The sequence below is a fragment of the Orbicella franksi genome, chromosome 8, assembly GCF_964199315.1.
Source record: "Orbicella franksi chromosome 8, jaOrbFran1.1, whole genome shotgun sequence".
Lineage (NCBI taxonomy): Eukaryota > Metazoa > Cnidaria > Anthozoa > Scleractinia > Merulinidae > Orbicella > Orbicella franksi.
Window position 1 is genome coordinate 9,025,039 of NC_138152.1, and position 282,928 is coordinate 9,307,966.

Genomic DNA, 282,928 nt, shown 5'->3' on the forward strand with positions numbered 1-282,928 from the left:
GTCCGAAATTTTCGCGCTTTACTGTAAGTGCACTTAATTTCTCAAAAAAAGGAATCAGTAGTAAATCACACATTTCTTCTAGCAGAGAAAATATTCATTTACTTTGTACATATATTCTATTCATTTCATGCTTGTAAAATGAACAAACGATTAGATATTGTGTTCTTGCTTTACAAAGAATTAAAATTCTCTTTACGTTTATAAGCAATATATTGGACATCGTGCCAAGTCATATTTTCGGTTGACAATAAATTTTATCAACCAGTCCGTCTTGCGCATTTAAAATTACAATGAACTAACTATAGCTTACAGAAGATTTAACACAAGCCTTATTCTGCGGGTGAATCCTGTTCACGGAACGATTAAAGACTTGTTATTAGAACACGACGAGGCCGAGTCCGCATGGTCAGCGGCAGTTAAAACAACATGATTGAACCGACAACCTCGTTTCCTTGTTAAGCGGAGAGAAGTCTTGGAACTGAACTGAAACAGTTTAGAGACGAAAAGAATACATTCGTCTATCCGTAATTCATTTCAAACGAAAAATACTAAAATTACTCCCTGGGGAATTTTGTAAAGCGCAGAAAAACTACGACCTTCAACGTATAAACTGAAAATGGCATTACATCGAGGTTCTTTAACCATAGTTCTTTTTCATCCGGAAAATTATTTAAAATTATGCGAATTGACGAGACAAACAGATATGCTTATATTTTGTTTTTGGTCCATACTTACAATTTTGATGTTTTATTCCATTATAATGGAGAAGATTGAAGTCTGCAATCGAAACGATTCAACAGCAATTAGCGAACACTCAATTTGAGTTGTTTCTTTTTGGTATTAGCCAGCGTGTGAAACCTTTTAATAATTGTTTCCCAGTTTTTCTAGTTTCTTTAGGTAACTAATTTATTAAACTAGGGATTTGATCAGTTTTTGCAAATTCCGTTGACTTTTTCCTTAGAAATTTAACCACTATTAATCGACTCGTGCCGAATTTCCTTCCTTTGATGAGAACCACGTCTCCGGGAGGAATTGCGCGCGCTCAGTACGAATTCTCCAAACCAGGCCAGTTCGAATTATAATAGAGGGGCCAGCCGACACCACATCACGTGCTTTCTTTGAGCATGAACAGTAAAACACTGTAGTCCGGCATGCTTGTGGCGAAAACAAGGCTTTCTTGGGGCCTGGTAAGTCCCCCGTTCAGCCAGCCGGTTTCACCCGGAGTAAAGTTTGAGCCGCGCACAGACCTTCTGAAAGGCGGAAGAGGATATTCCGCTACAGTGTCCTCACTTCTAGTTCTTACCAAATACAACGAGTTCATGTCCATGACCAGACTATACATATGTCCATAGGCCACCAGCCACTTGGCAGGAGACTCGGTGAAGACCCTGCCGGAAGAAATGTCAAGCGAAGAAAAAAGAAAAACTTGCTTTTATTAATAACAGGCCGAAGCATTTATTTAGAGCTCTAAATTGTCGTGGAAGCGTTCAAGTGAACTCGGCTTTTATGAAACAAGCGTATTTCTTATTATTTCGAAAGCCTTGTGTTTCGAGTGGTTAAACTTGAAACTTAACTCGAGCTAATTGAACGTAAGCATTAGCGCAAAATATTACCAACCATCTATGGTCAATAAGCTTTAAACTCCAGGTTTTATAGTTAGCAGAAAAAAAGACATTTGGAATGAGAGGGATGATTTGAAATGGATGCAGAGGAGTCCTGGGCAGCATGAGCATGCGTTAGCCCGGCGGCAAATTTAGTCAGGAGAGACAGAGAGAGACAAAAGAGAGAGATAAAGGAGAGAGATTAAGGAGAGGGGCGAAACTCGTTCTAGAAGAACCCCGATCGTTTCATCTCTACGGAAGCCATCTACGGCAAAATTCTCATCGGCCAATCTGGACTATAAGTCGCATGTACTGTACGCTCTGAGAACAGCCTCATGTGTAGCCTCTTAATATGTAGTCAAGTTGCGAATCCAACTTAAAAATAAAACACATGTAATAACGGATTTGGTATAAGCTCGTCACACAGCCTCATTACTACATGTTTCTTCAAACCATAGACTCTTAATTATATCATGGCAGAGAAAGAAGTCTCAAAATTTCGATTTTCAGATAGTCAGCTTTAAAGTCAATAATAGATTCAATAATAAACAACAAGATCGGTTTTCAATAACATCGAAAGCGTTATATGCAGGTTGGCGCACTGCATAACATTTCTCAGGAACACCGGAGGCACAGTCGATTCTCGGGAATGGGATTCTGAGTGGACCTCAAAAAAGGGATTGTGTTTCATTTTCACTAACGTACCTTGCCATTTGCAGAGTTTTGAAATCCCAAAGCAGAATTCCTGTTTCTGAGGCACAAGCGATGGTCTGTCCATCAAACTGAAGGCGGGGCTGTAGGTGATCATTTGACTCCAAAGGATTCAATGTTGCCAAACATTTTTCACAGTCATGGCTGAGAGACCAGATCTTAGCAAAACAATTAAAATAGACAGCAAAACAGTCTAATTAGTTTCCTTGTTTTAATCTTATTTTGTCTACTCCCCCCCCCCCCCCCCCCAAACCTCATCTCGACGTAAAAGGAGCAGGGGCAACCCTTAGAAATTTTGACAGGAAAACCAGGTTACAAAGATAGCAGAATGTCACTTTCCGAGGGTGACTCTCATTTACTTTCACCCCTTGGAGGTACCAATTTTCAACAAGTTTCAAACAGAAAATCTAATGGGATGATCAGAGTTGTAAAAAGTAAAAATAGCCATTTAAATGATCTGACCAGCTACTCTACTAGGGTATTTGTTTGATTCTTTAGAAAGACCTGCCAAAATCGACCACCTTTTCCTACAGTGACGCTGCCTAATGCAAAACTTTGTGACAAGACTGCTAAGATTTAGAGATTTTTGAATTTTCAGCTCACCTTGATCGCACGTTTGTCCATACTTAGTATTACAAGCTGGTTTTTTGCGTGAGTCCGTGAGTCCACTTCAGCTCTTCTCAGGATAACCTTGGTGTAAAACCATGATAGGAAATTTTAGAAACAGATTTTACAAACAGCCACAAAGTCACATGGAACCATCAAACTTAACTCACTACATCTGATTAGAGAGCAATGAATCTGACATAATCTTTATGAGCTTTCGATAACTTGATAGAAACCCAAAAGAAATGGTTTCTACTTCTTCTAGAAAACACTATGGCTTTTAGCAGACCTTCTTGCAGGGTGTTTTCTACCCCCCCCCCTCCCCCCGTGGGGGGACTCCCATATGAAAAGGTCGGGGATGCTTGTCGGAAATTTTGAATTAAACCCCTAAAAGTAGACATGGCTTGAGCTTTATTTGACCCCTAAATGATACCACTTAAAATGGACTAGGCATGATCACCAGCCATTGTTCAGGAAAGGAACCCATGCCAGTAGACCAGCAGAAATCAAGTCTAAAAATGGAAATGAGAGCATTTTTTATCATTAATTCCCCAAGTGCACCCTAAAAGATACTCTAATGGCTAAAATAGTGGCATTTTGTCATGCACACAGAGTATCCCCCACCTGTTCACATGGGAACCCCACTCAAAGGTTTTCTACACCCTTTAGGCAAGATATGGATAAAAGTGGTGAGTTTGATAATACCTTTATCACCCAGTCTGAGTGTCCATATCTGGTCTGTAGGCACTGTCCAGATGACATTTTCCATATTCTGAGAGTAGAGTCAGCAGAACCACTTACAATTGTGTCCACTTCATCACAGTGGTCAACTGTAAACACTTCAATCAAAGGTGAAATAAAAGACCCTCAAAGATCAGTATACCAGGGATTTTGTTACGCCAGCCTGAGGATTCATTATATAATTTGGGCAACATGATCAGTACATTTTTCGGATCATGTGTATTAAACGCATCTGTGGTCAAGTGTTGATCGATACCCTCGATCAATACCCTCAATCAATGCTCAATCGACACTCCATCAACACCTCAGTTGACACTCAATCAACGCTCAATCAACATCTCAATCCACAGTCAGTCAAGAGTTGACTAATTTTATATCAATGCGTATGAGTTGATTGGCACTCTGCCGACTATCAATCAATTGTTGATTGAGTGTTGATCGAGTGTCAATCGAGATGTCAATCAAGTGCCAATTGCATGTTCACCGAGTATTGATCAGGATGTCGATCGAGGGTATTGATCAACACTCCACTGCAGATGTCTTTGGTACACATGATCTCATTTTAATGCAACTTTATAACCCCATTAGGGTTTCACATTGTTCACCTCCACTTTATGTTAGTGGTAGGAGTTGAACTCAAAAAGTGCTGTGCTTAAATTCCACCAAGTTTTAAGAGGTGGTGGACAATTTGAAAATGAGCCATCCAGATTGTAAGTCAGGCTGCACCACAGCTGACTACAAGTACCTCAATCCATTTCTAAAACTTGAATTGTAAGTTAGACCAGATTGGATTATCGTAATCTGCATACAGCTGTCTTTAGAAAGGATGTCCTACAAAAGCATTTTGTAAGCGTATGCAACAATCTTGAAAGGTGTTATAGGTTATGGTGGTTCACAGTTGCTTGATTGAAGTTCAAGGTGTTTCAGCGGAAGGAAACAACACAACCACATGTATTTGTGCTTCCTTCTCCCATCTTGCTGAAACACTGAACCTCAAACAAGTAACAATAAATTATCACTACCCATAATACCAAAGAGATTGTGTGTATGCCTTCAGGCTTTTGTGGGACAAGTACAAGATTAAGTCTGCATAGGAGCCAAGTGGTCTATTAGGCTGGAGCTTTTCCTGGCTTCTGTAGCATGAAGCAACTAGGAGAGTTTCTACTCTCCCCTGGATGATACGCTATTCCATCACAGGGTTACCCCACAGCATTAAATTTGCCGGTAGTCATTTATACATCTGGATGGAGAGAGGCACTGTGAGAGCAAGGCGTCTTGCCCAAAAACACAACACAATGGCCCTGGCTAGGACTCAAACCTGAACCGCTTGATAATGCCTCCCTTCCCAACCCTTGTCAAAACAGCCATATACAGACATCATGTTTTATTCACCTGCTGCAGTGTGTCCCCTGAAGAACTGTAAGTTCTCTCCTGTGTTCCAGTCCCACATGCCAACAGTATTGTCAAAGGATGCTGTAATGACCTTGTGGTCATCAAAGCAAATGTCTGCACAAGTATGAGCTTTCAGAACATATTTACATTGGCCAGTCTTCAAGTCCCAAAGCCGGACTGATCTGTCATCTGATCCTAGATAGCATAATTTCTGCATTTCAGTTGAAGCCTTCAGTTTGTATCTGTTGGGTGATTGTTACTACTTGTAGAAAGCCATGAGAGTTCAGTGATGAAGAACTAATACTGTAATCAGAATCCAAGATTTTTATAGAACTGGTAATTTGGATTGAGTTACTTCCAGTAAGGAGATGTTGAATGCCCAGTGGGGGGGAGGGGGACTCCCATATAAAAAGGACGGGGGTGCTCGTCAGAAATTTTGAAAAGAACTCCTAAGAGGTACCAAGATCCTGTTTTGTAGAAGCGACTTGAAATTGTTTTCACCCCTAAGAGGTACCAATTTTAAAGCAACACATTATCTCCTGTCATCGTTTTTTTGGCTCATTACCCTCAACGGTACTGCAAAAGCTCCCACTGTGGACCTTTTGAGGCTCAACACCCTAAGAGGTACCAATACTGCGTTTTCAATCCCTAATAGGTACCACGAGTACCCCCGTTCTTTTTATATGGGGGGGAGGGTTGAATACACTACACAATGAACTTTGTCATTATGAAAACAGGCCAGTGCCAGATCTAGGAGTATTAAGTTAGGGGAGGGAGAGGGGAGCTTCAAAAAGGAGTGAAGCTACATGCAGTGAAGAGAGTGTGTTGGTCTGGTATAAGAGGAGCTGAGAAAATTCTGTATTTTAAACCTTGTGGCCCAGGCCATCCCTGAAATGTATCTCCAATTATACATGTACATGCACTGGCCAATTATAAAGAACCTTGAAAATGGTGTAGGTCCCCCCAAATCAAATGGGACAGAAATTCCCAGTGAGAAATTTCCAAAAATTGGGGTATACTTTGCAACATTGTCCTCTCTCTTAAAAATTCTGGAAAATGCTGTTCCATTTGTCACTGAGAAATGTCCAGGAATTAAAACCAGAATTTTTCCTCGAACGGAAAGCGCCCCCCCCCCCCCCCAAAAAAAAAACTATCCTTAATCTGCAATTTACATATTAATTGCTCATCTTCCAAATTAGCTGTCAACAAGCTTAATGTCCTCACCAGTTGCAAGGTAGTTTCCACGGCAATAAAGTGCAAACACCCGGGCTGTGTGACCATAAAACTGTTTCTTCTCCACAGCGTCTATATCTTTTAATTTTTTCATATTCCTCAAGTGCGACATGTACATTTGCTTCCACGTGGTAACTGTTGATGGAGTTCTTTCAGAATTATCGTGACTTTCCATTCCCAGCCGTCTACAAGCGTTTTGCCAAACATCATCGCAGCTGAGAATAACCTTGTTCCATTCCTTACTCACAAGACAGCATTTGCATAGAGACACTGGGTCCAGCCATTTCAACACGTGAAAACTCAGTTCCAAAGGCAAACATTTGAGGTAGTCCCTTTTTACGAGTATTTCGAGTTTTGTGGAAAGAAAACACAGCTGTTCGGGTCCACATATGTCTATAATACCTTCAATTGTGTGATTTTTCTGAATATCTGATAAAGTTCTAAAAGTATCGCAAAAATTCTTTAACCAAAGTGAAAACGTTCTATCTTCCAGAGATCCCGCCATGTTTGTTTTGATTCCAACTACACACAGTCTCCCTCGGTCGAGTCTAGTGCCCAACCGCTGGACAGGGAAAGGGCTGCAAAGTGTAAAATTGGAACTTTCGATCATGTTTCCAGATTTGAACTCTTTGACAAATTTCAGCGAAAAAAGCCCTCCCAAGGTACGTGAAGAATTTCTTAAATAACAAAGAAGAACGCTGATTCTTTTTTTGTTATTGTAATTTGTCACGAATCGATTGTGGTGCTGGATTTCCCTTCACTGTCCCGACTCGGGACAGAGGGGAAATTTTAGCTCACTAATAAGCTTCCTTAGGATTGAATCATAGATTGTACATTTAAAGCAAGCATCGCCTTTGCCCGATTTTTCATTTTTGTTTTTGTAGTCTGGTTTGTCAAGGTTTTCTTTGCGTGAATGACCACTTATAGCTTAAATATCATAAAATATGAGGGTCTTTGTTACACACGTGGAAACCCCTACCCCCTACCCTATCCACTCCAGAGACCCCCACACACCTCCATTGTTGGAGCCTTGCACAGCCTGAAGAAGTAAGAAGAAGATTGAACTAATATCCTCAACTGTTAACTGTATGATGTTATATCCTTTTTCCCATGCCCCAAATATTCCCTGCGCAAAACATTACTGTCAGTGTTTGCCAAACTTAAATGATTTTCTTTAGACTCATTGACTCTCTGTTTAACAATTTAATTATTTAATACATTGTTATTATTATTGACTTTTTTGTTAACCTGCAGAGGAAGTTTGTGTTAATATCAGATTGTCAGAATGATGGAAGCTTCCTTATACATCACTTTCTTACCATGTACATTAAAGGTATGCATAATAATTATGCATACCTATTATGCATAATAAAAATTTACATTTACATTGCACAGGTTACATGAATATATGATCACCTGTGCATTACAAAAGTGAGCTATTAAACAATTAAAATCTAAAAAGAAAAATATGTAAAATGCGCTAAAACTTAAACTAGGAGGTTTCTAACTATAGATATCAAGCACATCCATAGTTGCAATACCCCATCTCTTAGTGGAATGTTTTTGAAATGGGGATCTTGCATCGCAATTCTTATTGGTAATAACCTCTCTTCCCTTGTAAACAAATCATTTCAGAAAATGTGCCCTTCCTACACTCCTTCCCAAAGGGTGTGCTTAAAACATGAAATGGCAAAATGGCACCCAGCAGTTAGCCTAAATAGCACTCAGGTCAGCCTAAATATCAATGACTCAACAGTGGTTAGGTCTCAATAATAATTATTGTAAATCCGTACAATTATTGTGTGGGAGGCACGGTGGCCTCATGGTTAGTGCACTCGTCCCTGGAGTAAGTGGTCTGGGTTCAAGCCCTGGCCAGAGACACGGTGTTGTGTTCTTAGGCAAGACACTTAACTCTCACAGTACCTCTCTCCACCCAGGAGTATAAATGGGTACTGGTAAATTGTTGGGGAAACCTAACAATTAAATTGCGGGGGACACTCGTACACTCATTGACTCTTACCCTTAGTGCCATTTTGTCATTTTACCATGTCATGTTGTAAACAACCCCCTAGGGCAGGACTCCCATATAAAAATGACGGGGGTGCTCGTCGGAAATTTTGAAAAGAACCCATTAGAGGCTCCAAGACCCTCTGTGGGCATGGCTTTAAATTTTTTTTTATCTCTAAGAGGTACCACGTCTAAAACATAACATCATCTCCTGTCATTTTTTTTTCTGGCTCAATACCCTAAAAGGTGCTATAAAAGCACCTGCTGTGACCTTTTGAGGCTGAATTCCCTGAGAGGATTGTGGTAGTGCGTTTTTAACCCCTAAAAGGTATGACGAGCATCCCCGTCATTTTTATATACATTTAGGAGTTCCCCCCTGGGCAACCCCCCTCCCAAATAGAGGCCCCTGGGGTTAGATGTACATATAGCTCTAATTTGTTAGCTCTTAGCAAAAGACGCAATGATCCAGAATTGTTATATAAAAAGAACTCATCACTATTTGTGCATGAAAGGTTTTTGAGTCAATTACCACACATCAAAGACTGTTGGCTTTTTCCTTTTTTCCAGGAGGTTTTAAAGTATTTTTTGTTGCATTAGTCCAGTCCTTCTCTCATTACAACAATGTGGCTCAGAAACTAGTAAGTATAAATCTGTTTATTTGTCATTTATTTATTTATTTATTTAATATCAATTTTTTTCCTCTACTTATTACTCTATTGTCAATAAATTTACTTCCTGTCAAAATATAAATTGCAAATGTGTGGTTCCTGGTAATGCTAAATACCCACCCCAGGAAGGTTATCAAAAATTTCAAAGGGGAGAACGGGTGTCAAAAGCAAAACTTTTAAAAGCAAAGTACGAACAAAAGCTGGAATTTCCACAGGAACAGGGAGGGGAGTTTCAGGCCAAAAAAACCTCTGTGGGAAAGGAAATTGGATATTTTTTGGAACAACATAATTCACTGATTGCAATCATACATTCAAATCTTTACATTGTCCTACAAACATAACGTCATGTTTAAAACACAAAATGGCAAAATAACAAAATGGCCCTTCAGGTGAGAGTCAATGTGGATACAGGCATCTGTAAGGGAATAGCCTTTACGATCATTGAGAGCTAAGCACTATCAAGTCAGTGATATTTAGACTAGTTAGATCTACCTTTTTAGTGATTTGATATGATTTACAGCCCTATATACCCAAAGCCTTTATGCTGGATATAGCTTGCTCTGTATTATTTTTTTCAGGGTACAAGCCTCAGTAGTGCTTGTGAGGGGGATCAGGTGACTTTTCTGGATGGTTTGAAACTTGTATCAGACAGTTTAAAAGATGACAGTGACGAAGGCAATAATGCTGATGACATCAACCCTTTTAGAAATCTCGGGTACATACATGTATTTTCATTTCTTAGAACTGGTTTACCTGTGGCTCTTAATTTGTCTTACCACAGGGCTAGAGAGTTGTGTTTGTTTTTTATTAGTATTAGTATTAGCATTAGCATTAGCCTTAGCCTTAGCCTTAGCCTTAGCCTTAGCCTTAGCCTTAGCCTTAGCCTTAGCCTTAGCCTTAGCCTTAGCCTTAGCCTTAGCCTTAGCCTTAGCCTTAGCCTTAGCCTTAGCCTTAGCCTTAGCATTAGCATTAGTATTAGTATTATTATCTTTATTTTGCCATTTGTAAACATATTTACAAATTTTGGTGTTAGGCTAGTGGATTCTTCCCTTTCCTTCCCCAATGAACAAGTGAAAGTATCTTCAGAATGTGTTTGAGGAAATTCAATCACGGAAGTATTGTAAGACATGAAATTTTAGGGAGCTATAAAGAGAATGATTTTTCGGGGTTGTACATCATAGTTACAGCTTGCTCAAAGGGCAAGCCTGAAAATTGGCTTTCTTTGCACCCTGTTACTTTACAGCAAAGTTAACAATTTATTTGTTTCAAGCAACGTCATAACTGTTAGAATCTGTGCTGGAAATTGTGGGCAATGTTCAGTAGGCAGGTAATTTTTATCAGTATAAATCTACTAGCATTCTATCACGAATGCTGTTCTCTGATTTGCTACACTACACACTACCTATTCGGTGATAAATAGTGAGTAGCATAGCAGTGTGCACTTGCTAACGTCCAAATGACGGCCACTTCTGTGAGGTATCTCTGTGGAGGATTTATATAAAGTTCTGAACATCTAGTAGATTTATACTAAAACAATTAGATTATTTGCTCTTGATTTCTGTGCATGATAGTTGATGAGGGCTGCGCCCTCATCAACTATCACATGATAGAAATCTCAAGCTCATAATCTAATTGCTTATTAGCAAGACCTTTTTTATACTAAGTAAAACTATCTTACAAAGTTTGATGGGATTTGAATTTGGGTAGGAGCCCAGGGGTCGGGGGGCATATAAAAAGGACGGGGGTGCTCGTCAGAAAATTTGAAAAGAACCCCTAAGAGGTACTAAGATCCTGTTTTGTGGGCGTGGTTTGAAATGTTTTTCACCCCTAAGAGGTACCAATTCTAAAACAACACATTATCTCCTGTCATGTTTTTTTTTTTTGGCTCAATACCTTATAACATACCGCGAAAGTTCCCGCTGTGAACCTTTTGAGGCTGAACACCCTAAGAGTTACCAAAACCACATTTTTAACCCCCTAAATGGTACGACAAGCACCCCCGTCCTTTTTATATGGGACTCCCCTCCCCGGGGCAGGAGTCATGTCAGTTGGGTTAGGAATGTAAATTTTACTCTACGATACTATACCCTTCTTACTCTGTGGATATTTGAAAACTGAAAACCTAATTGTAATTAATGCAATCAATCAGACCACGAGTTTGTCTGTTAATTGAGACACTTTTAGGATAGCTGAGCTATACAGCTATCACTGGTATCTTGCAGTTGAATGTGATAAGTAGTAATACTGTAAGTTGTTTTTGTCTGCAGAAGTCAAACCTTTACACTTCAGCCTCTGTACAACAGAATCAAGTCGTCGCTTGGTAAAGAAACAAAACCTTGTTTGCTGCTGATTGATGATTTAACAGCTCTTCTGTCCATTGGCATACATGTCCAGGATGTTATCAATTTCATTCACTATTGCTCTACTCTGATGTGCTACTCTCCATCCATGGTACACCTAAACATTTTAAAATATTAAATACAATGGGGATCATGCAGGTGTTTTGTAGAGCCTTAAGACTCTGGGTAGACAATTTTTAAGGCTCAATAAGCCAAGCCTGAGTCACTTGTGTGGGTAATGTTCTTTACTCTTGATGCACCTCTCTCCATGCACAAAATACAGTGGCAGATCCAGACTTTGAGCTAAGGGTGGGGGGGGGGGGGTTGTTTTACTTGGCCTGCCGGCTTTACTTCCTTCGGTCATTTCTTCTTTTTTCACCCAAAATAAGGGGGGGGGGGGGGGGTTGCGTGATTTATCCAGTGGATAGCATTATCTGCTCTTTGAACAACCGGGGCCAGATGAGTAGTTGCTTCATGTGACAGTAACTAATACTAGGCACCAGCTTAGAAGGGGGGCAGGGGGATGAGGTGACCTTTCCATGGACTAATATCCCGTTATCCTGGTGGCATGAGAAATCTACATGCATTTGCATCATGCCAAGAAAAACAGAGGAAAACACCTGCCCTATGGGCTTCTGCACTTGAACAGTCACTTAACCCAAGTTGTTTCCTAGAAACAACAGGCAAAAACGTAGACTGCTCATGACAGATATCAATAGAACCTCCTGACTGGGTGTGATTTTTGTAAATTAGGGAGTAATTGCCAACAGCTATTATTGTCATCCTTACTACATTCATCCTACAATGGGGAGGCAACAACTTGGATCTTGTACATCCTGTTGTCTTGCAAAACGTCATTGTATTGTAAGATTGTGCTCAATCAACCAATATAAGTGTTCAATTGAATTAATTTTGTTTGTTTCTTTTCCCTCAAAGTTGGATGGTTGCCTGGTTACCCTAGTACACAATGACAGTGATGTAGATGATGAAGAGTCATTATTACTATGGAAACAGCTGTGCTATGTTGCACACATGGAACTTCATGTCAGAGGGCTTAGCAGTGGCTACTGTAAAGATGTCCATGGTCAGGTTAGTAGAATTACACTACTGCAAACCCATGATTGAATTTCTTGTATTTAAAAGGCATGGAAAGAACTTTAATAGATGGAGTCCCCGAGATGGCATTGTTCAGTTTCAGAAAATATCCATACCTCCCATACGGAAGGGATTTTTTCTAAGAGCCCACCCCTCTGGAAATTCCAAATAAGTTTAATACATTTCTTTAAATGTTTTGGTCATAGAGAACCCCCTCCCCCCAGGAAATTCCAATCTCTTCTGTGGGAAGAGTACATGTATGGATATTTTCTGGAACTGCACATTAACCTTGGCACACAGCATTGTGTTGTTTCAGAAAATATCCAGACCATTCCTATGGAGGGTGACCAGGGAGCATGGCAGAATTCTACAGGAGTCCAGCTTTGACTTGCTGATTAAGATTCAAATTCTCCCAATGACTACCATAACAACTGTATTAAACCAGTTAGGAGAATTTGCATGACATTGACGACTGTTTGTCACTGTCTTCTTTGTTTTCAGCTCACCATAACTAACAGAGACCAGAACAAAGTGAAACATAGTTCAAAGGTTGTACAGTATAAGATACATGACAAGACTGTCACATGCTTTGCTCCTGGACTGTCCAAGGCTGTTCTTTAGTGTTAAGGAGACCGATACAAATGGAAAACAGTCAATAAGAAGGATGTGAAGTGACTGTAGAATATCTGCAAAAAGATGACATTGGTGCAGCTTTTTCTGACTTAGCCATACAGAAATATACTGACCAAGATCCGCCTCTGCAGCAGGCTACCTAAAGTACCATACTAGGGGGGGACCTGTGGGGTGACTGTACTATAGGAGAGCCTATATCAAGTGTGGGTAGCATATGAAGTGATCTCACCTTCTTGTCAATGACTTCAATTTCAAGACAGGATCAGAGCAACCTTGCTTCCTGAGTTAACTGTCTTAATGATGATCAATCCATCAGCAGTAAAAAACTGAACATACTTAAAAAGTTGTTGTTGTTGTTGTTTTTTTTTTTTTGTTTTTTTTAAGTAAACCTTTTGAATGATGGCGGTAAAGGTAACGGCCTGTCCTTTCACTTTGCTGGCATGAAAATTTTCATTTAGACTTTTAAGGGCGACTAAAAGTAGGAGCTTGGCAAAATGTGTCCACTCACCCGTTATGCCTGTCCCAGTCCTCTCCTTTGTTGTAGTTGTTGCTGCTACACTGTACTACCTCTGTTTGAACTGCTGAAGAGCAGCATGTTCAACACTACATTGGGCCAAGTGGCCCATACAGCCTGAACTTATTTCCCCGTTTCTATAGCATTAAATGACTAGGAGTATTTCTACTCCCCCCTGGATGGGATGCTCATCCATCACGTACACAAGGTTAGCCTCCAAATTCCCTGGTACCTATTTATACTCGTGGGTGGAGAGAGGCACTGTGAGAGTATTAGAAATGTATTGCCCAAGAACACAATGAGGTGATCCCAGCAAGGGCTCAAACTTGACTGCTCGATCTGAAGTCCAGTTTCCTAACCACTAGGCCACCTCATGTCCAAGAAGCATGCATACATGTATGCATGTAGAACTTTATTTAACTATGGAAATAAAATGCAGGGGAAAAAAAGAGGCATGCTCAACAATAACTATTATAGCTTCATTTCAGAGGTTTATTCAGCTGAGACTGACAATAAGACTGTATTTGACAGCTTTGATTCTTTTCAGTAACTACTACACTGTTTTGCTGGTAAATACCCAATGTTCAACTCTCTTGGGGGTTCTGTGGGTCTTATTGCCTAGACCACTGTGCGCTCGATAACACCCTTGGGAGGGTGGGTTGGGTAAAGCAAATAATTCTACAATCACGTACACATGCTTGCTAGCTAGAATTGCACTGATGAGGTTATACATGGCGTACAGCTTATACACATGGGCTTGGCTTGGCACTTCCATTAACTGTAAATAATCTTGATTAACAGGTTTATTACTCACTTAAATGTAAGGATAAACCTAGATTATAAAAATATTATACGACGGTGTATATTTGGTAAACAATTTTTCCTTGATTTTTCTTTCAAGAGGACTTAATAATTCAAAACCATTCGGTTTTTTCTTTCAATATGTATCTTTTTCGCCCAGTAACTAGCATCTTCTAGTCACTTTTCTTCCCCCCCCCCCCTCTATGTATATTTTTCATCTTGTGAATTGCTTAATTTTCTTTGTGTCTAGTAGTATATTGAGTGTATATGTCTCCTAGCATGTTACTCTTTTAGCACATTTAACTCAAGTGCAGCCTAAATGTAAACATACATTTCTTAGTTTGAATTGAAAGTTACAATTAAAAAAAATTGAAGTTAAACTCAAACTTAAATTTAATTAAAATGCTATTGCATTAAAAACCTTTGGGAAACCAAATCACTGAATCAAGTTGCTGCTAAAAACCTTTTTAATACTAACCTACATTTACCTTCACCTTTAAGGCCAATTTCTGGTGTTCTGAACACTTAAAATTTTCCCATCCAATGCTAAGAAAAGGCTACAAATATTTACTTCTGCTGCTTCTGTTCAAGCTCGGCTATGTTGTACTGAACTGTCTTGACAGCTGAGTGGTCTGGTCCAAGCTTCTTCAGAAGAATGGCAAGTGCATTGTCGTAACACATTTTGGCCTGCTCCAGGTCACCAAGGTCTGTGTGCACGACGCCCAGGTTACTGTTCATTACTGCAATCTCAAAATGCTCAGAACCAAGTTCCTTCAGACTAATGCCCAGTGCACGATTGTAATGATCTTTTGCCTCCTGCAGGTGACCCATGTGGAGGTGTACATTGCCAAGGTTATTGTAAGTAGTTGCAACATCCCTATGTTCAGCCCCGAGCTTTTTCAGACGAATGGCAAGTGCATGGTCATAGTACTCTTTGGCTTGCTCCAGGTCGCCAAGATCCTTGTGTAAATTGCCCAGATTGTTGTAAGTAGATGCGACATCAACGTGCTCAGGCCCCTGCTTTTTCAAACGGATGGCCAAGGCAAGATTACAATACTCTTTCACTTGCTTCATGTTACCTAGGGCTCTGTGTATAGTACCCAGGTTGTTGTAACTATTTGCAACATTAATGTGTTCAGGACCAAACTTTTTCAGACGAATGGCCAATGCAAGATCATAGTACTTTTTTGCCTGCTCCAGATCACCCAGGCTCATGTGAGCATTACCCAGATTGTTGTAAGTAGCTGCGACATAAACATGCTCAGGTCCCAGCTTTTTCAGGAGTATGGGAAGAGCACGGTTGAAGTACTCTCTTGCCTGCTCTTGGCCACCAGCGTTTTCGTACACATTACCAAGGTTATTTAGAGTCATTGCCACATCAAGATGTTCAGGGCCTTGCTTCTTCAGGCGTATGGCTAGTGCACGATCTTGATACATCTTTGCCTGCCTCAGGTCACCCAACTGAAGGTATACATTACCAAGGCAACTGAAAGAACTTGCAACAGTGACATCTTCAGGGCCTTGGATTTTTAGACGAATGGCCAGTGCACGATCAAGATGCTCTTTTGCCTTTTCCAGTTCACCCAAGTCACTGTACAAATTTCCCAGATTATTGTAGGTCACTGCAACATTGCCATGTTCCACTCCGTCCTTCAAAGCAATGGCCAGTGCATGATCGTAATAACCTTTTGCCTGCTCCAATTCACCCAGCTCAATGTGAACATCTCCAAGGTTATTGTAAGTGGTTACAAGATCACCATGCTCAGCTCCAAACTTTTTCAGACCAATCGCCAATGCACGATCAAAATACTCTTTTGCCTGCTGAAGGTCACCCAGGAGAAGGTGCACCCTGCCCAGCTTATTGTAAGTAGTTGCCACATCAACATGCTCTGGTCCAAGTTTTTCTAGACGAATGGCCAAGGCAAGATCATAACACTCTTTTGCTTTGTCCAGGTCACTCAAGCGATTGTGTACACTACCCAGGTCACTGTACACAGTAGCCTCATCGACCTGATTTTTGCTCTGCTTAAAGTTAGCAACCTTTTTCAAGACATCTCTTAATTCCTCCTTACCAAAACTTGTCTGATTTTTGATTACTTGAATTTTCTCAGTCGGCAGACCGAGTGCTTGGAAGGCAACATAAACTTTGCTGATGGCATTTTCAAACTCTGCATCAGTGAGCTGGTCTTGTGGCATCTCTGTAAATGCTTCTTTTCTGAGCTTTTGGAGACCTTCCACGTTTGATTGGATTGCTGGAATCAGACTGTGGATACAGTCAGAGGAAAGGATGGCATAAAACAGCATGGTGCAATTCCATTCTGCTCTACTTCCATTTACCATGGTGGTCAGAAGATGCGCATGTTTACGTTTGTTATCAGAAGATTCTCCAATCCAGAAGTCCAGTCCATTTCTGGGCTCGTCTTTCCATTCTCCCTTCATGCCCTCGTAGCGATTGTCCCATTCCTGTTTGAAGATTGATCGCAGACCATCAGCTAGGATGTCAGTCATAACATAACAAAACCTGTAGTAGTTCAGTTGCTCTTTGGTATACTCTACTGCAGAGGCCATATTCACTTGCAATCGCCTTTTCCAGATACCTGTTAAAACAAATTAAAATGTTATGCCCTGATTCACTTGAATGCAGACTATTATATTTTGAATTATGGTATCCCTCCATTACAGCACCAGGGCTTGCATTAGGGGCCTGGCACCACACAAATTGACTCAGACTAGCTGTAAAAATGATAGTTTTGCCCACCTGGTTTGACCATGCTCTTAAGATTCTGAAGGAAAGTTTGTCTTCTAGACATTCAGTTAAAAACATTCTGCTTGCCTGTGAAAACCAATTGCCCTCCTGCTGAAAACATTTATGAAACCCCTGCTGCACATAATATATACCAGCATCATGATTGGTCTATTTGGCTTGCTGTATAATTTTTACAGTATGGCCTGCTGAAAATGTTGCATGATTTACTGTTCCATGTGCTTCGCACAAGGGCGAGATGAAATCTTAAAAGTTGTTGTCACTGATTTAAAAATCTTAAAATAGACGTTTCGGCTAAAATACTATAACCTTCTTCAGTGATGAAATGAATGTTAATGGCATCTAATTGTAAAAACTGTGAAAAACTTTACATCGGTCAAACATCCAGAGCACTGAGATCCAGAACAAAAGAACATAAAACAGCCGTCCTCACATGTGACAAGAACTCTCTTTTGGCGCAACACTGGATGAAAAACAACCACGAATTTGATTTTAATAATGTCAAGGTCATAGACCGCTGTCCCTTGTGGTTGGGTAGATTGTTCTTGGAAGCGTGGCATTCCATTCACGAACCGAACTCAATTAATGACCACGCGCATATTCCAGACATTTACAACATGCTAAATTAATCCCTAGCGAGTTCGTCACATTCTTATAAACATCTCATTTGCATTTAGATGCCATTAACATTCATTTCATCACTGAAGAAGGTTATAGTATTTTAGCCAAAACGTCTATTTTAAGATTTTTAAGTCAGTGACAACAACTTTTAAGATTTTACTACTATGCCTGACTACAACTACAGTATTTTTAAAGGGCGAGATACTTGGTCTGTAACTTACAGTACAGATCTTCTGAGGCAAGGAAGCAGGGATTCATACTCACAAGGGCTTGCTCTGACTTACTGCAAGCAGAGTTATTTACACATATTTTCAGAGAACCAAAAGTGCTAAGAAAAAAATATCTTAGACTATGAATGAGAACTTTAAGTGCATTAGTCAGAGCATTCGATTGAAACCAGCTTTAAAGACCTTTTAAGCATTCCAATTATGCTTTTTTAACATTAATTTTGTTCCTCTCAATCTCTACATGCCAATGAAATCTGATGAAATTGTAGTGGCAAACCCTAAGCGACACGAACTGCTCACTTTGTCTTCAAGTTTTGAACCGTAGATCATGTCAATAAACAGAAAGGAAAATGATTTGTCTTCAAGGGTCACTGAATCCATCGCTCAACTTTACCCTACTAATTCTGTTTCGTTTCCTTTTAGACTGCACATGAACTCGGACAGAAAAGGTCATAGGTACTCACTGTTTAGAAGTTCCCGAAGCACTTCGCCAAACCAGTACTGCCAAGCAAGATACAGACGAACTGATGTTGGGAAAGACCTTGGTTAACACCCATCAGCAACATGGGGAGTCTTTAAAATGCAAATTTCATTAAGACGAATGAAAAGATTGTATCGCGGCAGCCATTTTGAATACGCGGTCATGTGGTGCGAGTAAAAATCTGATCGTGCACGCGATCGAGCAAATGCGATTTCCGAACATTTCTCTGTTCCAGATATCATTACACAAAGCAGTGTATTTTAAAAAATAAAAAAATGATCTTCACGTACCGGATAGTCTCCTCTGCCCGAAGTCACGCAACGTTTCCCGTCCCCGTTTCCTTGAAGCTTTGTTTCGACCGATTTGCTGTAGTATTCACTTGGATCAATCAGCGCCTAGTTAAATACGCTGCACCAATCACAGCGTAGCTTGCCGGCTTGAGAGATTGGCCTGCAAGAAAATGATAGCGGGGCTGTGATTGGTTTATTTCCAGAAAGGACCCTTACATACGGCGACTGCACCCGCAGTGCGTAAAAAGAAAAAAGTTTCTATCCATGTTGCGAGCCTTTTTTTCCTTTGAGTAACTTTCTACTCGATTTCCTTTTGCATTCAATTCTGAGCAACTTTTACCTGTTCTTTTTCGGAGATTTTCCAAATCAGTTGCTCTAAGTCCAATCAAAGGACCTTTTTACCGATGTCACGCAATATCAACTATGCCTCTTTTCATATGACGTCATTATATTCCAAAATTTAAAAAAAAAATTACTTCTGAGGTTTTAGTTTCATCAGATATAAAAAACTCTAAGAGCTTGATGTTTTTCAACGTTTTCGCTTGAGAGGGTACTTCGTTTTGGTATTGAAACACGTTTAAATTTCCAAGTTTTTGCCTTTAAACGTGGCCTGAGAAGGCTGTCGCGTACGTCAAAATAGTTCTTGTACTAGAGGAAGTATTGATTTCAATGTGTTGGAGCCCTAGAGTAATAACTTCTCGTCATTAAATAATAGCAAAACTCAATGACAGATGTTTCTGTTGCTTTACGGCCGCCATGCTGCGGAAGGACACAAACTTGGTGGCAAGTTTGGCCTCTGATGTTTTTACGAGTTTACGACGTATTCTTACGAAACTTCACATATTTACTAAATTCAACAGGATAAATCGAGGGGTGAGGCTTATTATTATTATTACTATTATTATTATTATCATTATCATTATCATTATCATTATCATTATCATTATCATTATCATTATCATTATCATTATCATTATCATTATTATTATTATTATTATTATTATTATTATTATTTTTACTTGAATGAAAAAATCGGAAAAGCATGACAACGATAAACAGGTCCATTCTGAATTTTTTGGAAGATTTCTCCCGGGTTTGCGGGGAAGGGGGAAGATTTTCGAAGGTTGCTACAAAGTTCCGAGGAAGATGCGAAGATCTTTATAATTTCGACTTGATAATTTTTGTCCATTAAGCATGAGAATATAGTTAAAATCTCTATGAATGAAGCAGACCCCTAATTAGGTAGACACCCTTTGTTAAGCGGACACTAACTGGTCCCGTAATTGGCGTCTTTTTTGCGTTCGAGCGAAAGGAGAGCGCTCACAATTATTTTTGTGCTTGGTGTCCTGTGCCCATGCTGGTTTTCCTGCGTACTATTCTGTGGTGGAAACAAATTTAGCCGTCCCAAAGAGATTGTGGCGCCGCTTCATTATATCGGTCTCTCGAGGAATTAGAAAATGGTGTGGTCACGTCCTGTCCCGTCCATCGAGATCATCCCAAAATTCCAGCTGTTCTTCTCTAGTAAGTCGTAATGTTGTTTAAAAGGGTTTATCAAAGTCTTTGGAAGGTGCGTGCGTCTTCTGGGGTATACATTTATTAAAGTGATATCAAACGACAAATAAGCATTTTGCCGTCAACCCTTGCGCCTTCGATGACGAATGACCATGTGGTTTCGGTATGGCGGCATGGCGGTCGGATCGAGACACGCGTTTGTGTGCTCCGTTACCTTTTGTCTTTCGCTCGTCTGTGGTTGTTCAACTGACAACAACAATAACTTTATTTACTCGTACATTTACAGTTTTTTTTATATATCAGTGAAATGTAAAGACAAAGAAAAAAGTGTACTATATGAGTCTGGAGACTGAAGTAACCATGGGTTTTCTAGTCAGCCTCCAGTTATTATGTTTCCGATGAAGATTTAAGAGAAAAAAAGCTTTTAAGAGAATGAGATATGTACATAAAATTGAGAGTTTGATAGGATTTGACTTTTGTGAGAATCTTTTCACCATTGTTTTGCTCATTCAGTGATGGTACTGAATTTTGGTCACCTTTTAACCTGCGATCAAAGAAAAAGAAGGCCTTATCGCAGTTTGGTCACCTTTGAGACTGCTGCACCTGAATTAATCTTTGGATCAGGTATTACTCTGATCTGGCTACAGGTTAAGTTTCCGAACGGCTATGTTTTGCTTTCGCCGGCTTTGTAAAGACCACCTCACGAGAAGAGGTTTTTCGACCTTAGTAAGTTTCCCGGCCCCTTGGAGAAATTAAAGCTTGGCTTAATAAATAATTGAACTGAGTAGAGTGCAAATTAATTCCAAATTGATCGAGAAAAACCTTATGATTACTTATTAATAATATAAACATGAAAAAATTCGCGTGGAGGAAGTGCCGGAAGATCTTTCTTGAAGCTATTTTTTCTCATTCGAGAAAACTTTTCTCAAAGTTTCCGCAAAAAATTTTCGTCATCATTTTACGTGATATCATTGGCTTAAAAATTTCGTATTGTCTTTCAGCCAATCATAATCCAGAGTTACGATGTATAATTTGCACTGGTGTTACACTTTTTGCACTGATGTTACACTTGGACTGCACTGTTCTCAGCCAATCAGAATCGAATAATTTTTTCATGTATACTATAAATAAGTATGCAAAACTAAATCATGTGAATCATTATATCATGTGACGAAAACTCATTCGAGCATAAAGGAACAAGCAGTTCTGAAGTCAGATCCAAAACAGTCTACTTCATCCATGAAAGTTCAATTCTCGTCGTCTGAATCAATGATGGAAGGCCTTCCTTTCATCTGTGGTTGAGGCTGGGTGCAGCTAGTGTAATTCTGTGATGGATTTTCTTTTGAGTTGTGAAACTCTCTCGAGTGCACGATGCCCAGTAGATAGTTTTTCTCTTTTAAATACCCGTTCAATGGCACTCTGCATGATTTTAAGGGATTCCAGCTCGTTATCATTTCCGTTTCTTTTAGTGACCTCGGCGTAAAACTTTATACTCAGGACCTTGTCAAGCTCTCGCGGCGCCATTTGTTTCAAGATATTTTCAAGATGGCGGGACTGGCACCAACTTTGGAAGACGGTCGAAAAAAAAAAAAACCCTAACGACAACAAAGTTTTGGCAACTGAATAGTTGCAAATTTCGCCACACGATGGCTTTTTGTCTTTCATTTTCCTGAAATTTTACTGGTTACTTTAAACTAACCTTGAAATCTGATTGGTTATATTTTTTATTGTCCCATTCTCATTGGCTGAGAAAAAGATGCGATTTAGAGCAAAAAATTGTGCAATTTGTGAATAAATCGCACCGCTGAGAGCCAATCAGATTGCAAGGAAAACCAGTGATTTCAAAATGGATTTATTAAAAATCATAACTACTGACATTATTTTGTATCAGTGACTTATTGCTATATCATCGTTCTTATCATGTTCATGTGAATTTTTTCTTTCAGTATTGCAAAGAATACTCAAGTATGCAGCCAAAATAAGACTTTTTCACCTCCCAGGCGGCTGGGAAGAGGTGCTCAGAAGTCCTGGAAATGTCTACTGGGTGAAAATATTACCTGACGAAGACTTCCCGATAAAGCTGCTTTTTAGCTTTGAGATATGGCCATACTGGCGAACATGTTCGTGGAAATGCTTCACCCTAGAAACCTGGATCAACGAATGAGTGGGATCGAGGCTTCGTCGATCATGAAATACTGAAAACTTATCCAGACGAGCAGGGATATATTACTTTATGGGCAAGCCTACTTCATGGCCACTGAGTGACCGGACATTCGTGTTGTTCAATGCCCCTCCCAAAGAAATCGACTGGTTTGGCCAACAAGCTTTTCTGCTGGTCCTGAAGAACGTCTGACACCGGTCAACACCAGACGGCGCTGATAGCCATGTTAGAGCGACTAACGGAGGCAACTTCTACGTGGCCATTCCAGAAGAAACTGACCCAAATGCAGAGCGGTGCAAAGTCTTCGGTCTCACCAACAATAACTACAATGGATGGTTGCCCAAACAGCGATTTTCGAGGATAGTTACAAGCAAAGTTCCTGCTGCCTTTGATGTCTTAACAAAAACCTGGTTGAGGATTACACGAAATACTTTAAACAAAACTAACATTTTCAGACTTCAGTGGACCCCTTCACTGTACAGTTTGCTCACTCGGTTGATAATTGATAAACTTCAACTTTATTCAGCAGTGCATGTTTAGCTTTCATTTTAGCCCAGCTGACTAGTCCCCAGCCTTTTTCATAAAGTTCGCAGCACGGCGCTCGGTGGGAGCACAAGGTGAGATGGCTAGGGAGAAAGCGACATAAGGAGTCTCTCAGGCCTTCTCCTCTTTTTTAGCTCCTTCCCGTCACCCCTTGCTCCCCAACCTCACGCTTCTCACCTCACGCCGTACCGCGCGTTCTATAAACATGACTGGCCTCGAGTCGGGTAGGTCATTGTGCCTGTAAACGAGCTACAGGATTGAGGAGTCTTTGTTTAAAATATTTGAGTCAGTTTTTTCAATCTTTGATCGAGCAACAAAATATTAGCCCCATAAGCACATAAGCTGATATTTTTTGACTCATCACGCATTCATTCTTTTCCATTCCTCTTTCGTTGGGGTAGGTCCTTTGAGTTCGTCACGCAATCTTAAGAACGTCGTTTACCTTTTGGAAGCACTGATGCGGGACGAGCCAAAACAATGTCTATGCCTAGGAGGTCAGAAAAATATTAACTGACATCATGAAAGTTTCGTAAGGCAATACTTCCTTCAATGTCGCAAGCTACTGCACCTAAAGAGCTAATAAAAAATATACCAATTAGTACATAGCCAAAGGCCTTCTCAGCGCAAAGGTTATGTTAATGGCGAATGAAATAAAATAGCTTGCGACTATTCCAGCTGGGTAAAATAAATAAAAAAAAACCCCAATGTATTACACTTAAATAAACGCCTCTGCTTACGATGTATTTAGTAAGTAACTGAACTCTTTACAGAATCTGTTAGCTATCGTTTTGGGGATGGACCATAATATTGTTTTTGGGGGGTGGGGTTGATTTCTTTTAGCAACCCCCCCTGTAAAACGACTTGTTCGTTAAAATCGCTGCAAAATCGCGCATATCATGTGGAAATCGGCCTAAGCAGCTATTACAATATTTTTTTTACGAAATGCGCTTACTGAACTATCTTTATAGATGAAAGATGTTTGAAAGGTTTTTTGAACTTGAAGTACAAAAAAAAAAATACATGCAAAAACAGTATATAACACCTTAATTTCGTTTACAAAACGTATCAGACACATCCTAGATAGAAAATTGTGTCCATATTTCTGAAAAGCTTATGAATCCAAGAGGAAACCAAGTCTACACGTATTGCTGGAAATTTTCGAAAACTTTTGAACCAACCCCTGGAACGAAGTAGACTTTTGTTTTGCTGGAATCGTTCAACTTCATATTTGCTGAAGAAATTGCTACAAAATTGTAAAATAAAAATCCACGAAAAGGTGAAATCCCATTTTTTTCCAACCCCCTAGGATATATGAAAGTCGGTTCGAAAAATTAGGATGTTCAAAAAATTTGGGTCAGACTTCTCAGTAACGTTTTTGACCCTGCTGGAGCTCTCAGCGGGAGGTTAGAATATCTAATCGAGGGTCGATTGCCTCCTCCTGTGACAGGGAGTTTTTCTCATTTCTTTCCAATAAGGCCCTAAAAGGTACCAAGGAAACTCAAAACGGTAGTCAGTTCTGTTGCGAATTTTCATCCCTTAAAGGAAAAACTACCATGCATTCCTGTTGAAATGAGAGTCACTCCAAACGAGAAACAACTACAAGTGTGAGTTGTTGTTGTTCCTGTGGAGTTGTCAGGCATAAGCGTTTTTATCCAATCCCGCCAACCTCTTGTTTACTTTATAAATATATTTACAACTATGGATAGGATGTTTTCTCAAAAAACACCCGCGCTTTCAGTAAATTTTACCAAGACAACTCTCAGTTAGTGTTCTCTAGCACGGCCAGAATTGAATTCAGCTTAAATATTTCCATACAAACATCGTTGATACAACTCCGGAGAGAGTCCATTATTATTTTCGCCATCATCTACAGTAGCATTACTGATGGCTAATCTACTCCCTTTGTCTCGAGCAGCTTTGTGTTTCATTTTCACAGCCAGATTGATTGGAACCATCGAGGAGAGGCGAGCATTCCAATAGATTACCACTCGATTGGAGGAAGTCACATACACTAGCGATGGAAGATTCTTTCCGGGCGTGCACGCGTATCGGCCAGCACAGAAAGCCATAACGTTTTCTCCAAACTTAAACTGCACAACATTCTTAAAGCGATCGATAATGTGAGTGTTTCCGTCCCAAGAGCAGGCAGCGATTTCCTCGTTTCCGTCGTTTGTGATGTCAAGTTTTGACAGAGCAAACAGATTGAAGCTGCCCTGGTCAACACGCATCGACCATTGCAGTTTATTACCGTTCATTAGAGTCAAATGACCATCTTGCGTACACAGCGCTAAGTAACTCTCAACTTGTTCTGTTGAATTGGCCCCAGACTGATTGCTATCGCTGTTGTGGCATTTCACGGTAATCAGATTCGTAGCGATATCCTTGTTCCTCCCCCAAACAAGAGGTAACGGTTTAAAGATGGAGTTGGAAGGGGAGCGAGAGAACTGAAGAAATAAAAGAAGCAATACTGGTTGGTCGTAATATCTTTACTTTACTGACGTAATAAATGAAATCCACTTCACAATAGCCACATTGGGGACAGAGAAAAGTGGCCGTTATGGGAAGGTAGGGGTGTAAAATGACACCTGCTTTTTTGCGGGGGTGCAACATTTTTTTCTAAAGAATACTTATTTTGGCGTATATAAATCAAAATGTTTTATTTAAAAAAGAACTTAACAGGAACAGAGACCAACGACGCGCGGTAGGGATCAAGTTTGGTGACCTTTTACAATAAAAAAGTGGGGTTTTCTATACACCCTTCGTCAGTCGTAGACTAACTGGCCGTTGTCGAGAGGTTATTTTGGCAGTTAGAACGAGTTTTAGCGGCCGCTGCCGTTGTAGAGAGAGTAAAATAAGTGTGAATGTATGGACTGTAGGCCGGGATCGAAAAAAGTGGCCTTTGTAGAGAGGTGACCGTTAGTCGGGAGGTTCGACTGCATATTTTTTTCGTGTTTCAGTATCGAGTTATAAAACACGAGTGAAAGACTGGAAAAATGAAAAACAAAGCCCTATGTAGAACAGACAGCAAAGAAATCAGTAGAGATTTAAGGAAAAATACAGCTGATCATCCAGTTTTACACTAAATATTGAAAGCTGATATTTACGCTACCGCGCGTAAAGTTGACATAAAGATGGTTTTACTCAAAGTTAGCTCAAAAGTTTTAGTCTCTTTAAGGGAACCTTTAAACAAAGCGTATAACTATTTTCGAACTGAGGATGAACGTGTTTAGCTTTTCTGCCAATTGAGCGTTACACATTCTTAAGATGTTTTTTAAGTTACCATTTCCAATCGTTTAACCTTTTACGGTTGTTTTGTGAAGACGTCCAATTATATCGTCCTGAATGACGGAATGCACACGACCATACAACCGAAGTCGTTCTACAATGAACCATGTAATGAGACAAACTCGTCGGTTATTTTTTTAAACATGTCAGGCGCTAAAAGCTTATGGTTATTACTGCATATAACCAAGTTTTTACATATCATACTGTTATAATTTTAAAAAAAAACTGTCAAAAAACTTTCTCTCGTGTTACTCAGCCTGGGGTGTGGTCTTAGCATCATACGTGTTCTAAAAACTTTGGTTTATCTCAGCCCCGTGCCAGGGGGTGGGAGGGGGGGGGGGAACTTGCATATGAAAGGGATGGGGATGCTCGTCGTCTCCCTTAGGAGTGTAAATTTCGGATTTTGGTCTAACTTAGGGTGTTCTGGGTAAAACGCCATCATATGTAGCCCATATGTAGCCCATATGTAGCCCTGAAGGTCTCGTTTTGGGTTTCACGCGAAGAAATATTAAAATATATATATTTAATATGTTTTAAATATGGTCTCTTTTAGGGGTCAAAAAAATCCTCGGTCACACCATGATTGGTCTGCTTTAGGGGTTTAATTCAAAATTTCCAACAAGCATCCCCACCCTTTCATATGCAAATCCCCTCCACCGGAATCTCAGCTTCAACATTCTTGTAAAAAACGCCCTTACAAACTATTTTTTACCAGTGACTTGACCTAAATGGCTGATCAAAAGTAAGCTTAAACGCTATGAAGATTTGTTTAGCAACAAACAGCCCCCTTACCTGTTCATTAGGCATTTTTTGTTGGTTTAATTCAAATGATGTCAAGATAGCATAAGTGCCTCCAGGGTACGAGGCGAGGAGATGCCTCATTGTCGCGACATCAAACACCGCAAGAGAACTTATCTGGCAAGGCAATGTCCAATGACTGATAGGAACAAGGCGATATGGAAACATCTGATCTTTCAAGACATCTTCAGACACTTGCTGTTCATTTTGGCAGTTATTTTTCTCTTTTGTTTCCACAATTTCCTGCTGCTTAGATTCTTTCTTGTCAAGTTTATGTGTTGACTTTGCTTCTGTGTGTTCCTGTGTGTCTGATGTGCTGCAATTTTTTCTGACTTCTTCTTTTTCTGTGACAAATTGGAGAAAATTGACCAATTCACTTCAAATCAGAACATTAAGTCATGTAGGAACATGTTATCAAAACCTCTGTCTCAACCCCAACTTCGTTCCCAGAAGTCATGATTCTTTTGATTAGCACCAAGAATTCGAGACCTCTGGGAGAAATCCCAAGGTGAGACAGCATTTAGTCACAGCGGTTACTCTCTCTACACATGTTCAGAAACCATTATTGAACTTGAATGCATGCACACAATCAAACCAGAACCAGGAATTTCTGGATCTGGATTTTGATATTGACCAGAGCAACCCATGTTCATTAACTACAGAATGAAAACATGCGGGCTCTGGGATGGAGTTCCTCTCAACCTGGACAAAATATACAATGTATGATCCTTTCAATCAAATTTTTTTGCTAGTCTTTAGAGTTGTGAATCCTATGGGTTATGAGCTACCTGGGGTGTGAATCTCCAGGGTTGTGAGTCTACAGGGGGTATGCGTCCCCAGGGATGTGACCGGGAGGTGTGATGTCACCAGGAGTGTGAGATTTTAAAAGTAGTGGGTCTTAAGGGATGTGAGTCTTCAGTGGTTTAAGTCTCTAAGGGTGCGAATCTCCATGCCTGGTATAATTCTCCAGCGGTGCAAATCCCCAGGGATAGAAGTCACCAGCAGTGTGAGTCCCTTAGGGGTGCGGCCTACCAATAGCTTAATTCTTTAGGGGTGTAAGTCACCTACAGGGAGGTGAATTCCCATGCATGCAGGTCTCAAGATCTCATAGGTTAGTCCCCACGGGTGCTATTCTCCAGCTGCAAGGATACAAGTCTCCACTGTCCAGGGATGTAAATCCCCAGGGGCATGATTCCCCTGGGGTGTAAATGACCAATGGTTAAAATAGCTAGGGTTGTGAGTCTTCAGAGGTGGAAGTCTCCAACCTTGTTCCCAGGGTCTATCTTTTTTTCTCACCCAGGGGAGGAGGTTTGCGAGTCCCCAGGCATGTGAGTTATCAGGGGTTTTAGTTTTCAGGGGTGTGAATACCCAGGGAGTGAATTCCCAGTGGGATAAGCCTCTATGGTTGATTTACGAGTGGTTTGAGTCTCTTGAAAGGAGTGCAAGTCCCCGTAAACACTTACTCCTGAAGGAGCCTGAGTATATGTTCAGATTACGCACTATGTATATATTATGGCATGGGAAGTGTAGCACCCAAACCACTTCCTCCATCTCCCCTCTGAGCCCTTCTTTTGCTTTCTTGAACCTATCTGTAAACCATGACTGGCCAAAAGAAAAATACAATTTCCATTTTTGGTCAAGTAGTCAACATATGTAGAGATATTGCGTTACATTATACTGCACATGCCCTAACCTGTGTTATTTTGATCACCAGTTTGATTTCAGCCAATCAGATGCTTTGTATGATTATTTGATTTCGTAACAATTTAAGCACAAGGACTGTCTGCATTTTGGGGGCCTGCATTGTGTGTAACACTGGGCGAATAAATCACTTAAAGCTGTTTCTTTGTTGTACGTTATTACGCATCGATTTTGCTACAACATAGTCTTTTGCACAGTCACAATTATTTGCTCGATTATGAGCGTACAACTTGTACAAAGTCAGCAACCAATATAGAAACTCTGTAGAGCTCTGTCAACAGCATAATTAACTTATTTAGATCAATGTCAAGACATCTCTTACAAAGAGGATGGAATAAGATCAATATGTTGAAACAGCAACCCAAGTGCTTCCAGGTACTAAATGAGACAGCAGATCATTGGGAAGTAAGTAATGTAAGACCAATACCTATGATGAGGTGATTCTGGACATCAGTTTTTTCTTGACAACCAGTTTCCAGCTTATGGACATAGACAGTTCTGTCAGCATGACCTGTCACTAGTTCCAACCTGCCATCACAATCCACATCTGCTAATGAAAGAATTTTACAATTGGATGGAAGAAGTTGAGAGGAAAGTGGTTTCAATTTCTCCGTGGATGACTCTGGAGTGATCTGAAAACAAAATGCTACACTTGTTAACTAGATGGCAGCACGGACCGTGGTTAGTGGCTTAAAATGTTACATTATATATACTGTGATAACAACATACTAAGCCGTTGTCTGAAAGCCCTTCAGGGTGTATAAGCTGCCACGTAAAATAACGAGATCGTTATTTATTCGCTATTTAAATGCTCCCAATGCTTCTTAAAGAAGACGCGTAAATATGTAAACAAAAAGTGGTTTCTAATAACCAGCATAGATTATATAACCTTACAGCATAATTATGTGTTTTTATGTCTCATGAAACATTTTTATACGACGAAACCAACAGGCCAGGGAAGTGTTATTGGAAAGGACTTTAAGAAAGTCTAGATTTTTCTAATAACCTACAGTAGCTATTGACAACTTGTATTTCATTATCACTTACGTAAAAAATGTGACACCATCCCTCAGCAGTTATACAGAGAAGCAGATTTTCATCTTGATTCCACAAATCTCCCACTCCAACACAGGTTATCATGCCAAGATGATAACAACTTCGCCATGGTTTAGTTGAACCACTCTTGAATATTGATAATTCGCCATTGATTTGGCCGACAATGAGTTCGCAGTCTCCGTCATTATCAACATCAGCCAGTAACAGGCCTTCATTGAACAAATTATCGGAAACTTCCAGCTGTAGATTCTCGACGAACGAGACCGACCGCGTAGTTCTATTCATAAGTTAAATTTTTACTATTTTGAACCGTGCTTCGACCGCCATTTTGTTTACTACGCATTCGGCACGCCTCCGACACGCCTGCAAAAATCTTTCTTGTCGGGGCACTGGTCGGGGCACTGGTCGGGGCAGATATCATTTTGGAATTTGTCATGCTTGCCACTGCAAACTCAGACTACATTGATTCGCAAAACGGAGAGCAAAATTTTACAGAAAAATACAACACAATTCGTAGCTATTTTAGAAAATTCTTCTCATTTTCTTGAAATCTCGTAAAAGTAATTTGATTTTGACCTTTCTACACCCTAGAAGGTATCAATGTCATCAGGGTCCGCTTTTCTTTCGCTTTCCTTTTGGTCAGTATCAAGACTTACACTGACCAAAAGGAAAGCGGGCTCTTAGGACGGGATTGTTTTCATTCGCTTTTCACTCCAGGTTTGTCTATTGCATTCTATAGTTCCCTGGAATTTAGGTATGGAGGAAAGTTTTCCATCCATTTTAAATTTAAATGTCGGCGGTTATGTATATACAACGACTTTGGACACGTTAACACGCGATCCAAAGTCGATGCTCGGAGCAATGTTCAGTGGACGGCAGAAGATCGCTAAGGACACGAGAGGAAACTACTTCATTGACAGAGACGGAGCACTGTTCCGCCATGTTTTAAACTTTCTACGGACTTCGGAGCTGTGTCTTCCTCAATCATTTGACGAATTTGATCAGCTTATCGCGGAGGCAGATTTTTATCAAGTCGGGGACCTGATTGAAGCGCTGCAAATTTTCCGGGAAGATCGGAGGAGAAACATGCAGCTCAGCGAAGGTCAAGGATCTATCATTGTTTCAGTGGACAGATATCGAAATCAGTTATTGTTAAGCGGCCGGGAAGATCTCATTAAAGAAGTCTTTCAAGGATATATCAAACAGTCGGAGCTTGTATTAACGCTGCTCCCCGCGCGGGGATATGTGAGGGATTACCGGGTACCCTGGAGGCCCGGAGGTTCCGAGTTGACGAAGGCGGATGCGTTCGATCTATTGTATGGACATGGTTTTGTATTGGAAGGTTGCAACGGTGGTGGTAGTGATGGTGATTTAGCAGGAACACAATTCCAAGAGTATATTTTTGTACGGAAGAATAAACTCTGACAATTTTCATTTTTTTTTTTTTTTTTACTATACAGGGGTATTTTTTTTAGCCCTGGGAATTTAAGTTATGCCATCTATTGCACACACCCCTTGTTAAAGAAATTGGAGGGACGAATTTTCAGAGTATCTGTACTTCTTGGACGATTTGTGTTCGTGTCTTGCCAAGGTTAACCTGAAGAAATTAGATACATGCATGGCAAACTTCTTTAAAATACCACTTTCATTCATTTTGACAAGGTGAGATTATCCAGCAATGACAAGGCTAGGACTGTAGTGAAGATTAAAGATAACTGTAACAGTTCCAGGCTTTCATACAGTGTGGGGAAAGGAGAAAGAATGGTTGGAATCAGAAAGTATCCAAATGAAAATTTTTTGTCCATCCAGGCCTTACTTTCTCTCCAAAACAGGTTGGGGTCTGGGCTGCTCCTCAGATCTACCCCATGCAGTCTGTCAGAATGAGACAAAGTAAAGGAGGCAAATAGGCTTACTGAGAGCTATCAACATTGGGTGAAAGAGCTGTTTGCAAATGGTGCAATAAGACTTAGTGCTCAGAGGTTCCTTTGCTGGTTCTTGTAAGCTTTTGTTCTTCCAATATTTTGTCCATCGCACCTTGAGTCCCTGACTAACCAACCCTAGGTCATTGAGGAAGGTACTTCCTATGTAAGTGCCACAGAATAATTTATACCCCAAGAAATTTCACAATAGAGTACAATGGATGACATGTGTTGTGCTCCTGGGCAGCTGTAAATACGTATTATATAACTTTATGTTCATCCACTTTTTTAGTAAGTATAAATTTCTAGAATTTTGAACCCTAGAATTTGTTATTACATAAAGTCGTTTTATTTCTTAGGATAAAAGAATTATTTATTTATCAATGATTTTTAGACTAATATTGGATAATTTCAATAACTCTAGGAATAATAATCATTTTATTTAGTGTCAATTACAATGATTAATGTATGGGTTTAGAGTGCATTTTGTAGTAATTTTCTTGTATTTGAAGTATTTACACACATACATAATATTTCACAGTGTATCACGTTTTTGGCCGAACAGCTCACGTTAAGAAAGAATAATAATTTAAGATAAATAAAATGTAGATCCATTTTGGAGAAGTCGTCATCTTTGCCTTTTGGGAGTGGTAAAAAAGGAGGGGGGGGATTAAAACCATGCCAGTAATAGTACCAGCATCTAATTGCTCAAAGACCAAATCAGGAAATTTAGAGCCCTGATGCATAGATAGCCTGCGAACGTGGACAGATTTCCAACTTTGTTTCATGCTGCCAATATTTCTCAGCAGCATGAAACAAAAGTCAGAAATCTTTCTGTGTTCCAGGCTAATGCATATACTGACTTGAAACTTTTGTCCAAAAAGAAATGACCTGAGGTCTGAGCTACCAAAATATACCAACAAATGAAAAAAAATTGTTATGTGCCAACCTGTTGCCCTCTCCCAGCTGCTCTCCTTCCATCTCCACTCTGCCTCCCCTCTCCCCCACCTTGTGCCTTTGCCACTAACTTTGGAACAGCATTTGAAGTTGGAAAGGTGTATTACATAGTTGGAAGGAAATCAGCAAATTAAGAGACCTACATGGAGCCAATCAGGTGCAATTACTTGTAAAATATTGCCTAATAAAGGACTCTCGATCAACTCTTGATCAGAACTTTGACAAACGTGTTTTTATTTTTTACTTTACCGGTATTTTATTGTTATTTAATTTTTGCTAGCCTTCGTTGCAGGCGGACGTGTCACAAAATCCCCGGTATAGTCGGACTACACCGGCGGTTTAGACTGTCCTGCGACGCAGGCTAGTTTTTCCCAGCCCGCATTTTTTACTCGCATTGTCACACTTCTAGGTCACGCAAACTCGCGCAAGACACGCTATAAGAAAAACAATCAAAGAAGAAATATAAATAACGACTGGTGGATGAAGGGTATCCGATAAAACAGGAAAACGCTCATGGACTGTTTCTGTCTCTCTCCCAGCGAATACACATTTCCAGTGTTTCCTAGAAACCCTGAAAGGGATTTGTTGGAACGAAAGTTGGAACGGGAATAAAATGAACCAATCAAATCGCGGCTTATGTCTGCAAGAACCAATAGGATAGCGTCTTATAATGAAGTGCCTCTTTACACATGGCCCGTTTCTTAGTAAGTTTCTTTCTTCCGCTAACGTCGTTCGGTCGTGGAAGCCCTGTTTGTTTCACCTCAAGAACACCACGATTTTCGTCTTTAATGAAAAAAATCATGGCTTATTCCACGTATGAAAGTGGAGCCCCTAACACGCTGGATTTCAGGATGTATTTTCGTAAGTATTACAAAATCTGACAATTTTTTAGTCCTCTGTTCTGTCAGCCACATCGAAATGCCATCGCAAATCGAAATCGTGCAAGCCTCATCTGAAAAAATACTTGCACTTGCATGTATCAGTATCCCATGTTTTTATAATATAGTATTGTCGTTCAAGAGATGTCGAACTCTGAGCCATATTAAAGTTCTAGCGAGAAAACTGCATCGATTCGTTTCTGCATTGAAACGAGATCTCATGTCGCGTGGAATCCAATTCACTTGAATACTAATTCAACGGAAATCCGACTATATTGAATCAGACGTTTATAACTGTATGCGTTAGGGTTCGAATCAAGCCCAAAACATGGCCTTTGAAATCAGTGAAAACTCCAGGTGTCAGGTGTCTTTCAAGTGACCGTGAAGGAGTGGGTAGCTGGGCGTGTATGGTTAGCCAAATGTTGCAAAATTCAACAACTTGCAACTTCATATTCAACAACTTATATTTATGTTTGACAACATATATTTATATTCAACATTTTACATTTATATTCAACAATGTGCATTTTCTTTCAACTTCAACCAAATTCTTTTCATTCAACAAAAATATTTGTTCAACTTCAACCAAAAATAATTTCATTCAACAACAATATTTGTTCAACTTCAAACGAATAATTTTCATTCAACAAAAATAATTATTCAGCTTCTACCAAAATCATTTTCATTCAACAACAATATTTGTTCAACTTCAACCACAGTTATTTTTATTCAACAATAATAGTTATTCAACTTCTGTCATGCATAGTGATTTAATAACATACCTTCTTTTATGACAAAGGTTTTGAAAGTTCCCGGACATTCAAAATATCGTCATTCAAGAAAATTCCCCGTTCCTCCCCTCGAGCTACCCCGAATGCTGTTATAAATCCCTAGTGTTTTGGATACCCAAAACACTGAAAGCGTAAAACTGATGCAAGTGAAATCATCCACAATTCTGCTCAAAACCCATTTATCTTCTTACGAAGCTTTGTCTCAATAAATTAAAGCATTCTTTAGCTTGATATAAACATGATACATCTCTGAAAATAGTCGCAATTCATAACAAACTGTCTGATCTGAGTCCGAAGTTATAACGACATACAAAACCGAATTCACATGCCAAAGATCCTTGTATGAACATGCGCTTGGTGCCTATCAATAACCCTTGAAATGCACATTATTTTAAACGAGAAAGATGCTTTCTGGACCTACGATAGTGCGGCGATTAAAATCAGCATACGAATAAACGACCGTCACGCAATATGCAGGTCTCGAGCTGTGACCGACCTCTGTGTATGTTGCCTGTTGGAAATAAACTATGTATTAGACTTGTTTGTCGCTCTTTCCTTGACCATCCCTCCTAGTATACGTAGATTTTGCTGGCGAACAGTTCTCTATGCCATTAAAAAAGTTTTTTGTTTCGGAGACAAAACCGAAATAAACATAAATAAAGTATAGACAAGGGTAATCTTTGGATATAGGTAAAGTCTTAGACTTGTTTATTTCGCGCTCTTTCCTTGACCATCCTTCCTATTAGATTTTGCTATTAAAGCATTTTTTTTCTTCAGAGACATCTATAAAACATGCAGATAAACTAAACAAGACTAAGTCCTTTGAACACTGGGAAAGTGGGATACCCAAATCCCTAGTGATATGGGTATCCTTTCCAATATGTTTGTTTGTTATCATTTCTTTAATTCAGGGTAGCCAAATCGACCGAGGATTAAAAGGCAAAGCAAACCTTTTATATCTTCAGTCGATTTGGCTAATTCTGGATGATTTCGCTTGCATCAGTTTTACACCAGATGCCTAGGGATTTGTGACAGCGTTCGGGGTAGTTTGGGGGGAGGGATCCATGGGGAATTTTGTTGAATGACGATATTTTGAATGTCCGGGAACTTTCAAAACCTTTGTCATAAAAGAAGGTATGTTATTAAATCACTATGCATGTTAGAAGTTGAATAATTATTATTGTTGAATAAAAATAATTGTGGTTGAAGTTGAACAAATATTCAGTAAATGGTTTGAACCCAGGAGTATCAGTAGTTCGTATAGTGTGATCGTCCAGGTGAGTGTAGTTCTGAAAAGAACTGTTGTTGGTGACCGACGTTTCAACAACCTGAGCGGAAGTCATCTTCAGAGTCAAGTGAATAGCGTTTGTCAGTCGATGATGTTATACGTCTGGTCCGTTGAACGTGATTGGTCAGTATAGCCATGATGGTATTGGCTGAAAGACTCGTGTAAAGTTTGTCATCAGTCAATGTGGGGTTTCGATCCGTGTATTGTTAGTCAAGTAGGTCGGTTTTTGGTCCGTGTATTGTTAAGTCGGTCTGTTAGAAGTCCGTTTGTCAGTTTCGTTTCTGTCGTGGATAAGTCGTTTGTAAGGCGCCGGTAGTTGTTGACATCTGTTAAGAGGCGTTTGTTCTAGGTTAGTGTACCAGCTTTCCAGAGTCAGTCATTGAAAATAGTTTGTACTGTAGGTTAAGCACTGAGCAGAGTCCCAGTCAATGTTGTGGTTTGTCAGTTGATGATGTACAGCAATGTGATTGTTGGCATCACCATTTCTCGTGGCTCGTTTGTGTTCAGTCAGTCTCGTGTTAAGGTTTCTGCCAGTCTCACTAATGTAGGAAGCCTGGCAGTCGGAGCATTTGATCTTGTAAACTGCTCCCTGTCTGTCGTTAGGTTCGTCTCTGTCTTCCACATTGGTCAGTAAGTGTCGTAACATAGTTGTAGGTTTGTGGGCTACACGAATGTTGTAGGCTGTAGGATCCGTGAGATGGTCTCAGAAGTGCCCTTAATGTAAGGTATAGTCACTGTAGTGACAGGTGTAGGGTTCCTGTTCGAAGCGTCAGCTTCAGTAGGTCGGTAAATGTTTCGTCTAATAAAGTCAGCGTTGTAGTTGTTTTTGTGAAAAACACGTTCAAGGTATCTGTTTTCGTCACGTAAGCTGTCCGGTGTGTCACAAACTAGTTGCGCTCGTCTCGTCAAAGTCTTTATAGTCGTGGCTTTGTGTGAAGTCGACAAATCAAGACGCAAACTACAATCTACGGAGAACTTTATTGACGCTATTAAGACAGTACAAATACCTGACGACTACAAGCTTGTGTCTTTTGATGTGAAATCACTGTTCACCAATATTCCACTTCAATTGGCATTGCAGTGTACCGAGACCACTATACAACAATCTACTGTTAAACTACTGTTACCTACAGAAGACAACATGGACTTACTGAACCTTTGCCTTACATCGACTTACTTTCAGTACAACGGTAAACACTACAAACAGTTGCATGGAACAGCAATGGGGTCACCTGTTTCTGTTGTTGTCGCAGAAATTGTGATGCAATACGTGGAGGAACGCACCCTTGCAACTTGCTGACAAACGATACCGCTTTGGTTACGCTACGTTGACGACACCTTTACCGCCGTTCACAAAGACGAAATTGACGATTTTCACGACCACCTAAACGAACAGAACACCGACATCCAGTTTACTAAAGAGATCGAAGAAAATGGAAAACTTCCTTTTCTAGACTGTTTGGTAAGCTGCGACAACAACGAACTACGAACGACAGTGTACAGAAAACCGACGCATACCAACAGATTACTTGACGAATCATCCTACAACCTGACTTCACACAAAGCCACGACTATAGAGACTTTGATGAGACGAGCGCAACTAGTTTGTGACACACCGGACAGCTTACGTGACGAAAACAGATACCTTGAACGTGTTTTTCACAAAAACAACTACAACGCTGACTTTATTAGACGAAACATTTACCAACGTACTGAAGCTGACGCTACAAACAGGAACCCTACACCTGTCACTACAGTGACTATACCTTACATTAAGGGCACTTCTGAGACCATCTCACGGATCCTACAGCCTACAACATTCGTGTAGCCCACAAACCTACAACTATGTTATGACACTTACTGACCAATGTGAAAGACAGAGATGAACCTAACGACAGACAGGGAGCAGTTTACAAGATCAAATGCTCTGACTGCCAGGCTTCCTACATTGGTGAGACTGGCAGAAACCTTAACACGAAACTGACTGAACACAAACGAGCCACGAGAAATGGTGATGCCAACAATCACATTGCTGTATATCATCAACTGACAAACCACAACATTGACTGGGACTCTGCTCAGTGCTTAACCTACAGTACAAACTATTTTCAACGACTGACTCTGGAAAGCTGGTACACTAACCTAGAACAAACGCCTCTTAACAGATGTCAACAACTACCGGTGCCTTACAAACGACTTATCCACGACAGAAACGAAACCGACAAACGGACTTCTAACAGACCGACTTAACAGTACACAGACCAAAAACCGACCTACTTGACTAACAATAGACAGATCGAAACCCACCAATGACTGATGACAAACTTTACACGAGTCTTTCAGCCAATACCATCATGGCTATACTGACCAATCACGTTCAACGGACCAGACGTATAACATCATCAACTGACAAACACTATTCACTTGACTCTGAAGATGACTTCCGCTCAGGTTGTCGAAACGTCAGTCACCAACAACAGTTCTTTTCAGAACTACACTCACCTGGACGATCACACTATACAAACTATTGAACAAATATTGTTGCTGAATGAAAATGATTTTGGTAGAAGCTGAATAGTTTTTTTTTTTTTTGAATAAAAATCATTTGGGTTGAAGCTGAATGAATATTGTTGTTGAATGAAATTATTTTTGGTTGAAGTTGAACAAATATTTTTGTTGAATGAAAAGAATTTTGGTTGAAGTTGGAAGATAATGCGTATTGTTGAATATAAATATAAAATGTTGAATATAAATATATGTTGTTGAACGTAAATATAAGTTGTTGAATATGAAAGTGCAAGTTGTTGAATTTTGCAACATTTGGCTAACCATAGGTGTGGAGGGGTATTGTTAAGGTGCATGAAGCGAAGAGCGGATGTACAATTCAATTCAGTTCAATTCTTTATTTACACTATCAAGCTGTGTTCTAAGAAAAATTACAAGGATCCCATAGGTTCCTAACCATGAAATCCTGGGTGCAGTGCTGATCACTTATGCTTATATGAAAAAAAGTTTTTCCAGTCGCCCAAAGGCAAAAGCCAGATTCCTGTGGCACCCGGGTGCTTCTAGAGTACAGCCCTGACTATAAAGGGCATTTACACACATTTTATATGGTAAAGTAATGAAAATAGTTAAAAATTGAGAAATATTTGCAGTTACAAAATAATATTCACATGTGAGCAGTGACCAAGTAGCAAGAGCTTTAATTTCTGGTTGGACATCGCCAATTGGTCAAGTCAATGGTGGCATAAAAAATTAATTTAGCTAAGCTAGACCTACATACACTACATTCACACTTAAATAGCAACAAAATCAAACAGCAAAATAAAATATAGCAGCAGCAAAGTCAAGTTTGATTATTCAGAAGGTGACATTTGTACTCTCTCTTAAAAACCATGGGAAAAAAGAACAGATTAGAACTTGACTTGCAAAATTAATCATAATCCAGCAGAATCTGTACTTCCTACACAGTCAAACTTAGAAATTTGAAAATGAGAACCCTGACAGTATTTGTTAAGCTGAAAGCAGTCGGCATCGCGCAGGCTTTTTGTATCTTATTAAAACATCTCTTGAACCAAAACTTGTTTCCCTTGTGTCCATGCACAGTCTATTGAAAATCTACCACATGCTTCTTCAAAAATGGTTTAAAATTGTCTTATGAAAATAAGGTTGGGGAATGGTAAATGTAAGACTTTGTGAGAAGGCGAGACTAGTGTTTTTCTTTGCGAGCCTGAAACATTTTTACTTCTTCAATTACAAGACTGAGACTTCAAAGTGTTTGACACGCAAGCTTGAGACAGTCAGGTTTTAAGACATTCAGACATCATTTATGAGGAAAAAGCAAACAAACCAATCAGTCTTTGACACTCGTAAACAAAATTGAGACTGCAAGACGCATATAATCGCTAAAAAAAACAACTACGATACTCATGAAATTTGATGATAATTTTGCCAGGCCTATGGTTTTTGAAGGACCATTTGCCACCCCGAAAAATAAAAAAATTGTTTCCTTGCGTGCAGACAAAACAAAAGCAAATCTGTCACCATATTTATCACTGCACATTTTTCCATGTTACTTACTGCAACCATTTTATTGTCAGGTGATGGCAATGGCCAAGCCATCTCTCCCTTCCACGATATTCCATTGTTTGCCAATACTGAGGTAGGTACTGTAGTACATTTAACAATCGTTAACATTAGTGTACAAAACCATATCAGGACTCTTATGCATACTTGACATACATGATTGTAGCTTTTTTGTTTCTTTTTTTGTTTTTGTTTTGTTTTTTGTTTTTTGTTTTTTGTTTTTTTGTGGCAAAAAATCAGCTTGAGGGATTGTGATTTTGTTAGACGTTTTTTTTATCGCACATTGTGTACATTTTTCTCATTAAAATTATCGCATGCTTTAAATATCAAGATTGTTCAACTGGATATATAATATAGTATTAATTTGTACTAAACATTTGTTATTTATTTCATTTTGAATTGTAGAAAACAATCTGCAACATGGTTGTTGAAGTTCCAAGATGGACAAATGCCAAAATGGAGGTGCAGCAGCTGTATATATAATATACTCTGATAGAAATTATATACGAATCGCTTACGTAGAGTGATGGCTCTTAGAGAAGTTACTTACGCCTACTAAGACTTCATTAAATTTCATGAATTTTGTAAGCATGTGGTAAAACCAGCTTAAAGTGAACTTCCTAGAAGGACCTCTCTGATACCTTACACGGATCACCTTAGACCTGCTAGGTTTAGGAAAGGAAGCTTAAGAGTCATTGTACATGTAGCATGTTACATGTTCTTAGTTTTGAATTTCTAAATTTTGGTATCACAGATTTTCACAAAGGAAACCCTGAATACTCATATTGAATTTCCTAATTTTGATGTGAAAGATTTCTACAAGGGAAGCCTTGAATATTTCTTTCTTTCTTTCTTTTTTTTTTTTTTCTTCTTTTTTTTTTTCAATTTCAAAATTGTGGTGTTACAGATTTCTACAAAGGAAGCCCTGAATCCTATTAAGCAGGACTGTAAAAAGGGAAAGCTCAGATTTGTCCATAACTGCTTCCCATATCATGGATACATATGGAACTATGGAGCCTTGCCTCAGGTACACTAAACAGTTAGCTTTTAATCTTGTACCATTTAGTGTGGACAGGCTTGAAAAAAAAAGGCACAAAGTTTTTTTGTAGTGTTGTCAGGCTTGAAAAGATTAAAAAGATAAGAACACACGCAAAACCTTTTTGTACCTGCACATATCAATTTTATAGCACCCAGTATAAAATGAGGCTCGTCTTTACTGTTCTTCTGCCTTCCAAACAATTTGACAGTTAGATAGGTCAAGTCTGTAAATGGGCCAAAGAAGCCAACACTGCCAAAAATCCCGGGTTTTATCACATTTATAAGCAACTAGGAACTCCCTCAAGGATGGGATCAAATGATAGTCTATTTCAACAAGTTACCTAAAAACGGTTTGTCAGGTTAACCTCTTGTTGATGGGTACCCATTTATACTCAATCCCGAATGGAGAGATTCACTGTAAGAATAGTGTCTAGTTGTTCTAGAACATGCTTGTAATAATATCATCAGATAGTTGCCACAATTTTTTTGTGCCAGAGGTTATTAGTTATTGTTGGTGTAAATGGCTGATTTTACACCTTTTCTAATAATCCCAAGACTGGAATAACTCAGCAGGGTAGCCAGCAATTGGAATATACAGTGGACAGTGATCTTCACCAGCAACTGGCTACCTTTGACAACCCTGAGTAAGGCCCTGGCACTCCAACCAGACCTCTTCATGCAGAGTTCTACCACCCGAGCCATTAGGCTGCTTTCAAGGGTTTCATTAGGGAGTTTACGAAACCACAATGGCGACGCCGAGGACAACGTCGATCGAAAAATGAGTTTATAGTTTACCTACGAATCTCGCGATACTCTAAAGTCATTCACTTTGTTTGTCACTGACAAAACTATCGCAAAAGTATGTCCAGAACACTGCAATAAATTTGAAATAAAAATTTAAAAAACTAGCCGTCGTGGTTCACGTTCACCGAACAATGCAAAATTTGGTCATTTCACATTGTTGTCTTGTAGAGGACGGCAAAGAAATGTACTGAGTATTATAATGCGCGAGCACAGCCATTGTACTGCTCATTAATTCTTTTGTTCAGTGACGTTCCTGTTGCCGTTGCCGTTGTGGTTTCGTAAACTCCTCATTAAGGGTCAGGCAGTGTGCACAAATTGACTTGCTGAGAGGATGATTTTGCCCACCTGGTTTGACCATCTAGAGGAAAGTTTTTCTAATAAAGCAGTTTAGTTGTAAAAGTGTTGCCACCTGCGAAAACGTGTTGTCCACTTGCAGAAAACGTTAATGAAACAACTGTCAGCTTTACATCTTTAGTTAATAATGTGTCAATGGCATGGCTATGTTGATTTCAGACCTGGGAGGATCCAAGCCACAAAGATGAAAACACATGCTGCATGGGTGACAATGATCCTATAGACGCTTGTGAGATTGGGACCATGGTGGGTGCAATGATGTAATGTCATCCTCATTAGTCTGATTTAACCAGATCTCTAGTGCTACATACACATTATTCTTCCATGTGGAATAATGAGGTTAAATGCATTAGTGGGATTTGATAAATAGTCCAAGCTTTTATAGTGAAAATTACCATTCTGATGCTAGTCCTACAGAAATATATGAATAACTGTAGAAAAAAAAAACATGTCAAAGAACCCTAATTTTCTGCCTATTGATGAACAAAAGAAAAAGTTTACGTGTTTCTTTTATTTATAAGCAATAATGTCATTGGAATTAAGAATGCAATATTAAAAACATCTACCCATTTGCAAAATATTCAGATTGCCACAAGAGGAGAGGTTAAGCAAGTAAAGATTTTAGGGACTGTCGCAATGATTGATGAAGGTGAAACAGACTGGAAGTTATTCTGCATTGATGTGAATGATCCTTTAGCCAAAGAAATGAATGGTACGGATGAAAGTTATTTTATTAGTACAAATTATGCCCTTTGCTACCACTTGAAGTCGAAACTGCAGGTCTGCTAGTTACCTTCGCCTCAAACTCATAAGAAATTCATTACGGTTAAACAAGGAAGTCATCACCATGACAATGTTTAGATTTCTCTGTCCTCTTCTTCGTTTTAGTCTCGATTGAGAAGATATATCAAACACTCAAGACAAATATTTGACCAGATTTCCAAACACCTTGAAGTTCGTCATAAATACTCAGCTATGCGTCATATTTTCAACTGTCTTCTTAGTGTTTGAAAATGTGGTCAAGCACAGTCTTTCATGTTTGACATACTACTACAAATGCCAGCATTAAGGTCAACATTCTCATTACTTGTTCTTCAGATGTTGAAGACATTGAAAAGCATATGCCAGGACTTCTGCAGGTATTTAATGAAAAACAATAAAAAAATACAACTATGTAAAAGATTATTTGCTTTATTTTAACAAAAAGAAGGCAAGCACACATCTAGATCATGATTCCATTACTTTGTAGGCCACAGTTGACTGGTTCAAGATCTACAAAATTCCAGCTGGTAGTGCCGAAAACAAGTTTGCATTCAATGATCAAGCAAAAAACAAGGTACATGTACATGAGGCATTATTTTATCATTTGGACTTCTTTTCTCAACAAGGATCACATGATTTCAGTCAATAAAGAAACTCTTTGGGTTTCAAAGGTTGCTAGATAAACTGGGCACTATTTTTCTCACTGTATAAAGTTCACACCTCTTGGAAACAAGATCACTTGATAGACCTAAGATTGTAACTATCTCTTTTCCCCCAGTCTTTGTAGATACATGTAATTGAGTGAAAAGTTAAAAAAAGATATTTGAGACAAATTTGCCGAACATGCCTCTTTCTTTCTTTCTTTTGGGGGCATTTTCCTGCTTGATGGTCAGTAAAAATAAACAATTAATTGAGGGGCTACATTTATTACTACATTTATTATAATCAGAGATATGTGGTAACAAATTATTTCAGGCTCAGGTTCCGTATGGAAATTTTCCTCTGATATTTCAATATTAAGTTCTTCAGGAGAGTTTTGTTGTAAATCGAGACAACACCTGTTAGTCAATGATTAAAATTGTAAACAGAAACGAGAACATTTTGGCATGATTGATCCGGGCTGAACCCTGCCCTGGCCGTCCACAATATCTTTTAGAGCCTAAACCTTGAACTGCATATTATAGAAGCGACGTGACAGTTCAGGCATCATCTTTAGTAAACTGTGTCAGTCTTCTCCATCCTAAACCATTATTATATCTTTAGTGATTTTTCATCTTAGTAAACCATTATTTTCAAGTTTCCTTCAATTTAAAGGTAATTTTGTATGTTGCCAAAATATTTCAAAAATACTGGACTGAGCTCCCTTAAAGTTCGGGAGGAGCCCTGGAAAATGTTTGTTTTTTGAAAAGGGCACAGTGTTGTTCTGTAGCCATCTGATCCCAGATGGTGTGGAAATTAATTACGCAATGTGAGCTTATAAAAACGTATTTTACAAAGTAAAATTAAATCTTACAGTGAAATTATTTACCAGTGTTCTGTCTAAATTGTAGGAGTTTGCCATGAAGATTGTCAATGAAACACATGAGCATTGGAGAAAGCTGGTCCTCAAAGAAATTGAGAATAAGGCAGGGCTAGCATGGTAAGAAATCCTTCTGTTGTGCAGTTTCTGAAATTATGGACATTAGTGCATTTGTTATATACCTCCAAACTCAATTACGTTTTGGAATTGAAGAAGAACATGTCACGTGTCATGGGTCAAAACTCACCAACTTCTTAGGGTGAACAAAACTCACTAACTCCCTAGGGAAACAACAACTCAAACTTTCGACTCGCACGTGATCATGTCATGCACCTTGAAACCGTGGCAAGTTTGTGTGCCACTAAGCATCAACCAAACAATTTTTTTGTTTGGTTTGTTCTATTTTTTAAGTTGGGAAGTATAGCAAATCACTTAATGACTGGCCCCATGGGAAACCATGAGTTAGTTTTGTTTCCCCAATGTGAGGGCTTAAGGGAAATAAAACTCACTGTTTCCCTTGGGGCTAGTCATTAAGTGCTTATTAAGTACCACATGAAAATATAACTCAGTAGCTCTCATTTGAATGATCACACACTGGGGTTGTATCCAAAATCTTTTACGTTAGAACATTTTTTGTTGGAGTTTGTGCAGCATAATTGACTTGAGGTTTGGCCCTTGTGGCAATGTTGAGATTTTGATTTGATTATAATCATGGTCCACAGACCTCTTGCGGGCAAAGCCGAAGGCAAATTGAATAGCTAATCAAAGAAGAGAATCATTCGAACTTGATCAGATCTCACCGTAGTCTTCGTCGAGATTAACCTGAGTAGCGAGATTAACTTAAAAGTATTTAAGGTGTGTTATCACTTTGGGAGCTTTTAAAACTCCTATGACCCCATTAACATATTATTGACGTTTGATGTTCCTTCCCTCTCTCTCAGCAAAAATGTCACGGTAGATAATTCCCCTTACAAGATGACCGCTGAAGAAGCAACGGGTATTATAAATCATGTGAGTCATTTTTTGTCTTGCTTTATTTATACGCTTACAATTTTAAATTGAAGCACAATTCTTCCATCTATTATTTTCACGTGATGTCATGGCAGTATTTTTGGCGTTGGAAAAAATTAAAGTTTTCCCGCTGCAGTTTGGTAATTGAGTTCCGTGGTTATGCAAACTTTTGCTATAGTGAGGAACACCAACATGAGTGCCATATGCACATGGCGTTTGCGCGGAAAGGCCTATTTTGAGGGGCGTGCGAGAGTGAGAGCACGTGCGCGACGAGAAGGATTGCTTTTCCCCTTTCGTGCTTGCCTCCGCCCGCGCGCGTCTACTCGCTCTCGCGCTCTCGCGCGCTACTGGAAGTCCTCGTACCCTTTTCACTCGAGTTCCTGCCACGTGGGCTAGGAGAATTACTGTTGAAGTAGTGATATCCACATCTTGAGAGACGATAGTTCGCCTTTAAATTTGTTAGTTTGTTAGATGTCTTATCTAGAAGACTATTAGGTCATTGTGCTTTCAGTCAATTGAGTTTCCTTTTTATTTTTTAGGCGGCGGCACCTGCTGAAGCAAAAACCATCGACCCTTCTCTTGAAGGTAAGTGTTGCGATTCCTTCAATATCAAAATATCAATTCTTAGTAATTGTTTTATAGATATTAATAAAATAACGGGATTTTTCTTATTCCTATTTTTTTTTTTCATCTCACTTGTGAGAGATAGCCTCAGCACTCGAAGAAACAATTCGTATCCCAGTGCGGGCATGGAATGTCCTTTATATATCTTCCGTTTGAGGTGTTAAGACAATATTGACCTTTAGTTGGTATTGTTAGGGGAAGTTTTAAGCTTGCAATGTTAAAGATTTTGGTTAACTTGGCAAAAGTACTACAGTTTTGTTTTCCTGGCCAGTCACTGTTCTCTAACCAGTCAGAGCTGATACGTTTGTGTAGTTGGCCAATCAGAAGCATGCCAAAGTCAAGCGCGGTTTGACGCACGCGATTTTTCCCGCGCTTTTCGTTGGCTACAATTCTGTGAGTTCTGAGTTCGACGTGCGTCAACTTATTGTGACTAACTTGTCTCAGCGCTTTTCACGGGTTTCATATTTTCGTAGATATTTATATATTTTTGATGCAAATAAAGTTGTTGTAAATAATGTCCGCGGACAAATATCCAAGCATATTTTCGCGCCAACTGGAAGTTGTTGTTTATTTGTAGTTCTGTTTGGTTTATTGTGCTATGCTTTGTGTCCGTTCTTAGTGACTCGATGAGGTAACTTTGGTCTGTATGATTTTCCGTTTGATTTTTTATTTTTACGCATTTTTTCCGTTCTTTTTTCTTAACAGTGGACAGATGGCACTATGTCAAAAGACCAAAATTGTAAGAATTTGTAAAACGTCGTCCTGGTCGAACACAATGTCATGGGACTGTGCATGGAAATGCATTCAGCTTTCGTACAAGACGTCAAGTTGACGAAATAATTTGTAAACAGAATTTCACTTGCTGGCTTAAGTCAATAAATTTGAGAAAGAAGGATATCGTAGAGTGTTGTTAGTTGCCCCTTGAATCGTCACGCGCTTTTCCTTGTGAAACGTTGCGTGACAGTTCAAATGTCCGTTATTGAGTGTGTACTTTGCAACCGTTACGGTCGCCTGTTTAAAGGGTGGAATAGGGGCGCTCGATAAATAAAAGTCGAGTTTACCTTCAGTGTTAAATTTGTTACAGTCGAACCTCCGGTTGCGACCAACTCTCTTAATTTACTACCTCTCCTCAGCGACCAGTTTTCCAAAATACCAAAAGTTTCCAAGTCAAATCACTATAGTTGGAACCTGTTTTTGGCGACTACCTCTCTTAAGCGACCGGGACCACTTTTAGAGCTTAAAGTTTGACATTTTCTTTTGCTTTTATTTCCGCTCTGTAATATAGAGCAGAAGTAGGCCTGTCTCTGCAGTTACCATATGCTAATGAAGCAAAATTTTGGCGCAATATGGTCTAAACTTTCGCAAGCGATTATCTAGGCTTGACATTTTGGGTGATCGCTTACGGGAGATTCGACTGTATTTGGTTTGTATGCAGTTAGCTAATGTGAGGTCTGGAACCGAGAAACCTTTGGAAATAATTGCTAAGTTTTGGATAATTGTGCTGGTCGCTTTATGCTCAGAGTGACATGTCATTTTCCGAGAATATCCGATCTTTTTTTGCCGTCCCAGACCCCATCTCCTCAAGACCTCAAACAATGCATCTGTTTTCGCCTTGTACATCGCTTGGGAGGACTAACTTATGTTCATCAACTCAGTAAAAGGACCTCCCACGGGGGAGGGGTAACATGTTCCCTTGATTACTTGAAAATTTCACTTTTTCGCCTTTGATCCCTATTAATTAATACATTGTTTCCTAAAATGTTTTTGACAAAGTTCCCTTTGATTTTAAGATGTCCTTCGTTCCTCCGGATAAATCCCAAAAACATCCCTTGTTCCCTTGACATAAATGAACATGTTCCCTTGTTCCCTAAAACCCCTGAGGGCCCCTCCAGTGGGTAGCACGACGTTAAGTTCTAAAACGAAATATTGATAATTCACAGTCGTGGTTCACGTTTTCCAGAAAACGCAAATTTGTTATTTTTCTTTGTTTTGCAAAGGGAGTCTGAAATAAATCAAGATTTATAACTCACGTACGCAGCAATTGTACTGCGGACGTTCTGCGTATCTCTGATTGCGTAAACTCCCTATTATCACATGATCTTATATAAGAGCTAAAATGGCACATATGATGAAGCCGGAAAATAGGGATAAGGACTTCACAAAAGGGGGAAATCCTTCAGACCCACATTTGGGTGCATAGGGCCATTTCCACACGACACTTGAACATGTGTCTACGAATTTGCAGAGCCCTTCTACCTCGATGATACGGGGCTTTGACACTAGAAATCGAAAGCACACTTTCTATATATAAAGTCAAGAGAATTGTATCGTACCTGGCATGCAATTCGTATAGCTTTTTTTCTCACAATAATGTGTTGTCGGTTCCAGTTTCCTACTAAAAGCGACGGCCTCAAATGGCCGTGACAAAATATGGGATGGTGATTTCTTTATCGTTTATATAAAAAAATGAACATAACGGCAGTAAATGGCCAAACCCCAAAAGGTCAATGAACAATTAAGGGATTTTGTCAATTTCCTGTTCCAAACCTTTAGAATCAAAGACATTGGTTTTGATATCAGGTTTTTTTGTGTACACGTGTGAACGAGAGAGTTGATCAACGAAAAACCATCTGTCATTTACGTCACAGATACTCTCTTTCAATGTCTCAATAATAAGTCCCGTAGATTCCTTGTAGTTTTTCCGTTACTTTCAGAAATTGTCTATTCGAATTTAAAACGATGGTAAATTCAATGTTTTTGGGTTTTTGTCGGACAACACAGCTGACTAAATATGTAAAGCACACAATTTTGTCTGCGAGTCGAAGGTATCTCAATAACAGTGAATATGTTGCCATGCAACTTTTTTCCTTAAAGATATTGAGGTAATTTGAGATTAATTCAGTGCTGCTAAAGGTGGTTTGTATAGTGTTTTGAACTAAAGTGAATTGGAAACAAGTCGCCGGATGTTGGACACCATACCAAAAGCCTTGTTTTGAGCTGAAAAGAACGTTACCAGGAGGCGACCAAGCCATCAACTTCATCTACTGATTTTTCGTTCAGTTTATTACAATTTCTTTTTACAGCAGCAGACACAACACGTACATGGGGTCGGCAATTGGAATAGCGAGAGGGACGGACAGCCGAAATAAAACCTGCGTTACACAGCTGAGGCAAGAGAATGTCCGACTTCAGGCAAGAATCGAAAGACTATCTGCGGAAGCGTCTCGGTTGAAAGCTGAAATAAACGCCATGCTTAAAGACAAGGAGCTGTTAACATGCAGCATTAATGGCGGACATATTCACCACTTTTCGCCGACAAACGGTGAGGCATTGTAAATGTTTAAACTGTCGTTGTTTCAGGGATTAAATGAAAGTAGAACAGCCATAATTAGAACGTTAAAACATTGTTACGACAGCGTGATATTCCACCCCAGTTTCAGCGGCGAAAAAAGAACTGGAGCTGTTCATATATTTTAGCTTTATATTACTAAAAACGAAAACTTCCTTGCGACAAAGAAGTGCATGGGCTGTTTAGTGTTCATTTGCCGATCATTAGTACTTTATTTTCTTTATGTTTGACATTTATTCATTTTAATGTTGTGATAAATATATTTTTAAATAAATTTCAAAACACCGCCTCAAACGAAACTTAGGTGAATTTTGTGTGTTTCCTAAATATTCACAAATTCTTTTATGACTGATCTCCCATTTCATTTTTCGAACTTGTTGATCATGAAAGCGCCGATAACTAGCTATAGAAACTTAGAACAGTTTCTCTTTTTACCTGTCTCTCAGGTCTCGAATATAATTCACTCTTCGCTCCAAAATGCAAAACTAAAGCGGATTGAATCGAGGAAATACGGTTAAAACCGAACAACACTCGAACGATCGTTTTTACCAGGTCTATCACTGCTCGCTATCCGTCAAACTTCATCGATGAGAATAACTTAATTGACTCAAGAAACGCAAAATATTTTAGTTAGAATTTACAAATTCATAAAAAAAGTTGTGCAAAACAGCCAGTGCTATATTTACTCTATTTGATTTTTATTTTTTGCCTTTAAGGCATCTTGTTCTAAAATTCTCTCTTTTTTAACTGCGCAACCAGTCTAAATTGTTGTTTGTGTAAGTTTACTATTGCGTATATTTAACGGAAACTAGGAAACGGCAGTGTTCTTTAAAAAAAAGCAAGCAGCTGGAAATAACCTGTGTCGAATGAAATCACCTGCCATCATGTACAGTGTGAGGCCCAGTTCTCGGCCGGGCCCAGTCCTCGGCCATCTTTTGTTCAGCGTTCATTTTTCGCGCCACAAATGAATCTGAATAAAAAGCGATTGCTTCCAAAGGTAGCTTGATTCCTTATCTTCCGTTCTGCCGAGTTTTGTTTCGTCCTGCCGAGTTTTTCTGTGAGCACGTCGAGGTGACGCGTAGGCAGGTGAATTTGGTTTCCCCGAAAACGTGTTTGTTTACGGCTACTCGAATTACATGGTTTAATTCAAAGTTTATATTTTGTCCGTCTAGAAAGCCCAAATGAGCCAACATCTTGGCATAAAAGACGTAGAGTGATAAAACTATCTGTGAAATGTAAACTTTTCCTGGCCTGTTTAGTTCTTTGACCTAAATTCACTCCTCAATATTTCCTTAGTACTTTTGCGTATTTGCCTATTCTCGGCCACCCTGCTCGCCTTCAACATTAAAAGCGCTCATAGTTTTGTGTGGAGTATTCGTGTCAAGTTAGTTATAAAAATAAAGCTGTAATGGGGTGGTATGTTGGAAACTATGAGCTCTGATCATGACTTAACCCCGTTTTAAATACCCAACTCTTTTTTAGCTTCGCGTGACTGCACACAAGAGAAAAACTAGGTGTGCAAAAAAACTTCCATTTCTAACATGAAACAAACCTCTTTAAGGATAATTTGTGATCGAAATATCAAAACACAAGCCTTATAAGTGATTTAACAACAAAAAATGGTAATAAAGCGTTGTTTATTGTGAGGAATCGCGTCCACTCTTTTGTGGCCGAGAACTGGACCCGCTGGCCGATAACTGGGCCCACGAACGAAGCCTCCATTTTCGTTATTACCCGGGAGAAAAAAACGTTGAGCAGTCGATAGCTCTACATGTGTAAACTGAATGCTGAAGCTAGTTGCTCGTGAAATTTTAAGTCCTTACGGCTATTCCAAGGTAAGAAATACAAGTTTACGTTTTTTGTGGCCGAGAACTGGGCCCCATACGGTATTGTCAGGAAAATTCGCAAGCTGTACAGAATGCTCGTAAAATTGTGCACTTGACAGCCGTTAAAGTAAAACTGTATCAGTGGAGAAGAATTTTACCAGCAAATGCAAGAGTCGACAAATTATTCTGTCGAGGGAGGCTGAGAAATCGAGAGAAAATTCGCTGGTTAAAGGTTAAAGGTGTTACTCTCGAAGAAGGACATGAAGCAATTTCATTTATCTTACAAGAAAACCGAAATCAAGAGCTAGATTATAGTCTCGAATTTTTATACCGATTAGATCTGCTGCCTCGATTGTTCGTTCGCTTCAGGCTCGCTCATTGTGACAGAAAAAATGCCACTATAGCGCTTCAGTACTTCCACTTTATGCTGCAAGAGAGCGACAAAGAAAAGTACTCAAAAACTCAAGGTATACAGGAAAGGCATAAAATATCGCTCGCCGCTTTTGAACTATAAGCTTTAGTCTTTTATATCGACAAGAACAAGTTAGAACGCGCTTGACAACTATTCCTCTTTTATTTTCTAGCGGATGACACAGGAATAGCAAATGAGCGCGAAATTGCAACTTCTCAGACTAGCTTGACTGAAAACGTCCTTCAATTAGAGCTAGAGACTCTGAAGAAAGAGGAGCAAGAGCTGATCACCGAGCTGGAAGACCTAAAGACCAAGGATGCTTGTGCAGCAGGAGGTAATGTTGCTGTCTGCGGCGTGAAGAATGGATCAGAACAATGCACAATGAAGTAAAAATACAGCCAGCTTTTGAACGCTGTAAACTCTGACGTCTTTCAACAAAAGGCCATACAAGTAACTAAAAGTATATATGAAAACTTGTAAGGGCATATCATATGAGAGAGTCTTCGACTATTTGAAACTTTTTGTACAGTTCCACCCCGAACCGCGAAGGGCAGTTTGACATGGGCAAGCGATGCAGCACGGCCGCAATTTTCTCGCACTTTCTAAAACTTCATCGTATGTCCATATGGAAATTGTTTCGCACAATATTGTAGCCTGTCACAGTCGATTGCCGAGGAGTGAAATCGCTCTGCACTTCTCCAACAGTGTGAGAAATAATTTCAACGAGCGTCGATCCATTATATCTGCAAAATTGCGCGCAACTATTTCAACGCGTGTCAACTATCTAGAACATTTCTTGCAACAATTTTAACTCGACAGTGTAAAGCAGTAAGAATCAATCTTCTATTCCTACGCTCAGCGTAGAACTTTCCTTCAATCGAATACATTGTAAACTGTAACTGAAGCCCTTGTTCAGCGTCACTTCTTCTTGTATCAGTTAAGAATAGTATCTTAATTTGAACGAAGTTTACTTTCGCTACCTCAAAATCCCGAATATAAACCCAGGGCGTAATTTCATTCTAATCCTTTCATTTCGCTTTGTTGGATCAACTATGGAGGAAGCTTATTATCGAAGGGGGTGGGGTGGGAAAGCGGGCTTGTTACCAGAAAGAATCTCAGTTGTGTTTCAAAAATGATTGGGTTAATTTTTTTTCACAAGATGTTGAGATAATTAGAAACATTTCTTGTACCTGAGAGAATATCGCGTGGTGAAAGTATAACGACATAAAATAACAGACTCTAACAGCATAAAGTAACAGACAAGCTCTCCAAAAGGATCTTAGAATCAAATAAGTTAGGGAAGGATTTTTACGTCGATGGTAGATTTCGGCGGGGAAGGGGAAAGGTTGGTGGGGCTCATTTTTAACCCGTGAATTGCATAAGCAAGTTACAGGTTATAGTGGTAGATCAGACTATGCTAAATGAGGGGTTGGTCGATCATCTGTTAACTTTTCGTAACTCCGCTGTTTTGCGGGCCATACATGGTTTGACATATCTCCTTGCATACGATGGCTGGGCTCGCAATACTAGCAGTGGTCGAAACCGAGCTATCCTACAGAAACGACACGATAATAATTTTTATTATGTGGAGAAGAGTGTTTTACTGGGAACTAAACCACTCGTAGATTCCATACGCCACTTCATCCGGGACCCGAGTGGCGTATTTTCCGTATGTCACCTTTGTGAGTGTCGTATCGTTCAATGAAGTCACGATTCCCGCCTTTTGCTTTTGTTGAATTGGTTCCTCCATATAATAAAAAGAACATTACACGTTGGCTCGAAGATATGAATTTTATGTTCTCGTGGCAAGAACAATATCTCACGAGTGAGCTTCGCTCACTCGTGAGATATTGTTCTTGCCACGAGAACATAAAATTCATATCCTCTCGCCACCGTGTAATATCCTCTATTTCTGTTGTGGGCATGAAGTCCGGAGAAATGATCTTTGTAAAAGTTTACTCTCAGAATCTTTATCTTCATTTAAGGAAGCTTTGGTCATTGCTTACTGAAATTTTTCCTCTTTAACACGTTAGCGTTTTAATTTGAGAAGAGTAGTTTGTTATTACCCAAAGGTTATCTTATGTCAATCATTATTCAACAGGAAATTCACGGGTATGGTCATAGAGCACTTTGCATTGATTGAGAGAGAGAGAGAGAGAGAGAGAGAGGCGCTTATTGTGGAAATTGTTAGACTACCAACTTCTTGTAAATTTTTGAAGTAAATTCTTTCTATGATACAAGCAAAGTGTTGTCACTGTTATTGTCGTTAATTTTGTAGCAACTATTTCTTTAGCAGATTGTTAAAACATTAACTATATTGCGTCGAATGCGTTACAGGATCAGCACGGACTATGGACTCGGAAATATTGAAAACAAATTGGCTCTGTCTAAGCCCCGTACCGATTTTTTGGAACGTAGTTTCTGCTACAGTGGTGCACATTTGTGGGATAGCCTTCCATCTAACATCAGAGCCATTAGATCCTTTATTAACTTTAGAAATGAGATAAATCGCCAACTGTCTTCCTCGTACTCCCCACACAGCAAACACGTAAATCAGTCTTTTTTTTTTAAATCTCAATCTTGTAACTGATGTTTTAACCGTGTTTATATTAAGTGTATGTCTATGAGCAGATTAATCCTCGGACGCACAGGGGGTGGGTGGGGTTGGTGGATGGCTTTAAATTTCTCCCCACTCCACCGGGATATTTCTTTTAGCATCGCAGTTCACGTTAAGTATAATACTCGAAGTATTTGTCAGTTCATTATAACAAAGAGCATCTACATACGACGGGCGGAGGCATGGAGGCGGAGTTTGGGGAGGGAGGCCCCATTAGGCTTTTTCGAGCTGCGGGATAAAATGTTAATGTGATACAGGATATAAAGGGGAAAATTACGGGATGTTGGATACTCAGACACTCCCCCCTCCCTGAATGGGGCATCGAGAAGGGGGATGGAGATAGGGGCTCAGAATCTTGACCGAGGTTGTTAGTATAGACCGAACGCAGTGAGGTTTGTACACACGACCGAGGTCAAGATTCTCCCATACAGACTGACTAAGCTCGGTTAATAAGATGTTTATTGTATGGCAACCAAGAAAAATTTAATTCGTTTTAAATGTAACTGGTTTGTACTAGCTGACATTTTGCTTGCGAACGGCGATGAGCCGAACTTAATTCTGTCAAAGGTTGCTCGTCCTCTATGCTTTTTTTTCTCATCAGGCTTTTGGGCACTTCCATAAATAAATATTGTTAGAAGAAAATATTCAAAACTTTTGCATTTTAGTTTGCAACTTTTTCACCGCAAAATGTAATATAATCGGTCTAGATGCAGGTCTAGATGGGAAAATCTAGACCGCTTTCAATATCGATTTCAGCCAATCAAAGTCGTAAATTCGGTAAATCCCAGTCGTTGTGAGACACAGCCATATAATAACAGAAAATATTAACACGAGCCGGCAAAAAGTTGCCTAGCAACATAACATATCTTTGTCGTGTCATGCAAGAGTGAGCCACGGTCAGCAGTTTCTCAACTCTGGCTAATTAACCAATGTGAGTTTGTTTCAATTGGTGACCAACAAACATAGTTTCTTAGCATGAAAAAAAAAAAGAAAAAAAAAAGAAATGATTGGAAACGTTTTATATGATTCACTGAAACTCTTCTGAAACTAAGTGTTAATATAATGACAATGAAAAGATATCTTAATTGTCTCAAAATGCTGTAACAGAAATAGAGCGTGTTCACTCACGTGTGCAGCAGCCGCGCAAATTTATCGGAACAAAAGAAAGTGTTTACATAAGTGTTTACAGAAGAAAAAGTTGAACTCCCACAGGACTGGTTCTGTTCACCAGCATGATCGCCGTTTCACTGTTTTGGAACACTAATATGGCTGCCATGACGTCATGTGCATACGCTTCATAGAAAATAACGAAATAAATGACAGCCTGCGACCAGGCTCCCGATGGGCCCGAATGATCACCCCGATCGCTTTGCTCATTCTTCTATTTCGCGTTGGCCGAATTTTTTTTCCGTCTTCTCCGGGAGCCTGTTCGCAGGCTAAATAAATGATGAGTAATGAATTATTACTCAAACTACCATGATGCTTGACTGGCGTAACTCAAACTAGGGAATTATCTTCTGAAACACCGAGTATTTTAGTATCTGCAATTAAGGCTTATTTTGTTTAGACCATGCAGAAGGCTTAGTAAAATAATTCGTGAGATTAAGCGGGAAGTAGACGTTGTTTATAGTTGTTTCAGCTAGCGTTGTCTGATCATGATTGGCACCATGCTGGTTTTGAAGACGTTTTCAATCGCTGCGTGTTCCGTCAAGCGTTATGCGTTGCATTCCCGTGAATTCCGTGAAACGAGCTTTTCGTCATCAAAAGAACAATCTAGAGCGGCGTGATCAAAAAAAATAAATAAATAAATAAAATAAAATAATAATAATAGAATGGCATGATAAGTAACTCCAGGGGCATTTTTGGCAAAATCTTTCACGGATTATGAAGACTTAAAACGGCTTATAAAAAGTCGTTTCTTTCCATCTCAAATATAAACATAGCGTCAAAGACGTGAGAGAAAAGGTATGCAGAAACAGCTCTTCTTTTTTGTTACGTAATTTGTCAATTGTTATTCAGGTCATCAGTCGATAGAACGAGGTAGACAGTCGGGAAATGAGCTTTTGCTTTCTTCACAAAACGTGATCTGTCAGTAATTCTGGTGATGCACATGTGCGTTCTGAAGAGTACGTAAGTGACGAACACAGAAACAATAAATTTGCAAACAATGAGTAAGCTTTTCGTTTTCGTTCGTTTTCTCAGTTTTGTGTAATTGTCAGGCATGCGATGGCAGTTTTAGGGGCAACGTTTTGAGAAAGTTTTCGTTGAAAATTCGATGATGACAAAAAATATATTGATGTCCAAAATGCCTTCTTCTCACACAACGCTAGGCTGAAAGAAAAAGAACTACGAGAAAAATGGAAAGGCAGTTAAACGCTAGTATAAAACAGAATAATTAGAGGCTTTCCGACTGAATAACGCACTAATTGGTAGAATTATTTTTCTAAATAACAGGTCAGATTTGAGGATTATTTCCGTGTGCTTCATTAGCAGGTCTTAATAACGTTTATTCTGGACTACAAACAGTTAACTTAAGAGTATGCTTACAAAAGCAGAAAATCAAATCAGAAAGACAGCCTGCTCATATGCGGTGAAATCTCAATATGGGCGTCTTGATCAGTTTATTCGCAATCCGAAAAAGAAACAAAATAATCTCCGAAGTAAAGGACGACAATGCTTGCTCGCGGATCGAGCCAAACGATTGGCCCAAGAAAATTTGCGATTGAAAATAGAACTTCGCCTCATCACTGATTCAAGTATAAGGCTTGAAGCGCCAGTACAAAAGCAGAAGTTTGGGACACCGTGTGTATTTCCCTCGTTGCCTCAAGGTGAAGACGAATCGTAAGTCAATAGTTCGGGGATACCGTCACGATTTTACACTGTAATACAGTTAAAATTTATTTTGTGTATACTGAGGTCCCGTCCAAAGTACTCCGGAGAGATTTGAAAACGCAGCTTTCTTTCTACGCGGTTCACTCCTACCGTCCACGCTAATCCGTATACCGAAACGGAGCTCTGCGAAAACGCTCTTGAGTCTTCGAACCGGAAGAATTTGAAAACGCCGGTTTTGCGATTTAGTGTGCACGGAAAACGTTTGGGAAACAGCGCTTTTCGAAAACGATGACAAAAGGATAATCAGGTGATTTCGCTGCCCGAGATTTCCTTAAACACAAATCCAAAATGACCGGTGATTGTTGCGTCTTCAAATTTCTCCAGCGTATTGTGGACGGGGCATCAGTGACAAACACGGAGATAGAAATGGCTTTGCTGTAATGGAACCATGTTTTCAAAGGGTATTTCACCAAAAATGGTTGATGTTGAAATCTTCAAATTGTTGATTTTTTTTTTAAGTGGCGCGACGGCTGTTTGTCAGATCACGTTTCACGAGGGAAAAATATCACATAACTTTTCACGTTAAACTAATGCAAACCACTATCCTTTATACTCGTTCGAGCCCGACCTTCGTTCAAATACATGGCGGAAATGCATGCTGAGCTCTCTATGTATCGTAGGGGAATAAGGATCTGCCGTATTTTTGTCTCAGGGGTAACTCACATTTAGTTCACTTTGTATGGATTTTCGAGTAAACATATTATTTTCACAAAATCGGTAACTCCATTGTTTGAACTGAAATACATTTGCCTTAGTTTCTTGTTGCCTTGCCTCAAAACCCTGCCACTTTTCAAAACTAATCAAAAGCTTTCTTTCTGTAGAAATAACAACTATTCGTGCTTTCAGGCAAGTTGCAAGTTGGAGAAGGTGTAGGGAGACAGTAATACGGGAATTAAACACGGAAAAACATTTCATTGCTAAAGAAGCGATTCTATGGCCGCTACAAACTTTCCTTCTTGGATTGTCCACTATTCTTTTTCAAGTCGGAAATCAACTTTCAACAGCCGTTGCTTAGCAACACGTCGCTTAGTAACGTAAAACAATGTTCGTGGTGCGCATGCTACTGTGAACCAAGCTAATCGCTCGGATTTACCTCAAGCCCACAGCCCACCTTGCCATATAATAGCAAATATCCTTACGGAGTGTTTGGCCCCTTCTACGGCTGGCCATGTCTCGCGTTAAGGTTTGGATTTTATGTTTAAACTTGCTTGGATTTTGCTGTGTCGTGCCGTGACTTCCATGCAAAAAGTGGTTTCTTTGGTGGCCAAGCAGCCAGGCCAAGTTTAAAGATCGCTGAGCTTCTTGTTTCTTTTTTTGGTTTGTTTTGGTTTTGAAGCTTTCGACTCAAAGCGAGTACCGAATAATGATACTGCAAAACATAATTTTAAAGTTCCATGTCTCATCGTGCGATATATCAATATATAAATAAATAAATAAATAAATAAATATTGAATAAGTAAATAAATACTATTACTGATGCATAATTCACACAATGTGTAGTTCCAGAAACTATCCATAATCTCCCCCATGGGACGGATTTTTCTAAGACCCCCCAACCCTCTGGAAATTTCAATTAAGCTTGATATATTCCTTTAAATGTTTTGGTCTTAGAGAACCCACCAACCCCAGGAAATCCCAATCCCTTCTGTGGGGGAGTATGGCCCAATATTTTCTGGAACTGCACAACGTGAAATCAGAGGATAAGCCAACATTACCTGGTTGCTCTCCCTACACGTGTTTAGAAAACACTATCAAAGTTGAATACATCAGCCCAATCAAACTGGAACACATCCTTGAAGACCCAAGGGCAGTTAGCTGGGGTGGGAGGAAATGAATCAGGTAAACATTGAAGCATTGAAGGTTCACAAGTTCCCATCTTACTTGTAAACCTTTGACACTTCGATTTTTGCCTGATTTATTTCCTCCTGCCCCAACTAACTACCTGGGTCTCTGAGGATGAATGGACCCAGGATTTTCTGTTTCTGAATTTCAAGTTTTTGCCATAGCATAGGGAGCTCTGTCACCACTGGATATAAAGATTTGCTTGTATGAACACTCCAGTGAAAGACCAATCTCATCCTCAAAGCCTGTGTGTTTTCACTCAGCAGTGGCCAAATACTCAACACTCTGGACAAAATCAAAAACCAAAATCAGAAAATCCTGGTCCCAGTTTCACTGTTTCCAGTTTCTGGACATGTGTGCAAAGAGTATCTGCTGTGACTAATACTGGCTCACCTTCCAAACCAAAATGACTGTGACCTCTGGGAGTGAGATTGATGAAAAAGGTAAGATCTAAAGAATTAATGTTATGAGGTACCAGAAGAGGTTCAATTGGTCCCTGAAATTTGAAACTTTTCAAGTTTGAACCTGAACACTCATTTTTAAAGTGAAAGAGTTAGCAAGTTTTCCACAGTAATCAATAATATTTGAATCACTCTAAGTTTTATTATGATAATGTCTAAAAGAAGTTGAAAATTTGAAATTTAAAATATTGTCTCTATGAAAAGACGAAGAATAAAAATTAACTTCTTCAATAACTATTAATAACTGGAAATCCAATCTCTCAAGTGCTAAATGATATTGCATAGGCAGTATGTAATATACTAAGCTTATTTACAAAATAAATAATGCTACATTACAGTGCTAAATAATGCTAAATATCATTGAAGCCAATAATAAATTATTATTGACTACAGTAACTCTAGGTGGGCTGTACTTGCATATTTACAATATAACTGCAGTCTGTAAATACATGTAACATGCTTATTTACAAAGCAAGGCAAAATGTAATGCTCTGCAATACCACTTTTTTCTAATCCAACTTCAGTGTTACCACATTTTTGAGATAAACTGTGTTAAAGAATTTCACATTATGACTGAAACCTACAGTTTTGGACAACCAGATCAATATTGGTTTCCAGAGTTCCAAAAAAATGGTACACTTTTTATTCTTGAGGATATGAATAAATAATTTACATTGATTGGTCACAAAATTGTTTCACTGTGTGTCTACAGGAAAAATCTAGCAACACCTCTCTATTACCTTCTGTCCCTGACAGAAAAATGATTACCAGTAGTTTAAAATTGAAGGTGACTCAGACTGAGCAAACCAAGAGTACCATCTCAGAACTTGTTTTTCTACATTTGTAAACTTTTTAAATTAATTTGATAGCGATTAAAATGTGCTGGAAATGTCAGCAGAAATTTTAATGAAACCTCTGAAATTACAAAGGTAACAGAATCCATATTATTTTTCAAACATGCTAAATGGAGCTAACTTTGGAAACCCTAACCTATTAGTCTACTTTGTTCCCTAACTTAGCTCATGTATGTGCAAACATTAATGCAAAAAACAGGTAAACATTCCATGTGGTATCATTCAACCCCTGAAAAGTATGACAGACATGTCTGCTGGAATACTGCCAGATACTGACCCATAATTTATGGGTCAGTATCTGGCAGTATCACAGCCTGACAGCCCAGGCTTTATATGCAATCTAATGACATTTATGCTGTTGGCCATAATTATTATAATGATTTCAGATCACAGGGCGCCCATACAAGCGGCGTGTCTGTTTGTATGTTCGAAATAGAAAGAAATGTATGGGAATATTGAAGAGTCTTAATATCGTAAAGTTACATCGAGTAACGTCTTTATTAAAGCTCAAAATGAACGTAAACCTACCTCAGCTGTTGTATATTGATGTTTCTGCAGCTCAAAAGCATTGGCAAATTTGAGCAATTGGGTGGGTTTTGTGTTGACTGTTACTACATGTTACAAAAGGAGAACAAGGGTGGAGAGCTCATTTTTGACCGCTCCAGTGCCAAGCCGGTTTTCATCGATCACCCAGAAATTAGAATCGTCCAGCTTCCAAACTGTACACCAGATAAACTGAAAGGTTGATGCTTCTTCTCATGGTATTCAGTTGAAGATTCATTCAAGTGCTAACCACCAAGTAATTTTTGAGAAATGCAGCTTTTGAAGTGACCAACATCCGCAGCTGAGATTTGGTGTGCCAAGGAGCAACCGTCACACTGTTTGCTCCATACTGATTAAATGCATTGTTTAGCACAAAACCCACCAAATTGCTCAAATTCGCCATTCTGAGCTGCAGAAACAACAATACACGACAACTGAGATAGGTGAAGGTGAATTAATCAACATGACACAAGCGTGGGACAAAGAAAAATTCTGAGTCCCCGACAGGAATCGAACCCATGACCTCCCGAACACCGGGCGGGTGCTCTATCCACTGAGCTATGAGAACTCATGGAGAGCAAGGTCATTTGGTCAAGGTCAAAATTCACCATCTTTATTAACTTATCAACTGAGATAGGTTTACGTTTATATTGAGCTTTAATATAGACATTACTTGATGTAAGTTTATGATATTAAGAATCTTCAATATTCCCATACATTTCTTTATATTTTGAACATACAAACAGACACACTGCTTGTGTGGGCCCCCTGTGTTTAGATCAGCCATTTTAGACAATGTATGAAAATTCACAACAATTGCCCTAAATGCTATATATTTCAAAAAGAGTTTCTCTAGATGTGACTTACTGTATGTCTGACATAATTTACAGCATAATATTAACATTTCACTGTTCCTAAAGCCAGATTACGGAGCAAAATCCCAGACAGCATAAGTCTCCTAAATGGCTTTAACCTGGCTCCAGGAATAAAGAAACATTAAATTAAGACAAGACAGACAAAAGATAAGTCAAAATTATTAAGATCATTTCAAAACATAACATTTCAATAGAGCAATTTTTGTGTATTTTCCCAAAATCACAATATCACCTGGAATGTATGCAAAGCCTGGACAGCCTTTGGTGACATATAGTCATCTCTTCCTTCTATCGATTTACGCAGGTTTTGCTACCTGCCAAGTTCGCAAGGTTTGAGTTTGCTACATGTTTGCTATCCACCAGTCGAGTTCACTACCTCAACTAACCAAGTTTGGCTTGGCAGTGGATGAGAGAAAGAGGAATAATCCATATGTGTGTGAGGTCTTAGGTCTATACATTTTATTTTTGTTTCACGAAGTTTTAGTTTTATTGATAATAAACAATGCAAACTAAATAGGCAGTGAGCTGGAAGTTGTGGGTAGTGAACATGTAGCGAAGTCGAACGTACTGGACTCGACAGATAGTGAAACCGGCGGATACCCTTCTTTCACTTTTTTTTTTAAATCTTATACCTTCTTTTTCATTTTTTTAATATACCTTGTTACCTCACGCTTTGCTTTCTTTTCCCATTTTTCTTTTTCGCTCTCTTCTAGTTTCTCCCAATATTTCTTTACTTTCTTATTTAACTTCTTCTGAGACATATCCGGTCGATCTTTCTTCATCTCTTTTTCCTTGCTCTCAGACCAGAGCTCAAACGCTGTTTTCGGTGGCTTTTCATCTGGATAGTGCTCAATAAAATACTGTGTGATGTCGTGATCAAATTTCTTCCTATTTTCCCAGTAAATATCCTGATATTTTTGTTTCTTCTGGTCACTGAGCTTTTGCCATTTCTTGGCTAATTTTGTCGTCAGTTCTTTGCTGCTGAGGTTTGCGTATTGCTGGGCTAAACGAGGCCGCTTCTCCTCACAAAAGATGAGGTAAGAGGTGAGCGGCGTTTTCGGGAAAGCGGGATCTTTGTCGTCTCTTTTCCTCTTCCTGGACTTCACGTCATCCTCCTTGTCAGCTACCTTTATTTTAGCATCCTCTAAAATCTCTTTTGCTGTTCTCATTTTACGAATCTTGGAGGTTAAGGCATTCCAACGTTTATGGACATCATGTTCGTCAAAGTCTTCAAACGCAATTTTACTCCACACGATGTCCTTAACGTAAATATCTTTCACTCTTTCAGAATTTTGCAAGTGATTTTCCACATTTTGCAATAGCTTCAGCTCCTGATCTTGCGTCCAAACTTTAGCTTTTGCCTTCGTTTCTTCGACCACGTTTTCACCGTTAACAGCCGCCATTTTAAACGCGGACCTGACGCGGTCGCTGATGTTCGGTTCCAGTCTCAACGGTGCGCGAAGCTGACTCATACTTCTCGATTCAAGATGTCGAGCGGACTTTTCGGCCATGCTGGCAGGTCTTCGTCGAAAAATCTCGTCGAATTTCGCGCTGGAAAGATGTCATTGAGCGGTACAACTGTTACACCAGATAAAAGGAGAGGATTGGTGTACATTTATCAGAGTGAAGACTCGCTGATGCATTTCTGTTGGAAGGATCGTGGCACGGGAAATGTTGAAGACGTAAGCCAAAAATTTGACAATTACTCTTTTGTTCTTTCCTCTTTGGTTTGATAGTTTACGGCGTAACATAGCTATTTCAGTTAACTTAAGAACTCTCAAAACGATGATGAACTAGAAGAGAACAGAAAACTTATGGAAAAGACCGGAAAATATGTAAGCTTATACAAAGGTTCAGTTTACTTGGGCACCCAGTATGATTCAGCGAAGGTCAAGTTTAATAATTAAATGAAATCGATTGGTTTAGGCTCATTGGTCATTTTCTACGATCACTAAATAATCGTTAAAATTTAATTTGATTTTCCCAAGTAAAATTAATTCGAGATATAGAGGCCTGCCAGTGCAGTAAAGATGAACTGGAAGTGACCAGAAATTTCTATTTTATGTTTATTTATTTATTACAATTTAATGGTAATTAAATCTAAGTCTAAAAGCATACACAAACAGGCAAAGCCATAAGGATAATCTGTAAAAGAGTTGAACACTCCATGCGAGACAGATCACCACGTAGCTAATCTAAATAAATAATCAAGTAATAACAATCAAGAAAAAAAAATTAAATCAAATATTCATTCCTCACTCAAAAACTTCTTCATTCCCAACTTAAAAACTGCACAACTAGGAGATAACCTAATATCTAAGGGTAGCGAATTCCGCATCTCCACAATTCTATTAAAATAAGTGTTTTTAAAAGTAGTCGTTCTAGCAAAATTTATCTTCAAGGAGTAGTCATCAACATGTCTAAACCTATGCACGTCATCTTGAGAATAAAAGTTCAGAAACGGAAATACATTCACATTCAAGTATCCATTTAAAGCCTTTTACAAAAATGTGACATCAAAAAGATAGCGCCTCTTTTCAAGCGAAAGCAGATTAAGACATTTCAGGTGCTCGTCATAGGTAAAATTCCGTTTTCCGAGAATAAATTTTGTTCCCCTCCGCTGTATGCGCTCAGGAAATAAATGTTATATATTTCCTGTTTATTATATGACTGTGTCTCACAAGGACTGGAAACTACCGAATTCAAGAATTCAATTGGCTGAAATCGATTTTGAAAATGGTCTAGATTTTCCCAACTAGACCAGCATCTAGACCGGTAATATTTTGCGGTGAAAAAGTTGCAAACTTTAATGCAAAAATGTTGACTATTTTCTGCTAACAATATTTATTTATGGCAATGCCAAAAAGTCTGATAAGAAAAGAAAAGAAAAGTAAAGAGGATGAGCAGTCTGAATAAAGTTCAGCTCATCACCGTTCGCAAGCAAAATGTCAGCTAGTACAAACCAGTTACACTAAACGAATTAAATTTATCTTGCTTGCCATGTAATAAACACCTTATTAACCAAGCTTAGTCGGTCTGTATGGGAGAATCTTGACCTCAGTCGTGTGCACAGACCTCACTGCATTCGGTCTGTACTCACAACCTCAGTCAAGATTCTCCCATACAGACCTCCTGCTCGGTTAATAAGAACTAAGAATATAAGCTTATCTATATTTTTAACTAACTGATCAAATTAAATACACAACCCTAATCTGGTGTGGCTAGAAGACATCAAGAGACAACATTTGTAAAGGTTCGTAAACAACTTGCGCCACGCCAGGAGATTATCTCACCTTATGAAACCACAAACCAATGGAACAATAGGACCTCCTAGCATCAGTGACAATGGATCAGGATTTCCTGGGAAAAACATCACATTGCAACACATTTCCTATCTTGCTGTTGCATTGAGGAGAAACAGACTAAAACGGGCAAAGTAGCCAAAGGCAAAAGAACAATCTGCGGCAAGACAAGTAAAGCCAGCAAAAGTACCGATAAGCATGACAATGAATCGAAGTACAGACAGCTCAGGCAGACTGCTTAAAGAGTCTTTGTGGCTTTCAGAGAGGTGTTTCTGTATTCTTTCCTACACAGAAATGGGTCCTTTCTTTTTTCTTTGGGCTTGTTTGTTTCTTTTCCTCAGTCCAAGGGTGCTTTTCTGTTTTGAATTTTTCACTTGGGAGTAAGCAGAAAGGGCTTGTAATTGCAAATGTTGTCAAGTGTGCGATGTAAACAATATCAAATAACATGAAATGCAAGCTCCAAGATGAGCATTTGCCATAAAAATTTGTCCATTTACGTGATTATGACACCTTGGTTTATTTACTTTAGTATAAATCTACTAGTGTTCTATGAAAAATGCCATTCTCTTATTGGCTATGCTACTCACTATCTATTCTGTTAAATACATAGTGAGTAGCATAGCAGTGTGCGCTTGTTAACAAAATGATGGCCGCTTCTTTGCATTTTCGATGTGTCTGTGAAGAGGATTTAGACAAAGTTTTGAATGGCTAGTAGATTTATACTAAAATCATTAGATTATTCGCCCTTGATTTCTATGCATGATAGTTGAATTGGGCTGTGCCCTTGTCAACTACATGTATCACACGATAGAAATCTTGAGCTCATAATCTAATTGTTTAATAGAAACACGGTTTTAAACCAATCAGCACGCGTACTTGTTTTGGGTTATTTTCTAATGTTGTATAAACAGTACTTGAGACACCCAAAGTCAAGAGAGGGTGTTTGGGGGATGGAAATTTGACCAACTGAAAATTCAAACTGTCTAATGCCTGGGAAGGGGTGGGAGGAGTTGGGGGAGGAGGGGAGGGGGGCAATGTTGAATCAACCTTGTCACACAACATACGTCATTCAGCTACATCCTATTCATTGTTAATACTACATTTATCATTTTTGAACAACTTCCCCAACAGGATCTGATCATCTTCCCTGATGATATTGAATACAAACGCGTCAAACAGTGCACAACAGGCAGGGCCTATATCTTGAAGTTCAAGTCATCCACACGGAAGTTCTTTTTTTGGATGCAAGAACCCAAAACGGACAAAGATGATGAGTATACCACCAAAGTGAACAACTTGCTTAACAACCCTCCCACCCCGGGCTCAGGAGGTGGTGGTAGCAGTGGGCTCCCCCCAGCCTTAGCTGGATTATCCGAGCAGTTAGGTGAGCACTGTATATTATTTTTTGGAATCTATGGATTTCTTCAGTAAAGTTAAAATCAGTGTCAGGTCAAATAGCTCTCACAGCTGGATCTTATCCCCATTTCTGTAGCTTTAAGTAACTAAGAGTATTTCTATTCCCCCTGGATGGGATGTTAGTCTGTGGGAAGGTTACCCCCAGCATAACTTCACCAATACCCATTTATACACCTCTAGCATTAGTTCCACTTTAACTAAAACTAAAAAGGCCTGGAACCAGCAGAAGAGAGCCATGTCTATCAATCTAGCGCTTGAAAAATGTTTGGACCCATACAGGAAGTATTGCTCAACATTAAATATTGTTTACCAGGTGATAGTCAGCTGCAAGGCCTGTTGGGTAATTTGGATCAACAGCAGCTGTTACAGTTATTGAGTGGTTATGGTGGACTGGGCGGCCATGGTGGTCTGTCTAGTGCTGGCAGCTCCATAAGTGCACCTACTGCGGGTTCACCTACGTAAGTACATGAATTGTGGTGGAAATGTATTGAATGTGAGGTATGCATACGTGTTAGTCAAGAATGAACATGTTCAAATAAAAACGATCTTCTTAAGGTTGTGTGCTGAGAGGCATTGTGGTAGAAAAAGGCAATGGAACTCAAGGGATAGTGGTGCAAAATGAAAACTGATCAAATCAAAATTGTAGCCCCACATAAAACGTTTTATGGAAAACTGGATCATTGGATAATGCAGTTTGAGCTTTTTCATTGGCTTAGAATCCATCATGGGTTATGAGCCATTATACCATGCTCTATAAATATGGTTAACATGGACACATGATTTTTTGGGGGCATTTTTATTTTTATTTTAGTCTAGTTTTCTATATTTTACGAAAAGAACCGGTTTTTTAAAACATTTAACGATAAAAAATTGCCAAGCATCGAAATGTCGTCAACAAACTTTTAATATGCTTTTACATCACAATTTTGTATATTTTGGTGGCATTTTTAATAACACAATAGACCAATTTCGATATATTAAAATTCAGCCTAACACAATAGACCTCACCATGAGGCTCTGGGGAATAAACCCCACAAACTCTGTAGTTATTCCCCAGAGCCTCATACTGAGGTCTATTGTTTTAGAGTGAATTTTATATATCGAAATTGGTCTATTATTCCATTCACACTTGGATGTGAGAAGATCAGAGCCAACTTATATCCAATGTGTGCTCATGGAATAATTGTTAAATAGATATGTTTCATAACTTCTGAAATGGCTGCGTCATAAGCTTCACTTACTGTACAATGTTCCAACAAGTTGAATCTGTTGAATAATTGATTTGAATTTTTCAATAAAAAAAACAAAACACTTAAATTGGGACAATTTTTTGTCCACTTTATGTATAAAATACTTAGTTTTAAAAACATTCTGACATTAGTAACCAGGCAAAACCTGTCAGAGAAAAATAAAATCAGTCGATGAGATTTGTTACTGAACAGGGGCTGATTTCTAGCACATTAGTAAAAAAACAATTCCAAAAACAATTGTCAGAAAAAAAAAAAGGTGACGGTACATTGTATTGCGATACCACTTTTCCTCATAGGCCCACCAGGGTGCAGTCCTCACCAGGACCCAGGAGTACTTCCTCTACCTCATCATCAGGGACAACCACACCACGCCCTGCAACAGCTACCCCGACTGTGCCCCCAGCTGCTCCATCCCGTCCCACCCAGCCTCCTGCCAGGCAAGCTGTGCAACTGAGTGACTTACAGAATATTTTGTCCAACATTAACGGTAAATTTTTGGAGCTAAGGGCTGTAAGCTGCACATCATAGAAATTAATTAGTAACCATTGTTTCAACACTCAAACGCTGCATGTAAAATGTATATTGGTCAATTTGCTCAGCTGGCATTTGCTGGAGAAGTCACTCAGAGCTTCTGACTTGAAAATATAATAGAAAATTTTTTGACTGTTAAAGTTGCAAGGGATGTTACTTATAAAAGGAAGGGTATAGAAGGAATTGCAAGTTAAAAATGGATAGCTGTTGGGTTGGAATGAGGGGAAAATGCTATAGTGTATGGTAGAGTAGCAACAACAAACATAATGAGTGGGGAGAACTCTGTAGTCTTTCTATTGTTTTCTTATTTCTTTCTACTTGTCCAACAACCATGAATGGAACAAGCCACAGTAGGTATCATATTGAACAGTGGCTCTTGGTTGAAGGAAGAGGTTATGAAACATTGGGTACACTGAAATAGAAGACTTGTCAGCCTTTCCAAATATCCTGACTAGGCATGCTAGGTTACTTTCTTACATCACACTAAGTAAAATGCTAGCAGTAAGAACAGTAAGAATAACTAACTATTGAATGATATTGTCGTTGCAGTACCCACTGAGAATGCAGAACAGCCAAGAGAAAGTAAGTTATGGATAATAATCTTCTCCCGTGCAAGTTGTTTTCTTTTGTTTGTTTCAAGGCGGCTGGAAAATTCCTTGGTGGGGAGGGGGGGGGGGACTCCCATATGAAAAGGTGGGGATGCTTGTGAGAACATTTGAGTTAACCCCTAATGGAGATCATCCTTGGCGTGGCTTGAACTTTATTTGACCCTGAAAAGTTACCACTTAAAACAGAAATGACAGCATTTTTTTTAAATACTATTTCTGTGAGTGCACCCTAAAAGATACTTTGACAGCTAAAAATAACTTGGCTTTTTCATCCTGAGCACCCCTAAGCGAGACGACGTGCATCCCTGACCTTTTCATATCCAGGGGAAGTTCCAGTTTAACTATTATTATAAATATTTTTCTTAATGACTGAGGCTTTTAACCCCTTTGCCCTCAGATTTTCCAATGACCTTTACTTGGCGTCGTGTAGGTAGCTCCTGCTCTATTGACAGTTTGTTTATTCATTGTTCATTTCAGCTGTGGATCTGTCCAATGTGCTCACCCCTGATTCACTGATGCCCTTACTGGCAGACCCAGAGTTCCGTGAGCAGCTTGCTCCATTTCTTCCAGCTGGCGAGGAGCTGCCACAGAGTCCCACAGAACTGTCAAGCACCTTGCGTTCACCTCAGTTCCAGCAGGTGGGTTTGAGCATGTCAGTGGCTGACCAGATGTAGGATATTTGATCAGTATTGTAAGCCATAGCAGGGGAATATTACATGTAGTGCTTGAATCTTTTGAAACTAAGTTTGTCCTCTATGTGTGGGAGATGTGGTGATACCATCTTGGGCAGTCTAGAAATGATCTTAGTAGCTTTCAGGGCTGTCAATAAGTTTTAAGTCAACTGTAGCCTTGATCTTCACACCTGTAACAAACTTGTTATCTTTTACTTGAATTGTATCAACTATAGGCCAGTTCACCCGTAATATTAAGGGTCCATCAAACGTACTCAGCTGTAGCATGTGTTAGGGTTACTGCTAGGCTGACTGACAGCCCTGAGGCTTACTCCTACAGAAACCAAAATAATCTCCAACGACATATGTAGACCCTTTGACCGACACAGACTAGCATCCCATCCCATTAAATCCCAGCATAAATGCCCCTAGCTGTGTATTGGTATGGAAGCCGGGATCAGCTCAGCAGCATGGGTCTCTTAGCCTGGTATTGCCATTGCCTTGCCATTGGATTGTCTGATGTGGTTGCCTTAGTAAAGTTTCCATGACAAGGGAACTATTGTTCCAGTAGTCTAAGAGGAACACATTGTTTAAGAACTAGTATTTTCCTCAATTTGTCATACATGTGGTCTTCTTAATTAATGAATGTTAGGTGTTCTTATCATTATTACAAGTAAAATATGAAACTGTTACTACTTATTCTCGTGTTCAGGCCTTGGGAATGTTCAGTTCTGCACTACAGTCGGGGCAGCTTGCCCCATTAATGGGGCAGTTTGGTTTCAGTGATGACGTTATGGGAGCTGCTAGGAGAGGAGGTAAACCTCGAATTTGTTATTTATTAGCTATCTAAAGGAGCTGTGATTTCTGGAGAAAATTGAGCTAAATTTTCCAATATATAAAGTTTTGGTATTTTTTTTCTAAATTAGTCATTTTGTAATCTGTGTTATTCTTTATCTTCCCTGTCTCAACCATCCTTGATTCTTTGTAGATTATTACCTTTCTTTAGTGGTTTTAAGAGGACTCCTTTTGTGGTTCCTTCGAATAGCTACAACAGTGTGTTAAATTGTCAGATATAAGATGTTGATGAGACCCAGTGTCGTTTTTCAGTTGTTTTAAAATCAGCTTTATGCTCTTCTTGTTGACTTCTGAGAATTTAAAAGTGGGTCGTGACTAGATATAGTCTACTTTGTTATGTGACATCACACAACGCACCTCATTTTCCAACATCCTGTCACGCAGCGCTTCTCGTCAATAAATATTAAAAGCTGCTGAGGAATGATATTTTCTGGGGCATGACATTTTGTTCGTCTTTAGGTTGTGCATGATTGTTTTTAATGGAATAATTTTTTTAACCGGGATAGTACAAAGCAATTGCTCAATTTTTTCCCCATGGCTCCCCAGTTTGAGCAAGCCTTTTTTGCTGTGCAGGAATTTTTTTTTGGTGGAAATTGCCCAACCTAACCCCCTCAAAAATAATAATAAATGTAATGGTTCAAAATGTCATTGGACGAAATATCACAAGGACCGGTAACGTGTATCACATCACGGAATTGGAGACTTTTTCTTCTTTTTCATGCACATTACCGGTTATCGTGTTATTATTTATAAGTGGCTTGTTACTAGAATAGACTACCTCATTAGTTTTGTCGTCACGCAATGCGCCTCTTTGCTAACGTGTCGTCACGCAACGCTTCTCGTTGCGTGACAATTCAAGTAAAGTCTGATAAGGAACTTTCAACTGGAATAGAGTCTTCAAAACATCGTTGAACGTCTTAATACTTTTGTAATAACACGATAACCAGTAATGTGCATGAAATCACAGAAGTGGACACTTTGTCTTCTAGATATGGTTGAATTTGTGCGAGCCGTTCAGGAATCGTCTCGTCCGAGCACCGCTGACAGCACCAGTACCTCAGATGAAACCTCACGGCCAACTACGGCCGGTAATGAAGATCAGGAGACTGAGGACAAAGATAAGGATGAAGACGAGGCAATGAGCTTGGACTAAGAAATGTTATCCTTGACCGTGTGGAACTGAAGTAGATTTATAGCAATCCCAGGTAGTAATGCACAAGTAGTTGATTTGAAGTGGGTTTTTTTTTTTCTCTTTATTATGCAGGCTTGTTCACAAAGAAACGTCATTGTAACAGTTGTGTGCTCATTAAAATTTGCCAGATGGTATCAACGACTTGTGTGTTTTAATACGTGTCTCTTAATGTTTTATTGGTTTTTAGAGTTGAGGCATCGTTTTCAACTGTTCTCCTTCTTTTAATGTCATACCTCGTTACGAGAGGAACCTTAGTTCCCAATTAGCCGTATTGGGTCTAAATTAAGCGACGTCTTCACAGATATATCACAATTGCACTGCTAAACAACTGTTCTTTAATAAGTATCCGGAATGCAGATATAATTTTTTTTAGAAAAATTGAAACTTTAATCAGTTCACACAATACTAACATTGGAAAGATGAACGTAACTGGTTCGAGTGGCCGTATAAATGGGGTAAAGTTAGATAGGATCATATAGGTCGGGATTTCAAAATTTGGCCGTTGGCCGTATTAACGAGGTGGCCGCATTAACGGGGTTTTCTTATAAGAGCATGTATGGGCGTTTCGCCCGGACAAAAAAAAGTGGCTGTAATAACGAGAAGACTGTATTAACGAGGTGACCGTAAGGCGGGGTTGAACTGTACATGAACGTCAGAGAGTCAACCATAGAAATCTAAGTCCCCGGAAAATATCCAGTGAATTACCAGTGGTAAGAATCCACTGACTCCAGCTACACCGTTTCTCTGAGAGGTTGTGGCCAGCTAGGGTCATCAGTTAGGGGCCAAGTTGAAGGCCTTTCAATTTCGTCGACATCTATAAAATAGGCCCCAAGGCAGCTGAGGACAGCTGAGGAAAAACCATTGCTAGCATTATTCCAAAGGGCTAGAATTCTGTTGAAAGAACAAAAAATTACTTTCCCCATCCCTAGGAAGCCTACAATTATACTCCTGATCCAGGGCTCAGGTGTATGGAGATGTCGGACTTTTGGCTGGGGTACCTGGAGGTGTTGCCCGAACGAGGCACCCTCCCGTCCCTCCTCTCAAACCTATCGTCCCCGTGGATCCCGGCAAGTATTGTTTTGTCAAATCAAGGCAGAAATACATTTTGAATTTGTTATTCATTAGAGCCAAAGACAGCCAAGACCTTGCAAAAATATTGCGTTCATTATATTACTAATATTCAATTTCACGTCACCTTAGTAACTAATACTCAGTGTTAAGCCATTTTCTTAAATATCCAGTTAAATAAAGCATTAATAAGACAATCATGCGATGCATTCTATATGCAAGAAATGACACTCTCATTTTCTTTTCTTATCCAAATTGTAAAGTGGTACCACCTCAATTGACAAATATAACGAGTATACCAAAGATGAATACAAGGTAACGTTATTTTCCTTTGCAAAGCAAATATTATTTCCTCGTTTACACAATAATGTCCTTTGTGGTGACAGAATTCAGTAACCACCGCGCCGATTCAAAATTTTGAATGTAGAAAATTAACATTATTTTATCTCTTTCATAAATATGTCTATGAAAACGAGATTTTATAATACAACGTTCGTAGTAATAATAATTTCATTTCCAACACGAAAATTCGTTACATTTAAGAACTAGAAAACGCGCATACAACATTACATTCAATTCTACAGCAGACGGACTTCCCCCATTTTCCAATGCTAGGCTTACTCAACAACAAAAAATTGTTCAGTTAACCTTCAAAACTGACAAGCGAGAGCATGAGTTTACTACAACACTTTGTAAATGACATCTAGGAAGTTACATTCGAAAGACTATAATCAGGTGTACTTCTATAACCTTCGCTACAACTTTTTTCTTGGTCTGTACATTTAGCTCGAGAGCGACCGACCTTTTGTAAGACCAGAATGTCGACAAAACTATTATTCCCAAACTTGTGTGCTGATATACCCTTGGATTCCTTATTGACACAGTCGTTGGTTTCGGCAAATCTCCGCAGAAGCAGTCGAGCAATTTCCGAACATTACTAACCAATGAAAACACGCACGAACACTTGCGAGTTCTCGAAATGATGATACGTCAGTATGACGTCATCAAGGCATGTTGCGTGGCAACTCCTCTGACGAGCTGTGGGCTCAGACAAAAGCCAAACTGAAACAAGTCTCCACTTGTACCAGGAAATAAACAATGCTGCTTCTCACGCAGCCGAGGGTGCGACAAAAAAAAGTTAACACTTTTCAGACTTTTCTACGCTCCACTAAATAACTAGTCAAACATTCATACGCTTAGCACTCCTAACAGTGCAACGCGGCCATTTTATCCCAAGGACTTTTCAGTCTTGTGTGGCCGAGAAGACCCTGGCAATCTTTCTTGATAATACGCCAACCGAGTGATCAATTATCAACGTGACCTAATTCGCATGTACTTTTCCCCGCTTACAAACTCCCCTTCACTGGCTACCCCCATGTGAGCCGACATATTGGCTTCGCTTCTTTTCCGGGGCCTGCTGCCTGGCTCCGCTGGCACGTGAAAATTACAGCCTTCCTTTTGATCAACAGGTTCCGACTTGATTCGGATCAGCGCAGGACATGGAGGCGTGCCCCTATTCTGCGCCCTGGACGTTCCCCTGTTGAGATTTGTCAATGTCTCCAATGTACGCTCTAATCTCTCCCGCCTTGTTTGATGCTCCTGGTTCCCACTCCGTTCGCTCTTTACCGGCAAGGACGATGACGTCAAGCCCTCGTTACTACTCATGTGCTGATCATGTGAACTCCCATATGAGGTGTCACTGTTGACATGATGGGGAGGTTGCTGGTGACGTAATTGCGACTCGGCCGCTTGAAGTCGTCGGATTTCTTCGTCAATCAGTCGCATTTGCCACGACCACTGAGTGTTGTACAAGAACGGTCGGAGATCAAATCGGTTGTCGTCGGGAGAATAATTTTCGGCGTGGTAGGCTGGGGTCAAGGTCGTCATTTTATGTCGGTTGATTGAGTAGGCACGGAAGAAGCGTTTGACTTTTTCTGCCACGTTAACGGGCGTGTAGGTGTTTCGCCAAGTGTGGACGAGCTTGCAGAACATGCTGTACGGACCGCAGCGGGATATCTTCCGAAGACGACCGAACATGGAAAGTTCGTCATAGGTCATACCCATGTCCTCCTGCAACGAAAACAGCAAGTCAACTCTTCGTTAATCAAGCCAGATTACGGCTGTAGTGACTGTCTGTAGGTTATGAAGGCAATCAAAAAGTGTCCAGAAAACATATTAGTTCAACAACGGAACACGCCACGGGATTCAGTTCACAAGCAACTCAGTCATTCCTGTCAACCAATCAAAACTTTGCATGGGCACTCGCGAGCGCACACACGTCTGCCTGACGTCACGACCATACGTCATGTTACTTAGCAACGCCTAGCAGCACCTCTGACCAACAGAAAGAAAAACAGCTGTCTCAGTCAACTCTCTACGACAGGATTCGAACCCGAAAATTAATAGAAAATAGAAAAAGAAAGCTCAGCAATGTAATTTGAGAATATCTACCTCGTCCGTCTGTTGTATTTGTCCATCGGCAAGTGGTTCTAACTCGGCCGTGGGAGGAGCACCAAGTATTCTTATCAGTGAACTAAAGTTAAATTTCTCCACACAGTAGAAAATGAAGGATTTTAAATCTTTCTTGCTTATTCCGCCAATCGGATTGATGTCTGCGCTTGAGCAGTCGTACTTGGTCAGGTATCCGCACAAACTGAAAAGTGTACAACGTGAAGTCAAGTGTCATGCAACAACAAAAAAAAGAATACTCCACATTCATACATCATTACAAGCCTGTGTACTGCTTATATTAAATTGATCCATGCTTTTAACTCATTGTTTTGCTCGCCTTGCAGTCTTAAGTTTTGACATTGCTTTCGATTGGAAATGATCACTAACAAGCTGAGGGCCCCAAGTTTATCAGTAACTTAAGTTACTGTCACGGGTCACCCTCATTAAATAAAGTCTTTCACTTCACTTCACTTCAACAAGACTACTGAGACTAATTTCACTTGCCCACCGGACCATCAAACTTCCATTTTCACTTGCCCAAGAGCAAAATTTACTTGCCCCGGGCAATCGGACCTTAGTTTTGACCTGCTCTGAATTATTTAGAAAATTCGATAGGGGGTTGGGAGGGGGGTGGACGAGTCGCTTATCTAGTCAAGGATTATTCTACTTCCATAGAAGCACCAGGAAAACGACTTCTTGATGTAATCCTAATAATGATATTTTAACGGGAAGCTTTCTCACCCGTAGGTGATCTACAGAAAGGTCCCGATCCAAAATAACATTAAATTATTAAAAAATAAATACACAAATTAAAAAATATATTAAAAATACAAAAGTAAATTATAGACTAATAGGGTAAGGTTTCTCTAAACTGAGAGTTTTGACTTTACTATGTTCTAAAACGCGAGAGAGGAACTACGTAGGACGAACGTAATAAGAACATGTAAACGTTACGTTTTATGATGCGCCACCTGACACAGCTAAGCTTTAGAGAGAACTGAATGTCTCCTTTTTTTTTGGGTTGGGTAGAAGGGGGGGGGGGGGTTGCAAGGAGTCAAGGTGTCAAGGTGGCCGTAGTGGTCAGGGAGGGGGGAAGTGCCAGTCCCACCATAAGAAAGTACTCCTTGGAGAACCTCGGCTGGCACAAGCTATTAAATCTATCATACTTCGCCTCTTTTGCATAAAGCTTTTACTGGTAAGACTCTCTAGGAAGAAAAGTTCCGCACGTAGCCAAGAATGTTGCACTACAAGTCACACCAAGGAGAAAACAATGTACCTTTCATCCACGTTTGCCGATCCCAAAACCAGCAGCCCACCAGGAAGCCCGCGTGCCCACATGATCAGCTGAGCAAATAAATACGCTAAGACCATGCGCAGACGTGCCTGTACGTTTTGCATGGCCAGATTTTCGCGATGAGTCCCGCCGTATAACTTGAACTTCGGGATTTTACCTGTGATGGCCGTAAAGATCCCGAGAACAGCGGTAACAGCAGTATCGATTGTAATTCCTTACAGAAAGAAAAAGCAAAATGAGGTGCTGTTCATTGTGCTGTACGAGGTGGTTCTAACTTTTTAGCCCGTAGATAAAGTCCTAGCCTGTGTACAGCCGCTCCCTCCCCTTAGGCTAATAAAGTCCTAGTTTGTTAATTCTTCCATGAAAGGTACTTAAGAGTACTTTCATGTGGTACTGTTTATTATGCTGTACAAGGTGGTTCTGACTTTAAAGTCTGTGGATGAAACCCTAGTGTGTGACCATTCAAATGAAAGCTATTGAGCAGTACTTTCATATGTTATTGTTTATTACGCTGTCCTAGGTGGTTCAGTTCATTTTGGCAATTTTTTCTTGATGGAACTTGCAAAGAAAACGGAAGCACTGTTTACTCCTTACCCATATGGTGACTGCCAATTTCTTCAGCTAAGTTGCTTGCTCTTTTCCTTGTTTCTTCAGAAGAATTCTCAGTCCCCATGTAGCATGTGACGAAAATACGGCTTGCTAACTCTTTGGGATCAGTAGGGATGTAATTGCTAGAGGAAAAAGATGAAATACTTTTAAATCAACTAAATTGGGTGAATCACACCTTCACATAGCTATACACAGGACAAGTTGACTCTTAGCCCCTTTAATAGCTTTTAGTTAATAGACCTCTAAAAATGGGGAGGTTTCAGACTCAGTCAAGTTTGCACCTAACTTCTGGAGTGCACACCGAAAAGTCAATGGAGTTTCCGCCAGCATTAACTCTTGTATTCATGCTTAAAGAACGAGAAATAGTCAGTGTTTTCACTTTCAAGTTAGAGTCTACAGTTATGCTAAAGCTGACATCAAAATACACTAAGGCAGAGTAGGCAGTGAACTTAGTCAACCTAACAAAAAATTGTTACTGGCAGAAATGTTTGATCCATTTTGACTGTTATAACTCACTTATCATTGATAATCCTGCGGACATCTTCCAGCACCTGTTGATCTCCGTTCTTTACAGCTTGACACACCTGGTGACACATGGAGCTCACAATGCATGCTGTTGATGAACTGTCAATGCCTGTTGATTCAATAACAATGACTTGCCATCATCCTCAAAAGACTAAATTACAAAATATGAACAGATTCATAAATGAATTCTTCCTTACAACACTGCAGAAACTTGGCAGGTGAACTACATCAACTTAGCCAGGGTTGTTGCTTAGAAGCACCAGCTACCTGCGAAATTTGCCGGCTGAAAAGGAGGTAATTGCCAGCTGGATTTTTTTTTTGGGGGGGGGGGGAGGGGGGAGGCAGTAATGGACAACAAACGGTCTTTAGGTTACACACAAACAATCATTTGACATCTGAACCATATCAAGCCATCCAAATAAAAAGTTTGGAATAAGTTTCTGACTAACTTCAAGTGAGTATCGCTGCCACTATAACGAGTAAAGTAATTGAAATAAAATCTTGTTTTGAGCACTTGTTTAGCGTGTTCTCTTTCTACGTCCTGTGTCTGCCATCTTGTAAACACAAAGCTTGGTAGCCCTGCACTCAAGGTGTTGCATAAGATTGGGGACAAAAATCATTTTGTTCCAGGTCTCTCTGAAAAAATGGTGACCAGCTCAATAAAAATCTTAGCCAGGCCACTATTTTCTTAGCTATAAAAGTGCAAACTTTTTAAAATACCATATGGAGTAACTTGCAGAGCCACTGGACTATAGATTATGCAACCTGAGGTTAAACCCTGCCAGAGGTCATCATATTGTGTTCCTGGGCAAGATATGTAACTCTCACAGCATATAAATGGCTACTGGCAAATTTAGTGCTAGAGGGGAGGGGGTGGGGGGAGTAGCCAGACAAAGGATTAGCATTCCATCCAGGGGGAAACAGAAATACTCCTCGAAATACTCACAAAACTGATTGAGATAATAAAGCCATGATTTTAAAAGGATATGTTGGTATGAATTCAAATGTGAGAAAAGTATTTTAAAAGGATTTTTAATTAAAAAGATTTGCATATTGAAGTTTGCCAAATTTCTAAAAAGTAGCAAAATGGAGGAAAATTCAAACTTCAAATATTCACATCCTTTGAATAAATAGAGCTTTTTCAATTATTTTGTTGTAAATATTTGAATTTATCTCCACACAATCGTTGAAAATCATGCATTATTTTTAATTAGTCAGAAAGTAAAAATAAAATTCTGCTGTTAGTTTAATGACCTCTTTTTCCTACCAAAAACCACTAGAATCAAAATACAAGAATATCTGTTTGTTAAGATTTGAATTGTCTACCCTGTTGCAAAGTTTGAGCTCCATCAGATCAAACATGCAAAAGAAGTTCCCTATGTCTATATTTGGCCAACAGCTGACCAGATGTGAAGTACACAGACTTCTTATCCCCCTCTTATCTGTCTCTCCCTTGCCACATTCTCTCAAAAACATGGTGGGGAAGAACTAATAAACACTAAACACAAACTTTCTTAAGTTCATAGTTTGATGAATTCTCCCAGAAATTATGTTAATTACATTTTTCTTGTTTGCCATATACTAAACATCTTATTAACCAAGCTTAGTTGGTCTGTATGAGAGAATCTTGACCTTGGTCGTGTGTACAGACCTCACTGCATTCAGTCTGTACCCATGACCTTGGTCAAGATTCTCCCATACAGACCTCCTGCTCAGTTAATAAGAGCTAAGTACGGACCAGTTAAAATAATTTCTGTTCACACGTTAGGTGACCTGACATCATGAGGCTATGGAGGAGGAAGAGGAGGCATATAGCCTCTGTCATAACATAGGTTTTGCTTAATACTCACCTCCACTTAGTGGCAGAAAAAATCCAGCCTGACCACTTCTTCTAAGATAATCCCACAACCAACATGCTGGCCCAAGACTTATTTCTTCCTCTGGGGTGTGGTAATGAACTTCTATAGGCTCAGCTGAGGGGACTGAGATATCATCCTCGCGACTCAGTGCAAAGTCCACTTTGATGCGGGGATAGCTATCCGCAACCGCCATTGCACTTGCACCAAACGTTGGTGTAGAACCACGATGAGATCGCACTTCTTCCAAATCAACTGTGGATGTAACTACTTCAACTTCCTGTAATGAAAACTGTGTGCCTTGTGCTACTATGTCACCATTAACGGCAATCATTGAACATCCATCATAGTAAACTCTCTCACCGTCACAACCTCGCATATTGGCATAAAGGTAAATGCCCCCACCCTGGTGGACAATAAATAATCCTCTGTTAAAGCCATATAAATCCTTTTCTTTTTCAAATAGTTAAAAATTCAAGAAACACAAAAGCACATTTTGTTTTGGATCTGAGTTCAACTGAATAGACTAACCATTAGTCACCATACCTCCCATATTGAAATAGCCAAGGGCTGATAAAAGTACTTTATTTATTTCTTAAGTGGCCAAGGGAACCAAGTTATCGTCTCGACTACTGGCAGCCAGTTTTTATTCTCACAGGGCACGACAAGTATTTTTCCATGAATGCAAAATGCAATTAATGCCAAGAAGAGACAAGTGAGTACCACACCCATGTCTTGTCCCAACCCCTACTCGCCTCATTGTCCTCTGGCTCACCTGATTTTGACAGAACAACAGACTGCCAACAGTCTAATTTTAGCCAGGTGGATATCCAGATATCCAGATATCCAAAAGCCCCAATTGGATTGCTAGCTAATGAGAAGTATTTAAAATCACAATTTGAAAATCTTCTCAGAAAATTTGAAAATCAAAATTATCTGAAGATTTGAAAAAAAAAACAATTGGAATATAGTTAACCTCAAAACTGCCAAAATACGCCTTCCATGTTGGACTGTTGCTGTCAGATCCCCTTAGAAGAGATGCACTTAAAGCACAACCGAAAAGTTTGGATAACACCAAGCAAATCCTGCCTAAGACCATGCAAGGGGTCTTAAAGTAAATGAAGGGAAACAGTTTACGTACCTTACTTGTAGCATCCTTCACCAGGTCGACTCTTTTGTCTAACTTTCTAAGCTGATGATGGCTTGCACTTCCATTAGTGATGATCTCTACACCATCAAGGGCCATAGTTATGTGAGGACCATTCACACTAAAAAGCTCTTCACAGATTTCTGTGCCGACACAAGTATCTAGCGTGGAGATAACGCCATCTCCAAATGGGACAGTCACCTGACCAGTGATTTCTGCTATCATGCGAGGAAGGAAATACTCCTCAGTTTGCTTTGTCTGGCAAAAGAAGGAAACTATGATCAGGCATCTCCACTTGTTACTTCATTTCAAAAACTACAAATTCCATGTGGATGAGATACCTGTAATGTTTGGCAGGAAGAGAGTGGCATTTAGTCAAGGCTAAGAAATTAATCTTCAAGAGAAATTGGTCGTATTTTTCATTTTCATTGGTTGGTTGACAAAAAAGGTCACCATTCTCTTTGCAGAATTTTCAGCATTTCAGATTCTGTGGCCACAACTTCTACATACACCTTCACAGGGACGGATCCAGGATTTTTCTCAGGAGGGGCTATACCACTAAGGAATGGCATAACTGACTGGTAAGGTAAACAAATTTTAAAAGCAAAATGAAGAAGAAGGCTTCATCTCAGGGAGAGGGGAGGGTGCACACCCCCCACACCCTCCCCTAGATCCATCCCTGCTTTAGACAACAGCAACAACAACAGCCAGCCAACACAGTCCCTAGACTCATTTCTCTGGTTGACTTTTTAAATTATAGATTTTTGAAAGACATTCTTGCACTAGACTCAATACCACACTGCAAAGAACCTGCAATATTCATTCTTGTTAAGACCTTGCGGGAACAGCAGACATTTCCACACGAAAAGAATCTCATAGTTATCTCAAAGTAAGACTTCCCATTTTTCACCCTTCAGTTTACAAGTAATCGCTTCAAGCAAAAAATTATGTAAACATTCTCCCAGGAAGCGGGTCAGAGGCATACACTAGTTTCAGATTGGCAAATATATTGACAGTAATTGACAGTTGATGAAATTGGGTTACATGGAAATTGATGGGCATTATGACCTGACAAGCCTGCTTCTTATAGCAAGCATTCCTTCACCCTGATCTTCCTTGCCTTTTTCACCACCACTACCTCTTCCCTGTTGACACCGGGAAAGCACATTACAGGGGTGGAGAATGAGTACAAAGTTGTTGTTGTTGTTGTTGTTGTTGTTGTTGTTGTTTATAGTGGTCAATGCGCTTAGCTACACCTAGCCAGTTCACAGGCATGCCACTTTAAATGAAGGAAACAAATATATCAGCTAAACGTAATAGGCTTAAAAATCTCACCCGACAGGAGACAGACCAGTTGGCTATCTACAAGCACGACCAAGGAGTTGAACTAGGGTCTACCGAGAAACAACTCCAGCTAAGTGGTCAGAGCAGGCTTGAACCCGTGATCTCTGGATTTCAAGTCCGGCGCCCTAACCACTTGGCCACACTGCCTCCGATAAAGTGGCAGAGAAGGAGGACTCAGAGCAGGGAAAGAGGGGAAGGGAAGGGAGGTATAGGGCAGAAAACAGGTGGGAGGTGGGAGGTGGGAGGTGGGAGGTGGGAGGTGGGAGGTGGGAGGTGGGAGGTGGGAGGTGGGAGGTGGGAGGAGAGGGGGTGGAAGAGATGGAGGCCCGGGCATGGAGGAAGGAGGTTGACAAACAGGTACCTCTTTTCATATTTTAAAACTATATTTGTGGCTAGGATCTCGATACACACCTTAGTCCATCTTGTAAACCATCTACCCTCTCTGTAGTTAGCGTCACAAGCCAGCATCATCTTTGGTCGGATTAAAAGGACCTTTCCATTAAGAAAGATAACTCTGCAGTTATAACGAACATTCCTATGCATAATCGGCATTCCAACATCACAGATAATATCTTTAGTCACTGGAGACTTCAACAACAAGGCAAGCACTTGAAGAGAATGCAATAACGTGTCACTCTCTAAGAAATGGTCGTTGCAGCCATAGCCGGGAATTTCTAGCTCAGGCCCCAACCTATAACTTGCCCCATGTGCTCGAGCAATGTTGATGCTTTGAAGAATTCGTTTTAGGTTGCCCTCAAAATCCAAGGCCCACTGATTCAAGCTACATGCTGCCAGAGTCACTTTTCGTCCCATGTCAATTTGCTAAGCCTTTATAGGGGCTGAAAACGTGTTGTTACTAGTATTTTGATCTTTCAAAATCACATTCACAAATCGTACGAAATTCAATTAGATGATACGAATGCATATCGATTTACGATCGTATATTTCCGGAGTCCCTCGTGAGGATTTCGTGTGTTCCTCGACTACGTGTCATTACGCAATAAAACGCCTTGAAGCAAAAAGTGTTTTAGACCTCAATTCTATTGCAACACAATAGCCAAACAAAGATGTTTCGTTACGGGCTGTTAGTGTTGTCTCCTTCTTGCATTAGGACCAAAATACCCGCCCTATTGAAGCAAGTGTCAGAGGAAGTCAAAGAAGTTTTGTACGTTGACATCTACGAACCTGATTACGTGTGCCACCATGTCCGGAGTTTGTACGAACTGTTGGTCGATGTGTACGGTAGCAGTTCTTCAAGAACCGGCCAGCTTGACGTTCGCGTTCTTCTCCCTCGGACTTTGACCGCGAACAACAAAAAAAGCGAAGAAGTCAGACATCTTTTTAAGAAGCCCGAGGTCGCATTTGTTCGTGATGTTTTCGGACAAGATCCGTCGAAAGACGTCGGTCTATTCGAGTTAAAGCAGTGGATGACAAGGCGTTTTCAGCTCACCGATCTCGACAGAAAGTTAAGGTATTTGAAAGTCGAAGAAGAAAGGATCAACAATGAAATTACAAGCAAGCAGCGTAGTCTCGATCTCAACGGTGCTTGCTTGGAAACATACAAAGAAGTTGTTCTGGGAGGGACATTCGACCATATGCATTCCGGTCACCGGCTACTCCTTGCTGCAGCTTCTTTAATCTGTGATAAACGAATCACTGTTGGTCTCAGTGAGGGTCCCCTTCTGCAAAGGAAGATCTTAAAGGAACTAATAGAGCCTTTTCAGGACAGGAAGACAAAACTGGAAGAATTTATCGATGATGTAAAGCCAGGTATTAAGCTTACATCTTTTCTTGTTTACAGTCGAGTTAATGTAAATAATTAAGGTGATAATGTGTTCTTTGCCCAATTCTTATTACATTAAACCCAACTTAGTTGATAATTTTAATATTCTTATAATAATGGTTGCTTGACAATGCGTATATGTGCTGTTTTATGAAAATAAATACAATCACTTGTTTTTCTTTAAAATGCTTTCTAATCCTTGGGTGCTTTCCATTATGTCACAGACTAATGTGAATACCCGAGGGAACGACATTTTCCGATCAAACCGGGCCAACCAAGAGGAATTGCTCTTACCATTTTCTATTCCTTTTCCGAATTCCCTACATAAGCGAAGTGAAGTAAGGGTAATTATTAACCAATTTGTCAAAATGGAATGGCAAATTTCGGTCGGACCAGTCCAACCAGTCAAAGTGGACCACCTCCAGAGGTGGTCTCAAACATTCCAGTCGGGTGGAACCGAAACAGACCTTTCCATTTGACTTCCGACCAAAATCTTTGGCATAATGGAAAGCACCCCTTAATTTCTAATGGGTTTTTGTGATAAAACGAGACTAAACCTGAGATTTCTAATCAAACTGTTTGGTAATCAAATTTAATCAAACAATTGGGTTTGATTAGTCTGATAATCAAACACAAAGCAAAAAAAGATGTGGAGGGTTCGATTGCAGTCGATTTCTGATGTCGGTAAAGTCTGTATACAAGCCAAGTGGCCCATCAGGCCAGAGCTTATCCTGGTTTCCATAGCACGAAGCGACTAGGAGTATTTCTACTCCCCCTGGATGGGATGCTAGTTCATTGCAGGGTTACCCCCAGCATTAAGTTTGCTGGTACCCATTTATACACCTAGGTAGAGAGAAGTACTGTGAAAGTTAAGTGTCTTGCCCAAGTACGCAACACAATGTCCCCGGCCAGGGCCCAAACCCGGACTACTTCATCCGGAGACGAGTGCGCTAACCATGAGGCCACTGTGAAAATTTCTGATGTAATCAAACCCAATCAATCTCAATTGAACACAATCAAAAAATTTAATATTCACTCTAAATAACACCTGTTATATTTTGCAAGGGGGTAAGGTAGCAAATCATGTAATCTGATTGTTCTAAGCATTGTCCAGATTTTCCCATCTCTGACCACAGTGATGGTAATGGGTGTGCGATGTCTGTGTGGAAAAGGTCCACAATAATATTATAAAATTGATTGAGAGAGAGGGAAAAAAATAAGTTATTGACTGGCTCAGGGTCGGTCCGTGCTTTAGTGAAAAATGCCTTTTCAAGACCTCATCACAGCCAGCAAATAACACGTGTATAAATTTGAACAGTCTGTCTTAGGGCTTGTGCACAGTAGGCAAATTTTTGTTTATTTTGCAAAAAATTCTGTCATCAGTTTTGTGAAACAAGTGCGCACAGTGATTTTTTTTTCCTACCAAATTTTGTCAAGCCAGCTCCGGAGCAGGACAAATTTTTGTCAGGCGTGAAAACTGGCAGATTTTTCTGTGTGCACATCATGATCTGAAGGAAAACGTCAATCAAGTAAATCTGGTCTCTCTTTGATCTTTGATCTCACCTTGTGATTGACTCTGTGGTCAACAAAAATTTTGCCCTCTTATAACGCACTAGTCTCCTTCGCAGCCGTTATTAGGGTTGTCACACAACAAGAAGCGTTGTATGACGACCCTAATAATGGCTGCGAAGGGGACTAATTGTGCGCCTACAATTATAAATGGAAAGCTTGACGGAGACAATGTTTGTCAAGATTTTTGGTTGAGCCAAGCAAATTTTGTTAACCTCGAGTGTAATCAGATCCTTAGTAATAGCTACAAATTAATAATTAACTAGAAATATCATGAATTCAAACTCAGCCATTATTTTGATATCACCATGCCACATGGTGCCTCAAATTGCATGATCAAACCTTATCGTAGCTGGTTTGAACCCAACTGGAAACAATCGAAGGCATTCAAGTGTTCAGTTGAGTTCAATTGCCCAATTTTTTGGTGAGTTTGATTGTGTTTGATTACCGATCTCAATCAAACCCAATCGTGTGATTGGGGTTCAATTGAGTTTGATTGAGTTCAATAAATTTATCGAATGTTTGATTTTGTTTTGTTACTGCATGCTAAAACAGTCTTAATATAACGGTGTGAAACACAAAGTGACATCTTAAGCGCTCTCATTCATACTTAAGTTTCATAGAATTACATATTTGCACCTATGGGCCAAGTTTCCCATCTAACTGAAAGGTAAACCGGCCTCAACAGAAGGATAGAGGCCTTATTGGGGGTGGGGTTCTGAGTATCCCATATCCCGTTAGTTATTGGCCTAAATGTCCCATACCTCATAAATTTTAATTTCAAAAAAAATTAATTTTCCTACTCAATATCCTGGAAAATATTTTCTAAATGTCCCTTATCCATTGATTTTGGCAATAATCAAGTTTGTCGCTGATTTTCTTACCACATTTTCACTTCTTGTGTGATCAAGAGCTGAACTGACACATGCTTTATGCACAGATGACAATGAGATAAAGAAACAAAAAATGTTTATCACATCATTGATGCATCTTTACTCCAATTATTGCTCATAAACTGTAGGGACCAATCAAAGTGTGAGAATACTTACAACTATTCCAAGAGCCCATGTTCGATATGAAATGGTAGATAGCTAATGAGGCGTGTAGGGCCAAGTTGGCTATGATCATCTCATATCCAAAAAGCACAAGTGGAACAATTGTTTTTAAAAACACCCCCAAAATATAGAAAACTAAAAATAGAAAAGAATTAAAAGCAGCCAAAAACATGCACAGAGCATTGTATGATGGCTCATATACTATGATGGCTAAGTCGATAAAAACTCGAATTGAATAATCCAATGATCCATTGTTTAATAATTTGATCTTGTATTCATGTATCTTTGACAGGTCTTGAGCACAACATCATACCACTGATTGACCCTGTTGGCCCAGCAGGGACAGATCCAGAGTATCAGTGCCTGGTTGTTAGTAAAGAAACAGAGAAAGGAGGATTCATGGTGAATGACATGCGAGAAAAGAAAGGTTTAAACCCACTGGACGTGCATGTCATCGATATTGTTGTTGAGAAAGATGGTGAACTTGTCCATGGAAAACATCATGAAGGTGATGAAAAGATGAGCTCTACTATGGAAAGACAGAAACTCTTAGGAACACTTTTGAGGCCTGTTGTTAGCAAAGAGATGGAGCAAGACCAGCCATATGTCATTGGTCTAACTGGAGGAATTGCCAGCGGGAAGTCTGCAGTCTGCCAGAGACTTAAAGGTTTAGGAGCTGCCGTCATCAACTGTGACCAGCTGGGCCACCAAGCTTACACACCTGGGAAGAAAGCATACAAGGAAATCATTGAGAATTTTGGAAGTGGCATTTTAACAGAGGAACAGACTATAAACAGAAGGGCTTTAGGTTCCATAGTTTTCGCTGACAAGACCAAGCTGGCATTGCTAAATCGCATAGTTTGGCCAGAAATTATGACACAAGCACAAGCAGAGATTCAAAGATATGGAGAAGGAGGGTTCAAGGTTTGTGTTTTGGATGCTGCAGTTCTCTTGGAGGCAGGCTGGGACAGTGCTACAGATGAAGTGTGGGTGACTTTTGTTCCTGAGAATGAGGCTCTATCACGCATTCTGTCACGAGATGGTATTACTCAAGAACAAGCGGTGAACAGAATTAAATCACAAATAACCAATGAAGAAAGGGTCATGAAGGCCAATGTCGCTATCTGCACCTTGTGGGAACCCGAATATACCCAACAGCAAGTTGAAAGGGCATGGGAACATTTACTAGAAAGAATTTAGTTTATTTTTTTTCATTCTGAATAATATGAAAGATATTATATGAAAGATATTTCATGAAAGATATTGCAGTAATATAAGTATGTCCACAGAGCACCAGTCCACAAAATATGTGCCACAGGTGTCATAGATATAGGTAATAATTGCTATTTTTACATTATTTTTCTCCATTGTAATCAAATTATTTAATATACCACTGCAATACAAATGAAGTGATTATCGTCACGTGATCAACTTTGAATTCCTAAGTTATTTGCACTTTTGATTGAGTAGAAGATTACTATATTTCAAATTGGTGAGTTTGTTGTCAATATCACATTTTCCTACAAAATATCCTTTGATTAGTAATGAATGATGTTATTTTTATAATCTATCAAATACTTTCACTCATGCTTGATTGGTTTAAACATGTCACGTGACTGAATATTCCTGGGGAATATCCAAGTGATATTCCCCAATTTTCAAAACTACGCATGTTGCAAAAAATATTTGAAGGATAATAAACACGATAGCCTCCATCAAAAATATGCTTGGATATTTGTCCTTGGACATTGTCAGTTCCTCAAGGCTCACAGTTTTTCTCAAGCTATGCTCTCAGAAAACTGTTTGCTTCTCGGAACAGATAATGTCTGGGGATAAATATCCTAGCATATTTTCGTGCCAAACAAAGGCTATTGTTTATATATTGATTTCCTTTCAAACCTTTGCTATGTTAAGACAATGAGATACATAGTTGTGTGAGGAATACAAAAGTGGGTGGGGTCACCGACTGATTTTCAGAGATTTAACCAAACGGTTCGAGCATGTTATTTTAAATGAAGATAGTGTGTGTATTCTGGATAGCCTGCATCACCAGTTTGGAATTACTGGCTTCCTCGAGCATATCAGAGCCACAAGCAGTATCACATGAGTATCGGCTGCTTGGTCTCTTCCTGTCATTCTTCTCGAGACCTGGGTCATGACTTGTGCGAAGTAGTCATTCAGCCTCGGTCAGTGAAAAGAACACAGACTGCACACTGCAGACTACAGATTACAGAGTGCAGACTGCACACTGCAAACTGGGGGTAAAGTGCAGACTGAGGGTAAAATGCAGACTGTAGACTACAGACTTTTTTAATGAGTAATGTTTCCATTATCGAGTGCTGACCATATATAAACAGGATTATTCAAGGTAGCTGCAGTGAAAGTTTTCACTCTGGTTAGCCTGAACATCACTCTGGTTAGACTGAATATAACTCTGGTTAGCCTGAACATCACTCTGGTTAGACTGAATATAAACTCTGGTTAGCCTGAACATCACTCTGGTTAGACTGAATATCACTCTGGTTAGACTGAACATCACTCGGGTTAACCTATATAACTCTTCGGTTAGCCTGTTTACAGTTAGTTCTTGATGATGGAAATGGGAACACGATTCAGTTAAACAGTCTGCAGTCTGCAGTCAGCAATGTACCCCTGTTCTATAGTCTGCATTTTACCCCTGGTCTACAGTCTGCATTTTACCTCCGGTCTGTAGTCCGCAGACTGCGTTTCTAATACCCTGACCACATTCGTCCGCCATTTTGATCAACACTTAACAAGGAAGACAGTTGAAATAGCGCCCGTGAAAAAAAAAAACAAAAAAGGCGATAGCCATATAATAAGCAGAATAGTATACTGATTTCGGCTTTTTTGATCGTTATATTTTTAATAACTCGTATTGGGGTGCGTGACCGGTCAAGAAAATCAGTGAGACTAACCAAGTAGAAATGAAACGGCATTTTCCTATCAAACTGGGCCAACCGACAGGACAGGCTCTTAAGATTTTCTATTATCTTGCCTAAACCCATATATGTGAAATCTACTGCAGAGAAGTATGGCAACGAACGGGTTTGTCAAAATGGAACGGCAAATTTCGCTCCGACTGAACTGACCGATCAAAGAGGACCACCTCCCGAGGTGGTCCCGAATGATCCGGTCGGACGAAACGAGAACAGACCTTTATTGGAATTCCGACCGAAAATGCCGACATTTTTGGCATAATTAGCCTGCGTAGCAAGCGTTTCCGTGGGGTTTGGAAGCAAAGAAAGACGGAGGAAGGGGATTTTCGGTGTTTTGTCTGCGTAGAAAATGGGGCGAGAACCAAAAAGCAGAAAGAGGGGGGTGGGAGAGGGGAAGGAAGGAAACGCTTGCAGACAAACCCCTGGATTTTGAAAATCTCCGTTCGCCAGCGAACGGAGCTCGTGATTGGCTGGGCTAGTCCAATATTATTGACATGTGTCGATCAAAGGTATTTTAATACCTTTGAGTGCCAGACAAAAGGGGAAGACGCGTTCGAAGCTTAGTTACAAAACGCTTTAACTTTTCTCGCTGAACGAGGATTTAGTCGTCAGCTTCGACAGTACGGTAGAAATCCTGTAGTGCAATGGCGACGCTTTGGTTTTCCAAAGCCTGCACATTATTACAGAAGCAAGCGCGACGATTTGCAGCTGTTCCTTTAATTTTAACATCACTTTCTTGAATGCCACATGCGCCAAGGTGATAAACCACGATAATAAACCACGGGACAGAAACTGATTCGCACTGCTGCGTGGGAAAACCTAGTGATTTCGTCTGGCTTGTTACGTGGTAACATGTTGTCGTAGGTACTCTGGCATTTCATTAGAAACATTTTTGTTGACAGCATTTAGAACCTCTGGGTACAATTCTCAATGATTTGTTATAGTGTTAGCTGCGGCATGCCAGTTTTTGTCACATATTTGCCTTACCAAAAATTTAGTCGTCTCGTCGCAGGGAATTCTTACGAGGACATTTTATTTACAACTTTGACTTGGGGGCCGCCTGGGTGAAGATTATCTTTATTCAGATACTGGTCAAGATTATCGTTATTTCCCCTCTCAGATGTTTGAAGCCTTTCCTGCCCAAATTCCAAAGTTTGCCGGGAAGACTTTCCATTGTTCGTTTTTGCTGTAGGCGATAACACTCGAACCGATTTGCAAATCTGGCGTTTCCAGCAAACGCTTCTTTACTGGAGTTGCATTTGTGGGAATTGACTTGCTAATTTTACCTTGTATCGATTCCTGGACGAATGAATACCGTGATCCAAGATTTCGAATCATGCGAACACAAGGATTACTAATGCGACTGGAATACTTCTCACATTTTAACTTTCTGGCAGATTTGTGCTTTAACTTCACCCTTGCAGTCCTTCCTTTTAGACGGATTGAGTAGAAATATAGCTTGATTATAAATTACCAAATTTAATTCATCGAGATTTCTCCGTTCCTACCGTGCGCTCGTTGTTTCAGACATATTTTGACAAGTGAAGTTTATTTTGGTTCAAAGTTCACTTCCGCTACGGAAGGCCGAAGATTTTATTGGTTAATTTATGACAGCCGATGACAGCATGAAATCTCAGTGTGCGCACTCAGGCATGAAAGGCCAAGTGGGCGGTTTTCAAAATCCAGGGGTTTGTCTGCAAGCGTTTCCTTCCTTCCTTCCCCTCCCCCTCCCCCCCTCTTTTACTCGCTCCATTTTTCGTGCTGTAATTCTTTGCTCCCGATCCCCACAGAAACGCTTGCTACGCAGGCTATGGCATAATGAAAGTGCCCTTGAATTCTATTAACACATGCTCGTTCTTGCGTTCTTATTTGGTCTCGCATTTCACACTAGTTAACGTTTGAGTCGACCAGCAACCAAAAACCCATTTCCCGATAACCAGGCTTAATTTCCAGCCCTTTTAGACCTATGAATAACTAACCGAAATTATATATGATAAATGATGATAGGAAAAGTCAAACAACATGTCTTTTGAGAGCACAGACATTAAACGCCCGTGGCATCAACACAAGACCTCCGACAGGCTCCAGAGTTGGGAGATCGCAGCCTGGTGGATTCTCGAACTTGAAGCTGTGAAGCAAGCGTGTCAACACCAGGAAGAGCTCAATCCTTGCCAAAGACTCCCCCAAGCAAACTCGACGTCCAGCCGAGAACGGAAGGAAACGATCAGCTTTTGGAGGCACAAAATTACCTTCCTCGTCCAGGAATCGTTGAGGTCTGAAAGCGTCCGGGTCATCCCAAATCTCTGGGTCGTGGTGGAGGGACCATAGATTGGTTAAGACTGTGGTGTCCTTAGGAATACTATATCCCTGCAGAGTGGTGTCCACTGTCGTTTTATGAGGAACTGACAGAGGACCAATGGACGAGAGGCGTAGCGTCTCGGTTAGGGTGGCTTCCAAATATGGCAGATTCTTCTTGTCCTCCAGTTCCGGTAACCGGTCTGGACCAATGACTTGATCCAACTCTTGATGCAGCCTCTGCTGGACGTCTGGGTTGTGGATCAGGTACATCAGAGCCCAACACAAGGTGCTGGCAGTGGTTTCCATACCAGCTATGAACAGCTCACTCATGGTCATGATGAGATGCTGATCCGTCAGGAATCCTTTGATAGACGAGTCTTCTTCCTCAGCTTGTTTCTTTGTCTTCAACAGTGTATCCGTCAGATCTTGAGGATTATCAACTCTCCAAGCGTCCATATGTTGTTGGTAAATTCTACTGATAATCTCATTCCGTTCAGTGCATTTCTCCTTTAGGTTTTGAATAGACTTGAATGGAATAAACCCCAGCCAGGGAAGCACGTCCACAACACTCCCAGCAGCAAGCGTCTTTATTATAGTGTCATTAATCTCCATAAACTTCGTAAACTCGGGGTCATCCAGTTCGTATCTCGAGCCAAATACCAAAGCACAAATCACATTCATCGCGGCCAGTCGAATCTCTTTAGTGATGTCGTGCGGTTGTCCATTTCTGGCGCGGACTCGCTTCAAGAGCAGGTCAAATTCATCATTAATACCAAACTCTTTTACCTTGCCGGTGATGTACGTTTTGATCGCAGAGGCAGCGACCTTGCGATGAAGCCTCCATTCCGAAGAATAATCCACAAAACCGATTGCCTTTCCTTCTGCGAAGACTTCCGAGCTGTAAAGACTCGGACGTCCAGCAAATTCGGCCGACTTTGTAACGAGGACTTCCTTGATAGCACTTGGACCACTTGCAACTACCACGAGCTTACTGCCGAGATACAGACGAAACACTTTGCCATATTGTTTTTCTAATTTCATGAGGTCAACATGGCGTAAATCGGCAGCCAATTTGTGCGCATTTCCAATGATCGGGAAAGAAAAAGGCCCTGGAGGTAGATTTCTGGTTCCACGGAAGTGATTGATGATCGATGTTACTAGAATTATTGCCAAAATGGGCCATGCCAATTCTTCAAACATGATGATGCTTAGATTCTACGTGGTCAGAGTGTTCCGCACAATCACTGAACCTTCAAGTGGATCAATGATCACCTGTCCAAAGAATGTGCAGATTTGTACATTTGATATGCCGGATCAAGTTGGATAAGGCTATTGTCATGCGAACTTAGACTAACCATACATTTCAACGTTTATTCCGCTTGAACACGAGACGCCGTCAGACAAACTCACAATTTCAGTCACACTGATGGGCCTTTGTGAAAACAACTAAACTGCCGTACGAATAGCTTGAAATGTCAGTCACCTCTCCCTCTCAGCCTAGCCTGCGAACAGTCTCCTAGCCTGCAGTACAGGCGGATTAGCGGGCTCTAGCGCGATACACGAGCGCGCGGGAAGCGCGAGGCGAGATTTTTCTCATCTCACGCCTCGCGCGAGGGCTTGTGTGGAGCCGTCACATCTGTTTAGAATATAAATGAAATATTTAACAAACTGAGGTCAGTTTTTCATGCGTCTGTCCTGTTATTGATCATGAATTTCGTCATAACATTGTCAAAGTAGCTGTAGATCCACGAGGCGATAGCGACACATGCTCGAGACTAAAATATCTGCGCAGAGAACCCAGCGGGGAAACACGAAGCCTAGCAGTAACAGTTTTCAAATAAATCTGCATGAAAACTCGAGTTGAAATGAATTTAGTTTCGTAGTGAACAACAGAGACATAACGAAAGAAATCTTAAAACACCAGATTGTTGTGTTTTTCTCTTAGGCCCCGGCCGCGCTGACCACACTACACCGGAAAAATTTGAAAACGGAGCTTTATTTCTACGGTTAGCCCCACTGTCCACACTAATCCCTCACGAGCATTTCGGAAACGCTCTTCAAACCTGAGGAATTTGAAAACGCCGGCTTTACGCTTTCGCGTGGACGAAAAACATTTTGAAATCCGAAAATGATAACGCCACGATAATAATCGAGTTTTTCTCAAACACAATTCCAAAATGACCGATGGTTGCTGTGTTTTCAAATTTTTCTGGAGTAGTGTGGAGGGGGTAAGGTAAATGGTGAAGTCTCCATACGAGCCAAGTGACCATCAGGCCGGAGCTTATCCGGTTTCCGTGGAGCGGGCCTTAGATAAAGAACAGTGTTATAGGTAACATAAGTCTCAGTTATCTTCTTCCTTGTATGATTCAGAGAAAGACTGAAAATTATTCGAATGTGCGATACTTTTTTTAGCGAATCTTATGTATAGCGTTACAAATTAAATGTATCGTGAGGTTGACGTGACGAAACCCAGAGAGAACATTTCTACACAAACAAAACTACCCACTGTCAGAAACACGAGACAATGCAGTTCGGAAATGCCAAGGCAACCTATGTTCTTGTAGTACAAGCGTCCACAACGCTTCGTGACAACTTGTCATCGTGCCATATAGACAGATTTAGGTTTGTCAGGCAAGGGGAACGGAGAGGAGGGGAGGAGAGGAGGGGAGGAGAGGAGGGGGGAGGGGTAAAGTTCGTGGTGAGCATTTGAAATTCTGCGCAGGAGGCTGACTTGGTAAGCGATCCGGTTCAGTTTGAGTGCTTCTTTCTCAGAAGCAAGTCTTAGCCAGCCAAAAGTTTTTCTTTCGGCCATAAAATGTGAGAATACTCCTGCAATGTAGTTCGGCCATTGTAGTTTTTCCAGTATTAGGCATGTTTGCATGGTAAAATCTAAGTTGCAACTGTCTGTTTTATACAGGCTTTTTAAACTGTTTATTTTTTTAGAAGGAATGACCATTTTAGCGTGGTAGGAAAATAAAAAGTCTATGGACTTATCCGCTTAGTAAAGGGAGTTAAGAATAAAAATTACTGGAACTCTGACAGACTGAATACAACATACAACTGGCAAACGAGAATTCATTGTGTCTTGTTATATGCAGATAACCCTGTCTTGCTACATGCAGGGTAACTTTGCGATCGACTAGCATCCCACCCAGGCGGAGTGGAAATACTCCTAGTCGCTTCATGCTACTGGAATCAGGATAAACTTCGGCCTGATGAGCCCTTGGCTCGTATGCATACTTTACCTTTACCATATGCAGATTTTGTATTCCCAGTTGGAGTTGACATGTACATACAACTGTCCAAATCTACATTTGAATGGTAAACGACTTGCGTGCTTGATACAGCAAATAATATCGACAAGTCAATAATGCGGCGAGGTAGTGTTAATCAATCTTGCTTTAGTAGTTTACGAAAACTTCCTACTCACTGTAGAATCTGATTTTCTTTTTCCTCCACTGATCGCCACCCGATCAAATCAGTTGGGCAGTATTTTGTCCGCACGCTTCGAGCTAATTCCGTCCGTGAAAACCAAAGTCACTGTACAGTCATCAAAACAATTGTATTCAATTGCCCTTTTTGTCACCCCTGTTGATGTTCAATTTAATTTTCTCTCAATTAATTTTAATACGAAAAGAGACCTTACTAAAGAGAAATTGGCTCATAATTGAATTTCGTTTCTCAGTTTATAAACATTTCATCGTTTCACGTTTTTCAATAACCGACCGACTTTTAAATAGTGCGTTTTAATTACATTTGACCGTATAAGACTTATTCAGTTTTACACGATAATTAGCATAAGATTGGGTCTTTTCGATCGGTTTTCCGGTCTAAAGATATCGATTATGTATGATGTGGAGAAATTGTGATTCGTCCTTGCGCTATTGAAATAAGACACAATTCCCACAAGGCTTTAGTTGCACGCATAGACAACATCAAAAAATTGAGACGAGAGATCACACACTTCCAAGTCAACAAAAGGAAACTCAGTTATTCAAAGGCTGGGATTTCATTTCCGAAGCTGTTCCATTTGAAGGTCGCTGTAAAAGTATCAAGCTCAATCATGTTTGAAGAATTGGCATGGCTCATTTTGGCGGTTATTCTTGTAACACTGGTCATGAATCACTTCGCTGCAAACAGAAATCTACCTCCAGGGCCGTTTCCTTTACCGATTATTGGAAACGCGCACAAATTGGTCGGCGATTCACGCCATCTTGATCTCGTGGAATTAGAAAAACAATATGGCAAAGTGTTTCGGTTATATCTCGGCAGCCAGCTCGTGGTATTCGTCAGTGGTGGAAATGCTCTTAAGGAGGTCCTCGTTACAAAATCTGCCGAGTTTGCTGGACGTCCGAGTCTCTACACTACGCACATTTTCTCAAAAGGAAGGGCAATCATTTTAGCGGATTATTCTCCGGAGTGGAGACTTCGCCGTAAGGTTGCTTCCTCTGCGCTCAAAGCATACAGCAACGGCAAGCTTAAGCGAGGAACTGTCATTAATGATGAATTTGACCTGCTCTTGAAGCGAGTCCGCTCCAGAAATGGACAACCATACGATATTACTAAAGAGATTCGTCTGGCCGTGATGAATGTGATTTGTGCTTTGGTATTTGGCTCGAGATACGAACTGGATGACCCAGAGTTCACGAAGTTCTTGCAAATTACTCTCACAGCCGCGAGTGTGGTTGCGGGAGGAAGCGTAGTGGACCTGTTCCCCTGGCTGAGTTTTATTCCCTTCAAGTCTATCAAGACCCTAAAAGAGACATGCCAAGAACGAGACGAGCTGGTTGGTAGAATTTATCGAGAACACGTGAAGGCGAATAGAATTGATAATCCTCAAGATCTGACAGACGCGCTGTTGAAGGCAAAGAAAGAAGCCGAGGATGAGGATTCATCTGTCAGGGAGTTCCTGACAGACGAGAATCTCATCATGACCATGGCTGAGGTCTTTATGGCCGGATTGGAAACCACTGCCAGCACCCTGTGTTGGGCATTATTGTACCTGATTCACAACCCAGAAGTCCAGCAGATGTTGCATCAAGAGTTAGATCAAGTCACTGGTCCAGAACGGTTGCCAGAATTGGAGGATAAGAAGAATCTGCCATATTTGGAAGCCACCATAACTGAGACCCTTCGCCTCTCGTCTCTTGTCCCTCTGTCGGTTCCTCATAAAACGACCGTGGACACCACTCTGCAGGGATATGCTATTCCTAAGGGCACCACAATCCTAATGAATCTATGGTCCCTCCACCACGACCCAGAGATTTGGGATGACCCGGACGCCTTCAGACCTGAAAGATTCCTGGACGAGGAAGGTAATTTTGTGCCTCCAAAAGCTGACCGTTTCCTCCCGTTCTCGGCTGGACGTCGAGTTTGCTTGGGGGAGTCTTTGGCACGGCTTGAGCTCTTCCTGGTGTTGGCACGCTTGCTGCACAGCTTCAAGTTCGAGAATCCACCAGGCTGCGATCTTCCAACTTTGAAACCCATCAATGGAATTGTTTCGATGCCTCAGTCGTTCAGCGTCTGTGCCCTCAACAGACATGCCGTTTAACATTCCGTATCAACATTATCTTATTTGTTTTTTCCTATCGTATAGAGTCAGACTACACCGAGCCCGAGGGGGATGCTCCCTTATATGGGCTATATAGGTATCTGTGGCTGCAAAGGGTATGGTTTTTCAGCAATTTTGGTCATAATTGGGGTATCGATGTTAGCTATTTTGGTCAGATGTAGGGTATGAGTTTTGCACTCTAGTCTTGAATTGGATATCTTTTCTAGTAGTCTCCTTCGTAGCCGTTATTAGGGTCGTCACGCAACGCTTCTGCGTCACGCAACGCGTTACGTTATGAACCTAATAACGGCTGCGAAGGAGACTACTTTTTTTTAGAAGAAGCTACTTTTTTATCATTATCGATAAGACCATCAACAAAAGCCCTTCACGATGCCTTTAACATCGATCTGAACTAGGGAACTAAGTATACGGCAGGTCTGCAACAGGGTATTGATTTAGGATCAGGTCATAAATAGGGTGCAGAAGTTTTGGTCAGGTGATAAATAGAGTAGGGAAAATCGCAGATTTTGGTCATAAATAGGGTAAAGGTTTTGGGAGGAGGGCCGCACACCCCCGCCCAATTTTTCTTGGAGTACCCCCGGGACACTAAGTTAATTTAGTTCATGAGCATTTCGAGTTAATTTTGGTCACGTACAGTTGAATCCCGCTACAGAACTCTTAAGTTCTAACTCAATTCAAACTATTTCTATTGATATTATGTTTTTGGTTATTTTCTTCTCTTAGCTAAATCCTGTTGTATGCGAGTGGTAATTCGTACTGTAGTTCCCTTGGGTAAATCTGTAAATAAAATGATGCAAGAGACCGCAAACGAAAATGCTGCCGGTCACAGTGATATGTGTATCCCCGTGATATGTGTATCCCCGCACACATATCACTAGTGATATGTGTATCCCCTGTGGGGATACACAAAACACTGATACGCGCCTGGGCATTTAACGAACAAAATGGCGACTCGGTTGCGAGGTTCCGACGAGCGCTGTAAAGAGTAGAAGAAACCAGAAATGAATTCGCGCCCAACGGAGCAGATTAGGATTTCTTGAGTTTGGTTGAGTTCCAACCGACTCGATTGTATATCTGACTAAAACTTCGAACAGCGGATACGCATATCACTAATTATTTCATGGCGCAGTGATCTCAGTGTGTATCCCCTAAACACAGCCGTTAGATTGGCTATCTACCTGATCGAAGAAAATGGCCAATTATTGCCGAAACGTGCTGGCTGCTTACTCGCTACGACGTTTATACCCAGGTTGAGGTTTGCGGAGTTTGCAACTCGAATGTCTAAATATCTAAACTGAAATCGCGTCCAGGGGATACACATATCACTAATTATTTCATGGCGCAGTGATATGTGTATCCCCAGAAACACAGCTGTTATAATATAACGCATCAACCTTGTCAAAACTGCAGGCAATATTAGCACCCGACGTTTTTACACGGCTTGGGTTCACTGAAGTTTGAAACTCGATAATTCCACTAAAAACGCGTGCACGCGTGCACGGGATAATAAGGGATACACATATCACTGATTATTTCATGAACTAGTGATATGTGTATCCCCATGGACACAGCTGTTATATTGGCTTTCCACCCAAGAAGAAAAATGCCCATAACATTTGCATTGTCAAAACTGGCTTGCTAGAAATATTCACACCCGGCATTTATTCATAGCTTGGGATTTCTGGAGTTTCACTGACCTCGGTTGTACACCGTCGCCGACCGCATGCAGGGGATACACATATCACTGATTATTACATGGCGCAGTGATATGTGTATCCCCTGAAGATAGCCGTAATCTAGGCTAACTGCCGAAGAATAAACGTCGAATATTATGAAACGTGCTAGCAATATTCGCAGTATAGCTATGTATACAGCTTGAGACTTAACATTTCTTACAAAAAGTCGAACTGAAAAGCGGGTGCAGGGGATACACGAGTGCCACTAATCATTTTATGGCGATCGGGTCGAAGCCGTGATATGTGTTTCACTCCACGAATAATTCAGATGCAAACAAGGCGATGAACAGTGGAGAATATACGTTACTCGAGGGGTGAGAATGCACCGCGCAATTAATATCTTCCTAGAAATCCGGTGCCGTGAAACTCAAATTGAAATATATCTAGATCCATTTGGTGTTCAACTTTAAATTCATTATATCCTGCTCGCAGAAAACCAGTTAGGATCAAGAACACAATTCCAGCAGCAGATACGTAAACTTTTTCAACTACAAAAATTGAGATTTGTGTTTTAAGCCTGTTTGGGTTAGTCGTTCGTCCAGTAAGCGACCGGACGACGAGAACGCTTTCAAGGAGGATATTGCTTTTTAAAGTAGAGGGGAGGGGGGTGGGGGATACACATATCACTGGTCGCCATTTTGGAGGGGATACACATATCACTAGTGATATGTGTGCGGGGATACACATGTCACGGGGATACACATATCACTGTGACACCTGTCCGGTTTAGATAGGATCTGTAAAAGATCTCATCAGCCAAAAATAGAAACATAACAATGAAGCAAGGCTGATTACTACGTAGAAAGCTTAACGGGAAAACGACACTGAAAGCCAAGAATTGCAACCGTGGACAGCTGTTTCGACCTGGTTGGGTCTCGTCAGCACGGTGTAGCAGCAAAAAGTAAAGTAAAGCAACCGACTGGTTGACCGATCGTCTACTAAATACACATGGTAATGACTTCAGATGAAACTCAAAAATGGTTGCGGATTGGCCAATGTGACATGCAAAACGCATGACAACGAACAATAGGCAAAAACCCAGAATATCATGTCGTTGTCGTGATGAAGCTGCGGACAGACAAAAACCCGGGATATCCAATCAATGGAAATCGACGATCGGAAAACCAATCGATCAATCCATAAAATTAGTTCATTGGTATCGATTGGTATCGGTCAATCGATGACCAATCGATAACCACACAAAAACCGTTCATCGATTGCTATCGATTGGCACAGCAACCTCAAACAGACGTCACGCACGCTACCTGTCCGATTAGGAAGCCCTGGGGACGAAATTCCGATCCAGTCTTCTCAAAGCAAAGAATACACCCTGTTGCACGTGGACTCGAATTATCCACTTGCCCGTCATTGCCTTTCCGTGTCATTATGTCTACGCAAAAAGTCCGGGAAGAGGCTTTACTGAATATAAGGTACATCGTCAAAGGCTATCATCCTTACCGTTTTGAGGTGAACGTCGATGAAGTGTTTATTGCTAACAAGAAGAGGAGAGAAAGTGGAAACACGTTTAGAGTTGTTAGCCATCGTGGACAGCTCAGCATGTTTTATATCTTTTAGACACAATTGGCGCCTTCATAGAGTTTTTAGTTTGTATATATGTGATCTTTGTTTTAAGCACGGTTAGATTCGTTATTATCAGGTTAGGTATTGCTGCTTTATTCATTATTTTGCAACAACTCATGCTGCTGTTGTCGGCAATTTCATTGTTTGCAAAAGTACAACTTCTGTTACCAGAATTTTTCTGTGAAGGCACGATGCAACCACTTTCCGTTTTTTCAAGTCTGTAGTATTGGCCCATGTCCGCACGAAAATCGATACCAATCGATAACCACACGAATCTTCGCCATTGATTATCAACTGATATCAATCAATTAATTGATGTCGAATGGTATTGATTGCTGTAGATTATCGATTTCATAGATTGGATACCCCGGGGCAAAAACTGGCCTGCAAAAGATACGTGACCAGACCATGTTAGAAATGAGCAGCATATTGGTTCTAAAAATTTTACAGCCAACAAATTCACTTATTTTGTAACAAATTGGCAACCATTTTCCCAGCAAATACTATACGTTTAGCCGATTTAACCAGTTGATATGAGCAATAACAGAGCAACATTTAAATTCGACTATAGCTCTAAATTGGCCTTGTGTTACTCCTTCCTGTTTGTCTATTCTTTGATTGGTTACCCGGGGTGTCCAATCGATTGATATTGATAATCGATGGCAATCGACGAAGAGGAATATTCTGTGACCTTCACACCGATTGTCATCGATTTCCAATGAAAATTGATGGCCTTATTAGTATTGATTGGTATCGACTGACTAGTTTCATCGCGTTTCTGACAATCTAAAGCAGACGGAAAAAGGTGCTAACATCGCATCTTTTGACTATAGATCATTAACAAATTTTATTTGAATTCTTGGAACGATGATTCAATGTGGAATAACGATTCAATGTTTTAAAGAACGAAGCATGAGACAAATGTGATCTATTCTTATTAAGTATGAGATTCAAATGAGTTTAGAAGTGCTTTGTAGTGCAATCCCGTACCTTGGAGGGAAGCAGTGGGTAAATGGCCCCGAAAGTCACCTCACCGATAGTTGACTCAGATACATTTTCAGCGGGTCCATTGAAACATGAAATAGTAATCAAAGATAAGAATCGTCACGTTCTTTTGCAAAGAAAACAGGGATGCACAAAGAGCCCGAGCTCACGTCGATCCGCCACTAAATTAACCTCAACTAACCTACAAAGTGGACGCTCGTTGGGTTCGTTGCGCAATCTTCGTCTCCCACGTTCCTAGGGGGAAGGAAGATTGCTTGAAGAGCCCAACGGGCTTCGGCGTAGGAGGCTTAGATTCTAACTAGCTTACGTCAACGATCTTTGTCCAAAACTCTACAAAATTTCAAGAGCCACGTAAAGAAAACAAGGGAACGTACCTGTAAACACCGCTATGTAATCAGTGATACTCTACAAAGTTCTCAATTTTTTTTTTAAAGCGTGGAAATCAGTTAAGAGACTTTGAGAGAAACTATTTCCAGCTTGTCACTAAATGGTTTTATTTTGCCTGTGTTGTGTGCGTCCTCGCTACCGTGTGCTTGTACTTATGCTTGTGCTATGGCGTCCTTAATACTGTTGTGCCTATGTCGTAGTGAAAACTAGGCCTTAATTGCTCGAGCTTTCATACGATTAGTCTTTATGTGACTGAGAAAATTAACAACGCGCGCAATTTAATTCACAGTGCAGTGCAAATTAAAAATTAACGATAAATTTGCTTGCTCCCAGCCAATCAAAATGAAATTATTCTTTTAGTCATACAAAAAAACAAACTAATTCTAATTTAATGTTAATTTAAATTTTAATCAATGTTTATTCAGGGGGTATCCAATTTAGCACAGCTTGTTTAGATGGAGCCCTGATATAACATAAATTTGACAAAATACAAATAGCCTTAAAGTAATAGATATAATCAGGAGCCATAATCGGGGACGGAGACCGTAAGTCTTGGGATCCGCGCGCACCTATGATATGGGACAATTTTTCTATTTTTAGAACAAATTGCGCCATCCTGACGTCATATATCCGCGCGGATCTACGCACATGTCGAGGGCTCTTGCGTGGATGTTGTCACGTTGCGTGATCAAATGGTGGGAGTTGAAAGACCTTTGGGGATTATCTTGCGTATTTTTCACAGCGTAGGTAGGGAATAAGGCAGGGAATACGAACCAGGGCGCTTATATGTAGTTTTACGCTCTGAGCTAACGGAAAAGGTGGGCTTTTCAGGGTCGAAAACAAGACTTCAATCTCCCGCTGGGAATGGATAATAAGATCTGCTCGCGCTAGTTGAAAGCTTATGCGTATGTTTTTTCGTTTGTTCTGACTTAAGAATATAGCAAGAAACTCTCTACTCTGGTATCGAGTTAATTTGTGAGTTTCTGAGACAATGGTGAATCATAACCAAAACCTGTTTCGATGGTTTCTTATTGTTTCTGCTTGTTTGGTGTGTTTGCAAAAGTTTTTGAAAGGAAAGTCTGACGCGTACAATTAGCTCATTTGCATAGTGCAGCTCGTGCACTTTCAAGTCCGAGTCGGTGTTTTCAATTGCCAACAAATCTTGACAAAGATTTCTTTCGTTATCTTTTGTGCTGAGATGTTGCAACAAATTTCACGAACGCAAAAAAGGCTACTAACATCATGTGTGTTTCTTCAACATAAGCATAGTGAAGTTTTACACTGCGAAAATGAAAATAGACAAGGAGTTTTGATAACTCGATCAACAAAATCGAAATCGTTATTCGAAGTTGATTAAAGAAAGCGTCATCGTACATCTCATACTTTGCTGATTATTTCTGCCTTATTCGCATATTTTCAGCTTCGCTTTTAATATGCTCTCAAACACTTATCAATCTTAAACATATTTAAAAACTACAGAGTTATTGTTTGAGTTCGATGTACGCTTTCACACGAAAGTGCGGCGGAAGTACAATTTGTCATGTTTACTGACTGTACAAAACACACATCGGCGGGCGCTCTCGTTCATCGACAACAGAGAATTTACTGGATTTTACACGAATAAAACTGAGCAGTATCTACGGACGTAAAGTTATTGGGCCTTGATGAAACATCAAGCGTTGCTTACAATTCAGGCGAAACTCAAACTAGCAAATTTTATTTTACTTTTCGGTCGCGATAGACTGGCAAATTCCTCGCAAGCGAGTGGCAAGAGGAGCTAGGAAACTATGAAGTCCTGAAGCTCTGCTATATCTAAATATATCCAGCTAGTTTTTTGCTGTGTAATGGAAAAGATGTCAATCTTCAACATATGTGAAATTTAAAGTGGAGTAATGTACAGCTCATGTAAAAGAAGCATCCGTCGGAACACAACTTGGTCAGCGATATATATCTAAGCTTAAAGCGGAACATACCTAAATTCGACACTGTCTTACTTTACTCAAACTGGAGCAGCTTACGACGAAAATACTTAATTGACCAAATTCCAACAGACGTAAACGCGTTGAGTTCTGGGCCAAAAACATGAAGAATTTCGGGAATTTCGGACGCCATTTCCCCTGCGCGACATCCGCAAAAATCCTCGCAGCATGTACGCGCGTGTGCCGCAGGCGATGGCGCAATTTGTTCTAAAAATAGAATTATTGTCCCATATCATGGGGACAACCCCAACACTAGAAATGGCGCGCGCTTACTTTCTCCGTCCCCGATTATGGCTCCTGATATAATATTGAATTAAAAGTAACGTATATAGGTAACTTTTTTTAAGATGGCGTTTACGCATAATCTTAAATTCGTGCAAGACTCTCAATCTGCCTGGCCTGATGTTTCGAGTCAGCCCATTACATGATATGCGCGAGCTCCATTTATTCTCAAACTCCCCAGGGCCCGGGTGTGTGGGTGTGCAGCCCGCTTCCCAAAACCCTTACCCTATTTATGAACGAAATCCTCCTTTTTCCCTACCTTATTTATGACCTGAAAAAGAAGCTTCTGCTAAGAAACATACCATGCAAGTTCAAGACTAGCTATAGAGTCCAAAAACTATACCCTATTTATGACCAAAATGGCCAAAATCGATACCCTATTTATGACCAAAACGCAGCCTAAAACCCTACCCTTTGGGGCTAAACATACCTATATAGCCCACATAAGGGAATACCCCCCCGCCCGGCCCCAGGGCCGGGTTGCTTAAAGCCAGGTTAAGCTAACCCAGGATAAGCGAGAATATTGATTTGAGTTTTGCAACTTTGCAGTGAGGTTTTCTGTTTATTTTGTTTGGCCTACTGTTTTGAGTTTGAATAAACTAAAACTGCACAAAACAAAAGCAGTGAAAAACATTTGCATACAAGAAAAATTTATACTTCGGTTAACCTTTAATCCTCGGTTAGCGCTTCCGAGCAAGCCGGCCCTGGTTCTGAGCAACACAGCTAATCATCTAAAAATAAAAACCAGAAGCAGAAAACGGGGGAAACAAATATTATTTCGTGCTGAAGCAAACCACGATGCAAAACCTACATCCACGTACGGGCCAAACCATCCCCCTAATGTTTCATGAAGGCTATATTTGCTTGGTTTATATATTTCTGAACCAGGTTTGGCAGATGAGCTTTCTTTGTTCTCCAGTTTATTTTAATTTGGAAGTTGTGACAAAATGTCAGATTATGACGTCATAATTGATGACGTCACCAAAACGTGCTATAATTTTTTGCAAAATCTGATAAAAAGATTATGTCATTGGAAAGGCCTTGACTTGAGGAGTAAAATGCCGGAAACCGTTTTTTGCTATGATGATTATTTTTCGAGATATGGTAAGTTAAATATTTTTTTGTTGTCCCCCCCGGAATTTGCTTAACCATACTAGCCTTCTTAAGCCAGTCTCTGGTTTATTTTTTTCAGTTTTATTCTAGGAAGGCTAATAATCTAGAAAAATAGAAAGCTTGATGTTGTCAAAAATCGAATGGTTTTAGAAATTTGATTTTCGACTTTGTTAGGATGGTATTAACAGTAAAAAAACGGATGACGTCACAGGTTATGACGTAACAAAACTAATTTTAACGCAATAACACTACAGGGATAATTTTTTATTCCCATTTTCTTCTTTATTTTTGCTTTAGTCATCTGGCACATCACATGTGCAACATAGCTTCATTTGCTGGAACAAAATTATGGCTCCAATTTGGGGATTTTTCACAAGGGGGGACCCCATATTTTGCAGAGTTATTTTTCATATTTAAAAATGCCATATTTCATTTAGTTTTTATGATATGGACAAAATTTTTTCAGGTTTCAACTCCCCTTGATGTGCTCTTTCGAACACATTGTAAAAAATATGCATATTAAAAACTTCCAAAGTGGCAACAAACATGACGTCATCACTGTGACGTCACAAGTTTGACATATACTGACATTTTTCACGTAAATATAATTGGCAATAGGTCTCCTGCTCATCTGCCAAGTTTGGTGTAGAAAGAGTCAATACTTTTTAAGTAATGCGAAATAATGTGAAATACCCAAGAACTGACGAAACATTTGGGGGGTGGTTTGGCCCCTACGTGATCAGTTTTATCTGTTCACACATATTTCTTATATTTCCGCGGCTAAGCATGACGACAGACATGAGTATAAGAGTTTCAAGTTAATTCACAATGAACGACCAAACAAACGGAAACGGCAACCGCGAGGGGGATTGAGAACTAAACCAATACTTAACCCGAGATCTTGCTTTTGCTGCTGCTAAGATCTACTGGCTGAATCAAAATCAGAATTTGCTGAGCAAATGATTGTAAATTTATTACGGATTCGAGGAAATAATAGGAATAACCCTTAAAGGTAGTGGATTTGTTACCTACAAATACAGGATTTACCTAAGGCAACTACAGTAGGACTTTACCACTCCCACACAACAGGATTTAGCCAAAGGAGGAAAATAACCAAATAATACTTGCAACCCTAATAAGAATAGTTTAAATTCAGTTAGAACGAGATATGAACTAAATTAATCTGGCGTAGTCTGACTCTACATAATAGGGCAAGTCACACGATAGAGAAAGTCACATGATAGGGAATGTTAAATAGCATCTCTCTTCAGGGCACAGAGGCTGAACGGCTCGGGCATCAAAACAATGCCATTGATGGGTTTCAAAGTTGGAAGATCGCAGCCTGGTGGATTCTCGAGCTTGAAGCTGTGAAGCAAGCGTGCCAACACCAGGAAGAGCTCAAGCCGTGCCAAAGACTCCCCCAAGCAAACTCGACGTCCAGCCGAGAACGGAAGGAAACGCTCAGCTTTTGGAGGCACAAAATTACCTCCCTCGTCCAGGAATCTTTCAGGTCTGAAGGCGTCCGGGTTATCCCAAATCTCTGGGTCGTGGTGGAGGGACCATAGATTGGTTAAGACTGTGGTGTCCTTAGGAATACTATATCCCTGCAGAGTGGTATCCACGGTCGTTTTATGAGGAACTGACAGAGAGAGAAGAGATGAGAGGCGAAGAGTCTCAGTTATGGTGGCTTCCAAATATGGCAGATTCTTCTTATCCTCCAATTCCGGTAACCGGTCTGGACCGATGACTTGATCCAACTCTTGATGCAATATCTGCTGGACTTCTGGGTTGTGAATCAGGTACAATAATGCCCAACACAGGGTGCTGGCAGTGGTTTCCAATCCGGCCATAAAGACCTCAGCCATGGTCATGATGAGATTCTCGTCTGTTAGGAACTCCCTGACAGATGAATCCTCATCCTCGGCTTCTTTCTTTGCCTTCAACAGCGCGTCTGTCAGATCTTGAGGATTATCAATTCTATTCGCCTTCACGTGTTCTCGACAAATTCTGCCAACCAGCTCGTCTCGTTCTCGGCATTTCTTTTTTAGCTTCTCAATAGACTTGAAGGGAATAAAACTTAACCACGGGAACACGTCCACAACACTTCCCGCCGCGATCACACTCGCTACTGTGTTGGTGATTTCCATAAACTTCGTAAACTCGGGATCATCCAGCTCGTATCTCGAGCCAAACACCAAAGCACAAATAACATTCATCACGGCCAGTCGAATCTCTTTAGTGATGTCGTGTGGTTGTCCATTTCTGGAGCGGACTCGCTTCAAGAGCAGGTCAAATTCATCATTAATGACAGTTCCTCGCTTAAGCTTGACGTTACTGTATGTCTTGAGCGCAGAGAGAGCAACCTTGCGATGAAGCTTCCACTCCGCAGAATAATCTGCTAGTCCGATTGCCTTTCCCTTTGAGTAAACTTGGGCGGTGTAGAAACTCGGACGTCCGGCAAACTCGGCAGATTTTGTAACGAGGACCTCCTTGAGAGCATTTCCACCACTAACCACTACCACGAGCTTACTGCCAAGATATAGACGAAACACTTTGCCATATTGTTTTTCTAATTTCATGAGGTCAACATGGCGTGAATCGGCAGCCAATTTATGCGCATTTCCAATGATTGGGAAAGGAAACGGCCCTGGAGGTAGATTTCTGTTTGCAGTGAAGTGATTGATGACCAGTGTCACCAGAATAACCGTCAAAATGATCCATGCTAATTCTTCAATCATGGTTGTAGCGAGTTCGCGCTTGAGACCGTTTTGCAGTGAGCTTGGTCTTGGCTATTGTTTGCAGTAATTAAATCTGTTGCATAAGTAATCGATTTTCGTTTTGTTGACATATGCTGTGTTTAGACTTGAACGGTTTACCGAGGTACCAGAGTTTACTTACCTAGGTAAACATTTTCCGTGTGTAAACGCCAACTGTTACTTTGGTAAATGCCGCAAAAGACAAAAGAAATTTAACCAAGGTAAAAGTTGTAATTACCCTGTGATCAGGCATGGTTACAGTTGGTAACCAAGGTCAAGATGACAGATATATCCGCTTGTGGCGGCGTAATATATCACTTCCCGCGGTGAGCAGATTGTGCAATTGCCGACAAAGCAAAGCGTTTCTTTTCCAGTTTTGACTAGGTTACCATGGCAGATAACGTGGAAAGATTGGATCTATCTTCTTACGGCGAACAATCCGTCACGTAAAAGAAAGCATTGTATTTTTCATTCTCAGTATTATTTACAACTTTCTCTAGACAAAGTTCGGTCCTTTGTTGTGTAATTATTGTCGATATATTTTCCCACCAGGGAGGATGCTGCATATACAACGTATCCACGTTTCTACGCATATAACCATGCATACTCTGGGTATGATAAAGCAGCTGAATTTTCGCCGTAATATTATGGAATGAGGTCCTCGCCTATGAAAATGATGGCACCTCAATTTGCTCCTGTTCCGCTGCGGTGGTTCGAATTTCATGACGTTGATAATGTAGCGCGCGCGACTGTTGAAAGATCAACTTGAGTTATTTGAGCCGGTATAAACACAGGACGAATGTACCAAGGTTAAGTAACTTGACCTTAGTAACTGTTTACCTTGGTAAAAGCTCAAATGTAAACACAGCAATAGCAATGTTTTCACAGTCCTGTGGAATTAGTCTGGAATTGTTGCTGATATCTAACTCGAGATTATGGCACGGTAGTTTTAGCCAGGTTGTGAAAGATTTCTTTCCAAACACTTTAGTTACGTGTATTGCAAGGTATAGAAATCGAGTTGTTGATATTTCAAGACTTACTTTTTAATTGAACTCATTTGATATGCTTTTTGATGATCATATTCGGATATAATTAAAACGCAATAATCTCAATTTTAATAGTAACTGATAGCCTACGGTGCAGTTGGACGTGTTATTTTTAAATCCAGACTGTCTCAGTGTCACACACACACAGAGGCTAGTAGTGGACAGCGTGAAGTGATAACCGTGACATTCAAGGAAACTGAAAAGCGAATTCGTGAGGGAAATTTTAGTCGAGCCTCTAATGTGATGTTAAATTTACATAGCAACAATTTGATCCGTCACAAACGAACTATTTGTCTAGAAATTGAAGAATAGCGGTGGATTATTCGCTTACCTGCATAGAGACTACAAAAGCTTATCGCAGCAGGGTTTTTTTTAATGGATTAGCGATTAATTAAGGAATAAGACTGGCCAATTATAGGAAAAAACGTTTCTTTGCTTCCAAAGAAATTAAGATTCGGTAACAACACATCGCCAGATGGTGAACAACCTCGTTCCCAGGGTCTCTCATCTTCCCGTGCCCTCTCATCTCGGGGGGCTGGAATGAGAGAGATGAGAGACCCTGGGAACGAAGTTAGATGGTAAATTGTGGATAGGCCTTTTGCAACAGTTCGTCACGTGACCGATAATTCATAAACTTTCTTGCCACACATACATAAATTTCAGAACTGGGGAAAACATGTTTTAAATAGCTAGAATACCAAATTTCAGACCAATACCATCAGAGCGTTGAGATCTAATGAAGATCTCAATATTACAAAAAAGAAGGTTTTGTATGCAAACGAGGAAGTTGCCCCCCAGAAACCTTTTCCGCTGTTAATCACTACGAAAAGAAGCTGCTGCCATATAGCAATTGGAGATATTAGTTAGAGGCAAAATATTAGAAAGAATTGAAAATTCTAAGCTCTTGGACCGAAAGGCAGCTGCAGAGATTTTACGGCAGTTTGAAAACTTGCAAAATTACAAGGATTGTTATGGAAAACCACTAAAGCGTGACTGGAGGGCGAAGTGTCTTCTTTCCTTTAGCCTGCAGAACAGGCGGATTAGCGCCCTCTGCCCTGCTAATCCGCCTGTTCTGCAAGCTATCTTCCCTTACAAATCCTTCCAATTTCTAACGTCCTTAAAAATTCCCTCTTAAAAGATATAAACCTGCAAACTTGCATGTAAGGTTATTTGTAAATGTTCTTTCCATTTCTGATAATATTATGCATTACGGTGACTAAATCAGTGTGTTCTTGAAAAGAACATCACGTGACCAGTTGTTGCAATAGGCCTGCTTCATGTGTCAAGAAGGACAGAGGTATGCTTCTTTTCAAGTGCATATTTAATATGTTGTAGTTCACTCCAAATCGGTCGACGTAGGCATGATGACAAGTGGGACTAGAAGTTTTTCGTGTTTACTAATAAGGCTTGACTCGATTTTCATATCTTCGAGATCATTTTTACGCTACGTAAGGATTGGGAGGAAGATTCTAGGAACCCCTAAACGTCGTGAGTATTAATAATTCACAATGGCATGCGACGCCACTGAAAATTTCTGAAATCAATTTGACTGGTTATGTTACACAAAACAAAAGCAGAGAAAAACATTTGCATACAAGAAAAATTTATACTTCGGTTAACCTTTAATCCAGGGTTAGCCTTAACCGGCTTCCGAACAACCCGGCCCTGGTTCTGAGCAACACAGCTAATCATCTAAAAATAAAACCCAGAAGCAGAAAACGGGGGAAACAAATATTATTTCGTGCTGAAGCAAACTATGATGCAAAACCTACATCAGTTTTATCTGTTCACACATATTTCTTATATTTCCGCGGCTAAGCATGACGATAGACATGAGTATAAGAGTTTCAAGTTAATTCACAATGAACGACCAAACAAACGGAAACGGCAACCGCCGGGGATTGAGAACTAAACCAATACTTAACTCGAGATCTTGCTTTTGTTGCTGCTAAGATCTACTGGCTGAATCAAAATCAGAATTTGCTGAGCAAATGATTGTAAATTTATTACGGATTCGAGGAAATTATAGGAAGGTAGTGGATTTGTTACCTACAAATACAGGATTTACCTAAGGCAACTACAGTAGGACTTTACCACTCCCACACAACAGGATTTAGCCAAAGGAGGAAAATAACCAAATAATACCTGCAACCCTAATAAGAATAATTTAAATTCAGTTAGAACGAGATATGAACTAAATTAATCTGGCGTAGTCTGACTCTACATAATAGGGCAAGTCACACGATAGAGAAAGTCACATGATAGGGAATGTTACATAACATCTCTCTTCAGGGCACAGAGGCTGAACGGCTCAGGCATTAAAACAATGCCATTGATGGGTTTCAAAGTTGGAAGATCGCGGCCTGGTGGATTCTCGAACTTGAAGCTGTGAAGCAAGCGTGCAAACACCAGGAAGAGCTCAAGCCGTGCCAAAGACTCCCCCAAGCAAACTCGACGTCCAGCCGAGAACGGAAGGAAACGATCAACTTTTGGAGGCACAAAATTACCTTCCTCGTCCAGGAACCGTTGAGGTCTGAAGGCGTCTGGCTCATCCCAAATCTCTGGGTCGTGGTGGAGGGACCATAGATTCATTAGGACTGTGGTGTCCTTAGGAATACTATATCCCTGCAGAGTGGTATCCACTGTCGTTTTATGAGGAATTGCCAGAGGGCCAATGGACGAGAGGCGTAAGGTCTCAGTTACGGTGGCTTCCAAATATGGCAGATTCTTCTTGTCCTCCAGTTCCGGTAACCGGTCTGGACCGATGACTTGATCCAACTCTTGATGCAACATCTGCTGGACTTCTGGGTTGTGAATCAGGTACAATAATGCCCAACACAGGGTGCTGGCAGTGGTTTCCAATCCGGCCATAAAGACCTCAGCCATGGTCATGATGAGATTCTCGTCTGTCAGGAACTCCCTGACAGATGAATCCTCATCCTCGGCTTCTTTCTTTGCCTTCAACAGCGCGTCTGTCAGATCTTGAGGATTATCAATTCTATTCGCCTTCACGTGTTCTCGACAAATTCTGCCAACCAGCTCGTCTCGTTCTCGGCATTTCTTTTTTAGCTTCTCAATAGACTTGAAGGGAATAAACCACAGCCATGGAAACACGTCCACAACACTTCCCGCCGCGACCACACTCGCTACTGTGTTGGTGATTTCCATAAACTTCGTAAACTCGGGATCATCCAGCTCGTATCTCGAGCCAAACACCAAAGCACAAATAACATTCATCACGGCCAGTCGAATCTCTTTAGTGATGTCGTGTGGTTGTCCATTTCTGGAGCGGACTCGCTTCAAGAGCAGGTCAAATTCATCATTAATGACAGTTCCTCGCTTAAGCTTGACGTTACTGTATGTCTTGAGCGCAGAGAGAGCAACCTTGCGATGAAGCTTCCACTCCGCAGAATAATCTGCTAGTCCGATTGCCTTTCCCTTTGAGTAAACTTGGGCGGTGTAGATACTCGGACGTCCGGCAAACTCGGCAGATTTTGTAACGAGGACCTCCTTGAGAGCATTTCCACCACTAACCACTACCACGAGCTTACTGCCAAGATACAGACGAAACACTTTGCCATATTGTTTTTCTAATTTCATGAGGTCAACATGGCGTGAATCGGCAGCCAATTTATGCGCATTTCCAATGATTGGGAAAGGAAACGGCCCTGGAGGTAGATTTCTGTTTGCAGTGAAGTGATTGATGACCAGTGTCACTAGAATAACCGTCAAAATGATCCATGCCAATTCTTCAATCATGGTTGTAGCGAGTTCGCGCTTGAGACCGTTTTGCAGTGAGCTTGGGTCTTGGCTATTGTTTGCAGTAATTAAATCTGTTGCGTAAGTAGTCAATTTTCGTTTTGTTGACATAGCAATGTTTTCACAGTCCTGTGGAATTAGGAATTGTTGCTGATATCTAATTCGAGATTATGGTACGGTAGTTTTAGCCAGGTTGTGAAAGATTTCTTTCCAAACACTTTAGTTAACTGTATTGCAAGGTATAGCAATCCAGTTGTTGATATTTCAAGACTTACTTTTCAATTGAGCTCATTTGATACTCTTTTGGATGATGATATTCGGATGAAATTAAAACGCAATAATCTCAATTTAGTAACTGATAGCCTGCGGTGCAGCCGGACGTGTTATTTTTAAATCCACACTGTCTGTGACACACACACAGGCTAGTAGTGGACAGCGTGAAATGATAACATTCAAGGAAACTGAAAAGCGAATTCGTGAGGGAAATTTTATTCGAGCTTCTAATGTGATGTTAAATTTACATAGGAACAATTTGATCCGTCACAAACGAACTATTAGTCTAGAAATTGAAGAATAGCGGTGGTAATTCGCTTACTTGCATAGAGACTACAAAAGCTTATCGCAGCAGGGTTTTATTCAATCGACTGGCGATTAATTAAGCAATAAGACTGGCCAATTATAGGAAAGAATGTTTCTTTGCTATCAAAGAAATTAAGATTCGGTAACAACACATCGCCAGATGGTAAACAACCTCGTTCCCAGGGTCTCTCATCTTCCCGTACCCTCTCATCTCAGGGGGCTGGAAGAAAGATGAGAGACCCTGGGAACGAGGTTAGATGGTGAATTGCGGATAGGCCTTTTGCAACAGCTCGTCACGTGACCGATAATTTATAAACTTGAGTTTTATGGCATACGCGGTATTGTTAAAGATTGATTTACTTGGTGTCTGAATAATAGAAAACAATTTGTATCTCTTGGTAATACTTACTCTGATAGGAAAACTATTTGCTGTGTTGTTTACCAGGGATCAGTAGTGGAACCTCTGCTTTTCTTAATTTATATATTCGACATTTCCACATCCCCCATAATACATCTTGTTTGCCCCCAAAATTTTGCATAAGCATTGTCTTCAGTTTCTCTTGGGACGACTGTAATACCCAGGAGAAATGGGAAACAAAGATCATGCAGAAATTTTTTTTTGCGGGGGGGGGGGGGGGGGAGCAAACAAGGTGTATTATGGGGGATGTGGAAATGGCAAATCAAACGATTTTCATAACTGCTCAAAGGTATTAGATTTCCACCTTTTTGCTGATGACGCAGACCTATTTTATAAACATAATAATATTGATATACTTGAAAGCAATCTTAACAATGAACTTAGTAGGGTTGATTCCTGGTTATGTGCAAACAAACTCGCCATTAATATCGACAAGTCAAATTTTGTTTTATTCCACCCAGATCAAAGAAAAATGAAAAGATCAAATCAAATATTATTGCAAGCTATTAGTACATATTGAATGTCTGTAACTGTGTATGTTACTAGTACACTGTATGATCCGACTATTTTTCACTAAATCTCTATGTATTATTAGTCTTTTTTGTGTGTGTTGTGTGTGCTCCTGCATGTCCTTTTCTTATTTTCTCTTCTTATTTGACCCAAATTAATAATCACTGTAAATCATTGATGGCTGCCCAGCCTTATTAGCCCACTAAGGTTATTTCGGGGAGCCATGTACTCTTTTTAATTTAACTTGTTTTTTGTTCATCTAATTTCTAATTTCTAGCTGAGTACAAATAAAATTGTTGTTGTTGTTGTTGTTGTTGTTGTTGTTGTTGTTGAAGTCCAATATCACGAAGAAAGTCGACCGGCATGTTACATGATAAGATAAGTCGTATATAGTATGTCGTTGCGAACTAGACGCTTAGCTTAGAGACAAAATGTCAAAACTGTGCGATACACTGTTGATTGCCACCAATGTTCTCTCGTCATTTCAGTCTGTTCTCTCTTGCTCTTAGACAATGCTCACCAAAGGCATCGAATGTCACCCATTACACAAGAGAATTCAAAGAGAATGTCTGTTGAGAGCACAAACGCTGAACGGCCGTGGCATCAACGCAAGACCTGTGATGGGTTCTAAACTTGGAGGATCGGATCCTGGTGGATTCTTGAACTTGAAGCTATGCAGCAAACGTGCTAAGACTAGGAAGACCTGAATTCGTGCCAAAGACTCCCCTAAACAACCTCGACGCCCCGCCGAGAACGGGAGGAATTGGTCAGGTTTTGGAGGCAGAAAATTACCTTCCTCATCCAGGAACCTTGTTGGTCTGAATTCGTTTGGATCATCCCAAATTTCTGGGTCGTGGTGGAGGGACCATAAGTTGGCAAACACTGTGGTGTTCGTCGGAATATGATATCCCTGCAAAGTCGTGTCGACTGTTGTTTTATGAGGTGCGAAAGCGCCAACAGAAGAGATTCGGAGAGTCTCAGCTATAGCAGCTTCTAGATAGGGCAGGTTCTCTTTGTCCTCAAGTCCTGGTAAACGGTGAGGGCCAATAACTCGATCCAGCTCTTGATGCAGCATCTCCTGGACGTGCGGGTTATGAATCAGGTACAATAGCGCCCAACACATCGTACTTGCAGTGGTTTCCATCCCACCTATGAAGACCTCACTCATGGTCATAATGAGATGCTGATCTGTCAGGAATCCTTTGATGGAGGAATCCTCGTCTTCAGCCTCTTTCTTTGCCTTCAACAAGGCGTCTGTCAAATCTTGAGGATCATCAATTCTATTGGCGTCCACGTGTTCTCGATAAATCCTTCCAAACAGCTCGTCTCGTTCCTTGCATTTCTCTTTAAAATTCAGGATGGACTTGAATGGAAGAAACTTCAGCCAAGGAAATGCATCCACCACGCTTCCACTCGCAAGCATCTTCCAAATTCCGTTATGGATTTTCAGAAGCGCTGTAAACTTGGGGTCATCTAGCTCGTACCTCGAACCGAACACCAAATTGCAAATCACATTCGTCACAGCCAGCCGAATCTCTTTAGTGATGTCGTGAGGTTGGCCATTTTTCGAATGGACTCGTTTCAAGAGGAGGTCGAATTCGTCACTGATGATGGACCCTTGTTTTAGCACACCAGCGTTGTATATCCTGAGCGCTGAGACCACAATCTTGCGATGTAGTTTCCACTCTAGAGAATAATCCGCGAATGCAACCGCCTTTCCATTATCCGAGTAATAGGTTGCGGTATAGAGATTAGGACGTCCAGCGAATTCTGCCGACTTTGTAACTAGAGCTTCCCTGAGAGCCTTTCTCCCACTAACCACCACTGCAAGCTGGCTTCCAAGATACAGACGAAACACTTTGCCATATTGTTTTTCCAGCGTCGTTAGGTCAACATGGCGTGAATCGGGAGATACTTTGTGCGCATTTCCAATAATCGGTAAAGGAAAAGGCCCTGGGGGTAGATTTCTGTTTGCAGTGAAGTGATTGACGATCAATGTAACAAGGATTACAGCCAAGATAAACCATGTCAGTTCTTCAAACATGGCTATCGTTTAGAATAGTTCTTAGGATCAAGTACCGAAAGCATCTTTTTGTCGGGAATGACTATGCAAACAATTTCAAGACGTCCTTGAGGTGTTCTCAGCACCTTTGTTTGCCTTTTTTTATGTTACTTGATATTGGAATGTCACGCGATCCAGACGTGTAACTTTGCATGAAGACGGATCATTTAACATATTCCGATCGAGGACAGCATAGCATAAAATTTTGCGGCTTTGATCATCAAAACAAAACGAAAGTTCCCAATCTACTGTTAAGACGAAAACTGCCACAAGGAAAAGGAAAGCAGATACTATAGCTTCTCAGAAGTGTCAGACATTGCAGAGCTCCTACATGTCCATGTGGTGGGTTCAAGTCAAACCTTTATCGTCTGGAATAGTTATCGCTATTTTGTTACAAGAGCAGTCAACCACAACTGAGCAAAATGACGTTGCTATAGTCTAAACGTGCTTACCATTATGCCAAAGATTTCGGAAATTTCGGTCAGAATTCAAATGGAAGGTCCGTTTCGGTTTCTTCCAACCGGAATATTCGGGATCACCTCTGGAGGTGGTCCACTTATTTCGCTTAGAATATTCTGAACGAAATTCGCCGTTCCATTTTTGCCCTAATTAGGGAATTCGGAAAAGGAATAAAAAGTAGCAAGAGCCATTCCTATCGGTTGGTCCGGTTTAATCGGAAAATGTCGTTCCATTTTCCTCGGGTGCTCCCACTAATCTCTGACCGGCCGGTCTGCGATCATGGAAAGCACCTTAACTAAACCCACTTTAGTTCCAAGGCGATCGCTCTTGTCTCTCTGTCTGCGAGAAGTCTAGGAAGGAGCGGGCGAGTGTTCTTCGGTAACGTCACGGTGTACAATTGACCCCTGGCTCTCCAGGGTCTAGAACACTGGCCGGTCAATACTTGGGACTCGGCTGAACTGAACCATGATCAACGTGTTTTAACTGTATTAATTACATTTCAAGGAATAGATACGTTTATAAAGAGAGTTTTATTTCTACTACTACACAATCCCCTTCACGAAACCCAGTTTCTTCAAGTTGTCAGAAGTCGCCATACTGGAAAATTTAACTCCCCCTCCACCCACAATAGACGGTATGGGCCAAACGGTACGGGGAACCGTAAAAGTCCGATAATGCAAACGAGCCCCGCTAAAATCTTGCCAGCGCAAACCTTTCATAGTAAGTCCCGCCTCCCAACTTCCAGGGGCTAATATTTAATTCCACCTCTTTCGAAAGGAATTAAAATATTTTTCCAATTATAAAGCCCTGCTGTTAATTCCAACGACGCTTTTCATGGTTGAAGTAAATAAATCGACTTCGTCTAACGAGGTTGACATTTATCAGTCTTAGGACTAACAAAGGTGTGGCCCTCACAAAACAGATTGAACTGAAATGTTGGTTCCTCTAGTATTGAAAGGATGGGAAGAAACAAAAACCAAAGGAAAACTTTAGATATCTCAAAGATATCAAAAGGTGGGCAGGGAACACAGGGTCAGGAGCAACCCCATTTCTAGGATCCTGTCTTTCCCGTTCCCTGGGGCGAAGAGAGAGTACCTCGGAGTTTGGGTCAAGAGGCGCCAAATGCAGTGGTAAAACTCAGTTAAATCAAGGAGCTATACCGCCGGGAAACTTATTTTGAGAAGATTGTCTAGCATTAATGTACCTCGTTCGGAAAGCGGTTGTGCGTGAAGAAAGAGTTAACTGTAGACGTCGTGGCACCTTAGATCAGTTCAAAAACCTGTCTGCGACGCAACAGGGGAAACAGCTTACGTTACACAACGGTTTTTGTTTATTTGCAAATATTAATAGCAATACCATTTTCAAATGCACAACCTTGTCGAGTTAAAAGTTCATTCAGATCACGCGCTGTTCTCAGTTTCTGAACAGATTTGATACTCCACTGAAAGAGCGGACTGGATTTGCTTGAATGCGAACGGTTTTGATGCAGCTTTTGCATACAGGGAAATTCTCTAACGTTTCCATTCTGAGAAGAACTTTGGGACCGATTCCATTCCGTTCAAATGAATATCACAAGATTGGATCCGTACCATTCCAGTCTATGACAGCGTTTTTCCATCTGCGGAGAAAGAGTCTCGTCAAACAACGATATTACACCAGAGTTCAGTGGGTACTTTTTGATAGACAAAACTAAATTAACTACAAAGCCAAAAAGAAATTGAACCCGTGGTTTTAGGCAGCGATGTTGCTAACATGTCAATGCTGATGACGTCAAGCTGATATGCTCGTTTTATGATTGGTCAATCGAAAACTCGTTGAGTATCTCATAACCTGGGAACAAGTTCCTCAGCCCCTACCCCTAAGAGAGCTTGCGCGCATGCGTTATTTTCTCTCGTGACACAATCGTTCATTAGGAAATTTTGCGTGACCAGCCAGTAGAGCGTCTGTGAAGGAGATTTCTCACAATACAAACCTTGTTCTTATGCAATGTTCCAATGGAGGAACAAGGTCGGTGTCTTTGTAATCCGGACACTCTCTCGTTGTATCTGGTTAAAAAAAAGAGATGTATTTGTAACGTAAAAAAAGTTATTTAAATACTACGATAACAATGTCAAAGACGGCCGTGACAGTGAACACAGCGTAGAGGGCGTTTTCACTCACGTGGCCAAGAGCCATGCAAATTTATTGAAAAAAAAGAAAGTGTTTACATTAGAAAAGAGTTCAACTCCCACAGGGTTGGTTTGGTACACCAACATGGCCGTCGCTTGATTGCTCTAAGACACCAATATAGCTGCCGTGACGTCATGTGAACCATTCAATACACCACAGTTAAGCCTTTCTAGGCCGGGCTTCCAGGTACCTCACGTAAGCCAACACCTAACCTCCCTTAAGGAGATCACTTACGGTATTTTGAGTTATTTTGACCCAGAACAAAAGTACCTTTAAACTGATGAGAACCTGAAAATAATAGTTTACGGAGGTAGAAAAGCACTACAGAGATAATAATAAACCATAAAGTACAAGAGAGGAACAATACATTCCATCATTGGTAAAACCAATCACCGTCTACTCTCTCCCAGGCTCTGTGGACATAGCGCCCGGGCGGCGTTTGGAAACGTTTTTCTTTACTCGTTTTCTAATTCTAATACCGTCAAACCTGTACAGGTATGAAGAGCGTCGCATGCAAACTGGGTTTTAGCGGCACGATTTCGACAATAAATTGTAATTAACGGCAACGTTGTAATTCCTCACCTACTGTTAATCTTATCTCCTCATCTTGCCGAGCCAAACCATCATAATAATAAAGATCAAACTTCTTCTCAAGCTTCCTAAAAGAGGCAAGAACCAAAGAAAAATGCATTATAATATAGATAGGACCCTGCGCGCGCTCTGATTGGTCAAAAACCCATGTTTTATCAGAGTATAAAACATAGAAAAAAGGATGTTTTATTGTTTTTCACCACATTAACTCTATATCATAAAGCAAATGAAGAAGTCTAAGCCGTGAATTACACTGTGATAATTAAAACACTCCGGACATTTGAGGACACTCGAGAAATGTAGAAACACTCGCCTGCGGCTCGTGTTTTCTACATTTCCGTCGTGTTCTCAAAGGCCGTCGTGTTTTATCATAGTGTAATACACGGCTTAGACTTCTTTATTTGTTAATTAGTCATTACTTCAACTTCACTACTTAGCCACTACTCAGCTGGAGCTCATAAGAGCGGTTTACTTAACAAAGAAAGAAGCCTAAGCCGTAAATTACACTTTGATAAAACGCGACGGCTATCTATGAACAAGAAGGAAATGTAGAAAACACGAACTGGAGGCGAGTGTTTTCTACATTTCTCGAGTGTTTTATCACAGTGTAATAAACGGCCTAGGCTTCTTCATTTGCTTTATGACATAGATTTTACACGCCGCGAGTAGAGACAACAAAGCACACAGATCGACAAACTGACGCAATTTAATACCACTGGATTAGCATTAAGGTGGCTCTCTAGACTTTTACGATCGCACGAGCGCTGAGGAAGTAATCGCGCGCTTAAAGGAAAACGTCAGTGTTTTTCGATATTTTGTTACGTCAACATGAGCACAAAAAGCAAAACTGACAGTGAATTTTCTCGTTTTTCCTTCGGTGAAATTCCGTAAAATTTGGCAGATTGATAGTAAATATTCTACTTTAGTCGGAGCTTGTTTTTCAGGGAAATCTATAAGACCAGGTTTTTTGCAGCGGTAAAAGACAAATTTGAAAATATCGAAGAAACTGCCTTTACAAACCCTACTTTTTTCGTGTTTAAAATTCGTATCCCGCTGGAAGCGATGTGATGTAACAATTTTGGAAGATTTCACCGAAGGAAATTCATGAAAATCACAAATAAAGCCATAAAAACAGTAAAAAACACATTTGTTTTGGCATTTATAATTTTATGACTAAATCCCAAAATTTTAACAGAGGTGATAGCAAAACACTATTTAATCATTGCTTATTACATGTAATAAGTTCGAGAGGACTAGGTGTGAAAGCGAATGCAAAACAGCATTCAAAACATAACACTCGCGCGCGCAACGCCAGAAATGATTACCCTATGGAGCCACCTTAAGGTGGCTCAAAACTGCAGGCGATTACTATTCCCTTGTTAAGATAGTAAGGTTACCAAAAAGCACAATATGTTGAGCAACTCACCAATCATCCAAGAGATTTCTGTCCACAGAAAACAACACGCTGAAGTGGCTTTCACTACAGATGACCCAGATAGGATACTTGGGTGTCTTGAAGTTAACGCCAACCTGACCAAGAAGAAAAATTAAAGAAAAGCTGATCAAACCAAGAACAACCCTCTCCGTTAGGTATCACCTATCCTATCCATTGCGAGTTTCTGTTTTATCACAAAATAAAAGAAAATCAAATCTTCCCGTGTAACAAAATGACTTAAAAGGTAAAGTCTGCCCATGAGCCAAGTGGCACACCAGGCCGGGGCTTTTCTCCGGTTTCAGTAGCCTGCGAACAGGCTCCCGGCGAGGAGGGGAAAAAATTTTGGCAAGCGCGAAACAGAAGAATTCGGAGAGCGAAGCCATCGGGGCGGAGCGTTCGGGCTCACCGGGAGCCTGTTCGCAGGCTGCGGTTTCAGTGGCATGAAGCGACTAGGAACATTTCTACTCTCCCTTGGATGAGATGCTAGTCCATCGCAGGATTACCCCCAACATTAAATTCGCCGGTAACCATTTATACACCTGGGCTGAGAGAGGCACTGTGAGAGTAAAGTTTCCTGCCCAAGAACACAACACAATGTCCCCGGTCAGGGCTCGATCCGGAGACGAGTGCACTAACCATGAGGCCACCGCGCCGCCACAACAAAATGACGTAACAACCCATTAGATTAACAGTGCTAACCTCGCAAGATTTGTAGTGCTCAAATAACGACAGAAGCCCAACGTCACTTTGTTTGTCTAGTCCTTTAAAGACATTCTGAGGAAAAATGTACACAAATTGAGATTCTGCTGAAGCAAAACGCAGTCTATATCATTCTTCTAGAAATAAAATGTCTATCACATTTCACAGACTAAAAGTATCACTTTTTACACATAAACTTAAGAATGATAAAAGTAACACCCCAGCTGTACTGTTGAATATTCTCACACCTGCATCAGAGACTCATTCATATAATACCAGGTATGGAGCAAATCAAAACTTCTTTAAGCCATCAGTACGCACTAATTATGGTGTATCTACATTTCAATTCTCCACAATAAGAATCTGGGAATCTGTCCCACCAGAACTTAAACGTTTTCCATACATGCTCTTCAAAAAGCGGTATAAAAGATTCTTATTGACCACTCAAAACTGACCATAGTTTAACTATTAGCTATGTAAGATACTACTGTACAATATTCAGGACATTGTTTTTTTCCTTCATTTTAGCTCTTGGATTTATGTATATCTTTCTTCTTTTATGATAATAATATCGTCTTTAATGTTTAAATTAACTTAGCATGCGGCCTACGCCAACTTATATCTACATGACAGTGACCAACTCGAAAGCTCATTGGCTACTTTGGTCACTGTACACAATTAAATATTGTTTCTTGTAGTTAATTTCTATCTGTATTTATTTTTCCTATATCATTGCAAACCATCTTACGTTAAGCTGTTTTTCTGTAAATAGTGTGCGATAATAAAACTGATCAAGCTTTCGACATGTTTATGTAAAAGAAAATAATAATATTCTTGGTTTTTAGCATCGAAGACAATGCCTAGTCTGAGAGAAGGGATGCTGTGAAGCTGTATATAGCGAAAGAGAGTTACCAGTACCTAACAGAGGTTAGCCCCAGCATTCATTTCAGGTTGTGCTAGCAGTTTGACAAAGGTACTGTGAGTGTAAAGTCTCTTGCTCAACAACGAGGCCGGCTGGGCCTCGAACCCAGACCAGTCAATCCAGAGTTCAGCGCACAACAACCCAATAGACCATGAGACCATCAAACCCTTGCGCAATGCATGAAGAGCTATTAGAGAGATTAAGCATGACATAACGGCAAACGGCAAAAATGAAACTTTTGTGCCGTCTGTCTTCAGCTGTCTGTACAGTAGAGTGAACATATCTGTATTTGCAGTGAATAGTTGAAGACATTTTTCTATTTTTGTGTGATTTATCTAAGGATTACAAGAAAAGAATAAAACATCGCGCAGAATTCTATTGTCTTTCGCGACATATACTTGCAGTGCTCAGTTTTTCAATGCGCGGAATAATAATTACGAATATTAGCTGTCGGAATTCCGACTGCTCTCGTCAATGAATCGGCGGCTGTCAATCAAACGGTCTGATGTGTGAAGTAAATCCCAAGGTGTAATAAGCTAACAAAAGCGCTCTAATTTAAAGGCGGCCTGCGCTCTTCACAAAGACTTTTGTCAACAAAGTCGTGTGCAGCGACATTCTCACTTTTTTTGTTGACATGTCACACTCGAAATGGTTTGAGTGCGGGAGCTAAAAGTTCTACCACAAAAAATTCTTCTTCCAAAGCGTTGCCAAATGGAAAGAACGGTGCGCATAAAACTTTCTTCTACTTTATCGTTGTCCTCTTTTTCTCGACCGGTCAAAGCAGTTCATCAGACGTAGTCTTTTACTCGATCGGTTTACGTAGTCTGTCGTTGATCGAGGACTTAAAAGACAACACAGGTCTTTATCTATTCGAAAGATGAAGGGGAAAATAAATGACATTTCTGTTTGAAATCCAGAGCCGAACAAAAAAGCAAAGGCACGCAGCGTGTCTTACGCCTGAGTGAGCATTGTTGTCCACTGCATGTGTGAGATAATTATTCAAAATTGGAACCGTTTTAATTGATCAAAACATTTAAAAGGCCCAGGTTCGAGTATTCAGTTATTAGATCCTCTTTGGAGTAACATGTCAAAGCGTACGAGACAGCAGCTCGGCTTTTACGCATCACTATTTGATGACGCTTATGATCGTCGCCTCAGTTATAAGTACCGACCCAAGCAAAAGCCCGTTGTTATGGGTATTTATGAAGTTGAGCGCATAGTCTCTCAACGAAATTAAGGGGGCAAGGCAGAGTATTTTATTCAGTGGAAGAATTATCCTCTAACTGAAAACACATGGGAGCCGTCCGAACACTTCTTATGTTGATGAAATTCAATGTAAAGTGATGTTAAAACGACGTTCCGAACACTCTGAGATCTTTTTTTCAACGAAAATAAAAAATGATCTCTTTGAGACCGGCTGAGGATGAAGTACTCTGCTTCGCTTCCTTTAACTCTTTTATCTCTCTGAGATCATTTTTGCCTGACATGTGCAAGAAAGCGGGGTTGACCGGGGATTCAATGAGCTCTAAAAAGAGCTCCCGATCAACGCGCTGCATTTCTTGCACAGATGACATGCTGAAAATTCGTTTATTGCAACTCGCGCAAAGCGTTACTTTAAATACGATGGTTAAGTGATACATTTTATCACCTCTCAATTTCAATGCCTTATAGCGTCGGCGTGTGTCCTATTGTTTGTGGAGGCGGAGGTTGGCATATATTAATATTCTGCCGGGAAATTCAAAAGAGTTTCGCTCTATTGTTCTTCTAGTCTCCGAGGCGAACGAAGGCTGAAAGATCGTTACGAGTGTTCGAAATTTGGCAGAACGACCACTTCGAAACATTATTTTCCGTTAAAACTTGGCATAAAGCTAGCTTTAACAACATACATTCAAAGCCGTATGATAACCGTTAAGAAGGGCACTTTGAAGGAGTAAAATTCTTCCTCCAAATATTTCCTCATATAATATTTTCCCTCAAATGGACCAAATTCAGGAAAAGAAAACGACTAAATCCACTTTTCGTAAGATTTCAAAAAATGTCTCCTTTATTCCATCAATGTCTCATCTACAAAAGCTCTATGATAACCACTACGAAACACAAGTATGAAGCACGTAAACTCTAAACAAGTATGCGTAGTCGGCCATTTTCTGGTCATTTTCTTTGTTGTTTAACCATCGGCAGCCTAATTAATAATTAAATTTTGCGCGCACTCTACATTTAAGTCCCGGATATGTCGCGGCATTCTGCGCGATGAAATCAGAGGTAATCTTTGCCGTTTGCCGACAATCTGCCGTAAACGTCATGGTTAAACTCTCTGTCATATACGACTGTAAACTGTAGGATACAGCAAAGATGTTAGAGCAGTTTTCCATTTCCAGCCGGAAGTAAAACGCGTTTTCTTTGGTTTTGTTTCAATACGCTATGCGATTGGCTCAAAAAAAATCGCACCAAGACCAAAATCCATCACGACTTACTTGTACGTTGTCCCGCGCTTTCGCGTCGGCCACATATATTTGCTGTGAGTTTTGATTGGTTCACTGGATTGTCTATGTCCTTTGTGATTGGCCAGAGTGATAACTTTGGTTTTGGTTTTACGAAGCTCCATTTACAATAGCTATAAAAGAAAAACAGTGTGATTATAAGTAATACCTTTTTCGCTCCTCCTGTATCAATTTCCATTGTGTTGTCAAACGTATTGGAGACCGCCTTTCCAGTAATAACTAAATTGACCATTTCCTAAGAAAAAAATAACATGTAAAATCAGGTAAGATTGAAAGGTTGGAAAATGTTTCCAAGAGTAGGCCGATTAACTTTGACCAAGAACGGCTTTTAGGATCTGATAAAATCATAATCGCACTCCAAGCCGGTCTCTTTAGGACAAAACTACTTGATTCTTGAGATATAGTACTAGTATTCTAGTATAAATTGATTCTCCACAGTATTACCATTCAAGTATAGCATTTATTTAGTGCTCACTGTGTGTTCTCTGTCGTTATGTGTTATGTGCTTGTGTATGCGTAGGATAGTACAGACCTAAATTTGTATTAATATATTTGTTAAACTGGCTGCCTGCCTTCTTTAACTCTGTAGTTATTTCAGGTAGTTATACACAAATATCTTGCTATATGTAGACCAAATGGGGAAAATAAAGCTTGCTGTTGTTGTTGTTGTTGTTGTTTTTAACGTAAATAGAATTAATCAAGCTTCACATTAATTCTTCGTCCTACAATCATGGACAAAAGTCTTAGGACAAATTTGCACTTTTGGCGCTTTTGCGTACACGCCAGGCGCAAATACAACTTCACCTGCCTAACCTCGGCCCCCACCCCCCATACAATGTTGAAAACTAGTACGTGCAATTTCAACTGATTGTCAACATTGTGTTGGGTGGGGAGAGGGGACAGCAACCCGTTTATAAAGGATATAGCAGCGTTTTCTTCATACTTCAGTTCTAAAACACAGATAATCTGTTACATTACATAAGTGTCCCAAGGACTTTTGTCCACGATTGTAGAAAATCAATAAAATGGTACATGTATTTGGTTTTGTTATCACTTTTCCATTAGATAGTATTGAATTAATCCGTTGATTAGCGTTATCGACTTATATTTATAAAACAAGTTGTTGAATTGATTCAGGACATGGGGAGAGGCGACAATACAACGCATTCAAGGGGTACAAAGTGAAAGGGACTTCCATCAGTGGAACTTTCAAGGAAATGAAAAGCTTACCTGCGTGCAGTAGCCATGGGCTCCCATCAGCGTGTTAGTCGGCTCGTCCATGTCTGATATCACCCTGCAAGAAAACACCATCACATTGCGTCAGTGCTATCTGACTGTTCTTTCTTTATCGTTTAAAGCAGATGGACTGATTGCAGTAAAGTGCTTCTATCAACAACAACAACATTAGTATCACGATCTTCATGGATATGAGCTTGGGACACCTGAGGTTGTAGGTAATTGACGTTTCGACAACCTGAGCTCGACTGAGCGGGTGTGTTCGATTCATTTTCATAGCGTCAAGCAGGGTGCACGGAAAACAAACCTTCGGGATTTCCCTTCGAGCAAATAACGAAATATAATAGACAGGAAGCATATCAGCCTCAGCTGGTTTTCATGCGAGTTCCCTATCCTGGTTGAATTGTAATTTTGAGATGTTGGTTTTTGTGGAGGGAGGAAAACCGGAGAACCCGGACTTTCTTTGCACACTGTCAAGTCAAACTGGTTACTGACAAATTGTCGTACGCTTAGGAAGAACATGACAAGTCGACGGCAAGAACTAAGCCTACTCAGTTGATGATGTGGTTGTTGTACTTACGTTTGAATTGACCTTGACAATATCACGGAATACAGGAGCAATATACACCCACTGCTTTTATCAGATTCAAACTGGAAGATAAAACAAACGATAAAAGGCACTTTATACATGCACGAGGAAAAGAGCATGGCAAAGAGACAAGTTTAAATCTAGTTGACTACAAAATCCCTAGGTAAACGGTCCGTACATCGCTCTTCCTGGATAAAAATAAGTACTGTTTTGCAATGTTAGAACTTTAGTCTACTGTTAGTGAGCTTAACTTTGTTTCTTTCTATTTTTAGGGTGTTTATGTTTGTTTGTTTTGTGTCCCTGACCTAAACATGCAAAATATCGTTTCTTTTACTGGCTTCCTGGAATTTTTAACTCTTAGGTTATTTCGGGTAGTCAGCACTCCTATCATTTTTGTTTTTACTCTTCACTATAACACTGTAATTTCTAACACTGGACTGTTTGGTCTGTTGTTGTCTATTGGGCGGGGCGTAGTGAATTGGTTTTAGATTCTTGGTTTTAGCTCAGTGCGAATGATATGTTTGACTTTATTTACCCTTTCTCAGGCTACATTCAATAATGTACATCCAATTTCAAATTAAACAGTTAAGAAATCGTATCCTGTTGGCGACACACTCATCACTCAGGTACCGAATATTACGTAGTCTACACATCTTTTACCGGCAAATAGCGCGGTTTTCACTTCAGTGCCGTCGAAAGGAGACTGTTGGCAGCTTGTCTTATCTCTCAGGATCGTCCCAATCCCTTCTAGCCAGAAATATCTCGCCTCATGATCCCTGCCTGATTTCGAGCGTAAAACAAACTGCCAGCAATCTATGTTGAAAGTAATTTGCATTTGCTTTGGCTTTTGTGACTAGATCTTCACTGAAAAACTCGCGCCACTTTGTCATCCAATCAAAAGTAAAACTAATCCCGAAACCACTCGCTCGCACACATTTTCTCGCGCCTCGCGCTGGCTGCATGTATTTGCTTTGAGTTTTGATTTGTTCACTGGATTGTCAGTGTGCCCTTTGTGAATGTTTTAGTCTTACGAACATCAATTGAAAACTGCTTGAAATGATTATAAACCACGCTCGAAGCAACTAGCTATCATGCTAACGCACACAGATTTTCAGGTATTGTATCGGCGGCAACACCTAGTTTGCCAACGCAACACTGAGATGGAAGACCGTTTCTGTTTACAAGCTAGGGTTAAAATGACATAATGTCAACCCTACAAGATGAACGTACCTGAGATATATTTTGAGAAAGAAAACTGTGAAGACTTTCTGACGACTTGAAAGTGTACAAAACAAGCTGGAACAAAAACAAAATAAGACTACACTAGAGCAAAACTACACTGGAAATTACTAGTGTAGTCAAATCGTTGTTATTCAAATACTTCAATCAAAATTCTAACTTGAATGCCACAACTTGTTACATGGTGACACGCGTAGTAAAACGTTCGAACTTGCGATGGAACAGCGTTGCGCGACAATTTGAAAGAAAATACTGCATGCCCTTACCACTCAGCCTTAAAATCATACTAATGATTGGTAGAGATATAATTCAATGCACTTTACAACTAATCATTTGGTTGATCAGCTGATGTTGAACAATTATTTTATTGCCTACCGCCTCAGTTAACTGATCGGGTTTGTATCTTCCAGCACCAAAAAAGTTAGAACCACCTGTGGGCCTGCAAAAAGAAAAAACAAATAGACATTGATTAGATGGTCACAATATACAGCGGTTTTCAATTGAGTATCGAAAGTAATCAGGCAATTGCTTTGGTTTTGGTTTTACAACGGTTTGAGATTGGCTGAGTAGTCTAATTGGCAAGTAACTGGTTTGGTTTTGGTTTTGCGACACTTGATGGAAAACTGCTCTAACAAAAGGAAACAAGGAAGGTTTAAGATTGAGACGGACTACAAAAAATGAAAGGGAAAAAAAAATTAGGCTTGAGTCCCCAAGAGGCAAGGGCTAATTCTAACTACTTTAATGTAGCATCAGGTGACTAGGACTGGTCCCCAGTCTCCCCCTGGATGGGATGCTAGTCCACTGCAGCTTACCCTGGTATCTACCAACACTTTCTTTGTTAGATTGCCCTTATAAACCTGAGTGGAAATAGGTCCTACGAATATGAGAGTACAGTGCCTTGTCCAAGAACACGTGCACAACCCAAGAAATCAAGTAATGCTTTTGATTTGAAGTCTGGTCAATATACCATTTAAAGATCAACTACTTCATTCGTAAGTATGAATCACCTCTCTTTGTAAACGTTTCAACAAAGATCTGCCAAAACAAGGCTTTTACCACCACCGTCAGAATTATCTAGGATCTAGGTCTGCATTGCGTGCAGAGTGATAAATTATTAAGCATTACAGACCTGTTCGTACGACAGTGTGCAGAGAAATAGACAGTACATAAACTTACAAAGCCACTGTAGCTTCTTTACTATCCCCAGCCCTCCACAATATTTCACTGATAGCAGAGATCAGAGCTTTTGTTCTTTCTCGTGAAGATGGCTGGAGCTTCCTAAAGAAAACCAAAACAACATCAGTGCTGAATTATTCTGCAAACAAAGGCTTGCACTTAGGAAAGACTTAAATTGTGTAAGGACTTAAGAGAGAACAAGTGCTTACTTTTTTGTATCGCCTTTTTTGCCTCCAAACAGCAAGTGTTTGATGATAAATCCTTGAACAGCTGCGAGCACACCACAAGGTCCACCCTGTAAAAAAGAGACTGTATGTGTCAAGATTGTGCATACTTTGCATTTCAATACAAATTATAACACGTAACTGCCACATACAATACTGTAGTAAAATGGTTAAGTCTGCATCAGGCCAGTGGTCCATACAACTGTGACAGAAAAATGTCTTGCCCAAGAACACAACACAATAACCCTGACCAGGGCTCAAGCCCTGACCTATCAGTCTAAAGTCCAGCACACTAGCCAGTCGGCGACCGCCCTTCCACAATAGTAATACCATCAAACCAAACTTAGATTAGCTGAAGTTTGTCTGATCCATTAACAGAGATTAGCAGTGTTCCCTTGTGCTTTTACTCACAGTGCCCTTGCCATTAACCAAAGCCTTTCCACCAGAGAGTGTAATGGTTAGGCCAGATGACCATTGCACCCACCATTTGGTTACCATTTCTTCGTGTAGAATTAGCAAATACAATGTACATTAAATTACTCATTAACTTCCAAAGCACTAATTCACCTTAAGTTGTACAATTCCATATTCCAATCGATACAGATCACAGAATGAAAAACTTTGATTCCTCCATTCAGGTGTAAAGCTTGTTGTAGCAGTTCCAAAGATGAGGTTTTTTAAGCCCTGGTAGTTAATAAAAGACAGAAAGTTCTAGTTTAATATGCAGCTGTGATATTTCTGAAAGTGGCTGTCTTGGGGAAGAAGGGTTCTAAACTTCCCCTTAAGGACTTCCCCCATGTTTCTCTTACAATTGCATTAAAAATTGTATCTCTTTTTCTCAGCAACAATAATCTTGGAATTCCACTAACTAACCTCTCTTCTCCCACCTTCTATAGAGTTCCCACCCCTTCAACTTCCAGGCTCCCGAACTCCTACCCCTACCCTCCATATACATACACATTATCACGATATCTTACCATTGCAACTTCAAGAGATATGGGTTTACTCTGAACATCAGCTGAGGCAATTTTCTTTGGACCTTAAAATAAGTTGCATCATTGTTAGACAATGTTCCTTACACACATTAAATTTACTGTCTGAAATATATTCAGTTGAGTAAACCTACTTACAAGTAACATTATGAATCAACACTAATGTCTTATCATGTTTAATACAGTAACTATAATAGTTAGCTCAAAGTTGAATATGATATACCAGGAAACTCCTCCCAGAAGATATCTGTCTTTCCTAATAAAAAAAAAAACCCTTTGAAACTGTAAAGCCAAGGGTTCAGTACAACATTCACAAAATCTACTCAGTGTACCTAATGACAGCTGTCCAAGTTCTTGATCAAAGTCCTCGTCAACGTCTTCAAACACTAGATCACTACTTCTAGACTGGAAATATATAATAAAAAGAACTATAAAAATGAGACCATGGAAACATGTACTAACTGACATCATTTGAAATAAAATTAATTATTTTTCCTTTTTCCAGTGGGGCGCAGGCAACATAACTGCTGAAAATATTTCACCCCTAACCCTCCAGCATGTCACTGAGAAGCATTACACCTAAAGATCTGACCTGGGTTGTTCAATAGGTGGATAACACAATCCACCAGATAAATCACTATCCACTGGATAGCGTGGTTTGTTTTGTTAACATTTGTACCTCTTGGATCTTGATACCTAACTGCTCTGAACCCAAAAATGGGTTCCACTACCTCCCAAATGATAGCAAGGAAAATTCAACTCAATAGCTGTTATTGCAGTTGAGTCTGCGGTCAAATATTCTTTTGTTTTAAAAGGCAAATAAACGAGGCGAAAGGGTCAATACAATGCAGAATTGACCTTTTCGCCTCCATTGTGTGTCAAGCCACTGACAACTGCAATAACAGCTATTCTCAAAGGATTGTGCTTTGTCAATCTGATGTAGTGTTTATCCAGTGTTGTATTACACTGCATTGTACATTTTTACACATTAATAATTACCTTTTGAGACCTGGAATTGGAGACAGGTTGGTTTCTGTAAAAAAAAAAAAAAATTATTATTATAAAAAATAAAACAGGGAATTTACAAACTACTCTCAGTGACATCACTATAAATTATTAAAGTTCAATAATCAACTAATATTAATTACTATCAGTACAATTAATTTCAGCATTAAATTTATTTGCCTACTCTTAAACAGAAAAGATTATCCATGAAGAATCTTCATCAAGAAAGACTCAGAAAGTACTAAAATAGCAGAAAGTCTTCCAAAATCTTAGCAAAATAATGTAACAACAGCAGATAAGAAATGTCTCAAGGACCTCCAAAAAACATACAGAGTGTAGCTGAAGCTTTTAAAACTTAATAATAATTTCAAAAAAGGTTGGTGTGAAATATTGTAACTATAAAAAACTTCATGAAAAATGTTCATTGAACCTTGTTGAACTTTTGTGAGATGCGCTTTTCCTAGACTGTTTGGGAGAAACCTCTGCTCTGAAAATAATGATATCATAATAGTTTTAACAGTAAAATGGTTCAGAATACCTAATTGTAAAATTAGAACTTTACAGTGAACGTCCACATATCCATACAAACGAAAAGAACTTTCTAGAAAGAAGTAAACATGGAAGGAAAGTAAGAGAACTGAGAATGAAGGAAGCAAGGAAAAAACAAACGAAAAAAGCAGGATGGACGGAAGGAAGGAAGGAAGGAATGACAGCATACAGACGGACAGAAAAACAGACAGAGGAATCGGGTAGAGAAAGGGAGGGGCAGAAAGAAACAGGGAGGAAGGGAGAGAAAAAGGGAAGAAAGAAGGAAGGAACAGAGTAAGAATGGAAAAGGGGCCATTTACTTACAGTTGGAGCCGATCTTTCCCAATTTGATCAAGAGGAACGTCATATACATTATGAAGTGTGTCAACCTAACAAAAATCAAAAGTACCATGTTAACAGTCACGGTTCAAAAAATGTGTCATTTTGTTGTCCAGGACAAGTAGATTTTTCCACTGAGCAAGTAACTTTTTATTCTCACTTGCCCAATGGGCCTGTGTTTCCATCAAGTTATATACAGTAGACACATGATTTTTAACCAATTGGCATGCATATTTTCTTTGGACTATTTTCTAAAAATTAATATATATACAGTTATTTTCTATTTTCTATATGGCTATTTTCTAAATATATATACAGCTTTATATACTTACATCATCATCTTGTGTATCCAACTTTTGAGTTTGTGCAACACCCAATTCCTTGCTCTGATCTTCATTCCCAAACAAACTTCCAATGCTTTTAGCTCCTAAGCTGCTGCTTAACCTTCCAGTACTATGCCGGGACCTAGGGTCTCTTTTACCAGCAAGCCCAGAGCTAATAACTGGCCCACCAATAGTATTATTAAGTCTTCTTTTACTCTTAAGTTTTGCCATTGAATCACTTGATGATGCAGGTGCTGCTGTAGTTGATGATTCTACAAAATCACCAGAGTCTTTTGCAATTGGTACACGTTTACTTCCTTCACTTGCACTGACTTTTGTTCTTAAGTCATTACTAAGTGAACTTGGTTTAGTCGTTGGAACATTCCGTGCAGGTTTTTCAAGCCGCTTCAAAAGATCATCATAATCCTTTCTATCATCCTTTTCTTCCTGTTTGTCAAGCTCATTAATGAGATCATTGTTTGTTGGCTGTGCAGCAGTTCTGCTTCTTGTATCCTTTTTGGTTTCTCTAAAATTTTAAGAGGTAAAACTGATTTTAGCAATCTACTGTTACATGTAGCTCTTTTACATCAATCAGTTAGTTCTCTTCATGCCAGGAAGTGCATTAGGCTTTTCAACTCTTGCGCTCCAACTAGCATTGTTTTGTGCCATGCGCCTGGCTTTTTGTCCCAGCTGGCCCATCCCTTTACATCAATCAACAGGATACGTTTTGAGCTTCAGTGATTGAAATGTTAGACTATAACCATCAATGAACACATAGCTACAGTCTTAAGGGGTACTTTCCTATGGAACCAGGTGGTTCTATCTTTAACATCTGTTGATGAAACCCTTGTGTGTTACCCATTCAAACAAATCCGACATGTCACTATTTATAGCTATATTGCCTTACAGGTGGCTATATGGTTTCAAGACTATTGATGAAAACCTAGTGGGCCATAACTGTTCAAATGGATTAAAGCTACACATAAATGTAAATGCAGCATACAGTGTATACGACCATCATATGTATAGTGGATTCTGTTTGTAATGCAAAATGGGAATTCAAGACTTTAATAACATACTACAGGGCTAAAAAAAATACTTAAATGTATTCCAGCTTGCCCTTTGGACAAGCAGTTCTCAAATTTTGGAGACTTAAATGCCCAACAGGCAAATGAGAATGAAAAGTTACATTGCCCAGCAGGAAAACCTACTTGTCCCTGAGACGACTGGACTGCACTTTTTTCAAGCCCTGTACTAGATAACTTTTTGGGGAATTAATTTAAGGTTAAAAGCAGGGTTGTCAAAGGTAGCTGGCAAAAATCACCATCTACCTCACAGTATTTGTAAGTTACTCTGACTACTTACTACTGGTCTCATTCTTTAAAAAGATGGTGAAATCAGCTACAGGTCTGCTCCAACAATGGCAATTCTCGCTATGAGAAACACCTCCAGGGAATCATTGTATTCATCAAAACAAATATCCAGTCGAAAATGATGAATACAACCACCGTTATTCTCTGCGGGGAAATCTCAAAGAGGGAACTGGCCATTATGCCATCTATATGTACCTCAAAACTTTATGACAATTAATTGTGTTAAAGGAGCTCAGTCATGGTATTTTGAGTTATTCTGGCCACATAAAAAATTACCTTTAAATGGTAGGAAACCTGAAAATAACAGTTTAATAAGATAGAAAAACACTAAAGAGATAATGATAAACCATAAACTTAAGGAACAAGGATGGCTAAGGATGGAGAAGATTGACACGGATTACAAACAACAAATTTGAAAAATTGAGGCTAAACTTCTCAATATGTGCAAACAGTGACTGAGCTTCTTTAAAGGCTCATTTGAAAGTGTGTTTACACACTTTCAAATACTTATTATTATACATGACCTGATACCTTGATGAATTAGGTTTTTTATTTGTTCGGTCTGTTCCAGAAGATGACAGAGTTCTAAGGTCACCCTGCTCTTTCATGAACTTAACCATGACTTCCAACATTGTGCGAAATGGTTCAGGTAGCTCCTACACAAGAAGAAAAAAATGTTGTTAATGATCTTGAATATAAATAGGAAACAAATACTTTGCAATTTGATACACGTGTAAGTAAATACTCATTTAAAAAAGTAAACAACTGTAAGAAGAAAGTGAGTTGATGTAGTATTGGATATTTTGTTGGTCACTGAGCTTAATTTGACAACCCTTGTGGAAGCCACCATCAGAGTGAAGTCAATTAATTTAAAAAAGGAATTTCCATACCTTATTCTTCTTCATAAGTTTCTCAATGTGCATTTCTTTGGCAAGCTGTGCACGGTTGCTTATGCTAACAAAAAATGAGTTAAATATTGTTTATTACAAAAGAATCTTTTACAGTCAGTCTTAGAATGTCAATGGCAATATTGATGCACAGTCTTACATAATACGTCGCATGCTGAATAGTGTTTGAATATAGCCAGGTTGTTTTTTTATAACCATCTCGTTATTTCAGCCACTTTATTTTGGCCCAAACAAAACCTCAGTCAGTCATTTTCTTATTTAAGAAACCTGTTAATAAGCCCACCCTGTTAACACAGCCAGATTTTGTGGCCCATTGGTGAGTGGATTAATGGGGTTCCACTGTAACTTCATCTGTCAGAGTGTATTTGTTGTCTTTACTTCTAGGCTAGAAGCCTGACACAATCAACATTCAAGTTGCTATAATCTGAATGCATTTGAGGGGGGAGGGAGGAGGAAGGAAAGAAACAGAACATGATAAAACTATGTTAATTTTTAAATCAAAACACAGTTGTATTTCAGTCTCCCAGAGGCTCAGAAATAAAAAGTACAAAATACAAACTGCATGTACATACCTATCCTCACTTCGTGGCATCTCTTTATCAAGGGTCTGAAGTGTGCCCTTTAACCCCTGATAATACAAAAAGACAGGTTTTAGCCAAGAATCTACTGTTAGGTAACCATTATTCCAACCAAATCTTGTCAGCTTAGAGAGGCTGCAGACATACAAAGAGCTGTCAATATGGGCCGTAACCCGTAGCACCTGTTACAGCTGAGTATGCTTGATTTTCCCTTGATCCTACAGGTGAAATTGCCTGTTATCAATAGAATTCACCCATAAAGTAACACATTTGCTATAGATCGTTTTCACATGACGTCATCACTTTTTAAAATCCAAAACTAAAGAGCCACCAAAGTTTTTATCCTCGTCAGGCATAAGAGGCGGTGTATTTATATCTGTTTACAATTTTACAGCTCAATAGCGCGCTTCATTTGGAATCCAGAGCATTTTGAATTTCAGCATTATGGAGGTGTGTAACACAAGGCTTACAATCGAGTTTGTCGAAAAATATATACTTATCTCATGACTTTGAGCCTTTTTAGAAGTTAGAGCATTATGAAAAGTGCTTATGTAAATACTTGTTTGATCAGTACTGATAATCAGTCACCTAGACAGCCAAAGTAAGTTCCAGATGTTTACACTATTTTCCGGCCGCCATATTGGTGTACCACGGAGGTACACCAACATGGCGTTTTCATACTGGGCTCTGTAAATATCTGCGAAACATTTCGATGAATATCTGAAGTTTGGGGAAACGCACATGACTAAAATTTGGAGAAGTGTCTTATTTAGTTATCTTCTATAACATCATAATTTCATAGCTTTTTCCACTGGATGGTTTTCAATTTATTTTTTTGTTGCGTGACAGTGAAAACGATCTATAGGGGTGGGAAATAACACTGCAGGTGACTAAAAACTTAATGACAGCCCTGATACAGGTATATCTTGATAGGGACATGTAGATAACTTGAGAAATTATGCTGAGGGATCTTTGTCATTACTAAGATCAGCAGCTCACTTGGTGTAATTTGTAATAAGCAACAACAATAGTATCAGTTTTCATCATCATTTTATTTCTTAATTAAATCTACATTTTACAGCTGGACTGGTTGTCCATTTACTAAGGTTTGGGTTTTAGCAGTTTGACCAAAAGGCAAAGCTAGAAGCATAAGATAATGGCAATTCCAAGAAACATTTTGGAAACTGAAATTCTACATGTAAGTGCAAGCAAGAACTGATGATAACAAAAAAAGACATAATACTTTGGCTCCTGTTGACAAAGCCCTTGACAAATAGTCTGTTACATAGCTGCAGTGCAGTCACTGTGGTGTCTTTTGTGGCCAAGCACTGGTTAATTTTGTTTGTATATATACCTGATAGCCATTGTGAAGTTGTAAAACATAGAGGAATGTGAAAAGAGATCTAGAAAGAGGTCAGGAAGAAGCACCTTCACCCTTCGGCCTCACTGCTTCTCCCTGGGCTGCTTTTTGCTGCTCATCCCAAGCCTCTATATTCTGATTTCAAGATAGAGCTTCCTTGTTTACAATAAACTAGCATATTGCAGGTTAATAGCCTTAAATGGTGTCACACTGTCATAATGGTCTTACCAAAAAAGCCAGATTATAACCTACAAATCTAAGATCATTTTTGTCACATTATACAGCAAAGGCAATTTTACTCTGCAAGCAGAGCTGCTTCGATCTTTCCAAGATAAGTTGCAAAAGACGATCTAGGAAAGATCGAGGCAGCTCTGCTAGCAGGCTACTAAGCGATTTGGAAAACGAACCATTTGCATCCTCATAAATTTTTTAATTAAAGGCAACTAGCTTAGCCAAATTCCATCCAAAAAATAGGCACCAAGATTATCCTAGATATACGACATCACCAATAATGATTTTATGTCCTTGCATATTTAATACATGTTACGTAGTTAAGCAGTACATTTTGCCGTAGAAGCAAACAACCTTGGCCTTTAGTTAATTAAGGGTAAGCTTGTATTTACTCATTTCACCTGGCTTCTCAATTGAATAGAATATCAAAGATGATCAAGATATGGCTGAGTAAGAAAATGGCTTACACGGTAAACGCAGATCGTTTTATTCTTTATTCGACAATAAAGCTTCAAACCTACCTTTCTGCTGAGGTATTCCCTTACAAGAGAAGCCGTCAGCGAAATGACAGAATCGGCCATGTTGTCGCTGAAGTCGACGATTCAAACAGCTACATGTAACAGAGAAGTGTTTTCTCCTGGCAAGTGAAGCTTCAGAAACTAATGTTTGGGCTTTATATTTCGGATGCCTTGATCTCCAGTCATCAATTCGCAGACATGGAGCATTTAAACCTATATTGAATCACCATAGCAATACAGTACAAGCAAATACACACACCAAAATTCTGTTTTTGTCTTGAAACCCCTTGTAAACCAACCACTGAAAATCCACTCCCGAGGACTTTATTGATCTTATCCACTCAGGTTTTTCTCTTTATCCCTCGACTAGCGTTAAAACCGTCTGTTAAACACTGACGACAGAGTGCGACAGGGTGAGTTATTTTGCGAGTTTTTTAAAATCGTCTTCCACTATAAACATAGAGACGGCCGCCATTTTGTTGAATTTCGTTCCAGTCTTCTGCTCTGAGCGGATTTAACGCGATAAAAGCCCTGGGGATACTGTGAATGACTTTTGGCGGGAAACATTCGGTGCGGGGATCCGGGCCTGGGGCCCTTTTCTCGAAAAGCCCCGGAAACTTTTCGGGCCTGTAAAGCCATTTTTAGTTCATCTGTATCTAAAAACGGAGAAGTATATACGCCTGAAACTTCTTGTGTGAAGAGAACCTCTGTTCATATTAAGAATATGTGAATAAAACAGCTCTGTAATCATAAGGTTTGAGATTTTGCTACCGCTTTCCGGGTGCGAATACTTTTCGGGACCTTCGGGAAACGGGCCCCAGAACACATGTAGTTCCAGTAGTTCTTAATTTTCTTGTTCTTTTTTTCCAAGTTTACTTCACATACCTCACCTGCGGCACCAACCATGAGTTTGAAAAGAGAAAAAAGAAGAGAAAAAAACTTGACCAATATTGCCCCAATTTTGAAAAAATTGCAAGTAAATTAATTAAAAATCGACTCGATGCCATGGACATTTCATGATCCAATAAAAGGCGGGAAAATTCCTGACGCGGTGTACGTATTTTGAGTTGAATGAAACATGTGACTTTAGAAATTTGCATCTGAAATATTTTGCTCAAAAACTCCTCTACAGTCGTTTATATTCTACAAAAAATACTCAAAGGGGGTCGGAAAGGTAAGAAGTGCGATAACAGCGTTGCTGAAAGTTACGTACATTGTGCAAGTGAAGTGGAGCCTGAGTTTTATACCTGCAGTTTACAGCCCATGGTGACTATCATCAACAACAACCATGTGCTGCTTCGAATCAACTTATCTCACTGATTTATAAAAGGACAAGACCCAAAATATGTAAGGTGACAAACTTTGCTGAATTTCTAGACTAATCTTAAATCATTCTTAGGTTTTGTAATTTCTTTTTATGTAGGTATCCTCTATTAGTAGAGGGTTATCCCTCAGCTAAAACAATTCGACACGTTAATAAAATTATTATTATTATTATTGTTATTATTATTATTATTATTGTTACTGTTACTGTTACTGTTATTGTTATTGTTGTAGTTATTGTTATTGTCATTGTTACTGTTACTGTTATTGTTATTGTTATCGTTGTTGTTGTTGTTATTGCTACTGTTACTGTTATTGTTATTGTTATTGTTATTGTTGTCGTTGTCGTTGTCGTTGTCGATGTTATTGTTACCGTTACTGTTACTGTTACTGTTACTGTTACTGTTACTGTTACTGTTACTGTTACTGTTACTATTACTGTTATTGTTAGTGTTATTGTTATTGTTATTGTTATTATTATTGTCGTTGTTATTGTCATTGTTATTGTTATTATTACAAGAGATTAGTTCCTTTTTTCACTTTTACCGAATCCCAGCGCAAACCCTCTTCTCGCAATCAAACGAACAAAAACTGAATTTTGGGAGGAATAGTTTTCTCCTTTACCGTCCATCGTTAAGTACTGTCTTGATAGTGCATCAAGATGTTTAGCAAATCTCAAGGGTTTTAAGATTACTGTTAGATTACTGTGGTGAAGCTTAACTTTAAATCAGCCAGATTTTCACCATATAAAGCGATTATTGATCCCCCAACCATCCCTTGGATGGGTTTCGCATTTTTTTTTAAGGCTGACACTTCTCCGGTAGCCATTTTCCTTTTTCATGGGTGGAGTGAGATATGATGAGGGCAATCAAAAAAGTGTTCCCAATCAGAGTGGCCTCGATCCAGAGACTAATTAAATGCCCCACGTGCACCTAAAGTTATAAATCGCTCAAACATCATACCCCTTGGACATATTAACGCGATCATACCTATATAGCTTATATTACGGAGTACCCCCACGGGCTTGTAGACGGACGGAAGCCCGACCTGAAGACACGCAGAGCACAGTATTGGCACCAAAAACTGTGATCCGTAGCTCGCCTAAGTAATGCCTCTCCCTTCCGTGACGTTTTACGTATAAGACCTCAATTTCCTGTTTTCTATAGCATGCAAATCCTGCAAAACTGTTTGCGTGATTTGTTGTCCAACGTTGTTTTCTCGAAGGCCTTCAGTAGAGGTGAACGTGCAAACTGACTCAGTCTTTCTCTTAAGTGTTTGTTCAGCCAGTATGTTAATTTTCAGATCTAGGACCATTTAGCTCGACTTAAATATTCGCTTTCTTATGCTAATTTCTCTTAATTTCTATTGGCGTCATGATGGCTCTGAAACGTCGAGTATAAAATCTTTCAGTAATCTTTGCATGCTTTTGCTTTAGCAAATCTCTTTTGATCACAAATTTCTATAGGGTTTTTTTTTTTGCACGAGCCTAGGCGAGTGCAATTTGAGTGAATTTTCCAATATCAGTAGTTAATTGCTTTATTACTCGAGCTTTTATACGATTTCTCAATTATTACACGACTGGGAAAACGACGCCGGAAAGCGCGCGCGTTAATTTGCAAATTAACGATAAATTAGCCTGCTCTCAGCCAATCACAACGAAGTAATTTTCTCAGTGATATAATAAGCAACATAACTGTATTTAGTGGACAGATTCCCTCTGTCGCGCCGTAGTGAGTTTTTGGGCGTTTTTCGAACTATACTTAGTATGTTTGGACGTAATAGCTTTCCTCGCCCGAGGAATAATTTTAAATCTGAATTTCTCGTAAAAATAGCTGCTTCTTCAGCTCTTCAGTACCAAAACGAACTAAACAACCGATTAAACCTTGTTTTATTTTTCCTGTTATTTCAGGTGCTTACGAACTTGAATAGTGAACTTGAATACCTTACGCATTTCCTCGTGTTCTTCCCACAAAATGAGGCACGATTGAAACGTTTGACATTTTCTTAAAAATAATTATAATATACATAGATAATAGAGTGATTTCACAAACCCCGATTCTTATATGCTAATTAGAATCCTCCAATGCTAATGAGTGTGTACAAAAAGTTAAAACTTCCGCACGCGCGCCTACAACAGACAAATAAACACGATGTTTTTAAACTCTTTTTCATTGAACAGATTTACAAGCAATTTGTGTTCTCATTCCAGATGCCGCTTGGAAACGTTCATAAAGCTTAGCTTCAACAAATGCAATATGTCTGTTGTTCGATGACAAGAAGAAATAACTGGGATGATTACGTGCACACGCTAAAACGTGCCTAAACAAGAACTAATTTCGTTTTGGCATTCAAAATTACTGAGCGTCTATGGACAGTTCAGTACGTAAATAGAACGTGTGCGCATTTGTGGACATTTGTGGAGAACTGTTGAAGTTACGTTTCGCCGTATCTTCTAGACTGTTTGGAAGAGTCCCACCCTTCTTTCAGATAAAAGGGCAACTAACTTCATGCACACAGACGTGAGCCAGCGTGGGTGCCGCCAAATCTGGCCTCTCGCTTTGTAAGCTTTCATTTCATTATAAACGTGTTCTAATTTTACCCTCCTCTTAGACAGAAGCTTGTTGAACCTTTGCGCTCGCCTTCTGTCCCTGTGATTTAATAAAGGCATCCCGTTAGTTCTTACGGGTGTCAGTAGTGACCCACCATCTGGATACGCCTTATCAGCCAGAAGCTTTGCATTGGGTGGTAGATCCAAGGTACGCCCTGGACCAATAGGTTCCATCAGTCGAAAGGAAACCGCATCCTACGTGCTCCCGGCCCTAGGAATCCACGGCCTGAACAACAAAGCGGATATGTCCTTCATTGTCCATCACTAGTTGAGTATTCATACAGTGATAGTGCTGATATTAAAAACAACAAAAATGCCAAAATATTAAACACTACCGCTTGGATCTCCTGTACCTCCATTTTTATTTACAACAATGATTCCACGAATTTGCATATTTTGCACGTGTGCAAAATTTTTTTTAAAAAAAGCATCATTTTGCGCTGGCAGTCATCCTTTTAGGAAGTCCCAAGCAGGGCTTTTCTCAAAATGTCAAATTTATGGCGCCCATGGGACGCAGAAATCGAAGAAGAGTCGGTGCGTTCTGAAAACAACCAGGATAAAGGTGAAAGCTTCAGTAAAAGTATTCCACGCTGATAACTCCATGTCAGCGAAGAGCGGAAGCTGTTAAAAGAAAACTTGACAATGAATTGGTCGCTTCATCATTGAATAGTTCGGTAGAAGAGAATGGTAGGTACGAGGAGAAGAAGCGAAAGACTGATCGCGCAAGAGAAGCACAACTTTAATTTCCCATCAAAAAATGTGTCAGAAAGCCATGGACACCATGAACAATGTGAACGACTTGCTCACAAAAGTGAACACCTATTTAGATAAGGCCAGGAAATGAGGAAGAAAAAAGCCATGTTTTTGCTCAATATTTATTCTAGTCGGGCAGTTCTCAGCTATTTAATTGAACTGTTTAATATAAGGTTTGTTCAACGCATTTTGACCACTAAAATATAGTTTCTGTTTGAACCTGTTTTGCTCGGTGCGCATAGCTAAGCTTTCTAAATCGGTTCAAGTTTCAAGCGAGACCTAGATTGAAATGAGATCGAGGGCGATTCTGCTCGATAAACAGATATTAAAACATTGGAAGCATTGTTGTTTGTGTTTGCGAGAAACCATCTGGAAATTAGAAAGGTGTACTTTAGAACGTGCTGGCTGTATTGTTCTCGCACATTAGCATTTAAGGATTTCAATTAGCATATAAGAATCGGGGTTTGTGAAATCATTCTAATGACAAAAACTTTAAAACTTTTTCCTTTTCTCATTTCTCGACGTTCATTTGATATGCTTAACTTCTGGGCGACGTTTTCATCAGATTTCGGTGGTAGCCCGTTTTTCAAGTTCTTCCGAAAGTCAGTCATTGGCCGGGACTATGGAAATGAATTCTTTTGCGCGGCCCAATGATCGAGTTCGCGTGATAGTTTTAAGCTACCTAATTAAATATAATGTAAAATGGAGCTTTTATTTGTTTACTAGTTATATTTAACTAAGGCCCGGTTCATACGTCGCATTTCTGCCGTGTCGAATTCAATTCAACGAATTAAATTCGACAGAAATTCGACGTCTGAATCGGCTGCCGCATTTCTGCCGCACGTTCGACTGGTCTTGTCGCATTATCCGACAGAAATGCGACACCGATTCAGACGTCGAATTTCTGCCGTGTCGAATCTAATGCATACATTATGTTAATGTATTGAGCATGCGTAAATGTGTTCCCGCCAAAGAAAAAGAAGAAACTTGGCCATTCTCGACCCAGTGCAACCTGAACATATTGCAACACATACTGCTCCGTTGTCAGCCTTCTCCTTCTCGTTCCTTTAGCGGACAATTTTTAGCAAAATTAAAGTCCTTCTGCGCTCAGTATTTTCGTCCGCCATATTGAATACTCTACGTTTAAAACATTTTCCGCTGACCGACATACCCGACAGTATAAATTCTGAATTAAGTGCGACACAAGTGCGACGTATGAATCCACAGTCGCATTTCTGCCGCACTTAATTGAATTGAATTCGACACGGCAGAAATGCGACGTATGAACTGGGCCTAAGAAGAGGTAATTTTTTCGATTGTTTCTCCTTGTGAAAATGACCCTTTGGTCGCAGAGGTCAGTTATTTTATTCTTCTTGCTTGTACAGGAAACGATTTTCAGTAAAAAAATCTCTTGGGAGAACCGAAATACTCGAATTTACATGCATATATATATATATTTTTTGCGTTCTAATGCTTCACATTGTGTTTCATAAAGCCAATATACTGTTATGCTTCGCCGAGCAATCAACAAACATCTTGGTTTCAAAGCCAGGTGCTAAGACTGTATTATAATCTTGTGTTATCCGTAAAGTGAAGAACAACTGATATGTCTTACGACACGGAAAATCAGTCGATAAAAATCGAGGTACGTTTACTAGCAGTGCAAAATCCAGTCGTTTGTGTCATTAGGCTAAGCCACATGATACAAACTTTAGTTCTGGTCATTTGTAAGTCAGTTTTCCTATTGTGATATCTGAACGCCTTGTAGTGTTTCAGTCCGTGGTTCAAAAGTTGTTGAACATAAGATTAGCGAGCGGTTGTTGAGCAATTTCACGTATAGGTCTGCAATTTCCTTCGCCTCATTCTGCAGAGCAACGCAAACTAATGCAAAGGTGGCAACGTTGATGATCCGAATTTGCACCTAGCGTTCTACATAACACTCCGGGCCACTCAAACATGGCGCTGTTTATACTTCTTAAAGCCCTGTATGTCGTGTAATACAAGTTTGGCGTGTAGCTCAGTTATGAGTTACAAATTCAGTTTAGATCGAAATTGTTGCAAACAAATTGTTTAAAAAACGCAGCAGGCAAACTTCTCTCATCAGAAACACGCCAAATACTCCAATAATGTTATGTTAAAGAAACGTCATGAATGCTTGTGGTTTGTGTTAATTAAGAGCTAAATATTTTGGACAAATAACACGTCTTTGACTTGCAATAAGTTTGAAAAGTTTGATACGGACTAAGAAAAACAGAACCTTTTGGATAGGTCGGTATTTCTCTAAGGTGTTTGAGCGATCCTGTCGTTTTGCAGAACTTCTTGTAGTCTTACAAGTTGTTTTGTTTACTCCGACAAAGCTCCCACTGATTTTGAAATGATGTTATCATAGTTCGGCTTAAGGCGGAATTGCTGCAAGGGTATAAAACCCATTTTAACTTACCTTTTCTGCATAAGCCAAGTAAACTTTTAAAATGTTATTCATTTGGATTCGTTTATCTTTTAATACTGTTATTGTAAACGCTATGAAATCTGAACTTGTGGTTGGTGTTATGAAAACGCAATTAAGATTTTTCTTATTTCATTATCATAAGAATTATTTTCATAACTGTAATGAGCACGCGCAATTTTGATTTTTTAAAAAAAGAAAAAACTAAAGATTTTCTTTTAAAAAATGAATGGCTTTCAAGCATTAGCAAAGTAAGTTTTCAGTTTAAGTCGCTTACAATTAATTTTTGTAACGCTCTCTCTCCGCTCAATCTTTGCCTTTTTCCTTCTAAATTCCTCTTTCCCCAGTTATTCGTAACGGCGAGGGGTTCTAGCTTGCCTTTGTTTAAAACGTTTTGTAACCAGTTATTTCATGTAACATTTGAAACATATCTGAAAGTGCAGAAATCGGGGGCAGAGTAGAGATAATCCCACTAACAAACCTCTCTGCTGGAGCTCCCTTTCTACGTGGGGAAGCGTCACTGACCTAGGTTCATGACTTAGGATACTAATCACCAAAATTCACACTTCATCTTGCTTTGACAGTACGCAAAATTCTTCTTTAAGATCATAGTTAATAGAGGGGAATGGTTACGAAACTAGACAAAGTTCTTTGATGTGTGCACAAAACACAATAGTTTTTTACTACTGACTGAGGAACTAACCAATAGAAACGTTTTGGTTGCGTAACTCATGCGAAGGTGTATGAGTGCAAAACAAAAGGTTGTGCACGGTCGTGGACCTTCCAACATAAACCGAAGTGTAGCAGCTCTCATAAGCTTGTAATTCTCTTCATTGTTAGCATCTGTTATTGTTTTAGGGCTAGGGGCATTGTTTCTGTTGTTTGTTCTATTGTTCTCTCAAAGGGTAGCAAGACATTCATTTGAGACCTCACGAGAGCTGTTGCATCACCAACATAAACCTTGCTATCTTTGTTTGCTCCTTTGATGTTTGCCGGTTTCCATTACCATCCCCTTCTATTAACTATGTTCAAGTCAAACCGATGTAACTTGATTGCTATACCATGATCTTGCTATATGTTCACGATAATCATTACTGGTTTTTTATTGCAACACTGTAGGTTTTTATGGTGATGCAAATAAAGCTAGTTGTTGTTGTTCTTGTTTATGATTCATTTCTAGGGAGGTGCTGACGATGGAGCCCGACGAAGTGTTTTGTCAAAAGAGCTGGTGACCGGCATTATCGATGACGTCCGAACTCCTTATGAAGGTTTCCTTCGGACTGCGAAAAGCTTAGGTGGGAACTTTAATTTGCCTCCTATGTCGTTCCATTTTTGTTCACGTTAAGAAATTTAAGAAATTGAAAACATGTAGTAGAATGGTAAACATGTTCCGTGTTTTTATCGAGAGTTGGTATATATCTACAGCGTTCTATCACGAATGCCGTTCGCTGATTGGCTACGCTACTCACCATCTATCCTGTTGTAAATAGGGAGTAGCCTAGCGGAGTGCGCTTGTTGACGGCGGCCGCTTATTTTGCGTTTTCAAAGTATCTGTCAAGAGGATTTAGATAAAGTTTTGAACGACTTATTAGATTTATACTAAAACAATTAGATTATTCGCTCTCGATTTCTATGCGTGTTAGGTGCACTCTCGTCAAGTATCACGCGTTATAGTTCACCACTAAATTTTCTCCGATTCTTATTGGTTTAAACTGATTACGTGACGCGATAGTGTTCATCCGCGGAGAGAATCTATCAGCCCATAGTGCCCGTCCGAGGAAAATACCCGGATGGATAGTACTCGTCCGTGAAAATATTTCTGTAAACAAGCGGGCTTATAGAAAATAAACAACCGAATTTGTATTAAGAGTGTTTTTGTTGTTTCCTTTTTCAAATTTTACATTTGGCTTTTACGGCTTTCATTTAAAAAGTTGAAAATAATTCGAGATGATTTTTGAACTGGCGCGCGGAAGAAAATTTAGTGGTAAACAATAAAGACAACAGAGTGTTAACGTCTCGGAACTATCGGTCTGATAGTTGCCTCTTGGAAATTTGATGTTGTTAAAACTGGCATATTTGTCCCCGAAGCTTCGCTTGATACTAAAACAATTAGACCCTTCGCCCTCGAGGGCCACGGGTCTATAGCCCATTCGGTTTCGCCTCATGGGCTATTGACCCGTAGCCCGCAAGGGCTACCGGTCTAATTGTTAAATAGAAACACGAGTGGAAGTTTGGGAGAACGATAAATGCTGAGGGAACAGGAACCAACAGGCGAGTGTTCCCACAGCATTTTCGAGTTCCCCCAAACTTGGTAACAACGTAATTTGAAGCGAAAAAACTGACAGAGGATACATATTTGTCCTTGATAGGAGATCGACCGTGTTTGGGGACACGAGGGGGCCCTGACAACAAATATCAATGGATCACATATGGAGAGGTAACATTTGTATGACAACTTCAGCTTTAGCTTGTCCAATAAAACGAAGGTATTCACTTTCTAGAATACTCTCTCACTTGTTTATTTGTTGTAGGTAAACGAGCGCTCCACTAATCTTGGTTCGGGCTTAGTGCACCTTGGTTGTCAACCTTCTCAAAATACGTTCATTGGAATCTACGGACCCAACTGTGTCGAGGTAAGAAGAATTAAAAAAAAACTCCGAACTGACAACCCGTTAGGGAAAACTGATATGCTGGAGACTAACCTAAGTTACCTAGCTTACAGTGGACTAGCAATCCGGGGGGAGTTCCATATAAAAAGGAGAGGGGTGTTCGTCATAAATTTGAAAAGAACCCCTAAGAGATACCCAGATCCTGTTTTGTGGGCTGTTTTGAATTTATTTTCACCCCTAAGAAGTACCAATTCTAAAACAACACATTATCTCATGTTTTTTCTGCTCAATACCCTACAAGGTACCGCAAAAGCCCCTCTTAACACCCTGGGAGGTACCAAAACCGCTATTGAAACCCCTAAGATGTACTACAAGCACCCCTGTCCTTTTTATATGGGATTGCCCCCCACCCCCCGCCCCCGGGCGGGACTAGCATCTCATACTGACGCACTGGCCCGAGAGGTAATGCGTTTTTGCATGAGTTGTCTCGTCCTTGTGAGACCGGGATAGTGATTTTAAATCTGTTTTGCAAGACCATGTCACCCGGGCGTCACCCGGGCCTCCCCCACGTTATATGACCCCGGGGTTACCCATTTCCTGTATTCCCTCTTATTTCCTACTCGTCTTCAATTTATTCTTCAAATAACACAACACTAGGAGACTTTACATTTGTTCTTATTTTCAGTGGGATCTAGCTGACCTCGCCTGTCAGATGCATTCCATGATTTCTGTGCCAATTTACGACACACACGGAGCCGAAGGATGTATTTATATTATAAACCATGGTAAGATTCGTGAAGAAACAGTGCGCTAGTGCTGGGTTCGGGTTACCAGTCTCGCCTTACGGACACCTTACTATTACGGGTAAGAGCTAAGCCCCGGCCAAAACTACCGAAAAATGTATGGAAACAACTCCCGCTATTATGGACGCCAGCTATTACGGAATAGCCGACACTCATGTGGTCTCAAAGAATTATTTTTATTGTTCTTCTCTCGTTACGAAAGACAACTTGGACGTACTGAATGGCCCAATTATTCTTGTGTCTTGGAATGTTTACTAATTCGTGCATTATTTGGGCCTGTATTAGATGATTATGTGTCAAAGTAGACGTGTACTAAGAATTAAAAGGAACTGGGAATCTCATAAGAGTATAATAGTATACGTTATTTGTGACACTTAACAACCAGAAATTGGATCATTTTCATTAATTAGACCGACCCCACTTTGGCCGACTCTCTCCATTACGGACACTAAAGGACGGTCCCTAGAATGTGTGGTATAACGAGAGTTGACTGTACATAGTTCACAAAGCAAAGCAACAAGTTTTAAAAAAGTCAAAACCTTTCAGTGCAGAGTGATTTTTAGCCTAAGAACTTTTATTTAAGCCGAGAAAATTGGATCAAAGATAATTTCATCTCATTTTGAGGTTGATTCTTATATTTGTAGCCGACATTGAGACAATCATATGTAATGGCAGCAAGCTCCGATTTCTATTCGACAATGCCAAGCAATGTGAGAAGTTAAAAAGAATCGTCAAGATGGATGGACCTGTGACGGAGGAAGAAAAGAAAGAAGCTGATTCACTTGGGATTACAATTCTGAACATCCTGGAAGTGGAGGTGAGCCATTGACGGGTCATTGATTACCAAGGGCCTGCCCACACCACGCCAGAGGAATTTGAAAACAGAGATTTCACTCTCAAAACGCGTCAAATGTTTTCCGTGCTCACTACGCCGGAGGGGTTTGAAAACGGAGGTTTCACCCTGAGAAAGCATCAAAAGTTTTCCGTCCACACTACGCCGGAGGAATTTGAAAAACGCATCAAAAGTTTTCCGTCCACACTACACCGGAAGAATATAAAAACGCAACAATCACCGGTCATTTTGGATTTGTGTTTGAGGAAAACTCGGTCGGGGAAATCATACGACTATCATGACGTCATCGTTTTCGAAAAGCTTCGTTTTCAAAATATTTTCCGCGCGAAAACGAAAAGCCGGCTTTTTCGAATTCCTCCGGTTTGAAGAGCGTTTCCGAAAAGCTCTGTTTTCGTGACGGATTAGTGTGGACGGTAGGCCTAACCGTAGAAATTAAGCTGCGTTTTAAAATTTGTCCGACTTAGTGTGGACACATTATGATCAGCATTGATTTTGTCCTTTACTCCAGTCGGGTTCCCAGTCACCCTCCACGCCGTATGTTTTTTTATCTTTAACTATTTTATATCACTATTTTTCTGGTGCTATGTCACAATTTGCCCATCTTGAAGGATTTAGCCTAAATTTTTAAAGTTCGTGGTTTGTTGTCCATGTTATTCTTCTGGTTTATTATTACATCTATGGTTTATTATTACATCTTTGGTGGTTTTTTTTTTTTTTTCATCATAGTAAAGTACTATTTTTAGGTTTCCTTCAGTAAAGGTAATTTTGTGCATGGCCAAAATACTGTGACAGAGCTCCTTTAATTAATTTAAGAAATGATTTACTTTTAATGATTGTATTAAGTCTACTAGCTGATGGCATCAAACCTGCCCGCCGTTAATAAGCACTGGCGAACCACATCATCTGTGATTGGACAATGACTGCGAAAAACCTGCACGCTGCCTGATTGGTCGAGATTTTGTTATTTTAGTTAACGGCTTTCTAACAAACTGTTTAATAAATGCATGTTTCCTTTCAGCAAATGGGCGGTAATAGTCCTCATCAGAAAACGGTGAGTATTAAAAAAAATGCTTACGTTAATTTCGCCGTTAGTTGTGGGGTTTGTTCCCTGGGGTGGAACTCCTATATGAAAAGGTCGGAGAAACTCGTCGGAAAATTTGAATCAAACTCCTGAAAGGAGACCAATCTGGCATGGCTCGAGCTTTATTTGACCCTTAAACAATAGCTCGATTATCAGCCGCTGTTCAGTAAAGAAGCCTGCGCTTGTAGACAGGAATCGAGAGATCGGGGGAAATCGAGCCTAAAAACGGAAATCAGAGCGTTTTTAATTATTATTTCTTCGAGAGCAGCCTCAGTAAAAGATACATTGAAAGCGAAAAATAGGTGTTTGGTTTGAAAGTTTTACACATGATTGTACTCTTTTCGCACTCTTTTCTTCCATTTAATATCATAATCCGGCTTTTAAAATCAAATCTTTATTTAAATGATAAAATGTCTGTATTTAAATGCTAATACTTCTGCATGAATGCATGTGACTGTTAATTTCATGTTATGACTGAAGTTTCTTTTACACGATAAATGAAAATAATATATATTTTGCATGATTTACAGCCTGGAAAACCAGAAGACATCATGACTATTTGCTACACAAGTGGAACAACGGGTATTTAGAACTCGCAATCCCTGCTTGGTTTACTCTAACTTTAGTCTGCCTCCTTGATGAAGTAAAAATCTTCCGCGCAGTATTTGAAATAGCTTTTCTGATCTTTAGCGGTTGAGTTGATGCATGCCTTTTAACTATTTTTCTCTTTGTCTGCGCCTACCTTGCTCTTAAACTGGCTTTATAGAACGCAGTTGTATCCCTACTCATCCACGCCACAAAACGCAGTAGTTACATAAACAATAGCCTTCATTTGGTGTGGGAACATGCTCGGATATTTGTCCGCGGACGTTATCTCTTCCGAGAAGCGAACAGTATCAACCATTTTTCGCAACAGGCGAAGTTTTCAAAATTAGGGAGTATCACTCGGATATTTCCCGGTTTTAATAGCGGGGGAATATTCAGTCACGTGATGCGTTTGGACCAATCGTACGTGCACGTGCTACGCGCGAGCGAAAATATTTCATGTTTTATGAAAGCTAATTTACACCTGACAAATTCCGAGAGTTAGCGCGGTTACACGATAGCATGGGACATAAACTAGAATATGATATTACGTTACAACTCATGCAAACTCTTGTTAGCCTCGATTTTTCCTGAAGTCTGATTGGCTGGTAAGCGTCAGCTCAAAACATCGCGTGCGGTTGAGATCGAAGTCGACATGATGTGGACAATATGAACGCATGAGAGCTTTAGAGTAATTTCTTGTTCAGAGAAGACAGAAAACAAGGTCGCTGACTCCTTAGAGCCAATTCCACTTGATGGGTGTCGAAAGAAATTCGCGCTTGCTTTGGCTTTACATTACAGAGCTTCGCGATTGACTTAAAAAATCTCGCGCACCTTTGTCATACAATCAGAAGTAAAACCAAAGCCAATTGTGACTCGCTCGCACGTTTTCCCCCGCTTCGCATCTGCTCATGACACGCATTCCCTTCGAGTTTTGATTGGTTCACTGGATCGCCTGTGTCCTTTGGGTTGGCTAGGGTGATTCTCGGCTTTGGTTGTCGTTTTACAATACTCAATTGAAACTGCGACAGATTTTCTAATTACGAGCCCTGTTTGTAAATTTCCAGGAGGGCTAATGAAAGATTAAAACACAGTAAGAAACCATTTGATATTGCCATCAGCACTTGGAATACACCAGAAACCAAAAGAAAAATATACCTTGCCCAATCTACACCAGGTGGTCATTGAAATACCATTAAGGGAGTAATATGGGGTGCTCCTGTGAAAATCCTCCTTCTATTGCAAAGATCCGGGGGTCCGTTTCTCGAAAGCCCTGGAAACTTTTCGGGCCCGGAAAGCCATAGCAAAATCTCTAACCTTACGATTATAGAGCTGTTTTATTCACATATCCTTAATATGAACAGAGGTTCCCTTCGTACAAGAAGTTTCAGGCGAATACACTTCTCCGTTTTTAGATACAGAAGAACTAAAAATGGCTTTAAGGGCCCGAAAAGTTTCCGGGGCTTTCGAGAAACGGACCCCTGTTCCCAGTCCCTAAACGCCCCCGCTTTTACCCTGGAGGGGAGGAGTAAGGAAGATAGATGGACAGTTTAGTTAGAAGTATTTTCAATCTTAGTTCTAGTTTAAGACTTAGTCGTAGTCTTACGTTTTTAGCTTTTTTGGTCACACCGTATTTTAGACTTTTACTTTTAGAGAACTCTCCTAAAAACCACCACTAGGATTGGAGACCTCCTCTTAAAATATTTTGTTATGATTTCTATATATGTAGTTTGAATATCTGGTAATGCTAGTCTTTTTATTTATTTTTGCTCTTCAACACAAAGGAACGCCTAAAGGTGCCATGATGACCAACGCCAACATGAATTCAGAGATGGCTGCTATCCAAATGCAATATGAGGTTTGTATTTTAGAACTAGAACAGTTGCTAGAATATTTACTTTTCTACTGTGTTTTCTGCTCTGAAAATTGTTTTTCTTTCTTTGTTAATTTCTTCTTAGACCTGCTACTTAGAGAGAGTTTCAATTGAGTGTCGAAAGTAATCAGACAATTAATTTGGTTTTTATCACGATTTGAGATTGGCTGAGTTGTCTAAATGGTTCGGTTTTGGTTTTACGTCACTCGATTGAAAACCAGTCTATTTGATGTAATTGTTGTTGCAATAAGGTTTTGCAGCAACATGGACTAAGATCCTAAGTCGCGAAAGCAACGATTTCCCGCAAGTAGAGATCCTTCGAAAGAGAATAATTTTAGAACCCACAAAGATGACTGAGGGATCCACACCACCAAAAATAAAACCACTAAAGTATCCGAAACAGCGTCCTTAGTAAGAAGTCATAGACATATAGCTAGTAAGAGGAATACATGTGACACCATGACTTTATCACCTACATTTTGTAGATAGCTGCCTGTAGTCGGAACCGCACTAACGGCCACCGACCGCTTAGCAACGACCACTTCTCTAAAACGGCCACGTTTTTTTGTCATGGCGGACGGTCCGTACATTTACTCTGAGTTTAACCTCTCTACAACGGCAACAGCCGCTAAAGCGCTTCCCAACTGCTAAAATAACCTCTCGACAACGGTCACTTAATCAACAACTGACGAACGGTGTGTGCAAAACTCCAATTTTTATTGTAGGTCATGAAAATTTGTCTACGTGCCGCACATCGTTGATCTCTGCTTTTGTTTGGTTTTTGTTTTACTGATATGTTTTGATTGTGTTAGGTATGATTTACATGCTACAAAAAGCGCTAAAAAAAAAGGAATTAAAATATTTTACTCCCTCCCCCCCGAAACCCCGTTTTCCTATGACGGCCATCTCTCTTCAACGGCCACTTTCCTCTGTCCCAGGGCGCTGTATGTCCCCAAGGTGGCCGTTGCATTGTAGAGAGGTTCGACTAAAATTACTTTTAACCCCATGGTTATTCTAGGCCGGCTAGTACCACATTAGTGAGTTTCAAAATTATTGTATTTTTACTTATGTTTTCTCTCGGTTATATAAAAAAAGTCGTTGTTGTTGTTTCATTGTTGTTGTTGTCGTTGTTTTATTGTTATCACAGGCAGCAGGAATTCAGCTGAATGAAAATGATTGTATAATCTCTTATCTTCCGCTCGCTCACATGTATGAGAGAATAGCTCAGGTATAGTAGAGAGTAGCATAGGTCCGAGGGGGGGGGGGGGAGTACTCTCTTTAAACGTGCTATAGAGATATGTATGGCCCCAAGTGGTGTGATGTTTGAGCGGTTTCGGTCTGAAAAAGTGTGTAGATTTTGATCATTTTGGTCTGAAACAGGGTATGTTTTTCACTCTGGCTTAGCATTGAGAATTTGTTTATAGGAACCCTTTTTGCAGTTTATTTAGTTTCAAATGTTTATGCAGATGGAAGCCGTCTCTGGTGAGCTGCGGTCATATATTAGAGCCGTGTACTAATTAAATTTAGAGGTCTGGAGTGGGATATCGAATTTGGCTCAGTTCTGAAACGGGATAAGGGTTTCGAGGTTCAGTACTGCCTTGACATGGTTCTGTAATCCAGTCGATGGAGCCAAATGACGTGCTATGATCACCATTAGGGAGTTTAAGAAAACACGACGGCGAAGCCGAGGACAAGGTTGATTAAAAAATGAATATATATTTTGCCTACGAATCTTGCTATACGCTAGCGTCACTTAGTTTGTTTCTCAATGTCAACTCAAAGCTATCACGAAACTGAATCTGGGAAACAGCGATGAATTTGAAATTTAAAACATTAGCCGTCGTGGTTCCCGTTCTCCAGACAACGCAGAATTTGGTCATTTCACATCGTTGTTTTGCAGAGGATGGCAACGAAATTTACCAGGAATTACAACGCACGTACACAGCCATTGTTCTGCGCATTAAACCCTTTGTTCTCAACGTTCCCCCATTGCCGTTGTGCTTTTATTAAACGGCCCTATTAACAGGGTATGAAGACGGACCGAGTAAGGGTCAGTGAGGTTTATAATAAAACTGATACACACGGATGCCAATTGTCTAAGTCTTTCTCAGTCGTGGTCATCCTCTTTAGTTTTGGTCTTTTATTACAATTTTGGTGTCATTCTTTGGCATTCTGCCTTAGGAAATTATCATCCTGAGATTCAATTTGAAAGTAATTAAAAATGACTTAAAAATCGTGACATTGCTCCTTTAATTTTTGGTGTGTATCTTTAGCCCACTTGATCAATCTGATTCAAATTATACCCGTGGCAGGATCATTATGGAGCTTAAGCAGACCACTACGGCGACGCCAACGAGAACGTCACCAAACAAAAGGTTTAATGACCAGACCAATGGTTCTGCGCGTGCGTTTTCAGTCTTGATGCATTTCTCATCTATGAAACAACAACGTGAAATGACCAAGTTCTACGTATTTTGAAGAACGTGAACCGCACTGGCTAATTTTTCATATCTTCCTTTGGAATTTAACGCTGTCGTTGCATATTTAACCTGAGAAAGTTTTTAGACCGATAGGCGTACTGAACAGATGTATTGCGACATTCGAAGGTAAAATTTAAATCCATTTTTCACAAGGCGTCGATCTCGGCTTCGCAGTCGTCATTGCTGAAGGTCCCTATTGTTCACTGACTGCTTGCTACCTCTTGTTTCTTTTTGTTTTAAATTTCAGGCGCTGTGCTTTTTTAATGGAGTGCGTATTGGTTTCTACCAAGGTGACGTGAAACTCCTATTGAGCGACATTCAAGAGCTGAAGTATACTTTCTACTTCCATAATATTGAAATTCCTCAACATTAATTTGCGTGACGTACTTGAGATGAAATAATGTGTGATATGGTTTGCTGTGTGTGATGTGACCTGATTCGATGTGACGTGATGTGATGTGATGTAATGTGAAGTGATGTGATGTAATGTGATGCGATGTGATGTGACGTGATGTGATACTATGTGATGGGATGCGGTGCAGTGTGGTGAGGTACAATGCAATGTTATGTGACGTGATGTTAATGAGATGTTCGTGACGTAATGTGATGTGACGAAATGTAACGTAAAGTGAAGTGATGACATGTTTCAGTTTATGATGTAGTTATAAACTGATTTGATGTGACGTGACGTGATGTAACGTGACGTGACGTGACGTGTTGGAATGTGATATGATGAGATGTCAGTAATGTGACGTGATGACATATGATCTGAGTAATCTCACTATTTTTCTCAGACCAACAATTTTCCCGTCAGTTCCTCGACTACTTACCAGAGTGTACGACAAGGTAAGCAATTGATACTAGAAATAGAACAGCCCTGACATGTCCCGTCGGCCCAACTGACGTAAGACACAACCTCCTGTCTCTGCACTGAAATCCAAGATGGCAGCCACTAGGACTCCGTTGGAGGTCGCGTGGCCTAGTGGTTAGGGCGCCGGATTTATGGAATCTATCTGTTTCTTATATGATACAAAAAAAAAAAAAAGAAAGAAAGAAACCGGCGTGAACTATGCGTCTGTTGTCCAATTGGTCATACGTGAGAACCAATCAAAATGCCAGAATAATTTGTTTATAAATATATGTAATCTCTAAAGAACCAAATAGCAGATTGAAATCCTCATCGCTTATTAGAGAGCTCAATAGTTAGACTAGAGCAATTTATAACTATAAAAGTAAAGAGCTGGATTGGTTGGTCCATAGTTAATAGAGGGGAATGGTTATGAAACCCGACAAATTTTTTGTTGTATGTTTTTGATCTCTTTCTTGGCCTTGATCATGCACGAAACACAATAGTTGTTTACTCTGACCAAGGAACTAACCAATAGAAACGTTTTGGTAACGTAATTCATGCACAATGTATGAGCACAAAACAAAAGATTATGCACGATCGTGGGCCTTCCAACATAAATCTTGTTGTCTTGGTTTGCTCCTTTGATGTTTGCCGAGTTTCATAACCAGTCCCCTTTATTAACTATGATTGGTCCAATACATTCTATAGAGATGTGTCTTCAATATGGAATTTTTCGTTTAGAATCTCACACAGAATGCAGACAGAAGAGACAATATTGCTCGCTGAGTACTGGTTGAAGTTTTCAAGGCCAATAATCTTATGAAAAAGGCTGCTCATACACTTGAATCACTCCATTTATTGTTAACAGAAATAATTCAGCTTTTCCGTAACTTTCACTTAATTCCAGGTCATGGCTCAAGTCTCTCAGAGTAAAATTAAGAGCTGGATATTTCGTAGAGCATTATCCTCCAAAGAAGCAGATCTTAAGAGGTTGGTGTCAACGACTGCTTGTTTACTATTTTGGTCTAGTATTTTAATTATTTATTGTTTCCTATTTTCTATTTTTACTGTGTGAATTTACCTCATTAGTGTAATTTTTACCATTTTTACTTACTTTATATTGTGAAGGGCATTTGAACATTACTTTATGGAATTTGCGCTATATAAATATATTGTACAGTCTAACCTCGATCATCCGGACTCGTTGGGACTAATATATCAATGAATATTGATGAAGAACAAAACTGTTTAAATAAAGCAACATTTAATCGTGAAACAACACTTTTTTAAATCGCTTGGAAAACAATATGGTCTACTGTAAATTTTGAACCACTCAACTCTGAGCCAATCAGAACTCATTCGAGTGTTCTTCATTAGTAACGACGCGTGCGAGCGCTGCTTTTGCTCTTTAAGATGCAAAACAAACTCGCTTTTGACTGCATCGTTTCAATGCTATAGTTTTAAAGAGAATATTGCTACGGGTTTTTATCATGACTAATAAATATCCATGACAAAATTGGGACTAGAGAAAAAGTCCGGATAATCGAAGTACGGATAATCGAGTTTTGACTGTAATGTATTATTATCATTATTATTATTATCATTATTATTATTATTATTATTATTGATCCTAGAGCGGTTTTCATTTGAGTGTCGAGAAGTAATGGCCGTTTCCGATTTACCTTGCGCCTCTGTTTCAAAACGAGTCTTGGTGCAAAACCTTTCATAGGAAAATGACGCTGCAGGCGGAACACATTTTCATATGAATGGTTTCGCGCGAAGACTCGTTTTGACCCCGAGGCACAAGGTAACTATTGGTTTTGCATCGCCTCACGATTGGCTTAAAATAGTCGCGCTACCCTTTTCATCCCATCAAGAGTAAAACCAAGACTAACCAATAGACCATTTTCGATGTATTGAAACTCAGCTTGGCAGTGAGGCTTAGGGGACACAAACGAAGGAAATTGAATGACCAGGTTTATTCGTTTCTTTTGTTTGTGTCCTCTAGGCCTCACTATCAAGCTGGATTTTAATATATCGAAAGTGGCCAGTTGCTCTGGGCTGAGTTTTACGACACTCAGATAAGAATTGCGCCATAGTATATGATTTCATACCCATTGTGTTCGTTTATTGGTCATTATTTGTGTTTCTGCTAAGCTTGTAGAAGAAATAATCAGCAAAAACATATAAAGGACTGGAATTATATTTTGCATCTTGTGAAAGAAACATGAACAACAATTCTAACAGGTGCAGACGAAAACAAATTTCTAAAATAGCCGCCAAGCTAAGCTCAACACAGCAGCTGAATTTCGTTGGAAGAACAGTTCCTAGTTCCTTTGTCAGGCCACCGGTTTTACAAGTCTAAGGAAATGTTGCATTTTACAGTAGGTTTGACACGTCGTATCATTTCACTTACGTTTTCAGCGGAATTATCAAAGGAGACACTATTTGGGATCGCACTGTGTTCAAGAAAATTAAGGTCTGTTGGCAACAGTTTTTGTTGTTGTAGTTGTTGTCGCTGCGATTGTTGTTTGGTTGTTGTTCAGTTGTGGTTTGAACTAATAAATTCCTAACTGTCAATATTTTACAGATGGTACTTGGCGGGAACGTTCGGCTTATCACTACTGGTGCCGCTCCAATCTCAAGTAAAGTGATGACCTTTTTGCGATGTGTGTTGGGCTCTTGTTATGTAAGTACGCTTGTAGAAGTCATCGTAATTTTGATATAGCAACTAACCGGACTTTAAGCCCCAGCCAAACGATCGCAACATATCAACACAACATATCGCAACATTGTTGGTCCGGCATTTACAAGCTCCGGCCAAACGATCGCAATATTTCAGTACAACATATCGCAACATTGTTAGGCGCAGCATGTTGTGCGCGTTTGGCCAACCTATTACGACATGTTGCGACATGTTGGGTATTGAGAATCGAACTACTGCGCATGTCAGGGTGCAACATTGTTGCACGACCTTGGCCAAATGACTACAACATCATGCAACATTCACAAATGTTGCATGAAAAATTTGACCATTTTCAAATTTGAGCCAACAACACCCAACATGTCGCAACACGTCGCAACACATCGCAACAGGGTGGCCGAACGCGCGCAACATGTTGCGCCCAACAGTGTTGCGATATGTTGCGTTGAAATGTTGCGATCGTTTGGCTGGGGATTTAAACTACGAGCAGTCCCTTGTTTTCGTAGGTTCAGTCGAGTATTCGAGCGCGCGATTATTATCCAATCACAGTGCGCGTTATTTATAAACAAGCTCTAACTACCATGTAATAAATAATGTGCGACGTCACTACAGTTTATCATTTTGGCATCTCTTGATAAAGTCATTGTCAGTTTCCACTATAAAATACATCATTTTGTTTTGACTTTTTGCAAGTTGCATATGGAGTTTTTAAAAATCAGGAAGAACAGAATCTCAGTTTGGAGAGTTCAGCTGAAATCAAGAAGTTCTCTTTGTTTTACAGGTTGTAGAGGGTTACGGACAAACTGAGAATGCTGCAGGAGCAACTATAACTTGGCTGACAGATACGTCTACAGGTGACACGCCTATTAACCATTTCAGGCTTCAACCGATAACATGTTTCCTGAGAATCTTACAATACAGTGCAACCTCTTCAGGGCGGAGGTCAAATTCGTATATTTAACATCTTTTGCAAATTTATTTTTGCTTCATTTGACTCAAAAGACACAAAATGGAAGGATTTCTTCTCTATTTCAAACATCCAAACAAAATTGAGGCTAAAACGAAACGCAATACGACTTCCAAAGAACTGGAAGTATTTTACCCTTTTATCCGCTATACAATCTCTTTCTTGTCTCGTTATTTTTGCCGCCACGACATCTCTCATTAGTTTCTTGGGAGGGTTCTTTTCTGTGGTTCTTGTTTTTCGCCTATATTAGTTTTCTTTGGTGCTTATTGCACCATTGTACTGTTCAATTTGTTTTGTTTAGGAAAATTGTTTTTAAACTGCCGAGTCCTTTCAATTTTAATTGAATTTTATAAATTGCGTATACTTAAGATTTGCTTGCTGCTTTCTACTTACTTTAAGTTTCATCGCCACAGACCAAACAACATTAACAAGAGCTTTGTATTTACAGGTCATGTTGGTGCACCGCTTCCCTGTAATCTGGTTAAGTTAGTCGATATCCCAGAAAAGGAATGTTACTCAAAAGATGGAAAAGGGGAAGTAAGTATGGTCTTTAACGGGGATAATTGAATTGAGGGGCTCCGTCCTGATGTAGTGTACCAGTAATAAATTGGCCACGTTTTTGGATTGTCTATACTGCATATAGTAATTATTACATATGTATGGTTCAAATACAGCTCAAAACCCCGCTATTTCGAACTCTCAGAGGAAACGAGAAATATATGGTTCGAAATAGCGGGAATTCGAAATAGCCGAAATAGTAAATTACTAAGAGGCAAATCCAAGGGAAATAGTTTTGAGTTTGACATAACGTGGAACTCTAAATAACCGAGTTTGTATTAGCGGGGCCCAACTGTTGTAGCTATCCGAAAGAAGCAACACCAATAAGTTGCGACCCTCTAAATATAGCAAAATGACCTCTAAAAGTCTGCTAAATAACCTAAGTGTTAGCGCATCAAAGGTAAATACTTCTAAAATTTTATGGTATTCACTTTTGTATCTCAATTTCTCTTAGGTGTGTTTAAAGGGGCCAAACGTCTTCATAGGGTATTTGAAGGCTCCTGAGAAGACCGCTGAGACTATTGACAAGGATGGCTGGCTTCATACGGGAGATATAGGAGAATGGCTACCGGTAAATTTACGTTTGACGTCTGCCCCCCCCCCCCCCCTCCCTCCAGCCCCCTTTATTTTTGCACTAAGACTTCGGTATCTTTTTAACAAGCTACGGAAGGGATATAAGAATAGGTAATCGTATGAATGCGAGTCCAATTTATGATTTGCACTACAGTGATATTTGAAAAATCTCTCAAACTTGCACAAGCCTAACCGTGGCGATACCAAACGAACCGTACCCAAATTCGGCCAAGTGACCATGATGTCGTAGCCAGTGACTTGATATCGCAGGATGTCAGGACAGTGGACATGGCTTCTGATTGGCTAATTGCGAATTTGGGGAAGGCAAAATTGTGTGTTCTGTTATTTTATGTCTTAAGTGGAGTCAAACTAAACATTGTACAACTCTTTTGCACCTCGTCTCTTTTCTAAGACCTTCCAATCATCTATAGTTTTTTTAGCCAATGGATGTGAATCGCCTCAGGATTAATGTCACGCAAGCTGTCACGTTAGTTACAATAAAACTTTTACACAAAAAATATGTGCAGATTTAGTGAGCTATGAAATATATTTTTTGTCTTATTCCAGAATGGCACTTTGAAGATCGTCGATCGAGTCAAGCATATCTTTAAACTTGCTCAGGTGATTACTATTATTTTTCTCTAATTTTCCTGTTTGGAAATTTTTCACCTTCCCTGTCGCTTCTTTTTCTAATTTAAAAGCGGTGGCCTGGGTTGTCTCCATCCTCGAAGACCCAGGGACAGTTAGTGGGGGAATAGAAAGTACAAACGGCGGGAAAACTAGGTAAAGAAAAGTTGTAGAAAAATCGAAGAGACCCCGGAGAAGAGTCTCACTGCGCCAGTTTCAACTTAACCAGCTGTATGAACACTGACTTCTGATTGGGCAGAAAGACTCCTTGGTGTTATTCTGCCCAATCGGTGGGCAGCAGGTTCTCAGTACTTTTTTTGTGTGTTCATGTGACTGTCGCAGTGTGTCACTCTATATATGGGGTGACAAATGAGTGCGATAGCATCCCATCCGGGGAGGTGTAGTAATATAATCCTAGTCCTTTACAGGGTGTTATGTAGGCTTTACTTCAACTTAACTTCAAGGGTGTTAAATTGTCCTCAGGGAGAATATGTGGCGCCAGAAAAGATCGAGAATGTCTACGTTCGAAGTCCGTTCGTAGCTCAGACGTTTGTACATGGAGATAGCTTAAGGGTGAGTAAATCTACTTATTATATGGCCAGCTCCGTGAGCGGGCAAGATGAATCAAATCCTGCGCTGTTATTGGCTACCCGAGCGGGCAAGATGGAGCTATCTTGCCCGCTTGGGACTACCCGCCGTGTCCCGCAAGAAAAATTTTCCCGGAAGCCATATAATAAATCCTTTATTGACCAAGCTTGTTCGGTCAAGATGGCTGGATATTGGTCTCGTTCTTTTTGGGAGTTTATGGACTTCGACTCCGTCTCGGTCTATAAACACGCAAAAAAGAACTTGGCCAATATCCAGCCATCTTGACCTCACACTTGGTCAATAACCCATATATCTCTAACTACCCGTTCCTTGTGGCCTGCGTATACGGCTTAAAACGTTCATCCCTCCCTGTCGAGCTCCACTGGATACACAGAATGTCTTTTCATTTATATTTGAAATCCAGTTCAAATAACTGATAGAGCCTGTAGACTATACGTTTTGCTCTGTAGACTTAACGCTTTTAGAATGAAATTTTATCACGGGCTGCTGTAAAGCCAACCCAGATACTAGGGACAGTGAAAAACACCTGATCCAAGTAACACTTGTCAATCCCTTGTATAATCGTAACCGTCACATGACTGCATGTTATTCATGTTCAGAAGAGTTATTCTGACATATCTTGGTTATTATATAGTGTTTATTTCAGGTATCAGATGCTTCGACCAAGATGGACTTTAGTGTCCCTTTTATTTCCTTGTTTTTTTACCATACTTTACACTTGTTTTATATTCCTCTTCACCCAGTCCTACGTTGTAGCAATTGTCATTCCTGACCAAGAGGTTTTAGAGCCCTGGGCGAAATCGAAGAAGATTCCTGGAGACTTTGGGGAGCTGTGCGATAATGAAGTAGGAATCATTGCTACATTAAAAAAGTCTTACATCGTCTAACATCCTCACCTTACGAACTCACTATGTCTTCACTCTGTAAAAGTTGATGAGTCCGATGTTTCTATCGCTTGAAAGTTGACGACGACGGAGCGACCCGAGTCAACTATCACGCATTAAAAATCGAGGGCGAATAATCAAATTGCTTTAGCATAAATCTACAAATCGTTCAAAACTTAATGTTGGGAAACAGACACTTGGCTACACTTCGAAAAAGAAGCGGCCTCCATTTTGTTAAAAGCCGCACACTGCCAGGCTACACAGAATAGATAGTGAGTAGCGTAGCCAATCAGAAAACAGCAATCGTGATAGAACGCTAGTACATTTATACTAATACAACTGTTGGAGCGATCTGTGTTCATGATTAAATTTTAAAAAAGGAGTTTAAAATAGATCTAAAAAGCGTTAAAACTGAAGAGAATTCAGTTTTAACGTTTTTTAGATCTGTTTTAAACTCCTTTTTTAAAATTTTAATTATAATAAGACGTTTAAGTATAAATCTACTAGTGTTCTATCACGAATGCCGTTCTCTGATTGGCTATGCTGCTCACTATCTATTCTGTTGTTGATAGAGGTTAGCGTAGCAGCGTGGGCTAGGGGCCGCTTCTTTTTGTTTCAGTTCGAAGTTTTTGAGCGCGATAGAAATTTTTACGATGGGCGCGGAAATTCTCGCGCACTCATTGGCTAATTTTCATTGTCAATAAGCGGGCAGACACATGAGTTCATAATTATTGCGATGCGTCAACTAGCGAGAGCGGACAATTGGGCAATTTTTTGCCGTAAAAAACAAATTGATGTCAGTTTTTAATGCGTCTGATCTGTTATTGACAATGAATTTCGTCATAACATGGTCAAATCCACTCGACTATCGCCTCGTGGATCCACAGCTACTTTGACAATGTAATGACGAAATTCATGATCAATAACAACATGAAACACTGACGTCAATTTGTTAACTCGAGCTCATAATCTAACTGTTTAATAAATGTTCAAAAGAAAAAAAACTGATGTGATTTTTCTCCCGCCATCAAGATATGTGGAATGGTACAAGTAATGTAATTATTTTTTTAAAAATTCCGTTATGAAACGTTGTTGCCTTTATTATTGTTTTTACAGGATGTAAAAAAGGCAATTCTCGACGACATAACTATGAATGGCAAAGAAGGGAAGCTGAATTCATTTGAGCAAGTGAGTCCCTATCAGTCGGTCAATCAATCAATCAATCAATCTTTATTTATAGAGGGTAAAAATAAGTAATAGTTATACAACTTCTCATAGTTATACAACTTTATAATATAGATAGGACCCTGCGCGCGCTCTGATTGATCAAAAACCTATGTTTTATCGGAGTATAAAACATAGAAAAAGCGTGTTTCATTGTTTTTCGCCACATCACCTCTATATCATAAAACAAATGAAGCTTAAGCCGTGTGTTACACTGTGATACACAGCTTAGGCTTCTATATTTGTTAAATATGCCGGTAATATCATGCATGCGCATGAAAAATAAGTTGATCAGGAACTCATGATCTCATGGTTGATTTATCATACCACTATAAGGCCCTGCCGACGCAATAGACCAATTTCGAGATATTAAAATTCAGCCTTAAACAATCGGAACCTCAGTACTCTCAGGCTCTGGGGAATAACTACAGAGGTTGTGGGGTTTTTTTCCCCAGAGCCTCGTGCTGAGGTCTATTGTTTTAAGCTGAATTTTAATATCTCGAAATTGGACTATAGGCTTGTCGGTGCAAAAAATGCCTCGAACTGATGTGTACCGTGTGAAAAGCAGTAAAACGTATGGCCAGTCGGACTGGGTTTCTGGTAGTTTAGCCCCCAGTTAGTCGATTAATCACCTAACCGTTTACCTCCTCACCAGAGGTCCAAAACACTGTCTATTTCTTGAATGGGCCGGTTAATATGACTTCTGGTTGGGGTCTTATCGGCTACGGACTAATCGACTTAGGGCGGCTAAACGACCGGCAACCGTCGGACTGTCGTGAGCCGATCCAGAAAAAGCCATTCGTGAACTTTACACACGCCAGCAATTCGGTTCAAATCAGAACACTCACCAAGAAATATTAGCAACTTCTCAACAAAACAAGCCTCAATTAAGGCCATAAAAGTATGTTAAGTACTTCTCAGAAGCTATGTCTAGTGAATATAGTTTAGTCATTTTGTCGTGAGAGTCTCGCAACTCTCGATTCGTATTTCATGATTTCTAGAAAAATCATTTCCCTGTACGAAACTCCCAGTTGGTCAAGTTTTGTAACCGTGTACCTTGCGTGACTCTAGTCTAGCAAAAGCTGTTGATGTTTGATTCCTCGTGTTTTTTTTCCTACAGGTAAAGGCAATACACTTACACAAGGAGTTGTTCTCTGTTGAGAACGGATTTCTGACACCAACCTTCAAAACCAAGCGAGCTATAGTTGCCAAAGCCTTCGAGCAAAAATTCCAAGAGCTGTACGAAGAAGTCGATAAACGGCTGCAGTTAAGACGTCTCACAAGTTTTGAAATACAGCAAGTGGTTTGAATAAAGCAATGATATCTTTCTAATGCATGGAAGCAAACGCAATCACCAAATCAAACTGAACGAACACGACTCACAAACTAATCAGTACTGTGGATCTCTGAAGCTGGTAGCTGGGGCGAGAAAACTGTTGTACATCGCTTCACCTCAGCCCAGTTCACACTAGCAACATAAGGACTTAAGAAGGGCATCATGTATACAGTGTGAACATCCTGATATAATGACATAATAGCAACATAACAGCATGAACATAACGACACACCGTGATCCTTTCCTTGCGTCTTTGCGTTGATGTTGACATTGCAGACTTAAGGTGGCTGAACACAGTTTTTGATACCTATGTTTCATTCACCTTTTTCTCTAAAACCCTTTATCCTTTGGTCACAAAAAAAATGGCAGGTTGAGCTGAAGTTTGTGCCGTTGCCATGACGGCACAAATATAAATAAATATAAACAGGCCTTCAAAATCGATTTTGTTAATTTGCAGAAAATCTAGTCATTAGACTTTCTTTATAGTTTGCATGCAACAAGCTTGTAACGATGATCACAAGTTAACACTATTTTGATAACAATTGAACAGAGAGATCTTTAATTATTCCTTGTTGAATATCTAGAATTTCCTTTGTTAAAGTTCAAATTTTTTCAATACTCCAGACACTTATTTCAGAAAGTATTTTCGTGTCAAATTTCGCGAAATTCTAATGAGTGGTTCTCGAAAAATCATTTCCGAGAAAGCTATTTCGCATTCAATCGCAATTTTCTCACTTACTACGCATGCGCTGCATTTAACTGGGTTCTTTCGGTAACAAAGAAAAGCTGAGAATTGATGGGTTCTTTGCATCGTTACCATTCTTCACATACCTTTGTAATAAAAGACTAAAACCATCAATACACTGCGTTCAATTATGAAGAAAAATAGCACAGCAAATGCGGGCATTGAGCAAGTAAAATAATTACTGTATCGACGGCATGGTTTTTGCAATCCTTGTGCGCGCGCTGAGTCGTATTGGCAATAGCGCGCACGAAAACTGTGTTCGGCCACCTTAAGCGATGTTGTCGTTATGTTGCTAGTGTGAACCAGGCCATAGAGGACCCCATAGAGAGCTTGCTCAGAGACTAAGAATAACTATAGCCTGCTGTGATCAGGCGTTCATTCCTTTTTGTTGTTGAAACCAATTAAGCTTTTTGAGGTCTGCAAGCGCAACAGCAAAGTCATATAATCTTGGCACCTGTGGCAAGTGTTCAGTATTTTTGTTCATAATTCTCAGCAAATGCACACTCAAAACAAACACATTCAAGATACTTTTGTAAACCTTTCGGCCACAAAAAATCAGTGGAGCGGGCGTACGTGATACGCAATATCCGACTATAAACTCGAGACAAAATATAGTCATATATGCATGCATGTAAATTGTTGAGTTTGAAATACCGTCAAAATTCGATTTAATCAACTCCGCGGTCGCATATTGAAGACAGCCAAGGAGTTTATTAGGGATTTGGCCCCTGGAAGACTCCCATATAAGAATGACGGCGGTGCTTGTCGTGCCTTTTAGTGGCTAAAAAAGCCATTTTGGTACCTCTTAGGGTGTTCAGACTCAAAAGATGCACAGCCAGAGCTTTTGCGGTCCCTTTTAGGGTATTGAGGAGAAAAGATTTGACAGGAGATATTTTACAATCACCCGATTTTTAATTTTGTGTCTCTTACACCTGGAAAACACAGCTCATCGGTAAAAGAGTGTACATTCTGTTTTAAAAACGTGTTAGTTTAGAACTGGTACCCCATAGGGGTGAGAAAATTTTCAAGCCACGCCTACAAAACAGGATCTTGGTACCTCAGTAGGTGCTCTTTTCAAAATTTCCAGCAAGCAGCCTCGTCCTTTTTTTTATGGGAGTTTCTACCCCCCCTCCCTCTCCCCCAGGGGGAGGGTGGCTCTTATTTCGTTTCATGTTGTATTTATCTTGACATGTCTGAAGCCAGTCCGAACCAGAGAACGCGAAAAAGGTAAAACATAACAGTACACCATCAAAAATAATTATTCTGGACTCATTATTTAACTAAATTTGATACCCAGAGCACTTATTTTGGAACTTAAGGCAGTATTGTAAAGCGAACTTGTTAATCAGAATAATGGACTCTTATCGCAATCAGGGCGCTTATTGGCGTTCATTGTAAGAACAAACTTTATGGAGCCATATCGGTAGTCTGACATATCTTGTACAGTACATTATAAAATGTCGTTTTTTTGCGTAGTTAAAGAGCAGCATTATATCTATAAGGTGTTCTTAACACTCACTTGGTGAAATGATGGTCATGTGCTCAAGTGGTTTGCCGCCAAACCAGTGTGACAGGTCACACTTGATAACGTGTGTGGCTTAGACCAATAGAAACTTGTTTTTATTTCTTCGTTGTTGTTGTTAGTGTTGCTGTTGGTTTTTATTGCGTTTCCATCCGGGGGGTATTCCCACAAAAATTGGGTGGGGGGTGTGCGGCCCGCTTTCCAAAACCCTTACCCTATTTATGAACAAAATCTGTTATATTCCCTAGCCTATTTATGACCTGACCAAAAATTCGAAACCCTGTTTATGACCTGAGCCTTAAATCAAAACCCTGTTTCACCCTGCGTTATAATTAGTTCCCTAGTTCAGGCCAACGTTAAATTACCGTAAACATAATTTGTTGATTTTCTTTTCGATAATGATAAAAAAACATACCCATATCAAGGCTAGAGTGCAAAATGCATACCCTATTTATCACCAAAGTGGCCAATATCAGCTAAAATCGATACCCTATTTATGACCCAAACGGCATAAAAACCCTACCCTTTGGGGCCGCACATACCTATATAGCCTATATAAGGGAGTACCCCCCGGGGTTTCCATAGCCTACCTAGTTTCAGGCTCCGTCCACACTACGCTGGGGAAATTTGAAAACGGAGGTTTCACTCTGAAAATGCATCAAATGTTTTCGTCCACACTACGCCACACTACTTCGTCATTCTGGATTTGTGTTCGTGGAAACCTCGGGCAGGGAAATCACGTGATCATCGTAACGCAATCGTTTTCGAAACTCTCCGATTTCAAAATCTATCCCGTCCACACGAAGACGAAAGGCCGGCGTTTTCAAATTCCTCCGGTTTGAAGAGCGGATTGGTGATGTACATGTGGACGGTACGCCTAACCGCAGAAAAAAAAGCTGCGTTTTCAAATTCCTCCCGGGTAGTGTGGACGCTGCAAGGTTATGTGAGCGGTCCGTTTACCCAGCTCCGTATCGGGACAAACTTTCCAGCATAATTAGCAAATCAATTTTTAGGATTCATACAATGGCAACGTTTTCTCGTTTCTACGATGTTTTGAGGACGGTTAGATAATTTACTGGATAATTAAATTCCCAACAACGTTAAATAAAGGTAATTGATCTTTTTGTAACTTGAAAACACAATTTTTCAATGAACTGATGAGCGCATGCGTGAAACAGCCACAAGTTCTAAGCAACAACTTACTCAGCCCTCAATTTCGCTTAATTGTCGAGTTAAATTTAATATGTACAGAAATAATTGGTAATCGTTATTCTGAGAGATTATTCGGCCTTCAGCCTCATCAACTATACCCTCAGAAATTCTTAGAGAATAATCTAACTGATTTGACGCGAAACGAAAATTACGAAAGCAGGGGCGTTAACTTGCACTGCAGTGCAAATTACAAATTAAACATTAATATTTCTGCTCTCAGCCAATCACAATTAAGTCATTTTCACGGTCATATAAAAAATAAATTAACACTTTGTATGATCGCGGAAACGCATTCATTTATCAGCAGAGTGTTAAAGATGATTTCCAAGTCCTTACTGCGCAGTCTCAGCACCCTAATGTTTATTTTAAAACACAAAAAATGTCACTCGATGGAATACGAACCACATACATTATCTTTGAAGCCTTTCAAATTATTTTTTCAACTGCTTTATTGATTTTTACAGCTGCAAAAATGTTTCATCAAGTGATATGAGAAAGAACGAGGTATAAAGCTTCGCATTCATAATGGCGGTTGACATGCAACTTTGAATTTACTTGGTGTAAGTAGTTGCAAAATGTTCACTTTTTGTGACGTCATACATGAAACAAAACAAAAAACGTAAACAAACTGTCGAGAATGCGCAATACGGACTGGAAATCGTATTTTAAACAGCCATTATGACAATTACTTCAGATTGAGCTGTTGTTGCTCGTTCGGTCCGTATTGGAGAATATCGGTCTCAAGAACTCGACCAATATTTCCCCTATACGAGCCTCGCGCATAACATCACCGTATTTTCGACGTGCATGGGGGCCTTTTTTCAAGTAAATCCGTGGGACCTGAAAATATCAGTTGATGAGCCTTTATGTTTGGCTGTATAATTATAGTAATAATAATTAAATATCCACCTCGTATTACAGGAAGGATTGACGTTAAATAACTTTTGTTATTCACGAATAGTTTTAATGTTGAGTATATTTTACAGCTAGTGAATTCAAATGAATTATTTTCACAATGTTTTATAGACTCTTTTTCGAAATTACTGAAGCATTTAATATTAGCATGCACTGCAAATTGCAAAATAAGCTTTGACTCTTGAGAATGAGTTACATGCTTCCCTGAACAAAAACAATTTGTAAATTCAATGTGGCTAGCCTTTAGGGAAATAGTTTTTATTGACTCTGAAGAGCACCACGTGAACTTTGTCCTTATGCTATTGTACGTGTTCGTTTGTTGTTTCTTCGACACTGATATTTGAACAATTCCTTCTGTTTTCTTACTTATGCTGAAGTTGAATTACCTGAGTTGAAGACGTCGATAAAATGACCGATATTTCAGCTACAGGTAGGAAATATGTTAATTCTGATGATTGTTAACAATATTGATCGGAAGATACATGGTTTACATCGACAAAATGTTTGACTTTCAATTCGCTTCTTGTCGCTAATCTACTTTAATAACGTAACGTTAATAGAACCTCAGAGACGGTCTTCAGTTGACAAAAAGACATTACTCGAAATTAATGCAAGAACATGGATCAGCAGCAACTGAAGCACTGATAAGCTAAATCATTACGCACGAACAATTGCAACTCATTATAATTTGTCTTTCCTTCAAATCGGTTACATTCTTGAGAAATTTTACATTTTAAGGTCATTCCATTGAAGTAGAACCTGCACTGAGATTTTTGTGAAACTTTGCTTATTGATTGTTTATATTATAGGAACTTGAATTTTGAAATAAAAATGAGGGGTCCCCATGTTCATTTAGGAGGAACAGCATCTTGTTTTATACCCATATAAATTCTCATCATAGCACCATGATTGTAGTCACGATTGCTTGCTAAATTCATGTTTCCGACGATTGCTTTTTGTTCTACACTGAGAATTGGTTCATATTTATTTTACACAAAGAAATTTATTACTCAATTCAAAACAACGGAAAAAAATGATAGGTCACCTTACTCGTTTGCGAGAAAATGACGATTTACCTCTATGGCGAGGTCCAGCTGTAAAGAAAAAGCCGCCATTTTTTAATGCGCGCGCGCTAATCACGCGTGAAATTATGCGCAGTAGGGATGCGCAGTGTAATACTGGGGAATAACCTTAAGGTGGCGCCCTATAGTTTTACGATCACACGCGCGCTGAGGATGAAAGCTCAAGTAATCTGCGCGCGCTCGAAGGAAAACGTCAGTGTTTTTGGATATTTTCTGACGTCAACATGAGCATTTTCTCGCGTTTCCTTCGGTAAAATTCCGTAAAATTTGGCAGATTGGTAGTAAATATTTTACTTTAGTAGGAGCTCGTTTTTCAGGGAAATCTAGAAGACCAGATTTTTTGCAGCGGTAAAAGACATAAATTTGAAAATATCGAAAAAACTGCCTTTTCAAACCCTACTTTTTTCGTGTTTAAAATTCGTATCCCGCTGGAAGCGATGTGTTGTAAAAATTTTGGAATATTTCACCGAAGCAAATTCAAGAAAATCACAAATAAAGCCACACAAACAGTAAAAAACACATTTGTTTGGGCATTTATAATTCAAGACCAAAGCCCAAAATTTTAACAAAGATGATAGCGAAACACTATTTAGTCATTTGTTATCACATGTAATAAGTTGGAAAGGACTGGGTGTGAAAGCGAATGCAAAAACAGCATTCAAAACATAACACTTGCGCGCGCAACGCCATAAATGATTACCCTATGGAGCCACCTTAAATACATCCGAACTGTTCAATTTTGAGTTGTCACCTGCGCGCCTTTCAACCTGATTCGTTTTAATCACAGCTGCACTACAAATGAAAGCTGGCGATGTTAACACTCTTGGGAGGGGGGAGGGGACAGTGTACTCTATGGTTCTTAAATATCCAATTCTATTTCTTAAAGTTTATACTTAATTTAGTTTAAACTATTATCTTTAGTTTTACTTTCATGACTGTAAAGCGATATAGAGCTTTGTGTATACTCGCTATATAAGTGAAGTCATTGTATTATTGCATTGCATTGTATTTCAAAACAATATATTGGTTTTTCATGCCCTTCTGCAGGCCTGACTTCGAGAATCTGTCTCTTCCTCTAGTCCTATTTCAGACTATAATGCTCTAACTGGAGCCCTGTTTGAGGATAAAATTCTTCCCAAACTCCACCGCTTAGCTACCTTGTTTGTACCAGCATAACATTTAGATAAAAGTTTCCCCCCCCCCCCTTCCCTCCCCTACTATCATTCCCAGCATTCTCCGATAGCAAGGCTTTGGGTTCAACTGTTCAAAATAACATTTGTAAGTTGACTTCAGGCGGAACAAATTGAAAAAAGCCACAAATAGCTTATATACAACTGAACAACTGTGATTGCTCTTACACTGCTCTTATTTGCATCTTCCGTTACTCGAAATGTTGGCGTCTAAATATTGATTTGCAAAATTAATTATCCTCTCGAACTGCACAAAGAAACTGGATATTACCTGAACCTGGGATAGTTTGGGTAAAAAATGTTCACATAATTCACTGGCAATTCACATAATTCACTGGCGTTTTAATAAACTCAATAGAATTTTACGCAGCGGTGAAGCAAAAGAAAATATATCTACGCGAAAAACAACCGTGTTCAAATATTACGTACATGGTACGGTGTCTCTGGGCCAATCACAAACCTTGTTTTATCAGCTTGATATACATGTTACACATATTGGCTTTCCACTTTTTCTTTACTAAGTACCGCGCTAAAGAAACGCACAGGTGGGTGAAACCATGTAAAGTGAAGTTGTAGTGAACTGATGGAAGTCATTGCAAATTTCTGTAGGCAAGATTTCTTCTAGCCAAGTACAGCGGAGTGGCGGGGTTTGTGTTTTTTTTTAGACTTAAAGTTTCCTTTCCTCAATTATCATCCAACCAGGTCTTTCGACTTTGAATGCAAACTGAAATATTTTCAAATATAACAAACAAGCAATCTATATATTTTCATCATTAGAATTGAACTACATCATATAATTATGCAAGTCCCGAGCACAGGATTCTATGAGCCTTATTTACGGAGTTGAGTGAGGCTTGACGAAAAAAACAGCCGTTCAGAGGAAGGGTTATAGGTTGTGCCCTCGTGGGCACAAGCAAAATATTTGCATATTTATGATAGTTTGAAAATGTAACTGGCTTGTATGGAATTTAATTAGAACTGATACTTTCTGCCGATTAATAATATCGAAACCACGAAATGAAGTTCACGGCGTGAACTGTATCTTCTGTTGTTTCCATCGTTACGTTGTGTTCAGCTCGGCTATCGTGTGGTATGTAGATAGAAGCAGCTTCTACATCATTCCAAGTGGCCAGGTATATTGCTCCAAATTAAACTACTCCAAATTACCTAGAAACACATCGTGGTTTCGTATCGTGGTTTCGATATAAGTTATTGGCAGAAAGTCTCAGTTCTAAATTCCAAAATTTCAAACTATTATCTATATAAAGTCCAGATGTTGTGCTTGGGCTTCCCATGGTACACTTAGCCTAACATCAACACAGTTAATTGGAATACTTGGTTTAACACTCGGTTGGTTTCCTAACATTAGTCTGCTGCACAGACAGTATACACCACCACCGCCGGACAATAGGAACTACAGTTTTTCGAGTGACACGTCCAGCTGCTTTACAGACTAGACTACATGGGACTAATTTAATTCTGTTTATTTCCAAGAAATAGCTGATTAAGATCTCGTCCACACTACGTCGGAGAAATTTGAAAACGGCGTTTTCACTCTAAAAACGAATCGAATGTTTTCCGTTCACACTACGTCAGAGAAATTTGAAAACGCCACGTTCACCGGTCATTTTGGATTTGTGTTTGAAAAAAACTCGGGCAGGGAAATCACAGGATTATCGTGACGCACCTACGTTTTCAAAATGTTTTCCGTCCACATTAAAACGTAGAGCCGGCGTTTTCAAATTCCTCTGGCGGGTTTGAAGAGCGTTTTAGAAAAGCTCCGATTTCGTAACGGATTAGTGTGGACGGTAGGCCTAACCGGAGAAATAAAGCTGTGTTTTCAAGTTTCTCCAGCGCATTGTAGGAGGGGCCTAACTGACAGCGTTATCTTAGCTTCTCATACGCCACCATTCTAACCTTATTTCCGGACTTTGTTAAACCCACATCACATTTCACAAGTAAATGTTTAAGCCCCGGCCAAACAATCGCAACATATCAACACAACATATCGCGACACTGTTGGCCCAGCATTTGCAAGCTCCGGCCAAACGATCGGAACATTTCAGCATAACGTATCGCAACATTGTTGGCCACAATATGTTGAACGCGTTTGGCCACCCTGTTGCGACGGGTTGCGACATGTTGGGTATTGAAAATCGAACTAGAGCGCATGCCCGGGTGCAACACACAAGAACCTGGTCAAAACACGTCAGCGTCATGCAACATCCACAAATGTTGCATGAAAAATTTGACCAGTTTCAAATTTGAAAGAACAACACCCAACATGTCGCAACACGTCGCAACACATTGCAATGGAGTGGCCAAACGCGCGCAGCATGTTGCGCCCAACAATGTTGCGATATGTTCCGTTGAAATGTTGCGATCGTTTGGCCGGGACTTAATGTTTTATACTGCTTTCACTCAGCAAGTGATCGGAAATATTGGTATCAATGTTTGACGAGCGCAGTGTCGCTGGTAGATTTTTGTATTTTCGTACCATTACAATGCAATTTTACGAAAATATCAATTCAGATTGGTTACTAAGAGCATTTACGTCATCTTGGCTACATGTCGACATTGCCCTTCGCAATTGGCCTTGACAAAATAATCGTATTATGCTGTTTTGTTTAACTACACAGGATGACAAAAGATTGTTTTTACTCGTAGCCTCAACAGCGAGAAAAGCAAACAGATATTTCAAACGTTTGTTTGACTTTGCGGATTAATGTCATGCATGTTCTTTGTGTCGCGGTTGTTACAAGTAGCTGCACGTTCATGCTTCAGACAATGCAAACGTTTATAACTATTACTTTGCTGATTAATCTCTGTGATATTGGGATCTGAAGTATTGTTTACGACAGGAGAAATCGGTGGAAGAAATAAAAAAAAGTAGCTAGCAAAACATTCTGCTGTTATCTTCTCGCTCTAGCATGCCTGTCCAATAACTACGTGACAATTTTAGAGGGCCATATTGAAAATATTAATTTGTAGCAATTTAATTTAAGGCTTATATTAGGGGATTTTCAAGGGTAAAAGATTCGAAGGTACGGAAGCTGTTGTTTTCACGCATCTGATCGCTCTGTATAAATTAAATTTGGACTTCCCAAGTAGTAGCTTGTTTTCTTTTTTATTTAGATCGAACTGAGTCTGATAGTCCGTACAGAAACAAACAAACGGCTGAGATTTCACCTAAATATTAAGACTGTTTCTCCCTCACCATTGCTTATTCAACAAATTACATGCAAGTAGCACTAGCTTGGATCTACGACTTTCTGTTTGTCGATTTTATTTCTCCAAACGAGTTGTGATTTGATAGCTAAATTTAAGCAGGAAGGCATAAGATTGTTTTTTCTCACAGCCTCAACAGCAAGAAAAGCAAACAGACATTTCATAATTTTATTTGACCGTTTGCAGGTTTATGTCATGTGTGTTTTTTGTATGTTGTTACATGCTTGTGACAATGCAAACGAGAAACAGGAACGTGGGAAAACTGGAAATGCGTCATCCCTAACCGAGTTTGTGCCTTATATGTTTTGACACTACAAAGAATTACAATATTGAAATTTGTCCCCACGTCACTAAAACCTAAGTACTAAGTAGAAGCTTAGGGACTTGGTCACGTTATTTTCAGAGATTCCTCCACGGTTTGCATGATAAAAAGGGAAGGTTCAACAAATCTCGTACAAATTTAACCCACTTGGCCGAAAGTACGAAGCCGTGTCAAGTCCATAGCAAAACAACTGGCTATTTAGCTTTCGTGTAGTATTCTCGGAAGTTGTTCACCGCCCTCCCCACGTACTAACCACGGGCGATGATGACCAAAGCTCTTAAAATATTGACATAATATGAGAGGACTAAGGTAACACTCATTCCTACTGTTAAGGACGTATACGAAAATCCCAACGTAGATGTCTTAGATGTTTACGTGACCGTAAGATCTATTCAGAGCCTGCTGCACAATATCCGGCGTCAACTGAAATAATTCCACCAAGTTATATTCAACCATCCAACATGAGTTTTCGCAACTTCCCGAAACTTTTTGTCGACAAGCTGACTCGGTCGTTATTCCCTCGTCGGAGCAGAACTTGGTTCAATGTTTTAAAAGGTAAGTCGGCTGGAAATATTTAAGAAATCGATATTCCTTCATCATGATTGATCACTCACTCAGAGCTTCAAAGGAAAACTAAAAATTTTAAGGAAAACGACCACTTTTTTAAGTTTAAAAGACATGTTTCGACAGAACTTCTGTCATCTTCAGTTGAATGAATGATTACAAAGCAAGTTGAATAATAAGTAGGCAAAAATGCTAATTAAGACAAATAGTAACAACAGAACGTAAAAAGGTGTAAATTAAAAGGATAATTTTAGATTTACATGGTGTAATTGGCGATTGAGGCAAGGTAGTTCTTTTTGAATATGGATAGCCTCCTTTATCTTGAGTTGAAAACTGGTAGTGGCGTGATCTAAAATATGAAAGCAGTCTATTGAACACAATGAGCGACAACGTTCAGAATTCTGAAGATGTTTGAAGATGTGAGAGGCCCTATCAACGGCTAAGTGCTCACGTACGCGTGTGGAAAAATGTCGGGAGGTTTCGCCGACATAACAGGCATTACAGCCCGCACATGTAAACTTATAAACTACACGTGAACGAAGCCCGCCGGGGATAGGGTCTTTCACACCAAAAAGGTTACCTATCTTAAAGGAAGAAAAAACTAATTTGATGTCTAAATCATTACAATAGCGCTTGATTAAGTGTCGAATCTTCTTCTGAGTGATGACAGAAAAATGGCCTATGTACGGCAGCTTAAAGTAAAACGTGGGCGAGGTGGTAAGGGGGTAGCTCCGGGGACAATGATTGCTATGGGCCCCAGTGATGTAACGGTTAACCACTTTTTCAATTAAATGGGCAGGGAAAAGGTTCTTTTTGAGAATTTCAGTAAGCTTGGTTATATCCTCGTGTAACCCCAACCAAGTGTTGTTGATCTTGTAGGCCCTGTCAACAAGAGTCCTAATGAGACCTACTTTGTATGAGTACGAGGTGAAGCTAAAATAATTAGTGAATAACCCAGTAAAGGTTTTCTTACGGTAAACCCTAGTTAGGAAGGAATTAGTGTCACTATTATCAATAAGAACATCTAGAAAGGGTTATTTGCGATTAAGTTCTTTTTCCATAGTAAACCTTATGTTGGGGTGCCTAGAGTTAATGTAGTCAAAAAATATAACAGCATCGTGCTCCGAGTGAAATAAACAAAAAGTATCGTCAACATACCTACGATAAAATAAAATTTTAGAGCATTGAAAATTTTCCAACCATAGTTTTTCATGATGTCCCATAAAAAGATTGGCTAATACGGGAGCAAGGGGAGACCCCATGGCCACACCGTCAATTTGGTCATAGAAAGAACCGTTAAATAAGAAATGGGTAAAAAAGTAATTTAACGCAGCATACAGCGGGTACTCGGTTACGTTCAGCTTTGTTTTCCTCTATTTCAGTAGTGAGCGATTTATGATTTCTCTTAGAACTGACCTCTGGTTTATTCAGAGACCCATAAACACGGCAATAAATTTAGGTTTCGCACGGTTACGAAATACCGCTGTTCTCCCATTAGTAACAATATAATTTCTAAACTCTCTTTACCATGGTCATAACAAAGTCAAAGAAGCACCGATTTAGAATATTGGAGCAGATCTTGTCGCAAAAATTTCGGTTCTGATTTCGTCGCTAAAAGGTAGACTTTCCACAAGTCGACCTTTCTTTTCCATCGAGCAAAGCGAGAGAGCTATCTTCAAGCAAAGAAGCCGCGAGCGTGAGCGACGTACGGAAGAATTATTGGAAAGGACTTTTAGAAAGTCTACTTAAGGTGATATGGTACCCTCAATATGGACCAAAAAGTTTGTTTAAGTATGGTTAAGAAAGATCAATTGTGTGCTATTGCACTCAAGAAGAGAAATTAAATTTCTAGAGTTTTACTCAAAATGGTTGCTATGGAAACCAGCCACAGCCTTTTGAAGAGTGTTTTATAGTATTGACGCCAACACTTCCTGCTCTTTTACAAAACAAGAATTGACTGTCAAATAAGCATATCATGTAAGTTTCTGTTTTGTTCTGTGATATGAACCTAAGTTTTGACAGTTAACTCTTATTTTCAGTGCTTTTCACAGCTTTATTTGGAAATAACCTTACTTTTTACCACACCCAGTGGACAAATCATTTCCTGTCACGTGACATACCTTAAAATGTTACGATTTTGTTGGTTTATATCATCACGACACTATTGGTCTTTGATGAGCCCAAGTTTCAGAAATTCTACTTAAAAACCTTGCAAAGTAGAAATGTTGGCGCGAAGTCAGTCGGTAGAAAAGTAAACTTTTGAGAAAAATGCACTTCAAGTTTCTTACAGGAAGTATTAAGCATTTAACGAGCCACAAATAGTCGGGGGGGTGCAGATTGGATCTCGGGGGAGGGGTGCAATGGTTGTTCTATTTTGTAAAAAGTTACCGCAGTTGTGGGAAATATTCCTTGTTATAAGGGAAATGAATGAGCCTGTGATGGCAATTCGAGGCAAAGCTTTTCACAAATAATTATACCAATCGAGTTGTGCATGTCTTAAAAGTTTTTTCTAAATAGTTTCGTTCGTATAAGTTAAAAATAATCTATATTTTTGGTCACGTTCTTATAGTAAACAGTCGTTGCTATGGCCGTTGCCACGTGAAAAAACTTATACCACTTTGTACTTTCCTTAAATTTCACACTCATCTGGACGGAAATTCGGCAAGATCGTTTCAAAATGTTTTTGACAAGTCCTCGAGGGTCTTAAGTCTTGTGTTTCCAAGAAATTGAATTTTTCATGAACATCGCCATATTTTAGGGTACCATACCCCCTTAAAGGGCAAGTTAGAAGTTCTAATCAAAAGCCGATAGCATTTTAGTTGGAGCTCAGCATGACCCTGCTTTCCGTTAGTTTTCCAGAAAAAGTTACGCGTAGCTTTGAAAAACTTGCCTTGATTTTCCAGATTACCCATTCGTGTTTCGTTTTAGTCTTATCCAATCTTAACCAGACTTTTTCTTACTAGTCTGGTTTACTATGGCTGTCTCTGGGATGTTTTTTTTTTCTTCCTTTAGTAAACTTCGATCGTAACTTTTACTCAAGTTATATTGTTTTGTAATTTTGAAATTACAAGACAGGACTCGAGGAGTTGCTTGCGTGGCGGACGTAAAACGTGGGTGACTTGGAGAGAGCGCGGGGATGGGAGGAGGAGGAATGGGAGAGAGTCTTCCTCTTTCCTCCTCGGCTCCCCCAACTTCGTTCCCAGGGTCTCTCTTCCCTCCCCTTGGGAACGAGGTTGCACCTCACCTATCCCGTCTTCGTTTATGCCTGAGAAACATCGGAGAAGTAATCATAACCGACTGCTGTGATCGACTGCTGTGATGGCGCTCGTTTTTTTTTTTTTCTTTTTTTTCGCATTTACACGACAATCTAATTCTCCGACTGCTGTTCATCTAAATAATAACTCCTGGTGTTTTCTCATAGAGCTGAGACCACACTGAACAAAACAAAGATATTTTCAAAATATCTGGTGATCTGGATCAGGATCAGCGATCCAAGATCACTCGGATCATGGTGCATCGAAGGAACCGATGAATCCACTCTGGTCACGGATTCATCGGTTCCTTTCATGAACTATGATCCGAGTGATCTTGGATCACTGATCCTGATCTAGATCAGGTCACCCCAAAGGAACGCACCGTAACATTTCAGCCATCGATTCAATTCCTTTGGCTTTCTGTAGTCTGTCTTTCCTGGCGACGTTGACGTTTAACAATGATTCACGTTTTGCTCGCCGCTCTTAATAACAGCCACTTGCACCTCCGAGTTTACCTTTATGGTTGCTCATATGACTAACGAGAGCCTTCCAGAACTCAGCATAAAAGCCACACGCAATGATAACGAAGTGAACGCCATATCCGGCTTTGGGTCTGAATATAGAGGATTGCTTCAAACGTGCTATCTAGCTATTGGTAACCTAGCGCGGGCATCAGGGGTGAGGTTCATATCAAATGGTAAATCAAGCGTATATTAAAAAAAGTAGAGGCGATTGAGATTCATGTTTATGACTGTTCGATTACTCGCTCCCGTGGAGAACGCCACAAAAACACAACAAACGTACCAACGTGGCGTTGGACTGATAACCCCGAAAAAAACACACTTGCCTGTTGTGAATAGAATCATTTTCTTGTTCATGCATGACACTCCGGCCCCCACACTACGCAGGGAGAAATAAAAAAAGGCAGCCTTATACGGTTAGGCCTATTGTCTACACTTAATCCGTCACGAAAACGGAGCTCTTCGGAAACGCTTTTCAAACCGGAGGAATTTGAAAACGCCGGCCTTGTGTTTAGTGTGGACGTCACGATAATCATATGATTTTGCCCTGCCCAAGTTTTCGTCAAACACAAATCCAAAATGACCGGTGATTGTTGCGTTTTCAGATTTCTCCGGCGTGGTGTGGACGGAAAACCATTTGATACGTTTTCAGGGCGAAAACGCCGTTTTCAAGTTTTTTCGGCTCAGTGTCAAACTGAACCCGAGCCAAGCGAATTATCAGGTAAGACAAGAGCTTCAAGAGTTGGGCATTAATAGGATTTTAAGGTATACGAACTTGTTACTGACAGTTTTGACTTAAGAACTGTGGTAACGCCAGCAAGGCTAGTGACTGAAATAGATTCTTCAAAACAACGTGGCCTAAAGGGCGGGTAATATAAGTAATATAAACAATGTGTCGCGATCTACTGTAGTCACAAGTCACGCCATGACTCTCATACTTCTGTGAAACTGTCGCGGCAAAGCTTTTCATGATAAATAGACCAATTTCGACATATTTAAATTCAGCCTAACACAATAGACCTCAGTACGAGGCTCTGGGGAATAAACCCCACAAACTCTGTAGTTATTCCCCAGAGCCTCGTGCTGAGGTCTATTGTTTTAGGCTGAATTTTAATATGTCGAAATTGGTCTATTCCATTGTTTAATCTTCACGAGATTTTTGTGCTGACTTTTCAACGACTTAATCTATGCAAAATTATTCTTTGTGCCACTTGGAAGCTCGGTCAACGGCCACTTTTGAACTTGAGTAAGTTTGATCAGTTTCGTATTTTATTTTTGTTCTTTCATGTCGCTCTTTCACTTTTCTCTCCATGAAAGAGTTATGTATGAGGCATGCATGAGGGATACTAGTTTGCAATCCAATTTTAAAATGCCTACTGGCGCAGTTTTGTATGTTGCCGATATTTGCTGTTATCGTTCGATCGGGTATGTCCGCTTTCAGTTGTTGTGGGCTGAAATTCAGTTCAGTTCAGTTCAGTGCGACAATGTGATCTGCATTGGCTAAGGCGTCTGAAAATTTGGAACTGTTAAAAGGAAAACTTATTTTCGTATTAGATTTAATGCGTAAAAATTTTTGAGTTTCCGGCTATTAATTTCCAAGTTTGATTTATATTCAACATGTAAGAACATTAAATATGCATTGTTAAGTATGGCGATAGACAGAAATCTTATACCGACGCGTTAATGGCTGATATAAGGACAGAAAGTTCTAATCAAATTAACTCGTGCTGTTTCAAACAATGAATTTAAGTTCTTGCTCTGGTTTTCGGGAAGTAAGCCGCTGGATAATAAATCTCTTGAATTTTTCACTCCTCCTTTTGTCTTTTTGGAATTTGTTTTCTAAGACTTATTAAGATATACAGCGACACTACACGCGGAAACCGCCTTTCATGGTATACTTAAATTCTCGTTAGTTCTCTCAGTTGCTCGTTTATGTGTTGAAATCTCTGGAATCTCAACTCAGGTTGGATAAACATTAAAGGCAATTTGTACGAATGACTAAGGGATAGAGTAATGTGTACTATTTTAATGTAACAACCGCAAGAATGTATTCTTCAGTTTGTAAAGGTTGCCTATAAGAGCCAGATGTTTTCCTTTTTTTTCGCTGATGTAGAAACTGATAAGCGTTGCAAGGCCACATTTCTCACCATTAATTGCGCGTGGTCATCTCTGTTGCCACATCGTTGTGTGTTCGTGAAGCAGTGTTATGTTATGCGTTAGCTTAATTGTGTTTTGCGTGTTTCCGGTAGGGTCCAATTTTGGCTCTATAGCTCAAAGCTCTAATTCGCTTTGTTGTCTTGTGGAATTTTCCGCCGTCTACAGTCGGCTCCATGAGGTTTAAAACGGGAAATCATCGCAGACCAAAATAACTCCCCATTGAGTGCTTTCAGTCACCGCAAACGATAGTTTAAGACAACAATGTAGATTTTAAAGCTGTTATCTGCTGGATACCGCCTTTTCGTCGTCTATTTTGATGTTTTCTTAAGACAAATAACTGTTCAGCTCGAGGAGAAACAACTAGTTCTGTCTGTTGCGGAGATTGGTCTATAAATTTACGTTGTCAGTTTCCCCATTTTTATCAGTTTCACATTTGTTTGCAGTAGTTTTTGTTTGTTAGATTGCTCCTATATATCTCATGGCGGGTACGCCAAAACATTAAAAAAAATAATAATAACACGTTGTAACGAGAACTTTCTTCATATACCTGCACTTTTAAAACATTCAAGGTTTCTTTTGTCCGTACAGGTTTATCGTAACACGAGTAGTAGGTATCAATTCACTTAATTTACTGCTTACATGACATTAAAATTTGCAAAACAACTGATCCTAGACACGAATATTTTGTGTCTACCTTAAACAAATGACAGCACGTTTCGTTTTTAAGGTGCGGAGATTATATTCCCTGCACATTGAAACGTTTTAATCCATGCACCGAAACTTGAAAGCAACATTACTGTATTCTGAAATGGTTTAAGTGATAAATGTTTTAGTTTTAAAGTCATCAAAATTTCCTTTCTCAACTCAAACGAGCACAAGATGACGAACAATGTCTAATGAATGGTTTGACGCTCTTTCAGAGGCTTCATCCGGGACCTTAGCAATTTTCACTGCTGTTAGCGGCTTCATAGTCCTGTTGTTGGTACGCTTGTGGAGAAATTCGCGTTTCGCCATGGATCCACCGCCTGAGATGCAATCTGTAGAAATAGAGGTAACAAAATAACTTTGAATTATGACTCTAAGTCACTGAAATACATTAGAGGCCATTAATCTTAGAATATGGTATTCAAGGTTTCGATTCTGGCTCCAATCTTTCTCTCTTCTGTGAAGCACTTTCAGCCCGCGCTAGAAAGTCAGATTTGTGGCGCAGTAAAAATGCAATATTTTGTCGGAACTTTAGTTCACAATTGTGTAAGATTCAGGGTACGTTGTATGCGGTTTTATCAGGAGGATTAGAACACTGAGACAAAGTTGGTTCATTTTTAGAAAGATTCCCAGAATTTACGGAGTTAAATGACGTCTCCAGCAAACGGCACAGTCCGTTCTAAGCACCTGTTGTTAGAGTTTTCGAAACGGGCGATTCAAACCGCATGATTGCCAACACCACAAATCGAGGAGATTTTGACTACTATTGATTGGCCCGCATGCAATTTCTCTAAAAATTAATTTATTCTCTGTTTTTTGAGATGAAGAAAAGGATTGCAAGCGAAAAAGGCGGGAAAGAAAAAAAATATGTCCCACCGCCATCTTTGCTTTGTTTAACGACTCGCGTTTTTGAGCGCAGATAGATTTTAGTTTCTCAGAGAAACTGAAATATGTTCTTATGGTTTGCAACTAACTGGCTTAATGAAAGCGGACAAAATCGTTTCGTGGATTTTTCATCTTACAGTTAAAAATAGAATTAACATCGTTTTATCAGAAAGGGACAAACATTCGTGTCTGAAGTAGGATCGACTTACAACTGCGCGCTGCTTTAGACAGGATTTCAAATGGTTGTTGCGACCAAGTTGATCTACAATTAATTCCTGGGTTGGAGCCAAAAATCGTGCTTCAGATTGTTAGAGGCGTGGATGTCTTTTGGCGGGGTTTCTGATAGCTTTACTGGCTTGAAATCTTGTAACTGTCTGAAGAAATGAGCGCTGGTGTGTTAGTTAGCTCGGAAGGTTTTCTATATTCAAAGGTTGGAAGCTCGTTGTGTCCCCTATGAAGGCTCATCCAATTCGTTGTATTAGAGGCCTTTCGTCGGAGGAATATTCATTACATGTACATCAGTAGTTTTGTTATATTAAAAGGTGTTTATTTTATTTACAACGTTAGAGTTTGGTCCTTTGCAAGACGCATTATCCGTTCAATTACAGCTCTTCAGTTTTATCGGCCAGGGACGTTCCCTATTGTTATGGAAGCGCGATGCAAGAGTAACATCATGATATTACAAAGCATGCTGGGAATAACATGAGAAGAACACGTGATTAAAGCGTGACCGTTGTTTTGACTTTGTGCTCAGTGTGATATACATTCGTGTTCATGTCAGTTAACGCATGACAGTCCGTTACATCGACAGTTCGTTATTGAGTAGTTCGTTATCGGGTAGCAGGTCTATTGTATCACGGGGTAATTCGTTAGATCGCAAGGTAGGAAGGTTCGTTACGTTGGAAGGTTCGTTGACTGTGGGTTCCTTTAATGGGAGGTATGTTATATATGGGAAAATTTACTTTAAAGGCGGTTCTATATGACCAAAGGGTTTTTTTTATGAGAGTTTCGTTGTACTGGATTGTTTAGCAACGCTGGGATAGTTCGCCATATCAAAGGCCAGTTTCATAACTTAAGGTTCCTTATATAGAGACTCTAGATCTTGTATTGGAGGTTCACGGTATCGCCAGGTTGTTGTTCAGTATGGTTTCCCGAGGTTTGTGATACACTTTTCTGTCATCTTGGCTTTGCTGTTTATACAAGTGGCGCAAGTCGAAGCCTTGATGTTATGTCTTGCAAACACTACGCAGGAATACACCCGAGTATCTCTCTCCTGAGGCTAAAAGGCGTTGTCGATTTTCCGCTTGGATAAGGATATGGCTAACTGCGTGGCACGCTATTACCAAAAGATCCACTCCAACGGTGCCAATCCCTCCTTCCTTACTCTCCATAAATTTAGTTTGTAATGAAGAGTTAAGTGGACATCAACCTTTCTCTCAGGGTACTGACGGGGCAAGAAGGACCACGCTGACGACTGAAATCGTAACACGACAATACCCTGACGTCGGCACCGTGTACGAGAGCTTCCTCCTCGGTGTAAAAATTTCAGGTGAGCGACACTCAGTAAGTGAGCTTACGCATTTCTGTTGATCTATCTGCTTTCCTTCTTTTGTTATCGTTCTTCGTCTGTTCATCGTACCAAAATTCCGGTAATAAATCCAGAAGACTTTTTCAAGGACCTTCTTATCATGAAGGAGAGTCAGCATCGAAAGAAATATTATGTTTCAAATAATGATTTTTTGGCTTTATTTGGAAATGACTTTGCGTCTAACTGAGTAACAACGTGACGCATTAAAACTTTCCGTCTAATAAGCAGAACGGCGTTATGAAACACAAAAAAAGTAAATCTTCGTCTATACGAGCAATTTTTACGTGACAATTTTTATTTGCTCGTGTAGAGGACGAAAATTGGCCAGTTTTTATGTGACAAATATCAGTTTGCTGAAGACAAATAAAAAAAAAGTTGTCACATACGAAAAATTGCTCGTCTAGACGACTCGTCACATAAAATGTGTATTAAGAGTTGCGCTTATTCTTTCCCGGTCAAAAGACGCTTTTATTATGGCAGCGTCCACGCTACGCCGGGGAAATTTGAAAACGCAGCTTTACCTCTACGGTTAGGCCTACCATCCACAATAATCCGTCACGAAAACAGAGCTTTTCGAAAACGCACTTCAAACCGGAGGACTTTGAAAACGCCGGCTTTTCGTTTTCGCGTGGACGCGGAAAACATTTTGTAAACGGAGCTTTTCGAAAACGAATTAGCCACGATAGCCATGTGATTTCCCTGCATGACCGAGTTTTCCTTAATCACAAATCCAAAATGATCGGAGATTGTTGTGCTTTTAAAATCCTCCGGCGTATTGTGGACGGAAAACATTTGATGCGTTTTCAGAGTGAAATCCGTTTTTTTCAAATTTCTAGGTGTAGTGTGGAGGGAGCCTGTGTTCATTTTGCGTCCTTCGATTGTCGATAGTTTGCTTTGTCAAAAGGAAAGTTTACAAATAATTGTATCTTTTCTCCATTAGGTGACGGTCCTTGTCTGGGGACTTGGGACCCAGACATCAAGAAATATACGTGGCTTACATATAACCAGGTGAGTGGGACATACACTGTGTCGTATGTCGCAGTTCTGAGTCCAAATTGAAAAGGATTCTTTCCTTTTTTTTGGTTTTACCTACAACCCTAGGAAAAATGCTACCATCCGTCTCTTTACTGCTACTTGTTTAAGCATAGAAAGTATTGTAACTTGTCTCTGTTTTCTCTGTTATAAAACGACAGCGAAACGATGCCAAATGATTTGTCATAACTGACTTAGAGAGGGTAGGGGGGGGACTTTTGCAGTGGCATGCCTGTAAACTAGCTAAGCTTGGTGCTTGTATAGCTAAGTGCATGATCACTATAAATAGGATTTACATCTGCATTTTACACACTGTAGTTGGTTTTAAAAAGTGGCAAATCCATATCCGTACTTATTTTGTCGCAACTGAGAGTTTTGTGGAAGATTTCAGATATTTCTCGACTTGCTCGTTTGGGCCGTATAAGCCGGATAACGACTTTCGGTCAGTCCTGTCTTTCCTTCGCTTTGCTCCTTTCCTCAGTACTGTCAAGGCAAAACTCAGTGGTATTCACCCTGTACAGCCTCTACGCTGATAACATGTATGCACCATATCCATGAGCTCAATGATCAAATTATTTTTATCTAACATTCTGGGTTTCTCAAAATGTTTGATCGTTTAGTAGGATGAAAGGATCTAATAGATTAGCCGCAGTTCAACTTTGTGCGTTCGTTTCTGGCTAGGTTCATGAGCGGGCGACCTACGTTGGCGCAGGCTTGGTTGCCATTGGTTGTGAGCCCTCGCAAAAGACCTTCATTGGTATTTACGGACCTAACCGGGTGGAGGTAAACTGTTCAATTCGTCACGACTCTTCTAAGATGTTCAAACAGGCCTTTGCGCACAAATAAAGTGATATGTTCAGTCCACACACTTAGGCTAACCTGACCCTATTCAGGCTAACCGTAGTGCCATTTCGTCATTTCGCTATTTCTAAACAATTATCGGATGAGGTTTTTGTGATATCCGGAATAATTAAGGTCGAGGTAAGTGTTATCAGCCGAAGCCGAAGGCTTCACTAATCTGCCAATAGATTAGTGAATAATCTGTAGGTTGTGCTGTTTCCCAAAATTAACTGTAGGCTTTTAACCAATGAGAAGACAGATGGTGACTACAATGTAAAATAAATGTATTAAACACGCCCTCCATTGCGTTGTATCATCGTAAGCTCACCGCTTCTGCTGGGCTGATGCCGTACATAGAGGCTTGTCTTTACTTGTTGCTTTTTCTTCAGTGGACCTTGACTGATCTTGGCTGTCAGATGTTTTCCATGATATCAGTTCCTGTTTATGACGCACACGGCACTGAAGAATGTATTTACATTATAAACCACGGTAAGAGACTACAATGCTGACCTTCGATAGTGAACTGATTGATTAACGTAACTCGAAAAGCTCCGTTTAAAAATGTTTTCTGTCCACACGAAAACGCAAAGCCGGCGTTTTCAAATTCCTCCAGTTTGAAGGGCGTTTCCGAAAGGCTCCGTTTTCGCGGCGGATATGTGTGAAAGGTAGACCATAACCGAAGAAATAAAGCTGCGTTTTCAAATTCCTCCGGCGTTGTGAGAACGGTGCCAAAGATCAAAGCTTTTAAAAATGTTGTGAGTTGTTCAGTTGTCTTTTAATTGTTTTTTCTTTTCGTTATGTGTTTACGTACAAGTTTCACTTTTTCCCTTTTATTCATTTCAGCCGGGCTCTCTACTATCGTTTGCAACGAGGACAAAGTTTCTCTGCTTCTTGAGCAGGCCCACTCGTGTAAGGGGCTGAAAAACCTAGTGAAAATAGGCTCCCAGGTAACACAGGAGCAGAGTGAAAAAGCTAAGGAACTGGGACTCAAGCTCATCTCTCTGTCAGATTTAGAAGTAAGTTATGCTCTAAACATTCCAAGACACAGGATTTTGGATCTTTTTATCTAACAATTGAAAGAATGGTTAGCAGACAATTTTTTTTGGAAATTTCAAAACATTATGAAGCCGTAGGTAATGAGAATTGTGGGAGGTTTTCTTCATCATTGCACTCATTTAGTGCTTTAATTAAGACCTACCCAGAAGTGAAGGAAATTTTCATCATTTTTTCCGAGTCAAGCCAGTTGCATTGCACAGAGTCAATGAAAAAAAAAACAAAAAAAAAACATGATACCCTTCTTATGACTAAAAAGAAGCCAAAAAAGCAAAGTTAACACAAAGATTTACATTGATTTCTCTTTATAACTAAAAAAAACTGAGTATTTCATCGTTCGTTTGTAGTTTCTTTGATGACAAAGATCTTTTAAAACTGTTTTTCACTCTATATTGAGGGTCTGGATAAGGGTGCTCTGATCTCAGTTATCAGTCAAATTTTCGGCGATTGCTCAGCTATCACTGCATTTAGTAGACGATGTCGACGATCGGTCAACCAGCCGGTTGCTTTACTTTTTGCTGGTACGCTGTGCTGACGAGACCCAACCAGGTCGAAACAGCTGTCCACGGTTGCAATTCTTGGCTTTCAGTTTGGACTCTATCATGTCGTTGTCCCGTTAAGCTTTCTACATAGTAACCAGCCTTGCTTCCTTGTTATGTTAAAATTTCAGCGCATTTCTAGGCTATCAGTAGATTTTGTAGACCTTGGATCTCACCTACAAAAGGTACAAAAGGCTTCATAATTCAGCTGACTCCCGCTAGACCTTCTCTAATCTTTCTCGTGTGTTGCTTTTTCAACACAGGATATTGGAAAGAAGAGTTTTGAGGAAAGAAAGGTAACTACAGCTGATAGGGTTTTTACGGTCTTAAGTCAAACTAGACCTGAAAGTTTATCAAACCGTTAAGTTCCTTTTGAGCGTGACTGCATTGTGAAGCAGGCTAGAGGGAAGGGCTTTAGGGTAAGCTACGGCATTGGAACGAATGAATCAGAGAAAATTGCCTTGATGAAACACCAAATTCCAATGCTTAAGAAATACAAAACATGTAGCGTGTTTCTATAGAGTTAAAGAAACACGATTGGAAGTTTGGGAGAACGAGAAATGCTGTGGGAGCACGAGCCACAGGCGAGTTTTTCCACAGCTTTTTCGAGTTCTCCCAAACTTTCACGAGTTTCTATAAGTCGATAGAAACGGGAGAACATGTTTTCTGTCTCTTTTAGAAAACACCGCGACAAAAAAAAGAAAAACAGCTAGCTTGTTTACTTTGATTATCAAAATGCAAATTCTCTTTGCTCGCGCCATCATTACGTCAACAGCTCGTGCTAGTTCTGTGTTTCCATCGAGTTCTAGAAACACGATTTTTAACCAATCAGCGCGCGTATTTTCTTAGGACCCTTTTCTAAGTAATATTACAACACATTTATGGTAAGCAAAAGGGAGAATTGATATTTCAAGCTTGGCATTAAGTAGTGCCGGTGCAATACTAAATAAAGGCGGCAACAAGTGAAATATTTAGCTAATTATCAACTTGAAGTTGATCAAGTAAATTAACCGCCACAACGAGCATTTGAATTTGACGGCTTGAACGTTAACCCTTCGTCAGAGGAAATGGTCTTATTCTGACGAAGGGTAACGCCCAAAACGTCAACTCTATGGCGTTAATTTGCCTTTATCACTGTTAAGTTGATAAATTACCAACCGGTATAAGACAAACTGGCTAACTATTTTGCTATTACTCTAGCCAGCTAACCCAGAGGACATTTTAACTGTGTGTTACACAAGTGGGACAACTGGTAAGTGACACTTTTTCTTTCTATTACCGTTCCACTAAACTGTGGGAACAATTTTCCACTTTCACTCAATATTTGTTTTGAAATATAGCCTAAGAATGAAATTCATGGTCAAAAATGAAAATGTATTGTTCAGCATCGAATCTGTTAAATGGGATTATCAGCTATTTTGAGTTTAGCTGAGTTTTGAACATACCTGTTACAGATCTGTTGGCGAGGTTTTGCCAGCTCTGGTGAAATTTAAGTCTCCGTCATTGGTAGATCGCAAAAAACACCCTGGCCACTGCACCGGTTCCCTGATACATGCCTAGCTGACTGAAAGCATTACCGAAACCCAAGAGGAAGACGTTAGCTTCAGAGTAATTTTGACTAATTGCGGAAGGCAGGACAACTTTATTTTGCCATCGTGAAACTCCCCGCTGGCTTTTTTTTTTTTTTTGTCACATATCCCTGGCCAGCATCATGATCGAAAGGATATTTTTAGAACGTTCCGCTCATCGCAATTTCTTTTGTTTTTGGCGTCACATGGTTGCCTAGCAACACCAGCGCTGGCCAAGCTTGAAGGGCGGGAAAATTGCATTTGTACCAAGAAACTTTTCGTTTCTTTGAAAAAAATTTCAAGGGAGTATTGAATCTCATACTCAAACATTGGTGTTTAAAAATCCAAACTGACGTCTATTTGAGCAGGCTACTGTTATGTTGCGCCGGTCTAAGAGGCCTTGTGGTTTTTAACCAAATATTTGCCTTCTTATCTTGACGACAGGACCTCCTAAGGGAGCGATTCTGACACATGCCAATCTCGTAGCTGATATCTCGGCTTACCGCGTACATATGCGTCAGGTATGTATCTGTGCAGGCATTTAGATAGCTCCTATCACACTTCAAGGTGAATAGTCGGGAACCTCCCCCCGCCACCCCTCCACCATCTCCAACCCCTCCAACCCCTCCACCCCTCCACCATCTCCAACCCCTCCACCCCCTCCACCCCCTCCACCCCCTCCACCCCTCCACCTCTCCACCATCTCTACGCAATTCCCTGCATACAGGCTTCACCCCTATCCACCCCCCTCCACCCCATGCACCAATATAAAGGCTCTCAACTCCAAGCAAACTACTCCCTTTGTTTCAACTTCCATTCCAAGCAAATGGAGTTCAGTTCTGGTTTAACACCCTTTCCAGAAATGTAGACACTTTTCGTGGCATAAACAAACAATAGAAACATCAGTGGCAGGAAATACACGTAAGCCGAGATCACTTTTTTAATATCATTACAGACTGGATTTGAGCTGACGCCTGAGGATGTGCACCTATCATTTTTACCGCTGGCTCACATGTATGAACGAATAAATCACGTAAGTACTGAGTCACGCATCAATTCACGCACACACATGTGGAAACAAGCGATAGATCCTCGTAACACTAATCCAAGGATTCGTTTAATTAATAAGGAAATGACGCCCTCTTTAACACGATGACTCGTCAACTTTACAGAATAAGCTTTGCATTAGCTTAGGAAACCTCCACTGCAATGACTACAGCGGCGACCAATGTTTGGAGGTAGAATATTGACCAAGAAAACTCTTTGTTTTCCGCGGACGGAAGTAATTCATTTCTACTCAACCAAAAGTTAGAATGAGCATTTGTGGTGGAACAATACTTTCACTTTCCAATTTATCTCTCTCTCTGAGACCTCTTTCGACATAGTTCTACATAGAGCAATCCCTTTACCGAGTACCATTGCAAGGCCACTACCCACACATCCGAAAACATCAACTTAACTCTCTCAGTGATGAGAAATGTAAAGGTTAATTCAATTACCCTTTCAGTTGAATCTATTACTGAGCGGAGCAAGAATTGGGTACTACAGTGGGGACATCAAACGACTGCTCGAAGACTGCAAAGAACTGAAGTAAGTTTAAAGGAGCTTACAAAATTATTTCGAGAGGAGCCTCAAATTAAATTAAATTGAATTTTTTTCTAAAACTAAAACACTAAAAAGGTAAAACTAAAACAACAAGAAACAAGGATTGTTATGTTTGAGACAAATAACAAATAGGCCAACTTGAAGTTTGACGCTAAATTTTTTTGATGCGCCATTTATGACAGAGATTCTTTTAAAAAATATACTCTGTTGCCCCCCAATGAGTATTTTTCAAAGAGAAGCAACTAAAGCACAACAATTATTTTCTGCAGAATTTAGTTAAGGGGGGAATCGTCACAGATCGACGAAGTAGTCTGCTAACTTCTGTCTTTAACGATCCGTAGGTAATTTGTTTATTTTCTGTCTCGTTTAATTCCCCTATGATGAATTGTCTTCACAGGCCGACGATTTTTTCAGCAGTTCCACGTTTACTGAACAGAATCTACGACAAGGTAATGAAAAAAAAATATTTATTTTGATCATTAAACTGAGTAACGTTGTGCTTCTCCTTACAATATCAACATATTTTCAAGTCGAGAGGTGAAGAGAATATGGAAATCATCAACCATTGTGATTCGACTTTACACGCTATTCGGTGTTATTTTGTTTCGTACGTAAACAGGTCATGTCGGGAGTGTCCAAGAGCAAGCCAAAAAGGTGGATTTTCCAAATGGCGTTGAGGTCCAAAGAAAGTGATCTTAAAAGGTAAGTAAGCCAGAAAACTTCATGCAGTATTCCGTAAGAGTACTATTAGGGTCCCCTCTCCCTCCCCCCTCCCCCTAACCCCCAACCCACCCCTCTACCTCTTTTATTAGCTCGACCCCGGGCCACTCTCCACATTAGGAGGTGGATAAAATTACTAATTCGCACGCTTTTCTTGTTTTTTCGTGTCATGGTCGATGTTTACCTATGTCAATTATTTTTTCACTGCTTGTGTTTAACTGTCTTAGGCGAATCATCAGCAAGAACACGATATGGGATTACTTGGTCCTTCGTAAAGTACAGGTAAGGCAGTCAGCCATTGATCGTGATCATATTACGAAAGCTTGAGAGTGGAGGGGGACGGGTGAAGTTTGTGCACCTGACGTAATCATGAATAAGTGCCGACGTTGTCTAGGTTGAGGCTCATTTAAGCTTTAAAATCATTCTCAGCACGTTGCTCTGTCAAAAACCCTAAGAAGGTTTTTATTACTTTTGGTTTTTACTACAGAATCTTCTTGGAGGTCGTGTGCGATATATGCCTTGTGGCTCAGCGCCCTTGTCAGCCAAAGTGACGTCATTCATTAGATGCGTCATGGGATGTTACGTGAGTTCATCAGTGACATATGTAATTTTATAATCCATCAAATATTTTCGGTCGCGTGCGATTGGTCTAAACGCATCACGTGACTGAATATTTCCAAGCTAAAACTGGGGAATATCCGAGTGATATTTCCCAATTTTCAAAACCGCACGTGTTGCGAAAAACATTTGAAGAATAATAAACACTACGCTGTCGGAAAACTGTGAGCATCGAGGAACAGATAATGTCCGCGGACAAATATCCAAGCATATTTTCGGGCCAAATGGAGACTGTTGTTTATATATGCACGTTTCTTGATTCTTCTTACTTAACTGTAGGATTCTTGTCAGTGCACGGTTTGCGTTTCCAGCTCATATTTTTGTACGATCACACCAAATGAATCTGTCATTGTCTTTCTCAGTTGACTGAGGGCTACGGTCAGACCGAGTGCGCAGCAGCTGCGACCTTTCAGTTGTATAATGACCTCACCACAGGTCTGTCGACTGTTGTTTTTTTTTTGTTTTGTTTTGTTTTGTTTCCTCTTCACTCATGTATCATTTACTTTTTTGATTAATTGGACGACCGATCGACCAATTGACTGACCGACTAATTGAGTGAGTGACTGACTGACTAACCGACCGACCGATCGGATGACTGACTGATTGGTAATTGACTGATTGATTGATTGATTGATAGATTGATTAATTAAATAAATGAATGAATCAATGAATGAATCAATGAATGAATGAATTAATTAATTAATGTTTGACATGATCGATTTATTAATTGGATGATTCGATGATTTTCTATTTCATTTCATTCTGTAGCCGGTCACGTGGGCCCTCCAGTTCCTTCTAACATCATTAAACTTGTGGACGTGGAAGAAAAGGCATACTTCGCTAAAAATGGGCAGGGGGAGGTATGATAGTGGAGCTTTATTTTTATCTAATTTACTTCTTTGTATATGCAAAAATAATCAGACAAATCAGTGGCGGATCCTGACCTTGAGCTAAGAGGGGGCAGGGCCGGTTTTGTTTTGCTTGCCCTGCCTGCTTTTCTTCCTTCTGTGATTTCTTTTTTTTTTTTATACCCAAAATAAGGGGCCGGGCCTCCCGGGGCCCTCCCTTAGATTCGCCACTGCGAATCAACTCTCAATTTATCGATCTTTCTGTTCATCGGTATTTATGAGGCCAAATTTAATGACAATCTGATTCTGGAAAGGAACTATAAAGTGTTGCAAAAAGTGCTGACTGTTTACTGAGCTGCTTTGACATACGCGTTCTGGCCTCAGTTTAAACTGCCTTTAACAAACCAATATCCGGCCTTGCCTTGTGATCAGTTGGTTTCTTCCATGGTTATCGCCTTTGTAGCAGTGGGAGGTTCTTTTTACTGAGTCGAATCCATATTAACTGACGACAGATTAAGGCAAAGATCTTTTTAATGCTCCAACACGAAAACAGTAATCGTTTTTCTCCATTACAGATTTGCCTTAAGGGTCCTAGCGTCTTCAAGGGTTATCTTCACGACCCTGAAAAGACCGCTGAAACTATCGACGAGGATGGTTGGCTCCATACTGGTGACGTAGGAGAATGGCTTCCGGTAATGTGAAACTTCCGGTCTTAGATGTTATGTCTTCAATGACTTGCAAGCCGTTGATACCGGTTGATCTGCACAAGTTTAAAACCTTTCTTTTCATTTGTTCTTGTTTATCTGCACTTCTTTTGTTCCTAGGGCGAAGGGCATTGTTTGTGTTCTTAACCTTTTGTTTCCTTCTTCAATAATAAATAACCTTGTAAAAGGTGCAAGTCGCCCCATTGATGTGTTTTGAGATTGTCCCTAAATGCTTGAAAGTTACTGTGATTCAATAGATTCCCTTTTGTGGTATTTTATAGAAATACCAAGTCAAAAAAAAACAACTCCATTGAGAACCCGTACATTTTATACACAAATCGAGTCTACATCTACCGAGGACGTAACGACCAAAGAAAAGACGACAACGAACTCGTGACAACAACTTGAGGCCAAAAAGAAGAGCCTGAGGAACTCACGAGGAAAAGAGATCTGAAGACGTTAAGAGTACCCAACGAGATCCTCACGAGGAGACAAAGAGGACGTAGTTATAACGTGTGTAGCTCAGACGTAAACAAATCTTAACGAAATTGTAACGATGACGTAACAAAGATGCACGATAACGTAACGAGGATGGAACGAGAACGTTACATAACGAGACATCTCACCATAAATATCATGCGACTATCTTATTAACTATTGTCCTATCCTGTTCTTTAAATTTGCAGAATGGAACTTTGAAAATTATCGATCGAAAGAAAAACATATTCAAACTTTCCCAGGCAAGGAGTTTTTTTCTTGTTTATAATTTTAGATTTTTACTTTCAAATAAAGGTGTCTATCTATTTATGATGAAGGTTGAAACTCTCTGATCTATTTCCAAATGTTTTAACACCGTCAGTAAGGAGAATTTGGTCACTCACTTCACTCAAGGCTTATGAGATCTATTTTCACTTTTTTTGAAATGCATGATGTTACTAATACAATCGAACCTTCCGAAAGCGCTTACGAAAGCTTAGACCATTTTGGGTCAGAATTACAAGGTGATTTACCTCATGTTTTAAATTTTTATTCATGTGAAAATTAAGTCAATTTCGAAACAAATCTGGCAGTTCCCATTTAGAAATTTTCGTCTCTTGTACTACGCCGGAATGCGATAATGTTACCACACCTTATTATCCAATCTTCGCCCTATTACCTGTAAAGTGGTCGTTAACGGGAGGTTAAAAACAAAAGAAAAATTCAATTTTTTAGCTCTAAAAGTGGTCGCGGTCGCTTACGATAAGAAGTCGCTTACAACAGGTTCCAAATATAGTGATTTAACTTGGAAACTTTTGGTATTTTGGAAAACTGGTCGCTGAGGAGAGGTGGTCGCAACCGGAGGTTCGACTGTATTACCAGTGAAATTATACAGGTCTTTCTTTCTTTCTATTTGTTCATAGTATCTCCCTATTTACCGACTTGTTTGTTAGTTTCGCTTTTTAATTAACTCATTATCCTCGAATTAGCGCCCCCCTCGAATAAGCGTCCCCCTCCCCTGCCCCCCCCCCCCCATTTTGTGGACGAGTAATGAGACAACAAAAGATGTATAGTTTTCGTCATGTATTAGATTTCTACATTGCTTTAGTTTGTGAACACGTTAAGTGAACACGTTAAACACGTTAAGTACTAACAGTGCTGCGATTAAAACTTTAGGATCAGCTTTTTATGCCAATAAACAGCTTATATTGTTGTTTACGCGCAGATGATGAATTTAAAAAAATGATCATGTCTGGCCACGATTTGGGAAAAATTAAATAAGCGCCCCCCCCCCCCCTACCCCTCGATTAAGCGCCTCCCTCCAATAAGCGCCCCGGGCGCTAATTCGAGGATTTACGGTATACATTGGCCTGTCTTGTTTATTTGCTTTCTTGTTTTCCTTGAAAATTGTGATCGACATTAAAGTGAACCATTCTGTTATTTCACAGGGTGAGTTTATCGCTCCTGAGAAAATTCAGAACGTGTACCTGCGCAGTCCGTTCATAGCGCAGGTGTTTGTCTATGGAAACAGTTACAAGGTGAGTTTCAGAGGAAGACTGGGGTTAAGGATTCGAGGCCCGCGAGCCTTGAGGAAAAAATATTTCGCGACATTTCAATTAGCTTGTTAACAGGCTCTAGGAGGAAGGGTCTGACCGCGGCTGAAAGGGCCGAGAAGGAACTGGCTAAGAGAGACGTGGCGGAGAGGGAATGGGGTGGGGGTTGGGGCGTCTCCCCATTCCTCTCTCCTTCTGTCTCTTCCCTCTTTTCTCTTCTCTCCTCTTTCGTCCCGCTCTCTCTTTGCCCCGTCCTCGACTAAAGAACCTGTACACAGGCTACATTTCAATCGATAGGTTTCTTATTTGTGCACATTAAAATTTGAAGACGCAAAATTCCATCCAGGGCCCAGTTGTTCGAAGGGTGGATAACGCTATCCATCGAATAAATCACCAGCCAGTAGATGATCGTTGTCAAAACGAATCACGCTATCCACTGGATAGTGATTTATCCGGTGGATGGCTTTATCCACTCTTTGAACAATCGGGGCCAGGTGCGTAGGAACTGAACGAAAAGATAATTTGAATTCGTAAAATTTCCAAATTCATTCCTTACGCCACTCCCTAGTGTACATACAAACAGCTTGTAATGACGTTGTTTGTGTTGTTTCCAGTCCTTCCTCGTAGCGATTGCTGTCCCGGACGCTGAAGTGCTTCAGACCTGGGCTAAGAGCAATGGACTTGAAGGGGACATTAAACAGCTCTGTCAAGATGAGGTAATATTTAACCACTGTAACTGTTCATTTTCAGAAACGGATTGCATTGGGATAGAACTTCAAAAACATCCACCCGACCTTTTTCAAGTTGAGTTCAATTTTTGTGAAAGTGTAATTTATAAAGGTCGAAAAATCATCCTCGTTTGTTAGGTGGCTGTGATTTTGCCAATAAACAGACTGTTGCTTTGTTAATTTAAAGTTTATAGCTTGTCAACACCGAAAATAAACAGAATTACATGAGATACCATGTCCTAGGCCCTTAAATGAAGTAGAATAACATGGCAGAGAAGAATATGCTGACTCTGTCATCTGCCACAGACATTAAGTGCTCAAGTATGCTGCATTAGTTGTTCAATACTATGAAAGTTAAAAGTGAGTGTTAACTCTTCGTCAAGCCCTGCTGATAGCTCAGGGGAACATTTTCAAGGTACGGAGAACACAGGAAATTTAGCATTCTCGTTCAATGAGATTCTCCACTTCTTGCTAAAGAACGGAAATTTTGAGTTACAGTTTCAGCAGGTTTTGATAATTCAGTTTTGTTGACAATGATCGCCTTCTTATGATCGATGAATTTGTATCCTGATCAGTAAATAATAAACAAATAAATTACTATATTCTAGTGCCAGAATATTTACGGCGCTGCAAGACTATTAAATATATCAACTGAGCAAACTACTTTGACCCCTTTTTCAGATTGTGCACAAAGTTATTTTTCAAGACATGTTGGCAAAGGGTAACGAAGGAGGACTGAATTCTTTAGAACAGGTTTGAATCACTGAAGTCTATCCGGTTATTTCTTAGCTTAACAATAAGTACAATAGTCCATTTTACCCTGAGTTCGGTGCTAAAGCCTGGTTTTTGCTACGACATAATCACAGCACCAACATAAGCATAACTTAAGTGAGGACACCTACAACACTAGCACAAGCATAAGCATAAGTCCACCATCTTGTTTGAACGCGTGCCGATCGAAGAGGTATGGAACCGAAAATAAGACAATTATCTACTCTGCGCATGCGTACGTGCTTATGCCAGTGTTGTAAGCGTCCCGACTTCCATTATACTTATTCAGACTTTAGAGTGTTAAGCCTGGGTCAGATAGAGTTATTACGTAATCCCCGCCCTCAAATTAAAACTAGATTCTAATATCTTTTAGGATGTTCTGTAAGATTCTTAATGATCATTCTGTCACACGAAGGCTGTCACTTTCGCGGTACGATAGATTTCGTTAACTCAGCATGTCGATAACAAAGTTTTGCTTTGATTTTTCTTTTATAGGTCAAGAAATTCTATCTCCATCCCGACATATTTAGTATTGAAAACGGTCTGCTCACGCCCACCTTCAAAGCCAAACGGCCAGAGATACTTCGCACGTTTAAAGAGGAAATTGAGCGTCTTTACGAAGAGGTGGAAATGGAGCTAACTGAGAAGACTAAGCAAGGATGAGACGTTTATTACTGAACCCTTATCAAAATCCCAAACCTAGTTTGGCAAAATGTAAATGACATACTCTAACACGTAATATTACTGATCGATAGGTTTCATGTACAGACGTACATGTATAGCGTATCAAAGGGTACGAAACAAACAGGTTTTTACCTTGTGAAGTATGTACAAGTAGAGATGCCATATACATCGGTAAGAAAGTGAGTGAGATTGGGGTTTGAAAAACATTATTGTCATTACTATTATATTGCTGTTATCAAGGTTGACCACTCAAAGTATTTATCGTTAATTGAATTTCAAAATATTTATTACAATGTCCAGTATTTAAGAAGTCGTAAAATGTGAATAATGTAGCTTGGCTAAAATAGAAACCACTACTCACGGACAGGAGAAAGGCATATGGCTGTTAACAAGATTAACAATACACAATATAAATACAACCAACAGGGCCGGGTTAAAAAGTTGATTAACACTATAACTGCTGGATGAAGGACTGTCTAGTACAGCTAGTAAATAGGACAACTATTATTATTTTGTTATGTTTTCAATGTTTTGTTTTGTTATTTTTTGTTACGTTTCCTCATGTATTTTTTTTTGCTGTTGTTGTTTTCTTTTCTACTTTTATTTTTATGTCTTGTTTTGTTATTTTGTATGTTTTGTCGTGCGTTTTTTTTTTCCTTTTGTTTTTCGTTTTGTTTTGTTTTGTTTAGTCCGCACTTCAGTCTCTCTTCAAGCTGGTGTTTATCCAGTGATCAGCGTTTTAAAACCTTTGAAGGGTCAGGCCCAGGTCTGAAAGATCTGCATGATCTATTCACTGTGTACTGTAGAATTGTTATGGGAAAAATATAATGTGCAATATTAAATAAATAATTTTTTATCGTATTTACTCCAAAGTACTTTATTACGGCTCCGTTTCTTCAGATGGGAGGGGACGATGTAGTGCTCATGGTTTAATAAAGTCGTCATTTTGGAGCCGAGAACTATACTATGTAATCAGGAGCCATAAAAGAAATACTTAAAAAAAAGCTTAATGTAAAATATCTCTGATATTAAACTGACAGTGATGTTCACTCACAGTAATAACAGGGTAACAGGATTCTATAAACTTACAAGAAATGAATGCAGTAAAAATTGGACATAAGGATGGAGCGGGAATTTCACTCGCGGCTTCACCGCTGGCGAATTCGCTCGCAGGCGAGAATAAAATGACGCCTTCGCTACAGAAAATCACTAGCTCAGAAATCCCGCCAGCAACACAAGCTAATTTCGTGGCTAAGACTCTTATCCAGATCTGGGGCCTCTTCCAAATCTCAAGGAAAAAGGCCTGTCATAATTAGTCATAGCTACAGATGAAAGCGTTTACCGGTTTAGAAAAAAAAAGCCTCCAACCTTGTCTCATGGCCTATTCCCTTACTTGGGCGTGGGGCTAGACTGTTCGCCGCCCTCTGTTTTCTCGTATTTTACTTCGATCTGATAGAATCGCGAGAGAACTGGACGCTAGCGAAAAACGGAAGACTTGACTGGGTAGGGGGTAGGGACCGAGCAAACTCCACCGCCACCCCGCATGCTTCGCGCTCGTTTTGCTCGCTTTTTCCTTCGCGTGCCTAAATAGAGGGATTCATGTTGAAATCTGCTTACATTTTTGATCATTTGCATACGGCCTTGCGCACAGACGGAAACATGTTAGAAATGAATTGACTCCAGGCAGCTAAAGAGCTAGTGAAACTTAATACACGGTGAAATTTTTAGCTCTTTGGGCGTAATATTCAGGGAAACATTGTCTTTCAAAAGCTGCAAAATTTCTTCGTGCAAAAGTTCTAATGAGCTTATACATTCCTTATAAAATTTTGAGTTTTTAAACCCATGTTGGACAAAAAGTATTCAATACATCAGGCTCATATTCATTGGCGGAGTTAATCGTTCTATGATCTTTAAATATTCAGAAGTGATTTATTTGTAGCTCCTTCAGAAACTGAATTGCTTATGCTAATGAGGCAAATATTGTAAACAAGGATTCCCTGCAAGTGAATATATGACCGTACATTTGAATTGCAGAGAAAGATATGAAGATATGATTCTTATGTAGTTCCTATTTACTGTCTAAAGAAACACGCTACAGTCGACTCCTGATAACTTGAGTATAACCGTTAAATTTTTTTGGAAAGCTATTTGTACTGTATCAATGGGGGTCTGGAACCTAGAGTCTAGGTTCCAGAGCCTAGACTTCTAGAACCTGGAACCTAGGTTCCAGACCCCCATTGATACAGTATAAATAGCTTTCCAAAAACTTTTAACGGTTATCGGCTTGTGAAAATGTATGTTGACTAGCACACGAAACGTCAAGTTCATAAAATGCATGTTTTTGAAATGTTCATTACCGCTGTTTGTTTTATATTTTAAATCACACTACGATGGCCGAACACCCAGAGTTTATATAAGAACCATTTTCCCAAGTGTGCCACATTTTTCCAAGTGTGCCACATGTTCCTAAGTGTGCCACATTTTTCCAAGTGTGCCACATTTTCGCAAGTGTGCCACATTTTTCCAAGTGTGCCACATTTTTCCAAGTGTGCCACATTTTCCCAAGTGTGCCACATTTTTCCACGTGTGCCGTAAGTCTTGGGATATGCGCGCACCTATGGTAGGGGACAATTTTTCTATTTTTTAGAACAAATTGCGCCATTATGACGTCATATATCCGCGCGAATCCACGCACATGTCGGGGGCTCTCGCGTGAATGTTGTCACGTTGCTGATCAAATGGTGAGAGTGGCGAGATTCTTTCGCAGATTTTTCACAGCGATGGCAGGGAATAAGGCAGGGAACAAGAACCCGCTCTTATATGTAGTTTTATGCTCTGAGCTAATGGAAAAGGTGAGTTTTTCAGGGTCGAAAACAAGACTTCAATTTCGCGCTGGGAATGAATAATACTTACTCACACTAGTTGTTCGAGTAAGACTTTGCGTTTGTTCTGTGAAGAAAAGTTATGTAAGACTCTTTACTCTGGTATCAAGTTAATTTGTGAGTTTCCCAAACAATGCTTAATCATAACCAAACCCTGTTTTTGATAGTTTCTTATTGTTTCTGTTTGTTTGGCGACTTTGCAAAAGTTTTTGAAAGGAAAGTCTGACGCGTACAAGTAGCTCATTTGCATAGTGCAATGCGTGCACTTTCAAGTCCAAATGTGACCCATTTTTCCAAGTGTGACCCATTTTTCTAACTGTGACCCATTTTTCTAAATGTGACCCATTTTTCCAAGTGTGACCCATTTTTCTAACTGTGACCCATTTTTCCAATGCGACCAATTTTTCCAACTCTGACCCATTTTTCCAAGTGTGACCCATTTTTCCTAGTGTGACCCATTTCTCCTACTGCGACCCATTTTTCCAAGTGTGACCCATTTTTCCAACTGTGACCCATTTTTCCAAATGTGACCCATTTTTAGTGCAGAGTGCACTATTGGGATGGTTTAGGGGGCTGATGTTCGCTAAGGCACTAACGCCATAGGGTGGAAACTTTAATGTTTGTTTAATTAATTAATTTCAATTAATCAATTAGCCTTGCGGGAAGGGGAGTTGGGTGGGGTAGGTACCCGAATGCATTACGCAAAACCTGTCATATTTACGTTGCTTTCTGTAGTAACATGACAAAAACATATGTATGGTTTGCAAATCTCATGCTATCCTTGTGGTGCCATTGTTTTAAGAACAAAAGCAATTTACTCCAAACGCATGCGCAAGTTAGCATCAACGTCGACCATATGCTAGGTGAAAGATACATTTCATACGGGACTACCCACGAACGTTGAGTGCTTTCCCTTGTGGTAGAACATAACATGTAAGACGCATGCGTTCTAGCATTGCTAGTGTGGTGAACTCCGTTCTCGAGTTCAGATGCACGCTTTTTTGTATTTTTTGTAAATGAGTGATACCACACTCTCGTTTTGGCTGGGGATAGTCGACATATACTCGGTTAAGTATCGGTGAAGTGTTGAAATATCATTGAAGTATCGGCACATCGACCGACCGTCGAACAATACATATCGATCATAAACATATCAAATCGATCAATATATAAACAATAGCCTCCATTTGGCCCGGAAATATGCTTGGACGTTATCTTTTCCGAGAGCGTAGCTCGAGCAAAACTGTGAGCTGTGAGGAACAGATAATGTCCAGGGACAAATATCTGAGCATATTTTCGCGGCAAATGGCTGTTGTGTTTATTATCCTTCAAATATTTTTCGCAACACGCGTGGTTTTGAAAACTGGGGAATATCACTTGGATATTCCCCAGTTTTAGCTAGAGAATATTCAGTCACGTGACGTGTTTAGACCAGTCGCGCGCGAGCAAAAATGTTTGATGGATTATAAATCAAATTATACTTTACATGCGGCCAACGCCAACTTATATCTGCATGACAGTGACCAACTCGAAAGCTCATTGGGTACTTTGGTCACTGTACGGAACCAGGGGAACAGAACTAAATAGTTTCTTCTAGTTAATTTCTATTTGTATTTTTTTTTCTGTATCATTGTGAACCATCTTATGTCAAGTTGTTTTCTGTAAACGGTGTGCAACAATAAATCTGAACCGACTATCTACTGACCATTGGTCGAGTATCGATGGACTCTCGACCAACAGCCGGTCGATAGTCGACTGAAGTATCGACCGATATTTTGACCCGACACTACCTAAGTAGACATGATCCCGATGCTTGTAACTCTCGCCAAACTTTTGTGGAAGGCCACCAACATGGCAGAAATCATGTCATATGCGAGAATCCTTAGAACTATCTGGAGACCAACTGGCAAGAAAACTTTAAGGCTCTAAGGATGTAGTACATGCTGACAGTGTAAAAATATAAAATAATGCTCTACGCTGCATTCTACTTGCAAACGTATTGTCTACATTTGAAGTGCAGAGCTGTGCAGGTTGTCAGCAGTGGCAGATCTAGGGGAGGGGTCTGGGGGGTGGCCCCCCCTGCCTTATTTTAGGTAAAAAAAGAAGAAGTCACAGAAGGAAGAAAAGCCAGCTGGGCAAGCAAAACAACCCTCCCCCCCCCCCCCCCCCACCCGGCACCCCTTAGCTCAAGGTCTGGATCTGCCACTGGTCAGGAAATCTCTACAAGAAGATTGAATAGGGATGAGCTCATACCTAATTAGGGAAGATGTACCTGCACAATTTTTTCATTGGCAAATGGTCAGGTTACATTATTTATCCAAGTTCCACACATTTGCTACTGTGATTATTTTACTAGCATTGCATTTGGACTGCTCAAATGGAAATTATTGTAATTCAAACTTTATTATTATCATAATATTACATTTTAAAACCCAGGAATCGTCTTTCTGTACAACATCGGAGGGCTCAACTTTAACAGCCTGGTTGTGTGAAAGCACAGTAAGTGCATGAACAACACTCATGTTGCATCTATGCAACCATTTCCACTTCTCCATTGGCTTGGTAAAGTTCTAGGTCTTGTCCTCTATAAAACTTCAACCTTTAACTTTCTTGGAAGAGATACCCACCAATTGCAATTTTACAAGCAAACATAAAGGTCTCTCCTCTTTTAAATTTCACAGGGCATGCTGTCCTGAAGATTGTAAGCGAGCATGTTTGACACAGTTCACGCCCAGTTAGGTGTCGAAATTGAGTGTCCTCTGCTATTCAATAGCTTCTCTCCAAAATGATATGCTGTCGCAAGTCCGCCACCCAAGGCTCCTGCAATAGCGATGGGTCGTAGACCAGCCGTTGATTTGAATATCATGCCTGTAAGGGTAGCAGCCCCCACCGAGTTAAATTCATCCTCTTCTCCTCCTCGTAACTTGCCGATTAATGTATCCAGACTGCAGTACATCAGGGCTGTTAATAAAACAGGTATTATACAGTCAGCTCATTATTAAAGCTCACTTTGGGAAGTCCTTACATACATGGCACCTGTTTGATTTAGGCAACCTCCCAGCATTGCTGACAATCAGGCTTTTCAAAAACCAAGGAAACTGAGGGGACCTATTTATTTATCTCTGTTGTTTGCCTCCCTGCCGATTTGAATTTTAATCCATTAAAAGTAGCATTCCCTACCCCTGACAGTTTGCCAGTACCCATCAGGGAAGTGTTACATGTAAGTCTCATGGCTGGGGTGTCATACTAGAGCCTCTGATATTGTAGGCAGGCCAGCAAAGCCAGGGCAAGCATGCCCCCTACTGATGCCAGCATCCCCTGTCCACAACACCAGGCACAGTATTGGTTTGACAAGCTACCTACACACCCAAAAAGCCCAACTACCCCTGCCCCAGGATGACTAGATAGTCTTTATCCTGCTGTCAGACCAATACACAATCAAGATAGAGATTATGGTGACACGTAACACACACAAGTGTCTTAGCTGAAGACACTTAAGGTATGAGGGCAAATACAGAGGTGTTTACAACCTGATGCCTAGGGTACTGCACTGCGACTGGTTTACTAAAATTAATTACCTAACTTTACATTACTAGCTCACATTTATCTCCTTAAAGCAGCAAGCTATGCTTTTCCTTACCTAGAACTCCTAAACTGTTTCCTAGTGATGGACCCCTTCTCGTACAGCCGTTCAACACACTAGAAGACAAAACAAAAAAAATAAATAATTAAGTCTTTAGGAAACACTCTCAACTATTGTTGTATCCAGTGATAACACTTTTTAACTGGGAAAATCCAAGTTGTAGTTATGGATGGGAGATTCACTCGATCCTTCCTTCACTTCCTGTTAGACTTTTTGCAAATTCGCTGACCATTGTATCAGGTTTTCGTTTTGTTCAAGTTATTATATTAGACATGGATGTGAAACGATTGCCTCACCGAGTGAGTAGTTCAAATCTAAAATACATCTGGATAGCAAGAAAGGGCTAATACAACAGAGAAATGAAAAACTTCTATTTGATCAATTTTTGATTAAGGCAAAATACAAATGAACTGTAGGTGAGACCTGTTTACTCTGAGCTTCATAGTTTTTCCATCTGGATTTCGTAGACCTTCATAGAGACCCCAGGTTCCTCCAACAGCCAAACCTTAAATGAGTGAAAAAAAAAATTACTAATAGCTTAGGTTGCCAAAATTATGGAAAACAGAAATTCCAAACAACTTCAGCTGCTGTAAAGAATTTTTTTGTACATGTGCAGCCCTGTTCAACACATACAATTGTTACATGTCATTCTAAAAAGTAATGTCAAATTAATTACACTAAATATGCAATGCAAATCTGAAAAGGTTGTAGAAACATACCACACATATATGAAGTTCCAATTCCAGAAAACATTTGTTCACCCCAGCTTCTCTTCTTTTTACTGTCTGTGGGGAAAACAAACTCTGCTCCCCCCTGAAAGTTAAGTCAAAAGTCAAAAAACATTAAAATAATGTCTAATTGCCTGGGGGTGAGGGGGCTTTGATGGAAAAAGGTTGAGGATCCTCATCATAAAATTTGAATTCAACCCCTTTAATCTTTATCTTTAATTAGTAGAATTCTACTAGTATACTAAGGCAAATGCTGTAATCTGATTGGCTGAGCCATTGAACACCATCAGCCATTAGTGTGCAGAGGCTGGAGGTCGTCTAGACAATGGCGATGTTTTTATCGTGTTTCCAAAGTTTTGGAGGCAAATTTTAATGCAAATGGACAATTAAATTCCTGAAAAGTCCAAACGAAGGATGCGCACACACACAACTTCAGTTGTAAATGACAATTCAATCCGAGCGATCTTTCTCAGGCGCAAAGTTTAATAATACCTCAAGAATTGGAAATCGTTATTTGAAGTAAATTTTAGTAAGAATTCTACTAAAACAAAGATTAAAACAAAGATAGTTGATTCGGCCTTCGGTCTCATCAACTATCACCTCATAGAAATCTTGAGCTCATTAATCTAATTGCTAATTAGTGTAATTGCCTATAGCTTGCTAATGGGTCGATGATGGTCAGCAGGGTGCTCAGATGACACATTTGTTAAAGAGAGCAACCAATCTGGGGATAGCTCAAGCTTTATTTGATCACTAAAATGGACATGGCAGCGTTTTTTATTATTTCTTCAAGTGCAACCCTAAAAATATACTGCAATGGCTAAAACTTAGTTGCTTTTTGTCCTCAATACCCCAAGGGAGACCAGATTGGGTGACTTACACTCTTAAGGTAATTCCTCAGAATTGCATCGCGCATCCCTACTACGTGTGCACATACACAACATATAAAAAATGGTGGCTCTTGGCTTGCGAGAGACAAATCATCGTTTTTTTTCTCGGAAACGAGTACCGGGACCTAACGATTTTTTTATTTAGTTTGAATGCAGAGATCACCTTCTTTCTACACAGTGAATATGACCCAATTTCTATTGCAGAGTAAAAAATTATCACGGAAAATGAGAGCATAGCTAGCACTCGTAAAAGATTAATGTGGCCCTACAACACTGAGTGCTTGGAACATACTGTATCCCTGTCAACTAAATATGAGTGCCCTTATCATGAAACGTATATCACATTGCTCCTTAACATTTATGCGATACATCCATTGTTGTATTTCTCGCTTAACTTTCTCCCTATTTTTCTGCTCTCTTAAAGCACAAGGTGAATGGTTCTAATATAAAGGTTACTGAGAGCAGATAATATGGGGACCCCCTTTTTCTATTTCAAATTTTAAGTTCTCTTGATATAAGCAGCCAACAGGCAAAGTTTGAAAGAAAATCTATTGTGAGTTCTATTTCGACAGAATTACCTTAAGTGAGAAGACAAGTATTCGGGCCAACCTTTTCAACCAGGAGTGGCCCCCCCCCCCCCCCCCCCTCAACCCCCACAGTCCATTGTATACTTCAACCCCAACATAGAGTAAGCCCTCAGGAGAGTCTCTACATGGATACAACTTTTTTCAGAGCCAGATTTGTTTTCCAATCAGGACTATGGATAAATTGAGAATCAATTCATCCACTTATTATCTGTCATACTTGTGAAAAAATATTCACATTAAAATTGTGGCAAGCCAGGAAACAATTTTCAAACACGCTGGCAATATTTGATTACCACCCTTACCTGGTTCAAATATGTTGGATCAATATTTAGATATGGTGACAATGAAGCACCTCTGTTACCTGAAATTTTAAAAAAAGGAATAACATGTTGGAGGTGTTTTTATTAATGTATACATGTAACACAAGCTTAAAAATATGGAAAAGAAGGCTAGCATGATGGTGAAGGTCCTGTGAAGCCAGTTCACCAACAACATGCAGAACAAAGATATAATTAATATGTCTGTACATCAGCAAAACTTATGCATTGAGCTTCGCACAAGTTAAGTGCAACATTCAAACCAATGTCATACCGGTTTTGTTAAGTGTAAACGCATTTGTCAAGTTACACAACTAAGGACTGAGGCCCCATTTTTGTTTAAAAAGACATATTTTATACATTCCACATTCAACCCTAGCCTATACTAGAAAAGTAGTGATTTGAAAACGGGCAGTGTAAAACGCAGACTGCAAATTGCAGACTGAGGACCAAGGTTAAAATGCAGACCGAGGGTAAAATGCAGACAGCAGACTGAAGACTTTTAACGAAGTCGTGTCACCATTTGTGTCACTGAGAGCTAACCAGAGCGTTATTTAGGCTAACCTGAATGATATTCAGGTTAACCTGAGTGATACTCAGGCTAACCAGAGTGCAGACATTCACTGCGATTAGCCTGAATAACCCTGTTTGGGTTAGCGCTTGATTATAGAAATAACACGATATATACTTAAAAAGTCTGTGGTCTGCATTTTACCTCTGGTCCACAGTCTGCATTTTACCCTCGGTCTGCATTTTACTGTTGGTCTGCAGTCCGCAGCCAGCGTTTTGCACTGACCAGATTTGAGAACACTCTCCACTTTCTCAGTGGCAGCAAACAGGATGTTGTACGAAAATATATGTGGACAGCAATAATGACTGAAAAAACTATAGTGTGGGTGGAAAACTTTTGATGCATTTTTAAGTAGAAAATTCCACATTATTTCAAATAAAATGGATCAAAATTTATCAAGTGATAACATTATCATTTGAACAGTGGTTGTGCTATGAATACTAGGGGTATCAAATGGTCCCATTCAGTGCTCACAAAATTTGGCCTTGGCTTGAACTGCTCGCAAAAATTAGAATAGCGCTTGCTTGCTCGTGCTTGCAAAAATAATTTTTTGCAAGTGCTCACATGCTCAGATTTTGCTCAATTCCCATATGGTAAAACTGGGAAACATTGGGGAAACATCCACGTGCTATGAACGTTTTCTTGTTTTGCTGACCTTTTACTGAAACCAACGCACATAAGAATTCTTCGCGAAAGTCACCCGCAAAGGTAAAAAGTAATCTAGAGGCATGAAGAGCATTACAATTACCATTCGAGCTTCAGTGCCCGCAAAAATGAAAGCACTGCTCAAATCCTTGCAAATGCTCAAAAAGACCGTACAATACCCCTAATACCCAGATTGACTTAGGCCTGTGATCATCCTATACCATTTGATTATGCTCGCAAATCCAGGTCTGATTACCCAAGGCAAGTGAAATTGGAAGCTTGGTGGTCGTCCGGTGGGCAAGTGAAATTAGCCTCAGTAGTTTTGTTAGTGATAATTTCCAATCAAAAACAATTTCAAACATACAGTAAGACTGCAAGATGAGCAAAGGAGCGAAGTGAATTAAACAAATGGAAGTCTGAACATTGCGCACCTATTGGGAAAGTAACATTTTGGTGGGGGCAACTGAAAACTGAAATGCACTGGCCCAATTCAAAATTATTTTCTTGCCCTGAACATTCCAGACCCGTCTGCATGATGAAATTGTTATGTCATACCCATGATATGAACATGCTGAAAGAGTCACGATAGATCACACTAAATTTGAAAGTCCACAGCTGTCTGTCTTAAGGGTCTTCAACAGACACTCCTAGTTACTTATGCTTTAGCGTCATATCTTAATTTTTACGCTTAAAACTTTTCATATGTAACAGCGTACGCTTTCACTTACTGAACTGTTTGCCGGCCGGAGGAACCAACATGACCGCCGACAAACTTGGCAAATGATGTCAACGTGTATCATCCTAGGTTGTTAAACCGAGCAGAATATTCCCAAGCTCCCTAACTCGTTCACGAATAATTCTTTACTCAAAAATAACCGTAAAACAGTAGGTTTACACAGGTACTAAGTGCAAATATGAATGTCTGACAAAAATTCTGTACGTGCAAGAACACACATTTACTAGCATCGGCGATCGTTTCCATCAACACGACAATTTGATTTCTTAACTTACCGGAATACGCCGTGCTTGGATCTTGCGCTGAATAATCACCTGCTTTACCTCCGTAGTCCATTTTCAACAAAGATTTGAAGGAGGAAATTTTTTTTTTTACAGGGAAGATACCGAAATTACCACGCAACCTCGTGCAGAACCCGCTCATGCGCATGCGTGTAACATATTACGCAATAAAGAGTGAGTGCGCGCGAGTGCGCCGCAGAGATCTGGATACTACAAAATTAGAGGTAATATCTTCTTCTTGGTCAACTAAGGGTATTTTGAACATACTTTCAGGTTAAGACCCAGGGAAAGGTCTGGTTATATATGCAACTTTTCACCATGAAGCACCTCAAGAGGTTCAGGACCATTTCCACTGCCCCCTTATGGCAAGCCGTTTGTAGCAAAATTAAATCCTTGCAATATATGTTTAATCCTTTAAATAACGGTTTTATTTAAAGATAGAAAAAGGCATTCAATGCAGTGGTAAATAAAATTTTGGTTCAATTCAATCTTTTAATTTTCACGATTCAATCCAATACCTGGAATATTGATTCAATCCAATGCCTAAAATATTGATTCAATCCAATACCTAAAATATTGATTCAATCCAATACCTGGAATATTGATTCAATCCAATACCTCGAATATTGATGCAATCCAATACCTGAAATATTGATTCAATCCAATACCTGAAATATTGATTCAATCCAATACCTCAAATATTGATGCAATCTTCCTGGGCCGAGTACGGTCAACAGGAACGAGAGTAACTGAGCACTAGAGAGCACTGAAAACATGGCGGGCGAAGGAGAACTAGATTTAGAAGTTGAGTTTCCTAAGTTTCTTGCAGACATCTTGGATAAAACGGAAATAATTTTTGAGAATTTTGGCTCAGAAGTTGCAGAAGCACACGCCGAAGTTCTTGATCAAACCATTAGTCTGTTTAGGTAAATAAGACATTGCTACAACCGAGACACAAGGGACACGGAAAATTTAGATTCCATTACTGCCGCTTTTGTAGATGTAAGTTAACCAATTTTTATGTGATAAACATATTTGTTTATTAAAAGCTGTGTGTGCTAGCTTTTTGTGGCAAATAACATAAACTGTGGCAAATTTTGCTACCACATTGGTCTTTGGTATTGTGCATATTTCTGCTGTCCAATCATTACTGGCACACTAAACTTTGAACTGTAAACAAAATTTTTGCTGTGCCGTGTGCACAGTCAAACATGTTTCTCACAAAAACTGTTTGTGTAAACCTGGCTTTAAGTTATTTTTGAAATAAGAACCTTTACATTTTACAAGACAGCAATCATTGAACATTGGGATGTGTTTTAAGTTTTTCAATGTTGTTGTCTCATGTTTTGCATTATTTAACCCACATGTAGTACTTCTTTCCTAAAAACGATGTTTTTCTTGATATTCTATGACAAGCATGGCACCAATTTGTTGTGAATATTATCGGGTACCCAGGGCTCAAGGCTAACACTACTGCCAACTAGCCACACATTTAAGTTTTGAATAGTAGATTTTGCACTTTCACTAGCCATTGTGACAATCATGATGGAATGGAGTACTGGTGTACTGGATGAAAACAAAATTGAGAATTATCCTGACAAAGTAAAACTGAAGAGAATAGAAACTAATGAAAACAGGGAAACTATAAGTGGATTTCGTGGAAATAATTGCCCTAATAAGCATATGATAAATATTTAACTATTAAAGGGAGATAAAAGAAAATGGCAACACTGATAAAAGTACATCAGAGTTTGAACATAAGCATATTCAAGAAAAGCAGGATTCGTGTTTGTGGGAGTGAAATTTTCTTAGTGATTATTATTAACATTTTTGATGCAACAAGAAATGTTCAAGATTGACCACTCTTATAAAAAAGTCAGTGAAGCTGTGTATGAAAAAGGCTGGCTGGTGCAAAGTTAGTTTTGGCTAGTGACATGAGTCCTGTTAGTAGCCATTATGCCAGTGCACCAAGAGGTTAGTCTTGTGTCCTGGGTACTTTTGAAAATAAGATAACAAATTAACCTTGCAACATTTTAACATCTGTTTTGATAAGCACCTGAAAAATCTACAAGGCAGAGTAGTGCACATGGCAGTTATCAAATGCCCTGATTTCTCTTCAGTTTAGTTGTGTTGCTAGAAGTTAGGCATTCTGTAATTCAAGCAGTTTCTGAGTTTTGTATATCAATGAAAAGGAAGATGAGAAAATAATTTATTTGATACAGGGTGAGGTTTTCTGTTGTGAATTGAGTTGCAAAAATACTTTAAGGGCCATAATCTCCTTTACCCAGCCCACACACATGTAGTATTATGCAATTGTCAGTTGCTCAAGTTTAACTGTCACTAGTTCTAGAGCCTCCTGGAAGATGTCTACTCCCATTTGACTTGATTATCTTAAGGGATCTAGCCTTTCCAATACAAATGACTGCACTGAATCATGTTGTACCAGGTCAATTTCTTCAACTACAACATTGTTATCTCTGCCCAATGGAGTTGGACAATCAGGATCATCACCATAGTATTCAAAATCATATGACTTTCCATTTGAAAGGGGGTTTTCAGGCTGCATCATATGATTAAGCCACATTTGGTATGGCAACCAGTTTTTTTTTTTTCTATTCTTACATTTTGGTGGTTGAAAGCTTCAGTGAACTGGCAAAGAGCAAGGTTTATCCTTGGTTGAAAAACTAAGTGTAAGGTGGAAAGATGCACTGAATTATCAGTGTCCAGGATGCCTGACAATTCCATACTACAAAAAGTGTAAAAGTACAAGTGGGGAGCACAACGGAAACATCCCTCCACAATCTTTCAATTCGTTGGTTGTGTTGATGGCCCTGCAGTGAAGCTGCCCCTCTCCTCTCTTCTAACCTGCTCCATTGTATCGCACACACCAACGTTTTCAACGCCATGATCTACTTGTACTCTCGAAGGCCAAAATTCTCCGTCTCTCTTAACAGCATCCAGAAACAATTCACGACCTGTTGCTGCTTTATTGTTGGCACTACATTTCAAAAACATTATTCTCCGAGAAAATCCGTCTATACAGCCGAATTAGTATTTTCCATCGGATCAGAGAGTGATGTCCATCCAGATGCCAAAGCGAATTTACGCACCCCATCTCAAGACAGTATTTTGGGGATCTAAGTTTGCTAACCTTTCTTTTATTCTTCTCCGTTGAACCCGTAACCCAATGGACTTAAAGAAACCTGCAATGAAATTATATCCATACTCTTGAATGATTTCGGTTCCTTATCAGGTAAGTTGTTGAAACCCCTCATATCTTCTCAGCCATACTCTGTCAATCTTCTGTGAATTGTCCATCTCCAAACTCCAATCATCTTTGTTATCGTTGTCCAGATGAATCCTAGTCCTCAAAGTTCCTCGAGCACCTCAACAGGAATTTTAAGAAATGGTCTTCCATGACTCCAACTTCTGAGTCAAAATTCTCAAAAATTATTTCCGTTTTATCCAAGATGTCTGCAAGAAACTTAGGAAACTCAACTTCTAAATCTAGTTCTCCTTCGCCCGCCATGTTTTCAGTGCTCTCTAGTGCTCAGTTACTCTTGTTCCTGTTGGCCGCACTCGGCCCAGGAAGATTGCATCAATATTTGAGGTATTGGATTGAATCAATATTTCAGGTATTGGATTGCATCAATATTCGAGGTATTGGATTGAATCAATATTCCAGGTATTGGATTGAATCAATATTTTAGGTATTGGATTGAATCAATATTTTAGGTATTGGATTGAATCAATATTTTAGGTATTGGATTGAATCGATATTTTAGGTATTGGATTGAATCACTATTTTAGGTATTGGATTGAATCAATATTTCAGGTATTGGATTGAATCGTGAAAATTAAAAGACTGAATTGAACCAAAAATTTTATTTACCATTGGATTGAATGCCTTTTTCTATCTTTAAATAAAACCGTTATTTAAAGGATTAAACATATATTGCAAGGATTTAATTTTGCTACAAACAGCTTGCCATACCCCCTTCTGAAAACAAATTGCTGGGCTCTCTGAGATTTTATTTCCTGCTTCCTGGGTGCATTTGTGATCACAAAGTCACGTGGTGGGTGAAGAGGAGAAGGAGCTAGAAGGGGTGGACAATCTATGTGACAAATATTGTTGATAGTGTAGACAGCACAACAAATATTTGTCAACAGTTCAAAGTAATGACTTTGGACAGCAGAGATACACGGGAACAAGGTGGGGCTGCTTAATCCCACCCCCCCCCCCCCAAAAAAAAAATGGCACATACGAGCATATCTGCCACATTTTATGTGATGAATCATCAACCTGAGCAATTTTGTTTGTTTGTTTGTTTACTGCAGAACCACCTGGACATTGTTATGATGCAATTTATCATCACTAAGAGGACAGATACATAAAAAAACTGATGTCAATTTGTTTTTTACAGTAACAAGACCCCACAATGGTCAAATGCCAGGAATAAATAAGGGGAAAAGACGCCGTAAACTTGCTGTAAACAAAGATAGAGTTTTATTCAAAATGACATAAACATTGTCAATAGCTTTCCTCGCATTTTGATTGGCTACTTAAATAAGTCCATAAAATCTCATTGGTTGAAAAGTTAACAGTTTGACAGCTGAAAATTGAACTTGAAATCTTGCATAAATTAAAATTTTATCTGTCTGCACTCTTATTGATGATAAAGATGGGCCAATCAGCACACGAGAAATTAGACAGTTATTGTAAAATACCAATTTAGATGCAGATCTTTTTTGTGACAAACTACTAACTAGACTCTGCAAAACAGTCCTATTTTTTGCAAAAGCATGAAGGATGCAAAGTCTTCGAAGAAAAGAACTGGAATGAGTGTCAAAACTGGTGAGTGAAAATGAAGAGTGCGAGGTTCATGTGCACTGTCCATGCTTCAGATTCTTCAGCTGTGTCAAACAAAAAGTGAAATAAATGGCTGTCTTGCAGTCTACTCTAATGACACAAATGTCATTTTATGTTGGGGTTCTTTGCTTTTCTGAGTTCTTTTGTCCATCACCAGCTCCCTCCCCCAACCCTTAAAAATATTTAAGTAAATAAATATAAATAAAGACCATAAAAAAGTAAATACAAAATAGGTAAAATAATAAAGAACAGTAAAGAAATCGAGCCTTGAAAGTTGTTGTGTGAACATTGAGTATTTATTTTTATGACCAGTAAATAATATGTTGTTCCAGTTATCAGTATTTCTTCAGAGAACGTCATTCTAATCTCATTCCCAGAGGCCAGGATCCTTTTGGTTTGAATCAAGAATCGAGACCAGAGGCTACTCTCAACTCATGTTCAGAGACCATCATTGAACTCAAACACATGCGCAAATCAAACTGGCACCAGGATTTACTAGTTCCGGTTATTGATTTTGTTCAGAGTGTCAGGAGTCCAGTCACCACTGACTGAAAACACTGGATCTAGGGACAAGATTGGAGATGACCCTGAGAAATTGTTAAAGGCAAGCGTAGTCCTCATTACTGCAATGGGGGATCCATATAATTGTAGTGTTAGGCAATTGCCTGTGGGTATCCCCCATAGTAACTATTGTAAGTCAAGTGACTAATGGTGTAATAACCAAGTGCTCAGTTGAGTTGCTGAACTGTATATCTCTTAGATCTGTGATTAAAAGTTTCAACACTGTGTTTTATTGTGGAATTGTGGCATCACAATATCTAGGGGAGATAAATGGTCCTTCTATAACTCTGTGTCTTGCAAAATTTTAGTCGCATTTCGCAAGTATCATAGTCTCAGTTTTTTGGTAGTTACATGCATCTCGCAGTCTCAAGTTTTTCACAAAGCTGTCTCTGGGTCTCCATTTTTTTTACGAGGCCAAGGAATTCTCTAAGACCCTTGATATATTGAATTTTGATAATGCAACTTTCAAATTTCAGAGACAAAGTTAATCCTAATGTGCATACCCCAACATCATATTAGTGTTAGAAAAACAGCTATATAGCTTGTTCTAGGATATCAAAATGTAATGTTATATTTGAATTTCCAGTTGAAGATAGTCTGTCTCACAATTTAAAAAGTCAAAATGTCTCAGGCTTGCAAAGAAAACGCTTGTCTTTTCAGCTCGCAAAGTCTTGCATTTGCCATTCGCCACCCCCATATCTATAAATAATTCATGACAGCTGTAACTGATCTGACATTGGAACCATCTGGTTCACCATAATCACAATGTTAGACCTTTGGTTTGTACAATAAAGAACGATAATGCTCCCACACTGATGTATTTTACGATGCTTCAAAGATTGACCACCACTCATTCCTGTCCAGTATTAGTCCAACACTGCAGCTTTTCATAAAGCCAACTTGTTGCAACATTGGTCTCCTTCTCCTTGGCATGCATCAAGTTACTGACATTGGAGCAGCTGCAAGGCTGGCTAGAGGTTCTTGTAAATCTGATCATTTTCAGTTGGCTTGACTGGTGTTGAAGGAATTATTATCCATAATTTCCCAGACTTTCTCTTGCAGGACAGGAACAATTTCTGCAGACACAAACAAGTGTGTCTCATCCAGATCATCTATCACAAACTTCTTCCCCAAAATTATTTTCTCATCAAGGTGAAGAAGAAACTGCTTCACCGCAGGATCACTACAAAGAAAGGCAAAATACAATTGATGTAAAGTCCTACAGATCAAGCAAGCCACATGTACAGTGCAACCCTACTCTATGGATGCCTAGGCGGGGTTGTTCGAAAGATGGTTAACACTAACCCAGGATTAAAAGTTAGCCGATGATTACTTTTTTGTATAAAAATGTTTTTCACTGCTCACAGTATGTTTTGTCTAGGTTGAGATTATTAAAAAACAGAGAACCTAACCCTAAAGTTACAAAACTAAAATCAAAATTTTTGCTAATCCTGGGTTAGCTTAATTGGGCTTTGAACAACCCAGCCCAGCTTATTACCTTGCTCATTACACAGTGTCATATGTTTAGTCATGTTCATCACACCTTTTGCTTATCGTACCCAAATAGAATATGAAAGATTCACATTGGTTATGGTAATCTTTTTTAAGTTACAGAAAAATAACACCGTTGCTAGGGGTTTCATTTAGGGCTGGGCAAATTGACTGGTGTGAACAGAACTATATCTGGCTGCCTCGTCAATATTTTAGATAGTGCTGTTCCTGTCTTTTTCAGAAGACTGTCTAACAGTCTACTAAAAAGCTGAGCTTTTTTAAGTCAAAGAAACCACGATTTTGTAAGCAACCAACTTTGTGGTCCAAATTGCAGGAAAATCCATCTCTACAAGTGTAGAATTTCAATTTTTTTTTCTTCGCAGGTGCATGCCCCCAGACCCCCTAGCTTGGCAAGGCCCTGTTATAACCAGAAGTCATATCCAAGTCATATTCCCTCTTGTTAAAAATCTTATTGAAACCCGTCTGTCACATTTGAACCTGACAGGATAACCCTAATTTTACCACAATTGCTCCTAATCTCACAATCTGATTGGCTAATTTGCCATTGTCGATAAGAGTCAATACCACGCTGCTCGCATCAATGTGTTGCGCAATGTCTTTTTCAGCACGGGCTCTGAAAAAAACATTTTCTTTGACATTGACATTGTGGTAAAAAACAAATCAAAATGTGGTTTAGCGTGGTCTGTACTCTTATCAACAATGAATGTGTCATTACTCTTATCCCAAACATTTTTTTATTGTTTCTGCATGTTGAGCCAGTTTGTAAAAGTTTTTGAAAGGAAAGTCTGACACATAAAAGTAGCTCATTTGCATAGTGCAACGCATGCACTTTCAAGTCCCAGTCACTGTTTTCAATTGTCTACAAATCTTGACAAAGATTTCTTTCCTTATCTTTGATATTGTGGTAAAAAAACAAATCAAATGTGGTTTAGTGTGGTCTGTACTCTTATTGACAACGAGTACGCGTCATCACAGTGGTCAAAATTTGTTGCGGATTCACTCAGCTGCGTCTCGTGAGTCCACAACATTTTGACCACTGGGATGATGTGCACTCGTTGTTGATAAGAGTACAGACCACGCTAAACCACATTTGATTTGTTAATTTTACCACCATTGCTGCTAAACTTGCAATCTGATTGGCTAATTTGCCGTTGTCGAAAAGAGTCCATACCATGCTGCTCGCGTCAATGTGTCACGCAATTGGTTGTGGACTCACTCGGCTGCGTCTCATGAGTCCACAACATTTTGACCACTGTGATGACGCATACCCATTGTCAATAAGAGTACAGACCATGCTAAACCATATTCGATTTGTCAATTCTACTGCCAGAAACTTAACTATAATTTTTGAAATGAACGTAAGGTTTCTTGAAGTTTGAACTCAAGTTACAGTCAAGGAATTACATATCATTGTGTTCCTTTTCAATTGCACTAGGCTAAGCTTTAGTCTGGGTTCTCCCATATGAAAAGGTCAGGGCAGGGGTTTCATTAACATGTTCAACAGGAGGACACTTGGTTTTCATAGGTGGGCATCCTCACAGCTGGTCAACTTGCACGGTGCTCAGGCCTTAATGAAACCCCTGTTAGGGGTGCCGTTATCTTGCTTAGGGCTATAAATCATGGATTTTGGTCTCACTAAAAGTGTTCATGATGAAACGCCACTATTTTTAGCTGTAAAAGTAATGTTTTTTTGCAAGTAATGTGCTGTCAGTATTGTATAGTGCCAGTGTTAATAAATGTTCTACAGTCAAAGTATCTTTTAGGGTGCACTTGAAGAACTAATGATAAAAAAAACACTCTTAATTCCATTTTCAGGTTGATTTCCACTAGTCTCTTGTGTACGGTATACTAACACCAGATCCTTTCCTCCTGAATGGCAGCTGGTAAATCAAGCCTATTTCTGTTTTAAGTGGTATCTTTCAGGGGTCAAGTAAAGCTTGAACCATGCCCAGAGTGATCTCCTTCAGGGGTTGAATTCAAATTTTCAGCGAGAATCCCCAACCTTTAATATGGGAGTTTCCCTCTCACTCCCCCCTCCCTCGACAAGTCCCTTAGGAGTCTTTCTTAACCACTGTACTTTTACAGGGGAGCAATTTTACTGTATATTTGGATTTAAACTGATCTAGCTAGGTTATACATGTATATATGGTCACAGCAGTTTGTAAGCCTACATAGTAATTAATAGCCCTACAACAAATTATAATGGAAGTCATCTGACATAAGTTATTTGTCCACCTATTCCCCCCAAGGAACATTATGAATCTAAAGTTGAAAACAACTTGAGAAAGTAAATCGTTATTGTGGATAGAATCTTGTGATCGTATCGCAAATTAATTGCTTTAAATGGAGTGAAAGTTTTCAGTACCCTGGCTTGCCAGAGTAACTTTAGCTAGCAGGCTAACACTTACGGCTTGTGCCATAATAAAATTTCGACTAAAACTCATACTTCCTTTTATGTTAACCTGTCTTCACAAGACATTGAAAAGCTTACCATTCGATTAAAACACCCTTCGTCACATTTACCATCTTGAAATGATTTCCAAAGGTCTCAATCCTTCCTAATTCTCCAGTAGCATCTCCAAAAGTTGAACAGGGAGTTGAATGAAATAGAGCTTGGTAACCGCTCATTGGCCTTTACGGAGGAAGCAGGACGGTCTGGGGAGGGGTGGGGAGTACGTAGCAGTGGACCCCAGTGGATCCCTTGTACTGAGTTATCAGTTTGACTGATATAGCTGTTTGACCGTGTCTGCAGTATGTCCTCTTCTTGAAATGCACAAAATGCCTATAGCTGAGATTCTACGTAAGACAGCAGAATCCCATTATATTTGTTTTGAATATATTCAAGTTTTCAAAACTCCCAATTCTTTGCACCAAAGGTTGTTTCCCTCCACTCAGCTCAAGAGTAATTTTACTTAAATATTAAGAAACTGACCTAGTTAATATACTTAATGGTATGCATTTTTTGCAACCTTTTGTCAGCTTCATACCTTGCATTGCACCCCTCTCCCCCAAGAAAAATAAATATATAAAATCTCAATGAATCAACAAACTGAAGGTAATAATAAAGTTAACTTTATTTCATTTGTTGCAATTCGTTTTCTGATTCAATTCGCTGCTGTTGGATTATAAGCACAGTCACTTAGTATGTACTAACTACTTATTAACCGAGAGTTAGGTCTTTATTAACCGAGAGTGAACTCTCAGACCGAGACCTTACCATATAATAGCGGAGTTCTGGCGACCAGAAGGGCTGCCAAACAAAGCCCCACATTCATATAGGAAAGAAAAGGTAACCCATGAACTGATTTTCTCATGGTTATCATGGCTACCGGTATTGCTCATGGGCGTCTACGCACAACGACGACAACGATGGCGTCATGCAAGATGACGGCCGTACTCTAGCTGATAGGTTGAGAGAGACCTGCCACTAGCCTTGGTTTATAGCATCTTTCTTCGATATTAGACATCCATGTTATGGTCATTTGACACCTGTCAAAACAAGGTATCTGCTGACCAGTATCACATGACCATATCACAGGCTCAAGTTTAGAGCTCATCGAGGTCACTTGTTTTTTTGAAGTTGACCGCTGACAAAGTGCTGGTTTTCGATTGGATCGCAGACTCATATCAAGTTGACTTGTTGTAAACAGGGCCAGGTTGTTTGGAAGGTGGTTAACACTAACCCAAAGTTAACTAAAGTATAAATTTCTCTTGTAGACCCATGTTTTTCCCTGCTTTTGTTTTGTGCATTTTGGGATTACACAAACTCAAAACAGAAGGCCAAACAATACACAGAAAAACCTCACCGCAAAGTGCAAAACTCAAATCAAAATTGTTGCTTATCCTGGTTTAGCTTAATAAGGCTTTGAAGAACCCAGCCAAGGACCTCTGCTTTTAGCTTTTAGACTTGGCTAAGTAACATATTAAATACATGGGCCAGAGCAGGTGGCTGCTTTTGTCTTGATATAACATGGAAGTTCCTGCCAATCTCTCCTAATTCTTGCATGCATCACATGTAAGATGTCTGTAAGTGACTTGTTCAATGATATTATCCAAAGAAGTCTCAGCAGTTTCGATAATCCTGCAAGCCAACCTAAATGCAACCTCATTAAAAATCTTTAGAGATTAGAGAGATAATTTCCAATCTTGTAATGCCTGACGTAGGTTATGTTCTGCATCCTCAAAGCTTGGATCAATCTTAAGGGCTTGTCTAAGGTCTTGAACTGCCTCCTTGTATCTACCTGTAATTCAAAGGTAATGAGAATTAAGACTTCAGAACCGACAAACAGGCTAATTCCAGTTAGGAGTAAATTGAGTGGAATGGGGAGGGGGGGTTAGTGTTACAGTATTGTCTCACTCTGTCTCCACTGATTTGTGAATTACTGAAACAAATAGAAACTAGACTTGGCTTGATTAGCTGTTGTTGTTGTTGTTTTCCTGTTTTTCTTTTTGCATGTGTGTATTGAATTTTTGTCATTGGTTTTTGTTGGAATGGAATTGATAATCAAATGTTTAAAAAAAAATTGGTCAAAAACGTGTTCTGCAGAGAAACTTAAGACACAAGTCAATTCGTTTCTACCAAAGTGTGATGAACCTTTTCTGTAGGTTATAACTTATACACAATATCATGTTAGGATCTTTTTGTAAGCTTTGACTACTTTCAAGTTAGTTTGGTTAAATCAACATAAGAAGGCATCTGTTCAGAAATCGTAGCATGATTTGCCTCTGACTGATATGATGCTGTCATTTTCATACTAAAGACCTCAGAGGAAACATTTTTGAATGTACTATACACCTCCAAAGTTCTATTGTTTTAACTTCACTGTTCTTCGTCACAAACAGGGTTTGAAAGCCACCTCCACTGATTACGGAAGACCAATGAATGGTGTTGTAATCAAGAAATAGGAAATTGCAGGGGTTTTTACATAGGGTGGCATAAACACAAGGGATCATGTGTACTAACAGCATCCACGGTTGAGTGTTGATCGATACCCTCGATCCACACCCTTAGTCAACTCTTGATTGACACTCGATCAACATCCTGATCGATACTTGGTCGACACTTGACCGACATCTTGATTGACACTTAATCGACACTCGATCAGCACTCAATCAACAGTTGGTTGTTAGTCAGCCAAGTGTCAACTGACTCATATGCATCAATCAAAATTTAATCAACTCTCAACTAGTCAACAAGTGTTGATCCAGTGTCAACCACAGTGTCTATGGAGCATCATTCAAGTCTTGATTGAGTGTCAATCAAGGGTCAATCAAGGGTATCAATCCACATTCGACCCCAGATGCCTTCAGTACGTGTGTGCATGGTCCAGCGCAAGGGGCCGGGGGTATATGGGAGAATTAGAAAGTTCCACAATGTTAATTTCAAATTAATTCCCCTAAGCTTCTTACACTGTTTGTATCGGCATATTTAAAAAACAAGTAGCCATTTTCCATTTTATATACAACGCAAATGTATAACGTTACTGTGTTAACATAGCCTCACGCAAAACGGCTTGCTGACCAATCAGAGCGCACGTAAAACTTTGTAAACACTTTAGACCGTAACGTGTGAAGTAATTTTTTTATAAATTAAAGATGATCTTAAAGTAAATCTTACGCACCCATTCTGTAATGAACCTGCCCTCGGTTGTAGTAAGGTATTGTAAAGTCTTTATCAAGTTCTATAGCCCGAGTATAGTCTGAAATTGCATCATCGAATTTGACTTGCAAGTATTTTAAATGTCCTCTGTCGTTCCATGCACAAGATAACAAACGAGTTACTGATTTGCTTTCCTCTTTATACTGTTCAGCAAGTCCAATGACCTTATCCAATACTTTGAGAGCATCGTTATGACATCCATTACTTTGTAAAAGCTTTGCACGGTCATAAAGAGCTGCAATGCTGTCCGCCATATTGTAGGCTGAAAGAAGTCTGGACACTACTCCACCAAAGAGATAGGGATTGGAAACGAGTTTGGTTTCTGGCCGCCAGTTTTCAAAATTACAGTTTTGTTTACAATCTGCAAACGGATTTTCTGCTTCTATCTTGATAACAATCTTCGAAATTTTAACAAAAATGTCCTTTAAAGAAGCTTTAGCAACTCCTAATGAGGTTATCACGGTTCTTGCTAGCGCCGAAGACGAAGAAGTCCTAGGAAAAGTTGCAAAGATCTATAACGAGGTCCAACAGGAGCGATCTCTTCAACAGGAAAGCGTGAAATCGACCTTACGAGCTTTAAGTAAACTACTGGCTGACAAAGAAGAGGAAGAGCAAGCTTCGAGAATCAACGAGAATTCAAATGGAGTAGAAACCCTTCAGCTTGAGAGAGATGCTACCGTCAAGCACATCAAAAAGTTGGAAACTGATGTTAAAGTCTTCGAGAAAAAAATAACGGGCAAGGAAGACGAAATCAAGGATTTGATGGAGAAAGCTACCGAAGTGAAAACCAACCGCGTGGAGATTCTTCCGCAAACTAAGTACAATTTCAGCCTATACACAAACGTGAGCCATATCAGGTGGGATTATGAGAGTGATGAAGACCAAGTCAAAGGATTCATTGCAAACTTGAATGACGTGAAACCCTTCTGCTTTAGTAAAAGCGAAAAGTCGAAATTTGACATTGTCAATTCTCTCTGGGATCTTCTTGAGGCCTGAGGACTGAACTTCAGATGATGCATATTAAGGGATTTGACATTTTTAATTGGTTTAAGAACATTTTAGTAAAAGTGAGGAGTTTGATCATAAGAAAGCTATATTTGAATGCTTAGTTAAGCTTATAGTCAAGTGAGACAGTGTGATAATGATGTACACTTGTAGACTGGTTTCAGAGAAATTTTAGAATAGTTCACAAATTTCGTGCATCTGCAGCAGTGGGTGACTTGACCGGTGTTTCCACCAGACCACGCCATTGCGGGATTCCTGCTTTGCAATCAGAGATGGCCCCCAGAAAAACGAAAAAAGGGCCAATTTGGCCCTTTCCTTTTCCAAGGCTGCAGACTTACATCATCATTACTACGTCATGTATTCCTAAGGATTGTTCTCTAGTAATGCACAGATCCTTGATAGTAGTATCTGATTCAAAAGAAACCTTATTGAGTAGAAACACTTCAAAAAGCACTTACTATTAAATTTTATCATAGATCCTAATGAACTGCTTTATTTTCCTTGGTACCCTGATACATTTTTTCCCTTTGTAGCTTTCAATGTACTGGCCCCTTTCCTAAAATATTGGCCCCTAAAAAGGGTCTTCAGGGGCCACTGAAACACTGCTTTACACCCTAATCCCCAAAAATGTAAGGTTGTAGTCATGGGGGAGGTGGGGGGGGGGGGGGGGGGAGGGATAATCTAGGACATTTTATATAGGGAGGCTTCACCCTAAGGTCCAACCCCTTACCCTTTTGTATACCATTTTGCAAGAAAAGGTAACCCTTCCATATAGCTTTAATTGGAAAAGTTTCCCCTTTGACATACCTAAAACATTGCATCTCTTTTCTAAACACTTGAAGTGAAGTTAATGATGTCCCTCTAATTACAGATTTTTCTCCTTTTCATATACCTCAACTTGTAAAATCCCTACCCTTTTAAATACCTGGCCCAAGTTGTTCGAAGGCTGGATAATGCTATCCACCAGATATATCCCTATCCAGTGGATAAGTGTTAATAAAACAAACTACACTATCCACTGGATAGTGATTTATCCAGTGGATAGCATTATCGACCTTTCAAACAACCCAGGCCTGAAGCCTGAAAAAAGCACCCCTTTTGGGCAGAAACCTTCCCATATAGGCCACTATAGGGAATACCCCCTCCCTTACCCTGAGATTGTTTTCTACTTGACCTTGTACTCAGAGTCTTCATTCCTCTTGATCAGTGGACAAAAAATGAGCACCCCTTGAAGGTTCTGTGTTTGGACGTCTGAAAATATCAGACTTTCAGTTGAATTGTGCATGCCTATCTGACAAACACATGACTCAATCAAGTTGCTAGTGTTTTGCTTTTGCTCATTTCTGTTGTTTTTAAAACAATGACCTAGTTATTAGTTTTATATTCAGATGACAATAAATTTTATTATAGTCAGTATAAAAATCAATTCATCACAATAATTAAAGTGGATTATTGATGTGAAGTTTACTGACTTGGCTTGATCACCAAGAAGTATGAATACCTTTCTCATCCCTTAATAGTTAATACCAGGGGTTGCAATTATGTGTATTTACTGAAGACCCTTCTAGCAAAAGGATTCTGGCCTCTTGGGATGAAATGTGCTGTTTTAAAATATTGATATCAGTTCTATACTCCAACCACAGAAGGTTTTTTGGTTTAATCCTACCTTGGGCTGGGTATAGAATACTTCTTGGAACTATACCACGTAAAAGTACTGATATTATGTTTGTTGTCTAGGCTCCTCTCTTTTTTCATGGTGTTGTAACTCAGATCATACCTTAGGCTTACTTCGTATCTTCTACTATTTTGTTGTGATTGTGTCATTAAATTGAGGTAATAAAATTAAAAAGTGATTCACATTTCTGGAGGTCAGTGCTAGCAAGAGAACACTGGTACAAAACATGGTGTGTGCATGGGTGACTCTGTGCTCAACAACCTGGTGATCAAACCAGGGGCACATTTCTTGAAAGCCCCGGTAACAGTTCAGGGCCACAAAGCCATTTTTAGCTAATCTGTATCTAAAAACAGAGAGGTGTATATGCCTGAAACTTCTTGTATCACGGGAGATGAGATGATGTGTCAGTTTAGAATAGGTACCTCTTAGGGCTGAAAAAAATTTCAAGCCATGCCCACAAAGAAGGCCTTGATACCTCTTCAGGACGGACCATTAGAAAAGTGATGGATGGGGGGTGGTGGGGGTTATACTGCAGTTTTCTGGATCCAGCTGGAATCCTGAATCCTCATTCACCAGATTTTCTCTACAGTTAGAAAAACGGCCTTTTTCCCTTTCCACACTGAAACATTTTGGTGCGGCAACCTCATTATGGATATTGAGCGGCCAGGACTTAAAAGTGATACTGAACCATATGCTATAAACAGCGATCCTGCTTGATTCATGTTTTGAAAGCCTCAACATAATATTATAACAATAATTTCACAACTGAAATATATATAAATGAAGATTGTTGCACAGATGGGAACACGCATGTCGAACTGTAAAACTTTCCCTAAGATCAAGACCAAAGGTTGGAATCAAAGACTATTGTGGAGGTTTTACACAACAGATGTGCTTAGTGTGAGCATTTTTAATCTATGTTAGGTTTTTAGCAAAGTAAAAACCACATCATTCAAGCCCGATCAATACATTAAATTTACCAGCTAAAAATCGTGAAAAATGCACCAAAGATGCTTCAATTTTGCAAAAAAAAGATACTATTTGGGGAGGGGGGCATGCCCCCACACCACCCTAGCCCAATGTGGCCTTTGGCACCATATTTGTTAATGGACGGCCAATCAATAAGATTAATATTTCCCTAAACATTAAAGAACAGCTGCAAAACAGGGCCATTTTGGGCAATAGCACTATGTATAAACCATTTTCAACAAAGATGTGTCTGATACTTGGTTATGTTTCCCCTGGCGTGTGATTTTGACAGTAAAGCAGAAGGACTGTGTGAAACATAAGAATTCTTTGTTTTGAACCCTGCTCCAGGCATTCAGACTGTGGAGAGTGTCAAGATCAAGATTGTGGAAGTGGAAAATTTTACCCCCACCACCACCAAAACTAAATCTTGCAGAGGCAGTGGGCGTGGAAAAAAAATCTTGCAAGCTGAAAAAGTCCCACCCCCACCCCCATCACTTTTCTAATGGCCCATCTCTTAGAAGAACTTCTTCTCAAAATTTCCGAAGAGCACCCCCTTCCTTTATATATGATAGTTCCCCCGGGGGTCCTCGATATTAAATTTGAAATAAATAGTGGAAGAAGAGAAAATCTTGGAAAGTCCTTTGAATCACAACTCTTTCACATAGCTTTGAAATTGAATCATATTTTCTCCATCCTAGTATTCCCTCGCGGAGGGTACACACCGATCAAAGCCGTCGATAGAAAGAGAAGTCCCGATTTGCGGCCAATCTGCCCGATGGTCTTAAAAGCTCCCAAAAGGCTAACCAGGGTAATAACCTGAGAGATGGAGAATTTAAACTTATGTTAAAGCCGACTTTAAAGCTTGGAGTAATCTTTATATGTCTAAGCAATGTCGGCCAACTTACCGCCCCAAGACGATTTTACCCGAAGAAAGGTAAAAGGTTGTCTTTTACCCTCAATCAAAAAAGGATAAGCCCTTAACAAAATAGTTAAGCCCCGGCCAGCTAAAACTTTAAGTCTCCTTCATTTTCTGACAGATTTATTAATTGGTCGAGCCAAGTTAAGAGTAAACAGATGAGTTGTAACCTTAGAAAGCGATAAACGGAAGGCTGATCCTTGTGGCGAGGGAGAAGAATTAAGAAACAGCCGAAAAGCTTGGAAAAACTAAAAAAAAAAAATTAATAAAACATGCTGCAATCTAGGATTTTTTTTCTGCTATCATGAATCAGCAATGAATTAGAGGAAACGTACATATAAAGAAAAAGAAAAAGAAGAGGAAGCAAAAAAAACAAACAAAACAAAACAAAACAGAAAGACAAAAAACAAAAACAAAAAAAACTAGACAGCAAAACAAAAGAAAATGGCCAGGGGAGCCGCTACAGCTTAGCCAATTACAGCTTACCCCCCTTAGATATAATTAAGAGACAAAATTATACAATATATATAAATCTAAATCTAGTATAGGGAGCTTAAAAGCAGCAATGCGGTGCGCGCGTTAAGGTCTTAGCGGTATTGCACTTTGAGTAAATTGGGCACTTTGGGCACTTTGGGCAAATTGTCCGCCACGTCCCCAATCTGGAGGACAAAACAATAAGATTGTTTTGCATCTGAAAGGTTTGTTTCTCAGGGGAGAGAACAACCATCGTTTTGTCCTGCAGATTGGAAATTACTGAAATAGGTTTATACGCTGCGCGTGTGTACGGGTTCATCCTGACGTATAGCAAGTATATGCGTCTGGAAAACGTTGAACCACAAGCTTAAGACCGAAGTTAATTGTCCAAACATCATTCTCCATTTTCTATCTTCTGCTCAGTGCACGTTTCCTTGCTTGCAGAGGCTCTTTTCCTGGTGTTCTCACGTCACTGAACACCAGGAAAAGAGCCTCACCCCCTCTGCTAGCAGAGAAGGTGCATGTAAAGCCGGTGAAACTGAAGCACATCCATTAACACAAAATGAGGCGACGGAGGATTCAAGGCCGCACTGTATACATTAGGAACTTCGAGATTATCAGAGGGCTGTTAGAAGGAGATTTTTGTTACCTAATCCGCAGTTTTACCTGAATTGTAAAGATAAAGAGCTACGGGATCAGTTTACATTTTAGAAAATAAGTAAAACAGCAACAACAACTGTCAATACGCTTTCCAAAGAAGGGCATATACGATATACAAACCTTCTTGTTACAAGTTGATTTTCAAGTGAAAGTCATGGTGGAAGAGACTCATTTTTAGAGGTAGGAACGTCCCGATTTGATGGCAAAAAAACGTTGTTGAAAGGAAAAAAATTTCAAGAAAATGTTTCCAAATGCTGATAGGCATAAAACAAACGAGTTGTCAAAAAATGCGCCACTGACTTTCATTTCGACAAAGAAACAAAACGAGCCATAATGAAGAATGATGTTTGGACAATTAACTTCGGTCTTAAGCTTGTGGTTGAACGAACGAACTCATGATGAGTTCGTTCGTTCAAAACAAAGCACAACGTAACAGTACCACCATTTAAGACGTTAAGTTAGTAAAAGGAGTGTTACACAGCGGGGTTTTAATTTTAAAAGTGACAAGTGGCGGGTCTTTCTTCGCAACTTTTTTGCGCGCGAGACGCGGATGTCGCGATGCGCGCGCGCAATGTTAACTACTTCGATGGGTTTCTCGAGGAAACGAAATCTTTTTTACTCTACGTGCGTATGAAAGTGACTATCACTGGCTTTACGTGCGTAAAAAAATACACACCTCGATCATGTATGGACGTCTGTATAATCTCTTTGTTCTTGTTCTTTACGCGTGTAAAAGCAGCTTAAGAGCAAGCACGTAAAAGTGATGTGTCAACCCTAAGGCATTTTGAACGCTTTCCGCTTTTTGTCAGATCAATGATCTCACGCTAGAGAGAAACGAAGGATAAAATATTGAAAGAGATTGTCTTGAATCCTGTTCAGCACACATGAATATTTATTTACAAAACATCCTTTAGCCGTAAAATTATAAAAGCTGTGCGTCAGCTTATATAAACTTAAGAAAACAGAGAAATCATTGGCGCTACCTGTAGACATAACAAGGATATAGATAGAAACCGTTATAGAACAAGTAACAATTAAAAAAGTGTATCAAAAACTTGGATATAGCAAAGACTTGCACGCGAAAATCTAAGTAGGGATAGTTTCTAATATAAACTACATCTTATCTCTTTATCTTAAAAGCACAATTGGAAACATTTGTACATACATCTCCGGTGAAGAAAAATGTTTATCTAACGCAGAGAAGCTATGTAAAGTGTCAAAACGACCTCTACGTTATCTCGAACTCAAATCATTTTCTCCCAGATATTCTTTTCAAGTCGTTTTCTGTCGGCCATCTCGACCCCTTGCTGTTCTGAACTATTTTTCGCTTCCTTCAAGATGGCTAGCGCGTATAAACTAGATGTTTTGACAAATAAAGTGCATGGCCTGTCTGGGCCACTTTATATGTCAACATGTAACCTCCTGACTTCTAAATCACTTTCCCGCATTATTGCAGCACGGTGTTTTTCGTAAACAACGACGTGAACCAGCTCAGCTGAAATGTGTTTGAAGCCACGTTTGAGTCACTCATGGCATATCATGTGTTCTCGTTTCGGTCTCGTTACTCTGTAACTTAATTACGTTTCTGTGTTATTTTTTTCCCAAACTTAATATAATTAACGGCGGCTTGAGAATGCGTGTTTTGTGCTATATCCGCCGTTTTTATATTAAAAGAACTTCTCATCTAATATCTGATCTCATCTGAAACCGTTTAAGGTTTTAGATTTCGTCATTCAGCACGACAATAAGTGTTAGAGTGCATTTGATGACAGGTATATTTGCATACAATCAATAATATTCGTCTTCCTGTACTCAAGAGGTCAGCAAATTTTACAAGATCTTGAACAATTTCAACAAGAAAATTGTAAACTTTTGAGAGCATGGGTCAATACTTCAGTGACATCACCACGGCAACCCATTTCGCCCCAGGACTTTTTTCAGACAGTCATGTGTAGAACATCTCAGAAGCAAAGCAAACAAGCCGAATCACACGGGCAAACAACAAACTTTATAACAATAGTGCAAAGTTTACAAAGGCTTCTACAATACACAATCATCTCTTATGCTAATAGTTTCAAAGAACTGTTTAACGCGATTGGTCAACATTGGGTCCTTCCATTTACACACAGAATACTGGCCGGACAACATATTCTCCACGGGATCCAAGAATTTTTCGTCCGTGAGTTTTCTGGATACAAAGAAATTGACCTTCTGGAGTTTGAACCTAAATGGTAACTAATATCAAGACTGCGTCAGGACGAGGGAGACAAGATTTCGCCGCTAACAAAATATGAGTACAAATGGTGGAAGCTCTAACGGTTCTTCGCTCGAAGACAAATATGGAAGTGCCAGAGTGGCTTCGGTTGTGTACCTGTGTGCAGTCGGAGTTTGTGGAATCATTGCAAATTCTCTGGTCATTTTTGTATTCTGGAAATATCCGAAGCTGAGAACGGCTGCTAATCTGTTTATTTTTAACCTTGCATTCTGCGATTTGATGCTATCGATTTTAGACAACACTTTTTCCGTAGCATCTACGCTCTATGGCGAATGGTTGTTCGGCCAAGCCGGTTGTGTTTCGTACGGATTTTTCCACTATTTCTTCATCTGCTGTACTGTTTCGACGCTGGCTGCCATTTCTGTGGATCGTTTCTTTTTCATCACTCGGCCAAGCCAAACCAGAGCGGCTCAAGTAATTACGAGAAAAAAGGCGATTGGAATATTACTGATAATCTATCTGTACACTCTTTTGTTTACGTTTCCTCCATGCGTCGGATGGAACTCTTTTGTGGAGGAAAAAATCTTCTACAGTGGTTGTTATATCAATTACGGCGATCAAAGAACGTCTTCAATAGTTTATTCAGTGATTGCACCGGCTTTTTTATTCATGGTTCCACTTACAATAATGATTTATTGCTACGCAAGAATTTTCATCGCCGTTCGTCGAAGCACACAACGAACAATCGGAAGAACACTTGCCACGACGTCTTCTGTCAAGAAGAAATATCCTCTGTTAAAAAGAACGCACATACAGACGGCCAAAATGATCATTGTTGTCATATTTTTCTCCATGATTGTATGGGTTCCGTATGTCGTCGTTTCCTTGGTCAAGGCAGCAAATGTCTACATTGACCCGATTGTGTCACACATCACTGTACTCGTTGCCAAGTCGTGCGTTATTTACAATGTCCTTATCTACGCGATTCTAAACCGCAAACTAAAAGCTGCGATCTTGGACGCGATCTGCTGTGGAAGGCAAAGTTTTTCGCTTGTCGGCACCCCTAGTTCCGGAAATAATGCTAACAGAAATCGAATCAGTCGAATTTTAAGCGAAACTGAAGTACCATCTCATGTCGCGGAAGCTCAAAAGAATCGACTGAGCGCTTTGTCATTGCAGCAATCATCGGAGCATGTTCCTGAACAATATTCTGACCATCTTTCTCCGCCTTTCAATCCTAAAGCAAAGAACGGTGTTGTGAAAAGCGTAGAGTTCAAAGACGGTCAAAGAAGAGACAGCGTGTCGGTTGTTGTAAATGGTGTCGGTGTGGTACCGCCAGTGACAAATGGTTCGGTTTATTCTGAAGTTTCATTGAGGCGTAAGAAAGTTTCAAAGATCCAGCGAAATTCAGATGCGACTCGTGCTAGCAATGGATCTATAGTTATCTCGGACGATATAGCACCTGAGAAGACTGTTTCGCCGCAGGGCGCTAGTGAAAAAAGTACGAATTTGGATTCGGAGGATAAAACATTGTCTGGCGGAGAACCCGCAAGAACAGATTCACAAGTTAATGCAGCGGCTGATACGCCGCTAAGTACTTTACCGGCAGAATCAACTGGCCGGCCGCTTCAACACGTTCACCACCTTTATTCGTCAAGATCAACCAAGAATAAACGCTCGCAAACTTTATCATCGCCTTCGCAATTGTACAAGAAAGGCACGCGACCCATTGCCGCGCAACAGGTCTCCAAAAGGACTTCGCCCGATTCGAGTATTCCGCGCGCAAGCACCAGCACAGATCAAGAAAGCGATCTTTCGAGGAGAGATTCTCGCGAGAGTTCTTTCGTTCAGCGATCAGTGAGCAGTACTCACAGACCTAAAAAGCCGCGACCTGGGAATAGAACAAATGCGAAACACGCGCCCTCGCGCAGGAAAAGTTATGCCAATGGCGGAAGGGGCAACATAGACCCGCTTCAAACTTCAGCCCAAGAATTGCTGGAGATACAGAATTATTGGAAGCGAATGAGCCTCTGTTTAGACGACATCGATCTGGATGAGGTGACGAGAGAGGTGGACATGGTTTAGATAGGTTTTTTTTTTCTATAAGGAGTCTTTTCCTTTCCCTGAAAGAAAATGATTAACGTATCTGCACTCTGCACGCAAGATACCTTGGTACACGCGCGCGACATTTCGCGCGCATTATTTTCGTAACGCGTGCGATATTTTGTGCAAAATCATGCTACGCTTTGATGGGTAAAGGGGAAAATTTCTTACGATATACCAAGAGTATATCCAAGGCTCTGATATTTATGGAGGAGTGTTACTTTATAATTGAAACATACCACAATCATTGCTTTGTGTTTTATTCAGGAAAACTGCTTTTATGTATTTAAATACTTAACGTCTCAGACAATGTTTATTTTTTCAATATTTTCTGTCTCCTTTCTCAACCAGCTGTAGGCTTTGAATTCTAAATTTAGTTGCTTAAGTTGCTTCTCAATTGACGCCTTAGACCGCCATTTTTAGTGACTACTAATGGTGGGTTTTCACCAGGGCATAAGCTTAAACCGACATAGTCAGGTGTTGGTATTCAGTGCCTTTTGTTAGAACAATTTCCTGACAAAAGACGTTACTTAGCAATACCTTAATGCGTCTGGGTATGTTGTTAATGCTAGTGCTTAAGTGCTAGTGAAAACCACTTTTAAGTCACTGCATATGCAGTGTAGATCACCTAAATCTAGATAAATTGAAAAAATGGCTAAATTAATACTCGCTATTGTCAGTAGCGGCCAAAATGGTACTGCTCCCATTAAATAACGTCCGAAATTTAACCTGTATTTCGCTGCTGTAACACTTTGGCACTGACTCAGTGAAATAAGGTTTTAATAAACCGACGTAGAGAAAAACTGTGGCTGTTTGAGAAGGGACACAGAAATCTTGAGTTGGTTTAGGGCATATCTAACCATTGCGTTTTACTCAGAAGGAATCGTAACTTTTATAAAATATTTATTAATAAGTTGACTATCTATTTGTACCTGGGCTTGTTCATATGAATTTTATTCTCGGTGTTGTTTAGTATTTAATTTTTTTTAGGGGAATATCGTTCGTTCTTTTAGCTTGTTGCTTTAAATCCATTTGAGACAAGGAGTCAAGTTCACTCTGAGAAATATTTTGGTCCAGACGTAAACAGAAACTAACATTCTTTCAAGGTTATTTTTTCAAACAGTTCTCTTTTTGACGAAGTTGATTTTATTATCGTTATGGCTATCACCACATGATTTCTTTACAGATCAGTTTATTGTACAAATTTCAGAAGGCAAAGATGGAACGTGTTAAGTCTATAAACTGGTAACTACAATGTTACCCAAAGGACAGGTCACTGAGGAGAGACCGTTTTTTTTTTTCTTTTCCGTTATCACGCGTGTTCTCGCGTTTCTCGTTCGTCACACACACTCGTCACGCATTCTACTGAAAAACTCCTCGCATTCTCCAAAACGCACAACTTCGGTTCACTTTCAGTTGAGTTTTCGCATTACGTTCAATGTTGTCCAAGCTATTTAAAATCATGCGTACGTTAATATTATACTGCAACTATATTTACAAAATATGTTTTATATCAAGAGAAAAGTTGAAAAAAGTTGTCAAGTTAATTTTAAATAAAAATACACAATACATTAATGTAGATTTATGTGTTTGGAAGCCATTTAGCGCCAGGATGGCTCTCGCTACTGGATGCAAATCTTGTTCAGTTTCCACAGTGTCCCGTTTCCGGTAACATGGGGAGGGCAGATGAATTTTTCGTTTCATTTCGCCGAAGATAACTTTGTGTTGAAGCCTTAATTTTGGAAGACGGCTGAATTCAGACCTAGTTGTGTTACAAGTTGTAAGTAAACTCGACCTTTTCTCAATCCTGAATCTTTCGACGAAGTCGCGAGCTTGAACGACGTTAGTGGCGCAACAAACAAGCCAGGGAAGAATTGTTGGAAATTACTTTTAGGAAGTCTACAAGTAAACTTGACCTTTCAGATATGTCTGTCGTAGGAACGTGTAGATACAGGTACATCCTGATAATGCAAGTTCGAAGCCCGTTCCTTTTAGCGTACCGGCTCATCAAAAAAAAAACAACCGAACCCGTCTATTGTGTTTGTTTGGCCTTTACGACATGCGCCATTATCCGAAATCAAGGGACGTTTTGTTTTGTTCAGTTGGACCCGGAAAATTCGAACTCGGTTATTTCGAATTCCCCCAGCTTACTTCAAACTCAAACCTATTTCCCTTGGATTTGCCCTTTCCGTCTCAGTCATGTTTTATTATCGGCTATTTCGACTCTCCTCACTATTTCAAACTGATTTCTGTTTGCCTAGGCCTAAAATCAACCCAGTTTATTTCGAACTCTATTGGTAGCTAGATCGAGCTAAAAATTTAACATCATCATGAAGTCAGACTTTAGATCATAGCTGGAAAACTGCAATTTGGCGTTTTCCGTTGTACTTTAATCTCACGGTGCTGTAATGAACTTCGTGCTCGGGTTTTCTTTTTCCATCCTTCCGACAATAAGTAATGGTTATTGACCAAGCGCGAGGTCGAGATGGTTGTATATTGACCAAGTTCTATTTTTGCGCGTTTAAGGATCGGTACGAGGCCGAGGTCCATAAACACCCCAAAAAGAACGAGGCCAATATCCAGCCATCTTGACCGAACAAGCTTGATCGATCAATAACTGAAAGGATTTATTATATGGCGGCATGAACAAACTCTCTTCCGAGATACAAAAGGGAAGATAGCGCTTACTTGCCCACTCAGGTAGCCAGTCACAGTGCAGGATATGGTTCTTCTTGCCAGCTCGCGGAGCTTGCCTTATATTAAACGAATATATATATTTAAAAAATACATTCCATCACATTGATTACAAATTTTAATATTTTAATTAAAATTAGTATTGATTGTAATTTACGATGACCTGGTTATTTCGAACTAGAGAGGTTCAATTGTAGTCAAGAGAGATGTTTCTTTTGTCGTAGTTTAATCCATCCTTTACACCAACGGAACTCTCAAAAATGGGGCTTCTAAAAAAACTTTCACAGTTTAAGATTTTACCCGCAATATATCGAATCATTTCGTTGCAAACATTTCAGACTGGCCGATACATTGATTGTACTCGATATTTCATGACATACAAAGCAACGGGTGTAAAATCTAAAAGACGACAAGCCATAGCCGGTAGGGTAAAAATGAAAGGTGACCGCCGCTTGTCCGGTAAACGATTACGTACCTGCTACAATCACAGTATTTGTTGTTGCTCAGAACTGATTAAAGCCATGTTTTGTTCAGCTCAGTTACGGTTTCTGATGGTCAGAGATCAACTGGCTAAATACCACAGGCAACCATCATCACGAAGGTACTAGTTTTGCGACTGACTGAGATTGTCCCGACTTGAAATCGCTTCAAACCGGCCGAGAGTCTCCAGATGCCATAATATATATATCATACAAGAACAGGTCATGCCATTACCATTCTGAAGCCTGAAGTATTATTAATAATTGTAACTAAAATATATGCGCTTCATTCCCTAACTGACGCCGCGCGCGTCCACGCGCGTGTCGTGTGGCCCCGTTAACCAGTCTGCGAGGCCGCAGACTTATTCCACTTGGAATAACCGCAAGCAGAACTGACCATTAACTTAAAATGAGAAAATTCCTGTTTCATACATTCACTAAAGAGGGTTTCAAACGTTCGGAAGTTTCAAATTTATAATTTCTTTTTTGCGTTGACAGACCAAGGCAATACTAGAAATACATTTTTAACTAAATACGCTACGATGAGGGCGAAGAGTACATTTTTCACGGAGTAGCAGGCGTGAGCCCGTAAAGGAGTCTGGGGGCACGCCGTCGGGAAGTTTTTATTTGTAGGGGCTCCCACGTTTTTATAAATCAAAACGTGGGAAAACGTTAAGTGTTCAGTAACTTATTTTAAAAGATAATTGATCGTACGTTTTATGAGAGGAAAAAAAGAAACAGTTTCATTATTTAAGACGCTTCCGGAGGTACACAAGTCCATACTTGCGTATTTGGTCGCTGCGACCCCCTGCTCAGGAAATTGCCAGAAGGTTTTCATCAAAGAGCTGGCAGTCAGTGTCTTTCGTTTCCTTGCCAAACGTAACTAACATTTGAGCGAGTGTCACAATAATTTATATCTCCAGCTAAAAACTAGTTCATGTCCCTAATTCGAGAAGACGATGTATGTAAAGTTAAAGGGGAGGGGGGGTTAACATGAATTTAAGTGAAATTTTAGGAAGTTTGGAACATGCCATGAAATTGCTGTTTTCACTTCTTATCTTGACAGACGTGTTAAACTCGTGATTTTCTTCCTGTTCACATCTATTAACTTGACAGTAGCTACAGCTTGAATTACCTTAAAATCTTGTTCTTAATTAATAATTCTGGTATTACAATTTAAAGGCTAGAGTGAAACTCCTAACTGGGGATAAGGGAATTGCGTATACGTATATACGTAGATTTATAGCGTAAGGTCTTTCCAGTTTTAAATTAAAAGAAAATCGAAAGGAGAATAGCTTTACCTCCGACACATGCGTGATGTAGTTTAAAGTACCACAATGAAAGCACATACTTACTTTGCTTTAAACTACGGAAGGACAAAGTCTGATAAAAGGGCCTTTGCCGTAACTGGCACGTGAGACCTCAGGGGCTCGCGCGGAATCGCCATCCAGAGATTTCGGAGGCATAATCTTTGGAATTTAGAGGCAGTTGGTAGCCGCTCTGCACCGACGCCCGCAAAATAAGTAATGAAAGCAACAAAACTCGTTAATACGCCACTGTCGTTACATTAAAATTCAGCTTGATAGAAACAAAAGAAATGAATAATCATGGTCATTCAATTGCCTTTGGTTGTGTCCTCTAAGCCTCACTGCCAAGCTGAATTATATCGAAAACGGTCTATTGGTACGACGGAGCGTGGCCGAGTGGTCAGCGCGTAGGACTGGCAATCCAGCGGTCTCCGCTTAGAGCAGCAGTACCTGGAGTTTTTTCACGGTTGCCTCAGCCACGCTTCTAAATAGCCAACTGGTTTGCCTCCGACCAGTTGGGATTCTTAACAATGTTGAGTTTAAAATTTGAATCATTTGCTTCAGTTGTTTGCTCGGCCCTACTAGCCTTTGTGCTATATCGATAAACACTGCACTGCTGAGGATAGTAAAATTTTAATTTTTTAAATGTTATTTTTATCGAACGAGATTTGGTTTCGTTTGAATCGGTCAGTTGCCATTTCTCGATTTCTGTCGTCGTAATATTTTTTAATCCAAGTACATGTTTAAACAAATTTGTTCCGATTCGGTGCGGAACGGATCTTTAAATTAATTGGCCCTTTCAGTGTTGAAGTTGATAGTATTCACTGGGTGAGAATGGCAAGTTCCTTACTACAAAATTCAAAATACGTAAATAAATAAAAAGGCACTAAAGAAAAAAAGGAAAAGAAAATAGCTTGTAGAGAAAAAAGAAATTGAAAAATTATTACCAGGAGTGGGGTTTGAACCCACGCGGACAATACGTCCATTGGATCTTAAGTCCAACGCCTTAACCACTCGGCCATCCTGGTGTCACATCAATGGACTGGTCATATGTCTTTATTTGAATTATAATAGGTAAAATTTCGTCACCAGGCTTACTCATCTGAACGGAATGCCTGTCGCATTTCAACATCTTTCCTCCGAGAAGATATGCAGGTGCTAACAGATCTAAATGAACTTTATTTTATTCCAATCAAAAAATATTACGGCTACAAATGTTTTTTGCCCACCATCATGGAAAAAAAGCCACGTAGACTAAACAAATTACTAGAGCGAAGAAGAGCGCTTTCGTGCAGTGCCCGTGGCCGCTGTTCGTGTTATCAATCAAGTTTCAGGAAGGCATCTGTCGCGAAATGACGCAAGCTTCTTGCTATATAAGCATAGTTAGTAATGGTTTAAGACAATGCCGGAGATAAGTGGTAAAGCAGATTCATTGAAAACGAGAGAAAATGTGAAATAATTTAACCAGTTTCATACAGGCTTGTCGACCGACGGTTGGGACATCCAATTCGAGTGATGTTGTAGAACGCTCGCACTTTCCTCGCGTTCGGCCGGTCGCGTCAAGAACCCTCGATAGGTAGGTAGAGGAGGTTGCCATCAGAATATTTGAGTTTCTTTATTCTATCAGTTCTGTTTGCCATTAGCTAATAAGCCTGCCAACGCGAAGTCTCTTAAATTCGCGATTCCCAGCCAAGAATTGTATCGAATTCTCAAAATTAGTTGTACTCGAAAAAGATTCCAGAAAGTTAAAAGTTCAGTGTCATATACAATACACTCTTTTAGGAATGTATTGGGATCTCTCTGATCGAGTGGTTTTTTTTTTTGGTTTTTTTTTTCGGGCGCTTCCATTTATACACCTTTAAACGCATTTCTTACAGCAACGTTTCTTTCTTTGTGCAATGCGGTTTTTTTTTTCTACTGCGACAAAGGTTTGAATAATTCTCAATTAGTGATCGCTGTGAAGGAAGATATAAATATATATAATATCTTCCGCTGCTGACAATTAGGTGAACCATTGTTAAAATACACACCAAAATCAACGAGTGGATTCGGAAAGAGAGAGTATATTTGCGGCAGGATAAATACAGCGTTCGAAAGATGACAGTTCGGGAGCAATTTCGGTCGCAAATCGTAGAAAAATAGCCTGATCAAAAATTTGTACAACACGCGACACTAGAGTACTTCGCTCCTTAGCAAACATGTGTACAAGCTAAAGGCTTTCTTGCTAAATTCAGTCTCATTTTATTTTTATCAATTTTGTTATCTTATCTTAATTTTCTTGGCTCCGGTTCAAGCCACGCTGTTACTTGATCGCCCGTCTTTTGGTTCGTCAAAAAATACGGATAAACATCTTAAAAATATCAGCGGAAGGAGTAGATAACAAGAATTTCTTTTTAAGAAGCAAGCTCTATAACATTTTTCACAGTAAATTTCAAAGTTATTTTGAGAGGAGGACTGAATTAGAAATCAAAAAGCATGTTGTTGTTGGCATGACGGCCTTTAGTAATTAGTACACAAGATGTTACCAACAACGAACATATCTTTACTTGGAACCACCAAGTCGATTAAGCTATCACTTGTTTCCCTTGATATTTTATTGAACAAAGAAACGCCGGTAAAATATAACCTACAAACAGCTTAAAAGTATTGGTTTTGCTATAAATATAAACGAATTTTGAGCGCTGGCCTTTGAAGAAAATTTGTCGAGACGGCTTGTAGCCAAAATATAGCGCTGACTGTAGACGATAAGTTTTCCATTAAAATAGTTATCGATTGTTTGAATGTGTACAAGTATCATCTGTGTTGGATTAGGAGAGAGTGGAGTTTAATTTAGGATTTGAATGACCTTATAGACAATCTGTAACAAATTTTAGAGTTAAATATTCTGCCCGAATCCAAGAGTTTACTCCTCTTTAGCAAGGGGGAGATCTTACAAAGATTCAGTTTTGGAAACGTGAGTGCGCCATTTTGACTTTTTTTTCGGTTTCATGCCTAGAGGTCATTAGTTGTGACAAGCCGGGATTCTTCGGATCCCAAATCGGTTCGGCATGGAGACTCCCCGCAGAGGTAGGGTAAGTAAGTACTTCCCTTCTGGGAGCTGCGGGCTGGTTTCGAACAATCCTTTGACTTCATTTAGTTACTGAAAGAAATATCGGCAAATAATTGAACAACGACTCCTTTTCTTAAAGATACTATATGCTGTGTTAAGAATGATAGGTGCAAAAATTAATAACAATTTTAATTCAACAACTGGGGAAAAGAATCTCACACGTAATCTGCAACATTCTGATCTGTGTTCAATGTTTCACCAACCATTCTGGGAAACGTGCAGCTCCGATATTACCCTCGGATGTCATAATGAACAAGAACCAATCCTCCCTCGAGCTTGCCAATGAAATCAACAGACCTTTGTAGATGCAAGGGACCAAATTTTAATCACAGAGCGCGCGAGAGGACGAAATTCTTCATCCCGAACCATACAATGATTTTAAAGTAAATCGATGTTTACATTGAGACTGGGCCCTCCATTCAAATCTGCCAAATATTTTCGATGTAATTTAGCCATAAGATGTCGAGCACAAACTAACTCGCTTTTAGCACCCGATACAAGAAAGCCAAATAAAGGCAACATTAGAATACTTCAAGACATTTAGTTCTCTTAGTTCTCTCTATTCTCGAAAGTGAGAAAGATAGCTGAGTCTTCCAAATTTTTTCAGTTGAAAATTTTGTGGTTATTCACTGTCTAAAAATCTATCAAACGTGGCCATTTCTCGTTTAATTTCAGCGGCGAGGACTGAAAAGACACAATTTTTCTCCACAGCGGCAATTAATCAGACGCCATTAATCTGCATAGTAAGTGTGGGAAAGGAAACAATTTCCCACCAGTAAATACGACAATCTTGTGTCACTCTTTGTCAGTGTTATTTATCTCTGTGGTAAAGAGTGCTTATGTATGATTGGAAGTTAAATATTCTGGTACTTAGCCCACGTTAAGTTGAAATATCCTGCGACATTTTCGAGTCTGTTGTCAGCTTTTGTCGCTCGTTACATGACTGCAACCAGACAACTTTCATAAATAAAATAAACTGAATTATAATTTGGCATTCTAATGGAACATAATCGGTAAATTGACCATCTATCTGTCCTAGTAAGATTACACTTATCACAACACCTGCCTCGGTCGAGATGAATTACTTATTTAGAGTGAGCCTTTATTCCGCATCCGGGTCTTTCTTTCTGTGTGTACGTCGCAACGGAGGAGTTTTGTCCTGATGAAATGTCATCAATGGTCATCTATGACATCAGATCCATAGTGGAAAACGTAAGCTGAAGGATTTAACGTTTGTTCATATTTATAACCGATTTTATCCTCGCCTACCTCTGACATGTTTAGTTGCTAATAGGCTCCCGTTGCCGGAATGAGTTCATTGATTACAAATGTACTCGACATGTGGCTGTTTTACCGGTCGACTCTGTTAGATCTTCCGCTAAATATAAAGCCTTTCAAAAAGTTATGTGTAGCACCGATCATAACCGCCATTTGTTAACGCTTCCTTTTTTTGTTTGAACGCTTATTTAGGCTCGATTACCAGCCGCTGTTGGGGAAAAGAGCGCGCTGCTCCTCTCCTCTCGGGGAGGAAAGCAGATCGGACTCGGTTAAGAGAGCGGCGGAAATCGAGCCAAACTTTAATTCTGCTCTATGATTTTCATATCCGTTCATTTACCAATAGATATTTCTTACAACAACCACTTTTATAATAATCACAAATTTTTAAATGCTACCTACCAGCACCTGCAAACTAGTGTCGGAAGGAGTTCCCCCTATTGCCCACTTTACGAGGTGGTTCCGTCCTTAAAGCCGGAGTACCTTTAGTCAGGCTGGAGGCACATAAAAGAGTACGAGGTTTTCTCACGAGTTGAGAAAACGAAAAGGATAGGGCGGGAAAAACTGTCATTTCTGTTCTACGCAAAAGGAGCCTTTTAAATATCGCGAGCAAACGCATCCAGACAGCTCATACATCTAAGTATTTTTTTAAAAAGTTTAGACAAGTGAAATATTTGTTAAAATTAAAGGGATGTTGTATATCTCGGCTGTGGTACCATTTTATGAAGGGACCTATGGACTCCTGATGAAGGGTTTCTGTAGAAACTTGTGTATGAATTTAAGGAAAGCGTGGACTTCGGGACGGAGTCCCCACGTATTAAAATTTGTTGAGTAATGTCCCCCCCCCCCCCCACCTTCTCTAATCTAACTTGTGGATCCTTCAGACTTTGTTTGTCAAGTCTGTTAATGGCTTGCGTAGCTGTTGGGTTTTAGCGTTCGAATCAGTACATGTTTGGACGCGAGGAGAATGAGTAGTATTTGCAGCTGAAACACTTACGCGTGAGTCTTACGCGTGATGATTAAGGCTGCCCCGGGTTCCCCCACCCCCAGCGTTTAATTCGCCGGTGCCCATTATTTGTACACCTGGGTGTAGAGAGGCTCTGTCAGAGTAAAGTGTCTTGCTCAAGAACACAACACAATGTCCCCGGCCAGGGCTCAAACCCGCACCGCTCGATCCGGAGGCGACCTCGCCTCCCACGCCTGGAAGAAGAGAAATGCCACAAACAATCATAAAGTAATCAGACTCCGCGAAGAATGACTTGAAAGAGGAAATGTTTCTAGACAGTTTTTGAGGCGTTTTTGTTCCTGTCAAAATCTATTCCCAGCGACTATGAAAAGGCCGAACTTTGTCAAGCTTCGTGCACTTCCAGGCTACAACTGTGAAACGAGAAACAGACAAGTGACTGACACAAGTTTCGAAAAAACATTTTCAGTGTCATTTATACCTCTATTAAGACTGTCATTGAAAAGTTCCACTCAGGTTGTTTTTTACTTGAAATTTATTTCGAGATTTTTCTCGACCTGAGCTCGAACAAAATAACGAAAAGATAGAGTAACAACAATTTAGTTCTAAAATGGCTAGATAACATGCTGGAGGTTTGATAAGAACATCGCTCGCATTGCTTGCATGAAAACACTTGCATATTATCTGAGGAAACTGACTCATAACAATGCAAAATTACACTGAAAGCTAAGAACAGTGGCGGATCTAGTGGAGGGAACCGGGGGCCCCCCCCCCCCCCCTTATTTTGGGTGAAAAAAAAAGAAATGACTGAAGGAAGAAGAGCCGGCAGGGCGAGTAAAACTAAACCGGGCCCTCCCCTTAGCTCAAAGTCTGGATCCGCCACTGAAGAAGAAAGCTGTGCCCTCTGTCAACGAATTCTCGCCGCTAAGCTGCTCTTTTGTATTAGCTGAAAGGAGAACTATGATCTTGAATAGAACATTATAAATCTTTAAAGTCCTTGAGACCTGAGTTGTGTCGGTAAACAGCGAAGCAATTTAAATGCAAAACGTGGCATCAAATCTTACAGAATTTGACAAAAGAAAAATCTTTAGGATTTGTTTTGAAGGGACCCTGAAAATATATCTATTAACATTTACTAAACACAACAAAAGCGACTGCATCGGAAAATTTGCATTTCGGGCAATATGCTTTCCTTCAAAAAAACAAACAGTAATCGTATAATGAGTTCGTTTTATCTTTCAAACAAAACTCCCACGCTTAGCGCGAGTGAAATAATTAAAGGCGAAAAACGTGGTTCGATGAAAATGTGTGTCTGCGAACGGCGCAAAAGAAAAGCAATAGTAAAGTAACACGGATGTACAGCGCCTCCTGACCCTACATACACGAAAACTGACACGGCGGCAGTTCAAATGTAGTTTGGCATGCAGTTAAACTGTTTTTGCGTCATTTGTTAACGACTTGTGACAGCGCGAAATTAAATCGTCCGAGCTGAGGTAAGCTCCTGTGAGATATCTTGTTTATTTTCTGTAAAAACGAACGCAAAATGTTATATTTTTATCGCAAAAAACTGTAAGCTTAATAATCTTTACGCTAAGCCTTAAGGCGAATGAGAAAATTCATTTCCTAGGATATTAATCTAGCGAGACTGCTGAAAAATACACTCAGTTTAAGGTGTAAATATTTCATTTTAAGAAACCAATCTCTAATGTTATTGCTAAACAAGATTCTAAACCGAGTTGCTGATTATTTTTTGACTGAAGCCTTGTTTTGCTAGCGTTTCTGAGTGACGTATGTAGCTTTCTTTTTACGAGGAATGAAATATTCCGAATCGATATTGCTAATTTTCTCTACCCCCCTGGTCTTAAAGTTCTTTTTGAAGGAACCCTGTTTCCAGTTTCTTTACATTGTAATCGACTTGTACGAGAGTTTGCTGCTTATATACGTCTAAAACATTTTAATGGTATGATTTAGTTATTATTGTTTATATTATATCGTCTACAAAGCACTTTCTCTGAGGATATGTTAAACTGACTTGAAATCTGCAGGTAGCACTGACCACACGAATACTAAAATCTGTTCCAATTCGAAAACATTTGTAACAACTGACCAACTTACTTCTTGTTGCACTGTGCTCATAATATATTGCAATAATAATATTTCGCTCTGTTCTTTTGCAAGGAAGAATCATTTCCGCTGTGGAGATAAACAGCGAAACCGAAGAAAATTGCTCGATTTAACCTGCCACTTCCAATTACCATGAAAGAGGCTGCGAACGTAACCTGGAACATCTCCACAGACAATTCGCCCGATGCAGGACATCTAGGAGAGAGGGACTTTGCCCTTATTAGCGCGTATGTTTGCATAGTGGGCGTTCTTGGCTTTATAGGAAACTTGTGGGTGATAGTTGCGTTCTGCCGTTACAAAAACCTACGGACGTCAACAAACATTTTCATCGTTCACCTCGCTGGATGTGATTTGTTCTTAGCGTTCATGGATCTGATGTTCTCGTTTCCTTCTTCCGTCGAACATCGCTGGCTATTCGGAAAAGTAGCGTGCGAGATTTTCGGCTTCGTGTACCATTTTTTGAACGCCATGTCTTTAAATACATTAGCGGTGATCTCGCTTGATCGCTTCTGGGTAATCACGAAGCCCTCGTTTGGCGCGAAAATAACCGTGAAGCGAGCGGTATTCTGCGTGATCCTAACTTACTTTTACACATTGCTTTTCACGCTGCCGATCATACTGGGTTGGATTGGCTTCCACGAGGAGATATACTTTACAGGGTGCTATTTAAATTTTGAGGAGGGTGACATGAGAACTTTCATCTATTCCTTAGTAATGGCGGTGTTTTTATTTTTCGTTCCGTTTGTAATCATGATCTACTGTTACTGCTCTATTTTTGTGTCGGTTCGCAAGCGGGGGAAGAGAAATACTCGCCTGAAACGAAACCAAAAAGGAAACTGTAAATTTGCTTTGCCACATTGGCGCACTGCGCGAATGATCATAGTGGTAATATTTGTCTTCCTGCTATGTTGGTCTCCTCACGTGATCGTATCATTGTGTGTTTCGTTTGGACTGAAAATTTCCATCTTGGTTCAAGAGGTTACACTGCTTTTCGCCAAGTCTGGGGTTATATACAACCCTTTCATATACGCTGTACTGAATCATCGCTTTAGAAACGCCTTTCTTGGTATGATGTGTCAGAAAAAAGAGGAAAATGGCGCCCTGGATTGCAGCCGGACGCCAGTCGTCAGCGGAGGACTAGGCTCGAGTTTTCGGATCTCCCGCGCAAGCATTTCCGCCAAAACATTGTCCGAGCGTTTTTCCGAAAAGGAGTTAGATCTGGGTTCTACAGCGGATCAGTGTAGACTAAAACGAATTTGTTATTACAAAGGAAGAATGAACCTTCCTAACCTAGCGGAGCTACAATACGCTCAAAATGAAACATTGGACGGAGAGGGTTTAGAAGTCAACAAAAGAGAGGTGCAGATAGTTCAGCTCGAGCAACTTCCCATCCAGAATAGCGGGGAGAACGTGCGGAAAATACCGAGAAAAGGGCACTCCATTCACTAGTAGACAGAGATAAATACCATGTTATTAATGCCTAACAAGAAAAACCGCTCAAGATGTAGGCCGCGTTCACACTATGCCGAACTGAAGAAATTTGAAAACGGTGTTTTGACTCTGAAAATGCATCAAATGTTTTCCGTTCACACTACGCCGGAGAAATCTGAAAGCCCAACAATCAGTGGTCATTTTGAATTTGTGTTTGAGAAAAACTTGGACAGGAAAATCATGGGATTATAATGAGTTCATCGTTTTCAAAAAGCACCGTTTTCAAAATGTTTTCTGCCCACACGAAAACGCAAAGCCAGCGTTTTCAAATTCCTCCGGTTTGAAGAGCGTTTTCGAAAAGTTCCGTTTTCGTGACGGATTAGTGTGGACGGTAGGCCTAACCGTAGAAAATAAAGCTGCGCTTTTAAATTTCTCTAGCGTAGTGAACAGAGCCTTAATTAAGCATCGATCCGCAAAGGGGGAGAATGTGACAATGCGGAATGAGGGACTAAAGAAAGCGTGGGTGAACAAATGATAACAGATGAAAACTGATAAAAGCTTGGCAATTGTCAGACATCTGCCATTATAATTGTACTAAACGCCTTAATGTGTTTTGTATTAAATTACTTTTTGAGAGGCTGTTGTCTTTTGAGTCATTAAGTTTTTTTATGTTCTCCAGGGCTCGTAGTCACTTTTTGAAGTAGTCATTATTGCGCTCTTTCGGGTAAAAATAAAAACAAAAAAGAAGTCCTGTACGTGTCAAGCCTAAAAACAAATGTCTTGATGTAACATCTAATTCTCAGATCTAGATATTGAAAGAGTTAGGACATGCAGAGAGGAGAATCTATATTTAGAACTTGGGAATAAACTTGGTGACTGATATTCATAACACTAGTGTTCTATAAAGCAAGCTGCAGCTTGCGCGCGGATAGAGCGAGGGCGTGTTTTCACTGGGCCGCGTCCACGAATCAAGTGGCAGTCAAGGTCTGGTCTTCCAAATGCTGATTTCGTATCCGATGACTGCGTTTCTGTTAACAGCCTTGTGCCTTTTTTAGAAATACATGCAAGAGTAGGAAAAAAGAATCTACATCTCTTTTTACGCCACCACTTCCCTTTAATCTGCTTTACGCATCAGAACTGAGCTGTCCTGTTAAGAGCGAGAGGGAACCGTTTCAAAAAGTTTAATTTTAAAAGTCTAGTGTCGTTACCAAAGCCGATGAGCAATTTGATGATTTTCGCAATTCTCATCACCAAGCTGCTTGACATTGCATTGATCTTGTAAAGAGAAATAAGATAATGATCAGCTCTGAAAGTTTGAAGCAATAACTCTGTTCACAAGACTGGCAAAATCCTCTCAATAATCCTCAAACTTAAAGAAACGAACCCAGCTTTATCACAGGGCTATCGTTTCTTGTTGGGTAACCTGATCGTGTCTCATACATCAAACAGGTGCTAAGTACATACATCCGGCTGACATAGCCTAAGAAGTTAAAACGCATATTGGCCATCAACACATGCACTTGTGGTGTTAAAATCTGCTTCCATTTTAAATTTGAATTCGATTTGAAGTTAAGAACTGACCTGACACTAATGGATGGCAAAAGCATTAAATTCTCCATTAACCTTGCAACTTTAGAAAGGTCTTTAAGCTTCTCATTATTATTACAGCTCAAATTGGTCATCTTATCTTAAAATCCGCGTGATCTCAGGCAAAAGCCGAGAGTACTGTGCGAGAGAGGTTCATAATGAATGATAGGGTGTAGAAAGCAAATTAAAAGGTAGCATTTTTGTCTGTGGAATTCCATGTCTTAAAAGTCTCAAGCCTTTGATGATCAATGACATTGAAATCTACTGGCAAAAAAGGGTATTGAAACAAACTGATGGATTCCTTGACGGTCAACAATTTAAGCTACCCACGTGAAATCTTATTTAATCTAGTTATCATATATTTGACAGTAACCTTTCCTGCTTTGATAAATGGCAGCCCCTCTCCCACCCCCCACCCCCAAAAGAAAGGTCATTAAAACTATCGAGCCTGAAAATTTGATACAACTGCAGCTAAAGTTTCAGCTACAGCTGAAAATTTGATACAGCTAGAAGTCTACACAATAAATATAGCATGCGTAGCAGACGTTAATGTTTCGAAAAAAGCAAGTAAAGGGATCGAAAATGCCTATGCTAGTGAGTACGAAAAATAAGGAGCAGTGAGAGGGAATTTTTCTTCACCTCACTCACCCCCTCCCCATTTCTCCCCAGTTTTTGCTCACCCCAGGCGCGCTCCTTCGCGCCCCTGCTTACGCGCTCGCTGATCTCTCCGCCTAGAAAAGGAAAGGAAACGGCTGCTGCGCAGGCTACAATAAATGTAAACAAAATACTCTTGCCACATTCGCTCCGTTAATTCTCTCAAGAGTTTAACGACTGAAAGAAAAAGTGATGGGGTGGATCGCACAGACATTTCATTGGTCTCTGACAATAGCTTTCCGTTTAGTTATTGCTAGTTTTGGCCGTTTTTATACTAAAGACGCATTATCCGTCTGGACGAACTTGGACAAACATTTTTTAGTTCATCTGGTTATACGTCTCTAGTATAAAGACGGGCATGAGACGTTTTATACGTCTAGACGAAATATCCTTCGTGTCGCGTCGTTCAAGACGCATTACGAAGAATGTGGTGTTTTATCAAGACAATTTGGTTCGTTGCCTGATCTTTTTATTGGTGTTCTTAGCAACAGGCTTCTCTTTGTGTGGGTAGCGGCTCGTCTCCAGGTTTCGACCGGGAAACCATAAGCTGCAAGGAACCGCATACGATAAACGCAGCCAAGGTAGGATCTACGAGAGAGTCACGTGATTCAAGTTCCTCCCTTAGCATAAGGGAGTTTAAACCACGACGGCGACGGCGAGGACAACGTCAATTAAATAGTGAATTTATATTTTAATTACGAACCTCACGATACTGTAAAGTCATTTGCTTCGTTTATCACTGTTAAAACTATCAGGAAACTGAATCTGTGATACACGTACGGGATAAATTTAAAATAAAAATGTGAAAAAATTGCCGCTGTTATTTAGGTTTCCCAGAAATCCAGAATTTCACGCTTCCGTTTTGCAGAGGACGGCAAAGAAATGTACCAAGAATTATAATGCACGTGCTCGTCCATTGTTCTACTCGTTAAACCTTTTGTTTAGCGACGTTTCCGTTCATGTTGCCGTCATGGTTTTCTTCAACTCCTTATTGAAAGGCGAAGCACACGTCTCTCCTCCACCCCGCCCCCTCCCCCCCAGCACCCTCCATTCCAGCCCCCCACCCTCCGCACCTCTCTAAGTGTTCGCGTGACATTTTTTATTTTTGCGTCTTTTTTTGCATCTCGCTGGAAAACGCAAAGGGCTGAGTTGTTTACACATTCAAGTCATATTGACGTCATGTGACAATCTGTCTTTGAATATCATCCTTTTTTTAAAAAAAATTATGAAATACATTTTTCAAGTTTCTAGTTCGAATTATATCGTATTTCCGAGAAAGTGTTCTAAAAGCACGTTTGAAAACTTTCTCTTAATTTGCTTCAAAATTTAGTTTTAAAATAAACCTTTAAAAGCAGTGGTAACGCAAACGAAAGCTTGACTTGAAATCAACCTAGAGCAGAATAAGTTCAGTAACCTCTAAACTGCTAACTAGCTCCTGTAATTAACTAGCTCCTTTTATGTAAACAATTCAGGATAGAAGATTATGTTTGCCCATCTCACAATAAATCCGCTAAAAAGTTTCAAGTAAAAAAAGCTATGTACATTAGTTGGGACAAGCTTGCTTTAAATCAGCTAATTATGTACATGAAAAAATTACTCGATTCTGATTGAGAAAAGCCTACTTTAAATCAGCTAATTATATACATGAAAAAATTATTCGATTCTGATTGGCTGAGAGCAGTGCAGTTCAAGTGTAACACCAATGCAAATTACACTTCGTAATTCTGGATTATGATTGGCCAATGATATCACGTAACATGATAACGAAAATATAGTGCGGAAACATTAAAAAAAGTTTTCTCGAATGAGAAAAAAGGCTTCAAGAAAGATCTGTCGGCACTTACTCCACGCGAATTTTTTCATGTTTATATTATTAATAAGCGCCTCGTGCAATTTCAGCTTTTTGAAAAACTCACTCATAGAAATAAATTCCAAATTGAACTCGTATGATTACCTATACAAATTCACCACGTTAATTTCTCTCTCATTTTAATTTTTTCTGCACGTTTCTTCTGCATTGCCTTTTCAGTTCTTTTGTTTTCAATCTACGTGTTTTATTCGTGTTATGTAAGTTTCTTTGGTCACTCTAGGAAACAACTATTGTACAAAACAGTTGTATATTAACTTGTATATTAAAATTCACTCCAGTTGTAACTAACGACGACAGACGCTACTCAACTCCAGTTGTAACTGACAATGGTTGTAACTGACAATGACAGACGTTACTGTCGAAACATGTATTTAAAACTGAAAAGCGTCGTCCATTTTTTAAAATCCAAAGTGATGTTAATAGGTTAAATCAAAGCATTTCAAAATCTCAGGATTGTTTAAAAATGCAAAATCTGAAATAAAAGACTTGAAAATTTCATTTTCTAATTACCTCGTGCAACGTCTGATTTTCTGACGTAGTTACGGATATCCGGTGTTTTACTTTCCAAAGCGAACCGGATAGTAAAGTTCATTTCATGTAAGAAATACAAGCGTGGTCTTCTTGCTTTTGAGAAATTCCGCTTTTGCCCTCTTCATAGCTCCTGGCTTCGTGTTTTTCGCTGTTTAAAGACTTTTCTCTTTTTCTTAGCACGTTTCATGACCTGAAGACCATAAGCAGTGATAGATATGATGGAAGAGGGAATTCAGGATTCGAGAACCGAAACTGCGAAATCGGGTGTAGACAAGAAAATGCTAATGTATCCCTTGTATTAGGAGCTCAAGGGTGAAGCCGCTTCGCGCAAAAAGTTGACGCGCTATGAGGATTATGTCACCTTCTTTTATTACAGAACCTTTTGAAAAAATGTTAGATTTTATAGCAACCTTTATTTTTGTTTAAAAATTAAAGTTCGAGAAAAGTAACCCTCTGAAGAAATTATGAAACTTATAAGGCGACACACGCGTCTCACTCCCCCTATCACCCCACCTCCTCGCCATTCCAGCCCCCTCCCTGCCACCCCTCAGTCTAAGTGTTCGCGTGATATTTTTGCTTCTTACGTCTTTTTCCGCATCTCATTCCAAATGTAGTAAAAGAAACGAAACACTGTGGCTGGCTTCTTTACACCTTCAAGTCATATTGATGTCTTTTGACAATCTGTCTTTGAATGTCCTAAAATAGCTAGATCATGAAATGAAATACTTTTTGCAAAAAGAGTTTCTAGTTCGAATTATATCGTATTTCCGAGAAAGTGTTCTAAAAACACGTTTAAAAACTTGCGTTTTATTTCCCTCAAAATGTATTTTTAAAATAAATCTTTTAATAGCAATGGTAACGCAAACCAAAGATTGACTTGAAATTAACCTAGAACAGAATAGGTTCAGTAGTCTAGTCTCTAAACCGCTAACCTGCTCCTTTTATGTAAACAATTCAGGATGGAAAATTATGTTTACCCATCTCACAATAAATTCGTCACAAACTTTCAAGTAAAAATTAAAGACGCTATGTACACAATTGGGAGAAGTCTGCTTTAAATCAGCAAATTTATCATGCCGTAATTTCTCTCTTTGAATTTAATTTCTTTCTCCACGTTTTTCCCGCAATTCCCTTTTGTCCTTTTGTTTTTAATCTACGAGTTTTAAAATGTTATGCAAGATAGTCTAGGTAACAGCTATTGTACAAAACTTGTTTATTAACTTGTATATTCAAATTCACTCCAGTTGTAACTGACAATGAAAGACGCTACTGTCGAAACAAGTATTTAAAACTGAAAAGCGTTGTCCAATTTTTAAAATCCAAAACGATATCAGTAGGTTAAAACAAAGCACTAAAAAAGTTTCAGGGTTTTTTTAAGTGTTGAATCTGAAATGAAAAACTTGAAAATTTCATTTCCTAATTACCTCGTTCAACGTCTGATTTTTTGACGTAGTAACGGATATCCGCTGTTTTACTTTCCAAAGCGAACCTGATAGTAAAGTTCACTTCATGCAAGAAATACAAGCCTGGTCTTCTTGCTTTTGAAAAATTTCGCTTTTGTCTTCTTTTTAGCTTCTGGCTTCGACTTTTTTTCGCTGATTAAGGACTTTTCTCTTCTTTCTTAGCACTTTTCATGACCACAAAACCATGAGCAGTGATAGATATGATGGAAGAGTGAACTGATGCGAGAACCGAAACTGCAAAATCGGGTGTAAACAAGAAAATGCTAATGTAGCCCTTGTATTAGCAGCTTAAAGGTGAAGCCGCTTCGCGCAAAAAGTTGACGCGCTATGAGGATTGTGACACCCTCTTTTATTACAAAACATTTTGAAAAAAATGTTAGATTTTATAGCAACCTTTAATTTTGTTAAAATTCGAGAAAATTAGCCCTCTTAAGAAATTGTGAAATTTAAAAGACGAGACACGCCTTCTACTCCTCCTCCCCCCACTCCCTCCTCGTCATTCCAGCCCCCCCACCATGCCACCCCTAAGTCTAAGTGTTCGCGTGATATTTTTGCTTCTTACGTCTTTCTCCGCATCTCATTCGAAAGGTAGTCAGAGAATCGAAACACTGTGGCTGGCTTGTTTACACCTTCAAGTCATATTGATGTCATATGACAATCTGTCTTTGAATATCCTGAAATACCTGGATTATAAAATGAAACACCTTTTGCAAAACGGCAGTTTCTAGTTCGAATTATATCGTATTTCCAAAAAGTGTTCTAAATAATCCTATACATATAACTTAACCCAGTTCCATATGCTCATGCTTGCAGTTCAAAACATTTATCTATATAGTATTATTCCTCAAGCAGAGTGCAGATCTTTTGTGCAGGGGCCAAGTGTATCTGCATTGTGTGTATCTTACTGGTAGCCAACAGTACTTGATATATTTGTTCTGTTACGTATAGAGTTGACTGATTGGGAACATTTGTGCAGGGCCCAACTGTTTCCTGAAAGGTGCAACTTATCTTAGAATGATTTTATTTGACAATGTCTGGATCAAACCATGTGTGCAGGGGTCACTTGGTTCATTCAGAGCTGTTGTGCACGGGCTAACAGTGCAACATACATTTCTTTGGTGTTAAGTTATCTAGCTGCCTGATCGGGAACTTTAGTGCAGGGGCCAATCGTTTCCTAAAAGGTACAACAAACCTTGAGACTAACCTGGATATTTTGAATGTTGGAAGGCAGGTTACCAATTTGTACATCAGACCTTGTGTGCAAGGTCCACCTGGTTTAATAACTTAAGACAGTTTCAGTTACTAGAAGATAGTTCCTGCAGAGCTTTTGCCCTGTTATATAGTTGCCTCATCGGGAACATTTGTGCAGAGGCCAATTGTTTTCCTAAAAGTTGCAACTAACTTTTAGCACAACTTAAATGTTTTGCGCCACGGTTAACAAGTTAACAGTTGTAGATCAAACCATGTGTGCCGGGGCTACTTGGTTAGATGCAATAATCATGTTTCAGTTGTTATTGGTTGGTTATTGTTAGGGAACTTGGTGCACTGTGCATTGCTTTGGCTTTGGGTGGGGCGGCCCTGTCTCGTTAATGCGTTCAGGGCTTTGGTGTGTTTGCACTCACCTTTGCTGGAAAAAGGTACTCATTTCCAGTTCTATTGTAATTTGAGATGATCTTACAATAAACGACCACTTAACTGAGTGGCCAAATTATGGCAAAGATTTGTGTCAGTTAATTTCTCTTCCCAGCAAACCGAGCTTAGCCTTAGCAATGCACATTGTGAAATACAATCCATAGTGACGGAGCAAGGGGCATAAATACTCTTTTTACAAGAAGACAGTTTCTAGTTCGAATTATATCGTATTTCCAAGAAAGCGTGCTAAAGACACGCTTGAAAACTTGCTCTCATGATATTTACCTCAATGTATTTTTTAAAATAAACCTTCTAAAAGATATGGTAACGCAAACGAAAGCTTGATTTGAAATTACCCTAGAGCAGAATAAGTTCAGCAGTCTCTAAACTGCTAACTAGCTCCTTTTATGTAAACAATTTAGGATGGAAAATAATGTTTGCTCATCACACAATAAATCCGCCACAAAGCTTCAAGTAAAAATTAAAGAAGCTGTGTACATTAATTTTAAATCGTCAATTCATCAGGCTAATTTCTCTCTATCTTCTCTCTAATTTCTCTCTCTTATCTTAAATTTTTCTGCACGTTTTTTTCTGCATTTCCCTTTTGTTCTTTTGTTTCCAATCTACGTGTTTTATTCGTGTTGTGTAAGTTACTCTAGGCAAGAGCGATTGTACAAAACTGGTATATTAACTTGTATATTCAACTTCACTCCAGCTGTAACTGACAATGACAGACGTTACTGTCGAAACATGTATTTAAAACTGAAAAGCGTCGTCCATTTTTTAAAATCCAAAATGATATTAATAGGTTAAATCAAAGCATTTCAAAATTTCAGGTTTTTTCGAGAAATGTAAAATCTGAAATGAGAAACTTGAAAATTTCAGTTTCTAATTACCCCGTTCGACGTCTGATTTTTTGACGTAGTTACGGATATCCGGTGTTTTACTTTCCAAAGCGAACCTGATAGTAAAATTCACTTCATGCCAGAATTACAAGCCTGGTCTTCTTGCCTTTGAGAAATTCCGCTTTTGTAATCTTCTTAGCTCCTGGCTTCGTTTTTTTTCCCGGTTTAAAGACTTTTCTCTTTTTTTTTTTAGCACCTTTCATGACCTGAAGACCATAAGCAGTGACAGATATGATGGAAGAGGGAATTCAGGATTCGAGAACCGAAACAGCGAAATCGGGTGTAAACAAGAAAATGTTAATGTAGCCCTTGTATTAGGAGCTCAAGGACAAAGCTGCTTCGCGCAGAAAATCGACGCGCTATGAGAATTATGACACCTTTTTTTTTATTAACTTTTATTTAAAAAATCTTTTGAAAAATGTTAGATTTCATAGCAACCTTTATTTTTGTTTAAAAAATTAAAATTCGATAAAAAAAAAAAACCTCTGAAGAAATTGTGCAACTTAAGGTTACTGTAGACCTTCGAGGGCCTATCTGTTCAACTTTATCTGAATTTTACAAAAAAAAATTACTTTAAAAACTTAAAACGCGAACGAGTTATCTACGAAAACGCAAATTTTCAAAACGAGTCAATAAACTTCAAACTGTGATAAGCCAATTAAAATGTGTCAACCCTTGAGTTGAGCAGTAATATTTTCGCGGCAACTGATCGATCTCATCCGCGGAGTCGTATTTCGCATTTTTTGTTTATCCCTTACATCTTGCAATTTCTCCACAGAAATCTCCGCTTTTGTTGATTGTTTTCGTCTCTTAAGTGATTTTGCACGGTCTTCGCGGTCCCACATTTGAACGTAAGCGTAGATCGCAAGCGAATGTTTCGTCGATTCCCTGCTCTGGCTTCTTCTGGCACGGAAGTTGCAATTGATTGCCGCGGAATCAGACCGGCGAATTTAATCGCTTATATCTGACAAGGCAGCTTCTCCAAACGCTCCTTTCCTCCGCTTCGAAGAATGTTTTTCCATATTCTAGCAAAACAAACAGGCCGATGAATTATGCGTTTAGGTTTTTTTAAAAATGTGTAAATATCCGCACTCGACTCGGCTCGCTGAGTAGGCGTTACATATCTTCGCTACACAGTGCTGACAAGCCCCAAGAAGGGCGAAACAGCTGTCCACTGTTGCGATCCTACTTTATCGGTTCTTGTCATGTTGGTGTCTCGAAACGTTTTTCACGTAGTATCAGCCTTGCAGTCTACTGTTTGTCTTCGCTGAGTAGGCCTGTTCAAGGCTATTCCACTATCATTCCTCTTTTTCCCTTTTCCTTCTTTACCATTAATCTGCTGATTCGGTTTATAAGCTGCTGAATGCTTCACGGCAGACCTCGCTACTCCCGATGTAAGATAGAAAGATATACTGTAAATATAAACATTGTACATTCATTCCCGGGAAGCGTTACTATAAACGGCTGGGGAGTTCAAAGCTGCGTTTCATTGGTTGGCGGCATGGCCGCGTTGACAACCGCTTCAGTGAGGTGCGAAAAATGTGAATTTCTTTCGAGGCCGAAACCTCAAAGTTTATTTTTGCGTGAATTACCTTTATTTAAATGAATTAATAGGGTATGTAGATTTATCGGATTTTAACGAAACTTGGCCAAAATCTTCGTCTGACATTAGCGCACCAAAGTGTGTGAGGCTTTTGCGAAAATCGAAATATCTTTCCCGTGGCGTCCCATTGAGTAACAGCAGTCAGAAAATTTTCTATTGTCCAACTTTAAAAGGGATTTCCTAAGCAACCAATAGAAATATCGAAAAAGCCTCACACACTTTGTTAGCCCATCAACTCCTGATTGATAATGTCCACTCAGTTTGGATGTCCGCGGTAACACAAAGGCCCTTTGGCTGGTCATTCAGTTCAGCCAGGGCGGTCATTTTTGCGTTTAAAGGCTTGCACGTGGCCATCAAAGCAAAACTAGCAAAATGTATTGTTATTTTCGGATTCTACAGTTGATTAGTTTTACAATGATATATAGTTTACCATGGTTTTCTTTAAAGCAGCGCGTACAGAAAGCATTTTCCGGAAGGCACCCCTGAAGGTCTATAGTAAATTGCTTCTGCACGTTTTCTCTGCGTTCAACTTTTGTTTTTATTTGTTTTCAACCTACGTATTTTATTTGTGTTTTGTAAGTTACTCTAGGTAACAGCTATTGCACAAAACTTGTATAGTAACTTCTACATTAAAATTCACTCCAGTTGTAACTAAAGATGACAGACGTTACTGTCGATACATGTATTTTGTAAAACTGAAAAACGTTGTCCATTTTTTAAAATCCAAAATGATATTAATAGGTTAAAACAAAGCATTTCAAAATTTCAGTTTTTTTGGAAAATGGAAAATCTGAAAAGAAGAACTAAAAAATTTCATTTTCTAATTTCCTTTGCAACGTCTGATTGTATGACGTACTTACGCATATCCGGTGTTTTACTTTCCAAAGAGAACAGTGTACAACAAACCTGATAGTAAAGTTCACTTCATGCAAGAAATACCAGCTAGTCTTCAGACTTTTATTTCAACATTGGCGCGGTGAGTACAACTTACCTTGAATTGTTTGCCTTAATTTTATATTAAATCTTTACGAGTTTAACTAAGAAGGGAAAATATTGTTTGGCAAAGACTTAAATACTTCAGAGAAGCTCTACCGTAACAAGTCCGAAACAAGCGAAATGCTACCGTGAACTGTAGGAAAAATCTCACGACAATTAAGGGCGGATAATTAAGAAAAACGTTCACGGCGAATGGGAGACTTTTGCACTAAATGTTTTGCCGTTTACACGGTAAAGAGAGAAGATGAGAATTTCCGGCGGCTAGGAGAACTTTTTGTCTATTTTGTCTATTTTATGGATTAATTTCAGTATTATAGAGAAAGAAAACAACTTAAGACGTAATTTTTGCCATTTGTCGTTTGCTTCTTCAACTCACTTTTTGACAAGCTTATTCATGTACGGACTTGAATAATCACTCCAGCTTTTAACAAGGTTGAATTTACTCATGAAAAGTTTCCTATAGCCAAAGATGATTCGTATATTCCAACATTTCGTGGTTTGCGTACCGAAAATGTTCAACCACAGAATTGAGAAAATTAATTTGTACACCTGATATGAATTCGGTCATTTTAAAGCAAGCACTCTTTTGCCATTTTTTTTTTTCTGTCAGACTTAATGATATAATGCACAGATTTAACATGCTCATTTGCTCCGGGGAGGGGAGGAAAAATCCCATATAAGGGCTTTATTATAAAGCCCTTATATGGGGGTCCCCTTCCCGGAAATTTGCTCAAACATGGCTTCTTCGAGTCCCGGCACTTCTTCGTAATGACACAAGGCTCATTACGTAATACGGCACAATTCTAAGCTCAGCCTTACTCGGTTTATTTTTCAGTTACAAGACTTACCGAGGAAGGCGTCATGAATTACGAAGAAGAAATTATGCAAGCCATCCGTATAGGCTTAGCTGTTGCTACTTTTCTTCTCAACATTGGTCGCGCTTCAAAAGCCATCGAGTTATGCAAGGAAAACTTGGTTTTGCTCAGTAACGAAGCGCTCAGTACAGAAAAGCAATTAGGCCAATTAATTCACAAAAAGATCTATTGCACCATGTTTAAAGCGTACCGCCATGTTCGCGATCACACAAATGCAATAGCGTACGGCAGGAAACTTCTCGCTATTTTCCGCGAGTGTGGCGATACAGTCCAACAAAGTTTGCACAGCACAGCACTAGCACGGATATATCGGCAGCAAAGTATGTATGCTGAAGCAAAACAACTTCTTGAGAGAGCAATCCCAGTCCTACGAACAACTGGTAACAGAGAGCAAGAAGCAGTAGCTTATGAAGAGTTAGGAAGAGTGTTTCATTCTCTCGATGAATATGTCAAGGCTAAAGAATATTACGAGAAAGCACTTGCGATCAGTATGAAAATTGGTGACAAAGAAGGAGAAGGAACAGTGTGTGTAAACCTAGGAAGAGTGTCTTATTCTCTCGGTGAATATGTCAAGGCTAAAGAATATGGAGAGAAAGCACTTGCGATTAGCATGAAAACTGGTGACAGAGCAAAAGAAGGAGCATGTTATGGAAACCTAGGAGATGTGTTTCGTTCTCTCGGTGAATATCGCAAGGCTAAAGAATATTACGAGAAAGCACTTGCGATCAGCATGAAAACTGGTGACAGAGAAACAGAAGGAGCATGTTATGGAAGCCTAGGAATGGTGTTTCATTCTCTCGGTGAATATCGCAAGGCTAAAGAATATCACGAGAAAGCACTTGCGATCAGCATGAAAATTGGTGACACAGCAGGAGAAGGAACAGGGTGTGTAAACCTAGGAAATGTGTTTTATTCTCTCGGTGAATATCGCAAGGCTAAAGAATATTACGAGAAAGCACTTGCGATCGGCATGAAAACTGGTGACAGAGCAGGAGAAGGATCATGTTATGGAAACCTAGGAATGGTGTTTCATTCTCTCGGTGAATATCGCAAGGCTAAAGAATATCACGAGAAAGCACTTGCGATCAGCATGAAAATTGGTGACACAGCAGGAGAAGGAACAGGGTGTGTAAACCTAGGAAATGTGTTCTATTCTCTCGGTGAATATTTCAAGGCTAAAGAATATTTCGAGAAAGTACTTGCGATCAGCATGAAAGCTGGTGACAGAGCAAAAGAAGGAGCATGTTATGGAAGCCTAGGAATTGTGTTTGATTCTCTCGGTGAATATGTCAAGGCTAAAGAATATAACGAGAAAGCACTTGTAATCAGCATGGAAACTGGTGACAAAGCAGGAGAAGGACAATGTTATGGAATGCTTGGAAATGTGTTTGATTCTCTCGGTGAATATCGAAAGGCTGAAGAATATCATGAGAAAGCGCTGAAGATCCAAAAGGAAATTGGTGACCGAAGTGGACAAGCAGAATCATATCTAAGCCTGGCAGCTGTGTTTGACGCTCTTGGACAATATACACAGAGTAAATCATATTGTGATGACGCACTTGCGATCAGCATGGAAAGTGGTTGTAAAAAAATAGAAGCAAGATGTTACTCCACGGAAGGGAGATTTTTTCTATCCCTTGGCGATAAAAAGAAAGCCAAAGCCTGCTTTGAGAAAGCACTTGCAATTGCAGTTAAAATTGGTGCGAGGAAACTGGAAGCAAACACTTACCTCGGCCTTGGGCGCGTGTTTCAATCTCTTGGCGATCATGACGTGGCCGAAGAATATCTTGAAAAGGCCCTTTCAACAGGTAAAGAGATTGGAAACCCTAAACTTGAGTTTTCCTGCTATTGTTTACTTTCATTGACGAAGTTATCGGAAAACAAATATGCGGAGGCTTCTTCCCTTTTGCTTCGAAGTATTGAAAAATCCGAAAAAATGCGTGGTTTTCTTCAAGACAGCGATCAAATGAAGATATCATTTGTCGACAAGCATGTTTTACCATACCAGCTGCTCAGTGGATTGTGTTGTTATGCTGGAAATCCTATGGATGCTCTTAATGTTGAAGAGCTTGGACGTGCTAGAGCCCTAGCAGACTTGATGGCAATTCAGTACCCTACTGAAAAACGCATGTCAGCTGATCCGAAATCATCGACTGGTGTTGAAAATGTCATGAAGAAAGAAAGCAACTGCACTTGTCTATACATTTCCTATTCTGGGCAAAGTGTGTTTCTCTGGATTCTCAAGACAAGCGGTGTCATTCAGTTTCGAAAAATTGAGCTGGACAAAAAGACTCTCCACACCAGATTAACAAAGGTTGCTGCTGATTTGGATGAATTTTTTGCCATAATGGCTGAAAGCTTCCAAAGCTTTGGTATTTTACCCGCGGAGATTTGCGAAGATCGATCTATAAGTGACAATAACATTGAAACAAATCCTGAACCTTGTCAAACACAGGGCCCCGCAACTTTGCGACAAGGTAAACCTGGGAATATGGGTTATCCCGAACCGAGTCTAACTTTGTTCTACGAACTGCTCGTCAATCCTGTATCCGACTTACTTGATGAGCCTGAAATCATCATTGTTCCTGATCGCAGCCTGTACCGTGTTCCATTTCCAGCTTTACTCAATGAAAGAGGAAAATATTTATCAGAGAATTTCAGAATCCGCGTGGTTCCTTCTTTGTCAACTCTCAAGCTCATTCAGGACAGTCCTGCAGACTTTCACAGTCAGACTGATGCTGTGGTAGTGGGAGATCCTGATGTTGGTAGGAAGGTGATTTACAGGGGAAGTGAAAAGAGAGACTTCTACCCATTGCCTGGCGCAAGAAAGGAAGCACAGATGATAGCACGTCGGCTGGGCGTTCAGCCTTTGTTAGGACAGGACGCTACGAAGCCAGCGGTACTTGAGAGGATGAAGTCAGCGAGTCTCATACATATTGCTGCACATGGCAATGCTGAAAGAGGAGAAATTGCTCTTGCCCCTCCAGCCTCCACCACCGGGATTCCACAAGAAGACGATTACCTTTTGAAAATGTCTGACATTGCTAAAGTTCAAGTACGGGCTAAACTGGTGGTACTAAGCTGTTGTCACAGTGGCCGTGGACAAATTAGAGTTGAGGGAGTTGTTGGAATCGCTCGCGCGTTCCTAGGATCCGGGGCACGCTCAGTGTTGGTGGCACTGTGGGCTCTAGACGACAATGCAACAAAGAAGTTGATGAGTCGTTTTTACGAGCACCTTGTTCGTGGAGAAAGTACCAGTGTATCTCTTCACGCGGCCATGAAGTGGATGAGAGATCATGGCTTCACCAAGGTTCCCAGCTGGGCGCCGTTTATGCTGATTGGAGATGACGTGACATTTGCGTTTGAAAAATAAAGGTATGTTTCTAATAGCGCAGACAACATTTCATGAATTTGGTAAGTTGGTTACCTAGCTGCGTGACTTGAATCAAAATTGAAACTTCCCTTTTTCTTTACAGGGACAAAATCTAACACTGAAACACTGATGTACAGTAAGGAGCTGGAGAAGTGTATCGACAGATTTTTCAATTATTAGGAAAACCTTTCTTTAACCAAACTGTTTTTTATTAGGCGATCCGAGCCCTTATTCTTGGGATTTCTCTACTTAAAATTTGGTACTTATGATCTCGTACCATTGTCTGGTTCAAGAAAGGAAGAGATGTCTTATAAAGCACTTGACTTTTGCTGCGCTTTTCAATAACATGCGGACTCTAAAATTCAAAGCTCAACCGACAAATGCGTTTTTCGCTACGGTCAATCAGATGTTCGGCGGCTCCTCCCAGCTTCCGACTATTGCCGAGCGCGCGATAACCAAATCAAATCGTCGAGCACAGTTTAGATAGCACAGTCGGGGGCTGGGAGGAGCCGCCAAACATTTGATTGACGGTAGCGAAAAACGCATTTGTCGGTTGAGCTTTGAATTTCAGAGTCCGCATGTTATTGAAAGGAGCAGTAAGCCTGTCTGATACTATTTTATCAATTATTGTAAACAGCAAAGTATTATTGTAAAAAGGTGATATTTTTAGCTTTTTTTAAATCAAATGATCCATTTAGCGTAATTATAATAGCTGAATTTCTAGTTTTAATCGATAATTAGGTACTTGTATTAATATTATTTTTAGAATTTCTTTTTTGAGGTGTCCTCAATTGGTAAAGGGTCTTTACCCTCAGCTGGATAGGCTTGACACTTTAATATGGTTATTGTTGTTGTTATTGTTGTTGTTGTAGGACGAGTACGTCTACAAGTCAAGAAACAAACTGCATTTGTTTTCTAAGAATACATTACGACAATGATCGCAAAAATTAAACTGTTCCTAGTTGGCTTGATACCTCAGTTCGCAAAGCACTGCACCAATATCGTAACGGTCATAGGTTTAAATCCCGTTCAAGTTTGACTTTTGTTTCAGTTTTTCTTTTGGCTTTATTATCCTTTGCTAAAGAGAAATTGATGTTGCGCAATGGTTAGGAACGTTTAAGGAAGTTCGCGCCCAAAATTTTCCCACGTGCCCAATTTTTTAAACACTCGCCATGCAGGAAGGTAAACATAATGTTTTGCCAAAAGGTGAAAAACAATGCGGGGTCTCCGTCCTCGTTTTCGAAATAAGGCTGACGACACGAGAACTAACTTCTCATGTACAGATTTTTTGCCTGTTTTTTTTTTTCTTTTTTTTTTTTGTTAAAATGTAGGAAATCATTTAAGAGAGTAAACGGCAGGCGAAGTTGGCGCAGCCGGTACCAAACCCTATACTTGCTTTTATTAAAAACTGAATCATTGGATAACGCAACTCGAGAGTTTTCATTGGCTTAGTCATCATGGGTTATGAGTCATTATACCATGCTCTACAAATATGGTAAGCGTACGCCTTATTTTTGCAGGCGTCATTATTTCAATTTTAGTTTATTTTTCTATATTTTGGGGGAGTTTTTCAGTTACACAATGATTCCACTTGCGCGTGTTTGATATGAGATGATTATAGGCAATTCGGCGCTACGCGCTTCGTTGGCTATCTATCATCTCTTACAATCCATTAAATATTTTCACTCGCGCGTGATTGGTCTAAGCACGTCACGTCACTAAATATTCCCAAACTAAAACTGGGGAATATGGGAGTGAATTTCCCCAGTTTTCAAAACCGCGCTTGTTTCGAAAAATATTTGAAGGATAATAAACGCAACAGCCTCTATTTGGCGCGAAAATAGGCTCGGATATTTGTCCTAGGACATTATTTCCGCGTCAAATGGAGGCTATAGTTTATATATTTCTTCCCTAGCGCGCGCGATTGATGTATGACGTGGCGTGACTTTGCGACATTTAACAAATCGAATGTGTAGCGTTGTCTGTGCTCTTATCGACAACGATATGCGTCATCGCAGTGGTCAAAATGAGGCTGCGCCTTGTGAGTCCACAACAAATTTGGACCACAGCGATGACGCATATCGTTGTCGATAAGAGTAATGATTGTTCTTTACCACAATATCAGAGCGTGACCAAGAGCGTGACACATTGACGCGAGCAGCGTTGCTTGGACTCTAATCGACAACGGCAAATTAGCCAATCAGATTGCGAGATTAGTAGCAATTGTGGTAAAAAAAATAAAGTGCGTATACATGACATGTTTGTACCCTTTTCAAATTGGCGGGAAAACTGAATTTTATTACAAAAAGAAAAAGTGAGGCTAACTGTAGTCTGACTCCTTAAGGCACTATGAAAAAGGACCATCTCGAAAGAGCGAAAAAAGGCAAACCCTGACATGTTACGCATCCAAGTTCAAAAATTTGTTTCATGCTTGACTTTCGGTAACGCTGGAGATTTTCAAAGTTTTCGAGACTTCGGATCATGTTCTGAAGATACAGAGATTCTTCGGGTCACATTTGGAATAGTCGGATGATCTTCGGAGTAATTTTGCCCAAGGCGGAAAAAGAAAGAATCTTCGGAGGTCTTCGGATGATCTTCGGAGTAATTTTTATTTACCCTCGACTAACAAAATTTAGTATTTCTGCCCTCTATGTTATCAACAGAAGAATTCTTCCTCGAAAGACTTCGAACCATCTTCTGAAGATGTTATTCGGGCCAAGTTGGAATCTTCGGCGGTCTCCGGATGATCTTGGGAATAATTTTACCCTCGACCAACAAAATTAACGAAAAATGCCTTCTTTTTTTAACCAACAAAAATTCAATAATTCTCGGCTGATTTCTATGTCATATCAGCAGAGGATTCGATAGATGGATTGATAAGCTTATTATTCGAGTCGTGTAATCTAATTTGTGCAGAAAGAATAATTTTTTTTCTCGAAACCTTGAGGATGTTATTCAGTTTCCTTTCTTGGTGTCTTCTAGAGCTCGTTAGCAACGAGGGCTTTGTAAATCTAGCACCTGATCAATTACACTCATAGTTGATAGAGGGGAAAGTTTATAGATCGTTTTCACGTGACGTCATCACTTTCTAAAATCCAAAACTAAAGAGCCACCACAGTTTTTATCCTCATCGGGCATAAGAGGGGGTATATTTATATCTGTTTACAATTTTACAGCTCGATGGCGTGCTTCGTTTGGAAACCAGAGCATCTGAATTTCAGGGTTATGAAGTTGCGTGACACAAGGCCACGATCGAGTTTGTTGAAAAATATATACTTATCTCATGATTTTGAGCCCTTTTAGAAGTTAGAGCATTAGGAAAAGTGCTTATGTAAATGCTTGTTTGTTCAGTACTGATAATAAGTCGCCTAGATAGCCAAAGTAAGTTCCAGATGTTTACATTATTTTCCGGCCGCCACATTTGTTTACCACGGATGTACACCAACGTAGCGTTTCCATACTGGGCTCTGTAAATTTCTGCGAAACATTTCGAGGAATATCTGAAGTTTGGGGAAACGCACAGGCCTAAAACTTGGAGAAGTGTCTTATCTAGTTATCTTCTATAACATCACAATTTCTTAACTTTTTCCACTAGATGGTTTTCGATTTATCATTTTTTTTTTTTTTTTTATTGCGTGACAGTGAAAGCGATCTTTAAGCTCGGCAAACTCCAAAAGAGCAAACGAAGATACGAAGATTTCTGTTGGAAGGTCCAGGGCCGGGTTAAATCTTTTGTTTTGCGCTCACACACTATACAAAAATTACATTAAGGTTACAGTATACCTTCAGATCGGCAACTTTCTTCAAATTTGGATTTTTGGTTCAAACTAATGGTCGAATAGTAATCTCTAATTTCTGAAAACAAAATTGAAAAAAACCTAATACTGGCGGAGAAATGGATGTTTTACGTTATGGCCGGAAGTAAAAGTTCCCTCTTGATTGACAGCCCTATAACGTGTATGCAATCAACCGAGACTACTTTCGCGGGAATATTACCGATATGGATACCACGAATTGGCTGGCTACTCAGTTAATCAGCATTGTTAATCCAAGCATTTTTCGTATTAGATGTAATTCTATTAAGTTATAAGTAAACATGGACCACGGAAAACTCTGTTTACCAGTTCGAAAGAGCGTAGAATGAATAAAAATACATCAATGAGTGAAGAAGCGAAAGTTGACCTCGCGGATGAAGCTACGGACGTATCAAGCGGGCAAAAAGATCGAGTCAAGAGAAGAGAAAGATTGTGTAAAATTTGGGAACTCGACAGCGATAACAGCGATGTTTACAGTGACTCTTTTGTTGAGTTCGATACCGATGAATCATCCAACTCATCGAGATCCATTGGAATATTATCCATGCACATTTGCTCTGCCGCGCTTTCTTTTGTTCAGTTTGTTCTCGTCGCCCAGCTACTCTAGCGTTCGTATCCTTTTTCATCTACCCCATTTTGCCAAACCAGCTTCAAGAAAAACCCAGCTGCAGAAAAATTATCTCTCCGCCTTGAGCGCATTGTGAAACGCAAGGTTTTTTTGCAGATTCACGCGTAAATTTCACCGTGAGTTAATGGTAGTAAATTTTCCAAGCGCTGATTGGCTCAGTGATCTGAGAACCCAGTTGAAGGCGTTTGTGGGCGGAGTTTGTTTGCGAAGCAAGATATTTTTCTTAGCGCTGTTTTCTCGAATAAATTTTTTCGCTTGAAGCAGACACTTTAAAGAGTTACAACTCAAACTGAATTTGTTTGTTTGCCCTCAAATTTGGACAGTAGCTAGGTTAACATAGAAAAAACAAAAACGTGTCTACGAATTGTTTATTTCGAAATATTTTTTCTCCGAGAGCGATTTTTGTACGATCACTTCACATTTTTTAAATCCTATTTCGAAAATGTTCCGTAACTTTTTACTACAATTGAATATGGAAAAACGCAGACACGCTTTTTTAGCGCTTTTTGTCCTGAAACCGAGGAAAAATATAAATTGGCGAAAAACAAAATTCGCTTTGACTTGTAGCTTCCAAAAGGTGATTAGGACGCTTGCATTTAGTGGCCGTGAAAAAATTGGCAATTCATTTTATTTCAAAATTTTTGGTATGGTTTGATAGCCAGCTCTATAAGCTTTAATTTGATATAGGGGCTTAGGTATCTACAGCTTAAACCGGACGCGCTACATCGCTTGGAAGCGAGACACCCCTGAAGGTATACGGTAACCTTAAACGAAACGTTTCTATTAGTTAGCTGCTCAGGCAGAAGTAAACATTTATTGCCGGTTTCGGATCGTAACAAACACAAACAGGTTCAACAAGACGATGCAGTCTGAAAGACCTTATTTTATTTAACAAGTACCGTGAAATTCAACTGTAAGAACAACAAAAGCTAGTAACGACACGAAGATTTTCATTAAACGTTACTGACTTTCCAGCTTACATAAAAGCAGATTGAGACCATGCGATAACATGTGACAGCCAACGAGCCAATCACGTTTAAGCTTTGTTGTCCGCGTTTTTTTCCTCCCGCTTTAAGCTCTAAAGAGAGTTGATTATTTTTGTGGCCTGGGTCCTAATCATATTTGTAAAATCCTTCCCCAGTCTTCCTTCCTAGCTTGTTACGTGCTACAAGGTCGTTCATGATCTCGCTTGGATTGAATAGCGGCACATCCGGGTATTTTTCATGCCAGCCTGAAATAACAGAAATACTAACCTCTCACTAACTGATCGGGAGGGCCGTGTCAGGGAATATTGGCCCGAGGTCGTATGATATATTTAGCAATAGTGTACCTATAGCTTATTACACCTCAAATAAATGCCGCTTGTGACCATTCAAATGAAAGCTATTGAGCAGCACTTTCATGTGATACTGTTCATTATGCTGTACCAGGTGGTTCTTACTTTTAAGTCTGTGGATGAAACCCTAGTGTGTGACCATTCAAATGAAAGCTATTGAACAGTAATTTCATGTGGTGCTGTTTAATATGCTGTACCAGGTGGTTCTAACTTTTAAGTCTGTGGATGAAACCCTAGTGTGTGATCATTCTAATAAGAGCTATTGAATAGTACTTTCACGTAAAGACTTCGATTCTAGTCCCACGTTCACGCGCTACATACCGTCAATGATGAACTTTGTTGTATCAAGTCCCACATAATCTGCAAGTTCCAGTGGGCCCATTGGGTAACCTGATAATTAACATAGAACACTCCTGCATTAATAACAAAAAGGGAAGAAAGGAAGCTTCACCGCTTAGTCGTCTACGTCTAAGTGACGGCATTGGGATGACTGTGTCAGCTGACCGCGTTTTTTGTACCATCTGACGTTCCCTTACCAGCGGGGAAAAAAAAAAACTGGACCTAATTTTGGCGCGCCGTGTCCCAAGCTTTGCGCGTGCGTTTTGTTGATCGGAACAAAACCCGTGTCACTTTCCCTATAGCCAATCACCGCAGACGCGCTGTTTTTGTCAACCGGTGTTGAGTAACAGTGACTCGCCGAGGTTTTCCCGCGCTTTCCGCTGTTGTACGTTTTTGTCTGGAGTTCTCGTTAGTTCATTAGGCTATTTGCGTCTATTGTGATTGGTTAAATGCACTTTCTTTGAGAGCTGTTAGAAAACTGTTATCCGTTTAAGCACTTTGGTAGACAATTTTTCTTCCAGCCATGTCGCAATAAAACCATGTGCGTTCAGTCATTTGGGACGCAGCGCGAAAAACGACGAGGCGAAATAAAAAAGAGAGAGGCTTGGTGCGAGGAGCGCCTTCTCGCGCCGAGCTTCTCCCCTATTTTTCGTGTGCCATTTTTCGCGCTGCGCCCGAACTAACTAAACACCTAGAAAAGCTTACACAAATTACGCTTGGAGTTTTATTTCAGTATTAATCGACGTCGCCAAGGCTTCACGTCGCATACTATGGCCCTATAAAGGCTGTTTTCACAAGCTCCTAAGCATAAGCATCAGAAACATTCGTAAACACAGGAAAGTACTGTAAATTAAAGTCTTTTGTGAAGAAAGTTCCTAACAAATGGCGCTAATTATCAACATTTTACTGCGACTGCGAATGCTGCTTTTGCTTATGCGCTAGTGAAAACCAACTTCCAACTGTCTGGTGTAACATCACCGTTAGAACTTACAATAATAACACTCCAAACATCATTTTAATAATGAGGCTTTCTTTCTCTTTTTTTTTTTTTAAGTAATGAGGCTTGGCTGAGAGATAACTGTTCAAACACAAGCGTTAATATTTATAACTGAAGGTCAAGATTCCACTATGGATGTGGATTAATACGAGTTTAGAACCAAAGAAGAATGTGTGTCGGAATTTTGCTGTTTTTTTGTTTTGTTTTGTTTTGTTTTTGCTTAATTTCAAGAAAGATCTACTTAGCGTGATATTCTTTGTCACATGACATTGTTCTGAGCTTTGGAGTTTTGACACGAGTCCTCATTAGTTAATTTAACTCTTTAAGGCCGTGTCTTACTGGGATCAACAGGTTCAACCGCAACTGGTTTGAGTTGATCGGTATTGTAGCAGCTCTTGTAAGCTTGCAACTGTATTTGTCGTCATAGTGTAGCAGTGTGAGGGGAGAATTTGTCGATATTCAAAACCATAAAAAAGCCAACATTTCGCAGTCGAGCGAAAGTCCAATAACCATGGTAACCATCTGTCTATCTGTATTATCGCGTAACACCTTGTAGTGAGAACTACCTGAAGTTGTAAGTAGTTAATATTTACGAGCAGAATAACTGACTGCCTATGATGGAATAGCCTAGAACAGCAATGAGCTCATTGGCAGCCAATAGTGGTTTAGGATTACTAAACGAAATATTAGATCACTTGTTTAGAGTCTAGTATAAATACAGGTGTTTTGTAAATTGTTCTTCGGTTACGTCCCCGGTGGTGGGACGCCGGATACCACTATCCCGTATTGGTTACGTTTTACGCTCTGTGTACGTTACTGGATTAAACTCTATTGTAGGACCCAAGTAACTGCGTATTCTCTGTCTTCCCGTTGGATTGTTTTGCTGTAACAGATCCCGAGTCCTCTAGGAGTCTGACAAACTCCGTCGCTGCAAGCGTGTTTCCCTCTGGATTGTTGTAACAAGGATAACAACTTAGGCGGCCCAAAACCTGTTATCACAGCAGCTGTTATTGTTTTGGGGCTAGAGGCATTGTTTCTGTTGTTTGTTCTATTGTTCTGTCCAAGGGTATCGAGGCATTAATGTGAGACCTTGTGAGAGCTGTTATATGACCCGAGTTATGCGGTTGACGTTTCTCAGTAATACACTTTCCCAACCGTTCTCGGTTCAAACGCGGTAACTCCTGGGAATAGTCCTTACGCGAGCTACAATCACACAAATGCTTTTTCAATCATTTCAACCTGGTTCGAGGTTGGTTGAAAAAGTTGATAACAAAAACCAACCGAAAACGGTTTTCCTCAAAAGAACACGAAAAAACCCAACCAACCAGAAACGGTTGATCCCAATAGAACACGACCTAAATGTACTGAAACAAGTTTTGGCACGACAGCTATGAAGGGGTTGCTGTTGATGGAAGTAACGTTTATTATCAAAATTTGAATCCATTCATGACGGAGTACCATTCCCCTTCCCCTCTCCACCACCCCTGCGTTCTTGCTCGTTCAAATCCCCGAGGTTAATATTTGCGATCTCTACAACTTATGTGAAAAATAAGTCAAAATAAAACAAAAAGATTCTGTTCCTGTCCGTTAAGTTAACGTTTAAAAACGTATTTTCTTTCATGTTTCAACCCGCAGAGGATTGCTTGACGAAAAGCATTTGTTTCCACAGAAACTCCACTGCTCTCGTTAAAAACGTATTTCTAACGCATTCATGCCTAAAACGCACGTGTTCATCCGTGTTTCGCGCGTTCCACGCGAGCTTCTCGAGTCGCGTAGGCATTTACATTCCTGAGAATCAATGGAGTGTAAACACTTCTTTTTATCGGCTCACGATGAAAGAACTGTTGTTTTGAAAAAGCATTTTATTATTTGACAGACCAGTTGTCCGATTGTCTTGAAGAACAAAAATGTACAACTTAAAAGTGTGCTCATTTCTCTAAATCACGCTTACCACTGAGTGATCTGTATATCAAGTATATTCCATTCCAATCAATAAAAATTCCAACTTAATTATATTGCTTAAATGTTCAAAGCGACCCGCGTCTGTGTGTCCATAATCTTCACCTTTGCCTACATTTAGTCTGTGCTTTGGTCTATGCTTGGCTAATGATGCATATCTGCTTGGATCAACTCGAACATTGAAATTGGGAAAAAATAATCCTGTGCGCAAACAACGTTACATACAACACACGCTATTATTTATATTTAAGAGGTCTGTTGACAGAACGGATGTCCTAAAAAAACTCAGCACACCGTCTACAAAATTCAAAATTAGTTTCGCACTGAATTTGTTATGAATAATTTCTTCCTAAGCCAATATCTTCTACGTGCTCTTTCGCTTTTTTCGTTTGTGTTTTCTAATCACCACAAGCGTGCCGATCCGTTGACCCATTACGAAATACACTGACATGCTTTCCTGCTTCGTGAAATGAACAACTGTTACTATTATGATGTTCAGGTCTGAGTATGTCACGATTTCGAACGCTTGATCGGCCACCGCGTATCAGTTTCATTCGCATGCAATTTAAACGTCCGATGCTTCTGTTGTTCTGCTGTTCCACATACTGACTAAATCAGACACGTGCTCTTTCCTCTCGTGATCTTCGCCGTCAACTTGTGACTGACCAGTAACTACTTCTGATGGTTGTTCCGATAAAGAAACTCTTTCGTGTTCTTCGTGCGTAGACTGAAGTAAATCCTCGGTGGAATTCTCGGCATTTCCTGAGTGTTTCTCTCGATCTTCAGGTGCAGAGTTCAGCGTGTTTGTGGTCTCTCCACACTCCACCCATTGGTGATTTTTTTCCACTGAAGCGCTCGCACCACTGCCGATCCCGCTACTTTCGCTGTCAGAAGAGCTATCGCGCGCTCTAGATAAGCTACCCCCTCTTGCTCGTACCCCATCTAGCCAGCTTTCCCGTTTGTCCAAGATGCTCTCGGGGAGCGGCTGGTAGTTGAACTGCACAGGACTGAACCCAGATTTCAAGTACGCATTATTCGCCTTCCTCCTCATAAAGCTAGGCACACTCGGAGCCGCGGCATGACTTCCAGACTCGCTCTCTTCACTCGTGTCAGAGTGAACCGATCCCGAACGCTCGTGCTTTGGGCTATGGTCGAAGGAACGTTGTGAGTGTAACTCATGGCTGTGGAATGGCCTCGGAAGGCTGCCGGCGAACGAGTGACGGTAATAGTTTGGTGCGGTGCGTTTGTATTCTCTTCTTTTCACGACGACTTCGTCTGCCGCGGGTGCGCTCTCTTTTGCAGCGCCTTCTGAAGTTGTTGTATCGTCTACGACGTTCCCAATCCCATGTTCTTGCTCTTGAGGTTCACTCTCAAGCCTTTCTTCGCTTTGGACAGTAACAGGCTCCTCCGCTCGATCTTCCGCCACGGTGCCCACTAACTCAGCACTTTCCAAATCAGCTGTTTCTTTCTTTCCATCTGCATGATCTTGATCAGCACGTGCTTGAAGTTTACTATTAAGGTGGCTGTTCTCCGCCTCCAATTCTTCAATTCTCTTTCCGAGCCTCTCGACCTCAGCTTTCAGTTTCTCGTTCTCTTCTTTAACGGACGCGAGCTCGTTCTCCTGGCCATCTGAACGATCCATGGCCTTAGCTAATTGGATTTTCAGATCAGTTCTTTCGTGTTCAGTTTCCACAGCGCGCATTCGTAACCGCATTACTTCATCATCTCTTCCTCTGAGCGTACGAGTCGCTTTATCTCGCTCCTCCATTAACACTTCGCATAACTGTTGCAATTCTTCTTTTCTCTTCTTCACCGTGTCAAAATCATCTTTCGTCGGATCTACACTCACTCCAGAATCGTTTTTGTCTTCGTCTGGCACTAGGCTTGCATGACCATTCGTAAATTCGCTTTCGACGATCGGAGACGCGATCTCGTCGCCGTTACAAACATTTAAAGGCTCAATCTGTTTGATCTCTTGTTCTTCATGTGTCGAAGAACAATTCTCGATTTCTACCGCATCGTTCTCCGATCGAACTCCGTCGACGTCGGGTTGATATTCTTCGCATTTACTGTCGTTTTCTACCGATCTTTCATCCAACTCGTTCTCCATCTCCACAGTCGGCGCTCGCCCGTCTTCTACCGCCATCAACAACGTCTTTAGCCCTTTCTGATCGTGACAGCTCTCGCGGTATTTGCTTACACAATCAGCGTGAGGTTTGTTCCACTCGAGATCAGCGCTCTCATTGGCGCTTTCCGCAGTTGCGTGAAATTGCCGCCGATTGCGAACCTCTGTTAACTTATCCTTTCTTTTCTTTGGCAAATGACCGCGAAAAATCTCTTTCCTTTCTTCGCTGCGGTCTTGCAGAAGCGATTCGTCTGGGTTCAAACTCTCGATGTTTCTACGGTGGCGTCTTGCATAAACACTGTGGGCAGACTTGCTAGCTTTGTAAAGCGAAATGGCCGCCTTTTGTTCGTGTGAATGATACCACGACGAGCCGGTTATTTGTCTGTTTGGCTCTTGGCTAATCAGGTCGGCCCCTTGTTGATATTTTTCCAAATAATCCTGTAGATTTGTACTGACTATAGGTGCCTCTATCCTTGGCCTCGTACGAAGAGTTTTTGTTTCGTTCAGTTCAGCGTCAAAGGCATCGCATTTTTGGTGATAATTTCGCCTAAATTCCAGAATGCTGTGCTCAAGACTTCTTTTGTCTTTCGCGAGTGTTTTCATCATAACGTCACGCTTTTCAATCTCTTGCCGACTTTCGTCGAGTTGCACCTGCAGATCTCGCGCAGCCTCGCGCGCCGCGCGCGAGACAGCTTTCTCGCGCGAAATAATTGTTGTGATAAGGTCCTGTTGGTTTTCTAGCTCGGTCTTACAGGTGGCGTACTTTGTTTCTAAATCTGCAGCGACTTCGTGCAGCTTGCGGATTTCATTTGTGGACTTTTTGTCGCAAGCCTCCAGGATAAAGTGCTGATTTGGAATCGATCTTTCGCGATTTCCACCGTCTCTGAAACGTTTTCCAAATTCCAAATTGCTTCCTATATCGCTTTTCTTCGTTTCTTTTGACACAGCTGTCAATTCATTCTTATCTTGGAATAAAGTATCAATCTGGCTTTTAGACGTGGAAATATCTTCCCGTAATTTAATCAACACTCCTTGGAGATATCCCTTATCGCTTTTAAGCTTTCTTCTCCCATTTTCGTTCTCATTAGTTTTCGCACCCTGTTGTGCTTTGCCATTTTTAACATACCCTCTTTTCTGCTTGATACTTTGGAGCGCAATTTCGCCATCGGTTTTTTTCTCTGACCTTTTCAACAGCTCTTGATGCAAAGATTCCTGTTTTCTCTCAAAACTCTGATTCGTGGTTTCCAAATCCGTAACTTTACAATCACGCCCCTCTAACTCACAAGTCCTATCACGGCAAAGAAAAATCTCTTGCTCGACCCTGTTCTCTATTTCTAAAGAGCTGCAACATGAAATCTTTAAACGTCCAACATTTTTCGACGCACAGAGCAACTCTTGCTGCACATCACACTTCCTTTTGTCGGTAGCTCGCTCCATAGTTTCAAACTTTTCAAGCTTCTTTTTCGCTAAATACAGCTCTTTCTCGAGCTGCAATGATCTCCGGTGTTTCATCATGTCTTCTCTGGTGCTTGGCACTCACTATGTTTGCTTTTCCGTAAAAAATTCCTTAAAACAAGGCTGGTTTCTCAGCACGAACAACGTCTACTTTGACGAAATTAGCAAATGTTTCTTGATTTGCGGTTGACGATTACATGCCAGCAGCGCCGAGCGAAACCTATTCCAAGTTTGTCTTCGTCGCCGTTTTACCATTTTCCCGCCGTTTCGTGGTTTTCCCGCCGTTTTCTTGGTCACTCACCCCACGGGGACCCTTACCACAAGGGTTACCCGCATGGCGACTGAAATCGGCCTTTTATCCAAATCAACCTATCTTAATCAAATGAACCAGAGAACTGACCAATCAAAAATTCCAATATATAAGTTATAGCCCGTTTAAAATTAAGTAAAAAAGTTTTTGTGGTCTAAATTTCGCATAACACTTTTACTAATGTTACTCCCCTTTTGAATCCAATTATATTGGCATCCCCAGCTGTTTTTTGTACTTTATTTTGATTTTCGTCCCGTAAATTTTATTCCGCATACAATTTGTCTATAAATTCTTTATTCTGCTACTGCTAGAGGAAAATAAAGACAGCTAGACAGGGGAATGTATCCAAATATAACACACTGATAAAACGTCGACAAAGGAAAGCAGCCCGTTTTTCAGCCTGACAGTCTTTCACGAATGACCTTATCAATAAGAAGTGATGAGGCTATAAATAAAGCCGAAATGAACACATTAAGAGATTTTAACGAACAATTTGTACCGTTTAATGTAAATCAAACACACATGTAGATATGGACACAAAAAACATAGACGAAAACGAGAATTGAGTAAAAATTGCCTCAGACGGTTCTAACTAGAGGAGACTCCAAAATGGAGCAGAATATTAAAAGTTTGCCTTTGGAAATTCCTCTCATCTCTCCCCGAGTTAACCATCCCTGCATTTTGCCTTTTGAGCACCTCTTTCTTACTTTAGATAGCTCTCATTTCAAGTTTCCATCAATTTTAAGCTAATTGTATAAGTGGTTTATTTTTTTTTTAGCTTTTGCGGTTTCAAATTTTGCAAATCGTTTATGTTGTGGTCAAAAATTTGCTACCAGTTTGAAGTTTTCCTGGCACAGTTAATCACATTTTAAATTATTTCCATTCACATAATATAAACAATTCCAGTCAACTGTTGACGATTACTATGCACGGTAGAAGAGTTTACCATTTTGATCGTAAAAAGAATATGCCAAAAAAGTTGGCTAATTTAAATTTTAAAAGACAACGTATTCATCAGCTATGTGTCAGAATCTAGTTTTCAAGAGCTGATTGAGCCCGCGGTTGACGTCTTTGACGTTGCTAGGTAACAGTGACGTATCCTGGTGAAGACAAGTTCATGAATCAATTTTTGTAATACTCGCGAAAACTTCCGGATTGGTCAATTTTATTCGGAATCTCTTCGGAACGTTTACGAGGTTTTAACTGAAAAGCCCGAACATTAAGACAGTTGCCCAGAGGGACCTGGACTACTGTAACATTTACTATTTTATTCTCTACTAAGATTCTCATTCTGATTGGTGGAACGTATTGTAGTGTGATCGTCCGGGTGTGGGTTGTTCTCTAAAGAGCTGGCGCCAGTTGTTCGAAGGCTGGATAACCCTATCCACCGACCGGATAAATCGCCATCCAGTAGATAAGTGTTCACAAAACAAACCACGCTATCCACTGGATAGGGATTTATCTTATGGATAGTGTTATCCAGCCTTCGAACAATTGTGGCCAAAACAATAGTCACCAGAAAGTCATTGTTTAAGTCAACGGTGTTAGAAGTCTGGCTGTTGAGACTGATCACTCAGTTTAGCCGTGATGTTATTGGCTGTAGGTTCGTAAACGGTGATTGGTCAGGTTTAGTGGGATTTGATTAGTCTGTTGTCGTAGTCGAAATCTCAATGAACTACAACTTACAGTTCTTTTCAGAACTACCCTCACCTGGACGATCGCGCTATACGAACTACTGAAACTCCTGTGTTCAAACCATCATATAAGATTTTCACTGAACTCTTTGTCGAGATTCGTGATTTTGAAGAGAGGTACATTTTTTCTCGCCCATGCAAGTCTTGCCTGGGACATGAAAGTAAATCTTCTAAAATGTTCAAATGTCGTTGTTTATAATGGTCAATGCGCTTAGCTACACCTAGTTAGTTCACAGGCTTGCCACTTAAACTGAAAGAAACAAACATCAACTAACCATAATAGGCTTAAAAATCCCAACTAGCGGGAGGCAGATCAGTTGGCTATTTACAAGAATGACCGAGGAGTTGAACAAGAGTCTACCGAATAACAACTCCAGTTTAGTGGTCAGAGCGGGACTTGAACCCACGACCTCCGGATTTCACGTCCGACGCCCTAACGACTCGGCCACACTCGGCCATCTCCCTCTGCCTCTACAGAGATCCGTATGGTGTTTGTTGATTGATTAAAAAAATTGTGCTCGAAATTTTAAGAAATTAACTACAACAATACGAGCAAAGCCTTTTCAAGGTTGAAACATTTTGTAGAGACGTCGTACCATACTCGCAGTTACCATTAAAAAGTACGTTCACACCCCTTCTGCACCTTTGCATTGTTGGAAACTGGCAGAATGCATGTAGCAGTTTAGAAGGGTGATGGCAACATTGAACAGGGTGGGGAGGGTGAACAAAGTGCCCACAATCGTGTGTATAAACAGTAAGCCACTTTTGAAATATTAATTGCGCGGAGGTTTAGCGGAATAAAACAACAAGGTTGAAGGATGAATACGTTATTTGTCTTGTTTTAATCCCTGTACTGTGTTTCTAACACAGCATTGAGAATTAAATATGTCAAAAATGGCCTATTACAATTGCCATTAGCTTGAAGCTTGCAATGAAGTATATTATAAAAACATGGTCCTTACCTGCTCCAAGCTTCATAGCTGTGTCAATGTCCTTTGCTGAGGCATCCCCTGTAAGCAAGCAGAGGTACATGGCATAAGAATTTTTCGTTATGAGCTCAGGTAATAAGAATCATTTAAATAAGAGATAGAACATTTCTTGAGTTACAGTACATGTGAGCATATATTGTTGTTCACTGAATTGCTTATTGCGTTTTCATGTTACGGTTGGACCTCATTGCCAATAAGCATCCCCGCCCAACAGGCACCCTTCCTTGAGCTAAGGGCCGAAAGTAACTCAGTTCTGGGGCTAAATCGAAGCAATATGGTACCCCAGACCAACATACAGACATGCAACTCTCCCACCATTTCTGATTGATGTTACAGGTGATCTTGCCCTAGTTGATACAATTCTCACATAAAGTAACAAGTTTGTTACTGATGTGAAGATCAAGGCTACAGATAAATTAAAACTTAATGACAGCCCAGCCATGGTTACAAGAAAAAACCCTTAATAATAACTATTATCTTTCATTTTGAATTCTCACCTCTTTCAAGCATTCTGATGGACTCCATTATGTATGGAACAAGCAAACGATTCACAATAAAACCTGGGGTATCCTGAAAGAAAAGAGAAACAAAACACGATGGAATAAAATGTTGAGGAGTTGGTCATCATTATGAACAAATGCAACAAGGCTGATCAGCAGGACAAACCTTTTGAGGAAGTTCTAACAGCATCTGTATGGAGTCTTTACCGCTAATTGTCAGGTCTGGGTTCAACCCCTAACTGGGGTCAAGATGTTGTACTCTACTCCCATAGAATAAAAAAGTTACTAGTTGTAAAGACATTGGTGGGCTGAATCAGTGGACACATGAATCGCTTATTGCTATTTCTGAACTTGAAGTTGATAAAATCTGTTGTAACAAGTTTGCTATGATGAAGGGCTATTTTGTAATGTTAGCTTCAGAAACTTGTTACGGCACTTCATTTACCTTCATCAACTTCAGTGTTACTCTCACTTATTCTAAAGTTCTTATAAATGACCATAAATAAAAATAATCTCTCATTGGAGCAGCCTGACTTTCTTCCTATCCAGGGAAAGGCTTGGGTATTCCCAGGTTCTCCTGGTCCCTCCACATTACTATAACCAGAGGTAAGAGCTGACACATGGTTCATACAAACATTAGTAAGACCTTTCTTACCAATGACTTTAATTCAAGGACTTTTCAAGGATAAGCCAGCAATATTCAAGGATTGCTAAAAATCACATGCAAAAATGGGGTTCAGGCAGGGGTTGGGAGGGGGCAGAGGGGTACAAAATGTCTTTTGGGGTACACTGCTTACCTTGCAAGAGACTGGCACTTTGCCGAGCTCCTTGCTAAACTGAAATAGAGCATCAAATGTCTCATCTGTTGTTTCTGGAATACGAATAACCTTGAAATGACGAAAATATAAAATGTCAATGGTTATTAAATACGGAAGTTGATCAATTTATAAGACAATGAGAAGACAAACAAGGAGGGTTGACAATGTGGACAAATTGTCTTAATCAGATTCAGATTGACGTGACTTCTGGGGCCCGTTTCTAGAAGGTCCCAAAAAGTTTTCAACTCCAGGGCTGTTTTATTCATTTAATATTCTTGATACGAATAGTGGTTTCCTTCATGCAAGAAGTTTCAGGCATATACACCTCTCTGTCTTTAAATGCCGATAACTAAAAAATGGCTTTTCGGGCCTGCAAAGTTTCCGGGGCTTTCGAGAAGCAGGCCCCTAGTGCTGAATTATGCCACTTCATTAGAAAATTGCTTTGCATGGATAAAATTACTCCAAAAGTAATTAAAAATATTTCCTTTCATGACCAAACTGACAGGCCCTCAATGAATCAACTGTATGCACTTATTAAGGAATAATCATCCAACTTTGTACAGCATTAGACATGAACAAAAGAAGTGCTAAATATCTTAACAAACCTCAACCAGTTTCATCAAAGGAACAGGATTAAAAAAGTGAAGTCCACCAAATCTGTCCTTTCTCTTTGTGACGCTTGCTATTTCACCTATTGGCAAAGAAGAGGTGTTGGACGCAAAGATGGTGTGACTGAAAAACAATTAACAAGAAAAAAATTAAATCAGTTTGATCTATCTTTAGGCCCTGATAGAGCGTAATGAAGTGGAATGACTATTGTCTTTCTTTCAATGAAGTTAAAAATGAAAGTTTTATGGGAGGTACAATAACTTACATGTATTAGATAACAAATCAAATTATTCTCATTTTTTGATTGGTTCTTATTATGACTGATTGAAGGAGTTATGTATAGATGGAGTCATTAACAGGGGTTTCATTAATTAATGTTTTCAGCAGGGTGGCAACTGGTTTTCACAGGCGGGCAAAACTATTAGAACTGAACTTCTTTGTAAGAAAAACTTTCTGCTAGATGGTCAAACCAGCTGGGCAAAATCATCCTCACAGGCGGTCAATTTGCCTGGTGCCCGGCCCTTCATGAAACCCCTGCATTAACATTTTTTGTGTCTTTTTGTGTCTTTTTTCACAGAAGATGTCAAATGTGGTACAAACATCAGTGACATACTCACCTAACAGCTTGTGTGACAAAATTTTGTCCACGTTACACATTTTGACTTAATCTCTGATCAGTTAGTGAATAGACACAAGGCAACATGGAATCTGTTTGCTAAATGGTTATTGAATGCCAGGTTCTAGAAAGAGTAATCTGGGTTTGAACTCTGGTCAATTTCTTCATAACCCAGGGGCCAGTTGTTCAAAGGTTGGACAACACTGTCCAGTGGATAAATCACTATCCAGTAGATACATGTAGTGTGGTTTGTTTTGTTAACACTTATTCCGTGGATTCTGATTTATCCTGTATATAGCATCAACCAGCCTTTGAATAACTGGGACCAGGCCTGGGTTGTTCGAAAGATAGATAGTGCTATCCACCAGGTAAATCACTATCCAGCCAATAGCGTGGTTTGTTTTGTTAACACTTATCCACTGGATAGTAATTTATCTGGTGCATAGTGTTATCCAGCCTTCGAAAAACCGGGGCCTGGTGGATAGATGAGTACTGGTGAACTAAATACTAAGAGAAAACCCTGAGATATTGCAAATTTCTTCGAAGACACAGTCAGAAACGTAATCCATGTCGAACACAGGCAAATCTTGAACGTGTATAAACTGAGAACTGAAGTATTTTGCAAACAAATTCCTTCCCTGGTAGAGAAGCAAAATTTACCTCAAGAAGTGCAGTGACAGATATCCCCACCGTACCCTCGGTATTACCAAACAAACAAACCAATCATATTGATTTGCACCCAAGGTAACCAGAGGTTTTTCTTTCTTGCCACTTCACAACTCGTGTTTTCACCGTTTCGCAGCTCTCCCACAGCTCTCTCATGCAGAGAAAAATCAAGAAAAACCTCTAGGACCAGGGTAGTAAACAATCGGAGTATGATCTTTAAAAGTTTAATTTCACAGGCCATAGTTCTTTTCCTTAATGGGAGGCATTGGCATCCTAGCTTGGTGAAGCCTGTCTGAATTACGAACATGTATACTGAGACTCTACAGCTTCATTGCACAATGATTTTGAAATCAAATTTTCACTGCATTTATCTATAATATTATGTACATATACCTCAGGGACCGCGGAGACCATTTAAGAGTGCTAGGGCTAAAAACAAACGTTAGGTCAGTGTTTTGCCATTTATCTTGCATTTGCGTGCCATCTGGAGCCCTAGAAAATAACTCCCAGCAATAAACGTGGTAGGGCTGTAGCCCTACCAGCCCTTCCCCCTCCACAGTCCCTGTACCTAAGTTTGATAGATATTATTGGCTCCCTGTAAATATAGTACACTGAATGGAATAAACTTGTTAACTAGCTATTTAGTCCATGACTTAATTGATACCTGGGTGCTGCTTTGTCAAGCTCTGTAAAGAGTTTATGTTTGGTGCGCATGTTTTCCACTATGGCTTCTATTAACAGATCTGTTTCAGCTATGTTGGTAGTTGGCTCTGTTGCGATATGTATCCTTGACATAGTATCGGTGACAAACTGCTTTTCACCCTGTTATCAAAAAATAGGTATTCATTGTATACATTGTCTAGTGCTAGCTGTTTGTTTCTATGTATCTTAAATTGTTGCTGCAGTAATCAGCAACATCCTCTTTAGGGCCACTGGTGAGAGAGTGTTTTGTTGCTTTGGTGTTAGGTTTGGGATGAATTGGTTGTCATTGTGGGAATTTGAAACATGTTGACGCATTGCAATTGCAAGAAAGTACACAAGCAGTGAACATTAATTACAAACAAGGAATTATTAACCAGAAACTGCTAAATATCTTTTAAGGAAACATATGCATAATTTGTATTACAACTGACTGACCAGTACAGATAACAGCATGTCATGGGCTAAGTTATGGGCTTATAACTTGGAGAGATAAAAAATACTGTAGTTGTTTTATCAAATCTTTAGTTCAGTATAAAGCACTTGCAAGCAAACTGCAACAGCTCAATATTGTGTAACCGGAACTAATGTAAGTACATATTAAACACCTTAGAACTATACAATCCCATGTAGTTGTAATGTAATAGTTGTATTCAGCACAAACTTCTGAAACAAACCTTTCAGTTAGCTCTGTTCACATAAAAAATAAAAATGCTATCAAAGAGAAACCAAGGAGAATGAGACAGTTCAAAGCTAACATTATCATTGTAACTACATCAAATGTCATCAGTCAATAGTTTCTGAATGAATAGATGAAGAGCAAGCTAACTGGAACAGTTCAATATTGTGTAACTGAAACTAACATGCTCTGATCCCCAATTGGGGCTCAATTCTCCCCTAAAGAGGCTCAAAGCCTTAAAGGTATGCCTTCAACGTATTCATGAAAGCATGCTCAACATTTTGTTGACATTGACGGTATTGATCGAACAATTGAAAGCATCTTGCAAAACTTTTCACTTGGTCAGACCGACCCGTAGTTCAAAAACTGTGGCATATCAATTGAGAAACTAACTTAAAAGAAATTCGTTATAAAGGCTACAAAAGAAAAGCTTCACTCACTAAATTGTCTAAATTCCCTATCGATGAATGCTTGGGTTTGACAAAGCACACAGTCGAAACCACAGGGATTCATTAGTCTTTTCGTTCTCAAATTTAATTTGTCCTGACTGTTCCTTGCTCTTTTTTTCTTGAATGAATTTTTTTTTTTCTTGTCTGCTCACGACGATAAATTGATTTGACTACACATTCCTGTGTTAATGCTTTTCTTTTCCATTCATGCTATTAGTCACAAAATGTAAACCTGACTGTAACCTTACCTGTGATGTCATATTTTGCAGTACATAAAGTACTTTTCGAATTTTTTTTTTGGGGGGGGGGGGGGGGGCTCTTCCACAGGTTTCTACATGCTCAAGCACCAGACACCAAAAAGTTAACATAAAACATAAAAAGATTGAAATCCTCCACTAGCACGAGGTAAACCAGTGGGCTACATATTCACAAGATAGTATAGGCGAGGAGTGGAAGTCACGTCTACCATGAAAAATCTTATAACAACCTTGTGCTAAAGCGGGACTTGAACTAAACTGACATCTAGATTTCAAGTCTGGTACCTGGGCAGGGGGGGGACCCCTTATAAAAAGGACAGGGGTGCTTGTCGTACCTTTTAGGGGGTTGAAAAAGCAGTTTTGGTACCTGCTAGGGTGTTCAGCCCCAAAAGGTCCGC

At 39.8% G+C, this 282,928-nt stretch overlaps 23 protein-coding genes, 2 non-coding genes and 5 pseudogenes across 37 annotated transcripts in view; 14 read left to right on the forward strand and 16 right to left on the reverse strand.

Moving 5' to 3' along the window:
• Positions 1-1,100: 1,100 nt before the first annotated feature.
• Positions 1,101-6,795, reverse strand: LOC145494507 (F-box/WD repeat-containing protein 2-like). Its single transcript, XM_081473993.1, has 6 exons — positions 6,276-6,795; positions 5,052-5,246; positions 3,624-3,757; positions 2,916-3,002; positions 2,307-2,470; positions 1,101-1,388 (listed from the first exon to the last, which is right to left on the reverse strand). Exons 1-6 carry the CDS (start codon positions 6,787-6,789, stop codon positions 1,106-1,108), a joined length of 1,377 nt encoding a protein of 458 aa, XP_081330119.1. The 5' UTR covers positions 6,790-6,795; the 3' UTR covers positions 1,101-1,105.
• Positions 6,796-6,860: 65 nt separating this feature from the next.
• On the forward strand, positions 6,861-13,855 carry LOC145494509 (elongator complex protein 6-like). Of its 2 annotated transcripts, none has more exons than XM_081473995.1 (7): positions 6,861-6,946; positions 7,539-7,617; positions 8,859-8,929; positions 9,538-9,674; positions 11,227-11,410; positions 12,235-12,387; positions 12,895-13,855. In XM_081473995.1, exons 1-7 carry the CDS (start codon positions 6,893-6,895, stop codon positions 13,012-13,014), a joined length of 798 nt encoding a protein of 265 aa, XP_081330121.1. In that variant the 5' UTR covers positions 6,861-6,892; the 3' UTR covers positions 13,015-13,855. The 2 variants fall into 2 exon arrangements, with proteins under 2 accessions (XP_081330121.1, XP_081330122.1); XM_081473996.1 differs by having other exon boundaries at positions 8,862-8,929.
• An 82-nt stretch (positions 13,856-13,937) lies between these two features.
• On the reverse strand, positions 13,938-19,097 carry LOC145494504 (uncharacterized). Of its 4 annotated transcripts, none has more exons than XM_081473989.1 (3): positions 18,725-19,097; positions 18,418-18,454; positions 13,938-16,938 (listed from the first exon to the last, which is right to left on the reverse strand). In XM_081473989.1, exon 3 carries the CDS (start codon positions 16,907-16,909, stop codon positions 14,909-14,911), a length of 2,001 nt encoding a protein of 666 aa, XP_081330115.1. In that variant the 5' UTR covers positions 16,910-16,938; positions 18,418-18,454; positions 18,725-19,097; the 3' UTR covers positions 13,938-14,908. The 4 variants fall into 4 exon arrangements, with proteins under 4 accessions (XP_081330115.1, XP_081330113.1, XP_081330116.1 ...); XM_081473987.1 differs by having other exon boundaries at positions 18,418-18,526; XM_081473990.1 differs by lacking the exon at positions 18,418-18,454.
• A 3,028-nt stretch (positions 19,098-22,125) lies between these two features.
• On the reverse strand, positions 22,126-30,386 carry LOC145494032 (KICSTOR complex protein ITFG2-like). Its single transcript, XM_081473495.1, has 4 exons — positions 29,772-30,386; positions 29,152-29,356; positions 27,018-27,367; positions 22,126-25,384 (listed from the first exon to the last, which is right to left on the reverse strand). Exons 1-4 carry the CDS (start codon positions 30,063-30,065, stop codon positions 24,740-24,742), a joined length of 1,494 nt encoding a protein of 497 aa, XP_081329621.1. The 5' UTR covers positions 30,066-30,386; the 3' UTR covers positions 22,126-24,739.
• An 89-nt stretch (positions 30,387-30,475) lies between these two features.
• On the forward strand, positions 30,476-32,323 carry LOC145494034 (BTB/POZ domain-containing protein kctd15-like). Its single transcript, XM_081473497.1, has one exon. The coding sequence runs from the start codon at positions 30,537-30,539 to the stop codon at positions 31,203-31,205; it is 669 nt and encodes a 222-aa protein (XP_081329623.1). The 5' UTR covers positions 30,476-30,536; the 3' UTR covers positions 31,206-32,323.
• A 1,026-nt stretch (positions 32,324-33,349) lies between these two features.
• LOC145494033 (uncharacterized) lies at positions 33,350-46,724 on the forward strand. Its single transcript, XM_081473496.1, has 12 exons — positions 33,350-33,517; positions 39,714-39,775; positions 40,105-40,161; positions 40,607-40,726; positions 42,055-42,141; positions 42,481-42,607; positions 42,994-43,034; positions 43,145-43,231; positions 44,208-44,296; positions 45,118-45,187; positions 45,727-45,772; positions 46,517-46,724. The coding sequence occupies exons 1-12, from the start codon at positions 33,445-33,447 to the stop codon at positions 46,552-46,554; spliced, it is 897 nt and encodes a 298-aa protein (XP_081329622.1). The 5' UTR covers positions 33,350-33,444; the 3' UTR covers positions 46,555-46,724.
• Positions 46,725-48,734: 2,010 nt separating this feature from the next.
• On the forward strand, positions 48,735-53,560 carry LOC145495172 (uncharacterized). The gene is made up of 2 exons (XM_081474750.1): positions 48,735-49,133; positions 51,571-53,560. The coding sequence occupies exons 1-2, from the start codon at positions 48,914-48,916 to the stop codon at positions 51,786-51,788; spliced, it is 438 nt and encodes a 145-aa protein (XP_081330876.1). The 5' UTR covers positions 48,735-48,913; the 3' UTR covers positions 51,789-53,560.
• Positions 53,561-58,836: 5,276 nt separating this feature from the next.
• Positions 58,837-62,886, reverse strand: LOC145495147 (nucleolar transcription factor 1-like). Its single transcript, XM_081474729.1, has 2 exons — positions 62,140-62,886; positions 58,837-59,199 (listed from the first exon to the last, which is right to left on the reverse strand). Exons 1-2 carry the CDS (start codon positions 62,883-62,885, stop codon positions 59,139-59,141), a joined length of 807 nt encoding a protein of 268 aa, XP_081330855.1. The 5' UTR covers position 62,886; the 3' UTR covers positions 58,837-59,138.
• Positions 62,887-62,963: 77 nt separating this feature from the next.
• Positions 62,964-71,441, forward strand: LOC145494508 (proteasomal ubiquitin receptor ADRM1-A-like). The gene is made up of 8 exons (XM_081473994.1): positions 62,964-63,164; positions 65,916-66,168; positions 66,514-66,658; positions 67,747-67,937; positions 68,531-68,563; positions 69,067-69,227; positions 69,973-70,075; positions 71,105-71,441. Exons 1-8 carry the CDS (start codon positions 62,970-62,972, stop codon positions 71,266-71,268), a joined length of 1,245 nt encoding a protein of 414 aa, XP_081330120.1. The 5' UTR covers positions 62,964-62,969; the 3' UTR covers positions 71,269-71,441.
• A 96-nt stretch (positions 71,442-71,537) lies between these two features.
• Positions 71,538-82,504, reverse strand: LOC145494502 (glutamine-dependent NAD(+) synthetase-like). The gene is made up of 8 exons (XM_081473982.1): positions 82,013-82,504; positions 80,252-80,515; positions 79,105-79,516; positions 77,246-77,363; positions 76,715-76,851; positions 76,103-76,334; positions 74,827-75,028; positions 71,538-74,445 (listed from the first exon to the last, which is right to left on the reverse strand). The coding sequence occupies exons 1-8, from the start codon at positions 82,412-82,414 to the stop codon at positions 73,687-73,689; spliced, it is 2,526 nt and encodes an 841-aa protein (XP_081330108.1). The 5' UTR covers positions 82,415-82,504; the 3' UTR covers positions 71,538-73,686.
• Positions 82,505-82,587: 83 nt separating this feature from the next.
• LOC145494505 (bifunctional coenzyme A synthase-like) lies at positions 82,588-87,497 on the forward strand. Its single transcript, XM_081473991.1, has 2 exons — positions 82,588-83,371; positions 86,301-87,497. The coding sequence occupies exons 1-2, from the start codon at positions 82,669-82,671 to the stop codon at positions 87,206-87,208; spliced, it is 1,611 nt and encodes a 536-aa protein (XP_081330117.1). The 5' UTR covers positions 82,588-82,668; the 3' UTR covers positions 87,209-87,497.
• A 165-nt stretch (positions 87,498-87,662) lies between these two features.
• LOC145494506 (steroid 17-alpha-hydroxylase/17,20 lyase pseudogene) lies at positions 87,663-93,270 on the reverse strand (annotated as a pseudogene). The gene is made up of 2 exons (XR_014050260.1): positions 88,548-93,270; positions 87,663-88,483 (listed from the first exon to the last, which is right to left on the reverse strand). The product of XR_014050260.1 is annotated as a steroid 17-alpha-hydroxylase/17,20 lyase pseudogene (transcript).
• Positions 93,271-95,080: 1,810 nt separating this feature from the next.
• On the forward strand, positions 95,081-102,056 carry LOC145494992 (steroid 17-alpha-hydroxylase/17,20 lyase pseudogene; annotated as a pseudogene). The gene is made up of 2 exons (XR_014050363.1): positions 95,081-97,663; positions 99,302-102,056. The product of XR_014050363.1 is annotated as a steroid 17-alpha-hydroxylase/17,20 lyase pseudogene (transcript).
• Positions 102,057-105,517: 3,461 nt separating this feature from the next.
• LOC145494948 (steroid 17-alpha-hydroxylase/17,20 lyase pseudogene) lies at positions 105,518-107,761 on the reverse strand (annotated as a pseudogene).
• A 1,131-nt stretch (positions 107,762-108,892) lies between these two features.
• LOC145494446 (steroid 17-alpha-hydroxylase/17,20 lyase pseudogene) lies at positions 108,893-112,985 on the reverse strand (annotated as a pseudogene).
• Positions 112,986-113,694: 709 nt separating this feature from the next.
• LOC145494448 (steroid 17-alpha-hydroxylase/17,20 lyase pseudogene) lies at positions 113,695-116,183 on the reverse strand (annotated as a pseudogene).
• Positions 116,184-117,046: 863 nt separating this feature from the next.
• Positions 117,047-138,817, reverse strand: LOC145494447 (putative ubiquitin carboxyl-terminal hydrolase MINDY-4). The gene is made up of 23 exons (XM_081473920.1): positions 137,447-138,817; positions 135,329-135,384; positions 134,739-134,802; positions 134,380-134,504; positions 132,485-133,001; positions 132,138-132,202; positions 131,716-131,772; positions 131,280-131,313; positions 130,613-130,685; positions 130,266-130,327; positions 129,856-129,972; positions 129,274-129,359; positions 129,065-129,166; positions 128,264-128,327; positions 127,880-127,945; positions 126,641-126,711; positions 126,055-126,118; positions 124,973-125,059; positions 121,402-121,476; positions 120,694-120,797; positions 119,259-119,335; positions 118,480-118,552; positions 117,047-118,125 (listed from the first exon to the last, which is right to left on the reverse strand). Exons 1-23 carry the CDS (start codon positions 137,504-137,506, stop codon positions 118,077-118,079), a joined length of 2,148 nt encoding a protein of 715 aa, XP_081330046.1. The 5' UTR covers positions 137,507-138,817; the 3' UTR covers positions 117,047-118,076.
• Positions 138,818-143,682: 4,865 nt separating this feature from the next.
• LOC145495896 (long-chain-fatty-acid--CoA ligase 5-like) lies at positions 143,683-168,586 on the forward strand. The gene is made up of 23 exons (XM_081475495.1): positions 143,683-143,772; positions 145,754-145,868; positions 146,943-147,010; positions 147,105-147,206; positions 147,868-147,967; positions 148,630-148,802; positions 149,857-149,889; positions 150,450-150,501; positions 152,289-152,362; positions 153,525-153,605; positions 155,105-155,187; positions 155,652-155,703; positions 156,615-156,697; positions 158,132-158,186; positions 158,298-158,396; positions 159,193-159,265; positions 159,827-159,915; positions 160,391-160,507; positions 161,077-161,130; positions 161,620-161,709; positions 162,489-162,590; positions 163,746-163,817; positions 164,974-168,586. The coding sequence occupies exons 1-23, from the start codon at positions 143,734-143,736 to the stop codon at positions 165,160-165,162; spliced, it is 1,995 nt and encodes a 664-aa protein (XP_081331621.1). The 5' UTR covers positions 143,683-143,733; the 3' UTR covers positions 165,163-168,586.
• A 1,307-nt stretch (positions 168,587-169,893) lies between these two features.
• LOC145495891 (long-chain-fatty-acid--CoA ligase 1-like) lies at positions 169,894-199,680 on the forward strand. Of its 7 annotated transcripts, XM_081475490.1 has the most exons (25): positions 175,942-175,960; positions 180,350-180,465; positions 182,822-182,952; positions 184,932-185,040; positions 186,020-186,087; positions 186,793-186,894; positions 187,341-187,440; positions 187,795-187,967; positions 188,807-188,839; positions 189,744-189,795; positions 190,556-190,632; positions 191,067-191,144; positions 191,619-191,701; positions 192,114-192,165; positions 192,336-192,418; positions 192,664-192,718; positions 192,924-193,019; positions 193,417-193,489; positions 193,823-193,914; positions 194,478-194,594; positions 195,293-195,346; positions 196,532-196,621; positions 197,251-197,352; positions 198,046-198,117; positions 198,631-199,680. In XM_081475490.1, the coding sequence occupies exons 3-25, from the start codon at positions 182,914-182,916 to the stop codon at positions 198,796-198,798; spliced, it is 1,968 nt and encodes a 655-aa protein (XP_081331616.1). In that variant the 5' UTR covers positions 175,942-175,960; positions 180,350-180,465; positions 182,822-182,913; the 3' UTR covers positions 198,799-199,680. The 7 variants fall into 7 exon arrangements, with proteins under 7 accessions (XP_081331613.1, XP_081331611.1, XP_081331616.1 ...); XM_081475487.1 differs by lacking the exons at positions 175,942-175,960; positions 180,350-180,465 and adding an exon at positions 169,894-170,013; XM_081475485.1 differs by lacking the exon at positions 180,350-180,465 and having other exon boundaries at positions 171,303-175,960.
• A 4,384-nt stretch (positions 199,681-204,064) lies between these two features.
• On the reverse strand, positions 204,065-210,456 carry LOC145494966 (uncharacterized). The gene is made up of 6 exons (XM_081474542.1): positions 210,094-210,456; positions 207,852-207,910; positions 206,064-206,157; positions 205,768-205,849; positions 205,342-205,400; positions 204,065-204,662 (listed from the first exon to the last, which is right to left on the reverse strand). The coding sequence occupies exons 1-6, from the start codon at positions 210,245-210,247 to the stop codon at positions 204,427-204,429; spliced, it is 684 nt and encodes a 227-aa protein (XP_081330668.1). The 5' UTR covers positions 210,248-210,456; the 3' UTR covers positions 204,065-204,426.
• A 4,798-nt stretch (positions 210,457-215,254) lies between these two features.
• Positions 215,255-219,670, reverse strand: LOC145495031 (general transcription factor IIH subunit 5-like). The gene is made up of 2 exons (XM_081474608.1): positions 219,534-219,670; positions 215,255-216,713 (listed from the first exon to the last, which is right to left on the reverse strand). Exons 1-2 carry the CDS (start codon positions 219,668-219,670, stop codon positions 216,530-216,532), a joined length of 321 nt encoding a protein of 106 aa, XP_081330734.1. The 3' UTR covers positions 215,255-216,529.
• A 1,483-nt stretch (positions 219,671-221,153) lies between these two features.
• Positions 221,154-222,955, reverse strand: LOC145495030 (uncharacterized). Its single transcript, XM_081474607.1, has 2 exons — positions 222,664-222,955; positions 221,154-221,283 (listed from the first exon to the last, which is right to left on the reverse strand). Exons 1-2 carry the CDS (start codon positions 222,953-222,955, stop codon positions 221,168-221,170), a joined length of 408 nt encoding a protein of 135 aa, XP_081330733.1. The 3' UTR covers positions 221,154-221,167.
• A 161-nt stretch (positions 222,956-223,116) lies between these two features.
• Positions 223,117-224,184, forward strand: LOC145495029 (kinetochore protein Spc24-like). The gene has a single exon (XM_081474606.1). The coding sequence runs from the start codon at positions 223,119-223,121 to the stop codon at positions 223,695-223,697; it is 579 nt and encodes a 192-aa protein (XP_081330732.1). The 5' UTR covers positions 223,117-223,118; the 3' UTR covers positions 223,698-224,184.
• A 4,701-nt stretch (positions 224,185-228,885) lies between these two features.
• On the forward strand, positions 228,886-234,740 carry LOC145495105 (melanopsin-like). The gene has a single exon (XM_081474676.1). It carries the CDS (start codon positions 230,691-230,693, stop codon positions 232,698-232,700), a length of 2,010 nt encoding a protein of 669 aa, XP_081330802.1. The 5' UTR covers positions 228,886-230,690; the 3' UTR covers positions 232,701-234,740.
• Positions 234,741-237,278: 2,538 nt separating this feature from the next.
• LOC145496294 (U11 spliceosomal RNA) lies at positions 237,279-237,407 on the forward strand. The gene has a single exon (XR_014050540.1). It is a non-coding gene; the product is annotated as a U11 spliceosomal RNA (small nuclear RNA).
• Positions 237,408-238,142: 735 nt separating this feature from the next.
• Trnal-uaa (transfer RNA leucine (anticodon UAA)) lies at positions 238,143-238,226 on the reverse strand. Its single transcript has one exon. It is a non-coding gene; the product is annotated as a tRNA-Leu (tRNA).
• A 5,451-nt stretch (positions 238,227-243,677) lies between these two features.
• LOC145495048 (visual pigment-like receptor peropsin) lies at positions 243,678-247,725 on the forward strand. Its single transcript, XM_081474625.1, has one exon. It carries the CDS (start codon positions 244,803-244,805, stop codon positions 246,117-246,119), a length of 1,317 nt encoding a protein of 438 aa, XP_081330751.1. The 5' UTR covers positions 243,678-244,802; the 3' UTR covers positions 246,120-247,725.
• Positions 247,726-258,203: 10,478 nt separating this feature from the next.
• Positions 258,204-262,221, forward strand: LOC145494151 (uncharacterized). Its single transcript, XM_081473614.1, has 2 exons — positions 258,204-259,497; positions 259,570-262,221. Exons 1-2 carry the CDS (start codon positions 258,204-258,206, stop codon positions 261,588-261,590), a joined length of 3,315 nt encoding a protein of 1,104 aa, XP_081329740.1. The 3' UTR covers positions 261,591-262,221.
• Positions 262,222-266,903: 4,682 nt separating this feature from the next.
• Positions 266,904-282,928, reverse strand: part of LOC145495915 (hydroxyacyl-coenzyme A dehydrogenase, mitochondrial-like) — a 21,386-nt gene continuing 5,361 nt past the window's right edge. The window contains exons 3-9 of the mRNA XM_081475517.1: positions 281,111-281,268; positions 279,161-279,287; positions 278,535-278,624; positions 277,735-277,807; positions 277,211-277,258; positions 267,691-267,759; positions 266,904-267,264 (exon numbers count right to left, since the gene is read on the reverse strand). Of these exons, the coding sequence (XP_081331643.1) occupies positions 267,146-267,264; positions 267,691-267,759; positions 277,211-277,258; positions 277,735-277,807; positions 278,535-278,624; positions 279,161-279,287; positions 281,111-281,268 (684 nt within the window). The 3' untranslated portion in view covers positions 266,904-267,145. The remainder of the gene's footprint in view (positions 267,265-267,690; positions 267,760-277,210; positions 277,259-277,734; positions 277,808-278,534; positions 278,625-279,160; positions 279,288-281,110; positions 281,269-282,928) is intronic.
• On the reverse strand, positions 267,766-277,141 carry LOC145495887 (uncharacterized). Its single transcript, XM_081475480.1, has one exon. The coding sequence runs from the start codon at positions 274,302-274,304 to the stop codon at positions 271,230-271,232; it is 3,075 nt and encodes a 1,024-aa protein (XP_081331606.1). The 5' UTR covers positions 274,305-277,141; the 3' UTR covers positions 267,766-271,229.

Excerpts from the sequence above, each read along its gene's own strand:
- LOC145494507 (XM_081473993.1), bottom strand. The coding sequence starts at position 6,789 with ATGGCGGGATCTCTGGAAGATAGAACGTTTTCACTTTGGTTAAAGAAT. Across the intron at positions 3,758-5,051 it reads CAGGGGACACACTGCAGCAG|TGTTTACAGTTGACCACTGT; the intron begins GTGAATAAAACA and ends CTTTGATTGAAG. Across the intron at positions 2,471-2,915 it reads TGGACAAACGTGCGATCAAG|ATCTGGTCTCTCAGCCATGA; the intron begins GTGAGCTGAAAA and ends TGTTTTGCTAAG.
- LOC145494509 (XM_081473995.1), top strand. The coding sequence starts at position 6,893 with ATGTTTCCAGATTTGAACTCTTTGACAAATTTCAGCGAAAAAAGCCCT. Across the intron at positions 6,947-7,538 it reads GCGAAAAAAGCCCTCCCAAG|AGGAAGTTTGTGTTAATATC; the intron begins GTACGTGAAGAA and ends GTTAACCTGCAG. Across the intron at positions 9,675-11,226 it reads AACCCTTTTAGAAATCTCGG|AAGTCAAACCTTTACACTTC; the intron begins GTACATACATGT and ends TTTTGTCTGCAG.
- LOC145494504 (XM_081473990.1), bottom strand. The coding sequence starts at position 16,909 with ATGGCCTCTGCAGTAGAGTATACCAAAGAGCAACTGAACTACTACAGG.
- LOC145494032 (XM_081473495.1), bottom strand. The coding sequence starts at position 30,065 with ATGAATAGAACTACGCGGTCGGTCTCGTTCGTCGAGAATCTACAGCTG. Across the intron at positions 27,368-29,151 it reads CCAGAATCACCTCATCATAG|AAAAAGAAGAAGTCAGAAAA; the intron begins GTATTGGTCTTA and ends AATTTGTCACAG. Across the intron at positions 25,385-27,017 it reads AAAAAATGCCTAATGAACAG|TTCTCTCGCTCCCCTTCCAA; the intron begins GTAAGGGGGCTG and ends TTATTTCTTCAG.
- LOC145494034 (XM_081473497.1), top strand. The coding sequence starts at position 30,537 with ATGGAGGAAAGTTTTCCATCCATTTTAAATTTAAATGTCGGCGGTTAT.
- LOC145494033 (XM_081473496.1), top strand. The coding sequence starts at position 33,445 with ATGAAAAAAATCATGGCTTATTCCACGTATGAAAGTGGAGCCCCTAAC. Across the intron at positions 42,142-42,480 it reads CTTGTGAGATTGGGACCATG|ATTGCCACAAGAGGAGAGGT; the intron begins GTGGGTGCAATG and ends CAAAATATTCAG. Across the intron at positions 42,608-42,993 it reads TTTAGCCAAAGAAATGAATG|ATGTTGAAGACATTGAAAAG; the intron begins GTACGGATGAAA and ends CTTGTTCTTCAG.
- LOC145495172 (XM_081474750.1), top strand. The coding sequence starts at position 48,914 with ATGGGGTCGGCAATTGGAATAGCGAGAGGGACGGACAGCCGAAATAAA. Across the intron at positions 49,134-51,570 it reads CCACTTTTCGCCGACAAACG|CGGATGACACAGGAATAGCA; the intron begins GTGAGGCATTGT and ends TTTATTTTCTAG.
- LOC145495147 (XM_081474729.1), bottom strand. The coding sequence starts at position 62,885 with ATGGCGGCTGTTAACGGTGAAAACGTGGTCGAAGAAACGAAGGCAAAA. Across the intron at positions 59,200-62,139 it reads GCAAAGCGTGAGGTAACAAG|ATCTTACCTTTTTCATCAAT; the intron begins GTATATTAAAAA and ends TTAATTCTTTAG.
- LOC145494508 (XM_081473994.1), top strand. The coding sequence starts at position 62,970 with ATGTCGAGCGGACTTTTCGGCCATGCTGGCAGGTCTTCGTCGAAAAAT. Across the intron at positions 63,165-65,915 it reads GCACGGGAAATGTTGAAGAC|GATCTGATCATCTTCCCTGA; the intron begins GTAAGCCAAAAA and ends CTTCCCCAACAG. Across the intron at positions 68,564-69,066 it reads TGCAGAACAGCCAAGAGAAA|CTGTGGATCTGTCCAATGTG; the intron begins GTAAGTTATGGA and ends TGTTCATTTCAG.
- LOC145494502 (XM_081473982.1), bottom strand. The coding sequence starts at position 82,414 with ATGGGACGAAAAGTGACTCTGGCAGCATGTAGCTTGAATCAGTGGGCC. Across the intron at positions 80,516-82,012 it reads GGTTTACAAGATGGACTAAG|ACAAAGCAAACTGAGGAGTA; the intron begins GTGTGTATCGAG and ends TTCTTTTGCCAG. Across the intron at positions 75,029-76,102 it reads TCGGCAAACGTGGATGAAAG|TTTGTGCGGATACCTGACCA; the intron begins GTACATTGTTTT and ends TACACTTTTCAG.
- LOC145494505 (XM_081473991.1), top strand. The coding sequence starts at position 82,669 with ATGTTTCGTTACGGGCTGTTAGTGTTGTCTCCTTCTTGCATTAGGACC. Across the intron at positions 83,372-86,300 it reads TATCGATGATGTAAAGCCAG|GTCTTGAGCACAACATCATA; the intron begins GTATTAAGCTTA and ends TATCTTTGACAG.
- LOC145494447 (XM_081473920.1), bottom strand. The coding sequence starts at position 137,506 with ATGGCCGATTCTGTCATTTCGCTGACGGCTTCTCTTGTAAGGGAATAC. Across the intron at positions 133,002-134,379 it reads AAAAAACCTAATTCATCAAG|AGAAACCAAAAAGGATACAA; the intron begins GTATCAGGTCAT and ends TTAAAATTTTAG. Across the intron at positions 128,328-129,064 it reads AAAGAAGCTACAGTGGCTTT|GCCCACAGGTGGTTCTAACT; the intron begins GTAAGTTTATGT and ends TTCTTTTTGCAG.
- LOC145495896 (XM_081475495.1), top strand. The coding sequence starts at position 143,734 with ATGTCTTACGACACGGAAAATCAGTCGATAAAAATCGAG. Across the intron at positions 149,890-150,449 it reads ATAGTCCTCATCAGAAAACG|CCTGGAAAACCAGAAGACAT; the intron begins GTGAGTATTAAA and ends CATGATTTACAG. Across the intron at positions 161,131-161,619 it reads ATATCTTTAAACTTGCTCAG|GGAGAATATGTGGCGCCAGA; the intron begins GTGATTACTATT and ends AATTGTCCTCAG.
- LOC145495891 (XM_081475484.1), top strand. The coding sequence starts at position 180,324 with ATGACCGGTGATTGTTGCGTTTTCAGATTTCTCCGGCGTGGTGTGGAC. Across the intron at positions 182,953-184,931 it reads TGCAATCTGTAGAAATAGAG|GGTACTGACGGGGCAAGAAG; the intron begins GTAACAAAATAA and ends CCTTTCTCTCAG. Across the intron at positions 187,968-188,806 it reads TCTCTCTGTCAGATTTAGAA|GATATTGGAAAGAAGAGTTT; the intron begins GTAAGTTATGCT and ends TTTTCAACACAG.
- LOC145494966 (XM_081474542.1), bottom strand. The coding sequence starts at position 210,247 with ATGCGCATGAGCGGGTTCTGCACGAGGTTGCGTGGTAATTTCGGTATC. Across the intron at positions 207,911-210,093 it reads TCCAAGCACGGCGTATTCCG|GTAACAGAGGTGCTTCATTG; the intron begins GTAAGTTAAGAA and ends TTAAAATTTCAG. Across the intron at positions 205,401-205,767 it reads ATGAAGCTCAGAGTAAACAG|TGTGTTGAACGGCTGTACGA; the intron begins GTCTCACCTACA and ends TTTGTCTTCTAG.
- LOC145495031 (XM_081474608.1), bottom strand. The coding sequence starts at position 219,670 with ATGAGCGGTTACCAAGCTCTATTTCATTCAACTCCCTGTTCAACTTTT. Across the intron at positions 216,714-219,533 it reads AAGGGTGTTTTAATCGAATG|TGATCCTGCGGTGAAGCAGT; the intron begins GTAAGCTTTTCA and ends CTTTCTTTGTAG.
- LOC145495030 (XM_081474607.1), bottom strand. The coding sequence starts at position 222,955 with ATGGCGGACAGCATTGCAGCTCTTTATGACCGTGCAAAGCTTTTACAA. Across the intron at positions 221,284-222,663 it reads GCAGGTTCATTACAGAATGG|GTAGATACAAGGAGGCAGTT; the intron begins GTGCGTAAGATT and ends TTTGAATTACAG.
- LOC145495029 (XM_081474606.1), top strand. The coding sequence starts at position 223,119 with ATGTCCTTTAAAGAAGCTTTAGCAACTCCTAATGAGGTTATCACGGTT.
- LOC145495105 (XM_081474676.1), top strand. The coding sequence starts at position 230,691 with ATGAGTACAAATGGTGGAAGCTCTAACGGTTCTTCGCTCGAAGACAAA.
- LOC145495048 (XM_081474625.1), top strand. The coding sequence starts at position 244,803 with ATGAAAGAGGCTGCGAACGTAACCTGGAACATCTCCACAGACAATTCG.
- LOC145494151 (XM_081473614.1), top strand. The coding sequence starts at position 258,204 with ATGAATTACGAAGAAGAAATTATGCAAGCCATCCGTATAGGCTTAGCT. Across the intron at positions 259,498-259,569 it reads AATTGTGTTTGATTCTCTCG|GAGAAGGACAATGTTATGGA; the intron begins GTGAATATGTCA and ends GTGACAAAGCAG.
- LOC145495887 (XM_081475480.1), bottom strand. The coding sequence starts at position 274,304 with ATGATGAAACACCGGAGATCATTGCAGCTCGAGAAAGAGCTGTATTTA.